Genomic DNA, 288,358 nt, shown 5'->3' with positions numbered 1-288,358 from the left:
GATAATGGAGTAAACTACCATCTGAAGCACTGTTTCAGGGTTCTCTCTAAGTAGGTTATGGTTCATTTCACATCATTCTGTGCCCACAAAGCCAAGTCTTTCTAAGATCGCCAATTTGTAAGCGGAAATTCCTACGACAGCGTGCACACAATGTGAAGGAGCAAAGCGAGTTTCAGCTCTTACAAAGAAATACACTGTGTGTCCTCCGAGTCCACTTTCCTTCCGTAGTTTGAATCAGTCTCGACATTCAGCTGAAGGCTACACTCTGAACATGTCACTGAATTGTACTTTAATCACTTATCATGATCAGAAAATGTGCTGTGACTTGCTTGTATCCTATTCAGTGTAGGACCGAAGAAGAAGAAGAAAAGAAAACAACGGGAAAATAAAAGTCTTCAGACGAGCAGGCTCAGTAGTTCGCTTTTCTTCTTTGGACCTCACTCTTTACACGTTATGACATTTAAAACACAGGTGTGACTAACATTATTAATGGCTGCATTCAGTTAAGTGTCACAGTGTCCACGCGTGTTGTCTCACCGACTTTGACATTTAAATGGAGCAGAACCGTCCTTAATTAGTGTTATTGTTTAAACCTGTGCTTTCCCTACCATGACAAGTCAAAACAGGCTCTGCGAAAAGAAATCTGTCATCTTCATTGGCTGTGGGCCAGAGTGGTGCTGTCAGAGGCGGCGGATCACACAAAAGTTTCATGGAGACAACTGGAGACAACTCTAAACTAAGTGAATCCAAACAGAGAAAATAAAACATGCTGTTAGTACTACAATATAGGTTTTCTTCACATTTCCAAAAACAGAGAAATGCTTCACCATCCCTTGTTTTTATTTGCTGTTTATTGCTATTTTCCTTTCCCTTTTAGGGATGCCAGCAGGCAAGATAATTATACCCCAGACTTTTGCAGAGTCACTGACTTTACCAGGAACTGCCAGCATGACCTGTAAACATTTCTTGACATACATCACCCATGCACTCGTTGCTCGTTAAAGCAGGGTGAAGGATTAGCCTCAAGTTATACGACTTTTCATAGAAAACAACTGCCAAGAGCATGTTTAGATAAAATACTGAGGGTTTGCACTACAAACATTCCAAGGCTCATTCAGTGTTCCCAATTTCAAGATACATCTATATTTTTGATCCCCAACCCTTGCACGTTGATTTTGATGTTTAAACATATCCATTAAAACGTTAATAACTAGCTATCTGACTAACTTTGTTGTCAGTATCTGTGTATGTTTTATTGTGAGATCTGATATTTCTGGTGGAAAGAAAATGCTTTTCACGTTGTGATTTTCCAGGTAAGTTAATTCATGATATTTCCTCATATTTCCTTCAGAGTCTATTTGCTATTGCAAAGAACAATAAATGTTCATTTCAAAGAGACAGAATTGACTTTTGTAATGATGGAAATAGCTCACATCAGTGTTTGGATGTGTTCAGTGGGCTGCAAAAGATGGGTACACATCAGAAAATCTATTTATTTTGAGCTGGAATGAACATATCTACACTTTCAATTAGAGCGTTCTCCCATTATTATATTTTATGTTTCCCCCAGGAGGGGGCAAACTTTCCAAAAGCTAAGATTATCTGAATCCATATTCTTTCAACAGGGCTGAGATCATCTTATCATTGGGATGCTTTTGGGAAATGAAGGCTAAGTAGCTCTCTGAGAACATTTTTGTCAAGCTATGAAGGACTATGAAGGCCAAAGTGATATTTTGAGTAAAACAAGCATTTATAAGGGTCAGGGCGAGGCTTATTTTTTTCGTTCCCTCTCAATATGTTTTGCTTTCCTGTCAAAATAATTGTGGCTGTAGCTCAGGAGTGGGTATTCCAATTTTATGGATTATGAGCTGTAGTTGTCCCAGTAAACACACCAACACATTGGCGGTCGCAGCTGCAGTGTCTGTGGGCCCGTTAGTGAGAGTGGACAGGCCGCTACAGAGCAGCAGAAATAAAAAGCCCAGAGACACTCTTGCAGCAAAGAGTGGACAAAGAAAAAAGCAGCAAAAGTAATCCCGAAAAAAGGTCTCAACAGATACATAGCTAAGACCCTTTAGAGGAGCCTGTAGGACTTCTTTTTGGGATGAGTATTGACATAAGCTCTGGAGGCTACTTTATATATCTTGTCAGCCTTACTGTCATATCTCAGCTTGACATCCCCTCACCTGTATGTACACTTACTGAACAATGAGCTCACCAACAGTCTTGTTTAAGAGGAGTAAGTGTGATGCAGGTTACCATCCGAGAAGTACAAGGTGTAGTAGTTTTTAGGAACATCAGGAGCCTCACTACTTTGTGAAGTCCTTCATCTCAGCAGTAACGTTTTGTAGAGCCCATTCCCATGTGTCTTTTACCAACAGGTTACTTCCCTCCAGGAAGGTATGCAAAGTAGAAGACATTGCCACATTCTTTGAAAAACTCATAGAGCGAGAAACACAGATGAGAGAAACATATTTGAGAGATGCTGCTTGAAGCACATTGCTTGAAGGAAGGAGTGGAGGGATGTCTGACAGCTCGGGCTTTTGTTGCAAGGGTTGTCTGCACTCGCTTTCCTCCTGGATGATCAGAGCTGTAATGACTTTGGACTCTGCACTGAGTCGTAACGCTGAATAATGAGGTGAGAAATGGAGTCAGGGTGGAAGGGTAAGTGTTGACGTTGTTGATATTTCATGTCAGTGAGTTCACAAGCACCAAAAACATCACTTACAGCCTCCTGACTCGTGTGTTCCAGAGATTTGGTGCTTAAACAAATGTGTTGAATCTCGCTCCGGGCTCCAGTAACTGTCAGGTTTGTCTAATGTCTCCCATGTGTGAGCCGTATCAATAACAACATGTTATCTCCCCAGTGGATTTGTAAAATATAAAAGATTTTTGTGCTCAACTTTTGAACCCACAAAGAAAGTAGTGGTGGTTTCATACCAAGCAAATCCTTATGAGGAGTTGAAACCCTTAAATCTTTGCTGTTTTTGTTAAATAAATGATAAATCGCATAATCAGACCTGCTATTGATCAACTAATTGATGATCAGCTGATTGATTCAGCTCTATTTGAATTCAATCCTGTAACATACTGTATTAATAATAAATCACCCATACCATATTGTGCCATGGTAAATGACCATCAATTCGGCAAAAATAGGATGGCCACAAACATGAAAAATGATTTCAACCAATAAACCATCAGGGATGTCATGCATTCACACTTATTGTGACCCCAAATTTCTCTCCTGCCCTCCGACAATATTTCCTGAGAAATTGTCTGTTCTCCTACAGATAATTTTGTTATCACTGCATCCCTTAGTAAAATGTTGTTTATTCCGTTAATTACCATTCCTTTTTATATGCTGTGCTGTAGCTGTGGGGGCTATCTGGCACATGCAGCCAGGCAGAGCCTGTAAAAACCCGTCTGGAAGATTCATAAAAGTATAAACCACAGGAAACTCCTCCTGAGGGCCTCTTAATGGGCCTGTGTCTTTCAGGAAGTGTTAAAATGTAAATTATGGAGAATTTTACAACTCTCAATGACAGCCTGGGGAACTGTGAGAGGCAGACCCAGGGTGGATCCCTATCTTGGCAACAGCTTCCAATAATCTATTTCTGCAATCGCCAATGACCAGGACATACCTAAATTATTGTAAAATAAAAAGCCACAGGACTGCAATAAAAGAGCACTGCCTTTTCAAGTATACGTTGTTGTATGAAGATAGAAAGCAAAGCTAACACTAGTCACTGGAGAGTTTACTAAGCCTCTGTGGGAGAACATGCTCATTTTTCTAACATCTTTACAATGGCAGCTTCATAATCTTGCGTGTATATTTATGGGCTTTAACAAAGCCATAACACTCAGTTAGATTGCCCACCTTGTCAGTGAGTAGAATGACAGACGTAGTCCAGGAAGTGCTTTTCACTGAACAGTTGTGATGTTGGTGAGTTAGAATTAAAGTTCCCCCCCAGAGATGCACCGGTTATCAGTGAAAAAGACAATCAGCCAGTTGCTCTCACACTGAGTGAGAGAAATTGTCAAAGTGCAAAATGTCTCATCAATCTGTCTCAAGAACTGAGACCAGGAGTTCCATGTATTATGTCTGGATGCTACACCCACTATGAAAAAACAAACAAGTATAACAACAAACCATACATGAATATTAGATAGAGCTTGGAAATACAATATCATATTGTTACTGTGATATGTGACTATATATTGTTATTTTTTGGGGGGTATTGTTATATCGTGATGGGGCGTGGTTGTTGTCTGTTCCTGTTTTTAAAGGTTGCATTACAGTAAAATAATGTAACTCACCTTTAACCACTGAGTCATGATTTCCAAATTACTGATTAATATTCATCAAAACATGTAATTGTGTAAATATTTTGTTTAGGGTGCTACATATAAGAACTGGCCACCTGTCAAATTGATACTCAAAACAATCGGGACAGCATATCACCAGAGTAACAGTGGCTGCTGTTAGCTAGTTAGCTCAGTTAGCCGTGCATGTAGTGGTCCAGACAGTACAGGGAACTCGGAGAACCAGTCTTCGGATGGACTGGGGAGCTAGCTGGTCAGCATGCCAGCTTCATCAGATATCCCTGCAACACTATACCTAAACTTCATAACTTAAAAAAGAAAATGTCATTTTATATTCTGTTGATAATTCAGGTACATTGTTGTTTTCAACTAATATTTTTGCATATTGCACCAGTGGAGTGCACAGGGGTGGGGGAGGCCCCACCTCGTGGCCCAATTGTTAAAAAATGCATGCTAAAGTGCCCTCTAAGGAGCCAAAACGCACGCTTAAGTGTCCTCTTGGGAGCCAAAATGCATGCTAAAGTGCCCTCTTCGGAGCCAAAACACGCGCTTAAGTGTCCTCTTCGGAGCCAAAACGCACGCTTAAGTGTCCTCTTGGGAGCAAAAATGTGTGCTAAAGTGCCCTCTTGTTTGGCAAAACACACTAAACTGCCCCCTTGGCTGGTTAAAACATGATAAAGTGCCCTCTTGGGTGGCAAAAATGCGCGCTCAAGTGCCCTTCTTTTCGCCCCCTGCCCTTCAAAAAGTCTGTGCATGCCACTGTATTGCACGTAGTAATCATCCCTACAATATTGTTGCAATCTCAATATCGGGGTATTGATCAAATGTGTAATTGATTAATGAAACTAATGTTTTTTCATCTATGTGTTATGTGTTGTATGTCAAGTGTAAACTCCATGACGATTAGCTGACTGCCATGGCATCAACCACTGGGGAGCCTTTAAATAAACAAAATTAACAAACAGCCTCCCGCATGGTGTAGAAGACACAAAGTACAATCAGCAGTCTGACTACATTTGAAAGTATTCTGATACAACCCCCCATAGTGTGTTTTTTTGGATTGACATGCAGCATTTTGTGGGTATAAATAAAGAACTTTCCTACTAGTACGCCTGTTTGCCTGATAAACTGCCGCCATGGGCAAAATTCTTGAAAACCTTGCTGCATGAGAAGAAGCTCCACTTTAAAAGCTGTTAGGTGTAAAGTGTGGCATGGTAATAAGTCTATATTTCTCCTACATCAGGCCATATTTGTGTCTTAGAAAGTCAGTGTCAGCTCAGGGCCAGGTATTTGAGTCTTTTAACACCGTCTTTGTGAATGAGAAATGTGGTGAAGCAGAATTCACTGTCTGCTCGCCTTCTCTACTCATTTCAAATAAAAAATCTTAATGGTCTCACTAATGGCAATCATCAGGGTTGGGGAAAAAAGTTTAATTACCTGAAGGACCTGAATAAATCAGCTTATGAAAGACCAAGTAGAGGTTATCCAGGTTTGGGAAGAGATGTGTTGTTCATTATTCAAAAAAACGTATTACTTAGAAGTCGCTAATGTGTAATGATTTCATTATATGGCAACAGCACGGAGTTAAAAAATTCTCATTATTCCCATTTGTTAACGTCCAGCCGACTCACGTCCTGCTCCTTTGAGCAAAGGTTGTGCCAAAGAAACATATGCCTGCTTTTGATGAATCTTTGATTTTGTGTCATCTTTCTGAGTGAACAACGGAGAAAAAAAAAGTCCTTCATTATTTGGAGTGAGCCAGAGGTGATGGAGGGGTGATAGAGGGATGGGTGAAAGATTACAAGGTTGTAGATTAAAACGCGCTCTTAACACGGAAGAGCCAAACAGGAGGAGAAGAGAGGAAACCTCAAGGACATGAAGGGACCTTTGAAGTGACACTCAGGACGTCTTTGAAGCAGTTCTCTCGTCCAGAGGCAAAGATGGATCTGTACTGTACTGTGTGTCTGGATTTGGCCTACAGTATACAACATATACTCTAACTTATGCCGCTCTGAATCCACGAGATAAGCTAAATTACTGAAGATATTGGGTTAGTTTAAGTTTAAGTCATCACTGAACAGAAACAGATTAGCATGTCGGCGCCATCAGAAGTGTACGTCGCAGACTGGGTAGGCGAGATCAAGGATGCAGAATGACCACGAGGCAGTCTTTTTTCTTACACCCCCACGCCTATGCCCAAACTTTGTGACCATAAAATATTCTTGAATTGATCATGTCGTGCTGTTGAGCTTAAATTCTAGTGCAGCAGAGACGGTATGGAGTTCAAAATGAGAGCTCCTGTAGCTCTGCCAATTGAAATTCTTAATATATGAATGTAGGGCACTCGTTTCATTGGATGCTGCTGAGAACATTTTATCAGCTGGAGCTTATTTACCAAGCTTAAAATTTTAAATCAGGATTTAATCACCAGACAAGCTAAAAATGTACGCCATGAATGTATTTTTTACTTCTCTTCACAGAAGTTTTGATTGGCAGTGCCAGTGCCATTTCCAACTTCAAATGGCATGCACATGAACAAGGGATTTACATTCTAGCATGTACTGTATGAAACTCAGAAGATGTCGGCTCCAATTTTCAGTGTATCCACATTCCCAATGATGTTATCTGGAAAATGCATTACAGCCAGTCGAGGTGTAACTGCTCAAGGCATGGTCACACCTAGGGCTGCTCGATTATGGCAAAAATCTTAATCACGATTATTTTGATTGATATTGTAATCACGATTATGAAAAACGATTATTCATTGATTTGAGAACAAGCACTTATTGAACTTTGAACTCTGGTATTTCTTTTAACACGAAGAGTTCTACCTGAAAAACAAGAAAAATGCAAATAAATAACAGAAAAATATATCAATGAAATGAATTGAATAATATGTAAAAATAAAAAATAAACACTATCGCAGTGTGGCTCGACCATAGGTCCACTGTGGTGGCTAAATATAACGCTGTTGACACTTCTCTTGTAAACTTTTCCGCGACATTCGTCATAAAGGGCAGGCAGCGCAATTCTGCTGAAATGGTGACGTGATGATAACACATACCGCTTGTCCAATGTGTTAATCAGTTTATTGAACCCTGGGTCGCTGACGGTGTTGATAGGGCACATGTCTTTGGCAATCATGTATGTGACGGCATCCGTTATTTCTTTATGCCTGTGGGAGCTGGGTAGATATGAGGTGGCATTGTAACGTGTGTCCTTAACTGAGGACTGTGTGGCGGTGGCAGGAGTCGAGGAGCTTTTAATTTTTGAGTTTTTTTGCTCCTTCACTACTTGGTCATGTATAACTGTGTGTGGAGTTTAAATGGTTAAATTAATTGGTCGTGTTACCTTGAGGTGCAGACACGGTCGCGCGACATATCTTGCACAATATCTTCGTTTGTTCCGATTCAGACTCCTCGAAACTGAAGTGTTTCAACACCACAGAATTCGCTTTACCTTTCTTCCCGACCCAAGGCTGCATTTCTGCCATCTTCTACCGTCTTCTTCTACATGTTTTTTCAAAACACACAACATGCACTGGCAATACGCACTGGCGTGGCTGACAGTGAACATTTTCAGGCGGGGGCGGGGCGGAGTGCACAGGTGGCGATGGAAGGGTTCGCTGCATTTACCACACAAGACACGGCTTGCGGCAGAATGATCGTTTTATTACGATTATCTTGTTTTCATGATCGAGGGAAGCCAAAATCGAAATCAAAATTGAAATTCAATTAATCACCCAGCCCTAGTCACACCCATACTGGTCAATAAAAGTAGTCTGAGACTTGTTATATGTACAAAACTTGAAATGTCCAATCTCAAACAATCTAACAGTCACTGCCAACAGATGTCCGTGTGTCCTTTACAATGGCAAGGATGTCGAGCAATACAACCCCTAGAAGGCGCAGCTCAAATCATCAAATCGATCTCTCAATATATCTATCTATATATATAGATATATATATATACTAAATTTCATTGTGCAACCCAGTGTTAAAAAATAAATGACCTTGATTCCTTCCTCGATTCCTTTACAATTTACAGCTTTGTTGGGCTCCATTTGATGAATGAGCCTCGCTGTCAGCAGAGATACTGTAGCACCTTACACAGGACCTTGTCCATTCTCAAGGATAGTTCCACGGATGGTTTCTCTTGGAACACCTTCTCCGCTCCTGTCTCTGTTGAATTGGAGTGAGTAGGACAAAAAAAGAAAAGAAAAGAAAACATAACAAAATTGGACGGAATAATCCAAAGTCCATTCATATCTGAACAGAACCAGAGGGGAAAGGCAGGATGAAAGAAAAGAAAGTCAAAAATAAAAGTGAATTTATATAAACACACAGAGGGTAGGTCGTTTCTGATTGTCGAGGAAGAATTCTCCTGTCTGATGTTCACTCCTCGGTAGATAAAGCTCTGCCTGGAGGGCTTTTTTTGGTAAACCACACAAACAAGCCAACCTTGAATCTTGTTTCCCGTAACGGCAGTCGACCATATCATCTTACTGGATTATTCAACAATATTTGCTTAATATGGTTACAAAATTCTCCTTCAATAGTGACAGAATTAGATATCAAGCACTGGCGCTGGCCTCATTAGAAATGGATTATGGTGGGACTTGAGAAGCAGTCGGTGCCCATGGGCTGCTTCTCCGGGGCAAAAATCATTGTGTTGTGGTTTAGCATGCTGCGACCAACCAGAAGTAACAAAAAGCACAGGCCCTTCTTCCTTTTAAACCAGTACAAATGTTCCATCTTGGCTTTAATTTGGTCCATGACAACCTTTCGCAGAGAAACCCTACCTCATGTCCTTCAAAAATCAATTATTTTCTTTAAAAAATGTTTTGATTTCTTGTTTTATCGACCAACATGGATGTGTTTAATGATCAGTTTCAATGACAGTGCGTGATGATGATCTGGGATGTAAAGAGAAAAACACTTGTGAAGATGCTACAACTCTTTTCTCCCATGCACTTTAATCATTTATTAAATAAATCATTACTGAGCTGGACCACAGACCCAGAGGGCATATTGTCTCGCTATGTGGTGCTCCTTGATGGAACTGACCTGGGTTCTATTGACTTTAAAGGAAATCGCCTGCATTCCATCAGAGTATGTAATTTTATGTTACACCCACCTAATAATATTTTTTTTCCACGGATAGGTCACTGAGAGGTCAGCCAGTGAGTAAACACTTTCTCCATTAGTTCATTACTGCTGACTTCTTGGGCTGAAACGGTTCCCTAAGACAGCTCTCGAGAAGCCTCTTTACAACTGTCCTTGCTACATTGTGTTGGCCTGCTGCTGACCACAGTATTTCATAGTAGGCTTTTGTGAGGGCTTGCTGTGTCGACATACTGACAGAAACTGACAAGTAGTTCTGTGAGTTAACCTAACCAAAACGTGACCGTGTTTGGCAGCATGCTTTATTTTGAATGTGTAACCAGATGTCTAATGTGATATGGACGGATATTTTTAAGAAGTTTTACAGCCGTCAAGAGGTTTTTTATTTTTTTTATTTTTTTATTTTTACCAGATGTTGGGTTAGGGTTTGAGCTTTTCCTAACCCTAACCCAGTGTTTTTTGTGCCTCAGCCTCTCCAGACTGTAAGCACAATGTTGCCACAACTTGACATAAAAAATGGGACCTCATCCACATATTGCAGAGAATAGAGAGGCCTGTAGGCAAAACCAGAAGCCTATCTACGAGGCCCTCTTAACCCAGCAGAGCCTAAAAACAAAGGATCTGTAACCCTAACCCTAACGCCCCAATGGTCCCATAAATTGAACCTAGGAGCAAATGATTATTAACAAATATTAATATAATACATGTAATTGGTTAACAAAAATCATTTATAAAAAGTCAATAATCAAATAACATTCCCCATTGATTTCAGCAACATAAATTAAATGTAAAGATGCAACAACTGTGTAATGGAGCACTTCCATTAAGTATACTTGAATTTTAACACAGCAAGAATGCTCTGTTAACCTGTTTAGCCAGAGCAGATATTTTCGACCCAGTGTGAAATACTGCATACTTATACTTACACATCTGAACAACATCGGACATTGTACTCTATGTGTTCCTTACTGTTAAACATAATCAAAATGCACATGATATGTGCCATACTTACGCTAAATGACTAGGTTAAGCTAGCTGCTAACCTGCTTACCAGATAGGAAAGCTTGAAAAATGCTTCCAAAACACTCAAAATTCAGTCACTTATATCGATTGAAGAGCATTACTACTCATCTCGTACCTTGAAAGGGGAAATATCAATAAAGATGCTCCAACACAACGCTCCCCACCCCAGCAGCTTCATTGAGAATGAAGCATCCTGGCCGAGAGTTCCCCTCTCCAGCCTCTGCAAGGTGAGATTAATCAATCACAAGCATTATCTCTCGAAAAGGCTCAACAGGTAGATCACAGATTAGGTCATCTTGACAGGTAGCTATATTTACAACTTTTTAAAGTTTGCTTAAACCTTGTTTTAACCTCTTTCACTGGACTTGCATGTTTTAACCCGTTTTGGAATTTTAACCTTATTGGTATGAAATTTAAATTATGAATTATGAAAGGCCTTTTTGGTTCTGTTTTACGCTGATTTAGTGACCGTTTACTGCCTTTATGAACTCCCACCTAGTCAGTTGATTGCATCAACAGTTAAAAGCAGCGTAAAACATTAGCTTATGTGTTTTCAAGGATAAACCCCTTGTGGCAAAGCACCTTGTTTTTCAAGGAGGTTGTTAAAACAATATAGACATAAATAAAGACAATATTTAACATTAAAAACAAACTTAGTGATAGTGCCTGACCGAATTAATGCCCCATGAAAAAAACAAAAAAAACCAACGGGCATAACAGTAAAAGTAAACAGTGAATTAATGTGATTTGCATTGCATTTAAGTATTCACACCCCTGGGGAGAGTAACCTTGCCCCACTAAGGGCTGTAAAATCAGGAAAACTCAGACAAACAAGGTTGCCAGTGGGGCAGCCATTAGAGACAGACATCCTTGTACTCCCTCACATTTCAGTCCTTAGAGGGGAGTAAATAGAATCTACTGACAATGTTTGCCCCAAGGCCATCCCAATCTAATCAAGAGGTGAAAAATGCAGAAGTAAATGAAAACGCCACAAATCTTGCACCGCACCACTGCTTTGCTGTTTTAAATAGATCAATTGCCTCAGTTCTCATTGTCAGACCCTAAATATCCTCCCCTCAGGCTTGTGGTTTAGCTCCCTTAGTCCCATAAAAATAGACTTGATGGATGGCTTTGCAACACCCTGACAGAGGCGAGGGAATCCCCGAAATGCTCCCGCGCTCAACCCCGCCCTCTCTAGCACCACCACTGCCGCCAATCCATCCACCCCTCCTGGAGCCAGTTGGCAGGCTGCTGCTCAGTATTTTGCCAGCCTCAGTTTGCTTTTTTTGTTTTTTGTTTGATTGAATCACCCATTCAGTACATTTGGGGGTTCTTACATGGGTCAATCTGATTGAGGGGGACAAAGTTTATCTCCTGCAGATGACTGGATTGTTGCCAGGAGGCATGGTGGTGGTGGTGGTGGTTTGGGAAAACTGATAAGGGGAGAAAAAAACGGAGGTCTTGTATCGTATTTGTCATCCAAGCCGAGAGGTGCATGGAAGGGAGAGCGATGCTGAAATGAAGAAGGCAACAGTGGGTGTGTGTATGTGTGTGTGTGTGTGTTTGTGCGCTCATGTGTGCCATATTTCACTCAATTGCTACATCATTTTTAAATAATAGATCGCTCCTTCACTCGCCATCAATGACTTGAGAGATATTGATCAGCCATCCGGTCTTCTCAAGCCAAAGGCTAATATCCGCTGTTTACTACTTATAAATCTTCAGTTGATACACTAAATAATGCAGTGCTAAGCAGCCAGAGTGAGAGTCGGAGGGAGAGAAAGAGAGAGAGAGAGCAAGTGAAGTTCCATAAGGCTCGTACAAACAGAAAATGCTCCAGATCTGCCAGTGATCATACTAAACTGAGACATTTGTCTCTGCTGGTTCTGTCCTGCTGTGTCCACTTTGGGACGATTAAACTCCAGCCGACATCAGGCTGTCCAGGAGCAGACGAAACCTTTTTAAGCCGCGCTATGAAAAATGACCGGGCGCAGAAGTGTTTGCTTGTACTTTTGGTTTCGACATTACTCAATGTAGGACACATTATCCCCCCCCAGTATGAAGTATTGAAACAATTACCCCTTGGGAAAAACTCTACAGGCTCCGGCTTTTAAAGGAAATTGCAAATACAGCATTAATGATAAAACACAGGCTTTTCTCTCTCTGCTTTGTAACAAAGAGAAGACATGTGAAAGTGGAAGGTGCCAAGATCAAATTGAGAAATTCATAAACATGACATTTTTTTTCTTTTTTTTTTTTGCTCTTAATCAAGGTCTTAAGCATTCAGAGTATTCTCATTGAAAAGGAAAAGAAAACTGACAAAAAAGTCCCAGTTGTTTTTCTCTTTCTCCCCCCAAAACAACTGACTTGCATTACAAAAAAAGTAGTTTGAGATTAAGTATTTGTGGCCTCTGGCGCAGATAAAGCAGATTTGAAAGTGACCAAAATGTATTCCTTATCATCTCGCATTCGCAGACAGCCAGAGTTCGTTCTATTTTTTTTTTTTCCTCCTCCTTTTTTTTTTTTTTTTTTTTTCATCCACTGGCGTTATTTAAATTCCACAGCCCAATATGTTAACTGAAGCCCTCGGTGCAAAAACTCTGGAGGGGCCTTTCTTGAGCAGTTGTGCCATTTCTCTCGCACAGAACATAAATCAGCTGCCAGCATTGTGTGTGATGCGTGAGGGGTCAAGGGGAGGAAAATATCCTGCTGAGACCTGATGATTACTTCACAAGATATGTAAGCAGCAGCCCGAGGCAGAGGCCCACCTGGTTACGGCTTCAGTGTGCATTCTGACTCCCAATGAATGCGAAAATAACATAAATCTCCAAAGTGCAGTCGGAATATAGCCACGCTCCACTTGCTGATTATGTCTCTATCAGAATCACGGAATGTTGGGCTTAGCTCTTTAGTGCGCATCGGTTTCTAAATTACATTTGATCTAATTTGCTTTCAGTCTTTGGCCTGTCCCGCTCTCTTTCTCTCTCTCTGTCCCCCTGACCATCTCAAGGGAACGTCACGCATCTTCTTCCAGCCAAAGTCAAATCTGAGCATTGTGCGTTTTACTGCGCACCACGGGAAAGTTACATTTGTTCATTTCATATGCATCATGTCAACAACTTCCAAAAGACATAGTTCAGGTTACGTGTACTGAATATGAGCTTAGTTAGTCATTTGGAGTGTGTCCGCATTGTTCGACTGAGTTTTCCAGCTGTGTTTATTTTAGGCCAAGACCAAAACCAGACCATAGCAACATCGTTTCCACAACGTCAATCCACTAGAAATGTAGGAAACAACATAAAAGACATATATAATGTAACATGTCAGCAGTTGGGTTGTCTTCTGGATATTGGGCTGCCTCTTCCTGGTTTGCAGCTGGTGGTTGCAAAGATATGTTATACTTGTTTTTGTCTGTTGTTCATTTCAGCATGGTATCACTTCCAGCTCGTCGAGTATGGCAGCTTGGTCAGTGGCCTTGAGCTGCAGACTATGACGCTCTGCCTTCTGCTCCAGCATCAGTTTTACCAGTGAACTTTACGAGGCAGTCAAGTTAGCAGTAATACGTGATAATTAATGTCCGGTGAGACTTTCAAAATAAAGCTTGCTGATAAACAGTCCACATCTTACTACATATCATGACTTTTGGACTGTGGTTAATGTTTAGGCTCCAAAGCTCCTTGGTTAGGTTTTGGAAAACACAATTGCTTGGGTTAAAATACCCATTTTCACCCTTGTTACGTATGTAAGTAACGTAACTGAAAGTTATCTCTGTTGATTTCTACACAGCTGTCTTATTATGTACAGTGCATAGCGGCATGTTCGGAAAACTCTTGTCCAGTCAATTTGCTTCTTCTCTTGCAGGGTTCAGTCCTCAATAGATGCTAATGAGTTAAGCCTAAAGTTTCATGGGCAACATATAGAACACGTTCCGGAGGTAAAATATCTCCACCTGATATCAGACTCACATCCAGAATTCAAGAAGCATGTAAAAATGCTGAGCACGTTGGCAGAAAGCAAATTTACACACAGTACATTTAGACCCATTAGAGACCATCTACCATTCCATGCAGCGAATACTTTCATGGACTCTATGATCTCCTCACATTTAAGTTATTGTGTTCACAAACAATTACGCAAACAACTAAGCTGATTGATTGTGAAAGCTTGTGATGATGATGACAATGATATGCAGTCGAGCAATTAAAATTTTGGACAGGATGCTAGGAGTGAGAACAGACTGGTTACATTCAGCTGCAACGTCCAATCTATTTGAAGCTGCTGTTGCATCTGGAGATGACTGCTAATTTTAGTTTGGGTAACCTCGAGATGTCGTTTTCCCAACAGGTAATTTAACTCAAGTGAAAATGTCATTGTTATAGAGAAAGCATCACCCATGAGATGTATAAACTGTGAACTAGCGTGGTGAAAAAGGAAAATTAAGTTGTATGTAAGCTACGGGGGATTTCTCCCTGGAAGTTATTGTAAACAACCACCGCAATCGGTTCGATAAGTCCACACACTCAGTACAAGCCTCCATGTGTCATTTTCTCTTCAATGTGCATTATATGCAGCAGACCATGGGGCATATTGATTATTTAAAAGCACCAATGGATGAAATAGATATGCCAGCAGTGAGAAGGAGCAGAGGGCGAGCTGCATAAAACAACCAATTATATCATTCTTCACCCTCGCTTGCTGCTCTGGACTGTGGACTGGAATTATGGCTATTTAAAACATAACACAAAGAGCAACAGTAGCCTGGGCGGAATATGAATGTGTATTCCGGTACATTCCGTTCAAAAGTAACCCTTCTCTTTCAGATATTGTCCACATTTTTTTTGCGACTTCTGAGAATGAATAGAAGGTCAATGAACAGAAGGGACACGAGAATTATTTTTATTTTTTTTTCTCTTTCTCTTTCCCAAGGGCATTTTTTATGAGCGGGAGACCTTTTCCGTTTTTTTTGCAGAATAAGACTCTACTCCCACGCTGACAACATTCAGGTGCCGAAAAGCTTATTTGATGGTGATGCCACAACCTGGAGTTAAACAAAAAAAAAATAAAAATCTTTCAAACACAATAAACAAAGCAGGCCAGAGCATAAAACTCTTGTCTCTGTCTATACGGCATGACAAACCCAAAAAACAGCCGCCTGGCAAAAAGCGAAAAAAGGTAAAAACATAGAATAAATATTAAATCTACCTGTACAAATCTTTTCCAGTGGTTTTCTGCCAGTAGTCTTTTTTTCCACCCTTGAACTCCTGGCTATGTGATCACTCAGGAGTTGCTGCCAGTGGGCGCCGGTGCAGCGGCCGCTATGTTCTGCTTCCTGGACTAGGGTGAACAGCAGGAAGGTTGGGGATGTGAGGCTGCCGGACTATCAGGCGGCACACAGCACTGCCTTTTGACGGCCTGGCATCACTACACAGACCCGAGTACCATCAGCAGACTTACAGGCGCACACACTACATGGCACGGCACACGGTCACAGTGTAAAATCACTTTGTAGTCTGCGCGCCTCACACCCTTGAGGCATGTGTGTGTGTGTGTGTGTGTGTGCCCCTGGGCTCAGGGGTGCTGGAGGGGAAGGTTAAGCTGTAGCCAGATGTTGCAAGACACTGCTCCAATAGAGTCCCCAGTCAGTGTGACTAGGGGGGATTATGAAAAGGGCTTTCAGGACTGTTGTATTTACTCTTGTCCTGGGTTGTGAACTTTTATTCAAGCAAAAAAGAGAAAACAAAGAAGCAAAGACTAACAGCATTCATCTGTCTGTGAAGCAGGGTACATCACACAATGGGGCGATTGTTCTATGCAATTTAAAGCCAAGCTGAATCCATCCGCAGCCCAGATGGTATAGAGGAAAATGTCAGCATTTTATGTTTCTGAAAACTGCGGATACATTTGGAGATCTTTGTACAATACCCATCATATCACGTCCAGATTACGTGTATATGAGCTGACTTTCGTGTCCAGGGGGAAAAGGGGGTGTCGGTGGCGTGACAGTCAGGTGAGATGGCAGACGAGCGGAAGACCACTGTTTGAGACTGCGTTTAAATATCTGGTTGGCACAAAACCACGGTATATTTTTAATAAGACGTCAGGAGATTTACAGCCGTGTAAGGTGCAGTAAAACAGGATATTTTCGAAAACTTGCAGTCAAAAAAACAGAACATTGTAGATAGCTTTCCAACTGTGTTTGTGGCACCAGAATCGTGTCAGTCAATGCGTAATCCTCAACCTAACCGAATTGCGTCTTGTGCCTAAACCTAACCAGAATATAAGCACAGCATCGTCACAACATAGAGCTAAAATTGCACTGGTGTACAGAAAAAACGTACACTGCCGACATTTACTCCTGTGATTGTGTTGCCATCCGTCAGCAACAAGAGAAAAAGCCATGAAGCGTAGATTTACAGGATTTCAGTCAAGGCTGGGCAACTCATATTGAAAACATACTGTGCCAGTGCTTACATGTGGAGAGGATTCTCTCAGACGAATACCCCACGGAGCCAACCTGGACTTCTTTACATCTCAGGGCTCTTCAGTGCAGTTGTCCCTCTCCAGGCAGAATGTGATAAGAGGAACTTGGCCAGCGGGATCCTCTGACCTTTGCACCTTTCCAGTGGATCTCAGGGTGAGCCCCCTCAGCTTTCTCCAGCCCCCATGGGCTCTGATAAGGGCCCACTTTGCATCAGGTTCCCGTGGGATTGGCGGCTATCATGGCACCTTGTTGTGACGATAACAACACCCCCTCCTGATCATGACGTGTCAGATCAAAGGATTTCATGAACCTCCTGCCGGATTACAGCCGCTCTTCCTTATAGCACTCCTGGGATGGTGCTCTGGAATGTCGCCTGGGAAGGAGAAGAGGATTATGCATACTGGGAAATCATATGGAATTACAGGCTTGGGCTCAGTAGTTCTGGCATAATGCTGGGCAAAAAGATGGCCGGGTGGTTGAGAGAGAGAATGAAAAGCGGTGTGAAGAAAATAACTGCTAGTAGTGAGAGAGAGAGAGAGAGAGAGAGAGAGAGGGAGAGGAGTTTTTTCCTGTACTGTATGGTGGCTTTTTCTCATGCAATGCCATCTACAGCTTTTACAGTCTCCAGTTCCAGTATAACCCTTGGGCCTAAGGCTTAAGGGGATAATGGGTGTGAAAGTGGTTAGAGACACGATGTGGAAGTGACTGTTTTCTGTGTGTGAGTGTTATGAAATACATTCAGAGGACTGACACAATTTTTTCACATTAATTACTCGTTGTTCCAGACAGCTCCACTACTTAAGTAAAGAGGTAATATTGAAAGTATTTTGAAACAGAGGCAATTTGATTTGTGACATTTGATTAATTACTCAGTGTGAATGTGAATATTCCGAATGTCTAGTACATCAAACTAGATATCTAAAAAAGAAAGAAAAAAAAAAAGGTTTCAAGGGTGCACTTATTTCTCCTATTGATTAATAAAATGATGAGGTGCAGGTATCTTCTTTTTTTTTTAAATCGGATGTTGCATTTTCAAATGAAAGTTGGCATGTATTTGATTAAAGACAGAGCTCTATTTCATATTCTGCTTGTTCTCAGGACTGTCAGAGCTCCACACACTCAGTCTGTTTTGTCGATCAAAAATTCACATCATGATTCACTTTTTGCCTGCAATAACACTGAGGCATGCACACTGGTAATATGCAGGTGTCGCGAGTCCTTTCTGGACTAGAGCGGGACAGAGCGATTTTTTTTCTTTTTTTTTTCTTGGATAATAGATGGAGACGGGACTAAAGATAGAAATCTGGTTCATGTTGCCAGTGTCATGTCTTAGCTGTCGGTGCTGCTCACACAGTGTGACTGTGAATGCCAAGTGCAGCCGAGAAGCAGGACCTTTGATCTTGCAAACCAAGCCTTTAAAGGGAATGCCAGACCCACTGGAGTGTACCCTGACATAGGTGATGTTTATATTTTCTCTTACGCTGTATGACAAATATTTCCCGAAAGAACTAATCAATCACGCTGTACCCTGTACAGATAGATAGATGGATGGGTGGATGGAGTTAGAAAAAGGAGCACATTTCAATATCAAGCAATTCAGTGCAACAGCAGCACAAACAGTGGAATCATCACCTCTTTGATACGCTCAACAAAAGCTGAAAAAAGAAAAAGAAAAACATTGGAAAAACCTTCCACAGTGGAAGAATTTTGAGTGGGTCTGTTGCATTGGATTGCATTAGATTGTAGCAAAACCCCAGAGAAAGCATGTATAATCAGTCACACTACACAGATCGATTGTACTAGGAAATTTCTGATTCGCTCTATAGTTTTTACGTACATCTGCTGTTTCACATACGGGGGTACATGATCAGCGCTGCATTCCGGAGTTATTGGCTGTTTCGGGTCTTGCATCCAAAACCCTCATCTGTGCAACAGACAGTCCAAATGCATGCCACTGGTCACCCCCATTAGATGTTTTCTCTGCCGCCTCCACGTTGTTGTGGATGGCTCCTCTCCTACCAACCCTAACGGCAGAATAAATGTAAACTAAGTAAGTTTTTGCAAAACCGCAGATAAGTTAAAAACAGAAGTTCATGTGGGTTTAATATCCAAAAATCAAACTGCAGCTGGCTGTTTCGGCAGCCTTGTCCGCTTGTGGCACCACCATCGCCTCCTCCACCGCCTCTGAAAGATGGCTAATAATCATATAATGTGATAACTTTGATATGCCATGTTACGGACAATTGTCAACCATGGGCGTACTTAACCTCCTCCTCTTCTGCCCCTTCTCCATCATCTCCTCTTAGTGAACAGTTCGCTCCAGCAAGATGAGCTGTCTTGTGGCCTCAGAGGCCAAGGTTGTCTTGGGTATCATTGAGGCCAGTGGGCCAGGGTTGGATGTTACGTGGTGGAATTTGCAGCTGCCTCTCCGCTGTCATCACCAGTCATGATAATCAACAGAGCAGTTCTTGGGCCTTATCTTTGACTGATCTTCCTCGTGACAGTTACAATCTTCTTGGCTGTATGGCAGCACGGTGGCACTTCAGTATGTACACGGTAGTACTGTTGCCTCACAGCAAGAAGGTCCTGGGGTTTGCATCCCAGCTGTGGCAGGGCCTTTCTCTGTGGTGTGTGCATGTTCTCCCCGTCCTTTCATGGTGTTCCTCTGAGTGCTCTGGTTTCCCCCACCATCAAAACATGTATCTAGGATTAATTCTCCAGTCAGTACTCTTGAACAAGGCAATGCCTAAGATCTGGAGTTGGTCCCTGGGTGCTGTATGTTGGCTGCTCACTGCTCCTTGGGTATTGGTTAGATCTCACTACGTTGCACAATTTATGATTGTGTCTGACAAAATAATGATTCTTCTTCTTCTAACCCCCTTGCAGATTGTAGGACCTGGTTGTGTCTCTAGCGTCCCCTGCCAGCACCTTGGAGCAGCAACTCTGGGGCATTTTCTTGGAACACAGGGGGCATGCAGGTTTTTCTACTTTGCCCCTAAATGAACAGGTTGGATGCACTGGGGAGGACATCGCGGACCCCCTGAGTCAAGAACTTGATCCTCTGGGGGTTCCACTTCCAGATGTCCTGCCAGGTATCGTTCCGCTCCATCACCTGTTCCCACTTCATCCAGGCACCCTGTCGTCTCATGGCCACTGTTCTGCTTGCTTGCTCTTCCTCCACTGAAGCATGCACCCCCTGCCCCAGCTTCCGTCCCGTCTTCCTGCTGACAGTGTCGTAACGGGTCGATGTTGAGCCTCCGAGTCCAGCTCTTCCAGTCTCCACACGCCCAAGAGGAGCCTCGGGCCTCAGCCGACCTTATATTACCTTAAATTAAGCACAAATCAATGGATAGTCACTGTTTTTCCACAGAAACAAAATACATATTAGATTTGTTCTGACCAGCAACATACGCATGAAAAAGTTTAAAAGTCACCACAATATAATTCGAATAATTCAAGTGAACAACCACTTTCACTGAAATAGATGAGACCACACATTGCAATGTATTTTGAGCTTCGGCAATATTTTGCAAAATGAAATGTGTCAAGCTTGTCTCACACTGTCTGATGACACACTGACACAACTACTCAATATTTAAATAAAATACATATTTGATAGACTCATCGTAATTTATTCTGAGCAAGTTTGTCAGAATATCTGCAATATCAAAAATGCCTGTAGCGAAATATGAATGAACAGTAAGGACTTATTCTTATCTGGATGCTAACATCCAACAATGGATTGGGCTCAGGGTTGATATTTGACACAGACAATCGACATTGTGGTCTGAAATTTTTTTATTCTTTTTTGTTTTGACCCACAATTTGAGTGTGAACCGATTTGAGCGCCTCAGACACAAAAGACACAACAGACATGGGCTGAAGGAGAGACAATAAATATCAAGTAGAAATGAGGTGATGATCGAAAGTCTTTTTTTTTTCCCCCTTCTCCCTCTGGCCCTCAAACCCTCAATCAGTGAGCCGTGATCCTCTGACAGCAGCAATCACAATCCATTGAAAATGTCCCTCTCATCAGAAAATGGCAGCATGCAGAAATCTATAAAAGGTTTTAATGTTGTGGGCCTGCCATGATTGCCCAGGCTTTTATCTGTTATTCACCACGTCACACTGTTCCACTCGCTCCTGCTTGTCTCCGCCAGGCCAAAGACAGGCAGAGAGCATTATGTGTAATGGCAGCTCCATTGTTGCAGGTAGAGAGGCCATATCTCATCAATACTAATTGTATCTGCTTGACAGAGATGGTCTTTTTCCTGCCTCATAATTTGACTGTTGCCTGCTTTTGCCAGTGGAGACCATAGAAAAGGAGAGAAGAGATGGATAGAGGGAGATTTTTTTTTTCACGAGTTGATAGATTGTTTACTTGCAAAAAACAATCTTTCCGCACTTTGCATATAAACGCACGTTAACCACAAATGAAATTTTCCGAAGATTTTGTTGCAAATAATTCAAAACCACCAGGAAGTCTGGGGGCTTGGTTACGCAGTGGATTGACGGTTTCTTTTCTTGTCATTAATAATAACGATAGCCACTGTCAATAAAGCCAAGATAAAGTGCTGGGTGTTTTAATAGGGAAAAGTCGGTGTGTTCAGAAATTCATTTCCAGCTCATTCAGCTTAAGCTATTTTCGATGTTCACAGTGGAAATGATCAAAGGCTCCACTCAGTGTGTTCCTCAGACATTAAAGGAAAGAAATGATTTACCTCTGCAAATGAAATACCTCCTGGAGAGCCATGCCCTTGCATGTCAATGACTTCCTTCGAGGATCCAACAATTGTGTGTCAAGAAATATTGAGAGCATGGAGTTGTTTTAAATGTTTTCCAATCAGATTGGCCTCCCATTTTGATGGGTGCATTCAATTAGATTTCCACATCAAATAGAAATTCAGCGAGACAATAATTGGTTTTGGTCACGCTTTGATTTCACTCATTGACAAAACAGAAATCGTGCCCTCTGCTAAACATGAAATACGATACTATATTCAGTCCTATACATTCTCGCACACATCGATAAGAAAAACACTGCAGCCAGATTTAATACACTGATGGAGTGAAAAATATCACTATTCCTGATCGCTTTAAAGCAGCAGTCATTGTGACAAGTATGGAGAGGGTTATCATTTTACATTTGGCATCAGTTGGAGAGCTACACCCCTCCAGGGCTGACAGGAAGTGCGCTGTGTTGACGGCCACTGACCTCTCGTCTTCAAAACACCGTAATCGTATCAGACCTGCCTCTGGACTGGTGGTTAAAGAGACGATCCTTTCACCAATGCGACCCCAACAGTTACTGCTGTCGTTTAACAACAGCGTGTCCTTGAACGGGACGCTTAATTCTCATTTGTTCACTCGACACTCGTCACTAAAACTAAAATATGTACAAGAAATGGAAATGAGATGTGTCTCAAAGTTGGCCCCTGACTTCTCTTCCACACAATGCTGTACATGTTTATCAGACTCGCCTCTGGCAAACAAAACATACCAGTTCAGAAAAAAAGAAGCTGCAGTATTCCCAGACCTTTGTCCCTGCTCAACAGTGCTATCAACGCCACCGTGACTATCAAGTAGACACATGCAGCATATGCACTGTATATATGCATGCACACATACCCTGAGGCACAAATATAGCATATCTTTTTTTCCCCCTCCAAACTAAAATATTCAAGGGCAGATATGCCAAAATGATCCTTGGGTAAAATTAGATTTTAACTTGTATTGCGTGACTTTTATTTCTAAATAAACAGGCGAAGACAATGTCATAAGCACGTCAGCAGTGTTTGTGTAATTGAACCTTCCTAAGTTGAGCAAGCTTAGTACTCGGATGTATCATTATGATGTACATATTATCTTGATGCCAAGATCTTAAAGGACAAATCACATTGTGTACAGTCACTTCTTCAGCTAGCCAACTTTAGCAAAACCTCCACTAACTAGCTAGCTTGCACACTGTATAAAAGTCAGCACTGTGGTCTGGTAGTCAGTATTAACTACATAAAGTACTTTACTTGACACTTTTTGGGGATTATTACGCACTGCAGCAGCCGGCGAAACAGGATCGGCGTCAGCGTGTTTCTCACTTTCAAGCTTGTCTGATTGAGTGACCGTAACTACACGTGGTGCAACTTTTGAGCATTGGCAAAAGTGGGAGCCAGAAGTTCTGAGTGTGGTTTAGTTCTGATAGAAACAAACAACCATTTGGTTCCAAATAAGCCCAACCCACCCCAAACCACTCAGAAGAGTACAAAGAGAACATCACAGACAAAAACGGTGATAAATTTGGCAGAAAAAGTCGTACACTTATCATTTATAGTTTCATAGAACAGTAAATATAAAGCTACCGCCAGCAGCCGGTGGAAATAGCCAGCTTGGGTCTACCCAAAGGTACCAAGATCCTCCCATCAGCATCTATAAAGCTGCTTCTGGTTATACATGCTTTACTTGCGGTGCCAGACATTCACATGGGCATTAATGCCGGACATTTTTATGATTTCAGCCACGACTGTTCTTATCCTTTAAAGTTTTATTGAACACAACCTGCTCCAGCTCCGGGGCGAGTCTCGAAAGATAATCTACAATCTTCAATTTAGGTTCTTATTCTATAGCTTTGAAGAAGGATGGCGGGAAAGGGGTGAGAGGAGAAAGGAGAGAGAGGGGAGATGAGGGAGCACAAACTCCGTCAAGCTGGCTGGCCACAAAAAAATGGCAGCCTGTTTAATTCCTTCCCATGGTCTCTGTGGGGGAGTCACCTCCCTGCTGAGGCTCACCACTGCTGCTCTTTGAAGTGTGAGCAGCTGGGACATTCGCACAATTCTGTGTGACACATGTACTGAAACATGCAAGGGGCTCATGTCTCACATGTAGAGCAGATGTACTTGATTGTTTTGTGATGGTTTCTGACGATTTCATATGAAGTGTTTGTCTTATTTTTGATAAAATAACAGACAAATTGCATCAAAAGCGATGTCTCCACGTCTAGACACATTTTATATTGCTTTAACAATGATTTTTGTTTAAACGCAGCAGAAACAGAACTGAAACAGATCCCACCAATTCATTAGGTGCTGTTTGCGCAGAGACAAAATAGCCCTAATCACATTTGTTTTATATTAGAAAGGTTTCATTTCCTTTCGTACAGTATTCCTCATGCATGCTGACACAATAAGCGGCGAGGCCACGTTTTTCTCAGCGCGACACCTCCAAATATACATCTGATAATATCTTATCTAAACGGGAACACTTATTGCAGGTGTGTGTCGCATACTGTACGTGTCATCTCATGTCTTGAGAGAATAAAATAACACCTTCCGCCTGTCTTCCTTTTCCCCTTCCGTAAGTGCCTGCCGTGAACAACAGTGTTCTGTAGTCATCAAATGCAGAGTCATCATGCCTGTTTAGCCAATCAGTTCCAGGCAGGGCGATAAGGGAGGGTACAAAATAAGGTTCATCCTCAAATGAATTCTGTGTTCATTGATAAACCTCCGCTGTATCTCACAGCCTCACTGTGCCTGCCGCCCCTCGCGTAGCTCCTTCCTGGCAATCTGAAAATTCAAATTGGTTCTGCACCAGTCAGAGTCAGTCTCTCCTTGTGCTCATCACTCACACTAGTGTAATATATTACAGATAGTGGAGATGGACTAGATTATGTTGGCAGCCTCAGTGATATGCGTGTGTATGTGTGTGTGCGCACAGTGAGGCTGCAAATACTGCGTGTGAGGGAAGAGGATAAAGGCATGTTTCATTTATTAAGCATGTTCACGAGGTGTGTCATCCGTACAGCAAAGGTCAACCAAGGTGGATTTAACAGCTGGCAACAACGTGGCATAAATAATCCCCATACTGCAGCCAGAGCTCATATAATGTGATGTGAGTTCCAGTATACTGAAATTGCCTACAGGAGGGGAAATTGGCCATCTGCTATCAATTTGAATGTAAGTTAATAGTTTGTTCGAGTCAGTCAGGTGTTGCTGTGTGTTCATCTTAACGTCTTAGTGTTTCGATACACAGGCACACAAGTCTGTGTACAAGTTGAGTGTAGTCATATGCGAACCCCTGTTGATGACAGGATAGGTCGTTGTGATGGCCGCACCTGCTGCCACACAGCTGATTTACATGTCGGTCGCCCTCCTGCAATCACACACACACACCTTAGTTTTTTTCATAGTTTACACTGCCACTTTTGGAATCAGCATTACCGCCCACTGCTGCTCACTATACTGGACGCGGTACCTTTTGCTGAAACCATCTTTGGCTGTAATGAATAGCTGCCATGCTAGCTGCTGTTAACAGGTAGCTTAGTAGGTCGTAGAGCTAGCACATTTGGATGACGGGGGAGTCGCTGCAGGCAGCAAGCCTCAGTCAACAGGCCTTCACAGTGGGTGGCTGTACACCAGACTTGGACTCAACACAGCCACTGAGACAGAAAGATGCCAGCCTGAAGACAGGTGTTGCAGTATGGAGGTGATTTACAGCAGAGAGTATAACTCAAGGAATGAAAAGACAAAGGGGCGGGGCTAGGAGAGGCAGCGGCAGGGTACAGAAAGACAGATAGTCGGGCATCAGCAGCAAGTGAAAACAACAGTAAAGCCATATCATACTCCATGAATTTAAGATTTATTTCGATCGAGCAAATGGTGATGGTGGAAAGACAAACCAAGACTGTTTTGATGAGATTTTTAATATGAGTTAATGAGGAAATTACAAGAAACTTGTTCCATTTTTCTTTTTGTTAAAGAAAATAAGTGTTAAACTATTTCCTTTCTAAAAATGTTTGAGTTTATTTTCCTAGCTGGGTTATCAGTCCATCAAGTCCTGCGGTACAAAGTATTAGAAGACAGAACGAACCGAGGCTAACTGGTTAGCATGCTAACTTAAGTAGACATCTCTGCATAATGTGAAGACTGTTGTTTCTCCACCCTCATCCTTTTTTTCTTTTTTTTTAACAAAAATTCTGGCCATATCTCACAAATTGCTATCATATTTGTTATTTGTCTCGACATTTAGTTGATGTCCACCTTTTGACCTTCATACATCAAGCTACTTCTTTGTGGATATATTTGTGTCTCTATTGTGGATATCTTTTTACTCATGTAGATTTTATAATGCGGAGATTGAAGAATGCAGGATTGCTACAAACACAATTCCGTTGTGTTCTTTTTATACAGTGACAATGAAGTGTCTATTCTATTCTATTCTATTCTATTCTATCCTTTCACACTTATACCGGAGGTGCGTCTTCGGACCCTAATTTACTGATTTTCTTTGTTTCATTTGTGAGTTTTGGGATATTTTGTTCTGTTTTTAGTTTATTAAGTGTTTGCCTGTGTTACGCGATTTGCTTCTACAGTAGTCTGATTATACATGCAAGAGCACACATGCCTACCAGCTCACAGACATGTTCGATACCAAACACCCAAAGAGAAAATCAAATTTGAGATAATCTGGTCCTATTTGTTTGCCAGTGCATTCCAGTTTGTGTTCGTGTTGGCTGTTTCACAAATGAAACGAAAGCTGTAAGCGGGAAGTCAAACAGACTGACAAGAAAAACTCAGTAGTAAATGGACCCATGTGGGGAAATTAACTTCTGACAAAAGCGAACCACGCTGCACTTTTTCACTGCGCTGTATGTGTTCGGTCATATTCTGTAGTGTCACGCAGAGCTCGTGACAGAATAAGTGGTAATGAATATTATCAGTGGACACTTAACCTCATTTTATGAATAATGACAAGCAATTAGAAACAGCATGAGAAAGAAGCATCTTATAATACGACATTATGAGAGGATAGTTATTGTATAGTCATTATTTTTCACTTGGGACTCAAGTCTTAATGCTGTCTGATATACCAGGGGGAAGCCTCCACACTCTGACATGTGTATCGGAACTCTTCAGAACCAAAGGAGTCGCTTTAAAACTGATGCTCAAATCACATAATTGCTACCATAGACTCCCGGGGTCCTGCTGTTTTGCTTTCACAGAACAAACAAACCCCACCGGAGTCGACTTGGAAGAGGACCATGGCCCGACTCTTCAGGCGATCCTGGCTAAGTTGTTTAGAATGCAGTAGAATTTGACAGACAGCTACACACACACCGGCTGAAATGAGCTCAACTAATCAGGTTGGATGGACTAGATTGTTTAAACCGAGCCGAAACCGCTGTGGAAGCAGGCCTGAGTAAAGTCGTAACAGTTTATAATTGGCCGAGTCACTTGGAGTTAGCGCGTGCACCATCTGTGGTTCCAGAGCTGATACCTGCCGACAATCCTAAATCACAGAAGATATGTACAAGGTTGTTCCAATTTCTTGACATATTTACTCGTTTACACTCAGAATGATCCACTCTCATCATGTTTCAGAGCGTGGGCTGAAAGACGACACGTGTGACATCTGTCTGACTCGATATACTTAATTGATTTTCTGTAGTTCACAATACTACCGCACTGCTCTTCTGTGAATACAGCTCATTCAGAGAGACAGATGTGATGTGTGCTGCGATAGTATAATAATAGTAACTATCAAATACAGAGCGTGTACAGTACAGATGGAGGAGGGGGGGGGCAAACTGGTTGCTCTGTTTGTGATTAGATGAATGCTCTCCTGCACCAAACGTCTTTTAATACGGTCTTTACCGGGCCTACCTATTTGCACTGGCCCGGGGAAGTAGATCACAGAGCTCTGAACAGCTGAACCGAGTAACAAAAGGAAGTCAACACAACAACAGATGTGAATAAATTGTAAATCACCATAATCGTGTTCCAGGAGGCCCCCAAGAAATGGATGATGTCATTAGGGGCACAGCCGGTGCCTGGTCCCAGAACAGCCTCTCAGGTGGAATGTACTGCGGTCTCACTATTCCCCTGTCGGAAAGGTAATGTAGAGTCCAATATCTACTCTCTCCTTGGAGGGGGGAGGCTGCTTTCGTGTTGAATAATTGAGACCTAGATAAAAGACCAATGGTTTTGCATTAGACAACAACGTGGCCTCATTGGCTCCCTCTCTCCTTTTTAAAAACACCTTTTTGTACTGTCTGCGTGTTCCTTCTCAGTCTCTGTCTGACCTGTTGTCTGATGCACCCACACGCTGCTTTAAGGGGATAATTGTCTTCATAAATAATTAGGTGTTGGTGTTTCCCCCTGCTAATACCTCCCCCCCCCTTCCACACACACACACACACACACACACACACACACCATTTGGCTAGATGTGTTTAAAGTTACTGATAGGACGGTGCTGCGAAAAGATAAACAGAGGTAATGTCCGGGTTAAAGCAATGCAGCCTTATCTGTTTCTCCTAAAGGTGGAGATATGGCCGTACAAACTTCCAATTGCTGGCCAGCAGATGTTATCGTCAAGCCAACATACACATTAGCGCTGTCCACCTCTGCCGCCTGATGATAGAAAGGCTATTTCTCAGTTCCTTTCACCCTCTGCGTTTCACTGCCAACTTGGCAGATCAGTGCACCGACATCCCACATGGTAAAGCCATTAGAAAATGCTGGTCGTGTACCACCACGCTGCTCCTGTTAAGGGACTCTCGAACACCCAAGCTGACCACCAGGTCCACTCAGGCCTTTGATTTTTGGCTCCATGAACACGGTCCGCAGGATCTAATCTGACATGCAAAGGTGGAAATAAGGATCAGAAGCAAAAGAGGAGCATGTTGACACTCGTGCGCTTTGATTTCTTCATCGCCTTCAAGACTATCCAAGTGGATGTTTTGCCACTTGTGGTCATTATAGTTTCAGAGAAGAACACGTGTCCAAAAATGTTGAAATCAAATTAATCACGCGATGACAATTATATTTTCAGGACAGTATTTGCCGCCCTGAGTTAATTATTTCAACATGTTCTCAGTCCCAAATACGACAGCTTGGTCAGGGGCCATAAACTTCAAACTATGGCGCCCTGCCCACTTTTGGACGTGAAGGGGCTCCACGGACAAGTTAGCCAAAACATGTAATATGCAACACCCGGAACGTAGTGGAATGTAAATGTGAACAGGTCTAAAGGAGCCACACAGCCCGCATGAGCAGTGTGGCTTTAGCAGGCTGCAGCCGCACATCATCTAGAAATTTGGAGTCTCGCCTATATTTTATGCGATACATGCATGGTAAGTGGCAAAAGCAGATCCATAGGCAATCTGTGCACGGTCCACACCAGCATTTCACTACAGTTTAAATGTTGATATCTGTAGACTATGTAACACAGATCAAGACAATATGGCAGTATTTTTCCAAGACTCTCTCTTTCGTTCTCTCCTTCCCTCACTATCTCTCTCTCTCTTTCTCTGTCCAACGCTTTCGGGGAAGGTAAAGGACAATCACGGCATTGTCTTTCTTGATAATAATCAACAAGTGCAGTGTTTGGATACGTGTCTGTGCAGCTGTAAAAAAAAAAAAGAAGAAAAAAAGAAAATTGGGTGTATTTTGAAGATCATGCGTGAAGCCCCAAACATGATGAGCTTTAATTGTTCTGTACCGCATGAGAAGTGAAAAATGAAGTGTGCATACTAATTGGCTCCAAATTGAGTCTGACAGGCACTTACCTTTAAAGGTCACTGGTCTTGACACACTGAATAGGCCACCAATGCCCAGAACGTCTTAGGGTTTCCATTTTTCTCTTACCACCCGGTCTCTTTTACCCAGAGCATCTCACCGTGCCGTGGGTTTCCTGGATTTGAAGACCATTTTGTTCCTCTCTCGGTCAGCATGGAGCAGTCTCAGAGAGAAGTAGTGCTGCCTTTTCTTGTTTTCTCTATTGTTTGCCTCACCTTACATTCAACTCTGGGTCACGCTGCCTGCAAGCACTTGGACGACTCCCCCTGTTGTCAGATGAAAAGAACGGAGCCGGTAAGGAGGAGTGGAGCAGTCCTGCGAGCATCTTGGTGCTGCGCATCAACGCAGAGGCCGCCTCAAGTGAAAAAAAACCCACCGACACTAGAGACGGACAGAGAGGGAAGAAAGAGAGAGAGAGAGAGGGAGTGCAGGGTGTGGATGTGTCACAATAGGCTGTTCTTCTTGAACAGACAGGTTTTTTAGTGAATGCAACAGACTGCATGTTCTGTGAATCAGAGGTGGTCAGCGCCGTTAGTTGTGGAGTGGTGTGATGGGGAGCTGACACCAAAGTGGTGCTGGCAGGTGCGATGGCGGAAAAAAACAAACAAACAAAACAAAAAAAAAACAGGTGTAAAAAGGCTGGCTCTGCTGTGGGGCTGAGCTGGAACACAGTGCTGGAAAATGAGCATGAGGACTGAACTCCATTTGAGATAATACATCCCACCCGGTTGCTGTGATGCAGCCACAGAGCACAGTTGGCCTCACATATTCAGATTGCGCAGTGATTTATGCCCAGATGTACCAGCTGGTGGGGCGCCTGCCAGCGCTGTCTGTATGAACTACCTTGGACCGTCTTCAGATTTGTAAGTGCTGTACGGATACTTGCGGCATTTTCTTGCACAGTTGAGAATACATAGATATCTATATATGATATATTAGGGATACTCTGATCAGGCACTAAGCACGAACACCAGTCTTATAAGTTTTTGTCTGTTGTCTTAAGTGGCTCCTGTTCTTAGATAAGTTATAAATCACTCCTCCTTATATAAAACCCTTGTGTATGTTATTTTCCAAAGTTGTTCTTGCAGCAAAATATCAGCCTATATGCCTCTGTGGCGCTGCATTTCACCTCAAAAGTAATAAGGTATTCAACTGAAAGCAGCTATTTATTATGTTATAGACGATTGCACTTTTCCCCCCTCTTGATATCTCTCAGAATAATCTCTGTAAACAAATATCTGCACATGAATGCAGAATCTGTGGGCGAGAGACAAGATTTTGATATCGGAAGCGTTTTTTAGTTTCTGTTTGTAGTCCGAACACTATTGAGCAACGACTTCTGAGAGAGTTTCGGTTGCTTGGAGCTCCCAATCAGCGATTTTAACAATAAGTTTCTTTGTATTTAAATAAATGAAGGTAAAAAAACGATTTGTAAATCCTTGCAATCAGCTTTTATTTCCAATTTTTTGGGGGGAGTTTCAACAGTTAAACTCAGTTGAATATATGCAGGAGTTTGTTTGGCGTTTTTAGCCTGCCAGGCTACGGCTGACTTAAGTATATGCAGTTACAGTTTTAAGAGCTTATTTCTATTGTAAATTCGCTCTGTCATTCCTGTTGTATCTTGTTTCTTCACACGCAGTGCGTTATCATGCTACCTTGGTTAAAAAACAAGTCCTCTAAGTGCATCTCCCTGTTTGAGGCAGCGTGCGTACACGTGCGTACGTACGTGGGGCTGTATGAGAACAAAAGCACAGAAAACACGTATTAGCACTTGAATATTATAATGCGCCACGCCACTGCCAACAGCCTATAGTGACATTTGTGAAAGGTTGTGGCAGCCAAAAATATTAGGCGCCAGATCCCCTATGGCTAAACCTTTTTAGAATGTCTATTTGGAACAGCTGTGTGATGTGCCTGAACACATTTCTGGAACACATCAGGTAGAGCGTGTATCAATATTTTTTATGTGCTTTGTTAACAGAATAGTAATATTTCAATGAATAGGTTTGCTTCTGTATGTTTTATTCAATTTATTCATAAAAGAAGCTTAAATATGTGACTTCATTAGTTGCTTTCTCATTTAAGTCTTTGCTCCTTTGATAGTTATAATGCTGTGAAAACGTCTATGAAGCTGCTATTTGCTCCAGATTTCAACGTGTTTTGATTCAAACATACGGCTTGTAACCGACAAGCATCATATCTTATCATGTCATATGCAGTTTTGGGAGGGCTTTTGTACATGCTGGTGTTCGCGATGACAGCTTTCGATGGGAAAAACTGTGAGAAAAAGACTTGTGCGCCGCGGTTAAACCGTGGTTTGTCAAAACACAGGAGAATCAGAGCATTGAACAATGCAAACCACCTACGCTGACTTTTCAAAGAGAACCCGTCAAGAGGCTTCAGGACCTGCCCCTCTCCACTATTAGAACATTAAAATAATTGCCAACAATTATGATTGGGTCCACCGAGTTTGGTGAGTGACTGACAGTTTTCTTTGTTCACTTTCTTTCTTTCTTTTGTTATTATTTTTTTTTTACCCTTGAGAGGGTTCAGCGATGGCAGTGGTTTCCAAGAAACACAGTAATTTATCAGTCAGAGTAATAGGCATCTGTCGGACAGAATTACTTGTGTGTTTGTGTGTGTCGGCTTGTGTATGTGTGTGTGTGTGTGTGTGTGTGTGCATGTGAAAAAATACATATCCTTCATATACATTCTTCTTTTCAGTGTTATTAATGTCATCTGTATTCCATTCATCCGTAGAGGTGGTATGGCCTGGAATAGCATCGCCGTGCTGCAGATTGTAAAGATGTCATGTCTTTTTTTGGGGTTACCAAGTGTCTCGCGCCCCTTGGGCCCTCCTGACACTGTGTGGCACCTGGCTACACGCCACTGCTGTAATCAAAACAGCCGATACCACACGTCTGACTGATGAAAGGCCACGCCGAAGTCTGATGTATTTAAATTCAGCAGACTAATCTAGTAAGGGACTGTTGACTGATGAAGTAGCCTATGGCTTCTCACAGGACCTATGAATAATTTAATAGAGGTCCAAGTTTAATAGGCTCCATTATAGTGGCGACGGGATTCTACTTATGGTATTTTACAGTACTGTTTGCCAAGGTTAGGTCTCACTAGGGGTCACTTAGTCATTTCTAATCTATCTATCTATCTATCTATCTATCTATCTATCTATCTGGGCCTCTCTGTCTGTTTGTCACAAAAATCAAAAATGAAACCAAAAACGCACCAAAATCTCTCCTTTTTTCCACTGCTCCATGTTTTCATGCTCTCAGAGATTCATGTGTCCCCTCATCTGCTGACAGTAGCTTATTCACTGGCGCTGACTGATTTATACGCAGGACGGAGGAGGAAACATTCACATACACAATACTTCTCAGCTACCTGGCCTTCTGTGGTGGCTGTTGAAGAGGGGAATGGAATCCAGCCAGGAGCTATTGTAGACACTCTGACACATTGAGATATAGAAGCCATTGCTGTGTGAGCCGCGTGGAATGTAACATAATATGATATTGGTCATGAAGACCGGAGGGTTGGGTGTTTGTATTGTTGTTATCGCAAGGAATGAGATAGGTGGCATGCCAGTTGAAGATACGGGTGAAGGCATTTGTGCAACACTGAAGTTTATTTAATACACATTTACGGAAAATAACAAGAACACAGTACAGCTGGATACAGATGTACAGTATTATGTCTAGATTTACCCAGATTGACCGATTAAACCTCAAACAATCACCACAAGAGAGTAACGGCTAGGGACTTGCTGAAATAAAACTCCTACTTTGGGCAGATTCTGCAAATTGAAGAGGGAGATGCTGAGAAGGGCCATTTGCGACTTCATTCCACATGCAACCACTTCATATTTCTGACCTAATGCATGGTGAGTGGCTCCAAAACTACAGAGTAGAAATCTCTTACCGAAGCCATAAAAGCAGAGAAAAACTAAAACTGCGCTAAAGAGACACATGCACTGGACAACTGTTTCACCCATCATATATCAAATTTTATGATGAAATATAAGATAATTTTTCAGCAAACTTGGTAACACTTTTTGTTAGCGTTGCCTGTTTTCTGTACGCTTTCCGTGTGCATGTCCTCAAATGACTGTCCTGCGATGCTGTCTTCAGGGTGAATTAACGGCAGACCTGAAATGTTTTTGTATTGAGCTGTAAGTTCAATTTAGTACAAAATTGATCCATCAAATATTTAGAGGGAAAACTCGACAAAATAATCTTGGCAAGATTCCTTTTGCGGCCACCTCTGTGTTTCGTTCCCAGATTAAAAATCTTACATAACCGAATAAAAATGCATGAGTGTCGAGTGTTTTGTCCTGCGCTATTTTCTTTTTGTCATGTCTGTGTAGGATGCAGCATTCATTAATTTTTATCTGAGAAAGCAGAAAGGTCACAGATGTATCATTGTCAGTGCCTCTGTCAGAGTGCCCTCTGAGGTTGTCATGATACCAGATGCTCAGTACAAACCCCGGTCTTGCTTTAATCCCTACCTGGAAAAAAAACATGATGTTGCAGCACAGCATGGCAGCCCACACATATGAACATTAGAGCAACTGTATAACACACATCGATCATGCCTGCTCTGACAGTAAGCAGAGGTTAAGTTAGGTCATGGGTCGACAGGGTCTTGGCTCTGTGGTATAGGGTTAACAGGGTCTGCGGCCAGATGTTAGTTTAGGGCACATTAAAATGGCTTAAGCTCATCTGAAACGTTTTCACAGCAGTATTTAAGGTCAGGAGGATTAATGCCTTGTTCAGCCGAAGGATTGTTGGTCAGAATGGACGATTTTTGTGACTTCCCAGATTCGCTAGCAGCATTTCATTTTTCTGATTCCCTCCAAACAGGACCGGAGACAGGACTACACAGGGTTGTGAAAGTGGTTACTTTTATATTTATTGTGTATATAGACTGTATTGTCAGAAATGTAATCTGTGCTGTGCTAATGAAATGCAGGTATTATGTAATTATTGTGTTTTTTTTTATGCATGTAAATAGGGGTACAAACACACACACACACACGCACACACACACGCACACACAGAAAAAAGGATCCCCTGCTGTAATTCTCCAAAGCCTCTACAGGTCTTTTTAGAGACACCCCTGCCACTACTCAGCTCCCGCTCTGTTCCTCTCAGGGTGCTAATCTGCCATTTATACTGGATTTATACTCCAGGTTGGCCAGGGGTGAACCGGCACATCGTCAGGCGCTTGAAAATACACCTGGCCACCTGAAAAACGTCCTCTAGAGGAAGCATCCCAACGTGACGGCTTCTATCCTGATTCTCCTACCCCTAGGCATTGCACAGAATCATGCCATGCCTCTTTTCTCCTGGTCCTGCCGGGACCTGGCATGGATTTCCCATATGCAGGGACCTTGACAGGGACAATCCTCTTGACCATCTGGTGTTTGAAGCGGTGTGCGCTCGCCTGTTGAGTCTGAAAAAGAGAGAAAAAAAAAGCTTTTGATCAAAAAGCCCTCAGAAATCCAACTGTGTCCATGTGACTAACACATAAAACCTCAAAACGTATCTTTACAGCTTTGAACCCTGCAGCTAGAATAATTCCATGCGTGGCCTGAGGTTTCTTGAAAATCCAAGTATTATACAGCACATCTGATATTCACCGGCTCTGCAGGTGAACCGACATAAAAGATGCACCTTCTAATACACAACCTCGACCCCACTGTAGGAACTCAGAACACCCATGCTGTAGTATGCTGTAAGGAATTGATTGATTCACGTCCGCGTGAAGAAACACGAAAAACATTCAGACAGAATAGAGAACAGTGTCAGTGCCAGAATTAGCATAATTCACAAGAGATATGACGCCTTGGCTGTTGCAGTACTTAAATGAAGGTCTCACAGGGTCGACCTGTCAGCCACGTCACAACAATTGCAGAATCAGCCTGCTGTTGACTATAGTATAAGCAGGAATTTACATGAGTTAGACCACAGAGAGACAAAGGAAAGGTCTCTGCTGGAGTTCTGAGAAAGCAGACAGGACTTTTCATATATGCTTTTTAAGAAATGGTCTCGAGCTACAAACCTATAAATCCATCATCTTACTGAACCACTTAGGTGGACTCAGACTAGTTAACCCACTCTTCAAGCTGTTTGGAACTAAGCCTGATGAAGCATCTTTATGTTTCTACAAACCTCATCTCTGAACGAACACGATCCAACGTCTAATCCAGCTCCTACAAATCAGGACTAAGAACTTTTCTGGGTGCCATTGCTTTTTATCAAATTAAGCCTATTTATTCTGCTCTCTAAAGTGTACTTCAATACCTAGCTGCTTTTTTTAAATGTATTTCTATGCCTGATGTGAGACACTTGAAATTGCTTTGTTTGTTCATATGGTCCTAAATTAATAAACTTGCGATGCTTGGTTGTCAAATTCAAGAAATCAAATTCCTTACAAGCTCTAGCTCTCCTGCAGCGTTCCTCGGGCTGAAAGGACAAACAGTACACTGGAATGATAAAACATGACGGATGTCTGAATAAGGTTGAGTGAGTTCTTCGCTCAAACAAGTATCCGATAGAGATAATGTACTTTTTATGAGTGTATCAGCCAAGTAAAATGTGTCAATGTCTGTGCTCGTGGTGAAGGCATTTTCTCATCCGGTAGCTGACTGAAATGCATTCATTCAAGTTTATTAAAAAAAAAAGTTTTTAATAAAAATTTTTAACTTTTAATCTGGGGTATGAATTAATAATACATCAATCAATTTAAGGCCTAAAAAAACATCCTCTGATAAGTCTAACCCATCCTGACCCTTAGATTCCACCAGATCCGTTCCCGGCCCGTGTCTGATCCGCCACAGCAGCAGAGCTGATCGGTATCACTCTAGTCTATTGTTTTACTTCAGCTGGATCTGCTGCATTGAGTATCTACTCTGTTGCAGATCTGGCAGTCCGGACCCTTCCGTAGCAGATACGCAAGGCTTCTATTTCTGCTGAATGCTGGAGCACAGTGCATCAATTCAGCCAAATTCAGAATTCATTTATTGTCCCTCAAACGTACACTACTAATGATTCTGTAATCAATAGAAGTCAAGAGTGAATTATTTTAACTTATTAGCCCATGTACAGTGTATAAATAGCGTGATGCAGTGATTTTAACCTATCCTGAACCTAACTAAGTATTTTTAGCGCCTAAACTTAACCAAATACTGTAGTTTCCTTGTCTAAACTTATTGAAACCATATGCCGATATATACATCGTCTTGGGAGACATCCTGAGCCAACCTGTTCAGTCTTTTGGGTGTGTGGATGTGTTAAAATAACGGTGAGCTCACTCATAGCTAGTTCGAAAAGTAAACCAGTAAAATTGGAAAAGTAGTGCAAACCATGTTTTGGAGCCAGATTTGTTGTTAAACTTCTTGAGAAAACCTAATCCTACTACTGACACCAACTGGACCCAGATGGTTTCAACCCTCTGACCAGCCGACTGACCGACTGAATCCTCACTCCTGTGTGTTCTCACTATAAAAACTCTCGAATGGCATGTTCAGCTACGTCCCCTCTCTCCGTATGTGTCTGCCTGAGATATACTATATTGTCAAGGCAGCACACACAAACTGAAATAACCGAACAGAATCCGAATGCCTCAGCTGCAGCAAACAGGGGGAGACAGAGAGCCTTGTGACCATTCATCACCAGTAATAGGTCATAGTTTACAACGTGACGCTGGGCATATATCATCGGTCAGACATGGGGACCAGGGGAAAATGGAAGAAAAGGTGTGATGGTACAGGAGGAGTCTGGTGAGATTAGATTATGTGATGTCAGCCATATTCAGATACAAGAACATTGCAGAAGAAGTGACCTCTCTATTCTATTTTTGAAGCTGTTTGACCAAGGATTGGAAAGCAAACTAGACAGAGGTGGATGAGGTCTTTTGCAGCTGAGGTCTACAGGTGAGAGGTTTTCTCTCCAGAGCTGGTGAGGAATATTGTATAGGGGTTGTTACAAGAAGACCTTATACATGATTGACAGATGGTCAAGCTCATCCTGAACCAAGAACTTTCTGAACTCCACAATTTTTCCCACTGTGATCGGCCTCTGGGTTCATTCATAGTCCTTTCCCTGTCTTTTTTTCAGCCATGGAGTCATCTGAAAACGACTTCATCGAATCCAAGCTCCAATAAATTATTCACTGTCTGATTTTTGTGGCATACATAATCTGTTTTCTGCCTTCCACCCATGCATCAGATGACGCAAATGTGAGAAGGTAAACTTCACAACAGCAGGCGTCTGCTTCCAACCCAAGCATTTTATACTTCAAAATAGCTCATTTCACTGCAGACCTCAGAGGGAAGATCACAGAGGGATCTATCCTGGAAAGGGACCTTTTTTCCACACTGTGGATTAGAGATTCTCTGTGTCGATGATTGGCTCAGTTCAACATATACTGACATCCAGGCAGGGACCTGCCTGTCATTAAGGTTTAATAAGACTCACCACACAGTTCCTCATTAATAGCTGCCCACAGGGCACACTCAGGACCTTTGCATAGAAAGGGAAGAGAGTGAGTGAGCAGCAGTGAAGAGAGGGTGGGGTGACTTAAAAGGAGGGAGACTACACTTTCATATGGCTTTACTGATAGAATACTAATTAAGCTGGACACATGTGCGTGCATACACACTGCATATTTGTAAGCTGATACCAAACTTCTGTGGGCTCCGCTAGGCTGCGCAGCAATCTACCGCTTGTAAAATTCCAATTCAAACGCCAACCAATTACTTCAATTCAAAGGGAAGAGTTTGAGACTTTCAGTCTAAATATTTGAGCTGAGGGGGCGAGCAGGATTTAGGGTGTAAACACATTCTCTTTGTAGGCCTGATAATGTCAGGGGTGTGTATTCGTGTGTGTGTGTGTGTGTGTGTGTGTGTGACGTGCATTCACAGGACTGAGGATTTAGAAATAACTCAAACACTAAATCAAAGAAAAGAGTTGTAAATCTACCCTCTAGATACTCACTAACTGCTGAACTAAAAAAAAAAAACCATCAACTGCTCAGCTCTCGAAGCCAGCAGTCACAAAACTATTTTTGTTGATCGTGTTCATGTGCGTGAATCTGCAATGTCGGGTGTTTTCAAAACCCCAAATTTGATTGTTAACCAGCTCTCGTGCTCTCTCTGTTGTTTCAGCGTGAACAATGTATTTGTACTTTTATCGCCGAAACACTCAACACTCACTTTATGTTACCTCCAGTATAAAACTGTGTGCCGCTGCGTTTCTGGGGGAAGCTTTTTTGGTGATGTGCTCCGAGAAAATGGTGGGGTGAACGGGGAGTGTTTTAGGTGTAAACAAAGCATAGGCATTAGACTTGAAGGGGGAGCACTTAAAAGGCTCTGCTGTTCAAAGGCTGAGATCCGTGAAGGGTAGAAACATGTTAGGCAGCTGGAGTGTAATAAAGACGATTGAAGGTATGCGCATGTCCTGTTGACATTCTGATGGGGGAGCGGAGTCTGCGAGCTGAGTTACCCTGTTGTGTCTAAAAAAGAAATACAAATACATACAATTATCAGAAGTTGCTACAAATCTTGTGTTTCCATTTTGCACGGGAGCGAGTGTTTCACATACGCAGTCTGCGGAATAATTCCCTTCAGTCAGCAAGGGAGGCGAGAGGGAGTCGGGCTCGTGAAAACATGCACAAAGATAAAGTTAAAAGATAATAATGCAATGGATGGATTGAGAAAATTATTTGTATATATTGGCGGGACTGCTCATGACAGAACGCTGAAAACTACTGCCAAAATGATTTAGAGGTACAGGTCTGCATGGATATTCAGTATCTATGACTCCAATACAATTTACAGATGTCTTTGACGTGTCAAAACTGTTCACTTCACATTCTGTTGACAATTTTGGTTATTATTTTGCCCGTTTTAACCTTTAAAATCTTACATGTTCTTTTTGGCCTTATTGATAGTACAGCTGAAGATATGAGAGGAAACAGGGGAGAGAGAGGGGGAGTGACACGCAGCAAAGGGACCCAGACCAGGAGTCGAACCTGGGTCCGCTGCAGAGCCTCGGCACATGGGACATGCGCTCTACCAACTGAGCTAAACGGCGCCCACATGTCGCTATATAAAAAGTCAAAGAACAGTCTGACACATAACAATCCTTCATAAACCTCAATCATAGCCTATTGAAATGCACAGATATGGAGTGCATGAGAATGAGAGCGGTAGTAAAAAAGTGATCTGGGGCTGTGTAGAATCCTAAAATACTGATTTTCTTGCCTGGTGATGAGGTTGGATTTTCAGGCTGCCGTTTGGTGCCGGGCAGGTATACATGCAATATGTTTATCAGAGCTCAGCCAATGAGAGCAGCTGTCTGCTGCTGCTGGACACGAGGTTAATGACAACTGTGAGCGTGAACCATAGCCGTAAAGTTGAGGGCTGTAAAGCTCATCTATGCATGCAACCCATCCGCTCCCATCACACACATTTTGATCCACTACAATGAAAGTAAAGACTGCTGCTTTGAGGAGAGGCAGTTTGTTTGTGTATCACAGTAAAAAAAAAACAAAAAAAAAAAACACTTGGATGCAGGCTTAATTTCAGCTTTTGGGGTGGCGTGGAAAGCTGTACAGTACTGTATGTCTGTGTTTGTTTTTCTTTACAGCCAGTAATGGCTTCATCTGTTGTTGTTGAGGTTGCAGCATGCTTACAAAGCACTGATGGCTCAATGCAGATATACTGTATGTACATAAAATATGACATGCAACAACCCAGCATCACAAGTAGGAGCAGAAGAACAGCCCGGTGCATGAAAATAAAAACCTGGGCATATTCCAGGCTGATGCATCTCTCTCTCCTCCATCTCTCCAGCAGCCCGCTGACCCCCAAATCCCCCCCCCCCACACACACACATATTACATGCAATTGGAAAAAAATAAATGCATATATAAATAAGTAAATAACTTGGCCTGAGACTTTCCCTGGTGCACGGGGGGCTTTAGTTTATTCAGAAGACGAACAACAGATGTAACATTGTCAGACAGAGTTGAGACTGGAGCAACAGAGTGCGTGGGCGTGTGTGAATGACAAACCAGAAAGTGCTTGTTTTTTAAAATGTCCTCGCCAGCTCGCAAACTTGAGTTAAAATGCAGTGCAACGACAGGCCTGCTGAAGAAGCCATGGACATAACATTTTGATGTAGGAGCAGACGTGAGGAATGTCGGGCACATGGCTCAACCTGAAAAGGCCAACGCTGTATCATCGCAGCTTTAGCGCAGATCAGACACCCGTATTCAGCAAAAAGCCGTTTTGACAACATGTTCCTCCTTAACCTTGCCTTCGCTGGCACATTATTTATTTTCTGCTCTGCCAGCGTGTGCGTTTCAAGAAATTCATCTGGTGTTCAAAAGAATTCACTTATTACATTTCTCATTATAGAGAGGTTTGTGCGAATAAAACTATACAAATAAATGCGAACAAATTTAAATATCTCCATTAAATCCGTAGCCACACGGTGAGGACCTCTCAATCGATATTTGCTTCCCCCTATCAGTTCCAGGCGAGCAAGCATGGCAGTGGCATACTATTAGGTTATTACAAAAGCAAATCAGTCAGCAGAATTAATTTTCTTCAAAAATATGAGTCGAGTCTGGCTAAAGGGAATTAATAACCATCGCAGGGGCATGTAGATGCTGAATTTTCATCAATTTTTTTTTTTCCCAGCCGTCGCTTCGTGTGAGCACAGATCTGTCTGCTTTGATGATGGCTTGCTGTTTTGTTTATCATGAGGAATGTTCTGTTCAGTGGGCATCACGACGAGGGTGAATTTGCAAACATGAATCCTCTTGAAAGTCTGACGAGCGTGCAGTCTACCAGAGGGAAAGAATAACAGGCAGAGGGTTATATTTTTTCGCAACGCTCACGAAAGACAATTCCCTCATACAATGTCATTTAGCGTCCGAAATCAGCCTCGCTCCGTTGTGCGTTGGGTGGGTGGGGATGGGGTAGGGTTGGGGGATTGTTGTACTGAGTGTTGCATGTGCACTGTAAACCATTTATGTGCTTGATCAAGATGAATGTCTTTATCCATCTATCTTCAATCCACAAAGACAAGGAGCGATCAAGCATGGAGCTGTGATGTGTGGAGAGATGAAAAGCTTTGTGTGCTCTTCAGGGTGCAGTGGCGCTGAAAGAGAACCGGAGAGCTGCGGGTTGAAAAGGAACTGGAACGGCGCGTACAAAGCACAATGTGTCTGCTTTGGAAAAAAAAAAAAAAAACATTTACCATTCACAAAAGCCGCCCCCCTTTCTTTGTTTTTTTTAAATTGTCGGGCTCTAATTCTGAATTGTTTATTTTGTTCGGGCGAGCGCTGAAATTTCAAGTGGCCACTGGAAAAACACACGTCGGGAAAGTTCAGGGTCGGTTGTGTCAACTATCAGGTGACATCGAGCTCTGTAATTACTACGAATTGTTTTATTTGTTTTAGCTTTGCACACCGTGACGAACACCTGAGTAAACATAAGTAATTCACTAAATCCTACCCGATAACTTCCATAACGCAAGGTCTATAATTGTCTGATGCGCCAGATATTTATAGCAGCAACCATGCTAACCAGTTGCGGAGCTGCCGTCGTTGTCGTCACTTCTCTTTAAACCATAGCTGCCAATAAGAACCCTGATGTGTGAGGAGTATCGCTTGAAGCCTGGCAAGATGCATTCACATGATCACTGATCTCTCTCACAATGAAACTCTTCTTCCACAGTCTCCTGAGAATCACTTGAAATGTGTTTTTTTTTTTATCTCAGTGAGAAAATCACTTCGGACCGAGAGGATTTTTGATCAGGGACGACTTTGATTAAAGGATGAGGCTTGCATTATTCAATATTTTGCACAGACCAAAAGAAGTAATTGACTTTCGGATAAACAAAAAAATGTGTCTGAATAAAAAAAAAAAAAGATTAATTTTCATGAAGGAACTAATGTCCCTTATTATTTTGAGATGTTGTTGTTACATATGAAACTTAACAATATAGATACAACATTATCTATATATATATGAAATCTTGTGTCTGTTGGCTTCAGAGATGAGCTCTTATGATAACCATCTGGTTGCGTGGTATGAATGGATGTACTGTATATGGTATAGTGTGCGGTGAAAGCTTACATGACAGGAACTCGGTTAAGGAGTTCATCCTGAAAAGAGTTTTTGAAGCCTCCTCTGTGTATATGTGCTCTGAAAATAGGTTTATGTATGATGCACAACAATGAACCTGTATAGAAAGCTTTATGTTTATCCTTGGGTGGATGTGGAGATGATGGGAATGTTGTTTTGATTGAGATCAAGCTGAAATCATGTAAGCTTGTGACTGCTACAGTTATGAGCATTGTTTTGGGTTATTATAAAGGATGAGGGGGGACTGCCTCGCCTCAGTCATCGCGCTGCTGATGTGTGAATCTTGTTTGCAAGCGACAAAGAACTTCTAGACCAGAAGATAAATATTGTGTCAAACTTGGTGTTTTGAACAACTCCCATCTGCACTAGACATGTGACTGATTTTCATCATTATGTATTGACAAGCTTTAGCTTGACAGGAAAATTTGATGAGAGGGCAGGTCATTGTCGGTGTTGCTCATTTCACTGGGCTTTGTGACAGGAAGACAAATAAAGAATGTCACAAACTTAAAACATGAGTAGTAGATGCATGTTAGCTATATGTATTTGAGGAAAAAAAAATAAAATCTATTTCCAGACACATGTTAAATGCTGAAAGATAAAGAAAAACAGCAACAAAGTCAAAGCTTCACTTGTGTTTACCTACACTGAGTACACTGTTTTTACCAGTGTTTACTGTGTTCATCTGAGGAAGAACGATGTATCTAATGGGTCTTATCTTATTTACTGGGAGAGTAATTGAGGTCAGGCGGTGTAGTGCCGTCAACATTTCCACTTCTGCAAGTGTCCTCGCTTTTTCTAACTTCAAACACTGACTATCAGACTATGAAACGCAGAGTAGAAAGTACTGTACCTGAGGTCAAAAACATTAACAGAATGGGAATATTACTATGCAAGCGGCATAGGTAACTAATGTTTAGGCTTCGGGGAGACTACAGGGCTTTCTGATTAAATGTGCTCATGCGTTCTGTCCTTATTTCCATCATACAGATGAGGACTGAGCTAATAAGAATTCAGCGCCACGCTCTTGCTGATACTGTGGATAGTGTGAGTGGGACAACAGCAAATTTGCATTCAGCCGCGGCAGATGTTGTCATATGCTTAACTTCACTTAATCATCTCTGTGGAGTCCTGTTAAAAGAAATCCTTGTGACTTGATCAAACAATAACATCCTGAATCGTCTCCTGAAACCAAAAAAACGGACACTTTATTCCTTCTTTCCTCATGGTAATTATATGTCTCTCGTGTCTTTACCTATACTATTGCACATTTTCCTTCGCCCCAGACACCTAACTGGAGAAAGATTTAATGACTGCATTTACATACATGCAGTCTGTATTGATCCAGCTCAGATCCTATTCAGTCAGCAGATTCTGAATCACCCCCATCAACATTAATGTCATAACATGCCAGTTTTAGAGACAGGCCTGTAATGGCACCACAAACAACTTTAATGGCACACTTAGCTTTTAGCTGTTGTGCATACAAAACGACCTGCAGTGTTGCCATCAGCTCACATGGACTCACGTGTGAATCAAATATAGTGGTATCAGGATTAATTTGTCTAGTTAAGCCTGTGCACTGGACACGATTTACAAATTGCATGCTGATTATGGAAAACACAATCGCCCACTACTGCGAGTCAACATGCATTCATGCTGCCTCTGAAGTTGATTTCCTTTTTTTCTCACCCCATAAAAATTTAAATATGATATGGAGCCCGGCTCCCCTTAAAGCTTCAGAAAATCAAATTAATTACTACTCTGTGAGAATTAGAGTTTATGGCTAAGCCAACAGAGGTGAACCATGTCTGTAATTGGCATATAATGCTGCGGCATGACTTGTTGGAAGTGAATTGTGAAAACTGCCTCGCCATCATTTTTCTCTCTCATATATGTGATTTCATGCAAATGTTCTAAACCCTTGGATGGAAAAAAAAGAAAAACGCTCTGTTTTTATAATGACTTTTTCTGCCACATTTCACTATTAGAGAGATAGGAGGTGGCCGGTGCCTTGAGGGCATTACGACCACATAAAGGCTCAAGGTAGGGAAATCTAATGTACGCCGTGTGTGTGCGAAATAATTGATGCTGATGCACTGCGTACGCAATGTTTATGTTGGAGGAGAAAATTAGTTGAAGGTATTGCTTTTGACTGGAGAAACAAATTGCTGTTGTCTGTCTTAAACCCGTCTTAACCCCCCCCTCGCCTTGTATTATCTCGCCTCGTTGTTTTAGTTTTTTTGCAGGGTTGTGACGCCGAACTCGCCGCAGAAGTTGACATAAAAAACACTTTTGGGTTGCGGTACTTGAGGCATCAAGCAAGAACATTAAAAAAAAATCACACACACACACACACACAAAAAAAAACTCATTAGCACTGTCTCATTACAGAACAATGTCCCGCCCTATGCAGAATAATCGACAGCCCTCCGCCCGTCAACAGGCTGCATCATTAACTGGGGGAACACAGTGAGGTCTGCGGATTACCTTGAAGGTTGTTTCTGAAAAGACAACAAACTGAAGAGAGACAATGACTGAGGGATTGTTCTGTACTTTCGAACAACATCTATTGTATTGGTTGAGATTAAAAAAAATCTCCAGAGAAAGCGCTGTTTATTTTGAACACGCTGTGTTTGAAAAAAAAAAAAAAAAGGTCGAAGAAGGTCGAAGCAGACTTCTTTCTTTCTTTTAACATGTAAAGACACGTCTCTTCATCCTCTAATTTTTCTCTCCCCATGTGTTTTCTTTGTCCATCCCTCTCAGGGAGCCTCTTGTCTGGCTGTTTAGCCAGTGTAGCGTACATTTTTAAAAATCTCTCCATCCCTCCCTGCAGTCAATCTATCAGGTTGCCCGCTCTTGTCAGGCTGTCGCGTGGCAGCAAACTCGTAAATGACTGATCGCCGTCTGAGGTGCGTGGAGAGGGAGGTGCTGCCAACGCAGGGCCCCTCTGTGGCAACGGCGGTAGTCGTGCATGTCAATCAGAGCTCCCTGTGACCTTGTGTCACATCAAACAGCTCAACGGCTGCAACACGCGGGACACACAGTGGAGGCCCTTTCACCGCGGCGGTCAGCACAGAGTTGTTTTCTTCCTACAATGGACTAAAGACACACACGTCGGCGTCACTTTTCGCGTTTCATAAACAAATCCATCCACATATCATACACACCTAGACCCATTCAATCAGCGGTCAATTAAAATTGTAATGATGGCTTCGGGGTACAACCCTGATAGCAGTAATTAGCTGTCATGACCACACACTCAGCTGTTCGCTGTGCAAAACGTGTGTGTGTGAAGAATGTGCTGCAGCCAGTGTAAAAGTTTTAAGAGTAATTTACCAAACAAGGTTTTGTTTGAATCATAAAATTTGGGTTTGTGTGTCCGTGAAGCGCGGAATGAATACGGAGCACTATCATTTTTTTCTTTGACAAGCTTCTTTACACATCTTTTCTGCTGCTACCAAGACAACTCATTCAACATTGCCCGTCGTGGAGAACAAGGCTTTGGATGTGACATTTTTTAAAGAAACACATCTAAAAACGATAGCGAGCCAAAGTCAGAGGAAGCACTGTGAGCCTTTTAGCACTTCTATCTAACATTAGTGATACAAGAAAAAGTCGCTGGCATCAGGGCTAAAACTGGTTGATCTTGAGCGTGCTCAGATGAATTTTGACAATAAGCCAGAATTAACTGTCATACAAAACACGAGCTGCTGTGAAAGGACGCAAAAACGAAGTTGCTAAGCAACAAGGATCAACTTCTTTTTTTTTTTTCTCCAAAGACTTTCTCCTTGTCCATCCAAGAACATTGAATTCATTTATGGGATGAATGACATTTGTACAACATTCGTTTTCATATTTTAACGCTGATAATGTTACATTACAGAAATTTACACTCGAGCTAAACACATCAGACACATTCGGGGCTGTTTCTCATCTGGAGGATCAGCTCACCCGCCCTCTACTAACCGTCCCTATCACCCTATAGGCCGACAGCACACAGCAGCATCCAGACAGAAGCGCTGTGTTTGGGATTAGATTTAGGACAACCAACCAAGTTAAAGTTTAAGGTCAACTGCTCCATCCAACTTCTCTTCTTGCATGCTCACACCATCGGACACAAACTGGACAAGACAATATGACAGCGTTTCTCCCAACACATTACAGCAAACACACACACACCGACACACCCACCCACACACACACACACATAGACACAAGGATCATCAGAATGATCAGTTATGCTTGATTCTGTCTCCAAGTAAAGTTTCACAGATATCGTACGGTACAGTTTTCTAGCTTATAATGAGACATTCCGATGAGTTTAAAGACAGATGGATTTTATGTCTAAAAAAAATAAAAAATAAAGAGAATCCCAGTTTTTCAGCTTGATTGTTTCAGTGTCAAATCAAGTTTATCTGCGATGCCCAAACATCTGTCACAACAAGCTCTACAGTGACAGCGACAGTTCCACACTCTGCCCAAGTTGCTCACTCTTTAGAAATGAATGAATAAACAGATAAATCAAAGTTAAAAAGAAAACCTTTGTAAAAGTCCGATTATGAATTAAGAGTTATACACAATGGCACAAAAAGTGCACGCACAGTTGTAACAACTATACAAAGTACAACAGCTGGATTTTATCCCAGCAAGCATTTTTCCCTTTTCTGATAAGCAGTAATAAAGGCAATATGAAGATGTCCCGTAAAATGAGTCTTGAAAATGGGTCGAGAGAGATAAATCCAAAAAGAATAGAGTTCAGTGACACAAGTCCAGCATCAGTGATCATCAATTGGCGGCCTGTGGGCCACATCCAACCTGCCAAAGCTTCCCATCTGGCCTGCAGGACATTAATGTATTCAGAAAAAAGGCTCACATCTACTCACCAATGGAAAAGGTCCAGTCCCACTCGAGACTGATCATCGATTAGCTCGCCAACCCCTGGAAATGAGCCACAAAATCTGTAATTAATAGTTCACCCATTGTGCAGAATCGGATTGTTCTCCAATTCTATCCTCTCCACTCCAACATGAAACTGCCTGGCTCCCAGAGTGGACGTTTCCTGGAGCTGACAGCAACACACTGGCCAGCCTATGGGAGGTAACTCCAGAGATGTCAGAGGATGGCTAAGCTTGTCTGTTGGAAGCAAGAGGCATCACATGGGGTTATTTTCGTTGGCCAATTATTGTATTGAGTCTCAAACTGAGTATTTTTGCTTGCTTCCTGGGATCCTGAGGAGGACCATTTGTTGAACTGTGGGATTTGTATTGAGCACAGACAGCCTCCTTGTAGGAGGTCTGAAACCCTTTTGTATTTAATTATCTAGTAATGATAATAGACTCTTTATCAATAACTTATAGCAATGTGGAAATAATACACAATAATAGGCTGCTTAGACTGAGAACAGCACAGAGAAGTCCCCCAACGATTGGATGAATGTAGTTGATGACTCCACGTATAGAGATTAGTGTGAGAGTTTTATCAAAAATAGGTGCAATCGCGAGACACAAGGGTTGAAAAACAAAAGGCAGCTCTACTAACAAAGACCAAATCCAAATAATCCAAAATGCAGGTAACAGAAAGGCAACAAAAGGCTGGCAACAAAAGGATGGCAACAAAAAGGCAGGCAAAAGAGACTCTAAGAAAATTAAGAGGAATACAAATAAAACCACGGGGAACTAGACACAGGAACACAGCCAAACTAATATAAAGAGGGGGATATACACAGGCTTAGATACACAACAACTGGTTAAATAATTAGCTAAGGTGAGCAGGGAAAGAGATGGGGAAAAAGACAAAGACAGGAATTTGAAAATAAAACATGACACATGAGGATATAATAGACCAAATAAAACAGGAAATGACTAAATCAAAACCCCCAACCATCACAATTAGCTGATATGGCTGAAGCAATGCGATCCTCTGCTGTGATGGATGTCAGAGCAGGAAGCTCTGTGGAGTAGGGAATTAGCTGGAAAGCTGGAGGACGATCAGCCTTTCCAAATACCAACACAGAGAAGACCCAAGGCTCCAATGAGAGGGAGCCATCACTGGATCTGATGGCAGACAGTAGGAAACAAATTCAAATTTGTCAAAAATTCATGAACCTGACACCCGTTCCATGAGGGGAGTGAGGTCTTTGTCATTGGTCATTGTAGCTGGAGTGAAAATTAGATTTCATTGGCTATCAAGAGCAGGTGAAGAAGAAACGAGAAACGGACGAAAAGAAAATAATTTCAATGTGTGGAGCCATGACGACATTTCTTACGAAACACTGTGATGCTGTGTAACAACACCGACTAAAACATTGGGGTTCAAGGTTACTGACTCCTTAATAGTTCTTCAAGAAGACTAATGTGAAACTTAATGATTCGCAGTCTGGAATCTTCACAGATGGAGGCGAATGATAAGAAGTGGCTGAGCCCGTCGCAAATTGAAATTGATTGATCGGTTATTGTTCACTACGCGTTCATAAGTACAATCTTGCCTAGTGAATTGACAGTGTTAAGATAAAGGCAATTACATTCCCTAATTAGCACAATGATTTATCTAGATTTAAGCACAGTTCATATCAAGCTACATTAATTGTTCTTTAAAAAGTAGAGCAATACTACAAAAGTGAACACAGTTGTAGAAGTCTTAAAGGAATCCTGTGATGCTTTTTTGTTGTTTTCCTTTTCCTCAGTGCTTTACATGTTCTTGTGCATGTAAAAGAAAAGTATAAAAATATAAAAATTCCGCCTCAACTCAAGCTCCTCCCTCCCAACACTGCTCCTGAAAGACTTTGTGACATCACTTATATGTCACCAGTTCATTGTTGGCAGTGCTGGGTCGGGCATGAGTGTGCTGACCAATCAGAGCAGACGAGAGTTATTCGAGAGATGGCGGTGTCCTTAAAGAGACAGGAGCTAAAAACAGCTTTTCAAACAGGGGGTGCAGCAGGTCATAAAAAATGATGTTGTGACATGGTGTGTGATTGTGGGAGCTGTCATCATTGTTAAACAAATGTTCACAGCTGGGGTAAAGCATTAGAGATTCACTTACGTTACATTTACATACATCACGGCAGTTCTTTTACTGAAAAGTCCTTGATTGGTGGCTACAATTATTAATATTCTTTTACTTTTTTTACGAACTTTCTGAAGGGAAACTAAGACTTGAGCTCACTTCATGGTCAATTCAGGTGAAGTTAAAGTGCTCAGCAGGCCTTGGCTTGTGCGTCGCTCAGTATACTCAACCCTGCAATTATTCCAAATGTAATACATTAACATGTTTCTAATTCAGGCTCACGGCCTTGAGTTATCGCTTTCGAATGATGTGGGATGTGAAGAAACCTTCCAACTTGCTGAGAAACAGAGGTATTCACACAACAATTTAAAAACCAGAAGCAACTGAGATCCAGTCTGGATCTTACTTATGCGATAAGTCTTCTTGATACACCTTATAACCACCTCACTGTATGCTTAAGCTTAATATAAAGAGTATGCTGGGATATTGCACTTTCTCCATCTGTGAACCGTGGCTCTAGAATTGCGTTATGAACACAAAAATGCTGATATTTCCCCCTCGCACATTCTTAACATCTCGGTGAAATAGGCCGGCACGCAGCAAATTGCCTCTGTGTTACGAACAAGCCCTTCCCCTCACACACACACACACACACACACACAATGTAAAGCAATGCCCCGGTAATATTATATGACTAAAGAAACTCTCTTTGGGAAAATAACTGGATTTACCTCCCAATATAATGTCTCCAGGGTGCATAGAGAAAGATTAATGTGGTAAATATGAGGCGCTATTTTTAGATCCCCAAGGCTGCTTAGCGTTGAAGCAGCCTTGGTTTGATTGTTGCTCCACAATGTATGGCAAACTAACATGAATCTGATGAGGAGAGTGGCGCTTTTCTTCTCATATTCACATGGACTACGCAATGTTTTGATTTCCCCTCGCTGGCCCCCAGGGCGTCGTTTCAAACTGTGATGTTGTGCTTCGTCGTTGTTTAAAGGTGAATGGATGGATGTGAAAGAGCCACCGTGACACGGAATCTGCAGATAGTTTCAACTGGCGGGGTCTCTTTGAAGGAGATCCCATTGCCTGCAAGAAGATAGGATCAGATCAGCGCAGATTATCAAGTCGTGGTACTTTCCAAACCCCTGCTGGGGGCCTGTGATCTAGCTGTTGGCTACGGGAGTGTCAGTGATATGCGAAAGTCTTTTTCTACCCACATGCTGCAGAAGATGAACAGAGAGATATGAGCTGGTGTACTTCAGACATCTGCCGAATGGTCGAGAGATAACTGGGGCCCGACCGAAGCCTGAGCAAAACGCCGGGACAGCTGTTGCTTGATGCGAATTGTGGTTTATTGATCCACTGACAACGATGTTTTATTGATAAACGGGCAGATTTATCAGAAAAGACTGACTCGTCATGGCTTGAATTATCGCTATTGTGTGCATATAATGGATATTTTAATGTTTTCCTTCTCAAAACAACATCGAACATATTTCCTATTAAACCTACATCCCTCAACAACCTGAATAATTGATGATGTGCACTTTTTAACCTCTGATTAATGATCTGCTCTGTTCACAGTTTAAGGGCAATAAAAATACAGAACCTCTTTGTATTTTATGACGTTTAAAAGCACTTAAGTGGCTGTGAATTACAACTGCAACCACTTTGTCGTGCCGTCTTGTGTCTTTGTTTATATCGAGCTCATTAATTACAATCAAGTGGAGTCAGTTTTATTTATACAGCCCGCAATCACAAATCATGAATTGGTCTCAAGGTGCTTTACAATCTGTACAGCATACGAGAACCTCAGAATCCTGCACCCTTAATTCGGATAAGGAAAAAATCCCTTCAAAAATCCTTTAACAGGGAGAAAATAATGGAAGATACCTCTGGAAGAGCAACAGAAGAGGACATGGAATTGGAGGGAGACAAGACAAGGACAGTGTGCATACATCATCAAACATCTGGAATGAGGCTGCGGCCATCAGGGGAGAAGAGAGGTCCCGGGCTGACAGTCCAGCACATGGAAGCAAAGAAGAGGGTGAGGAAGTTCCTGTGATTGTGGGAAACAAACAAAGAAGGTTAGAGGGATGAGGCGGCTGTCAGAAAGTTTACAGTAGTCTCATAGATTCGTCGAGGCTAAGAGCGTCCTGCTGGAAGGATAATAGTAGCAGGTAGAGCCTCGAGCCCAAAGTCATCAAAAAATAAGTAGAGTCTGACAGTCTGGTGTCAGCGGGAGGGTTATACCAGGAGAAGGGGGCCTGATGGAGAAAAAGGCGCTGCATCCAGCTGACTTTTCCTTTTAACTCTGGCGAAGAGAAATAAGTGGTGAGCACGGGTTGGAATACAGGGTTTAAGAGGACTGGTGTGAAGGCGCACACCCAAGACGTTTGTAGGTCATTAGAGGCATTTTAAAGTCTGATCTCACATAATGGAGAGAGAGGTTAAAACTAGTTTACAGTGGTCAAATTTGCTAGTGTTATTTAAAAATGTTAGCTGCAGCTGCAATGGTATAGCCAGGCCTGTAGGCAAAAATGTTACGATAAATCACGTCCAGATGAAACAAATTAGTGAATTCCTTTTCACATCAGCCAAGGACAGAAAAAGAGCAGAGGATCTAATGCAACACCCAGAGTCTCTGTTACTGTCAACAGCTTCTGTTACTCCATCAAAGTGGTGTCTGTGTTGAGCTGACCGGCATCTCATTTTTATCAGAATCTAACAGCAGGGAGGGATGTGGCATCCTGCTTTCATAGCAGTGAAGCAGGCTCCTGATTTAATAATATGGGAATAATCGTCTGCTTGTATACGCGCATACGAACAGCTTTTGAAGTATCACCAGTGTAGCAGTGAAGAGGGTAAAAAAAAAACAACCCAAAAAACAGATCCTGCAGGTAAAATCCCCCCCCCCCCCCAATCCTCCCCTCTCTTCCCGGAGTGATGATAGCTTTGCTTCGCAGTGGTCTTTGGTCTGACTGGTGGAGAGATGCAGTGGTCTCATGTCATCAGTTTTAAATGTGAAAAGTAACGAGAAGGAAGGGAGAGAGAGGAAAAGACAGCGGTTATCAGTCGCGATGTGCGTCACTCGTGGCGGCACCACAGCTGCATCCACTCTATGAGACGAGACTCACTCATATATACTACGCAATCTTTTTCCTTCGCGATTGTAAATGAGCACTTCACGTAGACAGGGATTCAAAGATGATGCATTTGTTTTAGTCATTAAAAGAGAGCTTTTTGAAAGTTTTTGGGGAAAAAAGGCACAAAAAGCTGAATGGCACGCTACAAAATGCCAAAAAAAATAAAAAATGAATGAAGAATCAAGTACAACCACTGTAAAGTAAAGCAACGAAACAGAGGAAGTGCTTGTTCTTGAGTAGAGCTGTCTCTTTTTATGTACCCATCAAAAAAATAAAAAAAAATAAAAAAATAGTGACTGCTTCTCCTGTTAACCCAGAGCTGCCATACACCAAACCACCGGGCTTAAACGCATTTCAGAAATTGAGTTGCGCGCAGAAGGCAGTGGCTGGAAAATCCCACATACTAAAACATGGCTGATACACTATTGATTTGGGCCTCTGGTTGCTCTTCTTTGATCTCTCAAAACTGAGAGGGCCGTGTCTGGCAGGTGTGTTGATTTTAACCTGGGGCCTGCAGCTCCGACACACAGCTAAGAAACTACTCCGGCACGACTATAGATAGATCAGATAGAATGGGATAAAGAGCACAGGTAGATGGAGGAAGGTGCACTTGAAGCTCTTGGTTTTTCTTCTTTGCTCCACTTTGTGCGAGAGATTCGGCGTCTCCTTTTAATCTATCATGATAACTGAGGTGTTCGCCAATGTTCGATAGCAGCAGCGCCGTTTTAATTTGTACTCTCGGGGCCAAATTGCCTCTGTCGTTAGTGTGCGACTGAGCCTCCCCTGTTTGTTGTGCGGGCCATTCCTCAGAATCTTGGAAGGTTAACTGCTAATCGCGCTTGATTGAAAATAATTAAACGTACGTTGTTTGTGTGTCGGCGGTGAATGTTTTTGTGTATCGGCAAATTCTTTTCGTATACAGTATGTGTGTTGTTTTTTAATGTATTTTTGTCCACCGTGAAATCTCGCCCGCAGGGATAAATAAAGTTTATTGGATTGAATTAAATTGAATTGAAATGGCCCCGCAATGGCTGGAGTGAACTCTCAATGAGTCAAAGCCAGCCCTTAATTTGACACTCAACAGCGCAGACAAATCTTTATTAAATTAAAAACAAAAAATAAAGGGACCGAGTTGGTGTTTCTGAATCCGGGCAAGCTTTTTGAGGCAATTGTGTAAATGGCCTAATGTGCCTTTATCCCTCTTTGTTTTTTTCCCCAACGCTGATGCTTTCATTACATTTATACATTTTTCCTATTTTCTCCATATCTGTGCTGGTTTCTTGGAACAACTTCAAAACCAGTATCTGCATCCTCAGCCTTGTGCTCACATCTCAGCTCCCGCCACTGGCTTCTTCTTTACTTGCGCACCCACGTTTGTGCAGCCTTCCTATGCCGTAGAGTTGTATTTGAATAAAGCTGTTCATCTCACTATCTTTTATGTGAGTCAGTATGGTTACTCTTAAGCTGTTTTTTCTTTTTTTTTTCTTTTACTTGAATCTGTCTTGAAAGTGGTTCCCTCACCCTCGCTGCCCCAGTCCTACAAACACGTATCACCAATTTACTCATCTTCCTTGTGTCATTTTTAAATAAAGAGAATTTGAGATACGATGTCAATTTTTCATCATTGCTTTTAGACTTCTGGAGCCACCCATGGCGAGTTCACTGAGGACGGAGGAGTCACGATTGTCTATTACAATTCTATGGATGGCTTCCTATGTCATCTGAAGAGAAGTAGGCCTCCTTGTTGAATAACGTATGCTGTCCATAGTGCTGACGTGGGATCATCTTTGAAGCAGCTGTCACCCACTGTGGTTGGAAAATGAGGAGTTGTCCATGGTGCTGATTCGGGATAAGCTTTGAAGCGGCTCACAGTCTTGGATTTGGAAATGAGTTGTCCATGGTGCCAACTTGGACGCGGCTTTGAGGCGGCTCCCTCTACGTTATGGAAACGGGGAGTCGTCCGGCGTGCTGATCTGGGAAAGTGCTTTTGAAGGAGTGTTCTCCTAGTCTCACATTTGGAAGTGAGTGGTCCATGACGCTGATTTGAAATTATCTTTGAGGCAGTCTCACATCTCCACAGTGCTGTGTCAGTGCTGGGGAGAGGTCTGGCTGCACCTCCTATCATTCTGGTATAGGGGAAAACACCCTCTGGCTTATTTGAATCCATTTAAAACAATCACATTCATCTTTGGTGGCGCTGAATCCCGGATGCAGCGACGGTGCCACCTTCAAAATGGTTTTACTAAGATACTAACCATTTTTCAGCATTTTGGTTGCTAGCTTGGAGGTTTTGTTGTCAGTGGATAGGGATTTAGGAAAAATTAACACGCAGATAGAGGAAGGAAGATGTGGCCATTTTCCTGTGACATCAGGTTAAAGTTGTTCCAGGTTGTAAGTCCGATAAATACTGGGAATCTGATGAATATAATCATTTCACCGCTTCCTGACTGACCAGCAGGGAAAGTTGAAATGGTCAATAGTTAGCAGAAATCTGACTGAGCATGGGGCCATATTTCAAGGTAAAACAACCCCTTAGCTTCGGTTAGACAGCAGCTTACATTAGCATTCAACCGCCTCCCAGTTAACATTACCATTTGACAGTGTTACACAACACAAAAGCAAAAGCGTAAATAATGATGTGGTAGCATTTGTCAGGCTTACAGGAACAAAGAAGCTCCAGAGAGTCAGAGCTCTGAGGAAGCCCTCTCCAGGATGGACAGCTCCTCGTTTTCATTTGGAAAATAAGGAGCTGTCCATGGTGCTGGATTGGGATCAGCCTTCCATCAGCCCTCTGCCACTGTCCTTGTCCGTGGTGCTGATTTGGACTCAGCCTTGAAGCAGGCCCTCTTCTTCTCCAGTCCGCTGTTTGTTACCCATGGCGCTGACACCATTTCGAACTTACCCAGCCTGCTGCTACAACACAATCTGACAGTTACGATGTTGCAAGCGGCTCCTCCGCGCTTGCACATGTTACCGTGCCATGTTGATTTGTACTGCAGGGCCATGTGTAAGAGCTACTTTAAACCAGCTGGGTTTTCTCCGAGTACAGAAAAGAGAAAGGAATTGGGTCCACTTTGAAGTGGTTGCAACCTTGTAGACTATTGTTCTTCGACTGGGCAAAAGCAATATTGGTAGAGTGAGCTTGGGAAGAATCGTACACAATAGCAGCTGTGGCGGAGAAGCATCGTTTTATTGGGAGAAAATAGATTGCTTCAGTAACCTTTGACTAGTGCCTTTCCTCATAATCATTTCAACATGGGAGAAACTAGAATATGGTACACACACATATATATATATATAGAAAGAGAGAGAGAGAGAGAGAGAGAGATAGAGAGAGAGAAAGAGTGTAGTCCTGGTGAAGTATCCCAGGAAAGCCCCCGCCCCTCCTTCTCCCTCTCTCTTCCTCTCACTGGCCTGTATTGATCTGCTGCTGGTTGTGTCTTACAGTCCAGATATTTACGTTTGTAGCTGCTGGTCCCTGGTTCCCATTATGGGCCTGAGCGATAGGTCCGGGCAGTGTTTCAACACCTCACTGCCGGCCTGGGGGAAAAAAAAATGTAATATTCAAGAGACGTGTCCTTAGTCAGCACTTCCGTCCCCCGAGAGCTGGCGAGGTAAAATGACCAGGGACGGCTGGTATACTCAAGCGTAGGCTACAAGGGAAAACAAGACGATTACAGGACAAAAGCCTGCTTAACGACAGCATGTACACCAGTTTAATTTGATTCTGTCCTGTCACAGATTTCATTTGAAGTCCATATTAATATCTGTTTATTGTTTGTGCATGCGTATATATCTGCAGTGTCTGTTATTATAGTACAATGTATACACAACATCATATTTTCTCTTCATATTGACATGTCACTATCTTCGTATTACTTTTTTCTTACCAGCTATAAGCTAATCTTTGGAGGGACTACAGAACGTTTCACTGCACATTGTATCGTATGCTCTTGGTTGGTGACCAATAAAGTACCAAGAACCTCGATAAAACAAACCAGAACAACTTTTTTCAGCTTTGGCTGAATGTATGAACAAATGATTTGAACAACTTATTTTTGACAAGGCTCTTAGGTCAGGACAAACTAATCTGGACACTTGATGGAAAGAAGAAGAAACTGAAGGGAAACATGATGTCGTTGAAAGGTTTAATTCTGATGATAACCGCTTATTTCGAAGGGGAAACGGTCCGTGACATCACAAGGACATCTGCTAAATCATATGCAGAGTTCAATTAAATTCAATCAAGCCCAGTCCTATACGAAACAAAATGTATTTAAATCCACTCCGATCCAGATTTTTACATGGATCAACTCACTTATAGATACGAGCCACCTAAATAAGCGAAATAATAGGAAGTGAGAATCGATTCCTGGATTCACCACTTTATCCATATTCAAACCAGAAGTTAAAGGGGTCCTTTTCTGGGCATAGATTAATTCTCCATCCAAGTTTTGGGGAAATCCATTCGGTAGCTTTTGCGCAACCCTGCTGACAAACCAACCAACTTAACGAACAAACAGAGGGACACAGGCAGGAACATAATCCTCCCCGGCTGAGGTATAACGAGAGAGACTGATGACGAGATAAAACTGACAAATACGACAGCGACAGTGAACGCTGAAGCTTGGCCTTCCTAAATGCTGCTAATTGGCGACGCCATTGCCTGATGATTAAAAAGAAATACTAAAAAAAACAACAACAACTGAACGATGAATACACCCCGCCCGTCGCTGGTTCTTCTACACCCCAGTCTTTTTTGTCTGCGGATCTACAAGTTATATCATCGATTTTTCCCAACAAAGTCCTTAATGTGAAGTCCTTAACGTGAGAACAAATATAACCGGTTTCTCTCTCTCTCACCTCCTGCCCCTCTCTGACTCCCACCACCACCTCCCCTCTCCTCACCCGCCCTCTCCTCTTTTCTCTCTCTCTCTCTGAGTATCTCTTCCTCGGCGCTTCGACACCTCTCTGTGAACAGCCTCCGCACAACAGCGCTTTGGTACATCAGCGTCCTAACCCCTCCTAACCCGGCTGACTGAGCCTCTGTAGAGAGACTCCAGCTAGCTGCGATGGTGGTTTACTCTGCGGCAGGAACCTCTCTCTCTCTCTCTCTCTCTCACTGTCTTTGTATGAGTCTCTCTCCCTCACACACTGTCACATCCCTGGCCTCTGCCCCCCCCCCCCCCCCCCCCCCCCACTGCATATTGGTCGACACACACAAACACACACACACACACACACACTCACTCACTTACACACACACACGTGCTGATTACCTGGTGATTCACTTAAAGTAAACAGGCATACTTGACATTTCAACCAGCTCACATTCCCAGAGAAAAGATTCATGTGAGTACCACCTCCGGACTTCATCACAGTCTATTGTGCTCAAGCATGTATTCAAAGTCAGAAATGAACCCATTTATTTGTGCTCTGTGCTTTTCTGTGGCTCATGCAGGTAATAATGGTAATAATGGTCCAGCCTTTGAAGCTGAAAAAAAAAAACAACATGTTGGCACTCTCATTCTTGTGCAATTATGTGAATTAATGACTGAATGTTTCTTTATGCAGAAAATCGTAACCTTAACTACAGAGGAGTCTTATGGCGCTGAGGAGTGAAGTTGCTTATGGAGCTGAGAAATGCAACAACAACAACAAAAATGCAGACGCTGGACTATAGAAAACACTTTTTTTTTTTCCCAGGCAGTGAATGCCTTTAGCGCTGAAAGTTATGGATTCAGCTCTGTGTATTGTTCTCTTTCAGAGTACACAAACACATGTTTTCATTCCTTTTCAGCCTATTGACTGTAGTGGTAGTGGTTGTAAAAAATGCACAGTGCCTTTGCCATGTAAGACAAACTTGTCTGATGACACAGTGATTGTTGGTTCTATCACTGATTCATGAGGATCAGTTGGTTGTCTTGGAAGTTCTCCCTTGCTAAGTTATGGAAGGGGATTCAGGCCACAGTAAAAGTAAAAAGCAACTTTGAGTTGTGGCTTTTGTTTTCATAAATCTGAATTTTTTTTTCAGAATTCAGACTTTTAATTTGCTGACTTTTTCTAGGAATTCTCACTTTTTTCACAATTCTGACATTTTTTTCACAATTTAGATTTTTTTTTTATTTTGTTTATTTATTTATTTATTTTTTACCAATTCTGACTTTAAACTCTGAATTCTCACTTTTTTATATACTTCATACTTTCTTTTCCCTCCGAATTCTGACTAAACTCAAAATTCTGAATCTCTTTTTTCTGGGAATTCTTACTTTTTTCCCAATTCATACTTTTTTTTCCCCCCCATTGACTTCTGACTTAGCTCAAAATTGGGCCTTTTTCCATCAGAATTCTGACTTTGTTTCCTACAATTCTGATCCTTCACAATCCTTACTTTCTTTTTTTTTTTTATATGCAATTCATACTTTTTCCTCAGAATTCTGACTTCTTTCTCTAAATTCTGAGGTTAAAATGAGAATCAAAATTCTGGAGAATTTTTTTTTTTTTATCTATTTCTGTTTCACAATATTATTTTTACGCTGTGGTCCTAATGCTCCTCCATACTAAATACTGACAAAACCAAAGATTTTCTCCTTAACTAGTATTTTAACTTGAAAACATGTTGAACTCATTGCCTGGTATTTTCCCCCATCTGTAGCTAACAGGAACAAAACTGAACATGATGGCTCATATATCCAGCAATATTGCGGGGTCAACAACAACACAGTATGTCACTGCCTTGTGAGAGTGGAGTGGCAGGGAAAGGGAGGGTAATCCTCAGTGATTTATCACACCCTCTGTGGTGAATACACCATCAGGACGGAGGTCATGGTAGCACCTGTGTGGATCTCCCGTGCCCTGGGATCAGTTATTACTTTCAGTAATGCTCTGTTAAACAAATCCTCCTCACTTTTATTTTGGAACTGTATTTGGTATTTCATCAGATGTATTACATATATTTTCTTTATTTCTTGTTTAATGGTGACTGTTTCATGTTTCATCATGTTTTTGTTTCACTATTGCCACACAGACTTGTTGTCACATCTTCTCTCTCTCTCTCTCTCTCTCTCTCTCTCTCTCAAGAGATTACTTTTCATGCTGTCAGACGCATGTATTCACGACATCCAGAATATTTACAGTGCCTGTGGAGGGAGCCGATCAGAGAGAACGCGCCTGTGAAAGGAGCTGGGGCACAACAAAATGCTTCCCTATCACTTTTTTTTTTTTAATTCCATCGGTGGCTCCCACACTCCAACTAAGCTACTCATCTCTCTCTCTCTCTCTCTCTCTCTCTAGATCCCTCTCTCCACCTCTCCATTTGTAGCTTCCCTCCATCACCACCAGGGGCTTTCCACACCGCGCCGTGCCGAGAGCGGCTTGGCAGTCCCTCTCCCTGCGCTCCTCGAAGCGGAGACTCCAGACGCGCAGCGCGGTGGCAGACGGGGCGCGCAGAGAGCTTCTGTGCCTCCGATTTCTGTGGGGGTTTCTCTCTTTTTCTTTTTTGAATTATTAGTATTACCACACAGGGGATCGTACGCCTTTCATTCTCGGGGAGCAGCGGCAAGTTGAGTAGCCGTCACCGCGTCCCCCCCTCCCCACACCTCCTGCAACTTGTCAAAGCGAGAGGCATTGGTTTCCGCCATCCGATGAGAAAGGTAAGGACTTTGAGTGTGTGTGTGTGTGTGTGTGTGTGTGTCTGGGTGTTTTTAATTTTGATGGGAAAGTTCGCCTCGCCGCGCCTCGGCTTGCTCCTGCAACATACAACTCCACGCTGGACTTGGCATGACGCTTCTGGACTGTAGGAGTTTTGCATTGCGAGCGGAGCGGGGGGGGGGGGGGGGGGATTGGATAAAAGCACGCACGCTGGTGTGGTTTTTGGTGTGCGAAGAGGCGGCTTTTCGGTGGCAGATTTTGCACTGCGCCAGTTTGATCTGCACTAAAAAAAAAAAAAAAAAAAAAGGGCTGGACGTCAGCACCTAACTTGTTGCCACTTGTGACACGAATTAACAGCAAGGCGGCGATGAGCAGTGCGCCGGAGAGCAGAAACAGCGGAGGATGATCACTGTAGCGTTTTGCTTTAGGATAACGACGGGGTCAGCTGTGGTGTGACTGCACAGTGTATAGCCCACGTTGATAATTGCGTCGCAACCAAAAATAAAAAAGATTGTGTCTAGATTACAACGAAGTCTCCAGATTGCGCTGCGAGCGTTTCGTCTGGCGCGGCAGCTGGAATTCCATTTTTCCCTTTCTCCCCCTTAAGAAATGTGTGTAAATGTGGCAAAGGGCCGGTGCGAACTGTAGCGAGAACAACGACGCAGACTTTTCATAAATGAAATCGCAGCGGGTTTAAAACGAATAAAATAAAAATAAGAATAAAAAATGACCGCACGCTCCTCCCGCGCGGTGGGGATGCGTTTTCCCGAGGACTGCAGCCACTTGATGCGCCAACAGGATGCATTTTTGGAGGAAGTTGGATGTGTGCCACGCTGTTGAATGGCTGGATGCAGACTTACACGACCAGCGAAACTGTTTAATTTCATTTTCTTTTGGTTATGTGATATTCCTGCACAGACGCAGCTGTATTCAGTCCTTTTTCTCTCTCTTCTTATAATGTTTATCACTGCTGGGCGCATAACAATCACCTCACTACCATCAATCACTTTCGGTTTTTAGTCATTCATATTTAATATTTTAATCAATGTTTGTAAATCCTAAAGTGGATCTAATGGACCCCCGATCCAAATTGCTCGACACATCCAACTTCAAATTCAGCCCCGCCCCCCCTTAACTTGCAACGTTTCACGTGATTTTTCTTTTAAGCGGATTTATGTGAATCATTCTCCTCGAATGACTTTGCAGACATTTGGCATTTAGATGTACTTCAATATCAGATATCCCTGTAAGTCATAAAACAGTCGATGAGAGACAGAAACAAAATAAAAAATGCCAGCTCAGGCTCTCATTAGAGGGAAAAAGACACTCATTGTGCCGTGGTTTTATTTCAGAGACGCTGCACTGCCACGCACACGCAGGTCACAACAAGTTTGATCGGATTCCTCCCATCCTGAGTTTATATATTTGTTCCGAGGGGAGGCGGACCTTTCATCTCTGTGGTATATGTGGACGAAATACAGAGTACTCCCAGCAGCAGGACTCGTGTGCTTGCTTCATATTGCACAGAATATAATTTCTGACCGTGGGGTTACAGTACACTTTAAGACTCGATATTACTGAGCGACCTTGGCTGAGGTTAGAAGTGCTCGAGTTGACTCCTTTAGGGTGTCTGTGTTCTTGACCGTATACGTGCAAGGATATCAGTGCGTGCCTGCCACTGTGTATGTGTGTGTGTGTGGGGGCACATGGGGAGCTGTGTGTGTGTGTTTGTTAGACCGCAGGCGTGCCTCAGCTCACCATTTATCCTGAGCTAATTGGTGTTTGGGAAAGTGAGAGAAATGCCCCTAGTCCCAATGGCCAATCAATGGCTTTAATTTTCCAATTAGATCCGGATCCGTACAGGAATCCGTCAAAGAGGCAGGACCTCTGGGTGAGGACCGTGACCCCTATTGACCCCGTGTTTGGAGAATTGATTTTTCGCACACTTGTGCAGATCAGCAAAACTTGAGGCAGATTTAAAGGAGCACTACGTAGTTTTCGGGGGAGAAATTTCTGATTTGATTTGGTTTATGTCAAAATAAACTGAATAAACAAGGCCTCTTCGTTTTCGTGAATGAATAAACAAACTGACTTGAAAAGACAACACAACTTCATACAGTTTTACTTTGTTTGTATGTGGTTGGACCCTGCCACTCATCTAGCTTCAAACAGCTGGGGACCTTATCTTCTTCTGAGAACAGCTTGTTTATTCACTTACATTTCTGAGTTTGCATTATTGCCTCATTAATAAAGTAAATATGAAAAATTCCATCTCCAAAAAACACATAGCGCCCCTTTAAGGCAGAATTCGTCATTCAAAGTTCACTTTAGGTCAAACCCAAAAATGATTGACCTAATTTTTATTACTAATCTTATCGGCATAAGCAATTTAAAAAGTGTAACTAACTCACTTGTGATTATTTTCTTGCAGTTTATGAGGTAGAGATATCTAAAGACAAACTGCCCTGAAACTGTTTAAAATCATCTTTTACCCGGGTGCTTTGTAGATTTCGACGTCGCCGATGTAAAATTTCCACATTTCTTCAATTTCCCGTCACATCTCAGAGTGTGGTGGTTGTAATTTATGTGGTGGTTGAAGTTTATTTGTCACGCCCACACATATACCTACAGCCACAGTGGGCATTGTGTTTTTTTTTAGCCCAATGCACACAAAAAAACACACACACACTAACACAAACACACACATCTTCACCGGCGGGACGACACAGAGTATAATGCCCTTTTCTCTGCAAGAATGAAAAAGGGGAATAAATCCACCACCTCACTGTCCATTACAGACGAGTATCGTGCTTTGTATCCTGGGCCTCCTCATTTATTCAGCCGGTGGTCTAACCAGCGTGTACATTACAAGGGCCATGTAGCAGTAACCCAGATGGCAGAATGGGCTGATTGTGATTTATGTACCAAAAGTGAATGCATTACTGTGAGCTCCTGGAGTCAGTGCCAATTCCAAGCAGGCGTTCGCACATTTCTCAACACACACACACACACACACAGAGACACAGAAGCACAAAAATACTTACTTACTTACGCACAAAACTTCCGCGCACGCTCCCTCGTCCCTGTCTTATTGTCACACGCACGCGCGCGCACAAAGCCCTCCTGAAAAATCGTTTAGATGAAGCAGTCCACCGTTGTGAGACATTGATTACCGTTTACCAGGCTGGAGCACAAACGTGGCGTGTAAAGGAGAGATGGCTCGGATGGACGGAGGGAGGGAGGGAGAGGAGAGAGAGTGGAGAGAGAAAGGAGAGGGAGAGGTTGATATATGGCAGTAAAGATGAAAGATACGGAGGCATCTTTATGGCGAACGGAGAGGGGGGACAGATTAGGCCAACTAATTGATCTGGACCTGTGCTTAGTGTGCCTGCTTCATTCACACAGCAGGCTTAATCCCTGTCTCACACACACACACACACACACACACACACACACACACACACACATGTTTTCACTGTCCCACCCCTCGCCGCTCACACCTGCTGTCTCGACGCCGGTCAGGGACGGTCAGCCCCTTAGTCACCTCATTACCCCCTCCGGGCAGGGACTGCATCAACCATATTAGCTCTTGAGCTCTGTGATGGAATCAGTAGGTAGGAGGAGACAGAGAGCGGAGGGCTGAGGGCTGTGGACGGGCTCCGTGCTTGATTTTCCAGCCCTGTTTGCACCTGATTTCAAGGAGAGGCTTACAGGCAACACTTTGATCCGACAATTTTTTTCTTGTTCTGAGTTCTGTGGCTCTGCTGAGGAAACTTGGCTAGGTTTTTTTTTTTTTTTAGTGCTTTTTACAGGTGATGAAACAGGCTACTCACACAGGTTTTTTTTTTTTTTTTACGGTCATTGTTGCAGCAGTGTTAGAGGTTAAATTGCTTGCGAGACCGTGGTTGGGGGCAAAGCTACCCCCAGAACTCTTTCCCGGGTTAGTCCGCCAGGCTTGTTCAAATCCTCGCCAGTCAGTCGGGTCAGAAAAGAGTTAATTAGACCTTTTAAAAAGATAACTTGGTGCTTTTTTTCCCCTTTCCTGCAGTGAAATAAGGTTGATGCCGCTCTCGTGTGTGTGCTAAATCTGAATCTACAGCCAGCGGGCGAGGAGCTCATCTAAGCTTAACTTGGAGTAAAAACTGGAATCAGGGGAACAACTTTATTAATTAACGTGTTGTATCTCATTTGTTTAATCTGTGTACAAACAGAAGTGAAGCTGTGGTTTCATGCTGGAACTCATAACGTGCTAGTTAGTACTATTTAGAGGAAGTAATTTTTTTACTTTGGTTTTGGTTTTGTCAAGGTGTTTCCCCCTCTGCGTCCAGTCTTTATCCTAAGCTAGGACAATAACCTGCTGCCTCTAGCCTCATATTTTGCATACGCACACAAGAGTAATATCAATTCACTCATTTAAATCTCAGTAAAAGGCCAGTTGACCCAAAACATTTTATTCTTTTAAGCACGATAATCTTTTTCTTGGTTATTTACAATAAATGTGATATTTAACATTTGTTGCTTTTCGGTATATCCAAAACCGGCTACAGTAAGTCGGAGACTAATTCTGTTATATTTCAGTATACTTTAAGTACCACCACGCTGACACTAAATGCCTGCCACGCTTTTGATGGCGGATCAGACGGGAGCTTTGACGACCTTAGATCTACATTTGAAAGCCGCTCAGAGGTTTTTTCTCTTAATGATTATCACTTTTTCAAACAAGAACAACTGCCAGGACGTTGCGGGCCGGTTAGATTCGCATTTTCAAAGACCACAAGTGCGATACTGTGATTCCCAGTGCGACCGAAACAACAAAGAACGAAGGCAACAAGAGGAGAAAAATGGATACTAACAAGATTCAGACAGCTGCTGACTCCATCTGTCCTTGCGATGCAGTAAAATCTGCTGATATGGGATCGGTCTCTTCTGCCATTCGAAGCCAAAGGGGGTGCTGCCGAATGGACCCAACTTAATCTGAATGCATACTTTCAAATGTGCAGCAAAACGAAATCACCAAAGGACCTTTGGGCAGTGAACTGAAGAAAAACAACTCTTCAAGCAGACTAATGCAATTGCTGAGATATGGATTTTCTTTTTTGTTGTATCATAAAGCACTGCAATGAAATGTAAAAAAGAAAGACAGTATGTTTAGATTTAATGTCAAAAGCGTCATGATTTTGTACCTTGTTCACTCTGGACAAACACCCACTAACACTCACAAACATCAAGCTCTTGTCTTTCGGTCTTTCAAGGGATTACTCTGCACTAATTCCCAGATCAAATGACTCAGCTGAAGTCATCTGTATTTACTGGCTCCGGCTCCACTCGGCGGTAAATATGACACCCAGTCTAGACGCACTTCTTTTTGCCCTTTTTTCAATCCAAATGCTATGACTCGCGCCTAAGTTCCAGACATTTGCGCATAAATAGTTTGTCACTGTTGCTTCCTGCTGTACCCTGTTTTCGGATGCACTTATGATTCCAAACGTGAGCAACATAAACTCCTTACTTCATATATGCGCTAACATTCGTGTTAAAGTTCTACTATATGCATTTGTTCGTGGTGTAGTAGTTGAACATGCAGATTGTCATCATCAGAAAAGCAATCGTATAAGTCGAAAATGAAAGCAGCTTATTACAAACCTCATTTGTGTTTGTTGCTCGGCGGCGGCCTCCAGCGGCTGTAGTTATTACAGCAGCTGCAGGGGAGGAAGTGAGGACAAGTAGTACTGTCTACAGAGCGAAAAGTCCCAACAGGAGGTCAAAAGTGAGTTCTTTTAACCCAAACTGCAATGTTTTCCTAAACCTAACCAATATGCAACCGCTCGACGGAGGTTCGTAACGTGTGTACGCTGGTACAGCTGCCGCAGCTGCCGCAGCTGTCAATCTTTTGGAAACGGTGGTATTTATCGATTTGTGAAATGCTGATAATTGATACTTTCAGTTGTTTAGCTATGAGGACGCGTTGGAGCCTGCGATTGAACACACATGCACTACGAGAACGTTCATGGCGTATCAAAAGCACGATCCCCTGGTTCAGAAACCTGCACCCGCGTATGCTCCATATCTGAAATTAACGAGATCTGCTCCGGGAGACGAAGATAAGACGCTCTGATTGAGATACTGAACATATCGCACTTGTTGTACAGTACATTGCTGCCGTTTGAAGAGAGGTATTTCACGATCCGTCTCCTGGTGTGCTGCTGTTTCTTGCTTTTTTTTTTTTGTCTTTCGACCTAACGTGCATGATTTCCCGGAGGCAGGATTCCATCTCTGGTGAAGGGATCCAGGTAGTCAGTGTGCGTTCTGCAGCTGGTCTGCAGGTCTAGGTGTGTGCCTCTTGCACTGGAGTGGGAAGAACAACTGCTTTGTAAACAGGCAGTTCTTCACCTGGATGTCACGGTTCACAAAGACTCCTCCTCGGAGTCTGGCATAACCCCACTGGCAGAGCTTATGCGGTGGTGTATTTCTGCGTCAGTGTCGGCTTTGGAGGGATGAAGGCTGCCAAGGTAGGGAAAGTCATCCACGTTTTTTCGAGGCTGAAGTATTTGATGTGTATTGAGACACACAAAACACAGTGATTCACCGCGCACATACATGCACACACACACACACACACACACACGCACACACGCACACAACACACGAAGGCATTTGTGCACAGATGCAAGAGGATTTTTATTTTTTTTCGTAGGCAAGAGATTAAAATGAACAAAGGATTAGAGTTGGTGTGAAGACGAATAAGTTATTATCATATTGTTTTGTTTGCTTCTTCTCTGATTTATGCATACAATCGGCGTGCGGGAAGGCTTTTGGGGTCATTTTAATAAGTAAACATTCGACACTCAATACTAGTTAATTTTTTTCCCCTCCGCTCGGCGAGTGACTGTATTGTCAGTAAATATGAGTTTCATTCTGTTTGACAGCGGAGGCTCGTGTTTTTTCAGCTCTTGTCTCATCTATGATTATCTACTGGCAGTATAAGGTGACATTTTTGCAGACTGAGGATGCTCATTGACAACGAGTGTCCCTGAAATGAGATTTATGATGGGCTGTCACTTTCAAAGACTCGCAGAGTGACTCAGGTGGAGTCGTAATGGGAAAGAGGCCGCTCTCTGTGCGGTGCCATCGGCCTGCAAACCAGACCATGAAACGCTCCATTATCAAAATAAGCCCATTTAATGAGTTATCTTGGTTCAGTAAGTTAAGAGCCGGATTGTTTTTTGGGAGATAAGGTGGCAGCAGGGAGTGACGGATCTTTTACCTTTGTGGCTGAATATTTATGTGCTTTGTAATGCAAATGTATCCCACTTGTGCACTTACTTTATGTTCATCATGTATACACAAAAGCGCAGCGTTGTGGCTCGGCAGTTAGAACCGCTGCTCGGAGACAGACAAATCTATATTCCTGGGTTTCCTCCAGCTGCCCCACTTACTTGCCATAGTTCAAATTCATGCATGTAAGGTTGATTGGAGGCCGCAGATTGCCTGTAGATGCGAGTGCGAGTGGAAGCGAGTGCCCTATCCATGTCGGTCCATCTGTGGACTGGCAAATTGTCAAGGGTTTTTTTTTCCAGCCTTTCTCTACAGTCTATGCTGGGACCGGCTCCAGCACCTTGTGACCCGGAGTAGGAATACGCAGATAAGACAATGGATGAATGAACAAACGTCAATAAGGCATTTGTATATTTGTTAAAATTACACTGAATCTCTTTTTTCATTCAGCTGTCTGTTGAATTCAGCCTAGCAACAGACAGTCGGCTCCTGTGAGTGGCTAGCACAAGCTTCGGCTACTTTTCTTTGCCTTTGTCTTCCCCCTCTCTATCTTGCCCTTTCTCATTCTCATCTCTCTCTGTGACATTTTAATCTCTCGGCTGATGAATAGTTCTTGTGTAATGATGTTTTTTTGGTGTGTAACACGGAGCTGATTGCAGAAACATCCTCGCACATTGTTTGTCTGTTTTGTCAGAGGGTATAGCATCTAATAAGTGACAATTAAAGGTTGAGTTTATAGCCGTCGCAATGTTGATGCGAAGATGAGTAGATATTATTATGTAGTGCTGTACACACTAGTTGTTGTTGTAATGTAGCAGACATACCAGTTCGCCGAGAGACTGTTGCTCTTTTCCACTTTCTGCTTTGCAGCATCCAAAATGGAGGATGATGAATGGTTTCGGTGGCATTATTTGCATAATGTATAGCTAATAGTGTTACAATATTTTACTAACTCTTCCGCTGTTATGATCTATAACGCTCACATTGTATCTGGACTGACAGAGAACGGGAGGCGTGTGCTAAGTGGCAGTTTTAAGAAATGTGTCTGCAGTCTGAATGGATATAACTATCTGCTGGCATAGTAATAACTCTTATTACAGGCCTTTTAGGGACTCCTCGGGAGTGGAGCTAAGTTGTTTTTTCCAACGTGGTGCAGTTGGCACCTTGCACGGCCGTAACAGAAAAGACATGCTTAAATAATGGTGGTTGAAAGTGACGCTGAGCCGCCGCAGCAGATCGCCTTCAGACATGAGAAAATCAGCCCTCAGACTTAATAGTCTGAAATTTCGATCATGCAGAGGACTCTGCCCCCACCCCTGATGAATGATTGAGTAGTTTAGGTATCAGCGTGTGGTATGGTTTTATGAAACACTCTCTGATGGTGCTCCGTCTCACACTGCCACCCAGTAGCACACATACACAAACAGCAAAAAAGATCAAAATTTTTAAGTTTTTATGTGTTTCGCTGAATTATGCATTGCGAACACACTCTTGGGGATAGTTGTACGGTCTTACTAATGGTATTAGGTTTTGCTGGGTAAAGCATGCTTACACACACAAATATAGACACACACACACGCACACACACATGCACACCGATAAGTGCATGAGCATGCGTGTACACACACTCAGACACATTGTACACAGAGTGATGCTGTGTGCCTCTGTGCTGAGAACTTCAAAAGTTTCTTTGCTTCTGAAAACATTTTCAGACTCGGCTAAAAAATCCTGGGAACCTTCGCACGCAGTGGCAATGCAATTTGAACCCAAAACTAACTTTGCTACAAATAAATACTATTTACTTCCAGTAGTTATGCAAGGAAACATCTCCATGTTCCATCAACATAAACATTTGTGATCATTTGTAGGCCCCCTTTTACTCTGCAGCAGCCCCTCAGGCTCTTCTGTGTGATGGTGTCCCATCATGCTCTGGAGTCAGTCCGCTTGAGTAATCATCCCGCGTCACAGATTATGGTCAGAAGCCCATCAGACGAGTTGCCTGTGCAGGACAACAAAGCCCACGGCTCAACATCGCAGACAAATACCTGATAATACCGAGTTACAGCTCATTTTCCCTTTCAATGGGAAACACATAATCTTCACAATGCCTCATAATGGAAGAGAATTCAATAATATCCCCCAGACATGTCCCCGAGAGGGTATGGAAAGAAAAAGCTGTATTGTTAGGAAGTCATGAAACAAATCATGACATAATCCTCATGGCTCCCTTTGGAAAAAGAGAAGAAAATGAGAAACTTGCATAAAACTCAAACAGCAGTTATTCAATGGAGTATCTCGATGCTTTAATTGTGCTGCGAGCGTCTGGTGTCTCCAGCGACCGCCTGAGAATCGATGCCACTCGAGCTGGCTGCAGTGTAACGCAAATGAAAATAAATGAATGGAAACTGACGATGTGATGTGGGACATTTTGACAGTTTTTTTTTTTTTTTTTTTGCATTCGTAACTGGAAGTGTTGTGTGCATCAGTCTCCTCGTCAGTCAAGGGCTTTGAGATGAAATGCTCACCTCTTATATTTGGACGCCGTGTCCATAGTTACGTGCTCTGTCGCGACGCAACACAGATTGTGAGATGGTGTTTCTGTCGTGCTGCTATCCTGCTGTGTCTGAACTCTCTCTCTCTCGCTCTCTCTCTCCACTATGACTTGCTTCATAATCCTTTTTAAATTCCCCTCCTCTTTTCCCCCTGTATGTATCAGTGCTTCACATTCGCTCTGCTTTTAGAATTGCTGCCATTAAGTCAAGTTTGATTATAGTTCTTTCGTGTGGAGTTTACAGTTCTGAGTTTGTGGTTTCCTTCTAGTGCCTCACTTATTTTATCGTGTTAACTGAAAGAAATGTTCTTGTGTGTTTGTTTTTTTTGTGTCTTCATCGGGTGGCCAAGTGCATGCTGGGATAGGTTCCAGCCCCACAAATCCTGACCAGCGTAACCTTTTTCCCAATATGGATGGATGTAGGTCGTTTCTCTTTCTTGGTTCTTTTTGGTCTCCTGCAACAACCTGCAACATTTCCAACAGTCGCGGCTCTGCCGGGCCCAGACCATCATTTGTCTGCTTAATGACCACTGAGGTGCCATGTTGAGTCATAGTGATGACATATTAAGGTTTATTCCACTGTCCAATTTAAGCCCTGGTGAAAGAGCATGGCCCATAATTTCTTCTTCTATTTAGCCACTGCAGGTTTCCCCCCTCCTCCTCCTGACATTCCCATCTGCAAATGTAAAGGTCTCACCGGCTTTGTGTGCGTACTTGTGTGCTATATGAAAAATCATAAATTAGCTCTTTATAAACAAAATGCAAGCAAGAACTCTCAGTGGCAGTATCAGCATTTAAAGTCATCAGGGATCCCGAGCTGTGAGCACAGCAGCCACTGGTCGTTTCTTCGTTAGCATGTTTATACACTACAGTTGTTTATTGACATTTACAGCGTTTATTTTTTATTTTATTTATTTATAAGTTTATTTGACAGGGACAATACAAGTAGGCATGGTTACATCTAATTAAAGTGCAGTTATTTTACTATAAGTAATTTTAGACAAATTAGAAAAGTATTGTGTTGTAGTATGACTTGTTCACACATGTTGATGAGGTCGTGCTTTGCAAGTCTCTGAAAAGGCATGGGATGTTAAGAAAACAATCATGGATTTAGAGACTAATGCTACTACTACTAATGCCAATGCCAATGAAAGATGAGTAGTTAAGTTGAAAAAGTTGAATAAAAAAGATTAATACAAGCAACAAGGATAACAATAAATAAATTAGGAAATTTAAAATATGTTAATGATGTAAAATAGAATAGAACAATACTAACAACAATAATCAGTAAAATAGAAAAACAGAATGTAAAGTTAAGATAAAAACAAATAAACAAAATGAAAATATATACAGTAAAACCATAAAATTGAGACATAACATTAAAAAGCCACGCTGAACGGATACGTTTTGCAAAAGATTTGATCTATCAGTAGTTCATGGTACAAATGTGACAGCTGATGATGAAACAATAAAGACAAGCTGTTTTTTTACATGTCTGATCTGAACTTTAAAAAATGTATCTATTGCTACTGAATAAGGATGTATGTTATATAAGTTACCTCCGTCATTGATCATGCTGTCAAATGTTCTATTTCTTTAACATCTTGGACAGTGACATGATTAAACAAAGTAAGCCCATTGTCTTTATGGCACGCAACCTCACAGGTAATCAAAGCTCATTGAAAAAAGATGAACACTTGCTGACAGGCAGACAGGCATTCAATGCTCATAAAATGGCATGAATTCAACTCAGTAGTAGAACCACTGCTTTAAGTGGTTTAGCAGAACGTCGACAGTGTTGTGTGTAAATGGTCTACACTGAGGTTTACAGAAATCTGAGTCACATTAAGTCAACCTGTTACAGTCCATATGTTGTTGTTTTTTGGATGACAATACCACAATGTTGTAGCGCTTGAACCAAACGATCAAGAGATTAGATCACAGTCGTTAAGATGCTGCACTTTAAACTGTTATCATCCCGCCCTGTTCAGCACGAACGTTTCCGACCGGCTGTACTAAACCAATGATGTGCAGCTCAGCTGTGAAGATTGTTGAGGCCGCTGCAGATAAAAGCCATCTTGTCTAATTGACAATAAAGTGACTTATTTGACTATTTATAGAAGATAGAAATGCTTGTGTCAGTAAATGACTGAGTAGGCCTGGAAAGGGAAAGGGGGGTGGCGTTATGTAGAAAAAGTACAAGAAGGCATGCAGACAATAATCTAATGTATCCATTTAGCAAACTGGAATGTTCGTAGATAAACGATAAAAAAGGAAAGAGGCAATAAAAGGGAAGAAGAAGAGGGTAGCCTGAGAAAAGCTGGGAGGAAGACTGTATTTTGGTGCGGGTTTGTTAGACGGCTTAATATATTCCTAATCTCCCCATTAGTGTTTGCTTTGGGACTTTGTGCAGTATTAGAGAAAGGATGCTGAGAACCCGATTTTCAACAGAAGGAACATTTCAAATTTTAATGTAGATATAATGTTGTTTTATTTCAAACCAACACCAGCTGCTCTGGGGAGTCGTACACAGAAGCATTGGCTTTTTATTTTTTTTTATGCTTTTTTGTTCTTTGTCTTGCCTCATCAAAAACTGGTCCAGGTCCAGGAGTAGTTTGATTAAGGACAGCACACGTATTGGAGAAACACATCTAAAACAATGACAGAGAATGTAAGGTGTGTTTTTTTGTCATCAATTTAGGGGTGGTGTTGGTTAGGTTTTAGTATGCCAGCGCACCACTCGAACTGTGCAACGATAAACCTGCAGAAAAACATGAAGACATTGCGAGTCTCAAGGTCGCAGTCACTCAATCTTCACATCAGTGCCTAAACTCTTAAAAGCTTATAAAACACATCCGAGAGGAGGGGAAAAGACGCAGACAACGCCGTGAGTATCAGATTGGATCATGTACTGCGTGACACCCCTCAAGAGTATATTCCCCTTCTCAGATTTTGAAATCCTGCAGAAAACCTTAAATCTTTCTGAGGCTCATCCGACAAAGTTAGTGAGGGTTACAAAGCAGATCTGCCAAGGCGGTTTCAAAAAGTTCCCTCTCCAGTGAGCTGAGGCTCTCTTCACAGAGCAGTGTTGACTAGACTCTAAAACATAGATAAGTAGAGCTTTTAGACCGAGATTCACGGCATGTCTGATATGAAATACCTTTGAACGGTTCCTGTGGTCTGTAAGCATTTCGAACAGGAGTGAACTTCTCTGACAGGGACCCAGCGCAGCCTCGCCGGTCCAGCATTCCATATACATCGCACGGTACTTCAGCCGCACTTATATAAGCTGACTTGGAAACACCAGTTGTCTGAAAAGCTCTGGAGATAATAAGTCAATAGTGTGTGTGTGTGTGCGTACGTCATACTCTCAAATGTCCTCTTGAACTGGAGGGTGGTCAGCTGGAAATTGGAGACAGTGAGTGACTGACAGTCTCACCACAGCGGTGCCTTTGCGCCCGTACAGTAGCAGTTAGATTTTAATTGCGGAACAGAAGTGCAATCTGCAATTTCCCGCACAGCGAATGTTTTCACATTGCGAGCACGATCGCTCATTTGACAAAATTGTGGGGGGAGCGGGCTCACAACTCAACGAGCGAGTGCATATGCCACCGACAGCACCGGTGATTACGACTGTACCGGCTTAATTCACTGAACATCCACAAGAAATTACAAGCTTCGGTGGGTTATGTGGTGTAAGTGTTTGGCCGTTTTTTTTTTTTTTTTTTTAATGCATTGTTTACACAGTGCTGAATTTGCTGCACTCACATTATCTGTCTCGGGGAATTTATGATATGAAGATGTCACATCTGTTTTTAATGGTGCACAGCTGCATGCACACATATCAGTAATCCGGGGACACGCTGGGATTTGTACTGATAATACATATCTTTGCAAAGATTAAACCACTATGCGTGCAAGTGTGTGTGTGTGTGTGCCTACGTCTGTGCGCACGCTAGAGCTACTACGGTTCTGGGCCCTGTGTCTCCTCTTTGTTTCTGCGGCATAATGGGCTTTGTAAGATAATACCCAAGGGACATAACAATACTTCTGAGCCAGGGGATTGTGAAGCCGCCCCAGTTCGCAGCACTGCTTTGGCTCGGAGCTTCAGCTATGATTGGAAAAACCAGCGAAACCAGGATTTACCGGCAAATGATATTAATCGCTACCACGGTCCTCTTCACTTTATCATCTCCTCTCTTTTTCAATCACTTCACCCTCAGTTTTTCTAAGCTGTTCTCTCTGTACCTTCCAATTCACTCCTGCAATGACACTTGGTGTCAAAATAGATTCATTCTCTGCAATGTTTTTCTTTATCGGAAATGAAAAGAGAGACCTCGTGGCAAATAGTTTCTTTGTACTCGCAGTGGAATTTTCTCTTGTGAGACCATTGGTACGAGCTCCTAACCTTTTAAGTTTCGGAAATTGAAAGTAAACATGATTGTGCTTGTCCTCAAACATGACTGTGATTATTGCAGAGTTGTTTTAAATTGCCCCCCCTCCCCACACACAGTTTTGACATGCCCTGTGAACTAGTCAAACTTGAAACAGTCTAGATTTATACATTTGAATATTTAAAGCACAATATTGCATTAAATATAGATATATGATGATGTAGCATAGCCAATCTAGTTGGCTGCATCATTCTTTTGGTTTGCTGTAGCTTGCATCGGCTAATCAGTGAGGTTGTCTGAAGTTTTAAACAGAAGTAAGAGGACATTAAATACCAAAATGTTTTTAACCCTACAGCATTTTTTTTCTAAATTCAAATTTGTTTTCAACTGTTTTATATTCCAACTGTTTTATATTCCAAAGATGTATGTTTGGTTACTTACATTTTAATTAGAGAGACACACAGTACAGAAAGTTTCAAGCTATCAACATGTCATTTCTAGCTCCACATTGTCACATTTTCCTGAGCTTTTATCTCAGCGAGCAAGCCGAGTCTGTGCCAAAAGGAAAACAGGAATGAAAGAGCGGTTTACTACTGAGAAGTTCTTCTCCGACCTATTTGTGTGTTTCCCATGTTTTTAGGGTTGATGCTACTGTAACTTTAGCTGCTAATAGCAAAGGTAATTTGGGGGATCTTTTCTTTTGTGTATTTCCAAACTGTCAAGCGCAGGTGTTTACTACTACTACTACTACTACTACTACTACTACTCAGTTTTATTGATTGTAGCAAGGCCTTTTTATGATTTTATCATAGTTGTTTGTGTCCATAAAGTATTCTGCGGTATATCGCTCTCAGCTGTTATCCATGAGGTTTCTTATCTTCCACTACAAGCAAGCTAACGAGATCTCAAAGATCTAACATTAAAGATCTGTCTTTTGAGGTTGGACTACAAATAAAATAAGAAGCCAGCGATATGATGTGGTTTGAATTTCGAGTATCATGCCATTCATCAGACGGCAGAAAGTGAGGATTTTAATCAAGCCCTGGAGACACAGACGGACATTTTATGTCCTTTTTGAATGTTGCTTCCACAATAGAATGAAACAATCTCGGTTTAAAATTGGCAAAGTGGTCCTTTTATTGGCCATTTCATTTACAGCTGATGAAGTGGGTTGCAAATTTTAAGGAGTGCTGTTGAACTGTGTTGCTCTACTGCCACTGTTAAACAGCACTCGTTATTCTGTTACTGGACGAGGGGGAGACGACCACGAAAAAAACAAGAACATTGTTTCACCTGCTGTCTCAAAATGACAGTTTGTCATTAGGTCTGTCTGAAGCCTTTCTTTTTTCTGGCCTGTTGTGCAATCAAATTCAGTTTAATTGGTGGAGACATTTTCAGAAACACAATTCAGGTTCATACTTCAGACTACTGGAAAATGTGTATATGGTTTAAAAAAACTGAATTTTTCACATATTGCTGCAGCACACCCATCCACCATCCCAGATTAACTGACTGTCTTTTTAAGGTCTTTTAAAAAAAGCCCAGTCTGCACCGATTGGTCGGCTCTGACACACCTGAGCAGGCCACGCCTACGCTCTGCCACTGCCTTGCTGAGGGCAGTTCTCTTCAGAGTGTGTGTTTTGATACATTGACAGTATTTATATAGCATCTACCTTTTTAGTTATTCAAACAGACTTTGAAATGTCACTTTCTTAACCTTTCTAAACCTTCACATTTAAGCAGCATTAATGGGAGATATGATTGCCGCAATCTGAAAAGGTTTTTGCTGAGGTTTTGTTCCGACCCCAGAGGTCAATGTCTCAGTTAAAATGTTGTGGTTGCCACTGGGACGACCTTGAGGCAATGACAGTTTGATGTAAACACCGAAGCAGAATCTCGCTCTCATTGTGAATTATTAAAAGTAATAAAAAATGTTTTTATACACTTCACTCTATGCAATTACATGGGGCACAGAATTACTAGTATTTCTTCTCTTTTCAGTAAAAGAAAAGTACATAAAACAAGACAATCATTCCACATTTGCTCTGTCGCCATCAGAATCCCGTATCATTTAATCATTTATGTTATTTTATGAGCTGCAAATATAAAGACTTGACATTTTTCACAAATAAATGTTAAATATTAGAGTGAATCTCACCTCAGACAACTCTGGGTGAAAATGGCGATTCTGACAGTGTGTGTATATCAGGCGCTCTTGGTGATTGCTTGGTACGGGAGGCGTTGCACTCTAGAAGACATTGAAATAGATAGCATAATTCTTTTTTTTGTGAGGGATGGACTGTTTATTAGAGATCTATCAAGTGGGACGGAGTATTGCACTGTAACTCCACAGTACCTGTGTATTTATTGCGCCCTTGCTCGATGCCTCGAGAGAGGCCTGTAATAGAACTGATAAACAGGACAATTATGCTCGGAGCTCCTTTAGCTTGTATTGATAAGGACGTTTTGCACTAAAACATTAACTGTCTGGCCTTCATTTCTCGTGACAGGTTATAGTTTATTATAACCCCATGATCTTACAGAAGGTAATTTTATATCTCACCGCTCACCGTCTCAGCAAGTCAGTTTTGCTTATCCAGCCAATAAGGATAATGAGGAGGCAGGAAAATAAAGGTGAGATTACTGATTATCTCTTCAATCGATGAATCTATCAGATTTTTTCTGCTGTTCATGCATCAGATTTCTTGCAGAGTTCAGCCATACACCTATGCAATGCTGTACAACTAAAGTACCACACTGACATCTCACAGTTTTGCTCCGAGTCTGTCAGGAATACTTGACTGAAAAAAAACCTCTCCCCCTACTCTACTTCAGGACATACTGTACGTCACGTGTATTTCAGTCCGGCATTCACCAGCAACCGAGACAAACAGCAGAGCTGACAGCTGACATTTTCAGCCTGTCGGTCACAATCACCTAGTTAACGTGTAATTCCATGGCTGAAACAGCTGTAACATGTATGTCATAAGGCATTTATGAGCAACACATGGTGAATGGGAGTTGGAGCTAGCTAACGTGTCGAGGTGAAACATGTTGCTGCCTCTCTCTTGTGCTAGCATGCACTGTGCCAGCTTTGAAATAAAATTCTCTTTCCGTCTACCGGATCCTCACTAGGAGGAGCAGGGGCACATATGAAAACAGAAAGCGACAAGAAAAATCACATAATGTCAACAAGACGAGAAAACACAATACGTGCCGAACAGACGGAGAGTGAACCCTCTGTACACACGCAACTGCAAACAGAAGCTACTCACTGTGGAAGCAAAAAACAAAGTTGTCACACACTAACTGCACCATGAAAATAAACAGTAATAAAAAACAAACAGGCACCAAAAAACAGCCGTAATAACAAAATGTCTAAGTGAGACCCAACAGTTCATGCAGCTGTGAGAAATCATCTGTTAAATCTGTCTAATATCAGCTGTAACCATCTTCCAGACTGCAGAACAGTTGTCATTATGCTGGACTTGGCACTGCCAGACGACTGGCACTGAATGTACCCATGACATGAACCTCCACGGTCAGCCAAGAAAGTCTTAGTGCAGAAACGGCAGTGTAGACTGAATCTACACTGAGGAATATGAGTCGCCATTCAGTGAAAGGTTGTCCACCAGGCCTTTGGCCTAACAGAAAAGCCTGTGCTCTTTGTTTCAACACTCTTTTGAATCAGACGTCTTGGATCGACTGAATTTCAATTCGTATTTGCCATCTACTCCGACTTATATACACTTCAAAGAGCATATTTGTCTGAATGGCTCCCGAGCTCAAAACTCTCAAGTGAAGCAGCATAATTTTTTTACTTATTATCCCCCCGTACTGCCGTCGCACTGTTACTGGTGTGGATGTGGTTTGACAGACAGGTTCCAGCTGTATAAGTCTCTTGCCCTCCTACCTGCATTCTTATGGGGGATTATGTGGCATTGCAGGCTTTAAAGTCTCAGTAATGGACTCTCAACTCTGTATATATGTGCGAGCGTGTGAGATTGTGTCCGTGCCTGTGAGAGCGTTTGATGAAAACAATGAAACCCTCTGTATTTGTGTATGTGTGTGTGTGTGTTTGTGTGTGTGCACCTGGGTCTTTGTGATGTCTGAAAGGTTTGTCTGTGTCCGCAGTGACTGGCATGTGAGTCTGAGTGACAACTGTCCATGCACCTGTCACTGTCCTTTTGGACATGCTTACCATTGCGAGCGAGACATAACCCCAGAGTGACTTGGGGTCGTTTTATGTTTGTTTGTAGTGGTAATAATGCACCGGTTGAGAGTTCAGCTAGACCCCTCGACCTTCTCCTTTGAGATTGTGTGTTTGTGTGTGTCAAACTTTGCATCCCCTTGAATACATTTTTGCCAGCCTCCCTGCCCGGTCTGTCTGAATCCTCGCGCTCCGAGCCGCACGGAGTCGATTGTACTGAAGCCAGGTGCATACTAAAAAGGGGACCATGTAGCCGATATTGAAGGGGGGCCTCCAACTGGCTCGCCACAACAGGTGGTGAGATTCATCTCACCTATCTGGAAATTACAAATATAGATTTTGCAGTTTTGCTGCTATGGGGGCAAGGAAGTTATCAGGAGCAGCGTGATGGAGAAACTGTCCCCCTGGTTCATTCGAGTCATGTTTCAACATATAAGAGATGGAGGTGGCGGATGGGGAAAAAGGAGGACTGATGAAAAAGAGAGTAAGGGAAGGTGAAGGTGAGATGACAAAGTGGAGTGTACAGTAAATGTCACCCGCAGGCTGGTAGAGCTGCTGCGGATTAGTGGAAGACTGTTTTTCAAACCACCATAGTAAACATCCCCGTCCGTGATCAGATTGATCTTGTTGATTTTGAGGATCTGCTGTGAAAATCTCAGGTATTGTAAGTGAACGCCAAGAATGCTGGAATGTACTTAATAAGGGAGACGGAGTATGTGCCATTTTGTCTTTTTTGTAATGTGGAAATTATACTTCTTTTTTTTTCCATGTCAGACACATATTAGAGAATTTTTTAATACATGCCTTGAAGGGGATCTTTAAAAATTCCTCACTCACAAAGTCGGTGTCTCCCACAGGATGCCTGTCTACCTTTCATAACAGCAGGCGAGCCGCGTGTGGAGGAAGCTGTTCGTTAATTATATAGCCGATCAAAACCAATGTGCACCCAGCGACATCGCAGCAACCAGGTGCACGAGTTTGTACAAAACAACAGCATGAGCGGGCCCACGTTAAGTACGACAGGTCGTATTGCAGCTCCTCTATCTCTCTCTTTCTCTGCAAACTAGACACTTGACAGTTAAATGGGAGGGGTAACAGTAATCGATCACTGATGGCGGATACAAAAAATGAATAAAAGCGCCAGATATACCGAGGTGGCCTGCTCAGGTAAAGTCTATGTGTGGGAAACACTGGAAGTACTTGAAAACTCACTAAAAAAATACCCAATAGTATTCCAATGGCCCCATTGCCCTCATTGAAGTTTACGCTCTTGGTTGATTAGGAGTGGGACAAAATTGCTTTCTCCTGTGTTATCGATACACTGCTGCCATATATTTATATATTTATCAAAAAACCCTTTGAGGTTTAAACTTCAGTCAACCTAAAAATTTTGTGAGCCATAGTTGTATCCTTCCTTTGCACATTTTACCTCTAGAACTGTTAGGCTCTCTGGCAGCCTTTTGCCAGTTGTATGTCAAAATCTGTGAAACTGTCACCACCATGAAGTGAATAAACACATAATTACTGCACTTGTTTTTTTTGTAATTTCAGTTAGACAAATACTGAGATGCCTCGTTAGATGATTGTCGCGCAGTGTATCGATGATGATCATGATGCCATCGTTATGGTGCTGTAGGCAACTTTTCGCAATTTGTATTGTGAGTAACTGTGAGTTAGTGACAAGTAGCACTGAAACATGGGTTATATTTGTATTATATTGTAAAAGGAAATGTGAGGTGTACTCTACATGCTCATACAAATGCTGTAAATAACACAGATTTTCTGTTAGACGCAATAATGTGCACGTTGAAAAGAGAAGCAAAGTAAAGCAAGAAGTATTTGGCAAGCTCCTCCTCGCTCTACAAATAGATCTGTAGTTTTCTTCTTTTTTTTTCAGGACCTCGATAACGAGGAAAAAAGGGGGAAAAAGAGGAACTATAAAGAAGCATGTTGTGAACAAATGGACAGGAAGCAGTCACAGCTTTTCTTTCCAGCAGAGGTATCAACCCTACTTTTGTGCAGATGAAACTGTCCTTCGACATGAATCGTAGAGCTCTAACAATGCACTATGAATGCAGTGCCCTCACAAATCCGTACAGGAGACGGCATACCTTTGAGGAACAGGATCAACAAAAGATTATGCAAACAAGCTACAGGGACTTTTGATGCTCAAGGCGGTACTTTGAGTTTATGACCTGGATAAGAGTGAAGCTGGAAGTCCTGAAATCCTCCACGCAACCGCTTGTTTCATTAGTTCTAGGGCATCATAAGAAGTCTACATCAAAAAGCTTAAAAAACGTACTTTGGAATTTAGCACACCAACTGTTGGTGGTTCCGTTGGTTATTCTTTGAAGCCCAGATGTTTACCATGACAGAGGGAAAAGTTTCTTCTTCGCCCCAGTCGACAGAGCCACATGTCTAATGGCCTGAGTCGAGCCATTTTCTCATCTTATTTCATAATTCTCTTTGATGAACACAAACTGAAAATGCATACATGGGGCTCCATCATCTGTCTCCTATTAACAATCTCTCTTTCACGTCGCCTGTTTTGTGTGCGCTGGCAGTGAGAACCTTTATGAATCATTGGTTGTTAATGGGACATTGACTATTCCAGTCACAGCGGGAGTGAGGGGAGGGGGCAGCTGGGAGTCCCGGGGGGACTCAGACCTGTGGCAGATCCATTATTCATGGTTCACCATGGGCTTGTAGCGAACACTGACACCCGACCTGCCTAAATCAAACAGGGCCAGTGAGTTTAATGCCCCCTGGGAAATGCAGGTAAAGGTGGGGGGGGGAGCAGTAGGGGTGATGGTGAGGGTCAGATCAGAAAGGACAGGAGGGAGGGGTGAGGAGGAAAAGAGAAGAAGCCCTCCCTTCTTGTTATTCCTCTGACTTCTGCTGTAAAGCTGTCAGGACAGCACGAAGCTGCTTCCTATATCGCTTTCCTTCCTTCCTTCCTTCTTTCCATCCTACTTCCTTTTTCCCTCCTTACCTCCTTTCTTTCTTTCTTTCTTTCTTTCTTTCTTTTACTCTCTTGACATAGCCATTTACATCCTAGTGTCACTAATCTCGTCATAAAGGCTAATGCTGAATTTCCGTAATGGAACACACAAGTGTTTCTTTGCGGATCACCTTGCACAACAACGTCTGCCTGGCGCTGATAAAGTTTACATTAACTGTCACTTTGAAATTCAATTAAGAAATGTATGGTTACGTAACTGAATGTTTTGATATATTATTTGTGCTTCTCCAGACGTTTAATGAGCAGGCACACTACAGACATTGTGTCCACGCACGCACATTCAAATCAACTGTCTCACCACCCCTTTTCTTCTTCGTCAGAATCAAAGATCTCAATCTCAGATTGACCTGAGAAAGCTGCAGTCAGTAAACAATGCGATGTGCTGCAGAAATGAGACGTGAGAAGGCTTAAAAATTGCCGCGGTGCAGCCCAGGACAGAGTTTGTCTGCACTCAAGGATCAGTGAGCCCACAGAGTGGATGTTAAAAAGATGTAAGGGAAATCAGCGAGACCTCGCTGGTGTCCTCTCCATGTCATTGCTATGCAGGGGAGTTCGTAGTAAGGCTCCATTCAGCCCCTGAGCCAGAAGGTGACACTGTATTGAAGCCAAGCGCTAAATACCCAACAAGGGACCGGTTGCCTTGCACACCCTGGGATTAGGAGGAGTTAAAATCACAGGAAAGCCTGGAAAACCTTCACAGCGAGAACACACGGAAGTCTTGTTCGTTTTGAACCTACATCTCATTAAACGTGTGCACAATGGCGAGAATATCTGCATCGTCTTCAGTCATCACGCAGGGTAAAGGATTCCGCTGGCTTCATGAAATCAAAACAAACTGTAAATCATAAAGAGGGGCCATCGTCTTTGAATTAATTTCCCGCTCTTGTTACTGAGCTGGAAAAAAAGCCCTTACCAGCGAACGCCCTTTAGATAAATTTTCCCTTGATAACTTGTGCCCCAATGTAACAGGTCATTACCGCCTTGTTTGTGCATGTCAGGTTTTCCTTGAGTAATTGTATGAAATCAGTAGAGAGCATAGCCACGGCACCGCTTAATACTGCTTTATTTACCCTCTGTTTAGATATGGAATCTAATGAATCCAGAGACTGTTTCACCGTGTTCGTACAAGGCACACAACTCATTTCCCGCAGACAAAGAGCCCCCCGAAGTCCCTTGTAATTATCCACAGAGATGTCGAGTTCGCGGGTTGCGTGTTTATCTCTCTTCAACTCGACACGTCCCACGGGCATCCATCCCCCCTCCTCTTTTTTTCCTGTTCCACGCTGCAAAAACTCCCCAGCAATGTGCAGAGATTTCTTTGATCTTGCAACGTTGTTAATCAGAGTCAAATTTCCTGAATTTGCTAATTAGATAATCATTCACTTCCACGCAAATTGACATCGCAATCAATAGTCAAAGCGAATCACTGATTCCAACGAGAGGCGGAAAAACAAGTTAGAGCGCTGTGGAAAGCGTGCTGGCAATATCTGTGATATTCATTGTTACTTATTCCTTCACGATTTGGCACCGAAACCTTTATTTAGAATGTTTTCCTGTTATAGATTCTTCTTGGACGTTTGTATTAATTCCTTTCACGAGGCAGTCAGTTAGGAATCCATTGGAGCAACTTGTCCTTCGTCTCTTCCGTCTTGCCAAATGCGCAAGCTTTTTAGCATGCATTTTTTTCCGGAGCAATTTTTTTTTTTTGTTGGGAAGAAAGCCAGGGGCACTCGATGTTTCATCAAATCTGCAGTGTCACTTCATCGAGCCTGTCACAGCATTATCTGTGTTGCTTCTAATAAATAGGCTTTATTGAACATGCAGCAGTTTGCAGAGTTTCTACGGTGGGCGCAGCCAAGAAAAGTGCCTTCGCTTTAAACTTTCTTTCTAAGTTTTGAAAGGCTCTCATACTCGCGTGCTATGAGATACGTGGTCTGGACTACAAACACAAAAGGGCTAAGAGAAAGAAAAAAAAACAGTCAAAAAAGCAATCAGTCAAAGCTGAAAGGAGTGTGATTCTTTTTCAAGCAGATTCGGATAGTGTGTGGTCTGGTCGGTTCACAATTCTTGCACAACAGATCGCCGTGATGAGGAAGAAATTATCCTACATAGAAATAGAGGGAGGTAATTTTCAAGCAATTTTGGCTTCGTTAACTAGAGGTCAGTGTTAAGACGGATAGAACAAGGCTTTAAAGATTGCAATGCCGGCGGCCAGGTGCTCGAATCCCTGCTCTGGCCAGGGATTATCAGTCATAGAAACATAAAAGAATACAGATTTGCATGTCCTTATTTTGGCTTGTTTATTGTATCTTCTCCCCTCCTCCCCGCTTCCTGTTTTTCTACAGACTCCCTGCTCTCCCCTCTTTCCATCCATTGCCAAGCCTCAGATTAATGCATTTGACAAACCACTGAGCAAGAAAGGGCATTAATAGCTACTCAAAGCAGAGAGCTATCATGGGAACCCTTGTTGTGAGAAAATTACGCATCTTCAAACCCGCAAGGCGGTTTGCAGGGAAACAGAACACTTCTACACACTGTTTTCTAAACACTCTCTTGGCCAAGCCTGAAAAGGAAGAGGCGGGAGAGACTTCAACTGGCAAGACAACGCAAGGCGAGGCGAAGGGGGGGGTCTGTTCCCTGGATGCACGGGTAGAGGCCCCTGCTTCTGAAACAGCTAGCCCACAAAGGCCTAATCACCAAATGACACGATGATCCAGCTTACAGTGGCAGACTGACAATGAAACTGTGCTCTGTTCCTTTAAACACACCATGGGCTCTCAAACAATGTGCGTACACACAGTTTTTTTTTTTTCCTATTTATTTATTCTTTATGTCTGTATAAACACACACACACACACACAAGCATGTGTGTCCATGCTTGTGTTCACTTCTTTATGCATCTAGCTGGAATTCAAAATATAAACACTTGCCTAATTCTCATGTGGTTAATTTGCATAAACTTGAGAGTGTTTTTTTTTTGCCGTCTGATGTTATTCTCCACAATTGCTCTTGACAAATGACCACAGAAAAGACTGCAGTGTTTACTGGTGTCTAAGTACATAGTGTGTTTTGACAACTGCATGACCTTCAGTATGTTGTCCTCTGGTGTTTTCATGCGGCATAGACACTAATGACTCGAGGTGAAAAGAACACACATTTAGTTCCAGCCTTTGAACAAAAATAATGATCAAAATCAGAAAAAAAAGGGAAAAAAAACAAAAAACAATTTCCAAATGCATGACACATTCAGGGGAATGGTGTGAATACATTTGGCTAATTGGCTTTCAAAATAAGAACGAGGCAAATACAAAACACTGTCCCCCTTCCAGCCCCCTGTAATTTTGAAACAGGTTTCTCATAAAAAAAAAGAAAAAAAAGATAATGCCTTTTCATTAATCAAAAATAACATGCAGCGTCCATTCTACTGATGTGAATTTGTCAGGTTTTCTTAAAGCTTGTGTCAGTGCTGTAGCCAACAAATCTCAGAACAGAGGGTTTGGTCACAAGCGCAATTACCAGATATTTACTCACTTTGTGTCCTTTGGATTTAGTGGCACAATCCCAACTGCTCCTCCTGATTAGTCATCACAAATAATGGATGCATTGTCAAGACAGGGGGGGCTTTGAGTGACGAGTGAGCCGCAGAGCACCTAAAAAATAAATATCTACCTTATTCCACTACAAAAGTAGACTGTGAATGTTACATATATTTAATTTACAATGCAAAAATAGATACATTTCTCATTACTTCCCCAACAGGAATTAAGCCGTGCATTTAGATTATGCAGCACACAATTTATGACCAATGCCACTGCTCGCTGCCAAAGCAGGAAGTGGTTTGCCCTTTTTTCAGCCAAGTGAAAAGTGAGGGTGTGAAGGTCGGTGTAGTGAATGAGCCTTCAGCATGTCAGACTGCCACCGCCTGAACATACCCCAAAACTCCCCAAACTTGGAATATAGGTCACACCTACCGAAAAATGTTATAATCTATTGTCATTGGGAATATCCATCATTAGGTAGCGCTATAATCATATTGTAATCATAGTTATAAGCGTTTTGCCTTATAACTCCCATATACTTTATCGCACATTGAAAAACCTCATAACCACATTGTCCCGAGGTACTCCTATTGGTGTCACCCTTACAAATGTTGAAACATTGCAGTCCCTGGTCAAAAACCTCCTTTTATAACATGTTTTGCAGACATATGGTACATGGCCTATGAACCTTTATTCTGGTGACTGGGCTTTGCCACAGTAGCCCATGATGGAGAAGACCTTTCAGTCTTTCTAAATACACCTTTCTCATGGTGTAGTTATCATGCAAAAACATTATCAAATACTGGGAGTAAAAATTTGATGTGATTTTTTTTTTTATTTGAAGTTCAGATGTCAAACACTTCAAGTCCCGGCTGCAAATGTTCATTAAAACCTCTGTAATGCTGCAGAGCTCCGTATCGTCATCAACAGCCGACACATCACCTGCAGCTACTTATGCAATTTTCTGCAGCACGAGATTGTTTTCTCTTTAATTATTGAAAAAAAAAAAAACTCCTCCTTAGACATGTAACTCATACAATATGCATATTGCCAATTTGCATGACCTCCACCGTGTCCTGCATACCCGTTTGAGTAAACACTGTTTTATTATGCCTGAACGGTTCCCATAAATAATGCCGCCCTAACATCACCTCTAAACATACAAGTCCCACTACTGTAAATATCAATTACAGTTATGATCACACTGGGCTAAACCAGCAGAACAGATGGGTAAAAGGCAGATGAATAGAGAGGAGACGGAGTTAGTGGTGTTTTTCTAATATAAACTGCACCTGAGCTTGGCTGTGGAAGATAAAGAACATTCAATTTTCTGCCTCTGATTGAATGTTTGAGAGAACTAGACTGTGTAAATAACGTAGGACCGGGTTTATGAACACACACACACACACACACACACACACACACACACACACACACACACACACACACACACACACTCACATCTGTGCTGAAATATATAAATATATGGAGCAGATTGTCACAGGTATGCCATACACCTCGGCCTCAGAGTAGTGACTACCATTTCCTGAGAATGCTTGCCTTATCCATTACTGCGGTGGTTATAGACATAATTGTGCTCTCAAACTCTCAACTCAGGAATCAGCGCATGTTTGTGTGTGTGTGTGTGTGTGTGTGTGTGTGTGTGTGTGTGTGTGTGTGTGTGTGTGTGTGTAAGAAGCATAGGAAGATAAAAAAAATAAAACATTTGAAGCTTCATTTGAATGGCTTTGGGCTGTTGACAGGGGTTGAGAAAAATGCTTTTCCTCTTGTATGAGAAAAAAAGGAAAACGAAGACAATCCCACGTGGGCACACAAACGCACACACACACACACACACACACAAACACAACACACACAGTGGCACATTCACACGCACTCATAAGCGCACATCCCGGCAGTGATCTGACAGGTGAGAATAGCTTACAGCTAGGTTAAAGGGGAAAGCACACTACATAAGCAGGTCACCTCTCCTGGGACCAGTTTTCAGAGTGTTGCACCGGAGAGAGAAAGAAAAAACAATGCAGCACAATGAATGGGTACAACCTGGTGATCTTCTGGTTGGCAGTTTCCCCCTCTCACCTCTGTCTATCAGGTGGCTTTTTCATTAAGCCCTGCATCGCCCTTTTTAAAAAAATCTCTCTCTGTAATAAAAATGGCAGTGAATAATTTAGAGTGTTATGTAACAGTGGTAAGTTGTATGACCTATTCATTTTTCTTTTTTACACTTTGTCAATGCAAATGGTTTATTCCTGAGTATTTCTATGAGTTTGCACAGCTCGGTGCAGTACGAGTGTATGAGTAAGATGCATCTTGACCTTGGCCTTAATTTAATTAGTGTGTGTGTGTGTGTGTGTGTGTGTGTGTTTGAGAGTGAGTGAGAGAGTGAGAGAGAGGTAGAGGCTGTTTACTTTTGGAATTATTAGCCCAAACCACCTCTAAGCAAGCTGTAAGAGCTGGATGAATCACCTGCTGCACAAAGTCTATGGACCGAATCACTGTGACGTCGCGGTAACAACAACATTTGCTTCCGGATACAAAACAGGCGGCTGATGTGCATTGAGGAGATGTGGGAAATCAGCGAACTTGTTCAGTCATTCTCAGCCGTAACTGTTATATTTAAAGATGTATAGTTAAAATGGTGGTCCGACCTCTCTCATATCTACTGGGTTGCTTTGGTAGCATCTTTGATATCCACCCAACAGCGCATCCTGGACTAACTGCTAGTTTGATATGAACTCAGGCTTTCTTTTTCTTTAGTTGATGGCACAACAGGTAAATCAGGTCTCCAGCATTACATCACAGATGCCAACAAGTCTATTTTTACAAGTCCAAGTCAAGTCTCAAGTCTGTTATGGCAGTGAGCAGACATACAGTTTTACTACTATAGCTGTGTTATTTTAGATCACACTACCTTGTTTGGCATGATCTGCCTTACTCTGCCTCTGACTGGCTACATTCTGCCTGTTAAGTAATGCGCATGTGCAATTCTCACCAGACCATACATTGAAAGCTTTCCTTCAGAGTTCACCACTGTATTTTTTGTTGTAACATGGACACTCTGCTGCAATACAGAACAAGTAGTGAGGCCCTGCTTACCTACTTAGCCAGCAGATAGTGGCAGCAGCACTTGGACTATTAAATTACCTGAGCGAACACTAATCTTTTCAAAATATTCAGCCGACAACAATCTTATCAAGGAATGCTAATGTTAGATAGCTTTTTGTGCCGAGCTGAGCCATGGTTTTGCCTTGTGAGTCCGAGTGGTGTCTCAAGTATCTACGTGTGGTGACATAAGTGCGACTGCCATATGTTAGTGAAAGTTTTGTAATCAATAAGATACGTCAGGATCAAGCATGCGTTTTAGTCTAATTGTATATACCTGTATACACTTTGATTTAAGAGCTTTAAGAATGTATGTAATCTAATGCATAATGGAGAGGGGGTTCTAGTTAGTGTAGTTATTGAAATTATTGTAAACAAACATTGCATGTGGCGAAAACTGAGTTAGTGGAACATTGCGATGTAACACAATGGATGGGCAATATATGTTCGATATGCTTTCAGTTTGGACTTTTTGAACTCTAGATTTCTCTTTCTTTTGCAAATCTGGTTCTGTGAATGAACATGAAATACTAAAATCTGTCATCAGCTCATTTATTCAAATGGTAATGTGGTGCAGTTGTTGCAGAACCTGCCCAGCTACACTTTGTTGTTAGATCATTTATTTATGTTGCACAGCTATATTCTCATGAATTAATTAAGGCCTGACTTTTATTCAGAATGTCAGTGATGATTACCCAAACCCTCCAATTGTTTGCTCTGTTATTTATGTTTGCGCAAGAAGTGCTTGTCTTCTCTCAGAGTAAGTACTTCATAACATAAAAGACCTTGTAAATCAGAGTGCTTGCGCTGTGTCTGCTCTGAAGCAGGTGCACTCTCAACATGTTGCTAATAATGGCTATTCTGTTTGCAAAGGCACCTCATCGAACTTGTTTGAATCTCCTCGTTTTATAGATCCACCAGTGAAGACGGTACGTGGTAATAGGCAGCACTCAGAACATGGTCGAACAGGCAGGGAAGTCTGAAAGACCACTTACAATACATCTATCATCTTCTTCATAATGCTGCAGCCACAGGACCTGCAGCTACTTGTGGAGTTTTCCAGTCGAACAATGGTTCCATTTGGACGGTCGATGATTGGATGTTCAGACAGGGTCATTCAGAGCTCTGCTTTTCTCTTTCAGAAGGCTCCGGAATTTGAGGTTTAGATCATAAAAGATTTTTAAAACGTCAACGAAAGACCTGCCTTAATCACATTATGAAGGTAAAACCCTTATGACTGAGGTGAAGTGCATTTTGGGTGTCATCCTGTAGAGTTATACTTTGACACTAGAGCAATAATCGTGTCTGCTTTGTGTGACTTTGCTTCGAGTGTGGTGAATACTGACTGCAGAGACAGGCAGAGCAACTTTTAGATGTTGGCAGGCTGTGATTAGTCGGGGCTGTGCTAGTGTTATGCTTATTCTCTTGTTATTTCTTCCATGTGCCAGCTCTGACAAAAACAATGTGGTAATGGAGCACAATCATAACAATAAGCAGGGCTGCTTGTGGTTGGCTTTGTCATATTAGTGGGAAAAATATCCTTCCAAGTTTTTTTTTCCCCCCAAACCTTCTTAATTCAAAGACTTTTCAAATACCCAGCATGGCATAGTCTGAGACACGGATCAAGATTAATTACTGTTACAAATTTGAGAAAGTGGGAACTTAAGGTCCCAGACCTCAGTTGAAAGGAGAAACAGGCTTGGATCTGTGAATGTTTCTCAACCGTGTGGTGTTTGGACATAGGATAATATGAGATTTTCTTTTTTACGAAATCTACATTCAGCACTTCTTACATGATGCACTAGGCAAGAAGATCAAATGTCACAATGTTTTTTACAACGCTCCTGTCAAATCATCTTTTCATATGGAGCCACTCACTCATAGATACCGGCACTTAAATATAGCAGATTTCTTTCATCGAGATTCCCTGAGAAGCTACCAAAAATGCTCTATTTAAAGAAATCCACTTTATCCAGATGTGCACAAAACATTAATGGGGTCTCTTCTGGGCCGGGACCCAGCCTCCTTCCAAGTTTTATTGATATCCATTGTGTAGTTTTTGTGAAATCCTGCCCACAAACCAACCAACTGACATGGGGTAATATTAAAAATACAATATGGATATATCGGCCAGGCCTAGGTACATTTAGGGTACAAAACTGTGGGAAACACTCATAAAGAAAGTGTATAGCCTATTTACAAACATTTGGAAACAAAAATAAAAAATGCTACTCTTGCACACAACTTGAAGCACTTCAAATGACTCAAGTATTTCAGCCTGTTTTCAAAACCTTTCAAGGCCTTGATTTTCTTCCCCTCAAATTCACAAACTTTTCAGGATTTCAATCACCGGTTCAGGTATCTTGGGTAGTCTACCTTTGGAGATCATCTTGTCCTGGGCGCGAGCATACCATCAATATCTTGCCTTTTCAATGTATATTTTCACTTGAACGTAATCCGGTTAAAACAGTTTGATCCATTCTTACAACAGGGGATCAAAACCAACACCCTGATTACAAATCTCTTCTCCTGCTGTTGACAGCTTAAGTTTTTTCTTATTTGTTCTTCCTGCTTACTTTGCAGCACATACGATTACAATATACAGGATTTTCTTCGCGGCAGACTTTGTATTAAATTGGAGCTGAGCAGTCGATGAATCTCATTACTTTAGCAATAAAGCATATTGTCTGACGTTAGGCATGGTGTGCTGTATTATTTTTAACCTCAATGCAGCAAACAAATCTGATGAAAGGGGAAAAGGAGCAGAGAGCATGAGCTTTATGGAAAGTCGAACTGAAAGCCGTCTATTCATTTCAACACATGGCGACGATGCTGAAGTGCTTTCTTTTTTTTTTTTTTTTAACACTGGTGTTCTCCTGTTCGCCTTTTTGTAGACATTCTTGCATGTTGTGTCAAAACTTCAAAAAGCCCTTGCAACCTAGTGTTATTTTTTTGGAGACTGTTTGATATCTTTATTTCATTAACTCAGACATTTTTATCCTGTTCCCCTTTTTATAGTGCTTACACATCCCTTGTCTTGTAATCCGTTGATTCTTCAATCTTTCCCTCATGGCTTTTGTTTCCTTCGCAGGCAACTCATATGTTTTTTTTTAGGTTTTACAGTGAAAAAACATCAATGAGTCGAGTCTCAGTGCATTTCTGTGGAGTCTGTGAACGACCTTTGGAATCTGTCTGCGCGACTGTTTACATGTGGTTGTTTTTACTGTATTGGTGGCTTTTTCTCTCAGTTGTCAGTGTAGCAGTCCATGCATTAGGGGGCAACATGCTCTCTCAGGTGGATTTGGAGGAAAGCGGCTGGAGCTAATGGTGCCAGCTAACAAGTGACATTCTCTCATTAGTGGGGAGATTTGTCTGAGGGGCCAGTTAGTTGGAGGACATTACACAAGGTCAGAGCCTCTGGCTACCACGGGAGAATAAGTGAAGTGGAAAAGAGGCAGAGCAGCAGACGGGCAAAGAGACAAGACACTCGCTGTGGTGTCTGAAGGTTTCTCTTCTCTTTGACTGGCAGGGCTTGATGTGAGAGGAGTTTGAAGTTTTTTGGACTTTGGTCACTGCTGCTTTTGAACGCAGAGCTATTTCAGGCATAGATGGGGTGTGTGGGTGTGTGTGTGTGTGCGCGTGTGTGTGTGCGTGTGAGTGTGTGAATGCGTCAGGCGTGTGCTGGTCCATGTAACAATTTGAACTGACTTCGCTGACCGTCACCGAGAGGCGAGGCGGATCCTCCAGCTTCCACAGGACTGCGAGGTTTGCTCGCAGAATGGGAAATCAATAAAGTCAATAGGATGAGCATTAGGATGGCCAAGTGGTTTTAACAGCCCCATTGTCATTCCACCATTTTTGTAAAGCAGTTTGTGGGCCATTCTTTCTACAGCGTTCAGTTTTTCAGAAGGGCTGAGGAAGACGGACAGCTACAGAGACGGAGAGACAAAAGGGAGGAGGGGAGAGGAAAAAGAGGGAGCCCTCAGACAATCAAACTGGAAGCACATTTTTGACACATGTCTTCTGTTCGACAGCCGTTCGCAGAAGGCTTTCAGGAGGGGGAGTTTTTTTTCCAGACCATCAGCCCCTGAATTGAACCATAGTTGTTTTCTCATCAGAACCGAACACTCTCCACAACTTGCCCTTCACCAAGGAGGCTGGCCATTATGAGCAGCTTTTCTTATATCACACTGGACAAAGAGTAACCTATTTTTTTTCTCTCATCTTGAAGTGGCTTGTCCTATATACACCTTAGAGCTCAGGCAAACATATCACATGACTGAAAAAGTGAAACATTGGACCGCAGCCTAACATTTGTGGCTAATTCTAATTAAATTGTTGTTTTTCCAACAACGCCACCCTTGGCCCCAGATGTCTTGGTGAAACCTTAAAACAGAATAGATGTTACCCACAGTTCAATTTCTGCATGTATGCCTGTCACGTCCAGATCCAGTAGCGCTCTCTTGACGTATGGTTCCTTTAATTGGCCCTTTTTTTCCTTCTTATGACTACTTGCTGGCAGTTAGGTGCAAGGCCACCATGCAGACCTCCTCTGCAAGCACAGCTAATAATTGTACATGCAAGACAAATGAACGGGACATTAATAGGGCTTTGCTGTACATTGTTCTCATTCATGGTCTGCACCAGTTGCAACAAATAACTGAGTGACTGTATGTGTTGTGCTACCTGTGCCTCAGTATCTAAGCCATCATCTGAGTCTATCTGGATTGAAGCTATGCTAAGAGGTGCGGGGTAACCTCCAGCCATCTCTGACTATAGGAGCCAGTAATGAAAGCTCAGTGATACAGACCAGGGCCCCGTTCTTTCAACGTGACTTAACTAATGTAGCTGACATGAGATCATCAGGCTGCCTGTTTGTTCTCCAACACAGCTAATGTGGTTCTTTGAATGCAGGTAAAGGATCGATTTGTTGGTCCTGAATGAAGTTCTATTGAATGAACAGTCTGCTTTTATTTTTGAGTAAAGCCAAAATGAAATGGGCTTTTTTAAACCCATTTTTTGTACCAATCAATTTTTACGTACTCTACTTTTCTAGGATTGAATAACATGTGGTCTTTTGACAATAGAGAAGGAGTTCACAAGAATTCATGAGTCGAGTTCAACAAATTACAACTGATTCTATAACATGACCGCTACTTGATGCACCATGATGCAACATGTTTCTTGTTGTATTGATCCACTCTGACCTATCTCAATCCTACAGTTCCGTGGCCTGAAATCTCATATGCTGAAGCCCATTTGACTGGGGCGTTAGATTTTATTGACATTTGTGTGTCTACCTTATTGTCATTTGTGTTTTCTTTGCTCCATATTGTGCTCCACAATGTTTTCGCACTTCAATAGCTGTTTTATAATTATTTTCTACGAGTGAATGGGATTAGACCTTGATAGTTTTGTTCAAAATTTAGTTGTTTCAATCACACACTATTTCAGCAGAAAGTGGCACGCGGATCACACATCTTCAGTCAGTAAACTTGTTCCAACTTACTTAAGTCGCACGTACGAGTCGTACATTTTACAGTTCAAAAGACAAAACCCCGTCATGATGTTGGGTAAATGTCATGTTTTATGTTTCCAGCAGCCTTTTCACTGAAGTTCATATCTTTTTCTCTTTAAGGGTTGACTCTTTTCTTAATGGTACCCATTTACATCATTCTGTAATTTATCATATAGAGGTATTTTCCTAAGAATGAAAATTAGATACACATTAATACATTGAATACATTCATGGGAACACCAGCAGACTCTGAGGTTTTCTCAAGAATTTGTTTCCTGAAATGACTTCTCATCCGGGGTTCACCCTAAAACATCAGTCATCATCCGGCTCGATGTTAATAAACCTGGCACATCTGCAGTGCGGATATATTTTTATCTACCTTTGAAGATGTTGAAAACTCCAGATTTCGTGTCAAATCCTCAACAATGAACCTCTGGTATCGTCGTATGAAGAACAGGGCCCGGGCCTGTAAAAATAGAATCTTCGGAAGTAAAAAAGAATTTGCAGCATCATCCTATTTCTATTCCTTTTTTTAAATTTCTGTGTTGAATGGAAATGCTGTGCCACATGTTCAAGATATTTTGTTTCCTCAGTCAGTCAAATTATTTCAAAGCTCCAGAGAAAAAAAAAAAAAAAAGAATAGTTGACTTGAGGATGCCACGGTGCTGTTACACTGATGGTCATTTCCCTCAAATGCCACCGTGGTCATAAAAGCATCACTTTGAGGAGTCATTTAGCCTCATATCCATCTAAAAGCACCAAATAGATTATCTTGTTTTCTAGTGACATCCTTTTCAGACTAAATCCTTCCCATACAGTGAGGTTAATCTAAATGTTAATCGAAATCTTAATGTCATCGCTCATTTTCACACCATGGGCCCCGGTCTGTGCACGATGATGTGCGAGGGGTTTTGGCTTTGCTCTATTGTTTAACTTAGAAAATTAAAAAATTCAGCAATCCCAATTTCCAATCATTAAAAAAAGTGTGGACTAATATTACAGGTGGGAGCGTGGTTAATTATTGGTCCTGGAGAAAGTGGAGTTCATCATCACTGATCATTTCTCTTAGCCGAACGCACAGCGAGCCTTTTAAAGGTCATCCTCGCGATGACGTCTTGACGGCTTTCTGTTCCTTTTGTTCTACGTATACGTAGTTTGTTCACTGGCTGTGAGATTCCGTTACGTTTGAAGGAGAAGTGCCTTTTATCATCCAGTGTTTGGCATGGACTTGAAGAGGTTTACTCACGGGCAGATACGCAGGTACAGTAATGCCCAGAGGTAGCAGGAGAGAATGGTGATGATCACAGGCTGGAGATGACAAGAGGAAGAGCAAACAGACAAAAGCGAGGATTAATAGTGGCTGAGTGAGACATTCAGTTACACCTTGTTCTCTTATTATTCCCCGGCGAGTCAGAAGTCACATTGTCTTAACAGAAGCAGTGATTGTAGAAAATGTACTTTGTACCACTGGCCTGCCCTATAAACTGCAGCACTTGTGCCCCGTTCCCAAGAGGAGGATTTGCTTCCGTGCTGCCACATTAAGTCGCCAGGAACTGTGTCCTGACTGTCATAAAACATCTTTTAACTACAGTATCTATACAATGTTACACAGAGAGTTCCGCCTCACATGTAGGATAAACGCACAGAAGGTGGCAAACATACACAGATGTGCAAACACGTGTGATTCTGCTTTGAACAGTCGCTACAATATGAACGTTTGAAGGTTTCCACCAACTAAATGTATGCTAAATGTGTACAGTTCATACATATGATGTCAGCATTTCTATTATACTTATTATGAAACTTTCAGATTACATGTTTTTTATAGTGCTGCTGAGAGAACACTGTAACTGGTTGATGCTAGAGACCATTCGGGACATTTTGCAGCTGTCTTTAAAGCAACATTATGGAGGAATATGCATTTTTTTTGCGAGTTTTCATTCAGTTTCTGAATGCAACACTGTTGTAAATACAATTCCCAGGTCTGTAACATATTGTCAGACGTAATATAGTTGCTAACTGCAAACAAAACTCATTATAACAATGTTATATGATAGAGTTACAGTTCAGACACAAGTGATAGGGAGACACCATTTATCTGGGGCCAAGGGAGATTGTACCATCAAAAGGATTTTGAAGCTGTTTAAACTAAAGAAAAGTGTGATATGACACATAGGAATACATTTAATATTTTAAAAGTAAAAGGAAGAGAAGCGTATAATACAAACATTTATTCTGGCAGTTGGGTTGTTTGAGAATATTACTTGCAGTTAGTTTCATCTATAATTATCTAAAATTGGGCAATGGCTGAGTTAGACCGTTTGTGTCCTTGCTTTCAAAACACATGCCTGTTAACAACTGTCTGAACAGAGAGCTGGAGAGACAAAAACAATGTTTGTGTAAAAGACAGAGAAGAAAAAAAACACAAAGACAAAGTCATCTATCAAATGGATGCATCGCTTCTCAGTTAAATAGTAGGAAAGTCACACATCTATTTATTTTCCTTGAGCACCTGAGCTCAGACATTGTGCACAGATCTGTGGTGCACATGCATCAGATACTGGTCATTAAGATAAATAATCAATACGATTCCTCCTCTGAAATCAAGTCTGAGCTTTTATTTGTGAAAAAAAAGTAACTCGGATAAGACGCCCGTCTGTCATTCATCTCTTGTTAGCTGCTATTTTCTGAGGCGGCCTCAGCCTGAAAGAGCTTAATGAGGTCTTTCTGCGGGAGCAACAGGGTAAAGCTTGTACACATGCACACAAGAGACTTGATGTGTTTACTCCGGGAAAGATATGAACGGCAAAGGCGTTTTTGAAGTAGATGTCTTGCGCAGGTGAGCTTTTAAGCTCCCGTGCTAAAAAAAGACAACATGTCAGGCCAGATGTATGTATAGTTTTACATATAGTATGTAGACTGATGAGTGCGAGAGTGCATCAAATAAAAGCTTCTGTAACTTTTATAGTATGTTCAGTCTGAATACACGTTTGTATGAGAAATACTATTCGGTTGAACTTATTATTGTTATTATCTAAAAGTGCTTATTTACAGGAACATGTAACTTGTTTATCTTAAAATAAAACAAAAAAAATTGTGGTACAGTGTGTGGTTATAGGTTGAATGGTGTCTCTGTCTCAGCCACTCCACCACCCCTATCACTTGTTTCTGCATTATATAACTTCAGTGAGAGGGTCGATCACAGCGTTACATATATGTTTACTTCAAGATTCAAGTTTTTTCCACACATGACAATGCTATGATGTGATGATTTTCTGTTTGCAGTTAGCACCCACGTCTAGTCTGACAGATTGTTACAGACCTGAGATTTGTCATTACAACAGTGGTGTTGCACTCAGAAACTGTGGGGGCGTGCCAGCTCGCACAAAATGACAATTCCCGCAGAATGCTGCTTTAAATAAATTGTTGACATAAATTGTCCTCATCAAATGTTGCCCTACTGAAAAAACACAGCAAACAATGTTTACAATGGCTTACTGTTGCATCTCAGATGTTCTCCTCCTGTTACTTTCAGAATCAGAAATTCCTTTATTAGTCCCGCAAACGGGGGAGTCACAGTGCATCACAGCAGCCAGAGGACAGTTCAATATAACAATAAACAATAATAATAGCAAAATTATTAAACAATATAAGAAAAAGGTAAGAAGAGGCGCAAGAGCAGAAATAGAAAGTGATATTCATAATATGTACAGTGTAATTATAAACAGTGAGGGCAGTGTATTGTTATTAACAAATGATACATATGAGTATGAAAATTGCCCAGTTAGTGATACAGTATATGCAATATTATTTAGTACAGACTTTGCTTAAGCCTAAAGATGAAAATGTGCTAGATTTTGATCATTTTCTTACGTTTAGACCGGTCTGCAAGTCTACAATCAAATGTCTGTATATATTTCAGGTATCATAAGGAACCTACATAAAACACGCCTTGCTCTTACTAACCTTCGTTTGGTGAAATCATAATATATTTATAATATAATATGAAATGACCCTAACACTATTTTAACAAGTGCAACAATGATCAGGATCTGAACTATAAATGCATACTTGATAAATACATAGCAAGACCTAAAAGGACTATACTTTGTAGATATTTCTTTCGGTCTGAATACACTGGCATCACTTGCAGTGAAACATGTGAAAAGTGTTGCACAGCTGTGTTGTTGTGCCAGAGCTGCATCTCCCTTTTCCTTATTTTGTGAGACTCGTCTCCATCCGTGAGACTTAAATATCAACAGCGAACATTCTCAGTCGTCAGCCTCACTGTATTGGATCGACCAATTTAACAGGGCTTCACTTCAGTCTAGCTCCATACACAGATAAGAATAACCCAGAGCAGCTAAAGGAACCTTTTCCCTCTCCTTGATCGTGTTATCTTAAAGGCATATTCTCTCACTTCCACGGGATACTGTCATGTCTCTCAGCCCATGTTTTATTTCTCTGCTCGGCACCGGGGAGTGTTGTGCCAACCTACGGAAGGCAAAGGGAAATTGCCCCTCTCCCTTCTCTGTCTTTTTTGACTAACTGCAGAGCTCTCCGTTTCCTTTCCTCGGTGGTAAATAATGCTTTTTCATTGCGTGCATACTCTATCTCAACAGTGTGCTGAAAGCTTTTTTTTATGAAAATCAGGAGTTGTTTGAAGTTGAGGCTTATTCCAAACTTAAGTCTCTTGGCCTTCCACTTCAGCCCCTCCCCTCACCCCACTCCCTTTGATATGCAGGCGGCGTACACAGCTGATTGAATTTGTATTAATTTTTATTTTTTTTTCTCAGTCTTTTTCCCTTCTTTGAGACCTAATTTTATCAACTGTATCGGTGTTGCCGGGGTTTCTTGCTGGCTGATAACCGTCCTCCTGCAATCATTTGGCCTTGATGTCTTCTGCTTGATGAGCGAGATGAGGAAAAGGTGGCTGATTGACTTGGATATTTGTTTTGCTTTCTAACTGCCGTTTGAAGTGGTTTGCACGCACGAGAGGGGAGACGCTTGTGATCCCCCTCGCGACTCTCTGAAGCTTCCGGCGTCGATTGATTTAGCATTATATGCTCCTTTAAAAGAAAAAAAAAACAAAACACCCCTTACCCCCTTAATATCCGTCCGTCACGCACGCGTGCACAGCTCCTTGGTGTTCGAAGCCACACTCACGTTTTCTCGCAAGAACGCGCGGAATATAGCACACAATGCTTGCACAATGCCCCGGCTTAACACACAAACAAAATCCATCGGTGGAGGCTCTTGTCAGGCCTCGTCAGATTTTGACAGCCTGTCTGTCATCAGCATAGTTTTGCCTCGCGAATCAATACGTCTCCGGCCCTTTTTGAAGCACTTGTTGAAGTCTGTTTTTTTTTTGTTTTTTTTGTTTTTTCAAAAACTGTGAGTGAGTCGAGAAACGAAACACAGATTGCAACTAACGGTTGTTTTTTGCGAAAGCTTTCGAGGCTCATGAGTCGGCTGGTATATTTAAATATGGATAAACAGACACAAACAGTGCGCGCTGGGAGACAGACAGTCGCACATGCTCTCTCTCTTCCCACATGTTCGCACGCATAAACACTCACACGCACACACACCACACACACACACGCTGGCATACTCACTGAGTCATAACTTGCTGTGTTTTTTAGCCATAGGGAAGTCCTTTATCCACATAACTAGATTAACTCACAGCGAGCTCTGATCAGCTTAATTTGGATTCAGCCTACTTACCCCTCCCTGGTCTGTGTGTCAGTCTGTCTGCCTGCCTGCTCGTCTGTCATTCTGTCTGCCCGAATGGCAACATGTCTGCCTGTCTGCCTGTCTGTCTGCGCGTCATGTTATTTAACCTCCCTCTCTGTTTAGCCTTTAACGGGGATTGCAACCCGGGCGAGCTAACACCGCCTAACCTCCACCTCCACCCATTTCTAGCTTCCCCCCCCCCCACTCCTCTCTCGCTCGACTCATCACAAAGTCGTTTTGTCGTCTCATGAGTAACATGAAAATCTTTTACCCTTACAATGAGCGGATGAATGTATTATTGCTTTTGTTCGTTCCAAAAAGAGAAAGAACACGTTGCGATTGTTGTCTTACTGAAAAACTACATGTAATGAACTCATTCTGTCTGCTTGTCTTGGCAGGGTGTCAATGCGATATATTGACTGCAGCAGTCTCTCAGTGCCCTTGGATTGCAGGATCTTTAGGATGCCCCTGAGGACTGACTTACAATAAAATAACAGAGAGGAAACTGGCAATTTCCAGAATCCCAAAAAAAGGCTCCAAAAAGATTTATTTTTTTTTTTTACTTACAGAAGTAGATTTTCTTTTCACGTCACTCTCTCACAATGCATGACGACGAATTTAGTCAAGGCAGAAACGTTTTTTGTCACTGCTCAGTTAAATCCAATCACTTACGGAGGGACAACAAGGGCTGGAATGAAAGATACATAACTAAATTTCTGTTTTCATTTTCAGAGCACTTCAGAGCTTATTAACAAGAGTTGTCCTGGCTTAAAGTCTTTTTTTCTTTGAAGTTGAATGAATGCGCTATGCTGAGTTCACTCGATTCATTAAACTAAGTTTCTAAAGGAACTAGTAGCAGACTGCCGAGCCTGCATTGTCGCAATGGTAAACTCTCAAGAGACCCCTCTCTTTTGTAACTTTGTCGAAAAAATACACGGAAACTGCCTTCGGATTTTTGTCTCTTGTCTAACGCTCATTGTCAGCGTGGATGTGTCGATTCAACTTACTATCTCAGCTTCATTTCTCAAGTTCGATTCATTTAACACAAGTGGTTTGACATTTTTTAAGTCATAAGACAAGTTTTAATTTGATTTCTCCTAAGTTCAAAATAACTTCACTCTAAATTGAATAACTCTAAAGCGGCGGAGAATCTTTGTTTTAGTTGGAATCGGCATAAAAGCAGTCGCAGCGTAGAAGCGAGACATCACGCTCTTATTCGGATACATTTTACGCACATCGATGACATGGATCGGCAAAAGAGTGACAACCAAAACTCAGTGAGTCCTTACCAGTTTGTAATTAACAGCCTTGAGGATTTGGACAATATTCTCGAGTGTACTTGCTTCATAAAAATAAAAACTACCATTTATTCATTAGAACAGCAGCTCCAGGTTTGCTTAGTTTGTCAATAAATCTAAAAAATATATATTGTAATTGGATCTCTGAATAAATAAGGACATGTTTGTGAGGTTAATGTTTGAATATACAATTTCATACTAAACATAAAGTCATAAAAAAAAGTAGCTTCTGAGCTCATGCGAACTGACTGCCCATGATCAGCTAATCGAGAAAGCATGGCCTTTCGGGAGATGCACACTAAGTGCCCAAGGCTTGGGATCCCCATGTGGTCCGCTTGCTCATTGAACTAAGGTTACAATGCGTAACTATCAGCTCCTCAGTCTTTAGCAGGCAAAGATGGGCCGTGAGCCTCGCTCATCACCAAAGTCTGGGGAAAAAAACGGCGAAAAAAGAGGGCAAACGACAGAGAAAGGGACGGACACAAAATGGGAGGGGAGAGGGATAAGGAGGCACGGGAAGGAGAATTATATGAAAGGGGCCGGAGGGAAGGAAGGGGACAGATAGTGGGACAGAAAGCTCGAGATGCTGAGGAAAAGAAGAGGGATAGAAATAATGAGGGATGGAAGGAAAGTGGGGATAAGCAAGGAACGGAGGAGAAGGAGGGGGCAGCAAAGAGAGCGCTGAGTGGAGCTGAGGAGGCGCCGGGCCCGGGGGATTGCTGCGCGTTTATCCTCCTCTGCAGCAGGCTTCTGAAGCACTACCTCAGGAAAAGACTTTAAAGCAGGGTGGCTGCTGCTCTGCGCTGATCTGTTAATACCCACAGATACATGAGGCTTCACCATAGTACTCTGGGGGTGGGGTGGAACGGGACAGTGTGTATAAGTCTGCATGTGAGCCTGTGTGTGTGTTTTTTTTTTTTTTTCTTATGTGTTCAAGGATCATATCACAACTCTGCAGACGATATATCACATCCACCAACCGCTAGCCCGCCCCAACTCACCCGGAGACATGAAGTTACCGGAGCGATTAAAAGATTAGATTGGACTATCGCGTGGCTGTGTGTCAGCATTGTCACCCAAAGCTGATGCTGTGAGGAGGAAAGGTGGGGGGGCGCGGGGGGGTTTAGAATGACTACCCTGTTTTAGGATCCTGTATAAATAGACTTCTGACTCCTGGGAATTTCAGTAAAACTGCCTCCGAGCCACAGTATGCAGCAGAAAATATACACGCTGGGAGGTGGAGAGGCTCCATGGGATTTGAGAGACCGCTTCACAGAAGAACATGACCGATGCTCTCAGGGGGGGCCCACATGATTAATTCAACGAAAGTAAAATACTTAAGGGGGGGGATTAAGAGAGAAAAAGAATGTATGTAGCCCTCATATTTTATCAGTGACAATTTTTATTGGTGAAATCTTCACTTGGCTGGTGTCAACAAGTCCACATGCGCAACAGAAAAAGAAATGCCCCCGTAGTTTGTGTCAAACTACATTTGAGACCACTTCTCAAAACTTAAATTGTGCTAGCCGGCATGTTTTTCCTCTGCTGCCCCGACTTTGTTTTTACAAATCCCTGCAGAACATAGAATGATTCCTTGTTTTTAAAAAATTTAAGAAAAGCCTGCAACAAAACTGTTTCTCAGACTAGACGGAGACAAGCTTCTCCATAACTTTGCACGTTAACCCCAATGCTGTCCCTTTTAACTTCTTGGCAAATGTAATTTTTGAGCAGTGCACCTATTATAACCTCTTCCAAAGAGGTCATGTTTTCGCCTGTGTCTGTTTGTTGGTTGGTTGGTTGGTTTGTCAGCATGATATCACAGAAACTGCTCTATGGATTTCCAGAACATTTGGATGGACGATGGGTCTCAGCCCAAAACAGACCCCATTATCTTTTGGTACGGATCTAGATCAATGGACCGATCCAGGCGCGTTTGTTAACTATCTTTAACATTGCGAAATTTTCCTGCGTTTTGGTTGATTTATTTTGGGTAGAGTCGAGGATAGATCTTGATGAAAAAAATCAGGCATATTTAGGTGACTAGTATCAACGAGTGAGTACACTTTGATGTGGATCCAAATAAGAATCTGGATCCAGCAGAATTAAATAAATTTCCTCTGATATTGGGTTAGGCTTGATTGAATTAAATCCCGCTGCACCGAGTGCCATTCTAGTTATTTATAGGATCTGGCTGACAGTGATTTGACCAGTGTTGGCATGTTGGCATGGCAATAAAAACTTTTTTTTTTTTTTTTTTGCTTTAACTTGTCATTATCAAGTAAATGTTGATGCACAATGTAATGAATATAGGCAAATGGCTCAATCAGTGTTCAGATTAGTTTCCTATAATAATTGCTTTCAACTATTGCATTCGCCACCAGGCATGAAATCTCCCAGGAAAATGATAAGCTCAGGTATTGCAACTGTTCGTCAATAATCTCCAGGAGCTCATTTTGGAATCCAATTGCAACCAGTTTGACTTTTCATCGTCCTTAACTGTTAGAGTGCTGAGGTGAGCCCGGCTCACAAGTTTAAACGTCAGCGTCTTGTAAGCAATTTGAATCACACGTGTTTTCCTGTCAGCCCAGGAGAGCGCAAGCAAAGAGTGAAAGAAAGAAAAAGACACTCCTGGCAGATCTGAGCTTAATTTGAGTATTGACTTCCCAACAGACGTTAACAGAGCCGGGCTCATTCAGCGCCACACAGTGTTGTAGTTTTAAATGGACAAGCGGTTTCATTGGGAAAATATGCTTTGTTATTTACTCGTGTTTTTGCCCTCAACTTACACTCACTGGATCAAGTTTAAACGTGGACTGGTCGTGCTGTTAGACTGTTAGTTGTGTCTTATCGACCAGCGCCACTTATCCGCTTTATAGAAATCACCTGTATACCCGAGATAACATGACAGGCTATTAGAGAGACGTGGGTAACCAGGCATGTGATATCGCCCTACAGTACTCCTTAATGACGGCGAAAACAGCAGTGGTACCGGGTCACTGCTCTGTGGTACATGCATCGAGCCTCTGCAGCTTGAGTTTAAGTTTATTTTATTGATGCATATATTAAGATGCTCCTTGTAATAGAATATAATCTGAATAAATAAACATACAAGACATAGGTTTCTCACAACAAACTCACACTTCTAATGTTCATGTAGTCTCCTTTTCTTGGTTGTTTGTATTTCACACTTGCTTTTTGGCAATGTAAACGTTGGTTTCCCGGTGCCAACAAAGTCCCGCTGCATCGATTTGATTACTGTAGAATCAGCATATCAACAGAAATTGGACACGATTTACAAAAATAAAGAAATTGTTGCCAGCCTTTATTGTTCAAGAGATTCTCCTGGTGCACAACATAATACCTTGTGTCAAATCGCTGTGATGCATCGATATTAAACTTAAAGAGACAGGGGCTAAAAGTTTTCAGACAGAGGGGGAATACAGTGCTACAACACCAGACAGTATGAAAAAAACTGATGGGTTTTTGAGCACTAAAGCTTGTAAATCTGTTCTAGTACTAACCCAAAGTAAAATTATGAAGCGTCATCATACTTGTGCTTTAAATCTTTAAATGATCATCCATTTACCGGGTAAAATAGATTAAAATTTCTAAACATGGGAAATTACTTTTTTTGTAATATCTGAAAAAAAAAGTTAACCAAATATAGTGATCACCTATTCTGCACAATTTTGTTGAAGTCTCCTCGTTGGTGCGTTTCCCCAAAAGTGTCACATCTGGAACATATGTCAGACCAAAAAATGGGTATTCATGCCTTCAGAGTTCTTAAAATTATGTTTGCGCTTGCATTTCAGTCAGCCAAACATCAACCGAGTCCAAATGACCTCCATTCCAGCCAGTCGAGAGAGAGAGATTGTAAATAATGTTCCACTGAATTAAGAGGCCTAAATCCTGGAGCTTCATCTTGCTGACAGAGTCCGTGGCTTGTAATCTGGACACACAGTTCCAGGCCAACTGGGTTTTCAGGCGATAGCTTTTTTTTTTTGTAATGCCACAGAGAGGACAAAGTTTGCGTGATTAGACTCAAGTCAGTCTGTAATTAACATAGGTACTAGCTGCAACCACAATCTCCAGGGACGGCTGCATGTTACACTCAAGGTAAGGGAGGAGTAGGTGGTTTGGAGATGTAAAGCGGGTAATTAAATGAAGATTGTAGGCTATTGAGTTATCTCCTGGGCAAATACAGCACCCCCCCTCTCCTGTTCCTCCCTCCGCTCCTTCCCTCTTCTCTAGCCTTGCACCTGAGATGAAAATGACAGTTAATGATGGTGTTTTTTAAAAACCACTTTAGCTCGTGCCCTATAGCTCACTCCCGCTCTCTCCAGACGAACCGAGGTTATTTCTTTCGCCTCCTCTTTCATCCTTTACTGAGATAGGCTCACATCATTTTTTCCTCCATGTTCCATTAGCAGATTGCCTCCCCCTCTTTCGCTCCTCTTTGTTTCCACCTTCCCACCTGCCCCCCTAACCCTCCCATTAAAAAAAATCTAACTGGGGAATTCATTCATTTAGACTGGAAAAAAAACAATGAGGTTCACTCCGGGGTCTGTTTTATTTTTCAGAAGTCCAAGAGGAACCAGAGAGTGTGAGAGAGACTGATGTTAGATGGCATAGCAAAGACAACCTGAAGGACCTGGGAGTCATCATTCGCACAGTGTGGCAGCAAGGTCATCTGGCCAAGGGATGGTGAGTCTGTTATTTGCATATGCCGTGGGCTATGAGGTAATAAGGTCTGCTTGGCTCCACCATTTTGATCATTTTAAAAACTGTTAAGACAACCATTAGTAAACTGACCAGCAGACTGTTTGATCTGCACTAGCTATTATCTACTTACATGCATGCGTTGGCCTGGATATGATCATCCCACACATCTTTCCGAGCATGAAAAACGAAAAACACAAGCTGTATAATTTTTTCGTCAGGCTGTTGATTACGGCCATTAAACTTGAATTTTAGTATCTCACACAGTAGGTGGTTGACAGACAATAAAAATAAAGGTTTAGATTAAGGAATATTAATTAAAGCATCTCCAAGGAACTTTCTTTTGTTGACCCTGGTGACCCCTGTGGACAAAAGAGCACCATCGCCTCCCGTAGTTATAATCTTTACTAGGCAGCATGTACGCTTGTCTTGAGAAAGACAAAAATACAGCTACTACTGCTACTACTTTAAACAGCCGTTTACAGTATGCATACAAATGAGGTAATGTAAATTTATGTGGCTATGTAAGATTCATAACTGTAAGCTTTGTTTTAGTGTAATTCTTAAACCTATGTTAGCCTTCATGTAGCGACCGCTAACAGGTTTGGCTGCCAGGTAATAGTACATTTGTTGAGGAAGCTCAAGATATCAACATTCCCCATAATGTTATGATTCGAAAGGTATTAAAGGACAGATCACCCAAAAAAAAAGACTACTCACCCCTCGTGCTGACAGAAAGCTAGGTGAGGTTTACACACAAAACATTTCTAGAGCTTCACAGCATAACAGCGTTGCAGGATTCTCCTAAAACAACTGAAGTAGCTTGGGAAATGTATCAAAACAAACATGAAAGGGCTCCATAGCGTGTCTGCCATAATCCATTCTCTCGAAGCCCCAAGTTCCCTAATTGATCCGGGCATCCAGAAGGCTGGGATTACGGCAAAGACTGGGATTATGCCGGATTAATTGTGTGGAGAATTATTATGTATATATTTTTTTTTTTTTGTTTGGTGCCGCACTGTCTTGCTGAGAAGCTCCCAAAATGATTTATGGACTACAAAACCCTACTGTTAATACTACTACTACTACTACTACTACACCACCCAACTTTCTATTGGCATTTGGGGTCGAAGATAATGACTGAATTCACATTTTTGGGTGAACTAATCATTTACGAAAAACTTTAAAAAGATAGCCAATCTTCTCGCTGATGGTCTCGATTGCTTATGTAGGTCAAATGGAGGCGTTAGTATTGAGACTTTCACAACCACTTAAAAACTGCTTGTAGTGCATTTGAAATCACTCCACTGTGAAGCACAAGAGACGGAATTAACGCTCATGGTCTGAGTAGCATATAATCACATCAAAACCTCTTGCCGATTAAATACATTAATCTGATCCATTATTACTAATCAATCTATTACATCCACAACACATTTGTATGCACAACACAACAGCTGCAATACATTTGGGGTAATCAGCGCTTGATTACCATAATAAAATAAATCATTTTGTTAAAGCCGAGTCAATTAAACAGAGGGAGAGATAGGGGGAGAGTGACGGTGTTTCCGATCCATGTGTGATTCGCTCAATAACTCTCTCCTCATTTGTGTTTCACTACAGTGTGTGCTTTTTTCCGGGGCTCCGGATAAACCCCACCTCCAAATACTGCTGAGTCAGCCCTGGCTTAGCGTCCCCTCGCGGACCGCCACTTGTCTTAATATGTCTAGTCCTGTGTCAGGTCTTTTGGGTATCAGGGTTAATATCTAACTCAAGGATCCAATCTCCGAGATTACGCGTGTTTGATTTTGTTTACAGCATCTGCCATCGGATGTAATTGAATGTACTGCATAGTATAATCTGATACATCCGGAGGGTGATGTTCTGCACTGCGGTCATGTCGTGCGTTTATTTCTGTGTGTGTGTGTGTGTGTGTGTGTGTGTGTGTGTGTGTGTGTGTGTGTGTGTGTGCAGTGTGCAGTGCTCCATAGCCCATAGATGCCCTGTAGAAATCCAAAATAGCCCGTAGATGTCCTGGCGGAATTAGTCCCTGCCTTATGGTGAATCATGCTCTCTTTTCTTGGTTCTTATCTCATTACAGTAATATCCTGTGCTTTTGATTAAGGTGTTGACGGATGCTGAACATCCTAATGAAAGCAAAGAGTGTGTGTGTATGTGTGTGTGTGTGTGTGTGTGTGATATCAACAAATACATGACATTTACTCAAGAGCCATTCCCAAGGGGCGCACTAAAAGTTGAACTGTAATTCTGACAAACACGCTGTCAACCCGCCCGCTAAAGAACTCTACTTTGCATTGCCAGCTTCTTCCGCTGACCCAAATTCAGCTGCTAAGGCTGGTTGATGCTCCTTGCTGGCAAACATCAGCTAACGGCGTGCTAACACGAAGAGTCATCTTTTTCGTCGGTGTATGTGCTGTGTTTCCCAGAGACCTGAATCCAAACAGAGCTCTTTATCCAGAGCTCTTTATCGTTATGTTGATGCATTTATGAGGAACTCTTCTAACATGTTCTCTAATTAGCTTTGGCACATGTTTGATTCAAGCCTTTCAATGGAGCAGTAGGTTATCGCTGTGAATATTCATCACTGCCGTCCTCGTGTACCACTACCTGAAGCGTTTGATACTTGGACTTGACATACACATTAACATTTGAGTCGGATGCTGCCATGTAGAGTGATGAGTGAGCAGGAACAGCAGGGGGGGTTCAGTGTCAGGCTCAAGGACACTTCGACAGGGCACAAGGCTGCTGCTGGGACAAATCAGCACTTGAGGTGATTAAACCGTCCCTATTTCAACCAGGTGTCTAACTGGCTGTCACGCAATGAGACAGTAGTACCAACTGTTCATACCCTTGTTTAGTAACTGCATTTGAACCTCAAATACTATCAGCTTGAGTAAGGAGTTTGACATCCTCTTCATCTCTGTTAAACCACAAATCTGGGTTTATTTTAGGTTTATTTAAGGCTTTAGGTGATGGCCACCTTATCATCAAAGGTCCAATTTGTAAGATAGTTGGTAGATCTTGCCGCCTTCCAACCCAAGCTGTTAGTATTTAATGAGTTGACTCAACAATGAACTATCTTACAAATTGGACCTCTAAGAATCGAAGCAGAGGGAAATAGCTGGCCCTGGCTGGACTATCTCTGGGCCAGATCCAGTGTTTTCCTGGAGGGTTGTCATCACAGTGAGAATCAGACACAAACGTATGTGACCTTGTTGTTGTTTTTTTTTTTTTTTTACACTGCAGTTTTGCAAAGATAAAACTAATGGGATATAACGTTTTAATTCATGAGCTTTAGACTGAGCCAGGCTAGCTGTTTTCCTCTGCTCTCTATGCTAAGCTAAGTTAACATCCCCTCCTTCGGTTCCTTCAGTGTGTTGTGTAAAAGCGCTGTAAAGTTAAAAAGCCTTAAAAACACAAACTCTTTTACCAACTGGCGCTTCTCCCCGACAGAAACAGTGCTCCAGAAGTGTCTGAAACGCCTTGTCATCACACTACGTCACCACGTCACACATTTACATAGTGTATGCCTATGAAGACAGAGCCAACTGGAGACATGTTGAGCGATGCTCATGGACAGCAAAAGAGAACTGAAGCGTTTTTCTTAGCATTCAAGCATGTAAGCCTATTTTAGCAGTAACCCAACATACACTTTTGAACCTGAAAATGAGCGTAATACATCTTTAACCACAATTCACAGTATTACCCACATATCTTCCCAGCATCCTGTAAACCTAACATTGCTACCCACCAGTCTTTTTGAAATGAAAATTCATTTTATGTGTCCATACACGGCTCAGCAGCGGCATTTGTCAACATAAAAACATCAGCTACAGTAGACTACAAAGCTGTATCCAGAGAAATACAAAAAGAGGATGTAACATGCGATTTTCTTTTTTTCTTTTTTTTCCCACCCCATAGAGCATCTGTAGCTCAAAGAGGTAGACTAGTGAAAAGTATGTCACTGGTACCACGCCAGGATAAGGTATTACTAGCTGTAAATCCTTCAGCTCTGATCAAAACCAGCCTTACTACACGCAGAGAGACTTGTACATTTAATAACACATGGCCTGCACACACGCACGCACCAACACATGCTTTGATAACAATAACTCGAACAATAGCACAAACAACAGTGACCTTTTTTTCGGTCCGGTTCACAGGCCAGATGACAGTCAGCAGCAGATCGTACCATGTGGCCTCAGATGCCTTTGTACGGCAGTCCCTCTCTTTCATCCCTGTGTCTTTCCCTACATTTATTCTGTCCATTTTTTAACAACTGCAGCGTTATCAATAATGCATCAAAAAACAAGGCCAAGACATTGTTGTTTTTTCCCTGACTATATTAGTCTCACAGATGTGGCTTCTTGTACTGTGGTTGCAGTGTCCTTGTGTGCAATGATTCAGCCTTTTACTGCAACAAAAATATGTTTTCCATTCTAAATTTCTATTCTAATCAATTAGACAGGTACCATGGAACAATATCTTCACATTCAAATGTGGCCTCAGAGGCTAGTTTCGCCTCCGGTGGAACTGAAATGATGAGGGATGGGAAATGCTCTTCAGAGTATGTTGCTCCAGCCCTAGAGATTTAACAAGTAAAGATTTGGATTAACCTCTTCAAATGAAAATATGACTCTTAAGTCTGCAAGTTGCAGGGTTTTAGAGGCTTTTCCAAATCTCAAATTCTCACAGTTAAGTAAAATCTTTAATGTGCAAGCCTTTAAAAAAAAAACCTGTGTGAATATTTACCGTGTGTCTGTGTATGTCTATCTCAGTTTCTTCCATCAGTGTGTTTATACGCACATAAGGTATCTGTAACTGTGTGTGTGCGTATGAGAGTGGGATAGACTTTCAGTTCGTTTGCACATACTTGTGTGCTTCCGTATGTTTCATAATCCAGGAGACTGGCACACATCATAGCGTTGGGAGCTGGGGAATTCAGAGCCGTTCTGCCACATTCATCAGTCTAAAGAAACAGACAGAGAGAACTTATGTGGCTGTGTTTAGCATATTACACAAAATAAAGAAAGATTCTGAGTGTGCGCGGGGAAACGGCCGCCTCGCTGAATGAGGAATCCGCTGTGGAGAAGATTCAAAGGGGCAATTTTACAACAGCTTATGAGCAAGGGGAGTGAATAGAGGGATGCACACTGCCGAGAGACCGCCAGATGTTACACAAGGGAATCCGTCCGCAGCAAGATTGACCAAGGGTGGAATGATTCTAAATTGGCTCTGAAAAATTGGGTCCTCGCAAGCAAAACAGATGAAGGAAATATTCAGGGAACAGAGTGTTTTATGAATCACGGTTGCCAATTTAATTCTGCGTCTTTTTCATTACCTCTGCCAAGGAGTTTATGTTATCTTCTCTGCTTTCCCGCCTGTTGTTAGTTTGTACGATATCTTGAAAAAAACTACAGAACAGATTTCAATCACATTTGGTGGGAAGTCCCAGCCACTGGCCAAGGAACTATTTGTTATTAGTTTGGATCTGAAATCAGATTTGGTAACGTTACAGCATTTCTGAGCATTTTTCCAACTACTGTGCATCATTAGAAAATGTCTCCCTTTCACACCGCTATTCAAATGTATGTTCAAGTGTAGCCCATATTAGTCATTACTGAGATATTCCTGTTATTAAAGCAATAACGCATGTGGATGATTGTGGAGATGTTGGAGTGCTGTTAAGTAGCAGAGACATGCTAACGTGCTTTATATGATGTATAATGAGGGTGTATGTGTTTAATTCAGAAGCACACACAGTATACTCGGCCTTTATTTGGCTCTGGCATATCCTTGCTTATGACTTTTAAGTAATTATTAACACGACAGATTCAGAGATATCGAGTTGCTGCATTTAAACTGAGTTAGATCAAAACGTAAATAAATAAATGCCCTAATAAATGAATCAATATGCCACTAAATGCACCAAAAATGATACTGCAGGCGTTAGTTAACGCATAGAATGTGGTTACTTTGGGTTGAAAAAATGTGAACTAGGCAAACGTTTGCATTTTCATTTTAGCTGTGACAGTTACATGACATGTTAACGTAACATAAATATTAGGCACGTTGGTCTGACCTCTCTGAGGTTTCGACTGTATTAGTATTTTATGTATTGTGTTACTAGCGTTTTTTTTTTTTTTTTTTAATACCCAGCCAGAAGCAATATCTCAGACAGTTTACTCTACTTTTGGGTAAACTCAAGCTGTAATTTCCTTTAGTCTGTGGCCAAACAGGTAAATTATGTCTCTAACCTCATGTCAGTGACAGTGTCAAACATGCATTTCAGATTCATTATATGTATACACTATTAAATAACATCTTAAGAAAAAACAATCAAACGGTGTGCACGTTAATGCGCGATACAGCTGTTTTCAACCTGACGTCATCGGAAACAAAAAATGCGACTCGGTCTATACAAAACCGTTCATAATCCAATAAGAATAATGGTATTATACCCTGTAAAGGCTTGAAAAAGAGTGTTAATTATCATCAACAGCCCCACAAAGCACAACGTTTGATCTGGGCGGGACCTTAACATTGTAATGACATGACAATGACAAGTCTAGAGGTACAGGTAGAGCATTCCTCGAGGTCAGCAGCAGTAGAGCAGTTAAAGATGGATAACATTTTACAAATACCACATACAGGACAAGAAAATGTGCAATATAAAGGTCATGTAGGAATGCAGCTGCCTAAGCAGCCTAAAAGCATGTACTGCTAAATAGCTTGTGTCATACGTCCTTTATAAAGGCTACCTGACCATTCCATGTGCTCTCATTTCCCGGGAATGATGTCATATGAGGTTGGTATTCAAGAAATAGCCACAAAATCCTGGCTGTATAAAGTAACGTGGTTACCACCTAAGATAATAATGGTCAAACTTTTTTCAAGCTACGATGGTGCACAAAAAAAAATAAAAATAAAAATAGATGAATTTATATAGATGCTGCTTCAGTAATCCCATAAACACAATAAAAAACACAACCCAGCGTGAGGCCGCCTTTTGTTCAAACGCTGTTATCCATCTCCAGAGATGCTGTGATTCCACGGCAGATGGGAGAGGTGAGAGGCAGCGGCAAAGTGCACACTGATCATTACATTGGGCAAACTGTGTCTCTGTGTGTTTGTGTGTAGCCGCAAGATTGAAGCAACTCACTGATCTAATCATTCAGTGTGTTAGCTATGGCAGGTGGCTGGCAGTCAAGCATGCTCCATGTGAAATCCAGCTCCTGTCGCGTTTATTGATCTTTTATCTTTTCAGAAAACGACAGACAGGTCTTTTGTTTTATCGCATCTGTAAACGCCGGTGGTGGTTGTAGGCGGCGGAGCTGATGTAGACAGTGATTGTGACTGATTAAAGGGGCAGTCTGTATCCATTCCGTGCATTTAGGTGTGGAAGTTTCGGTCTCGAAACAGCACTGCATTTTTTCATTTTCTTTTGAGGGGTAACGCTGGATAGATCCAGAATGTTCTTCCTTCAGCGAGGGCTACCGTGATAAAAATCAAGCAGCCGTTCTACTTAGCTTGTTTTACAGCACATGTCTTTGCGCCGTATTGCTGTATTGTAATTGCGTGCCTCTATGACATAAACAGCCAACTCAGGATGCTCATGTGACTCACACATTCAAACCAATAAGTTCCCATAAGTCCCTTTCTCTCCGTTTCAAACGCTTCCGTCGCATTCTGCTCGCTTTCAGCCCTTCTTTGACTCCCTTTTTTCTATCTCGCACCAGCTGAAAAGAAAAAAAAAAAGAAAAGAAACCCACAGACATGAAACCGGAATGAAAATGCTGCCAGCCGCTGCCACCTCCCTCAGATGCAATGGTGAACTGAGCGAGGGGATCTTTGAGGAAGCAAAGGGACTTTTAATGAACAGGCCCTTTATTGATCTGTGGACAAAACAGTCGTTAATTATGTGCAGGGTGGGCATTTAATTGAGGGGAGCGAAACAAGGTCCCTGCTTGCTAAGCGAATACATGGTCAAGAAGGAAGAGCATTTGATTGAGTCCCGTGCCATTGGGGTAAAGGATGAGACACGGCGGTCACCCAGCCAATGCCTCTGGATCTTCCCTTTCTCCCTCTCCTCTCTGCCTCTCACTTTTCTTTGTCTTTGAGTAAGTGACATTCGCTGGCTTATTCCGCTCTCCCTTTGTTTTTCCAAATTAAGAGGAAATGCCCCCCCATCTCCTCACTTTCCTCGGCTCTGTGTGCTCTTTTGTCGTCCGTCGAGGCCGGTCTGCCTCGTGCATCTTTGATTTTTTGACTTGCATAAATGGCAGCAGCGAGGAAGTGTCTGAACCAGCAGAGAAGAGGAGCGTATTGACTCAGCAGGCTGTGTTTGTGGGTTGAGGGAGAGAGTTTATGTGTTATAGCACCCATCTCTCTGTGGTTTGTGCATCCTAGTGTAACTCTTTCATTTGTCGTTGTCAGTCATCGTCAGGCGGCCAGTTGTCTCATGGCTCTGCTCAGTGAGTCTTATTATGTGCAAGCACAACTCTCCATCTCGGCTGACCGTCTGCTGCATTGTCTCCCGTGAACCCTCCGAAACCGATGGTCCTTTTCTTGACTGCAGTTTTTAGTCAAGCGTATGCAAGTGTTCGCAGGTCAAATTTCAATGGCTAATGAGAAATTAAGCCAAGGAGATGAAAACATTTTAAAATAGATAACTGCTACTGACAAAATCTGTTAAATCAGAGTAAGAACGTAGACTTTAGCAAATATTTTAAGATCAATGACACATTAATGACACACTCATCGATGACCTGTTATACAAGACAATTAGCAACTTAACACAGTATAATTTTTTAATCATATGCCATTCAAGTTAAACACTTTGCTGCCATATCCACAGCCGTTTCAGTGAAGGGAGTCACTGACAACCACTCCTCTGATCTCAGGCTCCCCCAATCAACAAGCTCTTATGAAAGACGCGTAAAGAAGAATCGTGCAAGTCGAACAAAATCTGATAAGATTCTATAAGAAACATATTGCACCAGCAAAATATAGAAAAAAATAATATGATATTGTATGGTATTAAATCAGATGTAACATTAAAATATAGTGCTGTGTAAGACAGATGGCAACTGTGGTAGCCTGGTAAGTACGTTTGCTGAAGTACCGCTTTCAAGTATTTCCAATTTACTTCTACTATATGTACTTCCTCTCTACTGCAGTTTAGAGACTAATATTGTACTTTCTTACTTACTTTCACTTTCTTACATTCATTTGGCAGCTTAAGTCACTATGGACTTTGCAGATTAATAATACAAAATAAAGCAAAAGTAAAGCTTTACTTGTGATGATGATCTTTTCTACCAGCAGATAAACTATATAAAGTAGTCAAACCACTTTTACCAGATGCGGCATTTAAGTGATGAACAAGTGATAACATTGTTATCAAACAATATCATTATGTACAGTACATTATTAACAAATATGGCATTCTGCACTTTTAGTTTTGGTATTTCCTTTTCATGTACATCCCAGTAACCAAAAAACTGCTACTTCTTTCTACTTTTACTTAAGTACAAATGTAAACGTGTGACTCGTAACAGAGAAAAACATCACTGTGTTATCACTACTTTCTACTTAAATACAAGATTTGATTCTTCTTCCACCCCTAAATAGTGGAAACGGGTTTGGAATTCATGTAGTACAGGTCTATGCATAATGAGATCAGGTTGTAGACAGGTATGCAAATCAATAAAGAGCCAGTACTACGATGACACATGGGGTTATTTGAGTCACTTGTGTGAAAGCAGTCAGATGAGTCATTACTCATCAGTCTCAGTGTGGTGTACATACCATAGGCAACAACAAGCCCTCCGTCACTCACACTGCACTCCTGGAGATGAATGGGTGGTGTTTAACTGAAGAACCACACAAGGTGTAATCCCTCCGGGGATGAGTTGTGTTGCTTGAGTATGAGTGTATAAGCTCAGCAGGAGTTAGATTCTCATTAAAAGAGGCTTATTTATCTCTACACTTCCTAAAGAATCAAGGCTGGCGTCTTCAAGTCTTTGGGCTGGCAGCAATTACCATACCTATCAAGTAGCTTTTATAACGCCTGTTCTGTGTCATAAGAAAGATGTGCCAAGCCATTACTCAAGCTGCCGGCACTTTTCACAAGGTGTAAGCGCCGAATGCGCTCTCAAAATGGATTTATGTAAAGGGATCAGTTTCTGTGCATGGTAGAAAAAAAAACACATCCATTTTAGAAGTTAAAAATACAGCTTTGCCATCTTTGCCTGTCTGGAGAAAAGGGAATAGTAGCTCACAGTTGTAAGTTGTTGAAACATCTTGTGTTGGGGTTTTTAACTGCAGCTACAGTATGCTTTGCATTGGTTAACACTAACTCTAGACATCATTGTTATATTGAACATCCAGCAAGCGTTTTTGCCTTTAATGATGCCAGCAAGCAGATTTAAGGAGAAAAATGTAATTCTGGTACTTTGATTTAATTACTTTTGATCATTGTTTTAACCATTAATTAGTCATCTCTGGGAAGAACGAAGAAGAAAAAGAAATGTAACAGCATGTAGAATTTCCCCAAATCCACGCTAAAGCACACAGAACACAAACACATTTTAAATGGTAGCATTTGTTTAATTTTACATGTTCATGTCATGAGGAAGCTGACATATTCATCACTTTCTGACATGATAAATCCTTTGCATGTCAGTAATCTAATAGATGCTTTGACGTGCACCAGCTCAGCCGAACTAAACCCTCATATAATGTTATTGTATAGATTAACTTACTCCGCTTGTCAGCCAGAGCTTTGAAAGCGCATAAGCTCTTCGCCTCTTTCAGTGTGTATTTACAGATGTTTTCCATTGTGTCTCCTCCCTCTCACACTACAATAACATGGGACATATGTCAGAAACAGTGGTGCCGTCCCTTCCCTCTTGTAAACTTTTACTCCATGCTGAAAGCCATTGTAGAGGGCTTCGGAAATAACAAGAGTCAAACTGGTGGGAGTATTTTTTAGTGGTAGTTTGAATTTCCCTGACATTCCTCGCAGTGAGAGCGGAATGCCGTCTAAATAAGAGCGCCGATACTACATGATGAAAATTAATGCAACTCCTTGAGCTCAAGGTATCCCATGCTAATTAAGCATATATAAAAAAACAAAAAAAAATTATTAGTGTGAGTAGAGCTCTAGCTCTTTAGTAATGCTAACAGACCTCCAAATGTTCGCCCGGTGTCAGGATCGGCTTGTCGAGAATTCCTCCGCTGATAGTTATGTGTGACTAGGCATAATATCCCACCGCTGCCTGGAGGGCTATTACTGTCATAGTAACCCAACAGGGTGTCATTATATGGCCAGCAGCTGCGACTATTTGTTTTTTCCTATGTTAACTCGGCCTCACAGCTGTGTTTGTGTCTGTGTATGTGCATGTGCATGTGCATTTGCATGAAGAGGAGCGTGTACCGCACACGCTTGTGTGTGTACATACGTGTTTGTATGTTTATCATGCATCTCCTATAGCATGTAACAAGAGTGCCACTGGGAGCCTTTGTGTGTGTGTGTGTGTGTGTGTGTGCGCGTGTGTGTGTAATCTAAAATGCTCTTTTGCTCCCCGGGTCTATAACCTCCCGTTGCTGTATGATAAATGTGTGGTACTGCGGTGCATGTGTGGCCTAAAAATGAAACGGTCGGCTGGTCCCTGCAGGAGGAAAGTACACAATGTTTTCAGACACATCATTACTGGTATGGATCTATCGATTGTTTTCTTGTGTGTGTGTGTGTGTGTGTTTTTCCTTTTCGTTGTGTTGTTGTGTTTCCTTTCAATTAGCTGCACTTTCACACAGTTAAACACAGGTGACACATGCCAAATTATTTGTCCGGTTGGAGTACACCCTTTGAGGTACCGTCTTTTGACACTGACCGTCACCAGAAAACCAATAGCACCGATCATTCAAAATACTTCTTTCTAACCTTTCCGCCAGGTGAAAAAACGATTTTTCCCTTCACACAAAAAAAGTCTGATTGGTTTTTGTTCAAAAGAAATACATTCAGTAGCATTGGTACTAGCATGACATCCCTCTGAATTAAAAGTCCTGGGAGCGAGGTTGGTGACGATCGATGGACATGGAAAGTACCTGACTCTGACAACGGAGACTGGCCTTTGCATCACATGTCCAACAAACACACAGTGTTGATACTTTCTCAGCATGAAGGTAACCCTTCCCTGAGGTGGACTTACAAGTTTTATTTCCCTAAACTTGATGATATATTTTAGAACATAGGAAATGCAGATCAGTAAAATGCTCATATGATTCCTTTTGCGCTGATTGACAAACTACCTGCTGTATGTTGTTGTTGAGGCATAATAAACTTTCAGGTCCATGACTTCACAGTTTGGCTTCAGACCTCATTTGTCTGTACCATGCCTTTGGGCCATATTTAAACGGTCTGTAGTGCATGGTCTATAGTGCATAGCACGACTGCATTTAGGGTATTTTTCAACTTTCTTTTACTAGTCCGACAATCCATAATCAGAGTGCGACTTGGGCTCAAGGCACAAAAGGGGTTGTATTTAGTGGCTTAATTAATCTTGGGTGTTTTGCTCATAACATAAACAAATCAGAGTGCCATCTCTCATTCCCTTTAAAACCCAGCTGCGCCTGCACCTGGTGCATCGCTGTTTAAAACAACAGAACTCGTCTTCGCTGAGGGACAGCTGGTCCAGGTGACCCTCTGCCTCTGCCATCTCCTATTCTCTGTCCCATCAACAACTCCATTTGACTGCATATGAGCACACACACAAATATATAACTGCTACCATGCTTGCCTCTGTGTGTAATAGAGATTCACAGATTGGGCAGGCCGGTTTATAAAAATTATAGGTGAATTAATACTTTTTTTAGATATTAAAAATAATGAATAATTATTATTATTATTAGTATTATTATTAGTATTATTATTATTATTATTACCTGCAGGTTGATGAAGGTTCTCAGTCATCCAGGTCAAGGCAAATCTAGGTGCTGTATCGTTGGAAACTGGACTTGTTTTAGTTTCTTGAAGACATTTCACCTCTCATCCATGAGACAACTGGAGAGAAGAGGAGTTGGCTGATACCTGCAGCGGTCCAACAGCAAAGCTTAGCACATTTATGCACGAGGCACAGCAGCTTAGCTTCATTGATTATGTACATCTCCCAACTAAACATTGTTCAACATTTACCCGTAGTTAATGTTCTGTGTTTTTACACTGCACACATACTAAAGTAGTTTCAACATAGCAGCCGTCCTTCTGATAAATCCTGAGCCTCATCAGAGCTGTCTAACAAATGTTTATTTCAGAAGATAAATGTTTATTCCGGGGTCCTCCGGAGGGTTTGGGCTGTCCTGTCAAGTTCATAACTACGATTTTTAGTCTTTAGGGCACAGATGGACTCAAGTGCTACTGAAACAACCCGGGTTGTTGGATGCTAGCGATGACACTGGCACTTAACTGTCCACAGGTTCCTTGGTGTCTTATATTCAGATAACACTGTGAATTCTCTTACACATTGTTACTTATACTTTTATTTATCATTATAAGCACACAAATGCTATGTATATTGTGTTCTGGCGCACGTCATAGACATTAAATAGCTATGTTAAGCAAAACCCTAAAAGATGTTGTGCTTTGAAAATAGCCCAAAGGATGATATTACACTTTTAATTATTTGTATTCACTTTTTGTGTATCAATAGAGATTTGAGCGATGCTATAGGTGAAAATCCATAAGTGAAGTATTACTCATATTTTTGGTGTGTGATGCATGTTACCTGAACAGTCATTAATTATCTTTCCTTATGTAGAAACATTAATTGATCCCAGGAATTATAAATGCTTTAAATTGTTAATGTGACATGAAAGTATACACATGAGATGAGTGTGAGGGTTTTGACCATGTCCCTGCACCTCCTTCACTTGTCAGGCTGTCACTCATCACAAGGCCTGCATATTTTTTGCTCAGTGTGAGGTCAGATGCAGCCAGTATCTCACAGCCTTGGATAGGAATGCCAACCCACACACTGCTACCACTTTCACGGAACACCTTCAGGGCCTTACAGTCTCCAGCTCAACACTTTTTGGAACCAATCGATCATTTCATTTTTCTCAAGACTGCAGGTGTCTCTATCAATTCTTCAGCAAACCATTTAGAACCTACAAGCCTTTTCCCCTCCCTGTAGTAAATGATAGTGTGGGTATGAAAGTTTAATTGTAAGTATTTTATCAAAGGTTATTGGCTGTACAATGTGGACGGAGGGCTGTGTGCGTGGCTTCTCTGCGAGGAGACACTTACCAATTTGTATAAGAATACAGAACTAATGTGTTTTTGATGCAAAACCAATCTGCCTTGACTTATCAGTGCGGTCGCCACCCCTCTCCCTCCCAAAAAGCACTTATAAACCTGACAAGAGATTTTCAATTTCCAGCAGCGATCTCCACTAACAACCCTGGCCTACCAGGATATATAAGGCTATTACCATTCATAGGAACAACAAGAAACAAAGCAGAGCAGATGTCCCATAAGACTAACAGCAAATGCATGGTCTTGTCTCCTTTTGTTAAATCAACATTACGCTCTATTTAAAAAAACATTTTTGGGTTTTTTTTTTTGTAGGAAGCTCTGCCCACACTGTTTGTATCTTTGCTGTCTCTGAAATGTGTTCCTTCTGAAGTAGGATCAGACGAGCCCTAATGCTTTATTTTGGCAAGGCGGCACGGCAAACTCAGAGGACACTGATTGCTTGTGTCCTCCACTCTAATGGTCTTGTTAATTCTCCAATGAAGCTGATTGCCACATTCAGATGTGCGGAGGGGGTTAGAGAGGGAGACCGTTAGCGGTGCAGTGACGAGGTCCTGCGGCAGGCTGCCATTAATTCAGCCACTGAGTTGTTTCACCTCTCGTCTTTTCCTATTGCTCTCTCGCTCTCATTCGTCTCACCCTCTCTCTCTCTCACTCTCTCTCCTTTTTTCTGTCCCTCAACCGCTTCACATAACGCTCGAGGAATTAAATTAGGGCTTGCGAAATCTTCAGACATGCTTATTACCGGGCTGGCATTGTTGTAATGTGTCTGACCTTGACCTGTTAAGGATTAATCCAAGCAGACAGGGCTGAGCAGGCGCCCCAGCTGATTCCCATGCAGAGCACAGGCACCAGTTGTGTTTACCAATCTGAGATAGAAGAGGAGAACAAACAACACGTACCAGCTCCTCACTCAAGGAGAGCAGTTTGGACTGGACTCACTGTGTCACACCAGACTTCTGTGACAATGAGCGTGCATGTGTTTGTGCACTTTGTGTCTGTTAAGGATGCACTATTCTGACCCATTGGATGTAGATGTCTCTACGGGCAACGTCTTCTGAGCCGGCGACCTCGTAGCAAATGTCAAGTTAACACTAACCTGGTCGCTAACAGTGGAAATAAGCTTGCGGGTGTCACCTTTTCTCTTGCGTGGGATTTAGCCATTTTCATGCCATGTGCAAAACAAGTCTCCCCCAACACTATTTTGCAGGATCACTGTTGCTGCATATTGGGCTTAGCGTTGCCTAAGCCGATGGTGATTGGTTTAAAGAAATAAAAACAATCCAGATTGTTATTTTTTTTCGTCCTATACCAGAATGCGAAATGGTGTAGCCAGACGTTTCTCCATCACAGACAGAGTTCTTTGGAGATTGGTCTGGCTATGCAAGGCTAAGGACGTAGAACCTCATGTTCCGTGGTCTTTTCTGTGGTCGGCATCATCAACATCAGTATATATATATATATATATAGATATATATATAGATAGATATATATATATATATATATATATATATATATATATATATATATAGATAGATATATATAGATAGATAGATATATATATAGATATATAGATATATATAGATATATATATAGATATATATATAGATATATATATATATATATATATATATATATCTATATATATATATATCTATATATCTATATATATATATATATATATATATATATATATATATATATATATTTATATATTTATATATCTATATATGTGTGTGTGTGTATATACACTCCCAACTCTTGAGTTACGGAAGTTTGGTCAGTAGGCTTAGACTTGAAGATTCGACTTAAAACATTAAGACATTCTACATTTGACATTTTCGGACTTTTGGACAGTCGTTAATGTTGTTGCTTGGGACAACTAACACCCCAACCACCCCCTTGGACTTTTGTTGCTCTTTATACTACTGCACGAGAGGGGTGCTGTAAGATGGGTACAGAGTTAAACTTAAAAGCATAGGGCCACTAACAAGGCTGCTGTATTCGACTCGTTGGATGTTGAGAAAGTCCTAGAATAAATGCTAACACTGAGAGAACAAAGAGTCACTTACACCCCAGTCAGAATGTCTATGCATCACACTTAGGTTAGTAATGAGTTCAGTTCAGGTTACCATACAGATGCTAATGAGGCCAAAGTGGGCTCCAAGTGGGGGCCGTGTGAGCAACCACCCTTGGTTGCTTAAATGGGTCATTTGGTACACATGCAGTGTTTGGGCCAAGGTACACTTCCACAGGTCGTCAATACATATTACATATTGCTTGTTCGTTAATCTTATCCAACCCCTCCCATTTTTAAACACAGAAAGCAAACACTGACTGTGTTTACCCAAGGACTTACCCATATTGTTTTCTTTCTGGATATATAATAATAAATCCAACGAGCCTGTGATTTGATAGTTATACTGCTGGACAGCAATGATCTCTTGTGCAATGCAGAGTGGGCTTTAAATAAGCCCTTGACTAGATCAACGTTAAACATTTGAAAAGGCCTCGTAAAGGACTAATTAAATGCATCCGAACATCAGTTTTAGGAAAAGGCAATATCTGTAATGGCATAAAACAATTCTGTAAATAGACCTGCCAACCAAAAACTAAATGTTTTAAAAGAGGTTTTCAGAATAATACAACAGAGCCAAAGTGTTGGCCATGTAATTTTATATATAAGATGGTTGAGTCAAAGAGCATTTCATCCTCTTATCCACTTCCCTTAATTTAGGGCTGTCGCAATTAATGGACCGTCTGCACAAGAGATTATTTTGGTTTTTCCTGACATTTCTCATACAGTCTGTTTTTCCTCATGATATCTTACCATCCACAACTCAGACGACCTCACATGTGTATCAGACATCAGAGACACTCACATCTTAGGTTCTGTGCACAATCTGGGCAGCTTTAAGATCTAAACAGACTTTAGTGGTTCCCTGCTCTGACACTCTATCAGAAACTCTTACAACTTGAAGACCAACTGTCCCCTAGTTGACCTGAGATGTTGACTTCAGGGGAAGAGACGTTCGATGTGTTTGACTGCTGAGAAATGAACATATCAGAATAGATTGTTTGCACCTATACAGAACTGATGTCTGTTCTGCCTGTCTGGTACTACATGGGGTCGGACAAGTGCCAGCTACCGTCTTACAGTTGGACCAATCCAATGTCCACATACGACCTGTGTTTGATTAGATCTGGACCATGTTTTTATGTAACTCTGTAAATGGGCTGTGTGGTCCTTTGCCAGGCCAGACCAATTTTATTACGTGGGAAGTGGCAGGAAAAGAGAAAAATAAATGCTAAAAAAAAAGCAAAATATGTCACAGCTTGGTGCATATCTCAAAGTAGTAGTAGAGTTGAGTTTAAAAACAATAATGAATAAGCCTTGACTTGATGGTAACCACTCTTGCCAAGCGGGAAGCAGCTTCACCACAACTGCAATTAAATGTGGAAACGAGCTGGACCTGAGAGGTGAGTTGTGTTTGAACGTCGGTCCTTAAAACATAAAAACAGGCTAAAAGTCAGTGCAGTGGGCGCTGGAGTGATGTACTCAGCTGCCTTTGTTAAGACCAGAGCAGCAGTCTTCAGTTCGAGTCAGCTGTCTGGGGGCTTTTGTGGAGACCTATGAAAAGCTCATTATAATAGACCAAACTACCAAAGATACAGTTGTGGATTAATTTTTCTAAACCTTTTTTAAGAAATCCCTCTCAGCATCTGTTTTTATTCTTGTTTTGATGAGGCTTTTCTAAATCCATCACTGCGCCACGGTTTTCTCATTTGGGTCGTCAGTTGGCAATGGGAGTTTAGATGATCATCCGCTTTCACTCTCTCTTCTCTGGCACCAAAAATATTTTCTTTTTCCTTTTGTCCTTATAAAAGCAACGGACATTTTGGCAACACCAGTCACTGACTCAGTGCTCAATGCACTTCTGGGCCTGTTTTCAGCGACAATGTAAATGTAATAAGAAATTCAGTTGATTGGCGTCAGCTGTGTGAATGGGATGTATTCTTTATGCTCGAAACTTTCACCTTTTGTACTCGCTGTGAAAACTTCAGCATACAGTTTAATCTCTTTAGCTTCTCATGTCATTTTCCAGGCTCCGGGGCCTTCCTTCGAAAGTTGAGAGGGCAATATTTTATCGCCTTTTTAAAAAAAAAGAATACATTAAATTAAAAACAACAACATTTGAACCCACTGTCTTTGAAATTGCGCCATATAGTCCTGTGTCTTGGTGAGCCTCGGTTGCTGCTACGTCCTAAGCGCCACCAATTCCCGGGGGCTGCTCTTCTTTCATCAGGAGCCGGTTCGCTACGCTGCAGGAGGGAGGGTGACCATCTACATCTTGATTATGTCTTTCCCCCTCATCCCAGAGAGTAAGAAGTACCCTTATGATGCCTTTACACATGTAAAAGTCAGAAAATCTAAGTTTAGAATAAACATGTACACCATCATAAGTAAATCACTTACATTCATATGTTACTCACACGTACGGGATAACATGCAGACAAAAACATGTAAAGTACATGCGTTCATACAACTGTTGTAGATCAGGTCTCAGTACCTGAGCACACCTGCAGCATTCAGTAGGTTGTGGGATGCACACAAGCACGGGGAAAAACCACTTAAAAGCCTTATAGTTGGCAGGTAGGCAGGAGAGTCGTGATCAAAGAATAGCAGTTTGAAGGTGTGAGATCACCACTTGTTGGGGCTGAAGTTGTTCAGAGGTGAACTAGAAGTGGGTAAAGATCAGGGAGGGGGAATATTTTTAGTCAGCATCATGCAATATACTACCACTGGTTCAGGCAGCGTTTGCATTACAGTCTATCCTCCTAAACCAGGTAAAAGGATGTTCATCGTGTCTGCACAGTACTTGTTTGTTTTCTGTGCAGAATTCAAATGCAGAGGAAATCACTGCAAACAGAATATATAATATGAGACCTACGCTTCCAAAGTATATCAGTTCTAAAGGCATCGCCTGCTCACAACACGGCAGAGCGAATCTAGTGGCAAGGTGACGCCTTTCAAAAGGGGGGGGGGACCGTATACCCTGCTCCTATGTAGGTCATTAGTTCTCAAAATCCTCTACTCTCAACGGTGTTAATCTGTTGCCTAAATTTAGTAATCCTTTGGCAGGGAGGGCAGAGATTCTGTTAGTTTGGCTCCTGCTACACTTCTGAGGAGCCTGCAGAAATGTCGTGTCGCCGGTTGAGCTGAGTCTGGGTATCTTTTCGACTGTGGAAACGGCTGAATGAGATTTAATATTATTTTTATATATATATAGTCTTTTACAATATATTTCGTTTGACATTCTATCAGCGTGTTTATACAGTATTGATTCTGACATAATGGCTTCCGCCCGTGGTCAGTAAACCCAACTAGCCGCGGAATAAATAAATAATAATGAAGCACCTATCATGTCTCTGGTGCATGCAAACCACAGCTACATGGTCTTAGTCTCCTTCGCTTCTTCAGACGCCTTAATGCCGGTGTTTACCCAGGCGCAAATTAGTATCGAATATTCTTTGCATTTCCAGAACACCCAGTCTTATCTTAACCGCGGTAATGTAAAAAAAAAAAAAAAAAAAAAAAAAAAACGAGGAGGAATGGAGTTATCTCGGCTTTCCAGTTGTTTCTGTAGCAGCCTGCAAACTTGAGTCCCTGACCCCTCATGTGGACTGCTCGCCTGGCCCCTGTAGCCCCTATTATCCCTAAAAGAGTCCCTCACTCTCGACGTATCTCTTATTCTTCTCCCTTTTTGTCTAATTTCTTCTCCATTTCCTCCTCCAACCGCAGTGACTTATCCTCTCTGTCTCACCCTTTCTCAACCACATTTTGGTCTCTCTCTCTCTCTCTCTCTCCCACCTCTTCCTCCCCCTCTCCCTGTCTTTGTCTCCATTCCCTCTTTTCTCCCTCAGCAATGTTTTGTGATTGGCAGCTGAAGCTTGACTGCAGTGGAGTTAATAGAGAATACAGAGGAATACCTAGAGGATTTACAGCTGAGTGGAGACGCACAAATAAGATAATGACTTGGGAATAACAATTTCGCAGCACCGTTCAGGAAGGCACTGGAGAGAGAGAAAGAGACAGAGGGCGGAAAGAGAGAGAGAGAGCAAAGACAAAAAGACAATGAGAGTCTTAAAGACAGAGAGGATGAGAGGAGGAGAGGGGGAGCAGGAGTCAGACATAAGTGAACAAATTCCAGGGGCGGCCGACTTAACAAGATTTTTCTAAATTGGCGAAAATAGTCAGAATCCCTATGGGCTTTCTGAAAAGATAAAGCTTTGTATTTTTGATACAAGTAACCGCTGATGAGCTAAAACTGCTATTTTCCTTCCTGATGCATTTGTTTTGATACGAACGTCTGGTTGATTGCTGACCATATCTTTTGTCTCCTAATGGGATACAAACGACATTTGGAATATTAATATTATAAGACAATGTTTGTTTTGTCTGTGTGTGTGTGTGTGTGTGTGTGTGTGTGTGTGTGTGTGTGTATGTGCGTGTGTGTCCGCGGTGTGGGGTGTCTCCCGCATCTGTCTTATATCGAGCTTTTTGTTTGTGCTGTTTACATTCCTCATCCGAGACAATGGCTAAGTACCGATATAAGGACATTCTTTCCACAATGGGAGAGGCGCCTGCCGAGGGGAGATAACCCGCTAAAAATTCATAATGCCCGAGCATCCCTTCAACTCGCCAGACAGGAGTGGGTCACCCATCAAAGCCATAATCTACAGTCATTTGGTTGTCAGAGTTGTTGGTTGAGTTATAGAGGCTGGCGGCACTTAGAAGGCCTTCTCAAGGGACCTAATCTCACACTAAAGACAAGGGCTCTCGGTGATATCATTTTCCCCCCTCTCGCCTCACTGCTCTGTCCCTCCATCATCTCTTTGACATCACTCAACGCTCAACAAAGTAGCTAATGAAGCAGAAGAGGAGAGAATATTTGCCCGGTAATTAAGAAAAATGAAAGGAAGTGGAGTTTGAAAGCTTGACACGGATGCACACTATAATTGTCCTCTCCTTGACGTGGGAGTGCGGCGTAGGCTATACTTTTCCAGTGCACCCTTCTTAATTCGAGTTTCATTAGCTTTCTGCGGGGCCCTAAGATCTCCGTCTGTCTCACCATTTCCTTGTCACGCCATTTCTCCGTCTTTCTGCTTCGTCTAGACAGCGTTCACGTGTTGCATTTGTCAAGGAGCCGGAGCAAAATAAACGCAACATGTGGTTGCAATTCAGGTCTTTCTATAAATCATCAGAATCACCGATCTGGGCGATGACGTCAATGCTTCTGCATCAAATCACCTCCTAAAAACCACTTCTTCCTTAAATGCTGACCTCAAATCATCATTAATATGCAGCTGAGTATACCAAGCACTGAATGCACAGGGTTCAAGGTGTGTTCAGGGGCTTGTGCTCAGTGTCGGAAAATTTCTCTCCTGTTGAGGACAAAGTTGGGAGCGCTTAAAAACTTGAACAAAGTCGGCTGTATGTACCAATTTTTCACGCATTTCCGTCAATTTAGTGTTAAACGCTGGAAGAATTGCTCTGAGTCATCTGGGATTACGGCTGTTTAAACCAAGAGAAACATTTCAGATGCTTTTCTTCTTCCTGCTAATCAGAAGCTATCCATTAGAAATGAACCAGAGGCTTAAAGAGTAGAGAGAGGATTACCTCATCTTACCTGACCTTCATCTGAAAGGCAGATATGTACCGTAGGTAGAACGTATGCACTCAGAAATGTAATTTGCCTCAAACAGTGACTTTAAAGTGGCAGCGGACAACTTTTTTCCTCCAGGCTGTATCAATCGTCGGTGCCACTGTTGCAAAGATTACTGTGTCGTTTTCGTTTTCCCTAAGAGGTGCAAATAACACAAAAAACAAGGAAAACACACAAGTCTATTCAATCATTTAGTCTATAACAGAAATAGATTGGCGATTAGCCTTCCTTTTCCCGGGTGACTGCATGTCTGGTAGCAGTAAGATTGGTATAGTAAAAGCAAAGATTAAAGGGAACCGATGTAAACGCAGATGGTTTCATAATTCTATTTCCATCACATTGGGCAATCAACATTTATTTTACATCTTTCAAATACCTTTGAGCAGAAAACTATTAGACGAGTTCAGCCCCTTTTTTACTGTCATGCCGAGTCATTGTGTTTGAATTAAAAAAACGAGCTATGTGATTTGAAACAAATAATACGTTATACGTTATAATCGAATATAAACATAAGATAAATGTATAACTCTATAAGGTAATTGAATTAAGTCAGACAGTTACTTGATGAATCTACATTGACTCAACATGATAGAAAAAAAAATACAACTTTGCATTAAACCTTTACAGTGCAATTAAACTAAAGAAATAAGCCTTAAACACTAACTGCATGTAATTCAGTTACACAAATTACATATACGATTTCCATGTAATGAAATCACATAATCTGTACGTAGCAGTACATCATTCAGTGGAAAGTATGTTTTTGTATCATGTTGAGTTGATGAATAAAATAACTTAGTCTTATTATAATACTTAATTAAAGAATTAAAGAAGTTTATATGTGACCGAAATACTTTGCAGTGGGTGATATACTATAAGCGGGGTTAATTGAGGTGTAATTGTTATTATGATAAGATATAACCTTAACATTTACTAAGTTGCCCCAATATGTAGGTACTTTTTAATGTACAGCATGTAAAGAAATCCTGACTGGCCATCAAACTGACTCAGAATATTAAGTCATGACTAGTGACTCATAACTAATGTCAGATTAGACTAAAGGTTCTCGTGGATATTGTTGCTCAAACATGCAGTCAACATTTAACAAATCACAAACATTTCACTTTTATCTGTTCCTTTACTTTATGTTGCTTATACCGTGGCATCTCTTCGAGCATCTAGAGGGGAAGTTACAGAGAGATCTATATGTTAAGTGCTCGAGTAATCAAAGCAATTAATAGTGACATATAAACCTAATCATGACATCCCCGAGGGAATACTTTGGCTATGTAAGCTCATTTTAAAGCAATTTTGAATGACTGACCTGTGCCCAGTGCGAATCTGACCGTCAGTTTTTGCATTGACTGACAAGATTTTCACATCTTAACCCTGTTACATTCCACTCATTTGAGGGTATTAGTGTGCAAATTGCAGATAGATTTTTCTATTTGCAACCTCATTATTAAAAAAGAGGGGTTTACTACTGTGTTATCGAAACAATTTTATTCTTCAATTCCCCACTCATAAATAATCGTAATTCTTAAAGTAGCCTGTCATGCATCCATTTTCCCTCTAAAACAACTTTTTATCCGAGCTCGGTCTTCCACAAAACTTAACACCTTTATGTGCCCGCGTCCGTCGTTCTGTTCTCTGATGCCCCTGAGAGAATAATGTGCAAACTCTTCAAGCAATTGCTATAACATCACAGCTACAGCGGACGAATGGAACTGCCTGCAATCTATAGAGTAATGTTCCGTTGGCATCTTCTCGCATCCACCAGTGAAATGAGGTATTTTTACTTGCTGATGAAGTCCAAGAAGTCGAGGGAACTCGGCTGACTTTATCCCCCCCTGAACCGACACAGCCAACCCTCCTTCCTGCCGGTCCACTCCTGGCCACATGCCGCGATTCTGATTGTCTTCTGATGGACATTATTCTTTTTATGATGGTAATAATAACCTCGATGCTGTCCTAATGACAGTGATCGTAACGCTGGGAACTTACTCTCCCGATAGCGAGTGTTGATGGCCGTGCGGAAACCTCAGCGGGGAGTGAGTGAGCTCACTTCAGAGGTGTGATTTACCTCACAGTGGAGTGCAGGGCATCGCGGCGCACCCGGGTGGCCGTCATTTTCTCGGAGAACTTCTTCTCCTTTTTTTGATCCCGTAGTTCAATATTAGTTCAGGTACTCGAGGAGTTGAGAGAAAACATCTTCGCTCTGTTTTCTTTCTTTTTTTTTTTAACTGGCGCTCGTCCTCCACATCTCTACAGACCCGTTCTGTAACATCACCATTATGGCGATCTTGGCCAATGCGCATCTCAGTGCCAGTTTTGATTAGACCAAGAAGGAGACTTGCACAGCGCTCATCTTGACATTAATATTGATCAGTTCGCCAGTAAACGCCACTACTCTGCTCAGCCGCAAATTGAACCCTAACACTCATCCACTCCCCTCCTCTCTTCCTTGGAATCCTTCCTGCACTGGCCCCATCATTTTCATGCAAAAGATTGCCTTTTTCTGCCTCGAGGAGAGCACAATGAATAGATTGATTAGGTAATATCGTAATGGGGATAGGGTAATGAGCCTGTCAATCATACAGTGGCCGGTGTCTGACAGAGAAAATACGCCCAGGCAGCAGAATTATTTTAATAGCGGATAGGCATGGAGGGCAAAAAAAAAAAGAAAAACATTAAAATGAATTAGTGTGAGTCAAAAAAGAGCAGAAACAGAAACTGTTTGGGCAAAAGATAATTTTTTTTCAAAATTTTTTTTATGCAACAAGCAAAACGAACCAGAATGGGAAGTGAGCCAAAGGAAGCATTTTAAGGGTTTATTAAGTTAATCCATCAGAAAAAGTTAATCCATTAGAAAATAAATATTTATTTTTTTGACACTTCACAATGAGGATTTGTATTTATCTGAAGTCTAAAAAAAAGAAATTACTGAATATCTAATGTTAATGCCTACCTAAATACCCAAACCACACATCAAAGCATGAAGCTGTTGAATTTGTTAGCACTGAAATTAAGAGCTCTTTAATCCTCTCATGGAAACAAAGGCTTCCCACTGACAGGAGCGAACAGTGACATCCCTATTTACCGGCAATAAACTGACAAGTAAGAAAGAAAGAAAGTCATAATCAGTAGATTTGCATTTCATGTCACCCTCTGTCTCTTTTTCTCTTTCTGTCTGGGATGTGAAGCAACTCGGTGGTGAAGGGTCGCGTCTCACAAGTGCTTCATCTCGTCAGTGGATTTCTTCACACTGGAAAAAAAAAAAGATTTACTGGAAAAAGGGCCCAAACGTTTGTGCTCATGATACGTAAAACTAGAACTATTGCATGACGGTCGTGTGTTCCCGCGGACCGGACAAGTGAGCTGTGGTGTTGAACAATGGCCAGAACATTTATGGTGTTAACAGTGCATTCAACCTCTGACCTTTTTTGACAACAGATATCATAATGTCGTCGTTTTTTGTTTTTTTTTGTCGTTTCATCTTTGAGTCCGAGTTAGCATCTGCACTAAACTTGAAGAAGTTCCCTTCTTGCGTTCTTGAGATGTCATGTTCAAAAGAAGAAGTGGTTAGAATTGAAAAAGGAAAGCGCGCACATGAGTGGTATTAATGCCTTCCACGGGGACCGGTCCATTCCAGAGCGAACAAGTGCGTTATAAACCCTAAAAGGAAAGCAACCCCTCTCCGTGCCATCCCATTTGTTTTGCGGCTCCGGCATGAAGAGCAAATTCGCTTGTATCTGAAGCTGAGGCAATTTGTTTTATTTGACTTCTTGCCCCCATAAACTGTCAACTGTGGTTCCTCCAACCTAGGAGAAGGTTCGCCACAGAGAACAAATGGCCGCCGTAATGACCCTCTCCAGCGGAGTTCAGTTTTGGGGTGTGATCTATGTGTTTATCCGAGAGCGTCTTCTCTGTTTATCTGCGACTGGGCGGATAAGCAGCGGGTTTCTCCCCCCCTGTGCCTCGGTGCTCGTCCTTATCTTTGCGTGGATCCCTTCATTTCGCTACGGGAGTATGTTTAAAAAAATGGGAGGAAAGTATTTAAATGGCTTCAGAAAAAGCTGTTAAATGTATTTTTTTTTTTGCCGCAGACCTTTAACGCACCTTGCACACCACTATTACCAGCAATGTGTGTGTTTTTTCGTGTCCGAGCATGCTGCAGGGGAGACAGAGAGAGAAAGAGAAGCATTTGTGTTCATGCGTTTCGAAACTATGAAGGAGTGAGTTTCAGCCAACTATTGATTTTGGAAAATAAAGCCTCTCGCTGAGATGATGAGGAGGCGTGTCCTGTGAAGTGGCTATTATGTGAAATCAGTTGCCGTTGGCTGATTCCGTGGATTCTATATTCATTGCTTCCAGTTCTCCAAAACAGCTTAGGCTTGCATTCTCCTTTAGGATGCGCCAAATTGCATTAAAATCCCCCAGTTTTAAAGAACACGACCGGTGCCTAAACATGATTTGCAGGTGCAGCCGCCGTGATTGCTCCGGCTCGAGGCCGAATTGTATTAATTGGTTTTTTTTAAACTTGTTTATCCTGGCCATTTGCGAGATATGAGGGGAGATTTGTTTGGAAATCCACCAAATTCCATTTTCTCGAGTACTTTAAAAGAAAGCGCGTGGCGGTTGCCACAATGCTAATGCCGAGCAGGTGCAGGAGATTTTCACTTTTTAAGCACGTTGATTAAAGGGTGGGAGGACGTGTTGTGTTCTTTCTCGGAGTATGACCCCGTGATACGAGCGAGGGTTTCAAACACGTGCATGCAGTTGATTGAATAGCGACACGATATCTGCTGTTTGTACAGGAAATGACTTCTCTCAGCAACAGTGCAATGTAATGTTTGGCTTTTGTGGAATCACTTACAGTACTCGCCTTATGAAAACTGTGTCCTTGCATTCGTAAAATGAAAAAAAAAAACAGAACAGCCCCACCTGTGTCAAAATCTGTCAGGTGAAAGTGCTTTGCTCATAGGTTTTCTACACATTCATAAATGCACAAGGGCCGACACACACTTCCTCGAATGCTCACAAAGAAGCATATTAACATTTAATAAGCAAGCAACATTAAATTACTGTACAAAAAAACACATGGCCAAAACACGGTGAGGGTCCCCCACAGGGTGCCCTTCTTATTGTTTCGCCCATGCCCCTCAAACATCCCGAGTCCGCCACTTCCACACAGATATTTCTGAGAATGACTCAACCTGCTCTTAAAAGGCTGAAGTCCATTTTGTGTCAGGCTGTGTTGCTGTAGTGGAGGAAAGGCTGCTCAGTACAGCCTTTCAGAGAAATTCTGAACAAAATATGCAAGACAGGCAATGATCGGTAAACGTAACTGAGTAAATAAACCGCATCTAAAGGTGCAGTCTGATTTAGGGGCAGAAATGGAACACATGACTGAGAATTATGTTTTCATTAGTGTATAATCACACAAGAATGAGCCCTTTACATCTACAGGCTGATTCCTCTTCAAGGAGTCCGGCATGTTGCACCACCATGTTTCTACAGTAGCCTGGAGCGGACAAACTGTCAAACATCGCCTCATTCCAGGGGTGATAAGGGTGGTTACAAGCCGCAACCAAACCATTAGATGCCACTTAATCCTACACACTGGACACACTTCAACTAATTATTTTTCTCAAGTCACTTCCTGAACAGTGACATTTGCCAACCCGCGGACGAGGATACAAACAGGCTGTGTCCTGGCTGCTGACATTTGACATGAAGTTCCCCTCTAATTCCTGAGCAGCTACATAATAATTACTGCAGTTATACAACCTGTCCCCGGGCTTGGAGGCTTGACCTTTCTGCAAATAACATGTTCATCTCCGCCTAATGTGAAAACGGGGATGTCATTTCCTATCGTGCACTCCGAACTCAACGCAGATGTCTCGCACATACTGCATGTACAATTAGCTCGTAAGTGCATCTCTGACTTTTTATATGTGACTCGCATGTAACCTATTCACCAGTGAGTGTATATTTCTCTATATCTCTCTGCAAGGGATTATCTCTCTCTCTCTCTCTCTCTCTCTCTCTCTCTCTCCATATATATATATATATATATATATATATATATATATATATATATATATATATATATATATATATATATATATATGTATAAAATATATTGGAGTAATGATCACCCAGCCTTCTCTAGGGTAGTTCTGCACATGGAACTTAGAAAGAAAAGCATTTTGGAGGCTGGAGGGGGCTTCACACATAAATTCCCAAGCACAAACTCCCTCACACACACACACACACACACACACACACACACACACAGCCATCACAGAGTTGTCGAGAGTGAGAAGAAACACACAGTCAGGTTTGGTCCTTTCTGACCACAATCTGGCCTAATGGGAATCTTATGGCTGAGTGCACCACACAGCACACAGAGTCAGGATGTATGGCCACCTAGTGAAAGCATTCCAGCAGGAAAAATGAACTACGCTGAGGAAAAAAATAAAAAAATAGTAGGGCCATATTACAGGGGGATGAAGGGAGGACAGAGATGGGGGGGAGGTGGAAAAGAAACAACGGGGTTGGTGATAAAGAGGTTACAATGTGTTTCCTTTCTTTTTATGAGGTCTTATTTTCCTTTTTGCTCATTTTTTTTTTTTTTAGGTATTCAGTAGTTGCATAATTGGCCTTACCAGACCGACTTCTGCACACATCTCTGGCCTCAGTCAGAACCGACATGGGGCCGCGTGTGTGCGGGGTGTCTGCCTCGTGTTCTTACTCTGTACATATTTGCTCCTTGCTTTGAGGTTTGAGATTGGCTGTTGTCACAACATACTGCTTCTCCGGGCTCACGCGGCGACGAAGAGCGGAAAAAAAAAAAGCAAAATAAACATGTAACTGCCTCTGAAGTCCTCTTGAAATGTTTATTCCTCTGAATATATTAAGGGATTAGAGATTGTATGTAACATGATTACGAACAAAGCAGCTGAAGTGCGATCAGAGCGAGGGAGAGAGTAAACACAGACGCCGCGCTCGCAGACGCAATTCACGGGAGACAGGAAAAGGTGAGGGATAAACAGAAATTATTAGACGGATTAAGAGATTACTCCGGCACAAGGTTTTTTTTTGGTTTTTTTTTCATTAATTGAACAAACATAAGCAACATACCTTGGTAGGGAGGAAAATATAGAGTCTGGAAAAAAACACTTTTTAAGTTTTTACCTGTGATTCTTCTTTTTTGTTGTTGTTTTGACAGCTCTTACTCAAGTGTGAAAACTAACAAACCATAATTGAGTTCTTGACTTCTTGTTATCAGTATTTACTCTGCCCAATGTGAATTCATTGTTTGTGTTTGTGTGCTTTGCCGGTGTGTGACAAAGATGCTTGAAGGAGATAAGGTGCAGATGCTGAAACAATCAGGTGACAACAGCCAAACACCACTGAGAGGTGTGAGAGTGAATACTGAAACGTGCAAAAGAAATGCGGTGTTATTCATTTACCACCGGGTGTTAATTAGATGTTCATCCATTTGACTCTATTTAGCCGTATTGAGCTATTGGAAACAAGTTAAAATACACTAAAAATAGACGTGGCCAACCGCTTCTGATCCCTTATTTCCACTCAGTCGGTTATCCTTTCAATTTAACCTCTTGATCTTATTTTACTCACTCGATTTCCCCCGTTTATTGCTTGCTTGCTTTTGTATTAATTAAATAAAATGCATTGCCCTGTCGTTATAGTGAGATTTATCCATATTTTATGCCAGAGGGCTCGAGTTCATGCATTCAATTTTAAAGTGTTATAATTTGACTCTGTGGGGAGGGCGATATTACAGATGAAGTCAGTTATGGTTGGTCGTGTGCCAGGTCCACAAGATACGGCGTCAAGTATTTTTTTTTTCACTTAAATAATCGCGCACAGCAGCAGGGTATGCTGGAAAGGATACGTTTCATCAAAATCAGGTTCCTCGCTTTACAATCTTCAACTATTTACCGTGCGTGGGCATTTTATCCACCTGAAAGTGAAAAGCTGAACTGTGCTTGTCTGCTGACATGGAGGTCCCTGACTGAGGCTTTTATTTAGTTTTCTCAAAAGCCGGCCTCCAAATCATCTTTTTTTACTTCAACTTCCTCAGTCACCGTTGAGATTTGATGTCAATTACTGGAAAAAAAAACATCCCTGAAGCCCTCGCCTTCCCTCTAGTTTTCCCCCTTTGGCGCTTCCATATACGCTGGGGCTGCTCCAAACACGCCGGTGAATATATCACGCGCAGGTGACAAAATCTGGGGAGTGCTGATTTCGCTTAAGGGATGAGGGATGACAAATTGAGAAAATGGAGTAAATTGGATGACATAGTTTGAAACGCTGAATTTGTTTATTTTTACGTTTTCACACAAGGAGTAAATATAGTTACTGAATACTTGCAGAGAATATTGCCCGTCCGTGTTGTTGCGGAGTCTTATTCTTGTATAACAGCTTCACACACCAGAACAGGTTGCTTTGGCCACCGGTGCCGATGGCACACACACCGATTTACAGGCAGATGTTATCACGACTCCATGCCAAGTGAACCTAGGGCCAGTGTGCATCAGTGTACGAGTCCACAGATCTAAGATGCTCAAAATGTGATGCAAATCCCTCTTCCCCCGGACTGGCCTCCTGATCCGCGGTGCATCAAGCTTCCTTTCATAGAAAGAGCATAGAAACCTGTCATGCTTGTTCTGCAAGATGCTCAACTTGTTGACATCATGGCAGCCAATCCGCCTCGCTCGCATTTGCATCGGCTTGAAGCATCTCTGAAAGGCACCAGTGGTCTCCGGTTGTCCTGAGAGGGTCCTAAGTATAGTCGGTCTGAAGTTAAGGGCAGAGGCAGAGCAGTGTGTTGACAGACACCAGCGCTCTTCTTACCATCCCGGGTCCATGTGCACTGACAGCTGTCGACTACCTTGGCCATCACCTGTCTTCTCGCGGAAACGCACACATGCCACTACATGTATGCATGAACGCACACATTGACACGCATAATATTTCCTTTGCATGCATGCATGCACACACACAGGCATACATGTGCAAGTAGAACCACACACACACACACAGAGGAGCCACAGAGGAGCGAGCTTTTGGATCTGGCTCTTAGTCCGGTCTACGCCTCCAGATCGTACTGCACTGCCCTTTCCCTTTTTTTTTTGTTTCATTCATATACTACCTCGCTTTCTCTTTCTCTCTTTCTCTCTCTCTCTCTCCCTCTCCCTCCAAGCCAAAGCTGGGGATACAGAGCGCCAGCCACCCGTGAGATGAGCGATTTAGTAATTGTGCAGCTGGCAGCCCAGGCATGGGGGCCTGTGCAGCAGTAGTGGACACTGTGGCATGTATGGGCACAAAGACTAGTCGAATGGGGAGAGAGAAGAGTGAAAGACAGAAAGGCAAAGACAGACAGGCAGAGACCGGGGAGAGGAATGGAACAGTTTTAAAAAAAATAAATAAATAAATGAAAAATTAGCTTTAGTAAAATTAATGGATGTAAAGCGGGCAAAAAGAGAGTGGATGCAGGCTCGTCTTGGTACGTGGGTGGAAGCTTTTAAGTTTTTGAAGAGTAGCAGCAGTATTGGCATGGGAGCGAGGGAACAAGGGAGGAGGAGAGGGAGGGGGCTGGAGAGATTTGAAGAGAAAGGAGGGGGAGGGAGGGGGACGGGGGTGGAAAAGCAGCAATTAGTGTAATTAGGAGGCCAGCTTTAGCAAGGCACTGACAATATGTCACCTCTCATTATAACCCATAAGCAAACACAGCAGCCTAATGCAAGGCAGCACCCATTCTCCAGACAGTTCCCTGTGTCAATGCAGATTTTGTTCTCCCCAGTCATGCTCGGCTGCATATCATTGACTTGCCAATACAACACAAGGGTTTGTGGATTCAGAATATAGAGTCTGGTCGAGGAAGGAGAGAGACCCAAACAACAGCGAGGTCCAACTAGCATGCTGCCGGGGTACACGGGATGTTTTTGGCAGCCGGACAGAAGGGAAGCCTGGATCCTTGTTAGACTACAGTGGGAGTGATTAATGCAGATGGATGAAATGCGTTAGGCGTTGGTGCTGAGCTGGTTTGAACGCGGGGTTGTGTGTTGCGGTTAGTTGGAATTGATGTCTGGACAAGTATGGCACGAGAACCGCAGCGTGCTTTGAAGCTTTGAAATTTTTTGCATCAACATTTCACTGGACCATCATAGAGACTTTGAACGTAGTATTGCTTCACTCTGTGCTTTTCCAGTGCGACGCTGACATTATGTACAGTATGCAAAAAAACCCCCCAAAAAACAGATAACGTTGTAGTTGCGTTTACAACAGGCTGTGTACAGAATGAAGACAGCTTTGTCATTATGGGATGATTCTCTGAGTAGCGTTCTGATCATTTCTGAATACTTACATCTTTGAGCCGGTGCACTTGTTTTCATGGCAACCATATTTTACTCTAAAGCATTTTTTCCTATTTTGTCTATTTTGTCTGACCAGCAGCAAACAGGCCATTAAAACTTTACCATCGCTATAGAAACACTTTAAAGACACAGGCATGTTTTTTTGTTGTGCCTCTGGTTCCTGCCTTTTTTTTTTTTTTCACCCCTCTGTGACACGGCACAGGGGGCGCTGAGCCAAGTGACTGTGACAAATTGGGATTGGAAATGACAAAATAGGCTATTTAATAAGCATGGCGGAGGGGATTGGACTCTGGTGTCGGGTTCACTCGAATAAGCAGACTGTCTGAACTCCTCCTGGGCCCGGCTTTGATGGCAGCTTTCATCCATCTGATGGCGAGATTCTGGCAATGGAAGATGGAGCCGGAGTCTGTCTCGCTATCTACAGTGTGTGTGTGTGTGTGTGTGTGTGTGTGTGTTAAGCTGTGCATGCTTGCGACTGTGCACAGGGCCGGCTTTTGAGTTAATGCAAAATCAGTGCACACATCAATCCGAGGCAGAGATATACTGTGGTGAGCGAGGAGGCCTGGGGGGGGGGAGGAGTAAATATGGCCATGTGTTAACCTCAGGCTATTAACTTCTAAATATAAACTCCTTCCCTCAGATACTGATCACTTGTGCCATTTTTTTTTTGGCACCTGGAATGAGAAGTTGTTATTAGAGAGAGATAGAGATCATATTCCCTTATAACACCAGGCCGAACCCAGCTTACACGTTGTATGTTGTGTGTGAGGCTGCAGAGAAAAATGTGTGAAAAGGATGTGCCGAAACACGGAGGGAAGTCGATGAAAATGTGCAAACGTACACCGCTGACCCTAGACCTGTGTTTAGTAAACTGAGCGTGATAAAGGAGTGAAAGGAGAGACAGACAGATTGAAAACAGTTAGAAAAAGAGGACGAACAGATAACCCACCGAAGGGAGCGATGCTGGGACTGTTAAGCAGACAATGGGCGCAAAAAAAGGCAATAAAAGAACAAATGAAAGTGACGGTGGAGCGCAGAGGAGACATGAGTGAGAAAGATGATGTGGATGGGGAAACTTGCATAAAAGTGCAACGGAAGTGTGACAGAGGAAAGAGACTGAAGAGACGGAAAAGACAACAAAAGAACGTGAGAGAGAGAGAGAGAGAGAGAGAGAGAGAGAGAGAGAGAGAGAAAGCAGAAGGCTGAAAAGCAATAGGTTTTAGAACTTGTTGACAGTGAGTTAGACACGGAGACAGAGAGAGAAAAAGACCGAGAAGGCAAAAGGGGCACATAGAATATAGAATGAGATAGTGGAGGAAGGTGAGCGATAAAGAGTGACGAGGACGACGAATGGTGGGATTGGTGACGGAGCGTGCCTTTGCGCACGTGGTGCTAAAACGCTACTCAAGGTCCCGTATGCATATGTGTGGAAAACACGTTTTCTGCGTTTGCGTGCATGTCCATGTCTCTGAGTGACTCTGTGTCTGTGTTTTCTGATTACCAGCGTCCCAGGGACGGCAAAAAATTCAGTCAAGGAGGAGCAGACGGCATTTCTGACCGTATGCAACACCTGCTAATGTCTGCGAAAAAGTGAATTCTGAATTAAGGTATGACATTTTCTGCTAATGCGTATATTCAATCCTATGAGGAATTTAATATTTCCCCTGCCTCAAAATATTGCATGGTTGAAAGTTCGAGGGTATAACTCACAAATAATTCTGCGACCGAGCCAGCTCAGCTCTCACTGTCCGTCATTTGAGAACCCCGTACATTCTTCTGACGGGCAGCGATGTCCACAGAGTCTATGTTTTTGTTTCTGTACTTGTGACAGAGTTCGAAAGGGTTTGCTGGCTGATGAGAGTAGCAACAACATCCTTTTACACACAGCTTTACAGCCTTGAGCCGGTGAACCACTCTACTACAATATGTTAACTGTGTTTTCCTAAGCGGTGAATAGATAGAATAGTTTGGACACATTCATCTGAAGATGAATGAAGTGAAGTGAAGTGAATGTGTCCAAACTGAAGCTCTCACTTGTGTGAACATCTCTGATAAGCGCATGTTGTCACGCCCTTTGGACTCCATTCTGAAGCTCAGTCTGTTGCTATTTTACAGCCTACTTTTTATGACATCTATGGTTATGGAAATCAGTCATGAAGAAGACTCAAAGATAGATGTGCAAGTTTTCTCGGTGTCTAAGGAGATTTGTATGATTATAATGTAGTTTCCCATTATAGGACAAAGAGTAGCCCTAGAGTCTGCAGCGGCGGCTTTGAGCTAAATGCTAATGTCGGCGTAAAAACTTGCTTCGAATGTCAACATAAATGTACATCCTAATAACATGTTCACATTTGCGTTAGCTTTGAAGGAATTCTGTCATTGGACAAGAGCATTTTTCACCTAATGCTGGTGTTCGATTAAAATCTGTTGGATCACCAAAGTTATTACAGTTTCTCCTGAGGGTAAAAATTGAGCGTACCAAAATTTATGTTAATCCATCCAACATCGATGGAGATATTTACAACAAAACAATAAATGTTAGCCTAATTAGGAGCTATCCTCATGGGCACTTAAATTGACCCCAATCTGTGCCAAATCTAATGGCTAGATACTTCAGTCTAGTCTGCTGTTGCACTTTATAGACAAGCTGTCCAACACACTGAGTGAGGTATCTTTGTGTGAGGTGTGTCCACCAATACCTCAGCAAGATGGGGGAAGGAAAGACAAATCTGGAATTTTAGGACACTGGGACTGCTTTGTTATTCATTTGTCCTGCCAGTACATTAAAAGGACCTGATGAGCTATTGTCATCCACCTGCCTTGCCAGCTTTTGTCACAGCCATGGAGTCTATGTTTTGCAATAATTGTCAGTGCCTTAGAAAGTGAGCCAGTTTGATCTGCTTTACTTTGATCTCCGACAAATGGTACAAATACTCGCAGAGACTGATTCATCCTTTTCAAGCCATGTTAAAAGGTGTTTCTGTGCAAAAAAAGAGAGGCAGCCTTGTGTTTTGCACTCGGTAATTCGCAGTACTCATATGCACTCCACACAACTCACTGAAGTGGCACCTAATCTGATTGGTCAAAGAGGGCGCGATAGAGAGGAGAGTGGGCTAATGGCAGAGCAGACAGGCAAAGATAACGAGCTTATCACAGCGTGCAGAAAAAATAAAAATGAGCAAAAACTTGTTTTGGAGTCAAACTAAAAAAAAAAAAGTTATGGACCAATCAGCTACCAAGCCAGCCTCATGCTGGCACATGGCATCCCAAATCCTTAACACCAAACACTGCAAAAGCTGCAGGAAATAACTGCAATGGAAGCAATTTTGTTCCATTTCCTTATTTTTCAGTTGTGAAACTAGATATTATTTTGTGTGTATTGTTGGCTGTGACTTCCTTTCTTTATTTATTCATGATTCTGATTTCCTTACACATAAGCTTTTCATAATAGGGCCATATTTTTCCCCACCAAGGAAGGCATTTTCAAATATTCACTGTCCAAGGTCTTTAACAGATGATCAGATTTACATTTTAAACATGCAACAAAATATTTAATTCATTAGCACATAAAAATATCAATGTCCACTCAAACATGTATATTTCTTTGAGATAGTGTTTAAAAATTGCAGCGAGATGCTCCAGTCATAATCCACCTGCCTTCTGCTGCTTTGAAACCAGTTTGGCAAAGAGCACGGTGCTTTGGTTGCCTCGCTACTCTGCCTTTATATAGTGCCTCTACCTTCTTTCTTTCAATTGCACTGAGTGTAAACAATGTGCAACAAGTATAATGACACTTATCCATTAAAGCCAGATCAACCTCATTTAACGAGGATCAACAATTAGCCCATTACAGCTAAATACAATCAACAGTAGGACCATTACAGTGTTAAGCGACTAAAAGCTAAAAGATATGTCAGGTAATGAAACCTGCAATCAACAGGATGCAAACTATGACAGTTTACTTAAATCTGTTTACACTGGATGACATTTGATGGACTCTCATCAACTGCTAATTGAGTTAACAATTCTACTTTCCCAGCCGAACCACAACAACCAAGAGAGAGAGGCATCAAACAATGGTAGACGTTTGTTAGCTAGTATACTTCTGTTGGCGGAAACTTACAATCTCAGTTCTCCTGAAGAATAGAAAAACCTGCGTTGACCGTGTCTCACCACTCATCCAGACTTGTTTAACCTCGTGCTTTTGTTTTATTCTCACTGTCATGCTGTATTACTACAGCAAGTTGTTGCACCACGCTAATCTGATTTTGTTTAGGTCTGCTTCCCCATTAGACCACGTGAGAGGCATCACGTGTTGGCAAGATCATGTGGGTCGATTAAGAAAACAACTGATAAAAAAAAAATAATTCAAAGCCAATTATAATTGCTGAGTAAAAATCACCCACTTAATGATAAAAAGCATTTTATATCATGTTAGACTATGACAATGGCAATACATCATCGTGTGCTGAACGGGGCCTTTGCCGATTCTCACAATAAAAATCCTACCAGAATGCCATGTTTATATACCAAATATAATTTTTCATGTTTTATTATCTGACTGCTTCTTTAGGCAGTTTTGACTACAGCAATGCAAAACCAAAAAGACCACTGGTTTGAGCCACTACAGCCAAATGGTACTTCGTGCGCATACACACACATAGCGTACTTGCATGCCCGTGAATGTTTTTGCATGTGTGAGAGTGTATGTCAGAGAGACAGAGAGGCCTGTCTGCCAGCCATTGGCTCTGTGCCTATCAGTTCGCAGTGATCAGTCTTGCTTGGCTGTCGTCTGTCCACTGCCAGCTGTCAAAGGGCCTGCTCTGGGCATGCCCACTGATGAGAGGCTGCAGCCATGCTCTAGAATCAATCCAGCTCTCTAATAGGTCACGTATGGCTGCACAGTGCTTGCCAATAGCTTTGGATTGGAGAACGAGTCGAGTAGGGAATGGAAAGGAAAGATGTCGAGGGAAGAGAGAGATACACAGGGAAAGGCAAGATATGTCAGCCATATTTTTTATCATCAACAACAAGTTTTGCTGGCCACTGCTGAAAAAGAAAGGGCAGTAATTGACTTACCACTAATTTGCCTCTGCTAGTGAAGACTTCTGACTCCGCTGCAATGATGGCCAAGTTTGAGCGAAACCAGAACACACTAACATAAATCTCTCTGTCTCTGTCTCCCCCTCCAACTCATTAGAGTTTCCCTCTTTTAGACCTAATAATGAGTAAATGTGTACACACTTAATGAAATTCCCCTGAGATTCATTTGAGGAGTGTGGATTTTTGGTTTTAGATACCAGGAGCAGTCGGTGCTCAGAAAATGTTTCAGTTTGCAAAGCAACTTCTGGGCCATTGGTGCGCGCAGAAAAATACTTGATACAAATGCTCTCTAATTAAACATATTCGAACTGTCTGCCGCACTGTTAAGTCATCTACTGTAAGGGAACAGAGAAAGTGTAGATATGCAAAAACGAATTAATTCTATCCTCTCAATGCTTTTTTTTTCGCCTTTGAGGCACAGAGGAATAAACTGTATGTTTTTATTTCTTTGAAGTTATCACTCCACATCTCAAACATATCTAATTGGAAACTTGAAAAGAAATATTTTTGATCAATTTAAGTCAAGCGAGAGTTTTATTTCCTCTTCTTTAAATCTGCCATTCAAAATGCAACAAGGTATTCACTCCTTTTTATCTAACTAAAGGTATATGTGATTCATTTTTCACAGGAACATGGCAACCTTTAATTGGAACTTGTGTTGCAGTTGACTCCTACATGATGTCATAAAGCGTTCCTTCGAAGTTACAATCCCTCGGAACTGTCTGTTCTGATCTGCCGTGTAATACATACAGCGTCCGTATAAAATGTACTGACTCACAAGAGTGATGCAGTAGTTGGATGTGATTCACAGAAAAAAAAAAATAATAACAATGTCTGTGTTACTCGATCGGCAGTGATCTGCAAGCACAAGGCGAATCACCAGGCCAACTGCCTTATATGTTTATTGTCAAAGTGCAGACCTGAAATAGCTTTCTATTAAAAATCCATGAGTGGCTACATTGGCGTGGGTTGGAAAAATTGAATAAGATCAAGCAAGTCCACTTTAACTGCCTTGCAGAGTTCCAGACTCTGCACAACAGTTTCCATCCCTGTTGAAAGTTATCATGTCAGCAATCCATCTCTTGATCCGACTCGATGATTGCAAGAGAGATGATAGAATTAGCACTATGCTAGAGCGTTTCACGCAGAAGATCATCTACCTAGAATCTACATGTATTGTTTTTTGGGGCCAGTGCCAAGTGTGTGTTGCCTGATGATCTTCTAACTCTCTGAGCATACAGGAATGCCCCAGTGCTACCATCAGTAGCCGTTCCGCCACAGAGGAGGGATCACAAAAAGAGACACATGCTATGACCTAGTGCCTCCCTGCACCTGAGCAGATGGTGTAGGAGCAGGACATTGTTCATATCTGGAACAGATTATTAATCCCAGGGTTAGTGATGCAGCAGACAGATCAGCGGTGATGTGACAGCAGGATTGTTTGTAAGTTTTACACACAGTCAGCCAGAACCTTGGCTCACAGTGACTCTGTGACTGGAGACACAGAAATGTTGGAACGTGTTCCTTAACATCACAATAGGGAATGCCTGGCTGCTGCGATACACAATTCTGCCTCACCATCTCCACTGTCAGACAGCATGGATTGGTCATCATGCTCTGCAGGGGCAAGTGGTGAATCTTAGAGAGGGGCACAGGGCACAGTCGAGAAGAGGCCAGTCACATTCTGTCTCACTTATGTCAGAGCAAAGCTCCATCTGAGGAGAATGCTGGAAAATAGGCCTATCACTGCCAACAAGTACATTCACCCCTGCTGTTAGTGGACGCGGGCAGGGACATGTTCAGTGCCGAGGCACACAGTTCATCGCCAGGGTTGGTCTGCCATGCCAGTCAGTCCAGGGCACAAAGGTGAGAGTCTATCTGTGTCGAGGGACAAAGTTACCATTGACTGCTGAATTGTCTTTCTGCTGAGTGCTGTGTTATCATGTCTGTTTTACAGGGGAAGTGTATGGGAAACTGGGTCAGAGAAGCTATTTTCTGTCTGCAAGTTCATCATTGATTGGCTGACTGTGAATGCACAAATTTCGGTTAATGGCTTCTGTGGTCAGGTGTGATCATTAGGTGGTCAAATCCTCAATGACAACAACACTACAAGGCTTTTGCAGCTGATACCAGTACAGTTTTGAGAACACTCCAGCAAATCATCGTAGGGAGTCCAACTTAGCCTGTGTAAACATGTGTATACTGTCATGTCAATGGAAAAACCAATGGTAGTAAAAGTAGGGTCTAATGAAAGATGTTACATGAAAATTGCATCATGGGACTGTATCTACTGTTTCTGGAGCTTGACCTATATGGGTGTAGAAAAAATGATATCTCAGCCTCATTTTTAATTTCTGTTTTTAGCCACACCAGCAGTCTGTTGATGGGTCCATCGCTTTGGTCAAGACTTGAATATGCATATTTAATATATAGCTGTTGAATGGATATCATGAAATTTACTGAACTCATTCGCAGTCCCTAGAGAATTAAGTCTACTGCCTAACCTTAGTGATCTGCTGACTTTTCTTATAACACTACCATGAAGCTGAGCTTTTTTGATTTTTAAAGGTCATATCTATAACATCTATATGCAGACAAATCATTTTGAAAAATAACAGCAAGATTAGTTAGTGTAGCAAACTGGCAACCACATGAGGGGCCAGGCGATTTGAACAAATGATGTGAATGCAATGGAAGGGGGGAGATGGAATGCCAGATTTAATGACTTATTTTTTATCAATAACACCCTAAAGTGTACTATTGGACAGACTGCCATGGAACACGTTCATGACTCCCTCAGGTGACTGGTGATTCCTTGAATATTCATCAATCGCCATCACCTTGGCTATATTTCACATCTGTCCAATTATTTGGTTTATGACCATATACTTACTAAAAATAATGACGTCATCATCCTAAGTCATACCTTAGTTTTGTGCTTATCAGAAATCCCCCAGCTTGTTCAATACTGGAGCACCATTCAAGATCAGTATCAGTTACCCTTCAAGAGCTGCACCAAACTGTATATGCATACAGCTCTCACATATACTGTGAAACCACATGACTGAATGCACATCTTCAATAATGTCACCAATGTATATGTGCAAATCCCCATATAGTTCCTCTTTTAACAACACCAAGTGTACCAAGCAAACATTGAGACTGAGCTGTTGAAGTTGCTCTTTAGCTGTTTGCTCTGGAGATTGGACACCCCTGAAGCAGCTGGTTTCCAATACCATGGACATTGCCTTTACCAACAGTCTGAGAAGGAATTATTTCCGGAAGCTCGAAAGCACGCTACCGGGCAGGAGGAAAAGTGAGATTAGAAGTCCTCTCCAAGCCGGCAGAAATACAATAGGTTAAACCACCTGCTGGCCTGGGGAGTTTTTTTTTTTTTTCGACAGGTGTTGCAATCTTCCTTTTTTGGGGGTCGTAAGGCCAGAGACATACTAAATGTTATTGTTTCTCCTTACTTCTGTCATCCGCCCCTTGTTCTGAACGTTCTCAAAGGAACCGTTAGTCACAGCCACACGCAACACAACACAGTCTGTCTTGTTCCCCTCTTTCAGTCTTTCACCCATTTATTTTATTCTCTATTTGTCTCGCGTCTTCGTCATTTACCCCCCCCCCCCCCCCCCCCCCCCAACCCCTCTTTCTGTCTCTGCTCCGTTAGCTCTGTCTTTCTGCGTAACCTCTGTACATATCCCACAACAGCCAAGAAGCGTATCTGGCCCCCCTACTTCCCAATGTTTGTCTGAAGTATTAGGGAGTTGTTGCCTCATTGGATAGAATTAATTGATTAATACTTTTATCCAATTAGTGCTCCCTCATGCAATTAATCAGCTGGCTGATGTTCGGGTCGCTCCATCAATCGGACGAAAGGCAGACAGATGCTTTGGGTCTGGTGCGTAATGAACAATGACTTTGTTCTCTCTGTCTCTCTCTCTCCTTATTTTCCACACACCTGGTTTCCTGTCCTCTTTTCACATTTCAGACATTGCTCTCCAGCTCATAGCACGTTGTTAGCGTTCTTGCTGAACACAAGAATCTCTGGTGGAAAACAAGTCTCCTCCTGATAATCCTGTTAAAAACAACACATTATGGGGTTTGTAGCACAGAACACACAGAGGTAATGCGAGATGAACGGGCTACAGTGTATTTACTATAAAGTTTTTTAAAAGCTGAGAAACCAATTTTGATGCTCAGAAAGACATTTTTTAAAGTATGAAATAGAACTCCCTCCCATATTCAGCCCAATTGACAATAATCATGGTAACAGCAGTTTTCTTTTATGTCTTACAGGTTTGTCCTTTCCCTGCCTTTGAATCGCTGATGGAGTTATCATGATGGCCACAGAAATACCATCGGACCTTTGAAGAATGAACTTTCAAAACCACCGGATTGTTCCTGGGAAAGTCACCGAAGATCAGACAAAATCACCAACAGAAAAGTCAGTCGGCCTTTTCTCAGTTCAAGGACTCTACTTCAGGAAGCAAAACCGGTCATTAAAGGGGATTTTTGTGGACAACGGAAATACTTTCTCTGCGAAAAGGTTCAATAGAGTCGTTTTTGGACAGCTTAGTTTCAAACCACCTGAAAAAACCATTGGAAGTGGCTAGAAGTGAAATTTGGAGCAGCACAAAGGAAAAAATCAAGAATGGATGGAAAGCATCACTCTTCATGGCCATTATAACCCTGCCTCCCCCTATGTTCCCCACCGATCAGTGAGCCATCCCAGTAAAATCTGTTGTTTTTTGTTGCCTTGAGAATTTCAGCTTGAAAGACATTTTTCAAAGTCTGTTTGTGTCCCCACTTTCTTTAAAAACTCAAATCAGAAAATGTAAATGGAGCAGATACCAGACGAATCAGAATGACCGACCACGTTACAGTACAAACATGAACTCTGCAGGAGGTAGGAATCCAATATGCTCCGTGAGCTGCTCTGTATTCTGCAGAAAACTTCATCTTTATTCTCGATCCCATGGATTAACTCTCAAGTTCTCACACAAAGACCTTTTAAGTTTGTCTTAGTGAAGTTTTATATGGTATAAAACTACAACGTGAAAACTCTTCCTGTCAGCATACATTTTGTATATTACATGTAGACCCAAGCTAGATTTCTTTCTTTTTTTTTTTCCTTTTTTCCTCTATTTTTTCGTTTTCTTTTTATTATCAAAATGGCCCCATCCTGGACAGTAGGAGCTGGGACACTGTTGGCAGCCTTGGGTCTTTTTAGCTGCTGTAGTTTTGGTTGGTGTGAGGCCTCAAGGACTAGCAGTTCAATCTCTGGAGGGGATCAAGGAGCCTCGTCACTCGAACGAGTTAAGAGAGGATGGGTGTGGAACCAGTTTTTTGTGGTGGAGGAGTACACAGGCACAGAGCCGCTGTACGTAGGAAAGGTAAGGCATCTTATTCTATCCAACTGTAAAGCAAGGAATCTCTGTTTGTCTGTCTGCTATTCACGCATCTCAAGAACCGTTCATCCGATTGACTTGACAGGGTCGTGGCTGAGGACCCACGAAAGTGCAGTGTCGAATTTGGACACCTGACACGTTTAATATGAATACATTTTGAATTAACAGTGAACATCACTCTGTGTAGCAGCAGGAGTGTGATTTCAGCACTCTGGTTTCATGGCTCTGCTGACTGAAGCTAGGAGCACACGCGATCCCTCACACCTGATCTCATTGGGAGGCAGACATTAACAAAGTAGAGGTTAGTCTGGTGCAAGAACTCACTTTAGTAACACACTGCAGTTAGAAAAAGGGTTAAATGAGTGTGTTTGACACAGGTCAACTCAGGTTTTCTTTTCTCTTGCAACAACTGGAGGTGAGATTTTGAGTTTCTGTCAGTATGCTAGCTAACATTTACCTCAAGGGCCAGAATGTTTACTGTTGCTTGACAGCACCATTGATGCCTCTCTCATTGTATTTTGTGGTCTGGCTTGGAAAGTACCGATGTAATCATCCAGAAATATCATCCGTCAATATCAAACATGTTTGATAATATCGGAGCGGCCCAGATAAGTCTGTGAGCAATTCAGCAGGGCTTAAGACTGGATCTGTAAACCCATCACATAACCACATAATCTGTGCCGAATGGCATGCATTGAACGGGCACTGCACTAGTGATGTAAATAACAACTTTATAAAGTGTTGTTTCCTTGAACAATTGCTCTTGCAGAGAACAAAAATAAAATAATAAAGCAAACCTGCCTCTGGATGATTCAGGCACGACAAAATAGAGACATACTGTCCTTACTGAAGATTAAAAGGGATTTTTGTATGACAAGTTCTGAAGTAATAGTACAAGTAGGGCAGAGTTATGCATGTTTCTGTTGTCAAAATGAATTAATGAATTATTAGTAAGAGGCTCAGTCGCATCCACTCCACACAGCAGCAGATATTAGTCCAGACCAGTTCCTCTAAAGTGAAAATTGTTCTTGTCCTTGAGGAGCAGAGTTCTATGATGTAGTTGTACAGCACCAAAATATAAAAAATGTAACAAAACAAATAGGCTTCGAAGGGCAGAAATCAGTTTCTTATTCTCAACATGTTCTTATACATTGTGACACATACAAGGTCCTTTAGAAGACAATACAATATCTGCATCCAGCCATCATCTGCAACTGCTTATTCTTTTCAGGGTCGTGGCGGGGGGAGCTGACATTTGGCGAGCGGTGGGGTACAACCCGGGATAAGTCGCCCGTACATCACATATACGGACAAACAATTAATCACGTTAAAGGAGAACTTCGGTTGATTTAAACATGCAGCTTCATTGCTCAAGCTACCCTTGACTTGCCAGTACCGAAGACGCGAACAAATTTGGTCCAGCCATTACAGAGCTCCGTGAACGGAGACGTAGCATTGAACGCTAACAGCATGGGGTCAGAACTTTAGACTGTGTTTTAAGCGTCTTAACATGCTCCACATCTCACACCAAAAGTTATGCAACATCAGCAGACACCTTAGCACACAGCACTGTAGCGTGTATGACTCAAACTGAATAAAAAAGTAGTTAAAACAATGTGTTTGTGCAAGGAGCTACTTACCTGTTTGTTGACATCGGCGTCTTCCGGTAGCTAGACTAAACTAGCTGATCCATCGAGCGTGCATTTACTCCCTCACTGGCGGAGACGGAAACGTAATCCAGCATTTTCGTGTTTATGTTCATAATGTACATGTCCATGTTACAGCCTGTCATGAGCCATGAGCCTTACAATAGCCTGTTAAGCCTGTTAAGTGTTCGTTTTCTAAAGTTATAACCACGTGACACCCCAAACAATTACCACAAAAGGTGCTCAGTGCATTTGTGTTTCAGGAACACCGCACGACCTTAAACACTCCATCCACCTCAGGTTCAAGGTTCGTTCGAAGGAATTCAGTTACAAAAAAGATACAAGCATAAAAAAAGACCTAAATTCTATGAAACCGGCAAGTTTGCGCCCGCATGGAGATACAGTACATAGCTCCCGAGGTCAAATCATAAAATGTGTTTAAGAACAAGAAGAGATAAAGAAGGAGTCCCTGTGGTTTTCTGCAAAGGACTGCCTCTGAAAGGTCCTCTTTCACCAGTAAACAAGCTGTAAAACTCTGTCACTGCAAAGACATTAGAAATTAAAAATTAAAACCTCTGTAGACACTGTTGCCTCAGTTGCATTGCCCAAATATATGCAGTATTTTCACTCCAATTTGCTTTGGCGAACCCACAAATGCCACAAATGTGAGTTCATGCACCAAAGAGAAGCAGACTTTTCTGTGTCTACCTTCAGCTGTCAGTAGTTACGGAGCTCTTGTGCAACGTAGGAGTTGTGGTTTTGAGTTCCATTTTACTCCTACGTTCTTGTTCTCGTTGTTATCTAATGATAGGAGCCTTATTGTTCTCTTATCCGCTCTGCAAGGCCGTGGAAACCTGTAAAAGTCCATAGGCTACTTTCAGTGCAAAGTGAGTAATTACCGCGGATGCTTTAAGTAAAACGTTTTGAGGCGCACGCTGAAACATTTTGTTGCGACGCAGCTACACTTTCCCTTTAAGACGCAACATACCTTTTTCGAAAGTCTGAACTGGTCTATAATTCATGGTTTGCTCTACGTTCGTCATGAGATTTAAATTCTTCTTATCAATATTAAATATCGTTTGAGGTGAATGGATCGAAAGAAGAAGCGCTTGACCTTGCATCATCAGTATATATGGAAAATACTGGCAGTTGGCCCGAATCAAACGTTCTCATCAGGAAAATGTATTTGAATTAACTTTGCAACTACTGAAAGTCTACAAAAGTATTTTTATTTTTTTTTTCATGACTGACTGACATCATCCACTGTCCAATTATACAACCCAGTAATTCTATTTCATTTGTCCTGCAAAAAAAATATAAGGAACTTTTCTGAGAGTTCATAGAAAATTGCTCAAATTGGACTAAAATTAAGCATATGTCTAACATGTTTAAGCTATTATTTTCCGCGGATTGTGCAGGCCAATACATCAATCAAATACCGACTTGTTTGGATGATCTGGCGGGATAATTATTTGTTGACATCTATTGCAAGGGGAGAGAGTGAGAGATTGACTGCTGGGTGAGTGAGATTGACTTTCAACAAGCGAGAGAGTGGTGTCAGAAGAGCAGCGTGTCTCAACGGAAACTGTCGACAATGCGTTCAAGGCATTAATGAGACAATCAAGTCGGGTGGAGCTTTTCAGGTCCCTTCTTGTCTACAGTGTTCTGGCTTCGTGTAGTCTCAGTTGGAAAAATGCATTTGCAGTTTTGAAATTAAAAAGCGACAACTTCCCAACAGTGACATGTGTGTGTGGGCAACAGGGGTGGTTCAACAAGAAAAATAATTACCCTGGTCCTTTAGGATGGGCTAGTTGTACAAGTGGGTGGGCCCCGGCCTGTCAGGCCAGTGTGCAGGGTTACTACACCTCCTCAGTGGTCCAATGTGAGCACTTTTCAAGCTTTTCCAGCCAGAGTTTACGCCTGATGGAAAAAATTTGACGGAAAATTTGGCTCTTAATATTACAGAATTCCAACCATGGAGATCAACTACCGGATGTATGTTTTAAATAGTCATATACAGGTATACCCTACATTTAAAACAACATTAAATCACTGTCAAGCTTTGTCACCTGTGAGTAAGTAAACTCGGCATCCTGTATAACCTGGCTGAGCCAATATAAAACACTCAAACATTCACTTGACAATTACTTCAATTTCAATAAAAATTAAATCAAAGTTTTGAAGACATCAGCTCACTTCTTTATCTTGAAATCAAACTATTCTGTCAAATAGCTGTTCATCAGTGAAGTAATGCAGTTAAACATTTTTAAGGATTTCCACCACATGTCAAACCTCGAGGTCGATTGAACACCTTTTTCATTGCTGTCCCCAAGCAAACTAATTAAACTCATCGAGTGTAAAAAGAGACCTTGTTTAGTTCCTGGAACTGTTTGGCCCAACGGTGGGAATTACTCAGTGATGACGGCCGCGACACTGACCTTCTCTTTCATGTTGAGGAGGACGTCTTGACACCAGAAATGCAACAATATTATTGAATGTTATTGTTTCTAATGTAATTACGGGCGATAAAAAAAAACGCGTCAAACAAAATCTCGTTCGCTATCATCTCCGTCCCATGAGTGCATTTGGGAATATTTCGGCCTCCCCCCTCCCTTCTCATTCACATCCCATTCATCAGCTGCTTCTCAAAACGAACCTCGGTGAGTTGATGAGAGCGGACAGCACGTATGATTCGATTGCCTTGCACGGGACGTGATGTGAAAAGACGGAATATTAATGCAGACAGCATGAGACTCAGCGTTGAGTCACACACATCAATCACGCGATCCCCCCTGGTTTCTAATCATTTAGACATGCCAATTGACCGGCTAATATTGCATCTGCACATATTGACTTCTCCATTCTTACAAATGAATGAAGATGTTTGTGCGCGCAGGGGCCGCTTGTTACAAAATAATTATCCTTTGGCCATTATTTGTCTGCCATTGTGATTGCGCCTCATCCCTGCTGGCAAAGACCGACAACAAGGCTAACAGCCAGTGCCAGTCCGTGTGCTGGGGGAACGGAGAGCTAGGCGCAGGGAAATTGAGCGTTACGTGAGGGAAGGGAGCGGAGGAAGAGGGAAGGCTGCAAAGGGAGTCTGGGAGAGAAGACACTTCAAACTCTGACTTGTGATTCATTACCGGACAGGGTGCCCAGGGAAGGCAATGAACTGATTTAAAAGGGCTGAAGGGAGCTAGAGGGAGTGACACAGCAGGAGGGGAGAGAAAGATGATTTTATTAATAAAATTATATGAAGTTATTGCACTTCATGCGACTAGGGTGCCGTCCAGCACTATCGGTGCTATTAATTGTGTGTGCCTGTGTGTGAGAGTGTGGATGTGACTTTCTGTCCATCTGCATGTGTGTGTCTTTCTCTCTCTCACACACACACAAACACAAACACACACACACATACTCACACACACCCAGATGGACTCTGCTGGATTTTTGGTATCAACACTTTAAATTGAGCAGCAGCGGATTAAAGCCAAGCAGTGCGCCTCTGTACTGGATAATTACAACAAGCTTTTTTTTTTTTTCTTCATAGTACTTTACTCCAACTCAGCAAACTTGCCAAGCGCGCTCCATCTCACACTGTGGCTTGCCACTACTCTGCTAATGAAATCACATTTACCAATAAAGTGGTCACTCCTCTGACATTAAACTGGCTGCTTTGGTCAGGACATTTTAGGTAATAAATCCCTTCGGACTTTAAACGATACATCTATACATGTTTTCTTGCCAGCTACCTTCAGAAAGGTGCCGTGTAGTGGGGGGGGGGGGGGGGGGGGGGGGAGAGTGGGGGAGGGGGGAGATGGGGGTGCTTCTGTAAGAGTTGCTGTTGAGCCCAGATAATCCTAAATGGCGGTTGTTAAAGGGAGTAAAGGACGCAAAAAATGACACATTCTTCTCCCCCGGTCATGTTGCTCTCTCCTCTACTTTGACAAAAAGCTGTCAGAAAATAAATCCAGCGGTGGTGTGTGTGTGTGTGCGTGCGTGCAAGAGAGAGAAGGGAGAAATTGTGGGTACTTTATGTAGCACAAACTGAAGAAAGTGCCTGTAGACTTCATGTTCGGAGTGCTTCTTGGTCCATTTCAACCAGGAGCCAAATGAAGCAGATGGCCGGGTAGTTTTTGTCCACTGAAACGTCTCTATTCTTCGGAAGATTATCGATTTGATTTATGGCGTATGGTAGTCTGTTGTTCTGGTTTTTTGGCAACAGCGAGGTTTGTTGTGGTCTTGGATGTAAAATAATTTCAAATCCTCAAGCACGCACAAGGATTTGTTGTTAGAGGAAATGTAATCTCGTTTCATGTTTTGTCTGTTTCGATATTTTCCTTTTGACACCTGAATAGTCGTTGGGTGGCATATTTTCAATGCCGTGTCTGAGTTATGAATGCGAGTGTTTGGCCACGGACAGAGCCAGTCAGACAGACAACAGAAAAATGCACGTAGTTCGCCCATTAAAGCAATTTTCCTCGTCGCAATGATCCAAGATATAATTAGTCAAATCTAGGTCCAATTGTAACAGCATCACAAGGCTGTCATCAAAGAGGAACAAAGCAGCTTAAGATGAGGGGTGAAAAAATGAAAATGACTGTGCTGTCACTGGCGTTTTAGCGAACCACGCTACCCATTTAGGACGACGAGAAAGCCTTTTGTTTGCTCTGTGTTATCAGCTTTCAGAATTATTTATACATAAAGTCATCGTAATGTCATGATGTTCTTTTTTCTCCTCTATCTTCCGGCTAAGCCTCTGCAGCTCTGCCTCTCATTCCGACACATCCCAGCAATAGTCCCCCTTCATTTTGATTTCTTTTCTTCCTCTGACTTCCTTCTCTTTCTCCCCACCCCCCCACCGCTACTCTGCCCTCTACTTTCTGGCTCTGAGCCGATTGGTCTGTACGCTTCCTCCCCATAGCTGTATCCACCTAGGCTGTCTCTGATACAGTCACCTTGTTAACACTTTGAAGCTGTTAAGATCAGAAAGCTTGACAAGCTGCAGTGAAATGTGGCAGGCCTTCTCCTGATTACACAGACTTAAATATAAGACAGCCAATTTGCTCCCGCTTTGAAACCCTCAATAAACCCGAGGATTCAGTGCAGCCCACGTACTGCTATCTCCCCTGGAAATGTAAAAATCCTGCTCTCCCAAATATCTCACCATTCGAAACGTATTCTATGTTTTTTCTTCTGTTGTGTTATGCTGGTTACCATATCGTATGTTTACCTGTGCTTAGAGGCCTGTAAGTATTTCAAATTTTAAACGCACTCGCTTGTCATGTGTGACTTGGAAGTGCTTTAGATGTTTTCAGGAGACATATTATGCTCATTTTCAGTTTATCAGTTTATTTTGGGTTACTTCTAGAATAGATTTACGTGCTTTAATGCTCAAATAACACATTCGTTCTCTCACATTGTCCAATACCGCAGCCCTGTTTTACCCTTTTGTCCGAAATTGCTCCTGTCTCTTTAAGGGCCCTCCTCCTGAATACCCAGTATCCTCCGATTGGTCAGCATGCACACGCCTGAGCCACTCTCACTAACAACAACAGCGCAGCCTCGCGTAGATAATACTTATGCACAGAACTAGCTGCTTGACATTGATTATGCAAATGTGTGACATAGTGACATAGCGTGATTTCAGGAAGTCACGTCACGTTTCAGGAGCAGGGTTTTCTGTAGGAGGAGCCATTTTTGGTGCAGATTTTGACCTTACTAACTCACTCATCTTTCACATGCACACATTAGCACTCTGAAGGAAAGGAATGAACCAAAAAGCATGATAGGTCTCCTTTAAGTTTCTAAAAGTAGCGTCTTTTCAAAACCAAATTAGCGCTAAACACTCTCAGAGGTTAGTTTAGTCTAGGTTTGAGCTTTAACATACTCTCAATGTACAAAACAGCTGACTACCACGTAAGACGGAAACTTTCCATCACTGCATGTGAGTCATATGTCATCCCCTTCAGCAGGTTAGCCCACAGTGACAGCTAGACACTTTGTTATGACCCATAGGTGAACCTGACAGGGCATCATCAACCTCACTCTCCCCTGAGTCACCCCACTGTAAACCCCAAGGCATCGCTAACTACTACATGCATGAAGTTTGGACTTAAATCCAGACAATGAGTCATAATAAGTTCTGAGCTACATTTAAAAAAACAAACACATTTTCAGTAAGTTTAAAAATAGATTATTTTTATGCTTTTACTATATTATCCGATGCCAGAGTTTTGAGGGAGTTCCTCGTCACTGTAACCGTTGCTGTAACTGTTCCTTCCATACTGGCTCTGAGGTAATCCATTGAGGAAGAAATTCACATGCAGTCCAACTAAACATTTCCATTGTACACACTGGTGCACGTGGAATTGAGTTTGTCTTTTTAACAGTCGAGATTATCGCAGTTTGCGTGTGCTGTTGTTCAGAAATATATGAAGAAAAGTACGTATTTGCACCTTTTTTTTCTCTGTTATCAATCATTTACTGTACACCCGTACACTTGAGTTATGTACACCGTAATGCTAAAAAAGTTAGTCCAAAGCCTGCAGAAGTGATATGAGGCTGCAGCCAAATATGAGTGAATTTTGAAGGTGATTACAACCAATAACTCTTTTAGATGATATGGGCATATATAGTCAATCTGTCATTAACAGGTACTTATTTGTACTCAACGTAAAACGAAAGCAAACTTAGACATTTGAATGAAACAATCTGTAGGCTCGATGTCCAATAATCATTAAATATGCGTATTGTTTATGGGTTATCACTGTTTGTGGCTGACAACTGCAATGAGGCCAGTCAATAATAGACCAGTAACTTTTTGCACCTCATAGTTTCAAAAACGTCTGGGTTGGCATGATGACACATGAAGTTAGCAGAACCCAGAAAATCCTCCACAAAATGTCTCGGCTAATGTCAAACTTGACAGTCGAGTCACCGAGAAAAATGTTGGCATTTAAAGTTCCTGCAAACCGCTGACACACATTTGTACAGGTCATCGGCTATGTTTTATATTGATATTCCAACAAAATATTATACTTTTAACAAAATCACATGAGCTGATGATCTTTTCCTAACCCTTACCAAGTGTTTTGCCTTAACCTGACCAGAGCGTAATGACAGCATTGTCTACAAAATCAGCAATGAACCTGAAGAAATGTAAACTTTCAACATATCTGGGGTTTTGTGGGAATGTACACCCACAGTTATTCTGCCCTTTGGGTTGTGATAGAATTGATTTCAATGATTTCAAGTGCCATAGTACACCACTGATGCAGCACACTGTTTTATGTCAAATCTGTATTGGATTGACCAATATTCATATCATCTTTGTAAGTAGAAGTCTGCTCTTGCTTTTAATGTCAACACATTATGCCTGCATCCAGGAGAAAAAAACATGTTAACCTCAAACCAAATAGTAAAAACCCTTCCTGCAGCTTTAAAGAGTGGTTCTAAAGTGTTTGGTACTCTCCTCACAGACTGGTATTGGTGGCAGCGGCTAGCTTGAATTCAGCCTGTAATAATGGAACCCAACAGTGACCCATTTTCACTGTGGGAGAAGTACCATAATCACTGCTGGAATCAGTTGTTAGTGACTGAACTCAAGCTGACCGAAAGCTGTTGCTCTCCTTCAATGAGGAAACTACAAACTTTTTCTTTTATTTTTTTATGACCACCTTTCGAGGCTGCAGGGGGAGTCTTTTATCAACAAATGGTGGATTTTGTGTGGAGTATCGATTTACCATTTATGAGGAGTTTTTTTTGTGGGTCAGGATGTGTCCGTCTTTAAGAGTTTAACCCCTCAAGACTACACTGAGCCGGCCAATGAAAATCTTAATTGCCCCTGGTCAAGCAAAGAGGGTGGATTGCTATGTATTTTTCCCATTGCGTTACTGTATTCATCCGACGTCACAGCTGTGGCATCTGAAACATAAAGTGTTCGCGAAGATGCATCAAAGGTTAGACCAGCGAAGCGACCGTGATTCCCGCTCAGCCGTAGCTGAGAATTTGTTTCCTCTCCGTCTTCTGCTCATGCAAATTTGTTAACGGGACGCTTGGACTCCTGGTTATTTTGCAAAGTGAGTGACGTCCTGGCATTGACCTTTAGTTAGAACGACTTAGCTAAGCGTAGTGTGTGTGTTTTTCGAGCTGCCAACTTGAATCACTCCGGCGAGGATAGACTGACAGACGGATGGGTATATCCAGCCCGAGGGGGGAGAAATAGCATCATCCCAGCAGAATGATGAACCCACTGTGTGTGTGTGTGTGTGCATGTGTGTGTGTGTGTGTGTGTGTGTGTGTGTGTGTGTGTGTGTGTGCGTGTGCGTGTGTGTGTGTAAGCATGCGTGCTAGGTAGGTGTATGTGTGTGGCTTCGTATGCACATACAGTAGGTAAGAAGCCGGCTTGCATGGTGCCAGCATTTGCGCAATTGAATTAATACTTGGTGACAACGTCTCACACACATTCTTGTCTGCAGAATCTAATTTAGAAATACAGTCAGAGGGTTAGCGAGAGAGGGAGAGTGATATCCAGTCGGGCATGACTATGCACATTTTTATTGGATAACCCTCACAGTTTGGACCAATGAAACTTCTTTTATTATAACTGAAATATTGATACCACCAACGTATTCTGGCAGTATATTCTCTCCGACCGTTCATGTATTTGTCTCCGGGATGATTCAGAATGGTGGGAAAAAGGCAAAAACAGATAGATAAAAAAAGGGAGGGAAAAATGGATGAGGGAAGCAATATCAGGGCGCAGGCTTGCATTATTCCGCAGTTTTACGACAAATACTTAATGAAAACCCCCGCGAGGGTGATAGAAGCCTGTATTTAATTAAGCCTTTATAAAATATTAACCAGGGAGGCCAGGGCGATTTCCCCTCTCCCCTGGTCTGCTCAGTAGATTGAACCACAGTTACACTGCATAGACAGCTCTGAATTATAATTTCAGATGGAAGGTAAGTGAGGGAGGGAGGGAGAGAGAGAGGGGAGCAGGTCTAGTGCTCACTAAAGAGCCAAAGGGGAGGTTGGGATGGGGGACCAATGCTGCTCCTATTGCTGCCTCTGGAATGTCTTCTAATCACATTAGGGGGGAACTATAGCTCTGATTTATAAGGGCTCTTTTAAGTTCACTTTTCAGCCCCGGCACCTCCATGTCTCTACCTTTAACAATCTTTGAAATGACTTTGATCTCCTAGTTTGGGCGTCACATCCTGTGAAGGGCAATATGTGCAGGAAAGGTGTAAATCATCACTGGAAGTGCGGTGTCTTTTTTTTTTTTCCCTCTGACAACGATGATGGCTGGGCTGCAGAGAACTCTCAGAGGGCCTTAAGCTGCAATTGCTATTGGGGGAATAAGATAAGGGAATGGGTGGAAGAAATGTGCTAATTTCTTTTGGTCACGGCTGATGACCAAATGTCATTTTCTGACAACTATCAATTACCAAAAAACCCTCAGCTTTCACAGCAGCTGAAACTTAATAATATTCCTTGCAGAATGTGTGACATAATCTCAACCCAGAGGTCCGGGTGCTACTTTTTTTCTGCACTTTCAACTGCATTTCCACAGTATCCATCAGTGTATGGAGCTCAGGTCTCTTGATGTGATCTAAGTGTGGAATGCGAGTCATGTGATAGAGAGTGGTCTTATTTGACAGGGAAATTGTTGCGTCCCATCTCTCTGTTGTCATTGACTGGATCATGATTGATGACTTTTAAACCCTTCCCAGTTATTGTTGCCACTTGTGTTGTCTGCTTCAAAATGTAATAAAAGTGTAAAGTGGTTTCAAGAAGTCATCTTTTGGTTCCAACTTTGTAGCCTGCCTTCAAATGCACTCCAACAAAAATGGTACTTGAATTTAATCATAATAAATAACGGTATCTGCTGCGTGTAAAAACATTCTCGATGAACGATTCATTTATATAGAACACTTGATTGGATTAACCTTCATGAATGACCCGTTAACTTTATCCCAGAGCAGTTTTTAAGATAATAATCTCTAGAATTGTATTATAACATGTATCTTGTAGCTTCTTGTTCAAACATGTCTTTTAAGCTATATGTGTTTGATTGATGATGACTGATTGATGAAGAAATCTACTAAAACCTGAGGTTGACCGTAACTGTCATGGCCGTAACATCACATAAGAACTAAATAATCATAATGTCTTGTAGATTTTCATGCAAATGTCCCCAAAATGTAGGTCTTTTTTTTTCCTTTTTCCTTAATTTGAGATTTTTACTAAATCAATTTTTTGTCAGAACAAAACTGAATTTCTTTGCTGATCCCTTTGTTAGGTTTAGGTTGAAAAGGTTAAAGTAAGATACGGATTCTCATATTTGAATGTTAAACTCATTGTAAATTATTTAAACTTTTGGCAAAGAAACTTTAACCAAAATGTCTAGCAAGGTTAAAAAAAAGTGAGAAAAAAATCCTCCATCCCTTTATCCGATCTGCTCCAAAACTTAATGGGGTCTGTTCTGTGCTGAGACCCGTCCTACATCCACTCTGACCCAACCAACCAACTAATAATGACTAAAAACCTTGGCAGAAGTGAAAAACAAAATGCTTTTGTTACTATGAGCAGACATAGGGTAAGAGCTGATATTAAAGGGAAAACAAATTAATTATATTGTCAGTGAATGCTTGGCAAATATGTTAATTAACAATGTTAATAGCAGCATTAATTTACATTTCAAACAAAAGGTAATTACTGTTGCGGATTATTATTACGTAAATGTAATATCTAGAGTAAGGGACTGACAATGAATTTACCTCCTTTAATGAACTCACCGTCCTCACATGTATTTTGTATCAATCCACAGATCCACACTGATTCTGACGAAGGTGAGGGCAACATCAAGTACACCATCTCTGGAGAAGGGGCGGGCACCATCTTCATCATCGATGAGCTAACGGGAGACATCCACGCCACAGAGAGGCTGGACCGAGAAGAGAAGGCCTTCTACACACTTCGGGCTCAGGCCCGCGACCGCCTCTCCAACGGCCCTCTGGAACCAGAGTCAGAGTTTGTCATAAAGGTCCAGGACATCAACGACAGCGAGCCCAAGTTCTTGGAGGGTCCCTATATCGGCAGTGTGGCAGAGCTGTCACCGATAGGTAAGGCGGGAAACATGCAGTGCAGTGAGATGGGGACCATCTGGATAGCTGTTTCAAGCTTTGAGCTCAGGATGGCCCAGAGGTGCAGATGCTGTACAGAATTACCGGTTATATTACAGCTATTTTCATGATGCATAAGTAGGGTCTGCAACATAATGCTTTGTCCCGGGCTCAGGGGAAGCTGAAAAGTGCCAGGAAGAGCAGTATGCTAAAATTCTGCCCCATTGTGGAGATGGAAATAGGAAAAAGCAGACAGGAGATTAGATGAAAATAGATGTGGAGTCAGTGAATTCATTGTGGATGAGGAAGAAGTAGAACGGTGACATGGACATTTGAGGAGGATCCCCGCGCGGACTGAGTCAGAGCCATGACCCGTAATGAGGAATGAGACGGAAAATGAAGCCGACGGCGTAGGCATATAGAGAAAGGAGAAATGAATTGCATTACAGCCAGATGAGCTTTGTGTCTGCATCCTGACACACTGCTATGAAGCAAATGATGAAAGTGGGAATACGGGCAGAAAGAGGAGAGGTGCTTCAGAGGAGTAGATAATGGCGAGGGTGCACCGCGTTTCCGTGCGCGCTTTTGACATGGAAAACACAATGCTTTTAATCTCGACAAACATGTTTTTTATTGTGAGCCACAGTATAAGCGGCGCCTCACGGCTGCTTAAAATCCTCAGCGAAATGGAAGAGACAGGTGAATGAGGGTGTCAGGGGCTTCATTAGCATGGTATTAATGTCAATGACACAGTCGATGTGTAATAAACAAAAAATTCCGTTTGGCTGCTAAGCGATTTCACAACAACACGTGTGCTGAGAGTGTTGTGTGTGGCACCGGATGTGTGTGTTTGTGTGTGTGTGTGTGTGTGTGTGTGTTCATGCATATGCAGTAGAGGTGGGGGGTGCTTCTTGTTTGAGTGACTCCAGGAGTGGTGCAAAATGGAATGGCTCTTCCCTGTTCAAGCCTGATTGGAATTAATTCCTGCTTCCTCAGCATGATCCAAACCAATGGCATTTCTGCCTACAGTGCTTTCTAAAAACCTGAATGGTGTGTGTGTGTGTGTGTGTGTGTGTGTTTGTGTGTGTATGTGTGTGTGCAGAGAGAGAGAGAGAGAGAGAGAGAGTGAGGCATGGAGCAATTGAAAGGTAGCAAAAAAGAAAAAACAGGAGAGAGAAAAAGAGAATGGAAATTCGCAGAGATGTCACACATTGGGAGGCGAGAGAGAATTGCCGTCACGTACACCATGCTTGGTTAATGTAAGTTTATATTATCTTAATGATCGTGACCCCTCCACTTTGGCTGTGCCCCCCTTGTTCGACCCTGTCGCACCTCAGTCAAATTACGCGCTAAGTGAGTGTGCGGTTCATGTTTTAAACATCACTGTGGAGCACCGGCCCTAATGAGGTAACAGCTACTGCTTAGTCAAGCATTCTGCTGCCCTGTCCCTGCTTCTTTTCTTTTCCGCTGTTCTCCTGTTGAACATCTGCGAAGGTCAGCAGTATTTTTTTGGCATGTCGGTGATGAGGTCACAAGCGCAATTACAATAACTACAAAAAAACGTAAAAAAGGACTCCGGACTGAAAGACCAGCGCGACTGCCACATCATGTCGTATCCCAGCTCGGTTGTCGCTAATAATGTCGCTCCACACTGAATGTTTGAAGATTGAAAAGGTGGAATCAAAACTTACCACTCGTCTTGAGGGGTGATTGATAAACATATCAATTGATCCTACTAAGAAATACTGTCTGTTGCAATTAACTACACCTAATTATTACATATCCTCACTCTCAACTTGTCAATTATGGCAGCTTGGTTGATGGCCTTAAGCTTCTCACTATGTTGCTCTACCTACCCCTCTAGTATCAGTTTTGCCTGGAAGGGCTCTGTAATATGTATGATGCAACATCTGTTTAGGCTTTCAAAAGGAGGCCCGCTGACAACAGTTCACATATTAAGGCATGGGTCAGGGTTTGGTTGGGTCAAGAGAAAGATCATCCTTTGGGTTAAATTATCTACTTTCAGTCTCATGACTTACATAACGTTTGTTATGTGACGCATCTCGGGTCATGTGGTGTTACTGACATAAGCATGTAGCTCGAGTAATTTACTCCAAAGTAACTTGGTTATGTAATATAAGTTAAACAATAAATAACTCTTAAGGTGGTCACAAACAGATCCTTATTAGGGTCTCTTGAAGGAAAGTCTAGCGTATGAATCATCAAACCACCCCGATGCTGACTTTTCTGGCTCTTCACAGCCTAGCATGGCACTTCAAGAGGTGATCCTAGAGGGGTACCTACAGCTACAACCTACAGCCTTCAACTAAGAAGGTCAGAGCCACTGACCAGGCTGATGCATTTGACAGTTTGGAAGTGAGAACAGGCTGTACATGCACACTGGTGAGCCATGAAGTTGACGTGTTTCTTCTTTATGATGAACTGTCACGGTTCACTGAGGTTTACACTTTGTGTCTCTACTACAGATACTACTCTGCTGCCGTGATTACCCACAGCATTAAATGTGCATTAATCGAGAGCTAAAAACAACCCTCCAGGAAAGTACTGTGTACTCCTGTTTGAGTGACGTCGGATAAAGATTGCAGTGACGAGCTGTTGCATAGCAGTCTTCAGAATCAGATTTTTATTTTTGTACCTGTCTTGAACAATTTGTATCATTACTAATGGGCCAGGGGCTGAGTGCTGTAGACAGAGAAGGTGAGTCAGAAAGTATTGACAGACAGAGTAAATGTATTGTTGTTTTAGTCTTTTCAAGCTATAGAAACACCAGGCTCATTGTGTAAAATCAAATGTTTTTCCAAAGGTTTGATATTTTGTGGGTTTTTCTTTCTTTCTTTTCCTTTTCTTTTCCTTTCCTATTTCCTTTTCGGCTGTCTCAAAGACATCCGCAATCTGCTTTAAATTCTCCCAGCTATGAGTAGCTCTTTTATTTCCTCAGTGCACTGCACTGTCAGATAATTGTCAGTTAACACCACATAAATAGATGTTATAAGAATACCTGACTTTGTAACTTTACTTAAATGAATGCACTACATTCTCAGAAGCTGGTGAGAATGAGTATATTTTATGTCATTTCGACACAGCTGCTGTGATCTGGAGCAGGGTTGCGTTTTATGCGGTGATGGAAGCAGGTTGCAAGCATTAGCCACACCTGTGATATGCTCACTGTGCTGTTTTACAGCCCGCCATAGAGCAAACTGCCTTGGAAACGTGAGGCCATAATAGTAAGAAAGTAATCAGTAGTCAGCTGCCTGAGGCATATTCATTTTTACTTATCACCCCTGTCATGTCTCCCAGTGCACGTCTTTGTCACAGCTTTACAGCCTCTGTGACTGCATATATCCTCTTTTTGCAAAGGCTTCCTGTCTGTCTGTCTGTCATTTCAGCATCTGCAAAAAACATCTACATAGACTGTTTGTTTTTCAGGGTTGGTTAACTCTAAAGAGAAGAGGGGGCAAATGAAACGGGATTGGCAAAGATGATGATGAAGTGTGAGGGCCCGAGCTCTGCATGTGTTGTCCTCTGGAAAATGTGCGGCTAATGAAATTGAAGTCTTAAATCAAATTTGCAGTGCACGGGTGATTGAATGTTGCTTTGAGGAGCGTGCATGTCTTTATGTCAGGGCAGACGAGGAAACACGGACGGAGTCACTCTGCAGAAACGCTGGCTGCGTCCTCTGACTCGTGATGATAAAGACTGTGAAAAATTGATTCAGTACAGTGTCTTAGTAGAGGACATCCTGGAAGAGGAGACCGGACAGAAAAGGTTGCGCGGGGATTTCCTGTATTAATTATAACCCAAATAAAGACGTGTTCAGTTTCTGTATTTTCTGTAGATTCAAGCTCTGTAAAAAATGCAGTTCAGGTGGAGCAAACTGAGATTGGAGTGGCCTCGAGGTTGAAGAGCTTCACTGGAGAACGTCAGCTTTCTGGCTTACTTATCATCACCAAAAGGAGGGTACAGCTGGTTTCTGAGTGGAAAAAATGAAAAGCACACTGGTGTTCCAAAAACTGAGGGAACCAAGATTGGTGCAATAAGCTACTTCAACAGTGTATTCTGACAGGAGTGCACTAACTAGCAGGATGTTGTTTTTTAGTTCAAACTTTTTTTTTTCCATTTGTTATTTGACAGGGACAGTGCACAGCTTCTCAGCTGAACGCAAATTTACAGACAGACCTGAGGCTGTTTGCAAAAAAAATCTCTGAAATTTGCCTATTCTCCATGTATCCACTCTGTGATTGACTTGCCACCTGTTCATAGTGTTTCCCTGCCTCTCTCTCTAGTGCATGCATGCTCAGCAGATTGAGCAAATGGATAGATACGGCTGTTGTGTGGTCAAAGAAACAAAATGTATCAGTGTGAGAAGATACATCGCATACATTTATAGACGAGATGAGTCCTCCATCTGCCTTTAGTTTGCCTTCCTCCCTTTTGTGGTTGCAAATTCATTGTTTTCTTGTCTTTTCTGCTGTATCTTTACACAACAGATGCAGGAGGATCAGCCTTCTTAAATTGTTATCTTTTGACAAACCAAAGCAAACAACAGTAATTGCTCAGCACAATTAAACTGTGTCAGAAGTACATTTTACAGCATGAAACACGTGAAAAGATGCAATATGTGAATATCCGACCTGAACCTGAATTCTACAAGCTTTAGAGTAGCTGCATGGCCTTGAACTGACTTAAACTTCTGTTCCAAACAATTCTCCAGGTGAGCTGCACTGTAGAAAGTTGCGTGCATGTGCAGCGTATGAATGTACATGTGTAAGCACAGGTGGGGAATAAAAAAAAAACAGAAGCACTTTGTCTGGTAGAAGAATGATGCATTTTTACTTGCCTTCTGTTTGAAGTTTTAATTTACTACATGCTTTCTCGGGCTTAAAAGAGATAAAGCTGTATTGTTTTCTGAAATCAAAAACTGTATTATAGGTCTGTTTGATTAATGGATGTTCACTCACAATCCAACAGGTCATCTTTCTTTTTATGGCTCATCGTCCCCTGTATTTTTCTGAATAAAATATGGACTCGTCATTAATGTTAATCACCTGTGATGTTAAAAACTAATGTTGCCTCATGCCCATTTGCAAAGTAATGCTAGGGGAACAGGTATCTCCATTTTAAAACACCCATCCTTCCATTACAAAAGACCTCAAATTCGTCTTTGGTGAAAAGCCCTGGGTCACAATAAAAATCTTAATAACATTCACTTAGTCCACTTAAAGTTGCAAAATGTATGACCTACAACCTCAAATGCTGGAAGTTTAGTTTTTAAGAAAACAACATAAAAGACAACTTAGGAGCAGGCACAACAGAACAGTGTTATACGTGATATATACTTTTGAGCAAATTGTTTGACATTTTTGAAAACTGTGGATTCACTGTCTTGCAGAGAATCTTAATATATACATTCTGTATGAACAAAGAGCAGTATGGATCAAGGGCATAAGATAGATGATCTTGGCAAGAAGACTGGAAACAAGGGGGAAAAGGTTAGCCTGGCTCTGTCCAAAGGTAAAATCCTACCTACCAGCCCCTCAACGCTCACCAAATAGCACAATATATCCATCAGTCAGTGTTGCGGCTCTGGATTTTGCCACAGTGGTAGTGTCTGACTCCCAAAAAAACTCGGCCAATCCAAAAACTGACAAAAAGGTGAAGCATGGTGGGGTTCTGATGGGTTGTATGAATCTCAATAAGTGACTTTCATAAGAATTCATCTCCCGCACAGTTGCCAAGAACAGGGGAAATTAGTTGAAAGAGACCAGAACTGTCTTCTGTACCAGCCTGTGTGAAAAAGTGTGTATTTAAGCTGTTAAGTTGGGCTTTCTAATATGGAAGTCTAAGGGAGTCGATTGCTTTTGGAGCCAGCCTCAAGCGGAACTGCAGTTTTTGGCACTTCTGTGTTGGGTTCTTTTTTCATTCCCAGACATTGGCACTTCATTATGTGTCATGTGTTTAGAGCAAACAAGTGCAATAGTATAACAGTGTTCTGAACCTTCCCATCACTGTGAGGTTTATAGGCAATCCAGAAACTCCAGAAAGTCAATGACCCAATTAAAACATAGTTCCAGTAAAACCACAACCTGGTGGGCACTTTGTACTTTTAGGTTAAACAAACAAAACGTGATGAGTCAATTAGTGAGTTTTAAATGTGCTGGCATATGCATTTCATTTACCTTTGGACAGAGCCTGAACTGTGTGCCCTGCTGCGAGTGGTGACGAGCACTTTATCTAACCCTCTCCAATTATAAACCAGGAGACTGCAGACAGGATAACTACAATATGTTTAGTTGTGCATATTGTGTTGGTGTGTGTACAAAGAATTGTTAATGTAGGTGCTGAAGACCCTATGGATCTTAGCTTCAGCGTGTCTTTTAATGGCCAGAAATGGTTTTGTAGAAATAGCACTATTTCATCTGCATAAAGCATGAGTGTACATGCGAGGTGGTATCGTGAACTTCCCTGCCTGTGTCATTTCTTTCAGTAGAGTGGAATTATGAATAGCCGTCAAAGCAGGGTCTGTGCAGCGCTTCATGCATGATTTAAGCATGATTGTTGTTAGCTTTACAATCTAAAAGAGGAGCTACAATGTTCAAGAGGTACTTGTTTGAGTCAGGGGAAAGCCATCAGGTCCTCATTTTGCGATTTAGTGTAAAGTCCATGTGAACTGGCTTCAAGGGGTTCATTTGAAAAACAGATTGTCTCTGTTTTCATTTATTTTTCTGGACCATGTCTTTTTATTGAGCATTCTAAGGAATATCACACTGGTGTTGGTGTTTTCATTTTAAGACTGGCAGTTATCTGTTTTAGAAAAAAAAAATCTTTGGTGAGATTTAGCAGATAAATAGAGCTGATGCCTCTTTGATTTGGGCTCTGTTTTGTTGCATATTAGTTGGATTAAAACCTTTGAAAATCATTTCCTAAGGAGACTGTGTGGTCTCCCTGCTGACTTTAATAACTGCTGTTTTTCTTCTCTAATTTAATTATATTTTCCATGTATTTTTTATTTTTTTTTACTGCTTAAAATGTTCAGGTCTGGGTCTGTTATGGCTGTTAGGAATTGAGTTTTCCTATTATTAAAAAACTAATTTAGTCGAAGTTTATTTGTTTGGTTCCTAGTTCATTCTGTGTTTCCTTGGCTGTTTTCCATCCACTGGTGATTTCTAATTATCTAGTTTTATATTCCAAATTAGCCTTTTCGTTCCTTGTGCATCTTTGTTTATCAAAGTGGGATTATTTTTTCCTCTAAGCACAGCTTTTCCCAAAGTAATGTTGAATTTCTGCTTGCGGCAAAGCTTGCAGATGCTTGAAAAGTGATTGAGTCAGGTGGGATTTGGTGTTTTGAAGATTCCAAAATACACTTAGCTGAAAATAATTAAACCGTGAGTGACAGCAGAGATGAGGAGTTTGCAGCGAGTGCTGGTTGGATAAATCGTTTCCTCCGCCGCAACAACGTCACTTGCAGAAGACAACTAGAAGGATGCCAGAGAATTCACCGAGAAGTTGGCGAAGTTTGTGACATTTTCATCTCGGATTTTTGTGAAGAAGGAATTAAACGCCTGTCCCAAATAAACACCTGTTCTGTTAAGTGATTGAAACAAATAAACGCTCCGGCTATTATTTGGTATTTTACGGTATGACAACTGTCCCGGCCGGAGAGAGAGACACGCATCACAGTGCTCAGCTGCAGACACATCTGAAAGGTGACGAGACGCGACTCATCATGACTGACAGGCATCAAGGCCACTCAGCGTTACCTTACTGACCCGCCCCCAGCTATTTCATTCACCAAAAGAGGGCCTGTGGCATTTCTGGACAGCTGTTTTTTTTTCTTTTTTTTCTTCTTCTTCCTTCATGGGCCCCTGCCGGGGTCTGGGGGGGGGTTACATTTCATGGTGGCGTACATTTCTTTCACCATCGCCCTGATCATTTTGCGGGACACTCTCTTGTGGCGTGCCCGTTTGCAGATAACTCATTCCTGCATGTTTATGTCAAGCTCCTCGCTAGCCTTCTTCCTCCCTCCACCAGGCAGCCTGGCCCTGTTGCTGTCCTCCTCGGACAGACGCTGAAGCTCAGTTGACTTTTTCGCCCATCTCTCCCTCTCTTGGGGTCGACAGAGAAACATCTAGCGGCTGCTTCTCCCGAGGGGGGGGGCAACTGCAATGAACCAGCTTTTGGGGGGCCCAGCTTGCAAAAGGTTGAGAACCCCTGGTTTAGGTGATATATTTATTTAAAGAACGTAATGGACGTCCGTATTGATGCAATGTGATTAGTGACCGTAACATTAAACAGAGATGGGAAAATATTGTTCTCCGATTTTTGTTTTGCTTTGCACTTAGAAATGCATTTTCTACTTGAACAACAGCTTTCACATGGTACATTCTGTATTTGGTAATATTGGTGGTTAGCATGACATGTTGCGCTGATGTTTATGTTTTTTGGAAAGCCTGATCATTAATATTTGAATCAGATCCAGCTCGTTTCCCTTTGGTTCTCCCCAGCCGTAAGTGTTTAAATATTAATGTAGCTTTGAGCAAGGCCTCAAAAGTTTTAAAAACCCATAGGCCCTATCTATTTAAAAACCCCAAGCAAAGTCAAACTGGTTTGCTGCCTGACAATACTATAGTGTAGCCCTGCATCATCAACAGTTAAGCACTGGATAGATTGAGCTTTAAGACACAATATATAGCGCACATACTGCAGAGGCATTATTGGTAGTGACACTGTGACACCCCGAGCTAATGCTTATGCTCCACACGCCCAGCTAATATTGAAGTAACAAAGACAGGCCTTTTCCAATTTGAAATCAGTATTACACCGTGTTACAACATGCATACTAAGACATCCACCAATCTGTTTTTTCAGTCTATTTGCGCGCTGACTGACTAAGTAGCACAGTTTGCTGGGTTTGAAGCCATTTACTCACAGAAGCAGACATCCTTTCCCAACACTCAAAGGCTGTGTGACAACAAGCGAGTCGGGTGGAAATGCGGCTGGGAGAGGCAGCTCTTGATGGTGGAATCACAACAGGGTGAAAAGTTTCCACCGAGCTAATCCTGTGATTGATGTGGTTCCATTAGAGAGGACCTCGGGACCTCTGAGTGGCAGAGATGTGGCGCGACACGACGTCTGTGCTGCAGCCTCTAACCTCAGGTAACACTGACTGACAAGCCAGCGCACAGTGTCCAAAGAACAACAGGCAGGCAAATGGCAGTCTGATAGCAGACATTAAGCTGACCACTATCCTTGGTTATTATCTACTAATGACACAGGCTGATGTAGTGGAGAATTGCCAAACACAAAGAACAACACAGTCCAGAGAAGCAGCATGGTAGCCTTGATGTGACATTTATCCTGGCTTCGTATGTTGGACACAGTCTAACGTGAAGCCACGTTCGACAGTTCTCCACAGATGTTGTTTCAAGACAACACCCTGCACCTTTATCTATGAAACAAATGTCAGCCTTTGACGCTTTCTTGCATTTCTCCAAAATTCAAGTCATGTTATGTCGGTCCAGTTTTTAGGATCGTTTTAACTTAAGTGTGTTGTAGCAGTCTGCCTTTGGACCAGATGACCATGAAACTGTACTGATTTCAAGTATCATGCACACTGTTTGAGGATATCGCAACTACAGGACATTATCAGGAGTATTTGTTTAGGTGTATTTGCTGCTGCAAATGACATCTAGCAGATGGAATGTTATAATACCTGAAGTGGGGCTCAGAGATCTATGAGAGATAAAGCTCATGTAGCAGCACAGGAGAAGCCATCTAGAATGTACTCCTCAAGTGTCTTCGTGAAGGTCACTACCCTAAAAATCAATCCACACTTACGTATAACATTGATGTTAGACATACACACAAAATACACTGAATATCTGGCGTTTGAAGGGCTTTAGTGACTGGCAGTTGACCTGCACACACATAAATATTATAGCTTAAATTAAGAACTAAGAGGCCTTGTATAATGCAACAACACAAACCACTGAGGAAGTGGTTCAAAACCAACCTCTCTCTCTCCCGCTTTCTCGTTCACAGTGAGCATGAGCAATGCATTCCCCACTTCTTTTGTATGTAATGTGAGAACTCCACAGGGGGATTAAAGTAATAATCACCCTTCCTGTTGCTGTGGTCCAGGGAGGTTGCCCAGGAGGCTGCAAATTGCTGCAGTCACCATTAGGACAGCCGGGGCCTGTCATGCTAACAGGAGATGAGACATTTGGAGCAGCAGGATCGTGGGGGAGAGCAATGTGACAAGACAGGAGTAACTTACAATCAATACTCTCTGCCAACTACCTTTATGTATATGACCAGTAACATCCACCATTATGTGCTCGACCGCAGTGCTTGACATAATTGATTTTGGCTGATCTCTGAGTGTGTGGCCACGTGTATGAATCAGTGTGTATGCTAAGGATGGGGGGTGGTGGGGGGGAAGCGATGGACAGAGAGATCATGTGAGTCATTATTCGAGGCATGGAGGATGTGTGTGACAACAGCAGCATGATAGATTTGCAATTATGAAATTGATTAAGGCTCTCACTTTTTCATTATTGAAGAGATACAATGACGCAGAAAGGCATTGACACCTCAGTCCTCAGTTTCTTGAACATTATAGATATTGATATTGTGGATATATTGTTGTGGTTGATATTGTTGAAGTAATATGCTGTGTCTAAAATAGGGTTGAAGCAATATACCAGTTTCACAAAGTGATTCTGTTGCCAGGGCCTCACGGATTTCTGAGAAAAATACACCTTCATAACTTCATAGCTTTATAACGAAAAACTTTTTTCAGAAAAACTACCACTCACACCAATCAGTTACATTAATGACATGAATAACATAGATCAGCTAGTCATACTTCTGCTTTCAAAACGTTGGTCTACACCAACAACCTAAACACTGCAACCCCCTTTTGGCAGAAGCACTACCTAATGGTAGCACCCCCTCCAGCAGCGCAATGAACCTCGCTGCAGTGCATTAACTGCTTAGGAATTATCAGGAGAATGACAAAGACCACAAGACGTCATGTTTGCATTCAAATGCTCATGATCCCAATCCGAATTAGCATCTGTGGGAAGTGCGAGAACAACTCTGATCCAGGGAGGCCCCACGTTGCAATCCAAACGACTCAAAGAATCTGCCACCAACACCCTGGTGCCAGACATGACAGGACACCCCTAGAGGTCCTGCGTCCATGCCCCAGCAGTTTAGAGCTGAGTCCGATCCACGGTAGGGAACCCCTTGATTGGATTTATGCTGGTACACCCCAGAGATGCTGGATTGAAATCTGGAAAATTTGGAGGCCAGGTCGATACTGTGACGTCTATGTCACATTACTTGGAGTATTCCTTAGCAGCCTTTGTAACTGCAGTGTAACTGTCTGTAACTGTGTTTGGATGGGTTGTGATTTTTAAACATCCACATGAATGTGGCTGATCATTGTGATGGCAGCTTATTGTCACCCGTATTTACATTGCTTGTTAGGTCACAACCGCTAGTGGCCGTGCTCACAGTAGCAAAGGAGGAAGTCAGGTGATGGAGGATAAAGAGTGACAAGGCTACACAGGGAGGGGCGCCAATCGATATCTGTCTCTCCCTCCCTTTTTCCAGGAAACACGTAAATAAGCCGAAACAAATGCCATTCCACAATAACTAGTTTCATGCCTAGGAACCTAAAGGGTACAGAAAGGTTCCTGTTCCTTAATGTTTGTTCACTCATAGTTCACAACTTGTTCTCATTGTTTGTACCAAGACAGTTTTTATGAAAAAAATTATGGGAGGTTACGATCTAAAGTTGACCACAATGTTGTCTACAAAACAAATACCAATCTAATCTATTGAAAGACACAGTTCAAAGGCTAAAGACGATAAGATTTACAATCTCGGTCAAGAGAGATGAAAAATATTCTTAAAGCCTTGTAGAGATCTCCAAGAGGATCAATGTAAGCAGGCCATTGGCTTTTATGACATGGCGGATTTTGCTTCCCTTTATACTTCATTCTCTCTCACCCTCCGTTCTCTCTCCCTCTCTCTCTGTCTCTCTCCCCCCATCTCCCACTCCTGGGACATTTATGTGGATGAGAGAGGAATGAATCACAGTAGAAGTAGTGAAGAAATAACTTTTCATGTGAAAACACCTCAGCTTTTATGGCTTTACTAAATGATCCATAATGCGGGCGGGGAGCACTCAGTCCTGCAGATTAAGGCGGGTCGGAGCGGGGAAAGAGGCTCAGCGCTGCAGCCGTTAGACCCCTCCACTGAAGCTCGCACCAGTACGGCACCAGCTGAGATAGGCACAAATCTCTTTTACGAGGCTGCCTCTTAAATAGCTGTCAGTCTAGTGTCTCACACGTGGCGCACTCCTCCAGCTCCCCTCACAGTAATTGAACCATCTCTCCCCAAGTGCTGAAATGGTGTGGGAAGCCATTCCGACAGGCTGTGTTGATACCATTAAACCAAACTCATGCATAAATCTAACTACACAGCCATCGCCACCCGCCCTCCGCCCCAATCCTCCACACCCAAAAAGCAACCCTACGTCTTATTCCATTTCACCACGGATGGCTTCGGGTTTCATCTAAATGTTATTTATATATCACTTCAAGACTGTATCACTGTGTCATTATTTTGGAATGACTGTTGCGTTCCTCACGTTCTTCCCACAAAATATCACATGTTCCACTCATAAAACAAACTAATAAATAAAAAAGGATTAACTTCTGAGCTAGCAATATGAATCGTAACTGGAGGTTATTTACTTTACTTAATTAGCTGTTGAGCTCAAGTACCTGGTGGGATTTTAAGTGCTTTAAACAGCAGTTATCATTTTGTAATCAAACAATTATAGAAATATTAATACTTAAATCACGTTTAATAAATAGCTGCCATACAACCCCCAATTATGTCCCAGGCACTTTGCTGTGCTAGAGGATTAAATGAATAACAAAACTATATCCTCATTACAGTTGCATGGCAATGAGGGTATTGTAACTCAGTCTATTCCTCCATGCTGAGACAAGTCACTGGGAGAAGCCTTGCAAAACAGTGGTGCTCTAATGAATGCTTTAGGGAAACAAGTGGAATGGTAATTTGTTTTTACATAATTTGTAGAAATAGCCTCCATTTTATACCAAAAAAAATCAGTTGTGTAACATTTGGGACAATGTAACACAATGCGGACTCCTCTCTGTTTCCCTTAATGGTGCCATTAATGATGAATATAGATTTGCTGGAGGCATGATTAAATATTTGTGTCACAAGTTGACTCAGACCTCTGACCCAATTATGGAGCACACAGATGTTTAAAGATGAACTTAACCTAGTTTTAAATGATTGTTTTATTGACCTCTTATGGTTGACAGTTGCACATTTGAAATCCGTTGATTGGATGTTGTCAGAAATGTGTCATCTTGATGGCTGAATCCAAATGTCTACCCTGTGGACTTGCAGACTGAAACCGATTATGTTTTTTCCCTGATGTAGTTGAATATGATTTCTTGCCTTCGTGATTCAAGGAAAAAAGTAATCGTTTTATTTATAATAAGTTCTTTTGGTTTGATTTGTCAGTATTTGGAACAACTGTAATGCCGCGTCCATATTGCAGTGAATTGTGTTTAATTAAGTCTCGCGGCACCCCAGGCGAACTCTTCGAAAGTCTGCAGACAGTCAGCTTGAGGCCACTATTGGACTGAGTGAGTTGTGGGTTTGGACAGCCCTCAGCGCTCGCAGACTTCCTGGAAACGTGTCTGAAAAGTTCACAAGACATTTGATTTCAGCCTGTTGCACCTGGAAGAACACCTCACAGTGATGGAAGGGTGTACTTAATGCACACCTTTCTACACTAATGCAGTGAGCAAAGAAACACAAACCATTGAGGGTTTGCAAAATAAGATTGTTTTTAGTGTTTAGGGGGAAAAGAAATTGAATGGCACTCAGTAGTCCCCAACCCTGAGCCCTTTTTTTAAATCAAGATCCATGCATTATTCCCTGGGAAATTTGAAAAATACGCTATCCCACAATGTTCAAGAAAATGTACTGGCTCCATCCCTTTATCTAGATCTAACCCTAACCCTGCACCATAGGTTAATGGGGTCTGTTCTGTGCCGAAACACATCCTCCATCCAAGTTGTGTGGAAATCCAGTCCGTAGTTTCTGTGTAATTGTGTAATAAAACCAACCGATAAACAAACGTTACCCTCTTTGGCAGGGATAAAAATCTGTTGCAATAAGACAAGGTGTAATTGACTGTTTCATTCAATTTCATCAGTGGTTTTATTGCACGGCTATGTGAAGAAAACAATGTAGAAAAGTTCTGTTGTATAACCAAACCAAACAAACTCGGCCCAAACAAATGAGCCCATGAGGGGGGATAAAGTGAGACAAACCTGTATATTTTGGTAATTAAAATTATTATTGCTACAGTGCATGCTGTCTCATCTGAGAGCAATTTGTGATTGAAGTTTCAGTCGGTGCTGGAAAAACAACTCTTTAGCTAATGAATATCTGCTGCTTCTCTCCATTAGACACACTTCTCCTCGTACTGCAATATGCATTACATTTGAATTGAAGAAAGTCAATAATTTTTATTGAATCCCCACAAGTCCATCAAAAGTAGAATCTGCTTAAGCGAGACGCCCATGCCAACAGATACTGTAAGTAATGACTTCCACCGAAAACACTGATGCAAGCTACGGCTTTAATAAGAACCCAAGTGCCAAACTAAACTCACTGCTTCACTTCTCTTTTTAATATAAACACAATAAAGAAGCATTTGCATTTATATAGTTCTTCCAAGCCATCTGACGTTGCTGCCAGCCAGTACCCAGAAACAGCTGAGCTTCAAACTGATTGTTACCTGGGGAAAATTAAGATAAGGGGAGTAATCCCATGGATGAAAATGGCTTTGTTCGACCCACAGCAGTAGGGCCAACCAGGTAGGTAGAATCAACAGACCCCTGCCTGTTGCCAGTAATGAAAATGCCTGACCACCACATCACCTTATGTCTTCAATATGATAGAAATGATATCTCACTCATCCCCTAACTGAGATGCAGCATATCTTGATCTTCTGAGGATCAAGCCGGTGTGTACTTTTGCATACTCGCATGAGGTAATGACTGATACGACTCAGGGTACGTTTTAAAAGCTTATTCCACCCTAGTTAATATGCACCGCTTTGAGTCCACCGGGAGCTGAAATACATCCGGATTTAACTGATAAACCGCACAAGGTTGTTGACACCACCGGGATTCATGATTCTTGGGTGTTGAATATACTGGAGAAACACTGATTCCTTCGTTGGTCGATCCATTTGAGCGTGCCATCACTCTTTTCTCGCACCGGTTTTGTTTTTCTTTTTTTTCCCTTTGAGCTAATTTGTCAGGTTTGCCACAAAGTTTAAAATAGCTGCAATATTGCACGGCCTCATTTGTTTCACGTGTAACACGGGCCAGGTGCAAGGGTGCTGCGTCGTATGCTAGCATGCAAGCGGCCAGCTCCTATCTGCATACAGCGGGGAACAAAAGAGTGCTATAGGTGACGGCGACAGGAAAGTGATCTGAACTGTCGGATTTAATGGCTGGGTGGCTTTAATGATAATCCACTAGCCTCCCCCTCCCTCTGTCCCCCCTTAAGAGCTCCGTGGGATGACAGGAAACAAACAGTGCTCTGACACTTCCCGCTAATTAGCATCATTAGCATACGGCCATTATGTGGCTGGACAGTGGCATGACAGGGCTCTGAGGAAGGCTACAGCAATGACCTTTGGTGGACAACACCAGCTGTCAGTAATTACCCATAGCATCGGCCAGAGGGCTGGAGACAAAGACTGACTCCTTGTCCTTGAGGACCCATGGCACCCAGGAACGTCTCCCTCTTTAATATTCCTTTTTCCTGTAAGTGGAGTTATTTATAAAAATGCTGAGAGGCAAGTATAGGGTTGTTTCTTAACCTAAAAATGAAAACCTTAAAGTTTCACAGGCTTTAGGCTGAGCTTTAACTAAAATGCGTGACTAAATGTCGAGATGCACCCGCACATTCGCCGCCAGAGGCTTGTGTATGCCAGTGTTGACAAAAATACGACACTGAGTGGGAAATAATGACTTGACTTGCTCCACAAATACAACATTTTTGGAGTCTTCAAGTGGAAATGTCTGTATTCTCTGCCTAAGTGCCAGTAATCACCAGTAATTGTTTGTTGCAGATTTTGGTCTTTGAAGCTATAATGTTAACTTTATGACTCCGTGTTTTCCTTTCATCTCCGCGCGCAACTTCCGTGCCAACAAGGCAAAACAACTCCGAGTGGCGGCGTAGCGAGGAGGTAATTTGGAAAACATCAAAAAATTTGTTTGGAATATTATGTGTATAAAGATGAAATAGCTACCTGGTGCAGTGGCACCCAGATGCATTAACCTCTGTCTCCCAAGTATAATCACAGACAAGCGTGCATAAACACACACACAAATGCACACCCATCTGCTGCTCCATCTACAGTATATTACACTAACGTAATCAAATAGCAGCCTTGTCTCAAGTTTTCCTGGTGGCCTTCGGAATCCAAAGTGTTCATCCTCTTTATTCACGTTGTGTTTGTCTCTTTTCGACAGGAACGTCTGTGATGAAAGTCACCGCGTTGGATGCTGACGACCCCACATACGGCAGCAGCGCTAGAGTGGTGTACAGTGTACTGGATGGAGAAAAGTTTTTCACTGTTGACCGACACACAGGTGAGAAGGATAAAGAGCACACATTCAGAACTCTCCACGCCCTCTAGTTTTTTAAGATTAAGATAAGATTTTCTCATGCTCCTTCTCTTTTCCAACCATACCCTGAAAGCTAGCTGAGCTAACTTCCTCTCCTTCCTTGCCCTCTGCACAGTGACGAGTTCTCTGTCCTGATTGGATAAAGTGGGAAGGGATACCAGAAACTGTTTTTCCTGTGTATTTCTATTTCACACTTACTTTGATAAAAAAATAATAATAATCTTTTTTGTTTTTCTGTTACTACATGTTTTATTCTGTTTATCAAACCAAGTTAAAAAAAATAGAAGGCCCGCAGGTGCTACAGATCAAGGAAGAGCAAGTTTGTCTAAGTAATCAACAAGAATTACATCAAAATACTGGGATACGTATTCCCAGCAGAACCACATTTACCTGAATCTGTCCTTTGCTGTAGGCCTGTAATGGAAAATTCCCCTCTTCCCCAACTGGTCTTGGGCTTATAGGAGTGATATTGTCTGACCCGCAGTCTTTCAGGAGCAGCTTAGCATTGGTGTTGCCTTCGAATGCCCCTCCAGGGAAAAGCACTAAAGTTTTAATGATTCCTTTTTTGGTCTCCACCACTTTGATTTGGTCAGCCTGGGAGCAGGGATGATAAATGGCTCTGCCTTGTTGGGACTAGCCGGGAGACCGGGCGGTTCATTCTAGCTTCTGTCTCACGGCCGCCCTATTCCACCCACCCCCCTTCCCCCCTCCCCTTTTTTGCAGGCAGGCGGGCCAGCCCTAATAGGTGCAAGTCAAGAAGGTCAAAATAGAGAGGCGATGGAACAGCTGCAAAATCTGCCTCATTAATATCACTCTCACTCACACTGACAACAAACTGAACAGCGAGTCCCTGTGTTTTCTCTGCCAGATCTGGCCGTGCTGGAACTGTCCGAAGGTGTTGTTGAACGTCTAAGTTGAAAGGTTGATGTAACGTGGACTGAACTTTCTATGAGGACATTTCCATTTTATTTGAAAGTGTATCATTATATATATATCTATATATATATATAGATATATATATAGATTCATTTATTTATGAGATTTTACTCAGAGAATTTTAATACATTTCAATTAAGTCATGCATTACAAAAATAATGAGCAGTATTGATAACAATATCCACAACATACAATATGCAGTGCTCGGGGTACCACTGACTCTGCCTTAGGGCCTCGAATGCCTTTTGTAGTGCTGGTGGTGTTTTGTTTTTGCATGCACAACCTCGAATCTGCTGTGAGCTTCAAGAAATGGAAAAACACTCTGGTCTCCTTGTCATTAGTTGTTGATGATTGTTTCTTTTTGGGTGTGTGCTTAAAAAAAACTGAGCCAAATTACTTCCTCTTCTGTTACGTTGTTAGTTTCTATACGTCAAGGTAAAAAGTAAAAAAAATACAACACCTGTTCCATCTTGTACATGAGGTTATTAAAAGTGTACACCGAGGGATGTGTTACTTTTCCCGGCTCTGTCCACACCGAGGGTGGCTGATCTAGGTGCTGCCTGTAAATTTGTCCACAGGGCTTGTTACGTTGTAAAAGTGCAGCGGCACCTCTCGTTAAAAAGGGCAGCGCGGCGGTATGTGCACATCATCTCGTGGTGACGTTGATCACACAGCGGCAGAGGAAATGACACTCAAGAAAGTGACACCTTAGCCTGGCTAAGCTTTCTACTTTTTAATTATCCCCGTAGCCATGAAGGCCCACGTGGAAGGGACAGCTAGTGTCTTAAGTAAACAGTGGAATTAGTTCTCCATTTCCACGTGAGATGAAAAAAGAAATGCAATTGATGTGGGTAGAAAAAGTGATTGGAACAGCATCATTTATTTTACATTAATGTAATACATTACCAGGCCGAGGTACTATTTCACAGTTGCTGTACACCGCCCTATTACTCGGTTAAATTGGTTAATGTTAAGGCTACGTGATGTGCATTGGAATTGAGACCACATTGACTGACTGCATTCATGAACACAGACCAGTCATTTGCATACAGTCTCAGCTACAGCGTTGGAGCGATGCGTACTAGTTTGGGACTGGGGCTTTACTTTTGACAGCCCTGATTTAGTTGCATTCCTTCTGGCCTTTGGTGGATGAAAGAGGAGCATGTCATCTGCCTCCCTCCTTAACTCCACTGCTGCATGTACTGCATTTTGGCTACTTATAGAACATGGCCCAGGGCTAAATGTGACTGGAATCAGTGAGTTGTGTACCCAACACAATGCAAACCTTTGGGAGGGAGACAGCACACCAAGCTCAGGAAATGCATCAATAGATTCTGATGTGGAAAAAATCCCAAAGGGGTAAAGTGGAATTATATTACTACTGCACAGCAAACCAGCCAACTACTGATGTTGTTGCTGCTCGAAGAGGAAGAGATGTACCTAAAATGGCCAAGCGCTTGTGTGTAAGAGTGTAGGTAGGGCTGCTATGATTAGTTAATTCTAAATCAATTAGTTGATCAAAAGAAAATTAATTGCAAATTGTTTTGACAATCCATTAATCTTTTCAGTCATTTTTTAAGCAAAAATGTTGGAAAGGGTGATTAAAAAAATAAAATGATAATGATGATTTTCCACATTAAAGTGTGTCTTCAGGTCTTGGGGAGTACTACTGCATATGTGTAAACAAGGTAGTGTAAAGCCTTTTGTGGCTCCAGAAGAAGCTGCATGTAATCTGACAAATTAACACTTTCACTCAGTTGCTTACTTGGATTGTGGGTAATGCAGGCGCCAGGTTTTGTAGGACAAAGAATGTGTGAAATAAAAAAAACAGGTGATAACTGTGGCTCTTCTGTATCGATTTTGATAATTTGTATTAAACGGGCCATAATGAGTCCACATATTGGGCTGCTTTTTCAAAACCCATCGCCTACATTACCCAGAATCCAACTTTACCACTGAGTGACATCATTAGACGCAATTTATGAAAGTACATTTGACCTCTTCTGGAGCGACAAAAAAACTACACATGAAGTATACAGTAGTACTCCCCAAGACCTCTTAATGCACTTTAATGTGGAAAATTGCTGGAGTCACCCTTTAAATGCCAGGATTTTGTGCTTTCCTTCGTCGCTTATGACAGTAAATGAAGAGTCGTTGGGTCTTGGACTGTTGCCTGGACAAAGGAGCACTTTGAAGACATCACTTTACTCTATAATTTGTTTTTACATGTTATAGACTAAACAGTTAATCAATCAGTCATGAAAAGAATTGGCTAGTTAGTGAAAATAATCTTTGGCATAAGAGAGACAGATACAGAATAAAAACAGAGAGCCACCAGTTTTCAGGTAAACACAAAAAGAATGTCATATACTTTCAGCCGAACACCGAAACGGCATTATGGTCACATCACCAAACTGGAAACTGGTTAATTCTTTTTTGTTCAGCTGGTCTTACATTGAAATTTGAGGGTTGCACTTACACATTCTAGAATAAATTGGAACACCAGCATTGGCTTGTTTTTGAACTGACCACTGACTCTGTTCAAGTGCAAACAGAAAAGTGCACTCCGGAGGAGCCATCGAAGCTTTCTGCGTGCCTTCCAACTCACTCTTGACACTATATTACTTTCTCTATGTCCCTCGCTTGCTCTTTGGAAATCCACTTCTCGGGGTTTGATTGCAGTCCTACCCACCATGGAAGAGTTGTAAGGCTGTTCAGGGTGGCTGAGGCATGCCTTCATTCTGCCCCTATATATTATTCATTTTAATACAGCTGAGCCATAAAATGGTGTACGCGGAGAGGCACAAATATGACACAGTCTCATCCATCCAGCCAGTCTGAGGAGGTGAAATGCACTGCGCTGCACTTGTGTCTCTATGATCCAGTGCTTAGTAGAAGTTGATGTTCAAACCGAGTGGGGAAATATAGTTGGTTATTGGTTGGTTGGTAAGTGCTAGCCACTAATGTAACCTTTCCACTGGCCTCCCTTACTACTCCTACTCTCTCTCTCTCTCTCTCTCTTTCTCTCCCCATCCTCACCCCTCCGTCTTTCTCCTCCAATCTCTCCTCCGTCCCTCATTCATTAGGGATCATCATGACAGCAGTGGCAGATTTGGACCGCGAGACGCAGGATCGTTATGAGCTGGTCGTCAAGGCAACAGACATGGCAGGACAAATGGGCGGTCTGTCCGGCTCCACCACGGTGACCATAGTGATCACAGACGTTAATGACAACCCACCGCGCTTCCCACAGAGTGAGTGTCTCATGCGCATTATCTTACTTTGGGCAGAGGGAGATGGCGAGATGCGGGAAGAGAGGGAGGAAATGGCTGAGAGAATGGAGTGAGAGTGGAGGAGAGTGAGGTGAGAACTGAAAGAGGGAGGAAAAATAATGAGGGGAAAAAAAAAGGAAAGCAGAGACACAGAGAGGATGATAAAAGACACACAGATACCTTATATAGTTTGCAACCTGCAGGCCGCCGACACCAATAAGCGATGGCAGCATCAGCCGCCGTACAGAATGGCCCGCATGTAGTCCGAGTAGAATCATCTAACTTCAATTTATTGGCCTATCAAGCCTTCAGCCCATAACAAAGCAGTCTATCAAATATGGAGAATTGATGCGTTCCACTGCACGTTTGATCATTCCTTTTAAGCGAGGGCTCAAGAGAGGACTGCATCAATACGGCTGATTGTTCCCTCATTATAATGCTATGGATTTATGATGGTGAGATGGTTTTTGGGATAAATGGTTTTCGGTGCGCAACAGTTAAGGGTTGAAACGTTCAGCTAAAAGTGCAATCCGTCTCACCTCGCCACACAAGCAATTGAAAGATACTGTAGCTTTCTTTCAGGCAAACTGAAGACGCTGGTTTATTTTAGGACATATATCAGCCAATGAAAAGTGATAAAGTTTAGCACCTTTTTAAAAACTTCTAATCCACTGCCGCCTTATGTGGTGTTCTTCCCCGCAAAACTGACACATTAAAGGGACAGTTCACCCCAAGTTTCCCTTACCTGGAGTGGTATGTATGCATCTAGACTGTTTGGTGAGCTGCAGAGTTTGGGAGTTTTCTCTTGGATGCGATGGACCTGGATGGTGCTCAGCTCGTGGTGCTAAAAGAGTCATTTGAAAAAACTCAGCAGTAGTGTCTCTTCTTAGGAACACACCCACCGACTATCCCCACGCAGAATGGTGAGTACGTCTGCTCACGGAGATTCTTGTGGTCGTGACAGCCCGAGATTGTTAACAACGTTGCCCTCCTCAAACTGAGCTGTAAAGTTAGCTAGCGGCGCGGTGGAGCCTGCTTCCTTCCGCACAGTGATGTAGTTGGCGGGTGTATTTTGATAGAAAGAAAAGTTAAAGAGAAACTGCTGAGAACAAAGGCATGTGGATTACCTTGAGTAAAGAGCAAAGACACATTGCTGTCGAGTTTGTCAAATGTATTTTTTGTGCGCTTAGAGCACAAAAAGCCGATTGTCATCTGGTTCCGTCATGATTGAGGGAAGGCAGACAACTTGACGGCTGATACCTCCAAAGCTCGGCAGCTCACACCAAAACAATCTAGATGGATAAGAGGGGAAAATAGGTATTTTCAAGTTTGGGGTGTACTGTCCTTTTAATATGCTCACATGCAACTCCTTTGCCGAATAATAATTAGCTCTCTGAACACAATAGTACCTCCCCGTCTTCTTTCTTTCGTCTCAACTTTTTGATTTTGTCCTCTTTCTACAGAGATAAACCGTAACGCTATTACGTTTGTTACAGCCAGAGGAACACCATCTGACAGCCTGGTTGATCGTATTTGATTTGTCTCCACACACCTTTTCTTATTTCTGTATAAATCCTTTTTTCATCTCAGTAAATCATATTTACCCAGTCAGAGGGATAAAACCCCTGCTGCAAGATTGTAGTGTCTCCACTCTATGGTATGGGAAATAGATAGACTTTGGAAAGCAGCCTTATAAATAAGATGCAAAGGAAGATGCCGGGGTGTATAATGTAGGGACTTTGATGTTTGCACATGATTTGCCTCTTGGGAACAATAAAGTTTCATCTCCTTTTTATCTTTTTTATCTTTTTCATAATGAAGTCTGGCAGATCTCATGCATTTCCTTGTAGTCTGTTTCTTCATTTGAAGCGTGACATTAGATGTAAGATTGAGAACATGTGTCGGCATAAGTAATCATATACATGATCGTGGACACCAGCAAGTGTTTTTTGTTGCATGCTTTACTTTTTTTTTCCCATTAACATAATTTAAATTGCATGTTGTTCTCATCTATATTGTTTTAATTAAACATTGTCTTAATTAGTACAGTTAATAAATAGGTGAATAAGCTGTTAAGGCAGTGCTGTGGATTTAGCTGTAGACGGTCAAAAATTATTTTGTGCACTCCATTTTCTCTGAATGCAGCGATCACACTGACAACAACCGCCTGAAGTCTATTTCCTGCTGTTCTTTCATTTTAATCCCATCCCTACTTCATTTTTCCATTACCCGTCTCTTCCCCTTTTTACCCTCTTTATCTTTGTTACTCTCTCCTCCCCTCCTCCTCCCACTTTTCTATTTCTGCTCCCTATCCATCTCTTCCACCAATATCCTGCTCTTATACCGTCTTCTTTTTTCTTTCCACCTACGGCCTACCATCTATCTCCCATCATCCTTCCTCCGCTGGTGTTTTTCCTCTTGTTCTCCTGTGTTGTTTTGTGCTGTTTTCCACACTTCATCCCTCTGCCGCTTCGCTAAATCCTAACTCTACTTGTTTTTATCTTCTCGTATCCTCCGACCGCTTTCTCCATGTGCCAGAGATGTACCAGTTTTCGGTGTCGGAAGGGGCGGCTGTGGGGACGCCGGTTGGACGCGTCATTGCCACAGATGCAGACATGGGGGAGAACACCGACATGAACTACTTGATCACAGAGGGAGGCGAGCTCTTCAAGGTCACCACCGACGTCGAGACGCAGGAAGCTGTTGTCGCCATCAAGAAGGTATGGTTAACTTAAAGGAGTACCCTGCTGCTTTAATGATCTGTAGATGTTCTACATTATAGAGGCAGAATATCATACAGATATCTTACATTTGAGCTTAATGGGAGTTATTACCTACTTGTGCAACACCAATTTGAATACATCCTCATACGAGAGTCAAGAGATGGCTGCTCGCTGCTGCAAAAGGGTGACTTAGGATCAGATTAGCTATCATACCCAGCTGTGCTTACACTGAATGTACGATTTTGAGACTTAGAGGTCAAGTGTGTGGGATTTAGGGACATCTATAGGCAGAAATGGAACGTTATGTTTACATCAGTGTATAATGGCATGAAAATAAGAATGGCTGCGTTGTGTTAACTCAAGGCCCTGTACACACCGGGAGCATTTTATCCTGTAGTTAATGCGCACCCTGCATTTTATGGCAAAGGTTACAATATTAGAAAGACAATGGGACCAAAGTGATTTGGAATGAGTAACCTTGATACCTCCTGCCACAGACACACTGCTATAAATGATTACCGGCGGGGAACTGAAGCTGTAATATCCATCTCCTCAAATCCACCAGACTACTTTGATAAAAAACAGGCATATTACCTCCCAGAATGTGGTAGTTGCTGGTCTACCGCTGCCACATTCAGGTAGTTTGCTTCTAACTCTGGTGTTTGACCATATTAATACATATTAATGGACTGGCATAGAGCCCTGAAAGAGGCAGCTGATATGAACCTTGGTGAATGCAACCTCTCACTACCATTAAGAGAGCTGGTCAGTGCTGCAGTGCGACCCCAGAGGCCCCTCTCAGAGCCCTGCAAGCTGGAACAGTTGTTCTGTCAGTCCTGCTTGGTCTGGTTAGTATTTTAATGTGATAATACAACCTCTTTGAAAATGTGCATATGTTTATGCATATTTTTGCATCACTGCCAGTGTCAGTGGTTTCATAGGACATATTGGCAGGTGAGGATTTGGCATATTTGTGTTGTTTATTAGCCTTTTATAGCTACGGCGGGGGCAGGTCCAGTGCATATGTTTCCCTGCCATTGGACGACAGGCCAAACCAAACACTGGCTTTGAAGAGGGCCTTTCACGTTTATGTTGGGTTTTTTTTTGCATTATGTGCGTTATTCACATATTCAGTGGTCATAGGTTCTGGGGCCTAATGGCAGGTTGAACATGTGAATAATAAGCCAGCAGCTGTATGTGGGTTCAGTGGACTGTTTTCATTATTCTAGAGACCACTGGTGATGACCTGGTCCTGCAGACACCACAATAACCTGGAAAAACCATCTACTCGACCGAGATGTGTGTATACTGATACCTGAGCGTCGGTGTCAGTACTGAGCCTGGTGTCGTTTCTCATATATTGCTGTGACATTCAAACAGAATCTTTCTTTATTCCTTCAGACGCTGGATTTCGAGAGCAAGCGCACGCATAATGTTGTGGTGGAGGCAGTAAATAAGCACGTGGACCCTCGCTTCGTGGACCTGGGTTCCTTCCGAGACCAGACCATCGTCCGGGTCAGCGTGTCGGACATAGATGAGCCGCCAATCTTTCAACCACCAGAGGGCGCTATTATTGAAGTGAAAGAGGACACCAAAGTGGGAACGCAGGTTGGAATCGTCACTGCCAGGGATCCAGATGAGAAGAGAAAACCAGTCAGGTATGACAACTTCGCTGCAAAGAAAATGGTTTGAATTGGTGCAGCATGTGTCAAACAGAGGCTACTTGTTGTGTCGGGGGGAAAAAAGGTTAACGATCATTTTGAATCACATGAATTAGGTCCCTTGTGTTTTATATAATTCCATACAGTGACCATTGTCAGTCCATATGCATAACATAGGACAAAGACAATCATGGTCAACAACTACTGTGACTTGAAACATAATGGATAGAGGGGACTGCAGCTTTAAAGGAAAGAATTGTTTCTGGTCCAACTGTACTGATGTGCCTCAGTGATTTGATTTGGTAATAATATCGAATTCGGTGGAAATGAAAATCTTTTGGCTGTGTAAAAGTGTGGCACATAAAAATTGCGAGATACGATTAAAAAACCAGTGCTTAGATAGCGGATGAGCACAACTGCTTTTTGCAGCAGCCTGATAAAAACTATATCAACCAATACATTGGCAATAAAACATCGCTGTGGAAAGGTTACTGCTAAGTATGAATAACAGCATTTTAAAGCAAAGTTTTGCATGACTGAGTGCGTCATTTTTATGTGGCTTGGACGGGACACGGCGGCACTGCAACACGGGCAGCCATTCCACAAGACTCCCACTGTATACATTTTTGCGAGCACAGAATTTCTCCCATGAAAAATGTAACTTTGAGGAACTATAACTCACTTGCCACACGCAGATACATAGGTAGCTTAAGACCAAAAAATATCTTTTAAACAATTCCTCTTGAAGATGGAGGGAAAGCCTGAGCAACGGTGAACGGTTCGGCTCCAACAATCGATGAAGCTGTGCTCAACACCTCTTCTTTCCTCTGCGATCACCACGCGTGATAACGACAATATCATCTGGTAATCTTCTGTACCAAGGTCTCGAGTTTATATGTCCTCAGCAGAGCAATCGCAGCGTTAGAGGAGAATGTAGATAAGGGCTAAGACACTCTCACTGACAGAGTACACACCGACCCACGCAGTGCCTGTGCAAATTACCTCGATTAAAAATGCATGAGGCTCAGAGTTCCAGGTGTAATAAAGTGCAACACAATGGCAGCGCTGTCGTTCACCAGTGTCTTGGCAGCCTGGAGCTGAAAGTGTGTGATACGTGTGCAAGCATAAATGAGTGTGTGTGTGTGTGTGTGTGTGTGGTCGTGTGTGTGGGGTCTTGTGTGTGTGTGTGTGTGCACGTGTTTGAGTAAGTGAATGCGTAAGTGAAAGGGAGGGAGGGAGGTTGGCAAGGAGCCATCTACCGGGCAAAGTTAGCGAGCCGATGGCCTCTGGCACTGGGCAACACACACTGAACTCTGGATAATCAAGCACCCTGAGTGGTGTTGTATAAGTGCAAAGTATGCATCCGTTGTGGTTTTGATCAGCAAGATGATTTATTGATGAGTGAATAGTTATGGCACAGTGAAAACAAACTGCAAAGGGTGCCAGGCCTCATGTGAACAAAGAATGTCCAACACACGAAGATTCCAGCAGGTGATCAAACAGCTGGAGGGCAGCTTGTCAAAAGATGCTCAAAGATACAAAACAAATGAGCTTAAACAATGATAGTCTGGTTTAAAGGGCGTGAATGCTGTTTTGCCAACATGATTGGGATTCCGAAAACTGTGCGCAGCAGCCAAGTTTGCGTTTTGTGGTGCAGACAGATTGTATTTTTTGATTCTGATGGAGCGTGAATCAGTGTTTTTATGAGGAAAGGGAATGTTTTCGTGTCTAACAACATGATGCCCCCTCACTCGCATCCCACGAAAAGTGACATGCACTGAAGAACCAAAGGTTCAGTTTTTGTCTCCTATTGAATAGTAATCATGTGGGGAAGCAAATGTGCACAAAAACATGAGGTTTTTATTTATTCATCTATTTGTCGTGCTGTCATATCTGTCATCTGAATCCAACTCCGAAAAAAAAGAAAAGAAAAAGAAATACAATGAGGCATTGTGCAGCACAGTTTGAGAGAGAAGTGTATTTTTCATGTTTACGCTGGAGACAAATGTCAATGGCAGGTGTAAACGCAACCCAGCCGGAGCTAATTACCATCCTACGTGATGCGTGTTGATGTTAGATGTAACAGAGTATTACACTGACGGATACGTGAATTCATACGCATATACGGAAGGCTGTGTCGGTTCAGTATCTTAAACAGTAATCGGTTGTGCTGCCATGGCATCGTTTTAGATGCAAGAGTTGATTTTCAACAGGGGGGGAAATCTCATGTTATCCAAATCTAGTTACACCGTGACTGAAAAAAAGAGTAGAAGAATTGTTGATGCTGCTCAAGTAAGAATCAGTTTAATTTATTGATGTCCGGCAAGTTTAAAGGCGAACTCCACCAACTGTAATCATTAACCTGTGTTTACAGGTCTACTGCATGTGTAAATAAAGCAGCAAAATAGCTTTTTGTGGCTTTAGAGGACACTGGATGTAATCTAATTAATTGACTCCAATTATGCTACGCTGCATTGTGGGTAATGTAGATGCCAGGCTGTGAAAAGGAAGAAGAACGTGGGGGACAGGAAAGGCTGTAAGGATTTTGATCATTTATTTTTTTGTCCTTTGTTAGTCCAATGGTGTTAAAAGCCTAGTGCCTACCTTACCCACAATGCAACATGGCCTCTGAGTGACATCACTGGAGGCAGTTTATCAGAGTGCGTGCGGCTTCCTCTGGAGCCACAAAAGGCTTCATATTGCTTTTTTTAACATGCAGTGGTGCCTCCAGTGACCTCGTTACACACTCTAAATGTGTTGAACTGGATTCAATGCAAATGCAGTTCTAACCCCCACACTATTTAATAAATCGATGCGTGATCAGAATCCAATTTTATTATGCTCTGTTCTCTGTACCACATCGGTTTAGCATATGGGTCTCTTGACATTTACGTTTTATATCCACAACATGTGACGATCATTCTCCCGAGACCTGCTGGTTGATGTTTGTCAGAGACGCCTTAAGAGCCTGTAATGCTCATGGTACTTTATCATGGTTTATGTGGGCTCGAGGAAGTGTATGTATGCATGAGTGTGTGTGTGTGTGTACACAAACACACACACACACACACTAGTGTGGAACAAAGAAACCTTTCAGCAGGTTTTTGTTGACTCACCAATCTTCTCAGAGCACCAAGTACCCCCAAAGAAGGAGAGATGCATTTGTGTTTTTTTTTTTCTTGTTTTTTTTTTTTTTTTTTTTTTCTAGAGTGCACAATAAAAAATTAATGTTTATTTTCTTACTCTGAATAGGCAGAGAAAAGCTGACTATGTGGCTGCTTGCGGTTGCACGGACACAGTGCTATTAGTGTCACGTGACCCTGTGACAAGCCTCCAGTACTGCAAATACCTTTCAAATATAATTGCTTTAACGCTGGTCCCCTCTGTATAAGTTGGTATTATTTATTTAACTCTCCAAGTCCTTGTTAAGTTCTTAAGTAAAAAAAAATACAAAGACCTTAATTAAATTACTTTAAAATGTACCTTTCTGTGTAATTATTGACTTTCTTCCTTTCCTCTCGCTTACAGCTTCTTTTTCTCAACATTTATATCTCCCTTTAATCCGTCGTTTCAGGTTTTCCATCGATCGGACCACAGACCAGGAGATGATCTTCCATATCGATCCCGATACGGGTGCCATCACACTGGGCAAGATTCTGGACCGAGAGACCGCTGGCTGGCACAATATCACTGTGAAGGCTGTCGAAGCGGGTACACTGCTTTTCGTTTTTCAAACTGAGCGTATCTCATGTAGGATGTGTGCATCTTCATACAGCTGGGGATCCTATGTTTATTATACTCTAGTGAGTTTTTCAGCTTGAAATATGTGTTAACAAGTATGTACAATTAACTCCGCCAGGTACAATCCAAGCCAAATGGATAAAGGCTTGTTTTCACCTCATTTTTCACACTCGTGGAACTTAACATGTCAACACAAAGCACAAATGAACAAGTAATCAAAATGAATCGTATTACTGTACGCCTCCTTCTCACATCATCGGAAAAAAAAACTAATAATAACAACGTGTGGCTGAGAGGCAACTGGAGCTGCTCTTAAGGAGAACACTTGCATTTGTTTGAACAATTCACTGCCCAGTTTTGAAAACAAGAAAGTTAAACTTGGCTTTGTGTGTGCACGGCACCTGCCAGTGATGGAGACTGTACAAGTTGAATTAGCTGTCCAACATTTGCCGACTCCCACCAGGGGTGATAAGGGGTGACAGACAACCTCACACGGCTGTGCGTCATTAGCTACCAAAGCTTTTGGCACATTCTCAGCCGCAGAATGTTGTGGCTTTTAGCTTTGAGAAAGACAAGGAGAGTAATGCACAGTGGTGGAACGGCATGTCAGGGTTTGCTGTAAACAAAATTCATCATCCGAGAGCAAGAGACCAGTGTCATGGGATACGTGACAATACCAGTACCAGTACCTCCAAGATGATTAAATATACAGTATTTATATTTAACTATGTTTATAATGTAGTTTTGCGTAAACTTTTGGAAGGCATGATAAGCATTTTACGTATGTCTCAACATCTTAACTGCTTTGTGTGGTAGTGGTGATTCTGGATGATGGGACCTTGATTCGAGATCGTGGACATTTGGATTGAGCCTCAGTCTCAGTTTCAACATTACCACAACCTTACTGGTCATATTTGAACATACATTATTAAACAAACATGAGTAATGTAAGCCTTTATGTCATTAGAAAACATAGTTCTTTGTAGTTTACATGTACTAGCACTTGTTACACCTGTCAGTCAATTTGGGAGTAATAGCAGCTTTAAACCAGTTGGCGCAATAATTGTTGGCAGTGTACACTTCTGCAAACCAGGGACATTTTAAAACATCTCTATGTTTCTTTAGGTTTACTTTTCAATTTTGGTCTGGTGACAATGCTGTGCTTATGGTCTGGTTGGGTTTAGGCACAAAAAACAAATTTTTAGGGTCATTGGAAGATTGTGTTTTGCTGTAAATTCATTATCACACCCAAGAGAGCCAGAAATCCAGTCTTTGCGCTCGGATTTATCCTTGAAAGAACTCTGCGTATCTCTTGGCTCAGTTTTTAATTTAACGTTATGACAGTGCTGTGCTTAAGGTCCGGTTAGGTTAAGGCTCAAAAAACGTCTTTGGTCAATTTTTGGCTTCAACAGTTCTGTCGCTACAAACACACTTGAAAATCATTGTGGCATTGTTCTTTGTAGTTTACATGTCCTGGCACTTGTTAGACCTGTCAGTCAATTTGGGAGTTATAGCAGCTTTAAACCAGTTGGCGCAATAATTGTTGGCAGTGTACACTTCTGTAAACCAAGGACATGTTAAAACATCTCTATGTTTCTTTAGGTTTACTTTTCAATTTTGGTCTGGTGACAATTAGTTAGGTTAAGGCTCAAAAAACGTCTTTGGTCAATTTTTGGCTTCAACAGTTCTGTCGCTACAAACATAGTTGAAAATCATTGTGGCTCCGTAACGCATACATTTTTTGGCTACCAATTGTTTTGTCGTCTAACAAAGCTTGTTTTAGATAACCAGTGGGTTGGTGCATACAAATGTTTGCAATATTTGCATATTAAGCAAGTCAGCTCATATACATGCAATCTGAGTTTTTTATAATATTGTAATGTAATGTTGATATGATACGCTTGACACATCTTTTATTTTGAAATGTTGGTGGCCGGGCTATGTTCTTCTTTACAGCTGATTTAAAAACACATTTACTGTATATTGTTCTGCTTCAAATACCAAACAGCTGAACAGCTTGTTTTCATATGTTCTGCCAACCTATGGAGGACATCATACTCCGCTCTAGTCATCAATGTCATCTTTCTGACACCAGGATAAAAATACAGTCATCATTTTATCGCTTGCCTTCAAGCTGACAAACGTATCACTGAAAATGAAGGAAGACCTTCTATATATATATATATATATATATATATATATGATATATATTTTTTTTTTTCATCTCATTGGGTCCTTTTGTCATTGCAAAGAAAATGAAGAATGTAATAACTTGGGGTAGCTGGGAAGTTATTACTATACCATTAGAAGTAAACTGAGGAAGGAAGGAAGGAGGAGGCCTAGTGTTCCCTACTTTTTCAATCTCATACAGATGAAGTGATTTTGGGATTGCGGTGAAAGCAGAGGAGATTGCATTCTGCATCTAACTGGTATCCGCTGTCGCACGGGTTACCCATCTTCATACTTGTTCCACTCTCATATAGCCTCAGACCATGATTACTTCAATAATCAATACAACCCTAAACTGAATAGTAAGCAGTCTCACCCAACACAAACATTCTGACAAAATTAGACCGGAGTCTTTTTTTTTTTTTTTTTTTTTCTCCAAGCTGTAATTCCCAGAGCAATTTGGGCGCTTTTGTGCTCTGCCTCTTTGTGCTTGGCATTATGTCATAGGCACATTTTAATGTTAATTGAACATTTAAAGCGGCCCTAACCCCTCCGATATCAGACATAAACACATGCCTGCACTTGATAGATAAAGCCTCTCACATTGCCTTTCCAAAGAAACACCCAGACAGATGGAGTCAGTGGTCAACGCCATCAGAATTCCCATCCAGAATGTTTCTTTATCGCCTGTTAGCTCAGGGAGTCCTGAGAGCTGTAGACGCTCAGACAGGAAGAAGAGTAAGAAGAAAAAAAACAGGAGAGACAGACAGAAAGAAAAAAAAAGAAAAAGGCCACATGAGAGATGGAAAGAGAGAGGGGGTACTTGTGATTCAGCTAGCTAGAGTATTTTTAAGAAAGGACTTTATTTAAGACTTTATTTTCTCTATAATGATTTAGCTCTCTTTTTGTTGTTGTTGTTGTTGTTGTCGGGTCCCTTCTCCTCATTAAGGCCTGGAGAGCCACAAGGTCAACCTGTCTGAGGACATTGTTAAAGCCAGAGTTGTGCGGCTCACCCCTTAATTATGCTCCCGGTCCATTTCTGACCTTTGAACTCTTGGATTGCCTCCGTATCAGTATTGGACAAGCGACAACAGCTTTCTGACATGCTCCCAGTCTGCGCCATGACATTAACCCTGGCTACAAAAATTGCAACACGCACTAAATGTCAGTAGATGCACATGCGCCTGTGCCGGCTAAGGAAAAAGATGTTTCAATTCAAGTGCAGTTACGAGCCCAGCCCCACCAATCAAGCACAAATAAATGCACACACAGCATGTCATCCAATTAAAGCTAGCAACCCCGAGCATCTCCTCTGCAGACACTGTCAGTGTGAAAGAGGAAACAGCCTCTCGTCTGCGTCGTACTTGTCTACTTTCCAGAAAAACACAGAACCCCCCGAGTACAGGAGGAGCATTTAACCGCACTGTCACTATCCGGCGTACTTCCTGACAGTCTTCTCCATAGAAACGTATCAGGGTAAGTTAGAGTGACATATAATTTTCGGGAACTGATAGCAAGTATGATATCACCTTGCTGAACTGCTTTTTATTTTTTTACCCAGACAGGTTGGTGGAAAAAAAAAAAAAAAGGAGCATCACCCTGAGGGCGGAAAGATACCGAAGTAGCTGGAAAGTCTTTATCTCTTGCACCGTTGCAGTGGAGAGACATTTTTTTCGGCATAACTTTTTTTCTCGCTCGCTGTCAGCAAACATGCACCCTTGTTTGATTGTTATGGCGTTAGAACATTTTTCTCTCTGACTCCAAATTAATAACACAAGTTGTGAGGAGATAAGCGTCTCGGTTCAATCAAAGTCGGAGAACGCAAAGGGAAAAAAAAAACGGATCTAAAGAGCAATGTAACGGAAAGCAAAGGCCCGTTTACGGAGCTCAATAAGTGATTCACATTAAACCGAGAGTCGAAAATAAGAGGATATTTGGCAAGAAAGAGCGAAAAACAGGGATGTTATAAAGCATCGCATGGGGTTTAGAGTGCCTCCGTTTGAATGAATGTAGTTTGAGCTATTGTAGTGAAACTCACATCTGTGGGGGGACATAATAATGTGTAATCAGGGAGCAGAGGTTGCGACCCGGCTGATGTGGGCTGCTGGTCTGTCCTGTTACATAATCCCTCACATGTCCTCTCTGCCAGTGTTAGTTTGCGGAGGAGGAGGAAGAGATCTTGAATACTCAAACAGCGTGTTTTGTTTTCCTTTCTTTTGGTAGGCCGACATTAATTCATCAAATAGTGGCCGTGCATAGCGTACCGAGTGATTGTGGGGACAATGCTGGCAATCGAGGCCAAAGAGTTGCTCACTTGCATTGTATTACTCTCACGATATTGTAGAGATGAATGGTCAATCAGGGTTGCTGTGTGTTGATGTGCCTCAGAGAAGAGTGGTCTTTACTTGGATGAATATGAAGTGGACCTTTTGTTTGGTTGCTTCATCATCTCAGTGAATGTTGATGAAACACAGAGAGTCAATGCATCCGCCGCCGGAGTGCAGCATGTTCATGATCACATCATCGCACTGATAACCATTACTTATTTAACCGTTGTAAAACTTCAGGAGATTGCAGTCGCAAAACCCAGACCTTCATTGACTGGTCAAGGGGATTGCTGTTGGCTTAGAAGAGAACTTGCATTTGTTGTTTATTCCGGCGGCCCCTGTGGACAACTGCCTTGAGTCTAAAGATCTTGATCTCGTTAAAAGCACATTTTTTAGCTCTGCCTAGGATGCAAATGTTTTTAGCTGTGTCTTGATCGTCGGTTGGTTTATCAGCAGGATTACAAACAACACAACAATACCGAACAAAATTCCACAAAACTTGGATGGAAATGGGTCTCTGCCCAGAATATACTCTTAACTTTTGGTGCAGATCCGGATAAAGGGACGGATGCAGGAAGTGCTTTTAACATTTGCATTAATTTTCCAGGGAAGGATGAAAAAACTCTGGCGTATTTAGGTGGCTGATATCAATGAGTGAGTTTCATTCGATGTGGATCCTAGATCTAGTGATATTAAATTAATGGTTGAGCAGTTGTTGGTTGTTTAAGAGTGATACAGGGCTACTGAGTTTGATATTACTGCTTGATTGAATAAAAGGGGACCGTTGGGCATTGGCAGAGACATATGCTATACTGACTGCCGTCCTAATTAATACAATATTTATTTTTCTAGCGCAGCTTATTGCAGGCTGCACTGTGTTGAGGTTACATATCTGTTTGTGGTTAGTAAGACTAACAACTAATATGACAAAAAATAACCTTTGTTTTACTCCTATACCGCACCACTTGGTAAGGCTGCATCAATGTTCATTCCGTTATAGATTGAAGAAACCACTGCGGCTTGTTTGTACTTATACAAACCAATAACAGAAAAAAAAAAAATAATAGTGTGATTGAAACTTGTTTTTACATATTTGGAGCAGCTAGCTTGTTTATGTTTGTGCCATTAGCGACTAGGTTAGGGTAAGGGTAACTTGGGTGCATTATCAGCATGTAGGTTATTAACTAAGAGGTTGTTATTTTGGTTGTAGGCAACCATTGGCAGCCTTATCTTCAAATGCAGATGATATGAAGGAATTTACCAGTCATATTCTGTGTGTGCATTTTTAAGAAGCTAACATTGTGTACAGGTAATTCCACCGCTGGCAGGAACTTTAAACAGCGCATGATTGCCGAGGGATGTGACAAATCTTCGCAGAAAAGTGTGCTGAGCATTTTTCGGAACTCAGATTGCCACACCTCATTGCAGCGACCAAAAAAAGTAACACATCGATTGGATGATGGAGCCAATTCAAGTTTTCTGTCACAGGCAGAGGTTTGTTGGCAGAGAGTCTCTGATCATCGCTCATTTCTCCGTTTTCAAACTCACAAAAGGAAGCGTCATTATCCAGTTCGACGAGAATGTCATTGACGAAGCAATCCTGTGTTACAGTGTGACATGTGCCTTGACATCAGCGAACAAAAAAGGCTCCTCACTCAATATCGATTGAAACCCCAGAAAGACAACGAGGAAGTCTTTCTGCAAGAATGGTTAAAACTTGCAAAAATATTTGATAACAAACTTAAAGTTCTGTTTTCATACAACCGTTCGCGTTCTGATGTTTATAAGGCATCGAATAGCGTGTGTAGCATTGCTCAAACAGTTTTTAACGCTGATCATGTCTCTGGGTCGCTCTAATTGGTTGCTTGGTTTCAGTTTCTCATGCCGCAAGCTGTTTCTCTGATGTTGCATCGTGTATTACGCTTCATGTGAACATGGGTAGAATTGAAACCGAGTTGTTTGCCCGCTGTTGGTGTTTTAGATGGAAAGGCTTATTGGGATTTGGTTTATTTGTTGGTGTTATAGGTTTAACGAGTTAGTTGTTTGCCTTCACTTTATCCTAGAAATGTTTTTTTTTCTTTTTACTATTTATCATGGAAATGAATGAAAAGCACAGAGGGGCCGCCGCAGCACAGAGAAAAACCAATGCATTTAGAAGCATGTTTTCTCCTTTGTGTATCAGGCTTATTTCCAAATGCGAAACCTGTTTAATCTCGATGGTGGTAAAATTAAATTATTTTTCTGCCTTTGTTGGCTGCATATTGTAATGGAAATTAATGTCCATCATTGCAAATGGGAATTAGCACCTGAAAGCGTTTGTCTTCGACATGATGCAATTGTGGAATTCTTATCTTTCCTTCGGGTGCGTGCCATATGATTTGACAATTTTATTGGATATTTTCAATTATTTAGGATGTTCAGAGGGCCAGGAAACATTCTGTTGTGGGCATTTACAGCTGTTAGTTCTCACACACAATAACTTAAGCTGTATTAAGGGAGGTTTTGGTTGAACCACTGTATAATTTTGGAAGTATGCAACTGACGAATAATCCATATTACGTTGCAGCGCACGTGCCCACATGTCTCCGGCCTTTGGCTAAGTGAAGAGACCGGAAAAGTTTTTTTATCCTCATTTTCCGCTCCTGACAATAATGACATTTTAAACCAAACTGTTTCCTCCAGCGAAGAAAGATGAACCATTTGGTTGCAAGGAGCATGACACTCCTGTCACACACCCACACACACTCACGTTGGCAGGCACGCACATGTATGCAAAGACTTGCACATTCACGCACTCTTATATCCTCCTCTCTGTCTTCCCTGAAGTTATGTCAGTATAATTCAGTGCCTGAGAGATCTACTGTGCAGTTGTTCTGAAAGATTCGCAACAGCTGGTGAGTGCCGCACAGATGCAGAGCATGCCAATAATCTGTTGAAATCCTTTTATTCTTCTTCCCTATCTGCAGACAGATTTAGAACAGCGCCACTTGGTCCAGATGAATGAACCTGTCTCACTGAATAACTCTTTTTCCCCACGGAGGGAGTTTGGGGTGGGTAGAGGCGGGGCGTTTCTCACATTGTTTCATCTGTTTTCAATTCTGGGGAATTGAAATGTAAAATGTGTAACATCTGATGATTGCTGGTTTTCATTCCGACACAGCGGGGACAGCGGCATAATGTGAAGACGAAATTAGACGGGAGTAAAAAAGGAGAAGAAGAGAGGAGATATCTAGCGCTGGTGGAGCTCTGTGTGCGTTTATGTTCTTGCTGCTCTGGCAAAAAGCAGTCAATTAAAATCCGGCATTGATGTGAGGATTATGCTATTAGTTGAGACCAGCATTCTCATTAGCAGCTGTGCCACTGTCGGGCAGAACTGAGTGCTGAGATAGAGAGTCAGAGAATTCGTCTGCAAGAGTCTGTTGACTATCAGTTTCCCTGACTGATTGTAAACCTTGTCTTTTTCTTTTATCCGGCTTATGGCTCACCTGTTCGCAAGCTGTCAATTTAATGTCATCTGTCCTGACGTTGTACCTTGAAAAAGTTTACTTTTTATTTGTGCGCTTGAAGTTTACACTTGACATTGTCTTGTGACAAGTCGCCGAAAAAACCCATAAAATCCAATATGGGCAACATAGAGGAAAACTGGGTGGAGCTGAAATTGGGGCAAGAAAGAAGCAATTACCATGGCTGAGTGTGGGGCAGATTTATCATTTAAAGCAAACACGCCTCCAAATATGTCACTCTTTAAGCCTTAATGTCTCTTTTATGGAACAATAATGTAAAAATAGCTGTGAAGACACAAATTAGAGGAGAAGTGGCTGCTGTGAACGTCCTTATGAATAAATGACTGACTTTGTAGAGAGAAGTTGAGGGTCTTTCTAAGGACCTCAGTCTTTTAGTGTCCAGGGCCATTTCTTATAAGAAACAAAAGCATTCATCATAATAAATATCAGTTTGCCAATTTTTTTTAAATCAGAATTTCACATGTAGATTGACGATCGCTCTCACACCGTCTATTATTAACATGTTAACGGTAGTTTTAAGATGTGAAAAGAAAATACTGTCACACTTAATTTGGACATTTTCAACTTCACAATATTTATACATGTGAATGTACACACATCCATATGTGAAAAGCTTTTTTTCACATGTGGAAACAAAACATGGCTTATAAAATCACAGTAAAATGTCACATGTGGAATCCACATTTTTTTTCCACAGTTACATGTGATTGGCTTTTACACAATTAAATAATGTCACATATGAGCGGGAGGTTTTTCCGCACGAGAGTCGTTTCATTTGTGAATTGAAATTCTCACCTTTATTTATATTCCCACATGTGAACGATGTACACGCACATGTGATTTTCTGTTTTTGTGGATGAGAATTTCCACATGTGGAAACAAAACAAGGCGCGGGAAACCACGTAAAATGTCACATGTGAAAAAGATGCAAAGTTGTCATAATACATGCCACAGCTTTAACAATGAAGAGGATCTTTCTCTAACCATAACCCTGACCTTAAGCTTCACCGTAACATAGCTAGGTAGTTGTAGTTTCCCAAATCTATCCATACCCCTGTGGCAGAACAAAGACCACTCAAGTCGTATTTTCAATGAGAACTTTTATTAACCTGCTGCTTGGACATTTAACTCAAACTTCCAAAGCTCACTACTACGATTACACTAGCAACTAACTTCTCATTAAAACTGCAAACGCTACCCTAGATCACTTAACGGTGTTAATTTATTTTTCCATATACATGCCTCAGTAATGTGAATATACTCGTTCTTAAGAGTGAGTTCACTTAATTGCACTTAATTCTCTGCTATATTTACATAATTATAGCAATTGAAATTCATCCAGTGAAGCTTTTTGTACTGCAGTGATTTGTGTGTTTCTTTCTTTTTTTTCTCTCACCATTGGGTTATTGTCAGTAGCTGCATGTTGTACCACTGTCTTTAGGGTGCATGAACTGGGTGTTGACAGCTGTGAACTGTTTTATTCATAAGCTACATGAGTAGAGTAATTAACCAGGACATCCAGACCAACACTTACAGCTACCAGAACGTTCATTTAACACACAGATAATGCCGTCTCTCTAGCTTTCTAGGTCTTTCTCAAGCTCACCTCTCTCTCTCTTACACACACACACACACACACACACACACGGATACAGACACACACACATACACACAATCCCTAAATGCCTCTGGCACCCTTCTGTACTGTACATAGTGTTTCAGAGTGAAACGCTAACTCTATCAGACATTATCATATGATTAAGAATGGGAATTAAGATTCAACGAGAAGTTGAACTAATTTGAAGTGGGTTTTGATTGTGCTAATTACATAATCTCCCCTACTCCCACATTTACATTCTGGCCAATTAAGAAAAATGTCTTGAGAGTGCATTGTGGTGTTATTACTTTAGATTTATGCAGTCGAAAATGGCACGAGAAATAAAATTACAGCACTGCATTTGAAATTTTGTCAAAAGCATTTATTTGTCATTATCATTGTGCTGATGTGTACCTCTTGCACTCACACTATTAAACTGCTAGTGCTAAATACTATGGTGTCATTATCACATAGTGAGGACCTGGAGACAAAAATGAAATCTTTGGTACCATTTTCATGTCACTCAGCGGTGCCAGAAAGTGTTATTCAGGTAATGGGTGCAATTTGTGGAGGCATTAGATTAAAACCCTTTAGTACTTACCCACAATGCCAAACCAACCGCCTGCTTCTTTGTGGAAATTTGCATCCATCTGAGTCTCTGAGTCTCTGTGTCTCATCTCACTTGTCCCCGCCTGACAAGAAGAGCATTTGTAATCTCGGCCATTAACCCATGTCTACAGCTCGTATGGCAAAATTAGCATATCAGCAGCTACACTGGATCTGTTCTCCCAAAGGACTTTTGTGTGTTTGGCACGACACACAATCCCTGTAGTTATCTTTAAAAGGGAAGAAAACCAAAAGGTAAAAATACACGTTGAGTTGCAGTGAAGTGCAAGTGAAAGGCGACTTGTTTTGAAAGTCTTTGCAGACAGCTGTATTGATTAACGTAAATGCATATCTGTGCAGTCGGATGAGCACAAGATGGACGACTATGACTGAAACGCCTCCGGTGTAGACAGCCTTTTACTTGAGAAGCACTCCAACCAGGCTCGGAAACCTCAGTCATTCAGTTGCCAGGCGCTGGTGTTACGTCTACTTTACCCAACCAGTTTACTCAGCGTGATTTGTTTCACAGTGTCAGTCACTTAATATGTTGCTGTTATGCCTATTTGCACTATTAATTATGTGTGTTGTCTTTTTCGCCTCTTCTGTAGATAACCATACCATGGAGTCTCATTCAGCAGTGAGTATTCGGATTCTGGATGTAAATGACAATCCTCCTGAGCTGGCTACACCGTACGAAGCCTCTATATGTGAAGATGCCGAACCAGGGAAGGTAAGGTCCTAATCTGTACATTTATTAAAGGGGCTCTATGTCACAATTTGTGGCAATTTACGTGTGTTTACCCGTAACCGTAAATTTTTACAAATTTTACAATTTGTCTGACGTAATGTAGGTGCCAACTACAGACAAAACTCATTACATCATAACAATGTTATGGGTTGAAAACTTGTATCTTGAAGTAAACATGTATGTAACGCTGTGATCCGACCCTCTCACTGTAGTTACATAGTGCAAAAACAAGTGATAGGAGGGCAGAGTGGCTGAGAAGGAGCCAACATTCACCCTATTACACTGAACCATCAAAATGACTTTAGAGCTGTTATTTAAAGGACAAACATTGTGTAATGTTGCTTTAACAATACCACAAAGAAAAACTTGTTACCTGGGGATAATTCAGTTTGAGTGGCAGCACAGAAAACAGCACAATAACCCACACAATGTTGAGCACAACGCATCAGTGTATTGTCCAAAACTGGAAGCCAATCAATGGTGTGACGTGAGCTGAAGTGTGCTCAGCTGTGGATGCTTTATTAGAGCGTCAATGATTTTGTCCTGCATTGTACACATTTGCCGCAATGATACTATAGGCAGAAGTGCATACTGTTTGCTGAAACAAGCAATTTGCACATTAAAAACAATTAACACAAAAGCGTTGCCTCATTCAAATCAAATTCACAGATCACATGAAGTACACTTAGAATAAAAACTGAAAAACAATGAATACTGCAGTTGAAAAACAAAATAGAAAATCCACTTTTTTTCCAATCATCTCTATCCCGAAAAGCTGTGTTGTTATCTTAAGTGAGTCATTCAGACATGCAGAATAAGAAGCAAAGACAAAGATCTCGATTCTGACTCCCACCTTCGCTGGAAATGATGTCACACAGAAGTGTGGAACTATGTGGATCAACGTTAATGAATGTATCTGAGTCTAAGCAACAGTACCCTTTGTTCTGTGAGCTAATTTGATTTAGACTTAATCAGTAAGTCACAGATAGCGGCATGGTCTCCAGCGTGTCTATAAATTAGAAGCATTTTCTGCTTCACATATCACTCAGGTTTTATAATAACCTTATAAGGTTCTTATAGAAAGCCAGTGCTGCTGAATGGGTCATTTCGTCCTTCCATCTGCATTACTCTTGATTTAGAAATCAGCATTAACTTTGCCAAGTGTTAAATACGCCATGACAAGCGATACAACTACTGTGATATATGATGTGTTTCACAGTTTTTAAGTCACATGTAGAACTTTAACCAACAGTTATTCTCGTGGTTGATTATTTTACCAATTATTGTCACGATAAATTGATCAAAATCATTTTTTCTATAAGATTGCAAAAACTGTGCTTATCACAAAGCTGAAGTCTACAAGTTGCTTATTTTTGATCAAGGATGAAAAAATTACTAAAACAGCAATCATCAAAGTAGTAGGCAATAAATCTTCTTTTGATCGACTTATCATTTAATCGATCAATCGTTGCAGCTCTAATCTAAATATTCTACAATGATATACATAATTGTTTTAAAGGAAAGAAGAATTAAAGCAGATATTGAACAAAAGAAACAATGAAATTGAGTTTGAAGATAAAATGTCAGAAGTCAAGGTAACATTGGGGTATATGTGACAATGCCACAAAATAAAAGGCTATATCACAATGCACTGGTCTACCTTGAGAGTGGAGATTCATCTTTGACCATGGGAACATCGTCACGTGAATGTGTGTGGTCGTATATCTCTCTTGACATCTCCATGACACGTTGGCAAGTTCCATTTGCTGAAGACCAGAACATCCAGACACCCAGAAAAAGTCAGCAAGTGAGTCTCGAGTTTAGATTACGTCTTGTCTTTCCTTAACTGCCTAATTATGTCCGTACTTCGGGTTGAGATAGTTTTCAATTGAACAATTCTATCTATCTGACACTCACATGCAGAATGCAATTTACTAAACTTATACATTTATAACGCTTTTGAGCAAAGGCAAACGAGGGTTAGAAAAACAACAATCTGTTTTCGAAAGAATATTTTTATTTCTGTTTATCTTGCTGGATGCAGATATAAAGTCAATAGGGTCAAAATTTCACAGCTTCCAATACTGGATTTCTGTCTTTGTCAGCAATGTGGTTGTTTAAACCAACTGTAGATGATTTTGGGGAATTCACATTTGAACGAATACACAGATTGTACAACCGATCTGCCTGCCAAAAAATTTTCTGCATGCCAAGCTCTTCATGAAAGACATCAATCCTCGATTATTTTCATTGTTACTAAAGATATACCCAGAGAAAGCAGTGCTTCTTCTGCTTGTTCAACCGTGTCTTATCACACAAAGTGATTCAGAGGTCAGCTGAGACTAACATAAATTCCTAAATGGTAAACAGGTGACTAAATTAAACTCTTGGATGGTTTGTGCATCATTACCCAGCCTCAATCAAACAGTGGGAGTCTAAGAAATCAAGACAAAATGCAATACCATGGTTATTTCCAGTCCAACAGGAGGCCAGGTTTTTTTCTACTGATCACCATTAAAAATGGCCCTTTAGTCGTTAGGGTGTTTTATTCTTGTTACATAGTCAACAGGCCCTGGGCCGAGCTAGACCCAATTATCATGTGCAGAGCAAAGGAATAATTAAAAAAGCAAGGCTTTAAAGTGGGGCCTCCATGCTGGAAGCTGCATTTACATGTGTAATGAGGCTAAGGCCTCTCCTCCCCTTGATCCGCAGACTCTTAACCACTTATTGCCCCCCTGTGCCTCCTGCAACCGTGCACGCCTGTGCCTTTCTAGAACATTGTCTGGTCTGATCTCCCTCACTCCCATGTCGCTCCCTCTCCCATCTGCGTGAGCCCACATTAACCTTCAGCTCCTAATCACACAGAGATGATTAGTCTTCCAGCAAAAAGATCATTGCTGGCTTCAAGCATTGTGAAAGAAAAGGTTTTATTATTGCTCTCATTAGAGAGAAAATGCAGTGAAATACTTCACACCGTGATTACGAACCGAAGGAAGGGATTTAGAGGTACATATTTTGCCCCAGCTTTGCTATTTCTATCTATCTATCCATCACCAACAAATGACAATATCTCTTCTTTCTTTTCAATCTATTGTGTCTCAGTTTTTGTCTTTTCTCTATAGAGTGTCTTTTTGTATGTTATTTTTGTGAAGCTCTCTCAGAGTAGGCCGCCAAGATTGAACGAAAATGTGTTACTCTTGGGTCAAAGGCTTTCCAACGCTCATTTTCAGCCTCAGGGGTAACCACCGGGGGGCATGGGGGAAACAATTTTCTCCTCCATGTTATTTTCAGAATAATATAAAAACAGGTTTCCACTACTTGTTGTTGGGCACTACATCCTTACCTTTGAAAAATGGAGTGAGTAGGGTGAAAAAAAGTCCAGAGGTTTGCTGTGTCTACGCTGAAGCATTTTTTTTTTCACTGATTAATGGTAAGCACCGAGCCTTTCTATTGTTGGGCCTCCAACTCGGAGGGAGAAATGAATGAGAAAATCAATGGGCTAATGCATTAATCATTTTTCATATATATAGTTCTCCATTGAAGGGTGACCAATAACAGTTTAGGTAATAACAGGATAAACATGGCCGAACCAAAAAAAGCTGTACAACCAGAAGTCCATTTAGTGCTGCTGAATTTCTCAAAGTACTCTGAGAAAATTAAAGGTACTGACGCACTGCCCTCCTCTAAAACTTTGGTCTCTTGAGAGGTTACCCAGTTGTTGGGTAACTTTCTGATCAGAGCAGTTTGGCCACATTGGATATTCAAGCTAGCAATTGGGCACATGAGAAGGTCGTTACATGCACTGTAGGTTCAGGGATTTGGAGAAAATAAGATGATGTCACACAGACATTATGAATCTCTGCCATTGATAAATCTCTGACACAAACTTACCAATGCATTCTTATTCCGGAGCATCAAATAGAGTGTTTGTCATTTTCTAAGCACTTCAAACAGACTCACAGGTTACCCTTTAGCGTGTCGTGCAAAGCCTTCCTGCCAGATTGGCCATTTTGATAAGTTTTAGGGCACAAAAAGCTACTTGTCAGGTGTCAGGAAAAGGATTAGTACACAGGATACAAACCCCAGTCTCCAGAGTGAAGGTACTGTAAATGACCCACCCCTTAACCCTGACCTTCACCCATCTTTGTTGCTTATCATACTATAGTGGGTGGAGCAGCTGCCCTGATCATCTCTTATTGCCACATATAGGTTAACATTGGAGTCAGTTTAAAGGCTGGTGCATCTTATACAGACACTAAAGGGCATGTTCTGCATTTGTATGAGATGCCCAGGGATGTGACAAAATGTCAGTATTACACTCTGGAAATTAGACTAGACTCACACTTGCAAGCACACGCACATGCAAAAATCCTGAAAAAGGTTTTATTCTGCCACGCTACACTATTGTTTATGATCAAGATCACATGAATACATGCGTTGCTAGTAGGCAATTTGCAAGTATTTGACAGGGGGGACACCTCCAAACACCCACCCCAACCACCACCTGAGAGAACATTAGAGTTACAGAGAATTTACTCGAGCACAGGTCCAGAGGATCATAATTTTTGACATTGCGTTACGATTCAGATTCAGTGCTAGAATCTTTTATTCACTGTGCCCCCTGTTAGGATTTGAGTGGGTATGTTTGCTCAAAATATGCCCTTTGTTTGGTCTAGTAGCGGTGCATAACATCACCGCTTTTAATAATCGCCACTGTCTCAGGTATGAGTCATCGTGATTTTGAACAGCCTGTGGGAAGAATGGACATGTCCATTCTTGATTAAAAGCTCCCTGTTGGTTGTCTGTATCCTCCAACTGTTGTCTCTTGTCTCGCCTTTCGTCTGTTTGTGTTTTGACTCAAAGAAGCATCATAGTAGCGCCTCTTGTGTGATTAACAACACGTACAACACGTCTGCATTTTTCCTAGGCCACTAATGCCGTGAAGGCTAGAAAAGTGGTGTCAGTTGAAATAGAAATGCTCCATCATAATGTAATGATTATCAATGATTTATGAGTTATTTGTCCAGACAAGATTCCATCTGTGTATAAGTGATCTCATATGACAGTACAGTAATTGCGGGAGTGACGGTGTAGATCAGTTGCATGTTTTTAGGTTTGTCATGTGAACAACTCTAAGCTAACAGCCTGAATTATTATCTTTTTGTGCATATTTCTTCTGTATTACTTTATATAAGAGGGTTACGCAGTCTTAGCACAAGGTATTTGATTATTACCAATAACATATTCTGTGTGATCCTCAGACTTAAATTACAGTCTGCAGTAGCAGAAAAAAAAAGAAAATAATGATGCATCTCAAACTCAAATCAAGATAATGCAGAGAAAACAAAGCTAATTTCGTGGCACATTGTAAGAAAGCCCCAATGAATATTTCACAAATATTGATTTCAACAAATATTGTCAATGTTTTGAGTCTTGTACAGGTGTGAGCCTGGAATAAAACTAATAACGGTCAACGAACAACTGAAAACTGTGCATTTTAAGACAGGTTTCTTCTTGGAACTGACAATTCTACCGTCAAAGATAAAAATAAAACCTCTGCAGAAGCTTTCTTTACTGAGTTAAAATATGATTAGAGCAAGCTTTACAACATTTCTAAAATGCTCTATGGTGTTCTCTTAACATCAATTCCGGTGTTCTCTTAATATTAATTAAGATGTCAAAATTGGACAGTCCTACTGAAGCAGAGGACTGTTGCTTGATACGTTGGAGCACATTAATGTCTAGTGCTTCCCAGGATGAACTTATTTGTTTCAGCTCCCCAGAATGTTGTTCGTCAGTTTGTGAAATGTGGACAGCGCAACAGCTCTTTTGGAATAGGCATTATTAAATCCATTTTTCTTTCACCTGGATTAGACCTCAAACACTAGAGATGTGCCCTCCTTTCCTTTATGCATATGCCTCTTAAGCCAGAGAACATGCACTCTGTGGCCTTTTGTGAAAAGGAAAACCAAAGTTAGAAAAGGGTTATTGTTGCTTTGTTCAGTGCCTGGCCTGTTTCACCCTCTTTAAAGACCTGCTACACTGGAGGAATTAATTAGGGCAAACGCAGCACCTGGTATTTTTCAAATGAATCAACTGTCAACTTGCCCGGCTCGTGATTCAAAAGTTTGCACAGAAGAGTGGTCTTTAGTTCTGTGTCGCCATTGTAAATCAGCTGAAAACCCACTCGTGAGGCATTATGAGTATCACTTGATTGATAGCAGGACTTGATGGCTAATTATAAGTAAACAGTCATTTGTTTTATACCCAAGTCGTTCAATCAAGCTGTCAGTGGAACAGCACGGCATATGCCATACTGTATATGTTTTGTTCTGTCGTTGGTGGGGGTGTTTTGTTTTGTTTGAGAGAGTTTTGTTATTATTTACTGACATAACCCATGCGTAGATTGTGTTGTCAAAAAACAAACGTTTTTTGCAGTGATGTTGTGGGGACTCGCCTCCGATCTGGGGACAAGGGACCTCTCCCCACGTAACCCTCAATACATCCATTCATCTGTCAGTCCACCTCAGCTGAACCTGCTTGCTATTTGTTTACCACAAATTATAATGAACGTAATCACATGTCCCTGCCGCTGCACAGATGTGTGCGACGATGAAATAAAGACACACATGCACACACCCACACACATGCAGCCTTCATTGTCACACTTTTAATATTCCAGATCAACCCCCGGTTTACGAAGCTAATGAGGAGCGTTCCATTGTCTCCTGTTGTGTGAAGTGTTATCACCCAGTCTTGTTCATGGAGTGTCAGCTCCCTGGCTCAGGTCTAGCTTTCGGTGGAACCACAGAGAAAATCAGATTAACCTAAGCCTTTTAACTGCGGTTGGGTTTGATCCCATTTGAGGGTTGGCAACACACTCCATTTTGTTTGTGTTTAGAGGGAGAATGCATGTAGAGGGAGGGGGAAGGGTAGTCCTGAGTGGCAGGAAAAAAAATAAAAATACATTTAAAAAATAGGCGTCACTGCCTAAGCAGCTTTTGCTTTGAGACACAGTTCAAGCCAGGGCCATGACACAAAGTGTTAAATGACATCTCACCTTTTATTCAAGGGGCCTTCGAGAGGATTTATGGAGGCAGCTGTTCAAAGATGCGAGAAAGCAGAATAGTTTACCAGGAGACAGACTTAGAAGGAGAAAAGCCTCACAGCAAACAGAGATTGGATTCACACTTCCATCATGCTATCATGGAGAACACATGTGCACATCCATGCCAAAAATAAATGCATTCTTAATCCATTTCCAGTGCATCAGTTACAGGTTTGTCTCCACAGAAAATATATTTCTCTACACCTCTTTTGAAGTGCAGTTTTGATTTTGTTTCTTTCAGAATTTGTTTCATGTCTGTGGAATTAGAGTTTATGTTTAACAACAATAGCAAGGCAAAGAGAGTATCCTACTGGATTTCGCCTTGGGCCTAAGACTCTCTCAAACAGCCTCTGTTTGCACCACAAACACACACACACACACACACACACACACAGACAGTCATGTATTCATCACTTTTGGGGACGTAAGTAAACTTGATTTTCTCAAGACATCCATAACTTATCTAAACGGAACCCTTACACGACCTTATCCTGAGCCTAAACTTGAGCCTAATCTTTAGCCTTAAATTGAATGATTTACATCTTGTCTTTTGTCCCCATAAGGATGGGGGGGTCCCCACAATGTGACTGTGTTAACAGATGTATTTCCACACAACATTATGTGAAATCTGGATCTTTACTCCACAAAAATAAATAAATCTGAATGGACCCAAACATTTTTTAGATGCAGTTCAACCACAGTTTGACCCTCCAGCCATGTATTCGATTGGTCAAGAATAATTGAAATCTTACCTCAGTGATGTTATCACATCAGGAGGTTGTGTTTTCAACTGTGAGGACTCATTTGTTTGTTGGTTGGTTTGTCAGCAGGATTACACAGAAACTAGTGAATGATTTCTAAAAGACTTGGATGTATGATGGGGTCTATATCCTGGGCTGAAGCCCAGAATATACCCCTTTAACTTTCAGTGCGATGGTCCCAGATAAAGGGACGAATCCAGGAATTATTCCTCACTTTCTTCAACGAAGTGGGATAAGCCATTTTTCGACATTTTCTTTAATTTCTCAAGGGATAATACATGGTCTTGTATGTAAAACAGCTGTATTTAGGTGATTGATATCCACAAGTGAGTATAATTCAATGCGGATAAGGCTGACTATTGTGCCTTTGCGGAGGTACTGGCGATTATACTTAAGAAAATTTAAATCCCCTCTTGATTTCTACCATCCTGTATCCATGTCCTAATGTGCCCATTTTCCCAATCTGCTGCACCTCGCTGACTGACACGTGAACGCAATCTTCGCCTCCCAGCCCATTCCTCGCCCACCTTGTGGTATTTATCTGACTGAATGCAGAGGGACAGATATCATATAGTGCCATGTGTGCAGAAAAAAGCCTGGGTGGAAAGCCAAATACTAAGTGTGGCCCGGGGTAACGAAGACCTGTCAAGCTCTGCCGTGCCGCCTCACAGCTGGCTGAGTGGGTCACTGCGACAGATCACCTCAGTTTGGCCACGGCACCGCCAACCCCTGGGAGAGTGATTTTGAAACAGCTAAATGTTAAGCCCGTCTGAAACACACATCACATCACATACACGTGAGTGCAGCACTTACTCACCTCATGCATTCAGAGAAGGGATACTAAAAACAAACACACACAGGCCCACATTAGACCTACAACAGAAGTGAGTAAAAGAAGAAGCAAACCAACACAGACGGGGAAAAGAGTCCAGACACACTCACAGTTTTGCCAGAAAGCATTTCATGAGTAGGAGACAGAGTGAGTCATCTGTTCTACTCACCGAATGCCTCTTCCTTTTGTCTCTCAAATGTTAATTTTGAAACAGACAAACCAACAGACTAGAGAGACTTGAACATTCACGGTTTCCTTTATTCTTTATTTTTTTTTTAAGATGTGTTCATGTCAATGTTTACATTATAAAAGGTCCAGGTGCATTGGATGGAACTTTTTAAAGTCTGTTGGTTCAACCCAAAAGGCTGGATTTTCTGATTTGACAATTAAGAAAAACAATTTTAGAAAAGAATGATCTCATGCGTTGAGTTCATATTGTCTTAAAAAAAAAATGGGTAGGATTTAATGTATAACTGTGTATAATGCATTCCAGACTACAGAAATGAAACTAATGCTTCAATTGTGTTTTTTTTATTCATTTATTTATTTATTTCCTTCCTCCTCAAAGCTGATCTCTTCTGTGAGTGAGAAAGTCGCCTCCCTCTCACAACCTTGACCTTTCAGACTCCTCTGGTGTGTGCCGGGTGCACTTTTGGGAAAGTCTCCTCTTCTAGCTTTTCAGAGATGCAGGAGATTTAAGGGGGTCAGGAAAGGGGGCCGCCAGATAGAAATCTAATTAGGTGATTGTGCTTGAGGGAGCTTCGCTAGCTGCTCAATAAACTCCCACACACTTGCTCTCTTTCTCTCTTATTTCCCTCTTTCGCTTCACTCTCTCTCTCTCTCTCTCTCTCTCTCTCTCTCTCTCTCCCTCAGCAGTTTTCACTCACCCCAAGACGCTGCCTGAGAGTCCCCCTGCTGAGGACACAGTCACAGGATGCAGATCATGGCTCACTTACTACATCTTCTCTGCTGTTCACATTTCTTCAAAGAAGCCCTCGGCTTATAATAACGCTTTAAGTGTCTTCTCTTTGCTCATTATTCTTTTACTGTCAGACTGAAACAAACCTGAAAGGGGCCGCTAAGAAAGATGACAAGATAAGATCGGGTCTGTTTCGGCACACAGCTCACTCAGTTGTATTTTTTCCGTAGATCGCTGCGGATTGACTGGATGCGCGGTAGTTTTTGCCTCGGCTCATTGTTTTTTGCATCTTTTTGTTTGAACAAACATGTGAAGGAGTCGAATGCAATTCAAATCAGTTGACTCACACAAAGAACCGACACTGTTCTCTGAATGATAACGTTGTTAGCCTGTTAAAGATTTGTTTGGCCTCTGCACTCCTTTCTTTTCTCCTTTCAACTGAATATAGTAGAAAGTATATCTGGTTATTTCAAAGTGTACACAGTGGCTATTGTAAGTAACAGTATTTATCTTTGAGCTTAAATTAACAGCTTCGAATATATTTTAATGTTATCATGACTAATAATGCTATAATAAGCTGAATGATGTCTCTGTGTCAGCCAGTCAACTGGATTCTATTTCATGGAAAATAACTGTCCTCCGGTTTTCCCTGTGATGTCATCCTGCAGCACTGTCTATAATCTTGAGGTCTACATTACTTGAAAGCAACCTGTACCTGCCACGTATTGTAGCTACAAGTTACCTTTGCCAGCTGACGCTGCTCTGACAACTGCTGATGAGTGTGATCAAACCCAGATAGCAAAATTGTTGAGATCCTGGCCTGCAGCACCTACGTCCATCCAGCCCACATACCTCGTGGAATGATGCCAATTGGGTGGTCCATTCCTATTTGCCTGATCTGAGCAATAATCATGCCAAGTGCGAACCCTATCAGCCAGAAATGGCCCAAATCTGGACCACAGTTCATTATATTCAGGTGGCCTGGATCTGGCCCTGACTTGGGCTAGTTCTGTTTTTTTTTTTTTTTGGTCCACTCTTGACCATATAGATTTGAGATGGCATGTAATATTTTCCCCTTTTATCTTTTGTACTCAACGTCGTAGGAATACAGGCAATCATTTCAGGTTAATTTCCATGCATTGCTGCGTGTTTCTCGAGTGCAGATTCCGCAGCAGCGTGCTCAGGAAGAAGCATATGATTTACCTTGAAATCACGCCGTAGCATTTTGTAATTACAAAGTAAGCCATATTATCCCAAACAGCCTCCCTGAGCTGTGAGTATGACTAAGCCTGTTCTGTGTCTGTGATGCAACGTCAATGCTGAGGAGCTGTTTATTGTGAAGGCACAATCGTAGGCCGGAAGTGTGCGCGGCAGTAGCTTAGTCACAGTAGTGCATAGGCACCGCTCAGGCTCATAATTTAGAGTCGTGTGCTGTGCTAAATGAATGAGGCTGTCTCACACAGACAAGGCAACATTAGCTTAAAAAAACACACTAAAACAGATGCCTTTATGTACCAGAAAGGTGTGGAGTATATCTACAGAATCATTGTTGGTATAATCAGTTTGCAGGTGGATGATAAATGAGGGACACGTTTTTATCCAGAGAGGACAAGGATGGGAGGGAGATAGTTTGGAGAAGATAAATGCAAAGGACAAGGAATCCGAGGAGGGGGGGAAAACAGTGATGAATAGAGAGATCAGGCTGAAGAGGCAGAGAGGTGGAGGGGAAAGGTTAGACCGAGGAAGGGTTCAGTCCAGTGAACAAAGCCACGTTCAACATTTTAGTATCCAAGCATCCAGTCGCTGGGAATCAGACCCGGGAACAAGCATGAACAATAAGTCTATAGAAATAGAAATACCTTGTCACTGCTGGTCTTGTTTCCTTATGTAGGTCATAAAGAAGCATCAATATTAAATTTAGAATGTGTTACAGCCAGTTAAAATCACCTTGTAGCTGCTTTCAATGGGTGACTGCGACTGTTAGAGCCGACTAATGGTTTGATATATTTCCCTCGATCTTATCTGGATCCGTACGCTTTGTGAGACCGGACAAAAGGAATTAGTCATCGAACATCCTGCTTTAATCATTCTGAGAAATGCCTCTCTTTACAGTAGTTCTGGGGGTTGTTTGTCCATGTGTGTCTCTGCTGATTTCTAACAGGGCCTCTCTGAGAAAATCACCTATACGTGAAACAGATTTTATCTGCTCGATAAACCGTGTCTTCCTTAGGTAAAGGTAAAAAAAGAACATTTCTCATGACATTCAGAAACAAATTGTTATTATTCCCCGGACTTTCAATTCAAAATGAATTTGGGGTTGTGCTGACAAGCTTCTACAAAAATGAAAGAAACCAGTGGTAGATGCGTATTGCCTCTCTCAGTCTCTTTTCCCAACTATGTACAACTTATATTTTATTGGAGTGTGTGTGCACAGTGGGAGTAATGCTAGACACTTTAAAAGACAGATGAGGTGGAATGAGGTACTAAAAAAAAATACCTTATCTATCAGTGGTTAAGATGTTTCGCAAATAAACAAAACTTAGCTGTCAGCGGCAGCAATCAGCTTTCTCTGTAAACCAGGACAAAAACAATCATTGCTTAATTGACATTTGCCATCTGCGCTTCGCGCCTGCTGCAGTCTGTGATAGACACGACGACAGCAGCATATGCATATGCATTCTTGTTAAAAAGTTGTTTTCCAAAATGCATCATAATCCTGTTTGTTTTCTTCACAGTTCAAAATAAGCTTTAAAGAGTTAAAGAGATTTCGACATTTTGAGAAATGTGTTGTTGTACTTGTTCTTTGGCGGAGATGTATACGAGAAGATTGATATCGCTGTTATCTGTCTGTCTGATAAGACTGGAAAAGGATTTAGTGGCATCCGCTTTAGCAACCAACTAAACACCCCTCACTTCACCCTCTAGATTTAGCGTTTGGTTTGTCCGTTCTGGGCTAATGTAGAAACATGGCAGTGCCACATGGCAGATTCCAATGAGGAGGACCTGCTCCCTCTGTAGACATAACAGGCTTATTCTAAGCTAATGGAAACACAAGGACTCTTTGTTTATGCTGATTAATATAATATTCCATCCCTGCACCTAAATATTACACTTTTGACCTTTTATACATTATGATTAGTTTGTTTGAGCTGTACAAAAAAACAAAATGTATAAATGACAATTTGCTCTTTACCTTCCTGGAGTCTACTCTGGTTTTCTGGTAACTGCTCAGAACCAAAATATAGTCTGTGACCTAACTTCCAGTAAAAGTAATTATTTCTTAGCAAATAAGCTATAACGTGTAAGTAATCAAGTTTTAGAGGCGATAATTACCTTTGTGAATTTTCTTTGTATTATTGTCTCAAAACATTGCCATGACTGTAATTTATCCTCCTTAGAAGCTTCATATTTTACACCAACAAATACTTTCACTCACACAGATATAGATACTGTTACCACGTTGCTTTAGGTGAGCTACATCAGCTCTTGCAAAAGCAGGAGGAAGTGCATTATCAGAAGAATGGATCCATTATTCAAACTGAGGAAGAAAAATGCCTGAGAGGCAAAATCTTCAGCTGTCGGTAAAGATTCTCAGGCAAAATGTAAATATATTTTGCAAACGCGTAGAAAAGAAAAAAAAGATAGCTTTTTTTGCTCAAGGTAAGCATACATCACTCACAGCAGTTTCTAAATGGTTATAGGTAATAGTGTTGGTCAACATATTTCTGGAAAAACTATTAATAAAACATGTTTTGAATGTTCCACAGTTAACATTCTGACATTTTTTAAAACACTGAGGTAAAACATAATAAAGAAAACAAGTGGATTTTAGCTCCAGATTCTACCTGAAGGCTTACACATTCTAGCCAAAACATGTATTAGCTTGTCTCTGAGTTGCTCGGCTGTTGATCTATTGTCTTTTTAGCTCAATCATGGACAGAAATTCGACATCAAAGCTTCTTTTACAACATATTTTAACAAACTCTACTTGAACTGCGCCATATGTTGTCCGGACTTCCACGCTTCGTTTTATCCTGCCACATTGAAGAGTCAGTTTCTTGTTCTGAAGGTTTTGCATGTTTTAAGCAAAGGTGGAGGAAATCAAAATAATAAAGAAATATGTGGATTCATATGTGGTGAGCCGGCAGGGGAGGAAACAGCGGTCGGATGTGATGTGAAAATATAATTCATCAGCTTGTGGTTTGGCACTGGCTGCAGATTAACAGGATGAGAGGAGGATGAATTGTCACCGAGAGGCCTGTGTTAAGGTGAAAGGATCTCCAGGGGCTGTTTGATGTCTGTTCAGCACACACTGAATCCTATCTCACCTTATTGTGTCCACACAGAGTTCTTAAAATTGGATCACAGTTGAGTTTCATCTTTCAATGTGGATCGCTATTATTGCATTAGATAGAAGGACTACAACATCGCAGAGTCTCTGTCTCCTTGTTTTTTTGTGCTTCTGCACATTTGCATTTTGACTTTGCTCTGTCTTCAAGCGAATGTGGCAGCCTCACAGAATATTCTGTTTAAAAAAAAAAGCTTTTTGAGCGAAGCATTTTATAATAGTTTTGCATTTCTAACATTAAGACTTTTTTTTCATATCGCTGTGTCAACTTTCCGAAGAAAGAAGGCTTTTTTTTCCCTCTTTGTGACTGTAACACGTTTGAACTCCACTTTCACAGAGAGCCTTCTGAGTCTGTTGCATTCAACTCACTCCACCTCACTCCCTTCCTCATAAAAGAGGTGTTTGAGATGTAAAGTGTAAAGTGTTTTTTCATATTCACTTTCTTGTTCCCATTGAGTGGATCTTAGTCGAAAATCTAACCTCTTGTTTTTTTTCTGTCTTGTTCTTTTCTTTCCTTTTTCTTGCTTCGGCTGCTCTCCTCAGCTGATTCACACCATCAGTGTTGTGGATCGAGACGAGCCGCAATCCGGACATCGCTTCTACTTCACCCTCCAGTCTCCACCCTCCAGCAATCAACACTTCACCCTGTGGGATGTCAAAGGTGAGAGGGTGAAGGTCTTACACTGGGGGTCATGAGTTGAAATGCACATTTGAGCGGATATGCTGCGGGCTTTATCAGCATAATTTGATTTTAAGAGTCTAATGGAACAACCGGGAGTGGTTCTTTAGACTGGTTGTTACATGTGTTGTGTGAGTGGGTGTTCCAAATGTTTGCAGATGTGCAGCAAAACGGTGCCGAACTGACAAAAAATGTTTGATAGAGCTCATGAAGAAGGAACAGTTTGAATTGTGAATATGATTGGTGATGTAAGAGTTTGCTTGAGGGCATCCCGCAGATGTAGACCTTAAGGCGATATTAAGCTAGTTCAAAAATACTGCAGCTCCAAGATACATTTTCAATGTCTCCATCTTTTCAGTTCAGTGCCAGATGGTTGACTTTTTTTTTTTTTTTTTTTTTTTTTTTTTTAAATATGACAATTTATGGAGTACATTACTGGAAGATTTTGACAACCACAGGAGACTTTTTCAAACTGAATGCAAATTTATTTTTTTCCTGTGGCTTAGCATTCACCTGATAATCAGGCAGATTGTTTATTTTTTCCATTATCATTTCTGGATAAACACCACCTGTTCCGGTCCTCGAGGCAAAGTAATATAAGACAGTATAACACTGCATGTCTGACACTCTTGTGAAGATGTATTTTGTACAGTTTGTGTGAAGTAGTTTGCATGACAATATCGAGATGCTAAGCTGAGCGTTGTTTATTTCCGCAGTAGAACCATCTTATACAAAAACACATTACTGTTTTAACTTTGTTTAACACTGAATCTTCCCCTCGACTCTGCTTAAACAGAATGTCAACAGCTTACACAATTTTCTCAAGTATCATCATGAAAATTGCATTCCGCACAAACGCAACAGTCATGTGCATCCGCACAATGTGAGGAGACGTTAAAATCACTGTGCCCCCCAGTGATGACTTTGCTTTGTCAGGGGAAGATCGCTTTTTTTTTCATGCTTGTCTGTGTTTTCGCAAACACGCTCGCAGATCCCTCGTTTAGAGATGTGTACCTAAGTGAATGTGACATCTGGCTAAATCAAGATTGATCTGACACCAGGAAAATGTCAGGGGAGCAGCCCGAGCTAGGGAAATGTCACCGTGCAGAGGCAGCGTGGTCCGCCGCAGCCCCGGCCTTGCACGCTCACATGTATCAATGGACGCACACATGACCTTGTGTAACGTACACACACAAAACTGTACATATGTATGTGCGCAGATGGGTAGGAAGAAGGATGGCAGAAGTGTTCCTCTTGCCTTCACTAACCTTTACCTAAAAATACTCACGCTTACATACACAAACACACACACAGACGCACACGACCGTCTCATGCAGACCCTCCTCTGCTCCGTTAAATTTTTTCCCCCCACCACCTCTCTGCGAATGTTTTGCAGACATGTGTGTAGGTGAGGGATTGAAATGCTGTGAACATCGGTGACTAAGGAGGATGATTAATAGGTATATTCAAGCTCAGATGTGAATGTTACACCTCCCACCCCTAAACATTTCATGTATCCACAAACACAAATGCAGCAGCAGACCTTGTTTTTTTTTTTTGTAAAAGACAAACAAAACCCCACACAGATTTTTTTTTCTTTCTTTCATTTTTGTCCTCCCACCCTTCTTTTTTTTCCCACTGCGGTGTCTCTTTTCATGGACGCATTTGTCAACCTGTCACTTTCAATCTGTCACTTCTTCTTTTCCCCATCATGGCCTCACATTGCGTTGTGTCTCCGAGCCCTGATATACAATGATGAAAAGGCTTCTTTTTTTTCCCTTCCATGTTGCTAAACACTTTTAAGTTGTTTTCTGGTAGTCTGCAGAGCAAAAAGCTCATCTTTAGCAAATAAACTTTGCTGTCACACGACAAACTGTCATTGGTTTACCTGGAAAAGGTCCAGAAATCTCACTTGTTGTGAAGCTGAGGAAAAAGAGAAATTCACATTTTAGTGTTTGAAATGCTCATTTTATGTGGTTTGTTTGGTTTGCTCTCTTTGCATAACATTAAAGCAATACATATAGAGGTTTCAGTATATTTAAAACATTAAGACAGTATGGCATATGGCAGTCTTTTCTCTGGTGATGGTGGCTGTATTTGTTTTTTTATGCTTTTGCGTCTGTTAATGAATACAAGAATAAGATAACTGTTTTAAGTGAGTTCAAGTTCAGGTTCAAGATTGTGGCCAAATGAAAAAACAACAGCATTTGTTTTTCAAATGGCTTGAATGACCTATGTTCCTTCCGGCGGTCAACAATGCTTTGTCGTAACCATGACCGTGATCTTTCCTCGACCTCGAACAAGTTGTTCTTATTAGTCATGCTAGCAGTGTGGCTCTAGAGGTTGCAGAAGAAGACGGCTGGGTCCGTCCAGCGTTTTGGTTGAGACTGAAATATTCCCCCGAAAAATGAATGAACGGACTGGCGCGGACATCTGTACTGACATTCAGGCTCAACAGAGAACAAAAACGACCTTGGCGATTCCCTGACTTTTCATCTAGTGTCACCAGCACTCGGCCTGCACCTTTACTCGGTCCGATGAATTGGTTTTTACCCAAATACCTGCATGACCTTCCCATCAGCCTCAGCTGTCTTTTGAGCACAATGCAAGCAGGTAAGCTTGTAATAATCATTATTTCATAAGCAGCGAGGCCTTTAAGAGATCTTAAAAGATGCTTATTAACATTGTATGTGTTAATAAGACTATATTTATTTTTTATTTTAATAAAAACATGGTTGTTGTTGTAACCATTGTGAGACAGTTAAAGCACTAACTAACTAACTAATGCAGTTTATAGATGCTCAAGATTATTAATGAAAAACTTCTTTAAATAGCATAACAAACACATTCTTAAATTTCAACTTAACTCAAATAGTGTACTACACATTAAGTAAGATTTTTTGGATTACACCATCGTTCATAAATGGTAAAATGACAGTTAATTAAACAAACTAGTGAAAAATTAATAGTTATTAACTGTTAAAAAAAACAATGAAATAATTCACTGTTCAACTGTTATTAAGCGATTCTAAAAATGTATATGTCTAACATTTTTGCAACTTTAAAAGAAACAATTCATTAATAAGTTTATAAAGCATTTCATTGTTTGTTTGCAGTGAATACAAATTTACCTAAACTTTAACTATAAACTCACCATTCATTAATGAAGATTTTTATGATGTGTTACCTTTTTTGTCGCTATTTGAAAATGAATGCACACTTTATCCCTCATCTAGGAAACTATGCGGTTTGCAGATATGCAAAACAATTTTAACATTCATTATTATGAATAAAATAAAGTTTTACAAACCGTTAGAGATCAATGCTTATCAGTGTCTTATTATCTTACGATAAGCATGTTTACAATGCTAGTATAAACACAAATACTATTAAGATGTAATAATGTTAATGAGCATATCTTATACAGATTTACAAGGGCCGTACCTTCACTTTTGGATTTATAAGTCCAATGTTAGCACGACTAAGATGAAGTGCATGGAAGACATTATACTTGCTAAACCTCAGCGTGTTAGCATTGTTGCAAAGCATGCTGACATTAGCAATTCCACACAAGTCACCGCTGTGCTGTAATAGAGCCTCACAGAGGTGTTTAAGCTGCGATCATGTCAAACAATGACAGCTTCCCAATAAGGACAACAGACGTGTCATTCTACAAGGCAACAACAAAAAATACGTATATGGTTGTATTATGTAAAGGTAACGGCAGATGTGGGAGGGTGTTGTGTTCAAACTTACACATCGCCGATTTTTTGATTTTGATTCAAAAATACACAACATGCCCGAGTCTATTTTAATTCACGCGTCTCGAGAGAGAATCTTTTCTACAGTAGACACAGCCATGGAGGAGAATTCCGTGTAAAAGTCAAAAGGACAAAATCATGGGCGGAACGTTCCCGCACATAAACTGTAATATGAAGATTGTTCTACATGTGCCAGAGAAGCTTTAGGGTGACATGGATAACGGTGATATATGTTCCGAGAGATGGATTGCTCGGGATCCTCCGTGCAAGTCTACTCACACAGCTTCTCTGACTCTATTTGTCAAAGCCTCCCCCTGTATTCCGTGCTACATTTATCTATGTCTCCAGGAGAGCGCTCATATATATACGGCGGCGAAGTTTAATTTCAAACAGTGGCTCTCTCGCTCATTTTCTCTCCTGTTTTTGTTTTTTTGTTTTTTCTTTTTTAAAGAAAAAAACATGATAAATGTTAACAGCGCGAAAGCAGTCCACTTCCCCCGGAGAGATCACTCAACACAAAGTTAAATCTGACAATCCGGCCGACCTTCTTCTAGAGTCCTTGAACTACACATTATTGCACGTCAAATGATTTATTCAGAGTGTGTACAACAAGGGTAGCGCTTCCCCATCGGTCTTTTTCTTCATTACGTCAGCACCACTTCATAGAAACGTTCATTGTTATTCTTTATTCGTCGTATTGTAATAAGCATCTTATTGTCAAGTCTCGAAAAATATGATTTCTCTTGACATTTGTGAATGTCTGCGTGATCAACACTCCCACTTTTTCTACTCCATCCGTCAGTACAGTGTTCAGTTCAAAGGAGGATGAACAAGAAGGGAGATAAAAGTACACACTGGCTGGAGTTTCATCAAATCTAGTGCAGCCTGATAAAAAAACCCAAAAAAACAGACATCAGTGAGCTGACTACGTGGGTTTGTTCTTAAAATATTAAGCCGCTCATGTGTAATTCTCTGCTTTACCTTGTCTCTCTGACCCACAACCCTCCCAAACCCTCCCTGACACACTCATACCTCCCACCCCCAGACACCACAGCCAGCATCCGGACCCAGCGTACAGGGTTTAACCGCCACGAGCAGAATGTGTACTTCCTGCCCATCCTGGTGGTTGACAGCGAGCCCCCCTCCCTCAGCTCCACAGGCACCCTGACCATTCACGTCTGCGGCTGTGACACAGGTAAGAGTTGCTGCCGGAGTCGTGCCATTACTTACATTATCATCACTGTCACCTTCTGCGTCAGCAGCAGCAGCAGCACTAAAAAGGTCATCTACATGCCATTGTTATTGGTCAGCAAACAGTTCTTATCAGCTTATATCAGTTGCAAACAGAAATAACACGAGGCACCAAATCAGCGGAAAAATTGCCGTCAGCTGTGATTTCCGCTGGTTTAAAAAGATATAATGTATGCATCATAAAAACACATTTTTTTTTTTTCTTGATAAAACAACGCTTAATCCCTGCCCGCTGACCCGACTCATAACTGGTGTCGAATCTGTACAGTTAATGCTAATCTTTCTTTTCCAACACAGAGGGAGCCATCCAGTCCTGCAACGCCACAGCCTATGTAATGAGTGCAGCTCTCAGCCCCGGGGCGCTTATAGCACTACTGGTCTGCATGCTCATCCTCATAGGTAAGCAGATGGATGGACTCATGTATGTATGTATGGATGTGCGAGGAGATAAATGGACGGATGTGTGATGGATGGCTAGGAGGATGGATAAGCACAATTCATTACTATTGCTTTTTCTGGGGTCACTGCCGAGTTCAACTACTCCTGCAGGACCACCGGAGCATTACGTTCAATAGTGGGATGTAGTAAGACGGGTAAAAAGGCGAGGCTGGGGGCTGGGCCTGAAGAGACGACTCCGGCTCCTCTGCTCATGAAATCATGCAACCAAGCATGGGTCTTTTAATGGATTGACCACTTTTAGAAGTTATCCATATTTCACGAAAGAAATTGCACATGCAGTGGCATGAAAACTGGCGTGAAAAAAATGGGGTCAATATTCCATCTTTCGTTCATTCGGCGGCTTTTACTGACGAACATTTTGCCGCCGCTTTTATGAGTAGAGAGCTTTTGTTCAAACAGGAGCACAGATGACGCCTGGGTTTATGAATGATATCAAGCCACTTTGATTCTTGGAACACAGACGGAGATGGAGTGAATGGGAGTGAAGTTGGTGGGGGGAGGAGAGAGCAAACAGGCGAACGAAAGAGCTGCCTCAGCAGTAGCATACTTCTGGAGGAGCAGCCTTTAAATAGACGAGGCTTTCCAGACATTGTCGGATTTTTTTTACACATACATGCACACGCGTGCAAGCGCTCACCCTCTCAGAGACCGGAGAGGTTTTGTATTGTCATATCTGAAAATTTTATGAGTTTGCTCCCTTCCCCCCTCACTGCACGTCTGAGCATCAGACTCCTCGCTGACAGAAAGAAACGACAGCACTGTCAAAGTGTTTTGTCTGCCCCGCTCGCGCCCATACACGTTTTACATCCTTCATGCGGTGAATGATGGATGGTGATGACACCAGGCAGATCTAACTGTAACTAACATTGCTATCTATTACTTTTTAAGAGCTTTTTCTAATGAGAGCTGTTAAAACGCTGCCTCCATTAACCAAACCATCTACTGGAGTGAACTTAAAAAGCAGGGCATCATTTATTCATCGTGGTTTTAAAAGCCTCAACAAAAATGTTATGTACAAATCTGAGGCAACCTCTGCTGGCTATATAAAAAATAATAATAAATAAAAAAAAAAACTGTGTTTGCTTGTGGATGGTGGTTTTGGTGTTCTGGGTGATATGACATCCCCTCAAAGGCCTGAATTTCAAACAATTCTCTGCCCTTTAAACTTGAGGAAAGCTAGACACTGCAGAAAAAAACATGGCAAATTTTTATTTATTTTTTCCCGCTGCAGCCTCCAGTGATCCAGATGAAAAACATGCAACATGCTTCTGATAAAGACTGTGAAGGTTTTGACTAACGCGGTGTTATTTGATATGTCGCGCCTTTTGATTCCGCTAATGACAGGACTCCGCGCTGATTCCAATAGTGTCAGTAACTCTAATCGTTGTCGAGTCCGTGCCACTTTGAATGACTGATACTGATTGGCAGAGAATGGACTGAACAGGCCTCATCAAAGCGCTGAGGGACAGGCTAAGTCGGAGCGCCTGGCTCCTGCCAGTCAGCGTGTGGACAGTGGAATCTCGGGGCTGCAGGGTCTGGGATCAGCGGGGATGAGCAGTGTTTTCACAACTATCTTGTGGTGCGAATAACATACGGGAGCGAGGCGTGTGGCAGCAATCTTATCGACTGCACCTTGCCCGACACTTTCATGTTCCCCTGCTTTACTTACCACACACGCGGCGCACACAGATTCGGTCCGCGTCTGCTCGTACATGCTAAGCACACGTCCGCCAGTTAGACATATCACTCCGCCGCAATGCAATCAGCTCTCTCATTGTGTCATTACTTCGTGCACGCAGACACACTCCCCCTCCTACCTAACCGGCTCAGCCAGCACTCCCGTCTCTCCCGAGGCTGGACCACCTCTATTACATCAATTGTTGGATGATGAGAAAAATGAAAACAAATTTCTGCCTAATTACCTTACAAACAAACAGTCCCTCCATCAGTTCATTTTATAGGCCTGATGTGATGAATCCATTCCACCCGACCGCAGCATCTGCATGCATCCATTCCAATTACCTCCCATCTGCTCGTGATGAACTCCTGGGTGGGGGCAACCAGCGCAGCCCAAGGGTAAATTAAACGTCTTGTCAGGAACGTTTATGGCAACATCTGTACACATGGGGACCGGCTTTCTATGTATAGCCGGCCCACTATACGCAGGTACATATGCTTCCAACAAAGGTAAATTCTTCACACGGTGTATTAATACAGCCTTTGGTACACTAATCTCCAAGTCAAATAGGAGCTTGATTGCTAACAGGTCAAGCATCTGTGTCGTTAAATAGGCAGTGAGGAGGTGTTTCGTCAGAAGTGAGGTTATCCGATTGCCTTGAACCGATACATACTCCCTTCAATACTATTTAGATAAGAAGGCGCCGACCCGCATGTATGAGGGAGTTCACAACACCAAGTTTCTACCTCCTATTACTCTCCTCATTAGTGTGAATTTAGAGTAATTGTCTTAGCTCTTGTTTAGTATGCAAAGCAGCGTGAGCCTCAATTTACCACAAACCATGACTGTTTCCTCAACCCCCGTGGCAATTAATTCGCCCCATTCATGGAGGAGAAGAATAAACACAATGGTTACAGACGCCGCTTCCCCAGTGGAGCCCGGCAAACAATGTAAGAGGAGAACTAATGTACATTATCAGTCAGAGATACCGCATAAAACCCCCATTCAAGATCAGCGAGGCTCTTTTAAAGGCTGGCACAGCTCTTTAGGCAGCGAACACATGGGGCGTTTTCACTCCCAAGTTTTTTTTTCTAGTCCATTTCCACCAAATGAAGACCATTACCAGGAGAAGCAACAAGTCATTTGTACGGATTATATGCTTGAACCAAAGCGTTTCTGTGCCCTCTGCATTGGAGAAAGGGAAAATGAGATGAAAGCAGAAAAAGAAACATGGTGTTTGATAGTCACATCCTGACATCCAAGGTCACTTTGAGAATCCATTTGTCCATGGCTTTTTTTTTTTTCGTTTTCCCACACACTCTAAAGCGCGTGCTTTAGCGTGTGTGAATTTTGTATAGGCAGCACATAACGTCTCGACATTGATCTAGTTTTGACTGCAGAACTGACGTGGGAATATCTCATTTCCGCGACGTACGGACGGGTGTTCTGGAGGGTTCAGAGCATCAAACAATCTGTGTCGTCCCAGACAGAGCAGGTCCCATTATAATTGATGGCCTTTTTATCTCCATGGGCTTGTAGGCATTTGTTTTAGGCAACAGGCTATCTGTTCCAGAAGATGCATGGTGCCTCCTGGTTAATGATCTATCTAAATGTCCCTTCACTGGCGTCCCTTTAGAGCAGTTGCTCATCGTCTCTGCTGAAAAAAAAAAAAAGGGAAGAAAAAGGGTTTCTTGTCCACTCGCTCCGTAGCCGTCTGGCCACAAAAACCCAAATCCCGCTGCCAATAAGAACTAACTGAGGACAGTCATTTCCATCTCCTCGTCTGACTTTCTCGTTCGGCAGAATTTTGTGCCTGTTTTCATCAACATTAATTTTTCTTGACCGCGCATGACACTTGCTACAAAAGCCACTCGTAACACATTAGGAATTAACAAACTCATTAGTAATTTAGACGGATTTGCGAAGGGGTTGATCGCAAAGAATAAACATTTTTGGGTGGAATCAAACTTATTTTGATCCATTATCCGCTGTAGAAGGAAATACGTGAGCTGATCTATTACTAGCTGCTCTGAATTCATGGAATACCGAAGAAAAGAATGTAGTAATCATAGTATCAGGCGCCCGGACTGCAGTTATTCAGGCTCACTTTCTGTTTGCATTGCCTGAACCTCTCTTGTCTTCCTCTTTGGTTGAATAAATGAATGGCGGCATAATTTCGCTGACACAAATATTCTGATTATATCAGCCATTGTTAATTTCCATTTCATGTTTTGCGTACTATACCAATCCCTGTCCACATTCGTCTTTGCTAATTAATTAGCTGGTTGCTGGTTTCTGTTTATACGTCGGGCTTTCATAAATGGAGCTGTTCATTATCGTCCTCATACTCCCCAGTGTGCATAATTCATTCATCAGCGGCTGTAATATGTTTTTATCGTCGCTGAAGATGACATTGATGTTGCTGCACGTCTGAGGCAAATCTGGAGGAGGTTTCAGAGGGAAGGGGTGCAGCCCCGAGAAGGAGATCATTAAGTCAGGGGTCGGGTGTCTGAGCCAAGTGAGACTTTCACAAATGTAGGCTGTAATTAAAATAACTTAGCTGAAATTAAAGCCTCATTGATTCATCTGTGCATACAGCCTTTGTTTTCCTCTCGTTTAATTAGTCTGTAACGTAATCCAACTCAACCTTTTTTTTTTAATCCAGACTTAATTTTCCGAGGCATTTCTCTGTCTTTACGGGGGCGTTGCCTCTGGTTTTAAGCAGTGATTGAACGGCAGAGTCTGTGTTTCACTCGACTTGGATGAGTATTGATATACAGATTGCGCTCCATTAGGCCTTTTCGAATCATATTTCTGGGCAAGGCAATCAGGATTGCAAAATAAAAAAAATCAATGCTCATGCATTTGAAATGAAAAACTTGATAATATATTATCTTCCCCCTGCTGTGCCTTTGTCCTGAGAGGTGAAATAAAAGTTAAAATGGGAGTAGTTAAAAGCATGCCCATGGAAAGTACAAGCAAATCCATTAATGTTCAGTGCTTTGCAGTGTGTACACATTTTGTGCAATTATTTTCTTTGGTATAGTTGTTTTCTTTAGAACTGAACGCCCTGAATCTGGGTTTAGTATGTCATTAGTGAGATGAAGAGGAATTCCATTTTTTTTGCATCAGAGCTCTTTAAACCCTGCCTGACAACTCTTGATCCATGTCTGCTGTGCAGCAAGAGATTTAAATCCACAGATCTCAAAACACTTGCTGCGATGACAGTTCATAAAATCCCTTAAACGGGAACCTGTCTTTCTCCTGCCTTTTATCTCGGAGCACTGACAAATTCATATTCAAAGCAGAGATAGTCAACTTTTTCAACGCCTCCCTCCTCCCAGTGTTCCCCTCTTCCTGTTACTGTTGCCGCTGTCACAAGCACAGTGTCAGCGACATGGCCACCGCTAGCAGCCCAGCCACTGCCCAAAGCAAAAAACATAAAAAAAACAACTGTAAGAATCCAAATGCAGCCGAGAAACCCCGATCTCAGTGCTGTGAGAAAAATTGAAACATTAATAAGTAGACAGGTTTTGTTATTTAACGATCTAGCAGAAAGAATACTGATTTTCAACCGTCTCAAAAAGGCACATATCGGCGGGGGAACAGAGTTCGACACAACACCGGCGCTCTCCATTGAGTGAATGCCCGTCCGTTTATGGTGCCTTCTATCACTCTCCCTCTTCACCGTTTCTGCCTCCTCCATCGGCGAGGTTCCTTTTCTTGTACCGTGTAGAATTTCCACAGTTGTACCAGTTGCTCCACGGTTGCCTGGGGATAGGAGGCCTCTTCCTGTGTTGGTTGCATATTGTCAGGCGCGTTTTCTTTGTCCTGCCTGTTCAATTAACCAGTACACATTTGACCATGAGTGTGTAATGGTTCTTCTCTCTTTCTCCGTCTTGTTTTGTCTGTCTCCCCATCAGTCCTTGTCCTGCTGATCCTGACCCTGAAGCGCCACAGAAAGGGCCAGAGAATGGCGGAGGACGAGGAGGACATGAGGGATAATGTCATCAAGTACAACGACGAGGGCGGAGGGGAGCAGGACACGCAGGCGTACGACATGAGCGCCCTGAGGAATCTCTATGACTTCCCAGAGGCCAAGAGCTGTGACTCCGGCCCAGACATCCGCTCACTGCCGCAGTGGATACAGGCCAACCGGGTGGGCGGAGGAGCGGAGGGACCCGCAGCGGCGGCAGCGGCAGCAACGGCAGCAGCAGACTTCTCCCTATTCAAAGGCTACATCCGAAAGAAGGTGGAGCAAGCCGACGCTGATCTGTCTGTGCCGCCGTACGACTCCTTCCAGACGTACGCCTTTGAGGGCACCAGTTCACCGGCGCTCTCGCTAAGCTCCATCCACACGCTGTCCACCACCTCGGAGCAGGATTTCTCCTACCTCAGCGACTGGGGGCCGCGTTTCAGGCAACTGGCGGGCTACTACGCTCCGGGAAACCTGGAGGAGGAAGGGTCCTAGCACAGCCTCTCCTTCCCCGCAGAGAGACGTTTAAACTCCCTCCCTCTTTTTCTTTTTCTTCTTCCTCCTCCTCCTCCTCCTCCTCCTCCTCCTTCTTCTCTCACCCTCCGGCAATCTACCGAGATCATCAGAGTCAGCACTGTGTACCCTTTTTAAAGACAGACATCCACCTCTTCACAGTGTTGAACTTTAAACTCAAGATTTTCTTTTGTTTTTTTTTAACTCTTTGGTGTTGATGGGAGTTTTTTCAGACATTAGCATGAAAGCTCTCAGGATGATGTGAGAAAGAGTTATTAAAGAGATATTCCGTCACCAAAATTGCCATTTAGTCCAAAGGGAGGATTTTCTTTCCCTCCCAAATCGTAACCGAGAACCCTGACTTCAAAATCTGTGAGACTGTCTCAAGGGATCAGAGCATCGAGATTGAGTACCTAGGGTTAAACCATGTACCATGTATTTATTTAAAAAAGGAGGAGATATTTATGTATTTATTGGTTTTTATGTATTTATTTATTTATTACCGCCAAGGTCACTATGATAACTGCAACAGTGGACTCTGCTGAAGTGCTGAAGAGAAATAAAGGGGAGAAGGACGTTATAAAGGAAAACGAGCGACAACACGGAAGACAGGACTCCATTGGCAGAGGACTCTACACAATGCTGACACAGAGGTGACATCTGGGTCATACAAAAAATTACATTCTGGAAAGTATTTGTATTTATTTTCTATGACCACTTTTGTAAGATAACCAACTCACGACAGACAAATGAACAGGAGATAGGGGGGACAGAGGGAATGAAAGGACTGCAGGAGAAAAAGAGCGCTGCCACGTCGGTCCGAACTCGCCAGGCTGACATACTTTTGCTGTATTTCGGTGATTTATAAAAAAAAAAAGGGGAGTTTTCGGAGGTCACAACCCGAGGACAGTCGTGTGTTAACAATGTCTTTTCTTATCCTTTCCACAGCCACTTGTAAGGCAATAAGGCACAAAAACCGCAACAGTGATTTATGACAAAACAACAAAATGACTGTTTCATGGAATTGGCGTTGGTGGCCAGCTTCATCCCACTGGGAGACAATTTTCATTCCAGATTTGTGTGTGAGTGTGTACAATATGTTCAGTTCATTTTATATCCTGAGACGTTTGCTTTTTTTTCTTTGCTTTTGATGTTTTATTTCTTCTATTTTTTTGGGGGGGGGGGGACTAGTGATGGTTTTGTCTAATTTAGAGGGGGGGGAATAACACGTGATGAATGGACTGGTCACATCCACCTGATACCCACAAACCTATTTCAATGTCGACCCTAACTTGCAAAATGTATGGAAAATTGAAAAAAAGATGAAATCAAATAAATATTTAATTTTTTTGGTACAAGCCTACATCTCGCTGTGTGCAATAGACTACATGACTCAGTAAGTGGGATCACACTGATAAAGTAAATGGAGCGTCCCTGTAACTAATTATTGCTCGCCACTTGTTTGCCGAAGATGTCTCCTGAATTATTAATGAGTGCCGAGCTGGTTTGCGTTTACACCAGGGGTAGATTCAGAGAAGTAGTCCTGGAATGGAAGCAAACAGACCATATGACAGACCGGAGCCAAACACAGACTCTTGTCTCGGCGCCGCTCCCCCCTCCCCCCAGCTGCCTCCTGCCAAACTACTGTAATTGTCAAAGTCGCCAGAGAATGCTGAGCCGTAAGAAGTCGCTTTCATCTTTATGATCTGCCGCTAAAATGGCCAGTCAGACATCGGGCTTGAGATTTACATTCAGTCGCCTTTATAACCGTGTTTCAAAGAAAATGTCAGCCTTTTTCCCCCCTCCCTGGTCATTAGTAGGTCTATATTCACTCATTGGTGAGAGCTGACGTCGGGCTGTGTTTCAACATAAATTATCCATCGCTGCTAAACAAAAAAGAGGCTTTCTCCAGACTCTCACTGTTCTGTCAGGGAGCCGAAGAGGCAGCACTACTCCCTTTTTGTCTATGCAAGCGTAGGACCGATGAAACAGCCAGTTCAGGTTCCAACAGTGTCGAAATGTATGGTTTTCTCACAACTTACCATTTCACCTAAAGCGTTGTGGTGCCCCCAGTTTACTAATCAAAGGTCCACTCCTTCAGATGCGACGAATATGTCTCATACTGCAATCAGACACTGATTTATTTGTAATTTTTGTTTGTCGTTGTCGCCTCAATCTGAATGATCAACTTTAAATTGGACTTTGTAAAATAGTGCGGATAAACATGGAAAATAATATGTTTTGTTGAAGTTAGACCTCACCATTATTTCATAATTTGCATCATATTTTACATCACTGCCTTCATCAATATTCAGCACGCTCTATTATACTGTCCTGACCTATACTGCTGCACCGTAAGTATTTATTTGTGTATCTTTTGCCAAGGAGTGATTTGGCCATCCATTATTAATCACACCCTGTAGCCCAACAGCCTTGTCTAACTGACAAGCAAATGCCATCGTCTGGATGAATATATACAAATGTAGGTCAGCGCGAGCTCCACAGTCACAGTCGTACAGCGGGGCGGTGAAGTACATGTGCACCTTTAAAAGGAAACACTAAAACAGGCCATCACGCAACGCGATCACCAGAACAGATGTCAGCTGAGGCTTCTGCGAAACTTTAAATTTGTTAAGGTTCTCCTGTAACAGTGCTCTGCTTTATGCTCCGGCTAGGTTCAGGCACAAAAGCTACTCGGCTAGGGGTTAGGAAAACAACATGGTGTGGCTTAAAATGTCTGTTTTGAACACCGCAAACACGAGGTCGCCATCAATGCGCACGGTTCTGTCGCCAAAAAATGGAGTGGAGCTGATTTACCATGAGAAACCACCACTGCTGGAAATCGTCCCACGTCGTACTTAAAAACATCCAGCGGTGTAACAAATGTTGAAACGCAGACTCGACCTCCATTCGGCAGCAGCGTCATACGCCTCATTTTGTATGATGTCAATATGGTACTTTTTGGACGCACAAACTTGGATGTATCTCTGGTTTGCAGAAAAAGTTAACTGCTAACATTATATTGTTCATGTGACTAACGCTGTCAAAGCTTAGGTTAAAGCATGGCACACATTTCGAGCTTTTCATGTATCTTCCATCACTGCCAGAGAAAATGTCACTCCTGGGTGACGGCCTGCACATGCGAACATAAGAATGTCTTTCCATAAATCAGACTTCCCCCCCCCCAAACTCCGAGGGCAACGTGAGGCTCGTCATTAGTTATGCAGATAAATGTTTCCGTGATTGACAGTTCTCTAAGCGGGGGCGGGATATGAATGCGCGGCGATGAAAATATCAATCACATGTAGCCCTGATAGCCGAGTAGCCTTAGTTACTTACGTCGCAGAAGCACTCAAAACAAAGCCTTTGTCTTCGCAAACAAATCCATTTAGCTAAAACACACTGCATGAGCAAACCTGACTTCACCGCGATGAATGCAAATGCAGCACTGCGACAAGCTGAATTAATAAAGTGAGATGACTGTTATGGTTACATTGGCCATCGGGTCTTTACAAACACTTCACTCAAGCAGAAAACAGCTTGAGCTGTTTTTTAATGTACAAAATTTGACCCTTTCTGTGTCCTGACGAGCCCTTCGTCCAAAGCTCGGATAACGACGGCGACTTTCTTGTTGCAGTTTGTTGTTGTTGTTGCCCTACATCACTTGAGCCCGTGAAGATCATTCAATTTACTGCCTTCGGTTCTAAATCAAAAACAGTGGTAGCATTTATTCATCTAGAGCTTTAAAAAAAAAAAAACAGCTCAGGACTCGGAGTGCTTTGGAAATCAAATGAAACATAAATAATGAAACAAAGCGAGCAACAAAGTAAGACGAGATCAGGAAAGGCATCATATAATAACATGCATCCATTTTCTAAACCACTTAGCTTGTTTGGAGCGCAGCGGGACAGGAGCCCTTTTTCCCAGCATGCACTGGGCAAGAGGCAGGCGACTCGCTTCTCTTGACAGGTCCAAAGCCTATCACAAGAGGTAATGCATATAGACAGGCCCACAGGCACCAGAGAGTTTCCTCTTCCTAACCCGTATGGCTTTAGGCTGCAGGAGCAAACGGGAGCACCTGCAGGAAAACCCAGCCCAGTGAACGTGCAGAACATGCAGGGAAAGAGGCCAGGACCCCCTTTTTTTTTACGCTCTGAGGAAACAGTGCCTCCATCAAATGAAAGCACATCTATGAAAATAAGTTTTAAGCCATTAAAACGATATTGATTGTGTTATTGCTCGAGCTCCTCGAGGCAGGTTGTTCAAAATCACAGAGGCCCTGATGGAAAAGGCCTGGTTACCCCCCTTCATTTAATTCTAAATGTTGAATCAGCCAGAAGGGCCCTGTTGGAGGATCAGAGGCTGTGCACCGGCTCATGGAGGGATAAAATGTGTGCAATATAGCCAGAGGCCAGACTCACTAGGCTTTAAAGGTGGTCAAGTGGATTTATGCTACAGTGCCAATTTAGCCTTTTTGCAGGTGTGTGACACAGAGGCTGCTTTTGATTTTTACTCCAGTGAAGAGGGCTATCTATACTAGGACTCTAAACAAGGATAAACATGTCTTACAGCTCCATCATGTACATTTTTCTCTCTTTTTTTTTTTTTCATATCACCAAGTGTTGCAGCTACTCCTGCTCCTACTGAGAATCAACAGCAGGTTTCTGACTGCTCGCCGTTTTCTTTCTTTCGGTTTGTTGGTTTATGTGGATGAATCCTTCTGGCTATCACAACTCCCCCACATAAAGCCGTACACCCTTCAGTCCACAAGTTCCCAAAACGACTCGGGAATGGCAGAGAGCCAAGGCAAGAAATAAGACCAGGTGAGAAAAAGATGCACACAGAAAGTCAAAGAGAGACAGATTCTTCCCCCAGGTGTGGACTCCACTGTAAGACGGTCGGCATTTACAGCTCGCTTCTTCTGGACACGTAAGTATTTATAGGTGTGAAACGACTGCTCGCTGTCACACTAGAAACAAGATGACTTGGTTTATAGAGGCTTGCTGCTTTTTTTCCTCCTTGTAATGAATAATCTTCAAAGTTGAATTCTGACTGTAGTAATGAAACTTCTTTCACATATTGCTAAATGATGAAATAAGTGAAAAGGCGATAAAGTGTGACTGTCAGGTGTGTCTGAAAAAAACAAACATCTACAGTGACTTCTTATGTGATGAAATAGAGCACACGCTCTGAAGTAGACAGAGGATGTCCAACCTCTCCGGTTTCCTGCTGCTCTTTATGTCTGGTGTGAACTGAGCTTCACTTTGCCACTGTCAAAAGAGAACATGTGCTATATACAGCACTTACAGCAAACCTGCTGGAGGAAAATTGCTTTACCAATGTTCTTTCCCTTGCAGGAAGTGTCCGAGGTCGCTTAAAGTTCATGCTTTATTGATGTTTAATCCGAAAATTAACAAAAGAGGGGTTTGAGGGCCCTACATTCACTCTCTCGCCCTCTCTGGCTTGTGTTTTTGTGATTCATCTGAGAACAAATTTCGATAATTTATGTTTCGTTTCTGTTTTGGTGCTTTCATCAACATGTGCACTTAATGACCAGTAGTGATGTGTCGGTCGCGAACGAAACGGCTCTAAGAGCCGGCTCTTTGAAGTGAACGATCGGAGCCGACTCCTGTCTGCGAGCCGGAGCCGATTTGTTTGGGGTTTTTTTTCTGTTTAAGCCGCACGTGATTGGTGAACTACATGATGTGTGGTGGTGTCTATGTGTACGCACTGAGCAGGAGGGGCGGGGCTTACAGAGAGAGAGAGAGAGAGAGAGAGAGAAAGAAAGAGAGCAGACACTACAGTACAACAGGCTGGAAAGGTGAGAAAATTAGTGTAGAGTATTAACGGTTAAAATCTCACATGTAGCAGGCTCTACAAATAACCTGCACAGGCAGATTATAACTGTACATCCATCAGTACAGTTGGAAGACAAAAGACAAGTAAGTGACCCTGCTGCTATTGAAGGTGTCATGACTGCAAATCTGTTTGTTGTGTTCTTGTCTGGTTTTGTCTTGTGTTTTCTTGCATTTGATTTCCATGTCTCTGTATCTTGTCTTGTGTCTTGTTTTTCCCATGCCCTCATGTGTCCTTTAAGTTCTCCTGTGTTTTTTCCTATGTTCCCTCTGGCTCCCTCTGTCCATTGCCCTGGTCCCTTCATGTGCTCCTCCCCTTCGTTATCTCACCTGTTGGTCCACCTCACCTGTTCCTCGTCTTGTCATCAGTGTTTGTGTATTTAGTCTCTGTGTTCCCTTCACTCCTTGTCTGGTCATTGTTCTTGTCAGCGTCCGTATGTTCTTGTCAGCCCCTGTTTACGTCCGTGCTCTCGTCCATGTTCTTCGAGTCCCGTCTTGGTATGTTTTGGTTTTGAGTTTTCCATGTTTGATTTGTACTTTGCCTTTTTCTTTGCACTTTGTGGAACTGTTTTATTTTGCTACTTTGTCTTGCTGTGGTGTTGCTACTTTGCCTCTTGCCCCTGTTTTGTCTGCTTTTGGTTTTTTGATATCAGCTTTTGTTAATAAAGCTCGCCTTTTGTTCCCCATATCCTTGCCTCTCGTTTGTAACTGCATTTGGGTCCACCTTCCCCTTTCCATAGTCCCCCCTTTAAAACCCCGACCTGACAGAATGACCAGACCAAAGATAGACCCAGCAGTTAACGGCCATGAAATAATTAAATGGTACTGGGACTTCATGACCAATCCCGCTAGTAGGGCTCGTCAAGTTGCTGCTAGCAAACTCTTCTTCCGGGACGCAGCCCAAACCCACGCCACAGCCACAGCCACAGCCACAGCCAAGCTACCAGCCCAAACCCATGCCTCAGCTCCAGCCCCAGCCCATGCCGTAGCCACAGCTAGGCTACCAGCCCAGGCCTCAGTCTCGACCCCAGGGCCTGCAGGTCCTGAGGCGTCTCCTTTCTGGGGAACCCGCCTGGCCTTCAAGGTTTCCCCGCCTAGGAAGCGCCGCTCTCGGTGGCGTCCGGGCTCCTTGAGGTCTGGCGCCCTCCTTTGCTGTCCTTCGCCGACACCTGCCAGTGGCCCTCAGTCGGCGGCCCGGTCGACACCTGCCAGTGGCCTTCAGTCGGCGGCCCGGTCGACACCTGCCAGTGGCCTTCAGTCGGCGGCCCGGTCGACACCTGCCAGTGGCCTTCAGTCGGCGGCCCGGTCGACACCTGCCAGTGGCCTTCAGTCGGCGGCCCGGTCGACACCTGCCAGTGGCCTTCAGTCGGCGGCCCGGTCGACACCTGCCAGTGGCCTTCAGTCGGCGGCCCGGTCGACACCTGCCAGTGGCCTTCAGTCGGCGGCCCGGTCGACACCTGCCAGTGGCCTTCAGTCGGCGGCCCGGTCGACACCTGCCAGTGGCCTTCAGTCGGCGGCCCGGTCGACACCTGCCAGTGGCCTCCAGTTGGCGGACCTGATGGCGCCTGTTCCTGCCTGTGGCCTCCAGTCGGCGGACCTGATGGTGCCTGTTCCTGCCTGTGGCCTTCAGTCGGCGGACCTGATGGCGCCTGTTCCTGCCTGTGGCCTTCAGTCGGCGGACCTGATGGCGCCTGTTCCTGCCTGTGGCCTTCAGTCGGCGGACCTGATGGCGCCTGTCCCTGCTCCTCGGTCGGAGGCCCGGCCGAGGCCCGTCCCGGCACCTCGGTCGGAGGCCCGGCCGAGGCCCGTCCCGGCACCTCGGTCGGAGGCCCGGCCGAGGCCCGTCCCTGCACCTCGGTCGGAGGCCCGGCCGAGGCCCGTCCCTGCACCTCGGTCGGAGGACCGGCCGAGGCCCATCCCTGCACCTCGGTCGGAGGACCGGCCGAGGCCCATGCCAAGTCCTGTCCCTGCTCCTCGGTCGGAGGACCGGCCGAGGCCCATGTCAAGTCCTGTCCCTGCTCTTCGGTCGGAGGACCGGCCGAGGCCCATGTCAAGTCCTGTCCCTGCTCCTCGGTCGGAGGACCGGCCGAGGCCCATGCCAAGCCCTGTCCCTGCTCCTCGGTCGGAGGACCGGCCGAGGCCCATGCCAAGCCCTGTCCCTGCTCCTCGGTCGGAGGACCGGCCGGAGGACCGGCCGAGGCCCATGCCAAGTCCCGTCCCTGCTCCTCGGTCGGAGGACCGGCCGAGGCCCATGTCAAGTCCCGTCCCTGCTCCTCGGTCGGAGGACCGGCCGAGGCCCATGCCAAGTCCCGTCCCTGCTCCTCGGTCGGAGGACCGGCCGAGGCCCATGCCAAGTCCCGTCCCTGCTCCTCGGTCGGAGGACCGGCCGAGGCCCATGACAAGTCCCGTCCCTGCTCTTCGGTCGGAGGACCGGCCGAGGCCCATGTCAAGTCCTGTCCCTGCTCCTCGGTCGGAGGACCGGCCGAGGCCCATGCCAAGCCCTGTCCCTGCTCCTCGGTCGGAGGACCGGCCGAGGCCCATGCCAAGCCCCGTCCCTGCTCCTCGGTCGGAGGACCGGCCGAGGCCCATGCCAAGCCCCGTCCCTGCTCCTCGGTCGGAGGACCGGCCGAGGCCCATGCCAAGTCCCGTCCCAGCGCCTCGGTCGGAGGACCGGCCGAGGCCTGTCCCAGCACCTCGGTCGGAGGTTCGGCCGAGGCCCGTCCCTGCACCTCGGTCGGAGGTTCGGCCGAGGCCCGTTCCTGCACCTCGGTCGGAGGTCCGGCCGAGGCCCGTTCCTGCACCTCGGTCGGAGGATCGGCCGAGGCCCATGCCAAGTTCAGACCCTGCACCTCGGTCGGAGGCCCAGCCGAGGCCCGTTCCTGCACCTCGGTCGGAGGCCCGGCCGAGGCCCATGCCAAGTTCAGACCCTGCACCTCGGTCGGAGGCCCGGCCGAGGCCCGTTCCTGCACCTCGGTCGGAGGACCGGCCGAGGCCTGTCCCTGCTCCTCGGTCAGAGGCCCGGCCGAGTCCCACGCCAAGTCCAGCGCCTGCACCTCGGTCGGAGGCCCGGCCGAGTCCCACGCCTAGTCCAGCGCCTGCTCCTCGGTCGGAGGCCCGGCCGAGTCCCACGCCAAGTCCAGCGCCTGCTCCTCGGTCGGAGGCCCGGCCGAGTCCCACGCCAAGTCCAGCGCCTGCTCCTCGGTCGGAGGCCCGGCCGAGTCCCACGCCAAGTCCAGCGCCTGCTCCTCGGTCGGAGGCCCGGCCGAGGCCAGTACCAAGTCCCGTGCCAAGTCCAGTGCCAGCTCCTTGGTCGGAGGCCAGGTCGAGGTCGTCTGCCGCCAGCGACCCTTTATTGGCTCACAGGCCACCAGCTCCCTGCGAACCTCTGTTGGTGGTCCAGCCAAAGCCCAGGAGGGTTTCCCAGTCAGCGATCCGGCCTCAAGAGGGCTTCAGCCTTCGCCTCCGCCGCCGGCCTCCAGTGGGTCCCAGCCCACGTCTTCGCCGCCGGCCTCCAGTGGGTCCCAGCCCACGCCTTCGCCTTCGCCGCCGGCCTCCAGTGGGTGCCAGCCCACGCCTTCGCCTTCGCCGCCGGCCTCCAGTGGGTGCCAGCCCACGCCTTCGCCTTCGCCGCCGGCCTCCAGTGGGTGCCAGCCCACGCCTTCGCCTTCGCCGCCGGCCTCCAGTGGGTGCCAGCCCACGCCTTCGCCTTCGCCGCCGGCCTCCAGTGGGTGCCAGCCCACGCCTTCGCCTTCGCCGCCGGCCTCCAGAACGCCTTCGTCTTCATCGCCGGCTTCCAGAGCACCTTCGCCTTCGTCGCCGGCCTCCAGAACGCCTACGCCTTCGTCTTCATCGCCGGCCTCTAGAGCGCCTTCGACTTCGTCGCCGGCCTCCAGAGCGCCTTCGCCTTCGACTTCGTCGCCGGCCTCCAGAACGCCTACGCCTTCGTCGCCGGCCTCTAGGGGGCCCCAGTCCACGTCTCCGGCCTCTAGGGGTCCCCAGTCCACGTCCCCGGCCTCTAGGGGTCCCCAGTCCATGTCCCCGGCCTCTAGAGGGTCCCAGTCCATGTCCCCGGCCTCCAGTGGGTTCCAGTCCTTGCCTCCATCCTCCTGTTTGTTTGGACCTTGGCCCTCCTCCAGACCCCCTCCACCCTCCCAGGCTCACTTGGACTTATGTTTTGAGGGACATCTTGAAGCTGTCCCTTGAGGGGGGGGTACTGTCATGACTGCAAATCTGTTTGTTGTGTTCTTGTCTGGTTTTGTCTTGTGTTTTCTTGCATTTGATTTCCATGTCTCTGTATCTTGTCTTGTGTCTTGTTTTTCCCATGCCCTCATGTGTCCTTTAAGTTCTCCTGTGTTTTTTCCTATGTTCCCTCTGGCTCCCTCTGTCCATTGCCCTGGTCCCTTCATGTGCTCCTCCCCTTCGTTATCTCACCTGTTGGTCCACCTCACCTGTTCCTCGTCTTGTCATCAGTGTTTGTGTATTTAGTCTCTGTGTTCCCTTCACTCCTTGTCTGGTCATTGTTCTTGTCAGCGTCCGTATGTTCTTGTCAGCCCCTGTTTACGTCCGTGCTCTCGTCCATGTTCTTCGAGTCCCGTCTTGGTATGTTTTGGTTTTGAGTTTTCCATGTTTGATTTGTACTTTGCCTTTTTCTTTGCACTTTGTGGAACTGTTTTATTTTGCTACTTTGTCTTGCTGTGGTGTTGCTACTTTGCCTCTTGCCCCTGTTTTGTCTGCTTTTGGTTTTTTGATATCAGCTTTTGTTAATAAAGCTCGCCTTTTGTTCCCCATATCCTTGCCTCTCGTTTGTAACTGCATTTGGGTCCACCTTCCCCTTTCCATAGTCCCCCCTTTAAAACCCCGACCTGACAGAAGGTGCCAGTTTGTCTACTGCAGCTGTTGCTGCTGCTGCAGCCTCTACAGTACACCACCACAACCACCTGGACCTACAACCCAGAGCTCTATGACACAGTTTGTACAAAAGGCTATGTACTTTAAAATTTATTTTTTGTAGCTCTGTTTCCGTGTTGAGTATAATAAGCCATATAATTAATAAACATTTGATATAATGTATGTTTTGTACATTAGGTATTCATTTTACGCACCATGTTTTCATTATTTTTGGTAATACATTAATTTAAAGCAACAAAGAAATCTGAGGAGCCAGTTGGGAGCTGAAAGAGCTGGCTGTTTTTAGTGAGCCGAGCCATAAGAACCGGCTCTCTTAAAAGAGCCGGAATTCCCATCACTAATGACCAGTGCTTTTCCAGATGTAATGTTGGCGGTTTGGATTGTACCATTTTTTGGGAGGGATGATCCTTTTTCTTCGTTTCTTCTTCTTCTTTATTTTGAATGTATTTGACCTTCCAGCACAAGTAAAACAAGCTCTACTCTGACTGAAACGTTGCACAGTAATTATGCAGTTGATACTTAAATGGAAGAACTGAATTCATCTGCTTCAGTTGTTCACTTTTGTCTGAGCCTTGCTAATGTCTCGATGCTTCTACCCATGGAGTATTTAAAGTCGCCGTTTCCTCCATCAAGGTTTTTTTGTCAGTGAGCTGAGAGAAACCCCACTCCGTCTTTGTGTTTTTTCTTTGTTCAGACAATCACACAGTGTAGGAAGCGGCGCGAAAAAAGAAGAGCTCTGAACCACGTTTCTGGATGGGTGCCGTTATTGGTAGTGCTCCGAGCTTCACAGATGTGTGGGCCCGCAACCTTTGCAAAGGGTTTCGAAATCCATTCCTCACCGAGTTTCAAGAAATAAGAAAACTGATAGTATTTCAGTGAAAATCGTCACTATCACAGGCCGACCTGTGGCTCTCAAGATTTCAGATTCACAACAACCAAAAGCAAATAATCCTCCTAGAAAACAAAGGTGAAGATTCTACTAAAAAAGCCCTACCTCCTCCTACCTTCATAGCAGCCAAACAAAAGCATGTAGACCTGAGTTAGAGGTCAGCGGTGACTCCTCTATAACTCACTGCACTCTTGCAGTGTAGCAGACAATTGATTTGACGTTGTCTCCGTGTTACTACATTTGAGTCTGCCTCTACAGCATCTCTGTCACTTTAAATAAACATGAACATCTCACCGAGGCCTCACTATACTGCACAACGTGGAGCGCATTAGTGCGATCTCTTGACATGCGTGCGGCTTGTGTGGGTGCTGTGAAGTGCATTGTTTCACAGCTTTGGATGCACAGAGGGAAAAGATGACTTTTTAAATGGTTTTTACATTTTGCTAACATGCAGAAACACGAGGCAGAGAACCACTCCAGCGTAGCTCACCGTGCTCTTTTCAGCAGGTTGACGAGGAATGGACTCCCACTCTTGCTGAAAATGCTTGCATTTTGTATTTATATTTATATATATATATATATATATATTTTATTCATTTATTGGGGACTATTAATCAAGGACCATATTTAGTTACCAACCATTTCCCCTCTGCAGTACGTCGCCATTATTTTGGTTGGTAAAAAAAACAAGTAATTCTAAAGGAGGCCTTTTTTTTCTGTCATTCAATATGCTGTAAAGGTTCTTGAAAGTGAAAAAACGCAAAGCCCACGCCAACAAGAGCCTGAAGTATCTTTATTTCCGTGACTTCGTGACATTACTACACCACCATGTAAGACATTTGCATAATTTATGTATATATTCAAGGATAAGAGTGAAGATAACTGGAAGCCTAAAAACACGACACAGCCGACCAGAGACATGGTCAGCTGTGCCGGCTCAGGACTGTATGAGTTGACCAATCACAGTAGACTGGGTGTTCAGGAGGGGGGCCTTAAAGAGACAGGAGCTTCATCGGAGCATCTCAGACTGAGGGGGAATAGAGTGCTGCTGGAATTGACAGTATGAGGAAATGTATTTAGTCTCTTTTTGTAGTCTCATTCCCGACTCATTTGAATATTACTGACTTTGAAGATTAAATTTCAAAATGGATGTCATGGTTTTAGAATAATGACATTTTTGTGTTCAAGAAACCTTTCTTCTCTTTTTACATCTTTTTTTCTGGCAAACCAGCAGGAGCCAGCTTGTGAGCAGAAAAAAAAAATCCCTAACAATCTAACCACAGAGTTGTTTGAAGGTGATTTCATTCACTCTCGCGTCTCTTTGTAGACGCCCTTCAGACCATCTTTCTGTGGCCTTGCTTTCTCTAATGCTCTGCCAGTGCTGTTATATGATGCCCTCCTCCTAAGGAACATCACATAAACCATCATCAGATCATCTACCAAGAAAAACAACCTTTTGGTCACTTAACATGATCTCCCTTGAGGCATCAACTTTAAAAAAAATAAAATGAAACAAAATGCCACGATAAAAAATCTGAAGTTAATCATGTTTGATGTCATCATAAGTCAAACCACAGCAAAAGGCTACGTTTTGTTTGCCCTTCAAGCCCCACGCAGCAGGAACGGGTCTGCAGATTCTGATCCAGCGCCTGCAACACACGGTGCATACTAATACCATGTAATCCAGCCATTTAGCCAGCACCTCACAATGGCTTATCCAAGGAGACATATAGCATAGTTCCATGTCAAAAGTTGTCTTCTTGAACATGCTGCACTTCATCAGTTATGGTCACATTTATGATTTATGGATAAACTAATGGCTGTCGAGGTCGTTGATCTCTCTACTGGGGGGTGTTTCAAGCGCAAGTCTCTTTTCCCACAGGGAGGTAGACTGGGTCCCTCATGCCTCGAGCCATGCTGTACTAGCCTCTATATAATGGTAGAAAGACACAAATAGAGCATATATCACCTAATGCAGAGGTGTTCTCCCACTATCCTCCACAATTTCTTGCCCCGATTGGATCAATTGTCCTCTAAATTGAGATCGTAATTCAGCTCAGGGTTGACAAAGGACCCAACTCATCAAGGGCAAGGGTAGAGCTGTCTTACTGTGGAGCCCAAAATTAGTCTTTGGTGCCCCTGCCCTTTTGTTGGATCACTCTTTAAATCAAGTTGTTGTTGTTGTTTTCGATTCCATTTCTGCGGAGCAATTTATTTTTATGTAGGAGAATTATGTGCAAAATGGGTTATTACGCTCTTTCCCACTTGATTGACTATTCAAACATTTATCATAGCCCCACAGGCTTGAGCTACCAAACAACAATGACCAGTCACTTGAACTGGCATTCAATATACAATAACAGTGCTAGATAAACTCCAGTAAATGGCAACTGAACAGTGATAAACAGGCTCGTACCGTCGGTTTGATGTGCTCTCCAGCACTTTGTTTTTACACTTGTGCTAAAATTGGCCATAAAACAGCATTTGGCACAACAGATGTCGTGAAGGTAAAGGAAAAGTAATGTCCAGGGGTACGTGACTCACTTCTGTGTCTCACTTGAATGAATATTGTGTTGTCAAAAAATTTGCTGTGACTTTGTTCATCAGTGCTGTTGCAATTCATTACTATTCATGAGCTGAAGATGTTATAAGGTCACCTCAAAACAGAAAAGGCTCGAGTCTCTGGAGAGGCTACTTCAACAATGGATTTCAGTGCTGTGGTCTGCCTGAGCCTCACTCTTTGATTAGAAATCACATGTGCCTGCATTAATAAGAGAAACCCTAATCTAGGTATGGCTGAACAATGAACACAACCCTTTTAATTAAAAAGGGAAGAAATCCTGTTTAATGAAAATAAATAGTCAAAGGTGGCACAGGAGCCTTAGTGGTTTAGCGCTGGTGGCTCACAGCGGGCCAGTCGGATCATTTCTGTGTTGGATTTGCATGTTCTTCTTGCATCAGTGAGGGTTTTCGCACAAGACATGCAGGTTAAGTAAATTGGAAACTCTGCTGGCTGTAGATGAAAAGGTGCGAGTGTGAAAGTCTGTCTGCTCTTATTTTTCCAGCCCTGGTAGACTGGCGACCTACCTACGATCGCAGCACAAGGTTGAGTGGAATTGCACCTCAGAGTACAGGCACGTAAGTCTGGGGAAGAGTCCAAGTTTCTAATGCACAGCCCCCCAACCGCCTCAGAAACTTTTAACTGGACACCAACATTTGAGTTTCAAATGTTTGAAGGAATAGTTTGACATTTTAGGAAGTGTGATTATCTGCTTCCTTGCCAAGGGTAGGATGAGGTGATACACTCTGTCTGTACAGTAAAAACTGTATATTTAAGCTACCATCAGCATCAGTCCAGTCACCAGGATATTATGTCAGCGGTTTATGTTTCTGCAAACCACAGTTGCGTCCAAGGTTGGCATTTGTACCAACCGTGGCACATCGTGTTCACATTGTAAGCTTTTTAGACATCTGTCATGGCAGGAGGTGGACAAGGTAAAAGGGGGAAAAGGTGGTGCTGGTGTTATTGTAAGACAGCAAGGCTGCCAGTCCCACCACTGGATATTCTATATATAGATATAGATATGGATATAGATAGTTTGTGTGGTAACCAAAAACTGCTATATTTCATGGAACTTGGACCAACTCCATCCGTGACCGAGGTGACCAAAACAGGTCAACCATGAAGCTTTCCTAACCTTAATCAAGTGGTTTTGCACCTAACTTAAGAAGTGCATAAGAATGAGGTTGTGACAAGTGAAATAGAAAATGCAACCCAAACAATCGGAAAGTTGTAACATAAAGTTTAAACCTTTCCAGCGGTTTATTATTTTGGCGATTGGGTTGTCAGCAGTCAACGTTGCATAAAGACCGGAGAAAGGTTCAAGCTAATTTGGCTCTGTTCATATAAAAAGGCCTACCAACACCTCCAAAGCTCACCAGTTAACATGTATGATCATTATTCATATTATACTGGTTTTAAGAGGGATTATGTGCCATTTGGTTGACTGGCGCAATAGCTTACCCTGAGCCTTGTCCTCATAGGTAAGTTGCCAGCCAGCTGGTGTACTTAGCTCCGGCTAACTGCCTGCTGACAGTAAAATCATATTTACCCACAGAGAATGATATGAGTGTGGTACCATTCTCATCTAACTCTCAGCCAGAAAAGCAAATAAGCGTTATCTCCTAAAATGTCAAACTATTGGTTTAGATTATTTGGATTAGTCATATTGTATTTGTTCAGCTAATTGTTATATTATGGAGGTCTAAATGCTGTCCTAATACCTACTCCATGCTGCAAGGATGATAATTCTGAGTGGATATACTAAATATCTAATTTATTTCTAAATGTATTGCCATGAAAGAAGACATATATAGAAATATACTAAGAGCACGGAAATCAGCTGATAAATTGTGCAACACAAACTCTCATCATACAGTTGAAAATACACAGGAAATAACGAAATGTTGCTCAAATAAAGAAGAGCCTTCACACTTAGGGGCGAAAAAAGGAGTTCTGGAGGACACGGTGTACTTTAAAGGCCTTGAAAACATATTTTCTCCCATGAGTAATAGGAATCTGACATGAATAAACTATTATGCCAAAGCTGGAACACTTTGGGTTATTTCACATTGAGGTTTTCTGTATTTCTTTATTTTTTTTTGAGGTGGGCAGGGCGGAGGAGACGTCACATGCGTCAGTGCACCAGTGAGAACATAGCAACACTAATTGTATTAGAATCTGATGGCAGTTTAACTATAATATACTTATAGAGAAAAATAAGATTTAAAAAAAAAGTTTTTCAGGGGCTTTTCAGGAAAAACGTGCGTGCCTGCGTGTAGGTATGAAGCGTGCTTCGCTGCCTCAAATGGTGCGGTATGCAGTAAGGATTTTATTCCATCTTTTGTTCAGGCCTTCTCTCTACTCACCTGACATTTCAGGAATCGTGAGAGGAAGCAGACATAAAGACTTAGCCTTCATACATTATTAAGTGAGGAGAGGCCCTGGTGGAGAGGAGCTGCAGCAGTCTCTAGATATCAGTCCTCTGAGATGCTTTCATGTCTTTTCTCACGGGTCGAGTCGGAGCGCATTGATGTCTTGTATGTTCATGAAGAGCACGAGCCATGAATGGAGTCCATCAAAAAGTCCACTGATCTGACAAGAACAACGTCTGAAAATATTATGCGAAATAATGCCTGTTTTTTTTGGCTTCCACCAGTCCTTCCATAATGAAAAATGTGCTGCCAAAAAATACAAAAACCTATCACGTCCAAACTCATTTGACTTTACTGATTTTACTAATGAACATTTACTCCGGTCCCATTTTCCCAATCTCAGTCATATTCATGTCAACATTTGGGAGATCCCAGGCTCGCATGTATCACAATCGAAAGCGATCCCACACCCCGGAATGATACCCAGAGCATAGATATAAGAAATTACAGAATAATTGGATGAGAATCTTTGTTGAAGGTTGCCAAGCATTACCATGATAATAGAAATGTAATTAGTAATAACACCTAGAAAGTGGAGCCTGTCACTGGGGTTGGCGACATTCTAATTTGCTTTTTTATTTCTCTCTTTTTTTTCTTTTTTCTTTTTTTAAACACCAGCGATTAGCCAATTTGTGGCGTTGTAAGGCTCGCTGCGGCTTTGAATGAGCCTTTATAGCTTTGTCGAACGAAATAATGTGAACCGCCTATCTGGGTATTTTTGTACGTGCTGGAATTATGGGTTTATTGAAGCTGTATAATTGCATTTTATTGTTTCTTTCTTTCACCTCTCCCTTCCTCTTGTGGCTCATACCCCATCCGCCCCTCGGAGAAAAGTCCCTTTTTTTTATTTTCTATTTTACTTCTGTACAGTAAATTTGATCTCCTTTCATTATGCAAATCAATTTCATTTCGGCTAAAACCTGGAGAGAACAAGTGAGGGAGACGTAGCAAGAGAGAGGAAGATGGATCTAATTTCAAAAGATTAAACCCTACATTTTTTTTTTTTCCCCTCGTCCGGCCTTTTTACTCATGAAGCAGTCCAAGTTGATTTAGGATGACACCTGTTTTGCCCTAAAACAATTGCACTCCTTGCCCAAAGTCGCAGGGTGAGACAGATGGAGCTTTAGGATAAACTGTCTCAGTGATTACCCTCTCTGTCTTGTACAGTAAGTCAACATTATAAATCTCCGTGGAGACAGTGGAACAGTATCAGCCAACGCTAAAAGCCAATTACTTTCTCAATGACCTGGCTCATGTAATATTTACAGCGATATAGTGGCTTCTACTTACTTTGGAGTCTATGAAACTGTGATGTGGAAATAGTAAAGTTATTATCTTACATTTGCTGTATGGCTCCTTATCAAACGAGGCCACCGTGTGACAGGAAATGTTTAAACGGCAGAAACGTTTTTATTTCAAACATGATTTCTCTTCGAATTAATTTCCCATTTTGCACGTTGAGGATTTCCTGAAAGAGATTTTTCGTCTCATGGATTTTGCTTTTGATGTTCACATATTCATTGCGGATGACACAATCTCGCACGGTTTTGTCATGTTTATGAATGAGACTTCCTCGAAAATTGCGGCTCGTTTTCCTCCTCCACCCTGGACAAATTTAATTACTATTACCAGTTCACAATCAAGCAGTTTGTTAAGTGATGTGAAGGCAACAGGCCAGACCCCATGGTGAGAAGGTTGCAGATCCTCTCCGCATGGAACCATTCGATGAGTGTGTCCATGCTTTGATGCATGTGTGTGTGTGTGTGTGTGTGTGTGTGTGTGTGCGTGCGTGTGTGTGAGTGTCTGCATGGGGCCAGACAGACGCTGGGGAGTGTACAAACTGTCTCAGCTGGCCATTCGCTGCTCACGCGGACAAAGTGGCTGCCACAGTGCGCACGCACGTACACAAACACACGCGCACACACACACACACACACACAGACAATGTATGCCATTGGCAAGGTTATAACTCACTCTCATGTGTCTTTTACGGTCCCCCTTTCTTCTCTTCTTTTTGATCTATTCGCTTTTTTCCCGATGCAAAATAATGAGGACGTCATTGCGGATACATCAAAGAGGTCAAACGTCATCTGCGTGAATGTGGTGGGAACATTAGAGCATATAGCTGCATAAAATAAACAGGCTAAGTGCACACTCAGATTCGGCACACAGTCATTTATGTGTCTGTACAGGGGGCATCTGACGCAGCACCAAGCACTCCAGCCTCGAAAATTATATTGAATTGAGTCCACCCATGACAACAAAAAATGGAATTTTGCTGGAATAAGATTTATGCACTGGTGGACTCAGGGTCGTGATGCATCCCTTGTTTTAAAAAACTAAAAAACACCATGAAAGTGCCTTCTAGGGTGCCCCTATGGTTGATAAAACATGATAAAGTGCCCACTAGGGTGCCCTTGCCGTGTAAAAATGTGATATGTGACCTCTTAGGTGCCTTTCCAGTGGAGAAAACTTGATAATGGGACCTCTAGGGTTCCCTTCCAGTGGACAAAAGTGATAAAGTGCCCTCTAGGGTGCTATTCCAGTGGCGAAAATGAGAAAATGTGACCTCTAGAGTGTCCTTTCAGTGGAGAAAACATGATAATGTGACTTCTCTTCCCCATTAATGTAACAGGACTTTCTGTATGCTGGTCCTCAACTGCATAAAGCTGGTGCCCTTTTAAATTTTCTCACCCCTAACTCTAAAACATCCTGAGTCCGCCACTGGATTGCCTTACACGAGCAGCAATTGAACAAGGTTGCATGAAGTGTGCTTGTCTGACCCCCTGTATCTTTAGATTTATTCCGTTTTCCAGAGTCTCCTAATGCTGATTAAAATTGCCATTCTGACCTATAAAACGCTGAGCAGTTTGTCGCCAGAACATACTGTACATGAAGTGCGTTTATGGTATTTGTGGCCCCAGTTTCAGCCAAGAGCAAACGCTGCCAACTCCTGTTTCTTGGCTTCCACTTGACAAGCTTTTCCGCTCGGGGATTTTAAGTCATATTTTCAGTGGTACAATGCTGTGCTTCCTGATAGAGGTGAGGTGTTCTGTGGATCAAACGGGTATTGTAAATCTCGTTTCGGTGTTATGGTGACAAAGCTTCAAGGTCAGCTGCAGTCTGAGATTAAAAAAAAAAAAAAAAAAAAGAGGAGAAAACAGCAGAAGTTCATTCGTGCAGGAAGCTGAAAAAAAAAATCTGTTCACCCTTACTCCACATAAGATCAGATTTTGAAATAATCGGTGAAACATTTCTAAGCAAACATTGACATATTGTAAATGTCTTGAGGTAAAGTGCTAGCTGTGTCTATTTTTAATTACCCATTAGTCTCTATCAGGAGACTGTACAAAGATTAAAAACACCTGCCACCTGCTCAGTGGCAGTGCAGCTAACAAGCATTAATGCCGCTCATGAGGAATAGAAGCTTTGGGCCTTACAGACATGTTCAGTGGTTAATTGTTATGGATTATATATATAAGATATATAATAAAAATAGAGGAAACACAAACTTTGATAGAATGGTGAACAATTATGTCACATTTTCCTGTATTTGCTACTTGATTACATTTTATAATAAGATAATATTTTGTGTCTGAATCTGAGCCCTTCACCTCTGCTTTGAATTTGAGAGGCTTATTAACAACCACTGATGGAAACGGCTACTGTTATTTTCGGATGTCAAATAATGCTTTGATCAATCGGTGCTTCAGATTTACAGCAGGCTTTTTATTTTCACATTCATCTTAGAGAAAAAGCCTCATCAGTAGACAAAGTTGCCCACTCAGGACAGCTCAGCTGCGAAGTTATTGCCTCGGCTTTATAATGCCGGTCCTCAACAAAATCTGCATAATGGCTCAATGTTGATGCTGATTTCGACAAAACGATGCAGACCCCGCTGAAAACGAGGACAGTCACAGCAGCCTGCTCTTCCCCGTGTGCTGCGCTGTGGCAGATCCAACAGGTGGACCCGAGGGTGTGATTTTCATCGCAGCCACGGCGGAGACATCTGCTAGGAGACGCTCACTATTACTACAATTAAAGTCTTTTCACAAGAGCAAGTGCGACATAAAATAATGCTGTTAATGTGGACAATACACGGCATACACCACATATAATTCACTGCCACTTTCCAAATTCTGACATGTGCGGTGGATTAAAAGAGGGGGTTCTCGTTTACTCATTTTTGGAGGGGAGGAAATATCAAATTAAATTAATTTTGGCACTGAGAACTTTTGAACCCCCAACTTTTGTCATGCAAAGCATTCCGTTTTAGACTCATCCGCTCTGACACAGAAAATAAAGTCAAGATCAGACCATTAGCTTGATCATTAGCAGAATTTATATCGGGAGTTCATCAATAGTCCATAAATAAAAAGCAATGAAGTTTAATAAATTATTTCTCAGTAATGTGAGTGGTGAGACTGTCGCGGATTATTAAAATTACACTGAGGCTTCAGGAGGCTGGTTTGAAAAAAATTACAAATTAAAATTCAAAATACTGCCAAGACGTATCTTTTTTCTCAAGAACTCCTGTCTTAAGGGCTCCAGCTTTTCCAGGACAGCAGCCTGCACTCAGCACTCGAGCCCGGATGTGCCTTAAGAGCCCTGAGAGATGCTGCCCGCCATTCATGTGACTGTCTTGTGCGCAGAGATGAAAGTACTGGCAGCACCATGAAAATGGTATTTTCAGTGAAAGGGTAAATGCCCAATTGGACGTTGGCTGTCTGAAAATGGCAGCAGTGTTTCCCCCACAGCCCTCAAACATGATGATGCTTCGCCCTCGTCCTGGCCTAGACAGCAGCGGTGATGGATACTGTAGAGCTCGCTGTACTCAGCACTTGAGCTTTGGCCAATGGAATGGAGGCTCCAAGAGATGCATTGAACTAACCACTCATTATTTTCTGGTGGTGCAAAGAGAGTATGGCAGGGAATGATGTTTTATCTTTAAGGAGAGTCATGCCTCGCCATGCATCAAGGTCTGATCGGTGTCTGGAGTGGATGTCTGACAAGGAACCACCAGCTGTGTTTTGGTTGTATTTCTTTGACACTTGCAGATCCAACAGTAACTGGCTGTCTCTTGCTTCTACAGCTTTCTGCTGTGCTTTAAATAAAACATTTATTTTCGCATCGTCAGCTTGATTGGTCTTTTCCCAGCGTTGTCACTTTACAGGCACACGTCAAAGTATGCTTAGCCTCCTTTATCCTAGCCCCCACATTACCATGTGCAAAATGCAGTAGGAGTGGGCGAATATCCAAATATCGATAGTATCGATACCAAGGTGAGAATTGGTATCGGATCGATACTAGCGCGATGAGATCAATATATTTGTTATAGTTTCTCTTCCACAAGTTCAGCAAATCACTTGTATTCCTTCACAGAGTTTGTGTGATCGCAGCGTCTCTCTCAGTCCTTATGCACAGTGCTCCTCTCCACCTCTCTCACTCCGCTCACCCAGGTTCACTCTGAAGTATGAATATGGCAGAATATAATAACCCTCTTGTGTATCTGTTAAAGGAACATTAGTATTCCTATTTAGGCTACATGCAGATTATAGGTTATAGATTTAATTATGTTAAATATTATTTTCTTATTTGGCTAAAATCTTTGTCCTGTCTTTTATTATTATCATAATCATGATCAGCTAATTAAAGGCAAAAGTACAAAATCATTCAATGATCAGGAATTTTCAAGTAATCGGTATCAGTATAAGTATTGGTATCGGCAATACTGGCCCTGTAATTACTTGGTATTGGATCGATACCAAAATCGCCCACCCTTAAAATGCAGTACACGACTCCCATCTTGTCCAGTCACATAACCGGGACCACATTTTTCAAGATAACAGGACGCTAATCCTCATTCTTAAAACAATTGGTATGCCATATCATTCGTTCATTCATTCTTTGTCAAGTGAATGTTATTGTTGCTTAGCCCACTTACTCACTTACTTAGCTAACGTTTCTAAAACTTTGAAAATACCACCGGTTCATCAATTACATTTTTCCACTGAGTATTAGAAGTATTCCCAAGGAAACCTATGGGTAGGTGTTTACATGCCAGACTATTTCTATAAGCAGCAGTAACTTCCTGGAGTTTCTGCAGGTTGCCTGGCAACTGTTCTTAGTCAAGAAATGGTCTGACAGACACATTTTTGAACATAATTAACATATACAACATGTTAATTAATGAGCTTCACAAGGACTGGTGGGCAGAATTTGTTACCTTTGGACAAAGCCAGGCTAGCTGTTTTCCCCACTGCGAAGCTAACCTGCTGCAGGCTGCAGCCTTGTATTTAATAGACAGACAATGTGTAACAATTAAGTGTATGCCCAAAATGCTGAACTTTTCCGTGGAAGGATGTTTACTCGGTAAAGAGGAGTAAAAAACAACTCTGTGCTTTTGTTTCCTGTGGCAACGCCACAGTTTGTATCTTCAGAGGACGTCTGCACAAAGTTGAAACTTTCGCAACTCTCTCTCAACTCTAACCAAGTTGTCGGAGGCTGGTGCCAACATTCGTATTGATATTCTATTCATAATGGCTGGTACCCTGCTGCTGTTGCTACTCTGTGCCCCACTTTAATGATATTTGTACCAGAGAAGCTTCAGAGATACAGCCCAAGCTCCAGTGACTGTTTCTAGAAAGAATTGGACAACGCTGTTTTGGCTTATTTGTCACTTTGTTGAATCTTTAAGCCTCCCTCACCTTATACAGCAAAACAAGTATTCTTGCTGATGTGGTTTTAATTTTATTTCAAATGAGAAATGACGAATGGTGGGATCTTTAATTTTATGAGGACAGAACAAACTAAAAATGTTTACTGAAGCTGTTGGATGTCGTGTGAGTCATTAGGAAAGTATTTTAGTGTATGATACACAAGTTGCACAACTTTGGTAACCTTCATGTCTTTGTGCGGGATCAAAATCACCCCTGCCCATTGAAACTTCAGCTCTTCAATACAGTGTAAATCCAACAAGGCATTTTCTATTACAGACACAACCAGCACATACAGTATTTGCCCTTTGCTGAGTAAGCTGGTAGTGCAGGGAAGCAGATATGCTACACAATTAATTATCAGTGTTTGTACATCATTAATTTTTATTAAAGCCAGCTGCAAGTGTGAGCATGCATTAAATAAAACAGATAAACAGATCATTAGGCTTTCTATGTCCGGAGAGAAGGGGGGGGGGGGGGGGGGGGGGGGGTAAATGCTTGCACAAAGTTAAGAATTTAAATAATGAACTATAATCAATGTTCTGTAATGTAACAACATCCTCTGAATGATTCTGAATTGAGACACGACGTCTGGAAACGGACCCTGACTCAGACAGAGTGGACCTCTTAGATTCAGCACAGGCAATCAATAATATGCTTGTCAAAGCGGAAGGGTTGGTTAAATTATGGACAAGTACCAATCATTACCATAAACTGCGTGGTTCATTAGCCGGTATCCTCCATATCATTTCATTAACTTAAAATGTCCCTATTAGTACATGTGTCTGGCGTGGGGAGGCCCGCGCATCACGCCCGAGAGATGTATGACCTTAATCAACTGTCTCTCCGTCTGAATATTAAAGTCTGTTAACTCTGGCCTGTGGCTCTAAAATGCTTTGAGCTCTGCAAATATTACTCCAAATGATGGTCTGTGTAGGTGACTGCCCACTTATACACAGACAATACATCACTAGTTTACTGCTGTTCTCGTAAACTGAAAGAGAAGCTGTTGCTTTGTAATGCAAATGGATTTCTTTATGATGTGCTGATGGATCATCGGCTGCAGAGCAGAAATTCATTGCGGTGTGACATCCACGGTATAGCCAAGATTAAATCCTTTTGAATAATTGCATTAAAAACGCTGGTATATGAAATACCGGCAAATGCATCTTTTACCACGACAGCACCCCAGATATGTACCTCCAGCATTCAGTATCGCCATTGTTGTATTTGGCCTGTATTGGGCCTGTAATTGCCATGATAAGTGCAATTAACAAAGCATGGTAATTGCCTCTCGTCTCTCTTCGCTCTCTCCCTCCCTCTCTGTTTTTCTTTCCCTCTCTCACTCCCTTCCCTAATGATCCCCTCATTTTGGTAGACAGATCTGCTACAGATTAGAATCTGGGACCAGGATGACAGCAAAAAATAAATAATGGTCATTAGAGCGTGTTCAACCAACGCAGCACCGGGAAGTAACTCGCTCATTTCCTGCATACGCGAAAGTCTCCGCGGCTCCCTCGCTCCTTTGCTTTTCTTTCTTCCAATGAGATTTATAGATGAGTAAAAATAGGGTTGTGAATCTGATTTATCACAACAAAGCTCTTTGGCTGGATCTCTCTGCCACTGTGCCCATGGTCCTCTCAGGAGAGCTTCACCTGGCACCCAGCCACCAGCCACTCCATCTCTCCCCTCCCTCGCTGCCTCCCTCCCTCGGTGTTTTTTATGGTTCCGTGGCGCAGAGCTAATTTCAGTCAATTTCTGAAAAGCACTCTGTTATACTGTGAAATGGGTCTCCAAAGAGGTCATCAGGGAGGAAGTTTCTGGTTGATGGGATGTTATTCTATGTTACAGCATTTTTCGAGATTTACTGTGTTTGGCTACAAATATTCTAACCTTCCAATTTTGAGAATGTCAACAAGATTTCATGTTATGGGGCTTCCCATAAATATCGGTAAAGAGATTAATGAAGCACGAACTTGGAATCTGTAAGATCCTCTTGACTAATCCTATATCAAATACATTATATCTGCTGATGTGGAACTGGATTTCTGGGGTCAAGTGAGCGAAAAGATCAAGTCAGATACAATCTGAAATCATAGGTTTCTTGTAAGGAGCTTAGTGCTAATATTCTGTCAGAAGTATGGATGTATGTATTTAAATGAAAAAGACAATATAATGGGGGAAGAAATTAAATAATGCAGACCTATGAAATAGTTCATAGTTATGTGGCATAGGATAACAACAAGCTTTACTTTGCAGTGTTGTTGTTTGGGCTTGCTTGACATTCTACAGGTTTGCCTCTTAAACAGACCTGGAGAGTACAGATCTGCAGATATGGAAACAAGTAAATTAACATATTAACATATTAAACACTCTTTAGTCGTTCAGCTGCATTCATATTTGCATAGTGATTGTAGTAGTTCATTCACTTTTTGCCATTGTTTGTGTGGCTCAATGAAACCATAAACAATGAAAAAACATGAAGCTGATTGGAAAACGTACCCTCTGGGCTTGAGTACCACTATGCAACTTGATATTGGGCTCCCTCAGACCAGACCAGACGGTTCAACTTGGCAGCCACACCTCCTCTAATTTGATGCTCAACACCGGAGCACCCCAGGGCTGCGTGCTCAGCCCCCTCCTGTTCTGTACTGTACCGTACCATGACTGCACCTCTAGGCATTAAGAGAACTATTATTAAGTATGTGGACGACACCACCATCAATTTCTTTTTATTTTTTTTTTGTAAATCGACAATCTGGTGCACAGGAAATAATCTACTGGAAGAGAGGAAGAGTTTAAGGTGTCCTGGTAGTCCGAACACATTTTCCTAACAAGCTTTAGTTAACCAAATAAATAAGAAAACAAAGATTGCTCCCTACAGCGTCAATTAATTGGTAGCTGTAAACAAAATCTCCCTCTCATGGTTTGACTTTGGGTCAATTATAGCTATGGATGGATATGTGAACATTTCGGTGTTAACAACAAAAAAGCTTCAGAAAAGATGCTACCCTTTGTGCTGACCTGTCTTTCCACAGATGTGCTCATTAAAACTGCAAAAAAAAAGTCATTGCTTTTGTAACCCTAGCAACGCTTTGCTGTGGCCACTTGCCACCAATCACTTTACTAGATGTTGTTTTTAACATGAAAATTGTGGTTGAAAGAACAGAATTACAAAGAGATGACACAGCTTGCCTTAAATACTGTGACGGTTTTACTGGAGTCATTCAGGGCACGTAGAAAGTCTAATGCAGGACCCCTGTGAAGAGCGGCAATCATTTCATTTAAATTATTCCTGATTCGTTTGTACCCTATTGCTGAAGTAAACGGAACACAAAAAGTGCACCCTATGCCAGAGAGTGTGCTAGAAGATCCTACATGTCCTAAGAGCCGTGTGGCTTAATGCCCTCGCATGCCTCTCGCAGCTGTTGGCATGAGATGTGGCACGACATCTAGCACATCGGTAGTGGCATAATTACACCAGGTCTGGTGAGTGCCTCTCAAAATCTGAAACATTTCTGTTTGTGGATGTGCCAACTGCAGCGACAGCTGATTGTTGGTGACTGATTGTCGGTATGAGCTATTTCCATTCCATGCTGCTGCAAACCAAAGGAAAGGACACTACAAAACCAACAGCAGTGTTTGCATAATGTTATTTTATGATGTTTTTGTTAGGGAGGATTAATTTTCTTTTTTTTCTTTCTTTGTTTTTTAACATACAACAAATGTCCATGTCCCGCTGTTTAGATGTCAAATTAAATGACGATCCGTATATACACTCAGAGATCATTTGGATTATTTTCTGTAGACATTTCATCAGGGAAGGAATGGAAAGTATTTACATCGCATCATAATTACACAAATGCAAACACAATATAAAGCTTTGGAATGGTGCATGCCGAGATGCACAGGCAAATCGAGCATGTTTCAGCCCTTACTATCACTCCCTGCAGGTGTGATAGATTTCTCCCTTGTTTAGCGGGGAGGGATACACATGAGGGAAGTGATTTTCTCAAAGGCTTTTTTACTCATTGCACCATCTGCCATTGAAAAGAGAAGATGTAAAGGCTTTGAGCGGAACAGGAAGAAAAGGAGGTGCAGACAGCGGTCGTCTCTATGATTTTTTGCGAGTGGGGGGAAAAAAGGAATCCAGTAGACTTTACGACAGAAATCATCCCTGTATAACATAGAGAGGAGAGCAGCAAACACTGCCCAACTCCTAATTGATTGTTTAATTGCAAAAACAGAATCATTTTTTGAACATAACTGTGATAATGATTGACTGGTGTTAAAAAAACATGCAGCGCCTTGACCATTAATATAGCAGTCTTTTCAGAACCACGCAGCATTAGTCTTTCACACTCTCACTTCTCCTCTTTAGTCCTAAACACTCTTTGTTGTATGGGTAATTGTTTGGCTAATTCGGGACTTGAAAAGGACAAGCTGTATGTCACTACGCAACAAGCTACGTGCACAGTACTCTAGTCACATTCTGACCCGAGAGAGTGCAGCAAGGATGAATGACTGTGATAATACAACCGGTCTCCCGGCAACAAGGAGGCAGTTCCTTTTGACTAGATGGAAGCCGGGGGATGAAAACATATTAAGTAAATTAATTGAAAAGACCCCCAAAAAACAGGAGGATTGATAGATATGTATATGCAGACCCCCATCCCCCCCATGGGGAGATGCATCGCAAAAACAGGGAGAGGGAGAAAAAACTAATTTTCTCTCAATTATGTATCAGGCTATTGTTCCGTGGACGTTTCAAATAACACTGGAAGCTTGGGACTCACTTGTACGTGGCGTCTCTTCAAATTAGACCTATTTTGTTTTCTGACAAAATTATTCTGCTCCATCCATTACAGTTTTACTGCGAAAAACACTAGTTGAATTCATGAAAATACATAATATAATCGCACGGCAGTGATTCATTTTTGAGAAAACCACTTCACTGGATTCTATTGACTTTGTGTGGGAAAAGCACATAAGTCATATTAACGAATCAAATTAATGTTTGAGTGCGCCAATTAATTGTGTTTTTAGCACCAGTTACATTAAATAACTAATAAGCATAAGGGTGTAACGATGCTTTGTTAAATGCACAATACAAAACACTAGTCCATTAGGAGAAAACTGTTGTTTTTTTCTAGCAAGGTTAATGTCAAAGACCTCCACTACCTAACAGTAAAACAAGAATAATTGCATTAGATTGTGTTCGGCTGTGCCTCTCCTCAAACTTTTGTGGCATTGGCTCTGGGCAACTGTCCAATGGGCCTGGCCAGTGAGTTGGGTTGTACCAGTCAAAGCAAGGTTAGCTGTCGTAGGATAAGGAGGCAGTAGTAAATCCTACAAAAGTTAAGAAAAAATCTCAGAAATGGAGGTCATCAAGTTAGCTGTAGTTTAAAGGTGGAGTGGCACCAAACAGACAAATTCAGGGTGAAGACAAGTCAGACTGAAAGCACACTTCCTGCCTCTAGGCAAATAAACACATGTAATACCCAAATCCAAAACGTTCAGAACTCATTTGTTTCATGATAGCTATTCATTAAAGTGAAACTCTCGCCAAAAAGCAACCAAGGCTTTATTTGTGATTTTTCAGAGTTTACCTAAAAGATGTTTTTTTAACTACTCACCATTGGAGCTGGATCTCCGGTGCGCTGCTGTCATGGCAGACAAAAAGTGTCGATCCCCGAGTACGACCTAACAGGCAGGAGAGTAATGGTGGACCTCCTACCTGTTAGGTCGCACTTGGGGATCGACACTTTTTGTCTGCCATGACGGCGGCGCGCCAGAGGTGCTACTGCTAACGTGAGTTGTCCAAAAACCTTCTTTTTAGTAAACTCTGCGTACTCAAACAATGTTTTCACATGTTTACATGTGTAGAGAGCCTGGTGATACTACAAGCAAAGTTTCATGTTGTGTCGAGCCTTCTTAGTGTTTTAAAAATAGCGATTTTGATGCTAGCGTCAGAGTGCCCCTGCACCCTATTGAAAATTAGCTTGCCCGAAAACGAAACTACGGTAAATCTTAAAAGTGCCTCTTTCTTGTAATTATGCATTTACACGAAGGTTTGACTCAAATTCAATCACAAATAAAGCCTTGGTTGCTTTTTGGCGAGAGTTTCACTTTAAGATTTTGACTTTCCCTTGAACCTTGTGGTTGTACTCAAGGGTAAAACCTCCCCTCTATAGATGTCAATCCCTATCAGCTGCCGTCTGTTTGCATTACTGTCAACGCCACCATGTTGTCAAGTGTGCTATGCGTTAACAATGGAACAATGGATTTAGTGTTGCAAGTACATAGTCTAGAATGTCACTGCTTATTATTTATTTACAGAACCTTGTGCTTTTACAGACATATGCTGTAGTGTGTTCGGTACAGTGGCTTCAATACCTTAACTTCCTCTTTTACTATCACAGTTTAGGATCAAATTCATATATATATTTTTTTTTTGGTCATTGCAGACATAGATTCCTAACTGCATCTGAGGAGAAAAACACTAACTTATCTTCAGAAAAGATTTTACCCTTTCGACGAACCGTCCGATCAAATAAGTTCCCATGTCAAGAATCCCAGATTAGTATGGCATGGACAACCCTAAATTCAAAATAACTGCCAGAAATGGCAGCAACACTGTTGTAAGGTCTGTATCGAAATGACAATGAAGATAGGGGGAAACAGTACACTTAATAATAGCATTGAAAGGCTGCCCAAACAGTATTGTTGGAGATGGTAGCTTCTTAGTGATGCTTACCATGCTCTCACTACCAAAAATATGGCTGCTTGGTTCGTGGCCATAAGATTCAAACTATGATGCTCTACTTACCCCTCTGATGTCAAACTAGCACCAACATGTTATATTTCCAGTCAGACTTTGGAAATAATGCGTGCTGACAAATGGTTTGCATAGTATGAGGTTCTCAGTCATCTAGGCCATGGTAAATAATGGAGGTCTCACCTCTCATCCAAGAGGCTTCTTCAGTTCTAACTGACTTCAGATTTAGGATTTAAGAAGCCTCTCGGATTAGAGGTGCGGTAAAGTCCAGTTGCCTATGATACAGCACGTACAGCACATAGTATGATATATTCTGACTTTTAGAACGTTATTGACGTTTTCAAACAGCCATGGTCTGGTTAGGTTTCGGCAATAAATAAAAAAAGACTTGGTTAGGGTTGGAAAGACGATCAAACTTTGGGTCAACATAACTAAAGGAAAGTATGTCAGTGATGTGAGTGACATATGTTCACATACTCAGCAACTGCAACAGGTTAAAGTTTTTATGCACTCTATGTAATTAACATCAGTGTCGGCTTCTAGCTTGTTGGAGAAGCACACACTGCCGGCCTGTCAGAGAGGCGTGATTGCTTGTTGGACAAGATAACACTGGCTGAATGCTAATTGCCTGCTAGCATTAAATTTCCCAGACTATGTTATGATGGGTTTACTGTATATCCTCTCCTTCGCCGACGCAATTAATGCCTCTGACTCATGGAAGCCAAACGCTGGCCTTTTCTTGTCCTTTATAGTAAGCTAGCTATCCAGCCTGTGATGAGGCTCCAGATGAATAAGCCACCCTATCTATAGTGCCTGACACAGACGTAATGATTTCACTAGTCTCCTCAGTATTACCTTAATCACCATAACATCTCATCAGGCCTCCTCCTGCATCGTCTTTGTTTATAAGTTGCTGAAACACGCTGTAACGCTCTCCATACTTGCTCTACATCTGATTTTTCTCCTCTGAACAGCCCTCTGATGTGAATCTCATTAAAGCGAAAGGCAGCGCAGGACAGAGAGGCCAGAATATCAGCGGTGAGCTCTATCATTATAATTTTTCAATCACTGTGAAGATTGATATGTTGGTGGAGAGAGCTGCTCCCCTCTCTCTCCCGCTCCCTCTTTGTTAGCCCCTCCAGGTCTGACCGACTCCTTGGGCCGATGAAGAGGCTGGGTGGCCCCTCATTAAGCACATTCTGGATTACAGCTCCTGGCCGGGGCTATTTCCAACAACATGCTAGTGCATTGTAATGAGCCTCTCTGTGTGCTGCGCAAACACACTCAATCTCCCACTTTAATCACAGAGGAGGAGATAGGCTACTCCTCGAGCCCTCTGCAGGAGCAGTGAAAGGGAAGGGGGATTTGCAAGTTCCTCCATCCCCTGATGACATATAATCTCCTTGGGAGATGAGTGTTCTGTCTCTGATTGACATGTCTAACATTATGATGGAGTGAGTTAGAGGCAAAAGCTGGGAGAAATGCCACAGCTCAGAAAGACGAGGCTGAAATGGTTCACGGGGTGAACGGTGATCCTTCAGCTGTTGGGACACTCGGTTGGCCGTGTAGCTACAGATCATCCGTATGTCAAACAGCTTAGGGGGAGATTCAGGACATCATGGACAGTTTTTACGATGTGTCATCTTTTGCAGTGACTGCTTGATTATATCCGTGCCGTTACATGTAAGGCGGGGTGTAGAATCCCTCTCCTCAAAAACGCAACATTAATGAAATTGGCGGCACGAAAAACAACATTTAGAAATAAAAGGTCAGGAAGTACATTCTCCATATGATTCAAAAGGCCTGACTCCTTTTGTCGTAATGCAAATACAGTGTAAAACTGTCAGAGTCCCGCTCCGCAGTCAAACTTGTGGGTTTTAAAAATTAAAAAAGCAGCCTGCAGGCACAGAATATATCTTTTTATAAATAATGGGACTTTTTGTTATAGCCGTTGAGACATTATGGAACAAAATGCCTGACCAAAAAAACAAGAAGAATACAGGGGGAGAACAAGAGAGAGGGAAAAGGTTTATTATCACCTCTTTCTATGCAATTTCAGCATTGAGAAGATATTACGTCTTCAACACATCTGCATACTGAATAGGTTGATTGCCAGTGACTCCAAAACGATATCATTCCCAAAATGTAGTGGCGTTTGTAGAACAGTCGTCATACGGTCGCAGTTAAGTTTAGGTTTAGGTAACATAACTACCTGGTTAAGTTTAGGAAAAGATTGTGGTTTGGGCTAAAATAAGTACGTTACTTATGTAAACTACCATACATTAAACTATGTACAAAACATAAGTTTAAGGTGCATTAGCTTTTTTAGTAACAGTGCTAGTAACTTCTCGCTGGGCTCTATGCCCCCCTTTTTTTCTCACGTCACCCTTAATCAAAATGTCTTTTTCTGTTAATCTGCCCTCATCAGAAAAATAGTAAAAGATATTTTTTGATGGGCTAGGCGACTGCCCCTGCTTCTTGCACAAAACGTTCACGTAAATGCCGACATATTTTGTTAAACACCTGTCTCCCACATGTGTTTTTAAAAGCACTCTATGGCAGCAATTTCGGCTCTTACATTTTAAACAGGGTGAGGGAGAATCAAATTCTGCTCGGGGCCTCAAAATGGCTTTGGGTGTCCCTCATGGGTAGTTCCAACAAATTAAATTATCTTCTGTCTTCACACTTCTGACAGTAGCCTTTAGAAGGGCTACAATGGCTGATTTTCTGTCAGAGAAATATATATTAGTCGGAACAGTTCTCAGGCGGCACCGGGCCAAGCTGAGATACAATGTAAATAGATGGCTCTCATTTTTGTGCTATTCGGGATGTCAAGAGCACTGACATCAGAGAGGATCTATGGAGAGCTCCCTGCCTTGGGATTTCACTATAACAGAAACACTGCTTTGAAATTCCTCTATGAGAGAATATATTTCTCCTTGGACTCCTAATATCTAGAATTCTGACAGCGACTTAATCAGAAACAATGCTATTCTGCTTGAAATGCTTTGGTTTAAAGGGGCCTGTTTTGGGCAGACAAGAGGCGGAAAAGAGTTGACTCTTGAAATTGAACCATTGCGTAAACACCTGTTGTGGGCATTTATTGTGATCGAGAACCTGTTGATGTCTCCGGGAGGCTGAAGAGGGAGACACAGCAGCAAACGACTGATGTCTGAGTCCGCTGTAGAATATACAGCAATAAGCAAAAAAGAGCGTCCTGCCCTCTCCGCTCCGTACTGTAAGTCCTGCAGACAGTTTATCCACGCGTCAGAGCCGCACACCAGTGTCTGGCGTGGTCATCTTTCATCACGCTGATACATCTGTGGTGATGCGCGATGATGTTCCCATAACTCTGGCCTTACTGTGTGGTGGAATAATTCATGGTACCATAAATGTGTGGCTGGTGGATATAGAGGAGGAAGAATTATGGTAGTTTTATTAAAACAGTAAATCCAACTACTCGCCCGTGTTTGAAAAATAGGGGAGGGGGGGAGAGGAGGAAAAAGAAAGAAGAGCAGAAAAGGAAACACGCTCATGTCCGTTGCCAGTTTGCTCTTCAGTTGACGGCAGCGTTTGAGTTCATTTACAGCTTGTTATGATACGGCTGAGGGGTGTCGGTTTTGTGTGCCAAGAGGAGGCCAATACAATCTGTCTTTCGAACAGGGAGTGACACGGGCGGGGAAGTGGAGGAGAGCAAGCAGACGCAGGTATGCAGCTTGCCTAACTGGTGGCTGTATTACATTCCACACAGGCAGCGCTGGTGATGGATTGACGCCAGCTTGAGAGAGGCAGTCCTGAATCAATTAAGGTGAGTTCATGAAATTGAACAGAGTTAAAACCTGGGGGGGGGGTTATCTTTCTTTCCTTTTTTTTTCACGGGTAATTTGATCAAACCTGTGTTCACCTTCCAACCCCAAGACCCGATTGGGCAATAATGGATTGCAATTGAATTACGTTGTGATGACACAAACAAATATGCATTCCAAAGGTTGCTATTCCAACTCATTGGGAATTACAGTCCATTATTGGCAGTCATTTGATCCAGAGGAGAGCCCTGATCGGTTTTGCTCAGGAATGATCAGATAAATATGAGTGCATCGTGAAACAGGAGAGTAACAGTCTGCCGCCTCCCCTCCCCTCTCTGTACCGCTCACTTCCATCCCCTTTTGCCCTCTGATCAAGAGACAACATTTTGATTGACATTTACGAAGGTCATTGGTTAATTATCAGTAACTCTTCACCTTTAATTACTCATCACTGGTGTTATGTACATGCTTATTTGCTCGAGACCCCAATCGGTTCGACAGCATTTCTTATGCAAATTGGGCGACAATTATCTTCCCCATCAGTGATGGAGACGGAGGAGGCAGGACTTGTTTGTTCCTAACGACACTGTTTGCGATATTGAACGTGTCATTAAGTCCTTCCCTGCAAGGATGCTGTCAGAGCGAGCACCCTTTCATCACCTCTGCACACTCCTGCCCTATACAGAGCGCTCCGACAGAACAAAGCCGCCTCAAACCTGACCTTAGCGAACTTCAGAAGAGGGCGTGTATTACGCATATGCACACGCATCCACACGGAGGCCGCTATCGACGACGTGCCGCATCAGACGACGGCGCATTCAAAGACCTTGCACTCTAGACACGGCATTGTGTGGATAATGAGGCTGTACACCAGAAAAGGGTATAAAAAGTCGGTTCCTTTATGAAACTGATCAAATGCGAGGAATTGATTTTTTTAACACATTTGCAAAGAGGAAACAAGGTTTAATCCATCATAGCTTAATGGAGGAAAATATAATGCTAAAATCCACTATGGGACTAACTGCTTTCCATAAATAGATTTACTGATTGGATTGTAACTGCCGGTGATGTGGTTTGATATGATGTGACTGTGAAGAGAAGAGGTCATGTTAATCTTAATGACACTTCGGAAGCTACAGAAAGGTTCATGAACAATTATATTTTCTGACTGGTTGATGTTCCTTTCACACCAACGCACAGCTTTTTTTCTTATGGAAAAATAAGATTTACACTCTGTTTGGTTTAGCAGTGACACTGATAGATTCTATTGTCTTGATATTAATAATATTAATAATAATAAAATACATAGTCCGTCCCCCGCTGGCAGTATGTGGACGGCTAATTATAAATGCCAGTGTAGGAACCCACGGAGCTTGCCAAGTTTATGAGAGTTCACTGAGCTCTCAGCAGAGCCAGAGCGACTCACATTCTGCTCCGAATATGAAATGTTAATTCATGCTGCAGGGAATCCAGAATTGGGTGAGAGAGCGGTAGTATTACCATCATCTCTCTCTCCGGGTCCTCTCTTTTCTCCAGCTCTCTGTATCTCTCCGATCCTGTAACTGACTGCGTGCACTCCTATCATGGTAGTTTGTGTTCATTCTCCCCGTCTGACACATTTCCTGTTTACTCGCCGGCCGCCACTGACCCGTTCCGCTCCCCCCCCTCTCTGACCACTGCCCAGGCCGATGAACCAGAACCCCTCGGGTCCCCTTGCAGCCGACATCCACGGGGATCCATATCATTTTTTTTTACTGAACATATCCATGCACTACACCAGCAAATGGCCCAACATCTTGGCAGAGGAGAACGGCCTTGAGATTCATGCAGTGGTTGTCAAAAGTCATTAACAAGCAGTGGCAAACATTCCCTAATTGGGAATTGAAGTAGAAAAAAAAAAAGAGAGTACTGATATGGGCCTTTGTAGGGCTTATTACCACCACTGCATAGTGTGTAACTACAGCCTTGAGCATTGCTACGAGCCAATGAGAAATTTTACTCATTAGTAGTGTAAGTAGTACATTATGTTTCTATTTGCCCAGTCCAATAGTGCTGAGGTATGATGTGCTTTTGGCAAAATTTGACTTTTTTTTCTCTTTTTTTTTTCCCCGACTTCCCGCAGCACTACATTGCTTAACTGTAAATGTGAGAGAAGTTGTATCTGAGGCAATGGAGAATTTGTTTCGGTAATACAACATTAAAGTCATTATTACAGGGGCGCTGTGTAGTTTTTGGGAGATGAAATGTAAACGTTAAATATCGAATATTAATGAGACAACAATGCAAACTCAGAAATATTGATCTTTTCCATCATCGAATAAACAAGCTGATATCAGAGGAAAATGAGGTCCATAGAGCACCGTTTGAAGCTGGAAAGGTTGCAGGGTCCACCACAAATAAACAAATTAAAAGACTTTGAAATGGTCTTTTATGATTCGGTTACTCAAATCATGAAAACAAAGAGAGTTTACACCTAGATCAGTCAATGAAGATCTTCCTCTTCTCATTAAAATGTCTTCCCCAGAACTACGCAGTGCACCTTTAATACTTGTAAACTGGGATTACAAAAAGGGAACCTTTCCCACGCCCCTTTCGTGCCTCCGCACATGCGTACATATATATATATATTGTATGTGACATGTGAGCGTAAAGGATTCAACTCAATCTCTCTGGAAAATTGCAACCCTCTAAGCGCGGGTGAGAGTGAATTTCATGGTTAACCGTCTGCCAATCTCACACCTCTTCCTCCTTCATGCAGCTTTCAAAAGTGATTGATAGGACTCGAGCCATCCATCCTCGGACCATGCGTGTCTCTCTCTGTGGGTTACATTAATCTTCGTTGCAATTACCGCGTACGGGGCAAGGTCATGTAAATCTAATCGGACACGCGTGTAAACACCAAAAAACTACACCCTGTAACAGGTGCATGTGGGGCTGGGTAAAATTTTTGTTTTTCACGAGTATCCCATTTTTTTCTAAATGCATTTGCCTGCAGCGTTTGAGTGGTAGGGAAAAACCAATTATGTTGCCGTTGCTAAACATAGATAGTCTTTGGTTTTCTTTACGGGATGATGTGCTCGGTTTGTATCATTATGGCAGATAGGAAGAGCTCAGCATGAACACCATCCATAATGCCCAACAGAGCTGCACTAACTATGGAAGTGACAAAGTGTTGAGTCTGCAGTGCTCTGACAACGGTAATCAGCCCTCTGCTACTGTGCAGGGCCAGTAAATTGTCAGAGAGTGTATGTGTGGGCCTGTGTGTTGGTGTTTGTGTGTGGAGGGGAGTGTGTTGTTGAGATGCTCACAGGTTCTTCTGTCTAACAGTTTAATTTGGTTATTAGGAGGCTGCAGAGCAGGCATACGTTCTTATCGAGCTGCGCTTACACAAAAACCTCAGCCTGGTTCTTTTTAATCAGCCCTGATCAGCCGTAATCTGATGTCCCTTATTGTGTTCGAGCGAGTGACAGGATAATGCACAAAATTGAATTTAGAGTCACAATTCACAAAAAAAGAAAATCCGTCGGTGTGTCCGTCTCTCAGTTCTGTTGGTTTCTTCCAGGCTGTCTTTTTTTTTTAGCGCCAGCTCCAGGAACCGTTCACCCATTCGCTAGTCCCCGCCAGTCAACAGACACATACTCAACAGTTTGCTCCGCGGCGAGCGGCACATTGAGAATTTGCACGCTCATGAGTCATTATCATTGTGCATCATCACAGCCAGGTGGGAACGTCGGATAGCTGTAATTTTCCCATCTATCCGAGACACATCCGAGGCACTTTAAGCATATAAATTTCCCATTGAAAATCTGGAGACATTTGTCTGTACCAAATGTGGGGAGATTTAAAACGCAGACAATATATGTGTATCCAAACCAATTTCCACCCTCGATCTACAGAGGAGCCTCAGCTTAAAGCATGTCTTTGTACATTCTAGACGGAGAACATGACGATTCCTTTGGTATCATCCTTCGACGGAGATGTTTCACTGGTGAAGTTATCAGACATAGCATGAGGAGGAGAAACAGATCTCCTGAGCAGCTCATGTTGAAACTGCATAATGTGCTTCAACTCTAACCCTGAGGTTCCACAGGGCTCGTCCTGGTTTAGCGCTACACGGCTGCTGTAGCTGTGCAGTGTCCATGCTCTTTGTAGAGAATAAGCGCTGAGTCCATTTATGGCGGATGCAGACAGCAGCCACTTCAAGCTGCAGTCAGACACAAGAGCACAGAGGATCCAGTTTTTCAAATCACCCTGTGCAGACCTTTGTGGATCTACAGCACAAGAAAGTCAAGTATATCATCCATGGTCGAAGCACAACTGACGAAATAAACATAGTTTGAGGAAGTCCACAATAGCAGGCAGGCATGACGCCACTTCAGAAAAATGTAGAGTTGCAGAGACGTGCCCAGTGGAATCAAACAGGATTGGCTTCCGAACTAGTTGTGATGTCTCAGATCATGCCTACAGGCCCATCTCCTGAAAGCAGATATACAATGAGCGCCGATAAAAATGTATATTGTTAGCAATCAATTTGAAAACAGCCTTCTCGTGTCAGACTCTGCATTTGCATCACCCTGAACCTTGAAGCTCAGAAGACTCATGTTTGCCTGGCAGCAGACCCAAACTACTGGATTTTAGTTCACATATTTTGTCTTTAGGTCGGTAAAGATTTGTTGCTTTGAGTACGATTACTTTAAGGGTGAATGGCCTCAGGTCACGTGGCATTTAGGTTAAGATTGTTAACCTTAGTGAATAGCGGAGATCATAAACTGACGGCCTGAAACGCTGTCAGAGATGTGGTTGAGTATCCCAAATATCATGTATGACCACTGGGCATGAATAGAATAAGCGATCGTCCCTTTGGCCCTTCTTCTCGTCTGCTCAAGGGCTCTGCTAAAGCTGAACCTCCCTCCCCTTGCATCTGTGTGGGTTTTTTTTTGTTTGTTTTTTGGCCGCTTCTAAAATCTTTTCTATCTCATGCTGCTTAAATCTCCCCATCTCCCTTTTTGCTATATTTCATCTGCTTTCTTTCTCTCCTCTCTCCCTCCCTCCCTCCTCCACTGTTACTCTCATCTCTCGCTAACTCCCTTTGTCCTCTGTTGTCAACCTTCCCCCGAGACCGCGTTGTCACTTCTCTTTAGTCTGGCTACTCACTGAGGTTGCACAGCTGTAATAGTTTTAGATTCCAGCTAAACCTTTGGCTAACTGCGTTCGGAGAAGGAGGAAGGGGTGAGAACGAGAGGGACGCGAAGGGAAGAAGGGAAGGGGAGGTGTGTTACGTTTGAAGGCTGCGGCAGTCTACACAGGCAGTTAATGACTTTGAGGACAAACCTCTGTCTTCTGCCTCTGACCCCTGGGTTATGCGTTTTCCTCCTCGTCACCCCTTTTCAACTTATTTTCTTCCTCTTGTTTTGTATTTTAAGCAGTTCCTACAGGGGACAGTAGATGCTTTTGTGGAGTCTTTTCCTTTTTTCCTGTATCTTTTTTTTTTTTTTTTCCTTGTCTTATCAAAGAAATGCATTAAGGGCACAATGGTATTCCTGCCCTCTCCGTCTCTCGTCTCCTTTCACACAATATTTCCTGTGACAGTGTGGGCCCCCTTACAATGTTGCTCTTGGACATGGTGACTGATGAAACAGCCAAGTCTGAATCACTGGCTTTGGGCTTCGGGCTGTGGGTGGTGAGCTGTAGAAGGTTACCATGTCAGAGGCTTCACAATACAAAAAAAAGATTCCTTTTAGCATGAGTCTCCTCCTCGTGACGTGTGTGCGCCCCTCAGATGGCACCGCGAATCCATCAGAAAACCTATTTAATGAGCTTTTGATGCAAAATGACTTGAGTTTTCTCGGAGCGATATCTTTTCCGCAGAATACCGTTTTGAGGGATTGGGAGTGATCTGTGTGCTGATAAGGTCGTCTGCTGAACCGCACGATAATGAGTTTTAAAGATTATTTTGGAGAGTCATACTTTGCAGTTGTGTTTACTGAGACATTCACGTTTTGCCCGTGTAGATGGCAAAGAAAAGACTCAATTTTATTAAATCCCTGACACCCGTTTCCCCTCGAACATGGCATTCAAACACATTATGCCGCAAACTGTATCAATATCTAATATGATCGGTGCTTTGTTTGCCCCTGCAGTGAAAGCGGAGGCGGCACTTCTCCACAACTCTCTCATTTCGAGTGGTTCGGCCCATCTACCTGAAGAGCACAGCGCTTCTACTCATCCTGCTGTTTCCAACTCAAGTTCTCCAGCAGTGCGTAAACAGCTTTCTGTGCGCGTTACGGTGCTGTACTGCAGCACTCGAAGGCTTTATGGCATCTTCTACGGTAGATGGACTCACTCAGTTTAAAACACACTTATTTGGCTAATTTCCCATTTGATCTGAGACGTAAGGAAAGGAGACAAAGGCTTTGCTTGTAAGCACAGAGGACTATACCCAGCACTCTGCTCTACTGTTAACCCTTCCCCACAATAAATACATTTTATTAAAAGTTCCAAAAAGCTTCACAGATTACAGCTGCTATAAGCGTTGTCATTGTTTTAGCTTACTTCCTGTCTGTTTGAGTCTCTCTAACGTTGCCACATTTTTTGAGGGAGCTCTTTCTTTACTGCAAGCGTTTTTCAATGCAAAATGGGAGTTTTCCCATAATGCCATTGCCGTTATGGTAACTAGAAGAGGAGGATCCTGCTCTCCGCTCGAGGCCTGATCCAACAGGGCCACCTCTTTAAGGAGTTCTCTGTACTGATTGGATAAAGTGGGCAGGGATACCACAAAAAGGAGCGACGTGGTGACTGACACAGTTTATTTAACTTTAATTTTAATATGAAAATAACGCCTACAGCTCCTTTATCTGTTATAGCGCTATCATATTTATTGGTGTCTTTGTGCGGAATATACAACCCAGTAACAATAGCACTTCTTCATATTCTGGATATGATCTGTGCCATTTAATGAATGCCGGCCCAAAAGGAGGTTGCGTGAGGATTTCAGCACACTGAACTGAAAGCCTTCTTTCAAAGCTTCGTGTTTCTCATCAGGTTCACACACCTATCTTTTACTTTTATTTCCCATGGATTTTCTCTCTTGTCCCCACATGACATCTGCATTCAGCTAAATTCCAGCCAGAGCTGGCATGAAAATGAATCGAGTGATGCGATTCAGCGGTACCATTCATTTCTTACAGATGGTTAAAGCTAATCAGACATATTGAACTTCCATTGTTAACAATTCGGGAGCACCCCGGGATTGTGTGATTCCGCTCTTCACATTTACGCAGACGATTGGAAAGAATACGCTCCAGATACATTTATATGGAAGTTTTCACGTGACGCTACAATGTTGTCATTGTAGGGCACTGCAGACGATCTCCTATGCACTGTGTGGATCCGTCGCTGAAGTGGTCTGATTCATTTGTTATGAATACAAAGAAAGATAAGAACTATTTTGTCCTTCATTCCTCCAGTAACTGCCCAGAACACACAGACAACAAGTTTGAATATTTGGGCATCTACTATACGTGGACACTGGTTTATCGTGGAGTGCAGAAATATGTTATATTTTTAGCAAGGCACAACAACGCATCTACTTAATGAGGAGATTGAGGTCATCTGAAGCAAACAAACAGATCCTGTTATTGTCTTCTATAATACAGAGTGTTATGCAGTGTGGAGTTAGTGCGTCGTACATTTGTCTCCCTGTTTGTCTTTGAGCTGAGCTGATGAGACCGCCACACACATGCTCAAAGACTGCGGGTCCAACACTCCAGACTAGTTCTCAATCTTCGTTAACTCAAAGAATGTTTGTCTTTGGCAGGTAATATTACGTCTGACTGCCCTCCTATGTTATCTGAAGAATATCGGCTCTTGCCATCAGTGGCTCGACTGAACAGACTGAGGAACCTGGTGCCCTTGACAGTTTTAATGAATGACACTCAACAGACATTAAAGAGCCACGTAACGATACCAATTGACGCTTCAGTGATCGGTGTGTGTGTACAGTATATATGCTTTTTTACAGCTTGTTTGTCACCTAATCACATTGCATACCAAAAAAATAATGGCATCCCCGACACAATAAAACGATTCAAGGTGCACAAAACTTTGTTTTAGTGCTTCATACCATAAATCAGGTTTTATGTCCTCCTGTCTGTCAGAGTAATTTACATTTAAGGCATTTAGCAGATGCTTTTTGTCCAAAGCAACTTACAGTAATTCATTTATACATTCATGCACTGATGGCGATGGCTGCCATGCAAGGTGCCGACCAGCACATCGGGAGCAGTTCGGGGGTCAGTATCTTGCGCAGGGACTCTTCGACATGCAGACCACGGGAATCAAACCAGCGACATTCCGATTACAAGACATTGGTTCTACCCCTGAGCCAGTGCCGCCAGAGCCAGAGTTTGGGTTCTATTTCTTCTCATTCAGTGCTAATTCTATACAGGATGTAGAATAAGTTCTGAATAATTCCCCGCAGTGATGTCACTCAATGGCCCAGTTGCATTGTGGGTGATGTGGGCACCAGGTTTTGAAAAGTAAGAAGAATGCGCAGATTAAATAAAGGTGATATCTCTGGTTACGCTGTATTGATTTGGATTATTTGTTTGTACACAGTTCATAATGAGTCCAGTGATGTTATAGGAGCGCAGTGCAGACCATGGATTGATTGTTATGAGTACATGTTAGCCACTGAGTGACATGGACACAATTTATCAGATTACACAAAGCTCCCTCTGGAGCCACAAAAAGGTTTTATGCTTCTTTTTTTTTTTCTGCATACGCGGTGGCACTCCCCAAGACCTGTAAACACAGTAAATTATTGTTTTTTGAAACAGCAGACAAAAAATTAGCTGTTCACTTTAAACCATTTGACAGTTTATCAGCTGTTTGGCTTGAGCTTATACAGTCATACTCCTGAGGCAAAATTATTTTAACACTTGGTTGAGGTTTGCAAGAGGCATTTTCACATTTCATCCACTCTGCGGTGCATGTCATTCATTAAACCCAGCAAAGCCGTACTGAAAAGTCAGCCAATTTTACCCTGCAGATGTAAAAATAGGAAGAAGGGAGGTGATTTTTTATTTCAGACAAGACAGAATCTTTGCTTCATAATCCCCTGTGCTCCTGGAAAGGTTTGAGACCTTGCTAAGCCTGTAATCTCTGCCTCCCACAACTTCACAAAAGTCAATATGAAAGACCAATTACTAGTATAAATACTGCACATTTCCTGTCTTGGAGATACTATAAATATATGTTTTTATTTAAAAACTGATTAGTGTGTATGTGAATGGGAAGGAAATGGATTTCTGAAAATGTAAAACGAATCTGTGAACTCAGATGTCCAAATATGTGCTCACTGTGTGCAGGCATTTAGCTCGTAAATTATGCCTTGTTCCTGTTGTGTATTTAATTCACTCATCAGCACGGTAGGCAAAGCGGGTATATTCTTATCTCCCAATATGTTGTATTCTTAATGGCAGCATTAATTCTCATCCTTCCTGAACTTGTTGAAACCAGATCCGATCATCGCCCCCTGATCCTCTTACAGTTTGTCATTTTTATCAGCCAGTATTTTCTTTGTCTCGGTGGGCAAACTAACCCTGTCTGTTTAATTAAGTAATGTTAGCCTCAGAACCCAACTGGGCGCCTTCATTAAACTCTCCCCCATTATGCAATTTCTACATCACGTCCTACAAGAGCTCCTTGAACTCGGGCTGGTTGCTCTCTGCAAGAGTTGTGTGCAGAGGTGGGGAGCGGCCCCTGAGGTAAAATCAAATCAATACCTTCAGGCAAGAGCTAACAAGGTCTATCTAGTGTTGTGCTCTGCTTCTAAGTAATGTCAGGGGACAAATGTGCAGGTTCCCACAGTTAGCCTGTCACACATCTAATGGAGTAGTTCCCCCCCCCCATCGCTCTCTTGTGTGTGTCTGTGTGTGTGTGTGTGTGTGTGTGTGTGTGTGTGTGTTTATTGGAGTGTGAGGTGATGACTCGATTTGCTTCAAACCTCCCAAAGAGCCCACCAATGCAGCAGATCTCTTAATTTTTCAACTATGAAAGACAATGAAAACAAGTTTTGATTGCCATTCATGGGTGACACACTGATATAACAACTTCCTGACAAAAGCGTTTACACATTTTTATATTTCTTCTAATCAGGCAACTTCTCTTTTTGATAAATATAGTCTTCACATGTGTAGCCTCTGCAACCTATCCTTTCAAAAAGATTCTTAATCCTGTGAAAGGATGAATAGACGTAAGTCAGAAAAAAAAAACAAAACATTAAACTCCTTGGGGATCTTTCTTTTCAGCGTGAAGTGGAGAAAAGTCACACTCGTCAAAATATGCATGCTTCATCTGTGTACGACTGAGTAGCTAGGTATTGAAGAAAAAAAATAAAAATTTTCTTCTCCACTGTGCACCAATTAGAGTGATCATGCTTTGTGTCAAAGAGATAAACCAACACAAGGAAAAACAGAAAGTAAAGATGTGAGTGTACCGGGGTCAACCCTATGGTCCAACAGCCCTATGTTCCCAAATTTCTAGAACATTTTCAAAATTGCGTCTTGTGTTCCTACATTTCGCTTCCATTTAAGCCTTTGGAAGCACTTTATAGAAAATGAATGAATGAGTAATTTTATATCGATCAGCAGCAGCAGAAATCGTCACAATCATTACAAGAAAAAAATTAAATAGGTTCAGGGTTAGGGTTGAAAAAAATCTTAGAAATGTGGGAACATAGCGCTGTGGGAACATAGGCACACACACACCCCCAGTCGACTAGGTGAGATTGTCCTCTGATTGCGCCAATAGTGTTGATCCACTGACTGGACTCTGTGATTCTATTAGCCTGTGAGCCAATTCACTAACAGATCGAACTCTTGTTAGGTTGGTTAGCATTCCTGACTGAAGGGTATGTTGATTGCTTGTGCTCTTTAACTGGTGAGGCTTGTGTACATGTCATTGTTGATAAGAGGAGAAAAGCGGTTGTTTTTCCACTTCAGAGAAGGCACCAGTTGATTATTTTTTCCCTTTGTGCCTTCTTACTTCGCAGTGAGAAAGATTTAACCCATTAATGACCAACTATTTTGTCCATATGTCAAGGAAAACAACCACAATTGATTTTTTTCTGCTGGAGGTGGAAACAAATGTTTTGTGAGGAAACATGTGGCGGCACATGACAAAATACATTTGTTGATTAGACATTTTTATCTTGCAAAAACTGATTTACTCTGGATCAAATTCCAATGGTACAGAACATCTGATAGAACTGTTAGAACTACTTTTTGAGATACAGCCATTTCTTTATTATATCATATTCAGCAACATGGAGTTACTAATTTTTATTAAAAAAAAAAAAACAAAAGGAAAAAGATTCCGGTGGTACCTTGTGACTAATGACTAGAGTTGGATGTTAAGAGTCATTACTCACAACTCTTAAACTTAACTGACTTTGATCGATTTGAAAAATGATCATTTATTTGTTCTTAGCTCAGCTTAGTTCTTTAAATGTTGTAAAGTAAAAGTAGTGGGCTCCAGGCTATTATGGGCTACTGTTGGGTCTACGGTCTTCTGGCCTCAAGCTCTGTTGTGCATTTTGTGGGCGGGGCGCTTGGGGACTTAGGTTGCCAGCAATCTGTATCGTTGTGCGAATCTTATTGGGGCATTGTAGGGTTGGGCTGGGGTGGCATGGGTCCTCAGGTTTCGCCCAGACTTGTGGGTTTCATGCAGACCAGATGCCTGCTGTTGTGGAAGCAGTAGCAGCAGCAGCTATTGTTGTCGTTGTGTTACTTTTGCTGTATGAAATGTACTATACAGCTAAAGTCTGGTTAGTTGGTTGGTTGGTTGGTTGGTTGGTTGTTTGGTTGGTTGGTAGATTGGTAGATTGGGTGATCGATCCACATTGGACATTAATGGGTTAATGGAATGTGAAATTCAGAAAGCGCTGAATCTTATAGCCAAACTTATTGTATTCAAGAAGTTGTTTTTCTTTTCTTCTTTTTTTTTTGTGCTAATTTATCGTGCAGATGGGGTCCAAACGCTTGACCCACCCAAAAAGTACAGATGCAGTGGCTTTCTATATGTGAAACATTTTCGTGTGCCATTTGCATATACGTATTATGCGATGTCAAAAATCCCTGCGACACATTCTTCTATCATCCATTTTAATTAGTGCCTCTTTCAGGTCTTTCCAGTGGTTGCTGTTATTTAAGCCATTCTGCGTTCCACAGCAACAACTTCTCTACTCTCCTACTTAATTGCTTTGTTTAACAAAGTGGCAATCAATCATACCACTCACTAGTTACCTGTCATACTATCGAGCCGTGAAATAGATGAGGGACACCATTCCATCTTTTCTTTCTCCACCACACGACTTTTCCTCCCCCTCATGCCTCAACCACTTTTTACAGTCAGTGAAGAGGAGAAAAATGTGAGGGGTTTTTATAATGCGGTGATCGCATAATCTGTCAGTCTTCATCTTGGACTTTTTTTTCCCCCCACTGTTCACCCTCAATTGATCACTCACAATGAAATTGAAAAATACTGAATAATCAATGAGTCCCTTTGCTAAAACATACTCATGAAAATTCCACTGAATCCGCAGTCATTGAAAGATATCAAAAATTATGTTTGTCGCCCCTGTAATGTATTCATTTTGAAGGAAAGAATGAGGCTCTCTGTTTGGCTGTGTCAGTTGAGGTATCCTATGTCACACACGCATCATCTGCACAGCCCAATCGAGGGGAGTTCCTTAAGATAATCCTGATAGTGTACAGTAACCTAAAGGGGAGCGGAAGGATGTGTTTCAGGGAAGAGTTTTGGGAACTTATCATTTGATTAATGGAGCATTGATATGCAAAGCTTATGAAATGAAAGGCTGGGAAATTGCTTTCCTATCTTGATAGGCTGATAATGTGAATGGGATGGGGGACTTGCCTAGCTCAGTCAACAGCACCTGTCATTACACCTTTGGTCCCTATCAGCCTAGTGATCTGTCTTCCCCCGATCTGCTTCAGAGGGGTAATCTCACAAAGCAATTAGGACTTCCTCCCTCTCCCCACTGTATTTAAATGGCAAATTATAATGTACCACTCCTCTCCAGCTGTGGTAGATGCGATGGCTGGAGCTGGACGTTTGCACAAGATGTTCAAAGACTGGAGAATAGCTGCGGCTCATTAGTTTTTGGGATTTTGACCGGTAGAGCGCATTCCTGCAGGAAACACTTTGCTACCGCATACAGTACTGGAGCGTCTCACAGTAAGCTTTTGGAAATCCACAAAATATATTCTGGTCCATGCGACATGTATTGATGATTCACTGTGACACTGTGCATTACTTGGTTTCAAGAGACTCAAGTGGCAACAGAATTCACCACTGATTTCTGGATATTCAGTGTCAACTGTCATTCATCATATTGACAGGAACTGCCAATATAACGACGGCACTGATTGTTTGTTCAAACTTTTGAAACGGACTGCACTTTTCCCAATCTGTTGTGGCCGTGAGAACAAGGATTTGTGTCTATCAGGGACATATGTGAAAATATCAGTGGCGGCCAGAACGGTTTCTTCCGCTGAGTCCTTGAAGGGCTTTATCCAGCGTGTACCATGGTAACTTGCAAAGAGAAAAACATTGAGGCTATTAATGTTTGTTTTCATGGGTTTTGCATTCATAATGTAAAGTTTTTTCCACAAGGAATAGCTGGAACGATTAAAACTTTGCTTCACCCCTCGAGTAGATAGGAAATACTTTGTGTAGGACTTCGCAACAGGAAATATCTCTCAGCGATATTTGCCAGAAAGTCAACATTATGCTCGCAAGATTCAAAGTCAATCAGTGGAATATGAGATTTCTTTCAGTTTATTTTTTGTCTAAAGTTGTGGTTTCTGCAGTCAGATGATGCAACTGTCACTCAAAGCTGTAGCATATTAATGCAGAACGGTGAACAGACAGTTTCACAGGATACTAGTTCCAGCGGTGTGTGTATATCTTGAGTAAATTGACTTCACCCAGATCATAGTAAAATGGTTACATCCCCATTTTACTCCATTAAGAACTGCACTGACAAAATAAGCAATTCATCATTAACAGCAATTGATGTATGTATGTGTCGCTGCAGTGAACTCCTGTCTTTAATGTTTTGGAATTTTGTTGAGGTTATTTTTGAAGATGACTACTCCCTTGACACATCCTCCCTCTGTGCTGGCATTTGCAAAATCCAGCAAAAAACTAAGCTGTCAGTGAAATAGGTGCAGGTGGGGAAACTGGAGCACAAACGTTACCATAACTACGGGCTTCTCAGTCATTGTCGTCTCAGCGAGCGGCGATGCTGCCTGGCCAGAGCCACAGCAACATGTGCTGCGCTGCTGCTTTTAATCAATACTGGACCAAGGTGGCATTCTTTTACCTTTCCAACATGAGAATAAAATGCACGCATGCCTGAAAGTCTGAATCGATGAAAGAGCTGTGGTGACCGAAGCTTGGATTGCAACAGTCCAGTCTGTTACATTTAGCACTCATCTACCGCAATCTGACTATCATATCATTCACAGTAAAAACAAAAATGCAGTTTTAAGTGATTCAGTATCTTAAAAAACGTAGCTGAAATGTTGGAAATTTAGCTTAATGTTCAGCCGTTTCCACAACATAAAATATGCTGACCACAGTCATACTAAAAGGTGTAATTTTGCCTCAGAACTGACAGGAAACAATCTTCTGTCCTGTGTTATTAGAAGTTTCCCCCAGCATTTTCCCAATATAAGAGCATCCGCCCTCTTAACCCTTTGATGCGCAACATATGCGCACCCCTTCTAATGCACAACATGGGTCAAAAATGACCCGCATTCATTTTCCATGTTATTTCATGCTGCCTGAGTTTTTCCTTGTTCTATCTTTTGAAATTAATTAATATTATGATTTAATATTCCAAGTATTCTTTAAATATCATGTTTTTGATTACCACTAATCATTTTTTCCATTTTTCTTTTCATACTTTACGCACAAAAATTGTTTTTATAATACTACATAAAATTTACACACATGGGTCAAAAATGACCCATTCATCCAAGTGTGATTTATAATTAAAAGACTTAATACTATACTAATAATAATAATTTGTTTCAAGTAATTACTTTATCAGTGAGTGGGGCCAAACACCTATTTACTTACTAACTGTACATAATATTTGCAACATTGTCATTTTGTAACACAAACACATACTGTCAGGTTTTGGGGGTGGTGAAGTGGGTGGACCCAAATGCAGAGACCATAGGCCGAGACAGTTTGAACAAAGCATTGGTTATATAAACAAAAAAAAAGAGTACAGGAAAAAAAGGGGAGGGATGAGGAGAACACAGATTGGTGGGTAGGACACTAGGAGGCAGGGATCAACAATTGATACAACAAGACACAGGTGTGGCACAAAAGGACAGGTGTGAGCAAAGACAAAGACAGGAAGTAATTATGAAACAGAACACAAGAGAAAAACTACTACAAAATAAAACAGGAACTAATTAACACAACCATGACACATACCTCTGATAACAGATAACACAGCTATTGAACTGAACTGTAAACTGGTGAAATGTGACCTAACAAAATAAAATACAACTTAACACATAACTAGAGCGAGAATTGCCACCTGGGCCTGGGCAGCTCCTCAGAATATTATGGCTTCTTGTCCTGCCATGAGTGCCCAGAGGAAACGAAAATTGGAAAAGAGATCTCAGTAGCGTCTCATTCATTTCTCCTAGACAACTATGATATCTATGTGAGACCAAAGTGAGGCTGTGGATGATTTCTCCTGTTTCTCAATTGTTTCTCCTAAGAAACAGGTGCAGAAAATCTCAACTTTGGCTCCCTGTAAGTTTCAACGGAGATCTCATCGAGCTCTCAATGAAGTTTCAGAATATCTCCCCAGTGCTGGAAAGGAGCGAGGTTTAAGCGGTAAAGTCTCAAGTCTCACCTACTGCTCCTAAGGAATTTTAGGAGAAACACATGAGAAATGTTTGAGACCAAAAAAGACTACAACGAAACTGAAATGAGAACTCTCATTGAGCTCCTTTACGGCTCCATAGCCATAAAGGAGCAAGCTTTGAGAAGTAAAATTTTCCTCTGGGTGGGGGGATTCTCATTCTAGTAAGACTCGTTTTTACTCAGTCTACTGAACTGAGTCTGAGATTCGTCCTCTGAGGACTCATCAGACGAGCCATCTTTATCATCAGAGGAGTCTTCATGTAGGAGAGCTTGATCCCCAGACACACCCACAACTCCAGCTTGACCCTGTGGCAAATATTCTGGGTCATCATCATCAGAATTGGTTGTTCTGTCATTAGTTTCAGTCAGGAGCCTTTTCTTGCAATTTTTAGCTTTTCAGAGCGTAAGACGCATGTTTTTGCCCTTTGTGACAGATTAAGTAATATTTCACTCCAAACTACTTTTTCAAGTTGGATTCCACTCAAAGTGTATGAACTTTATCTAACTTTAGCATTGCAAACATGATTTTAGTCATTACTTTCAGTCAGAAGTCTTTGCTTGTCAATTTGAGGTTTTCAGAGCGATTGGAGCCTGTTTCTGCCACTTACAGTGCAGTAAGTCGTATTTGAATGAGAACTGCTTTTTCAAGCGATTTCGACTCAAAGTGTCTGACATTCATCTAGTTAGCTGGACTAACTACAATAGTAACTAACTATGGTAGAATTAGCTAACTAAAATATAATATGTCAACAGCTCGCTAACTAGCTCATAGTAATTACTTTTAACTTTCTGTCAAGTAATGTACTCACTCTCAAGGTAAACATGTTACGTACAGTTATCTTTCACAGTTGTCATCAATGTTAGAACAATTGAAAAATATTGACAATACTTACACAGGGAGCAAATTTCACAAGCACAGTTAACACCAAATTATATAGCAAACTTATGTGGGTCGTTTCTGACCCATGTGTGTGAAGTTGATGTAGAAATACAAAAGCTGTGCTTGTTCATAAAGTAAGAAAGAAAAAAGATAAAATATGATTTGTGTGAAACAAAAACAAGATATTTACTGCATACTTGGAATAATAAATAATACAATTATTTTTTTTTCAAAGACATATCATAGAAACAGTCAGCAATCGATGAAATTGCATAGTAAATGAATATGGGTCATTTTTTACCCATGTTGTGCATTAGAGGGTTACTGATAAAAAAGGGGTTTTTATTCAAAAAGTAAGAAAGGAAAAAATAAGATAAAGATGTATGATGATCAAAAACAAGCTAATTGAGGAATACCTTGAATACTGAATGATGAAAGTAATTAATTGCAAAGATATAGAAAATAAAAACTCTGCCGGGTCACTTTTGACCCATGTTTTGCATCAAAGGGTTAAGAGAAAAAGGGCTTCAATTGAAAATTCAAAACAACTTTATTTATCCATCTGAAAACAATTGTGCATAACGAGTCTCAGCTCAGACAATACAAAATAAACAAGGTGAGAAAAATACATACCTCCACTAAAGTATGATGCTTTAGAAATATCTGCTGTGACATTGCCGGCTGAGTGAAATGGGGAGTTATTTTGTTGTTGTTGATTGTGTTGCGGCTCAACTGAAATAACACTATTAATCCTGGAGGAAGGCACCTGCATGCCTGCTGATTGTTTTGTTGAAGTACATTAATTTCAATCCACTTTATCCAATTACCTTATATTGACACGGCGAGGATAACCAACTGCAAACTGAGGTAAAGTAATCAGAGAGGGAGTCATCTGTGTCGAACTGTACAGAAAAGAAAAGACAGGCTGGGTTTTTTTTTTTTTTTTTAGAGTTAGTTAATTTCACTGAGCGATTCCATTTTCACAAAAGCTTTGTCATCAGGCTCTATTGCCTCCACTGATCCTGTGAAGCAATGCATTGAAATTTGCATGAAGTGGTTTCTCCTAACCAATCCATAACGAGTGACTGGTCAGCAGTGCCGATGACAGTTGACACAGACTAGAAGCTAGAAGCACCAAGTTATGTTTGCAAAGAAATGTACCAGTATATTTAAAACTTGTTGTGTCTGTAATTTGAATTACAACCTCCAGAACTTTATCAAGCTCATCAATTGTTACTTTAATTTGTTGTGACCATTGCGACATTGATTTTTCTTGGTGACTAGTTGTATGGAAAGATGGCATCTTGACAAAGACCTGACTGGCCAATTGTTTCTTCAGTTGAGCTGAACAAACTTGAAAATAGGGGCAATTCAGAGGTCTTCATCCAATAAATGAATAAGGATAGAGGCACTAAACTGTGCTGTCGGTCTGTACATCAAAAGACAAATCCCAACCCAGCTTCACTGTCCCACTGCCACTACTGTAAAACAGCAGCAGGACAAATTAGATGGTCAGCAGGAGTCAGGTATGGGTTTGTCTGCTTGTTCCTCACCTCCTGCAGCACCTGGAAGTAGAACATCTTGTCACTGGTGTTGCTGCTGTTCGCAATGACTTTGTCAGGCCTCTGCTTCTAGCACATTTGTTCCAACAATGGTTTGTAGCTTCTCCAACCTTCATATGACAACGTTAACCTGGGTCACTCTCCAGTCTCATTACCTTTAGAGTCTTGGTGGAAGATCTGGACGCTGCTCAGACAGTGGCATACGTTATTTGCCAGCCTGATCTACCGCCTGGCTCTTTGCCTAGTCTTTTACCCACTACAGTACAGTCTAGTAAGGCGATATGGTTGGGACCTGTTAGAATAGAAAACGTTTGCACTTGGCCCAGGGCTAAAAGCATCCGTAGAAACCTCTTAGCCGCTGGCTGAAAAAGATTTCACACTGGCACAATCCTGCCACATTCTTAAGTGGGCCAACCCCGACATTTTCTACGGGCTTGCTGGTCCACAGAATTATCCCAGAGTTTGCAGATTTATCCCTTGTAAATCATCTAAAACATGAAACTTGCCAGGATGAGATGGGACTAAATTAACCAAAGCAGTCATTCTAGAAGGTAAACATGCATCAATGGTTAGTAGAAATGCTGTGTGAAACGCATAGCGGTGGGCTTGGGTTAACCCCTAGTTAACGATGTGTGTGTGAAAAGGAGCTAGGTTATCCCAGGTTCAACTCACAGCCCGAGGCTGTGGCTAGGCTAGCCATGGGATAAGAATATCAAGTGTGAAAAGCCCTCAGAGACATTCGAGACCTTATTAAAGTCTAACAGCCCAATTTTCTGAAAATAACCAGGCAGGTGTTGGGCTATCTGAGATATTATGCTCTGGTCTTTCTCTTGGCTTTGCTGTATCGTCGCTCAATAGGTTTGGTCCCCTTATCTGCAAAGTGCAATGGGTTTGTTCCATATACATGGACAGCTGACTACCACGGATCCACTTTATTCCCACCCCCTTACAGTCCATGTCCTAGATTTTTTTAACATGCCCATGTGTGCAGGTGGCTAAAGATGATTAGCCGAGGCATATGTTCCAACCACTTTCTTTCTCTGTTGCTGGTGAGTGTCGATTTGATTTTCTCCCTCACTCTCCTCTTGGCCGGCTAGAATATGTGTCGTTTAGATTTTTGCCCCATCACTATTGTGTTACTGCTTTTCAACCATATTCCTCATTAGCAAGCGTGTCCTGAAGGAAGCTCATGCAGTTTTTTTTGTTTTTTTTTACTTTCATCACTGTCACCGGTTCTGGAGCCATCCCCAATGGCCATCCTCTTCCACTTGTATTGGGATGCTTTTTCTCAGAAGAGGTCAAGACATAGCTGAAGGAAAATAGCCAATCTTCACTTAGATAATGACAGTGTGCTGTAGTTCTGCAGACAAGAAGGTGAAGGTCTTTCAACAGACTTGATGTTTGCTGTCATGTCTCTGAAAAGATCTGCAATAAGCGCAAAATAAGGTTTGATTTTATCATCTGTGACCAAACGAGAACTGGTGGCTCGGCCAGCATTTGCGCTTTTCAGTGATGCAGATGTGTATGTAAATTTAAATTAAGTAGTGTAGCATTTAAAAATTCATGGCCATTTGCACCAAGCGACGTCTCAATTAAAAACACACGCCTCAGTGTTTGTCTTGGATACACGAATCAGTATCATTCGGAATAAACAACTTGTTTGACAAAGATATTAGATTTAAAAGTACCATAATGAGCTCAGTCATGCTCCAAATCTGTTTGTGCTCTCGGTCTCAAGGGACTATAAATGAAACCTGCTGCATTTATTCCCCGGTGAGCCAATCTTAAATTGATAGTGGACACAAGAAGCCTAGCTGAGATAATGGGGGGGATCTTTGAAGTTAATGTAAGAGAGGGCTCATTTAATGATCCAAACCTTCAGGGGTGTCAAAGCTATTGGAGACTATTGGCACAGAGAAAATGGCCACATCAGAAGTTCAAACAACACAGCTGCTTTCTGTTGTTAGTCACACCTGTGAGGTGGTTCACCTCCATGCACCCACTGGCTCGAATATAATCCATTCCTATCAGAACATAAAGAGCTACAGACAGTCCTGCAATGGGATCATACCACCTGCGATGCCCGACAATGTTCCGACCCATCATGGCTGATGCTGTTGTGGTCGGTAATGATCCCAAAAGAGGTTTAGTTTGTCAACAAAAGAGGGACAGTGCAAACTCATCTTGGTCTTAATTTCAGCATGAAGGTTTGATACTCTATTACAAGCGGACCGACCACAGTGTTGCCAGCTCTACGATAATTAATGTATTTTATACACTAATTTTGCTGCTATCAATAATCCAACCATTGCTATAATTTGACCATTTTGCGATGCTTATACTCAGCTGCTGTCTCTATCCTTCCCTCCGCTCGACACTCATTTGAAGCGAGCTCGCACTTTCTCACTATGGTATGCTGTGTTCATGTCAAGTTGTTTAGAATGTGCTCAAAAGTTCAGGCGTTTATTTATTTAGCTTAGCTCATTGGCCTCAACTGTCTCCAAGCAGAACATGAGGAGGCATCCAGTTGTGCTGTCTTATAATTTAATGTAGCATTAGAAGGCAATTAAGAAAATTGTCTGACTGTTGGACGTATTTCAGCTACCTATTTCCCATCTGGGAACACTGATCGACAGTGATTCTTGGCGGCAGATATAGTTACACCTCCATTAACCCATGGCACCTACTGTGTAGGACCTTCTACAGGATGTTACCTGTGTGAAATACTTTCATATAGCTGACAAGTTCATTTGTAGGTAGTATTATGCTACTGTAGAGTGGAGTGATGGCAGCCTATTTGAGGGCTTCATGTGTGGTCGTAGAGCTCTGGTGCGGGGTCTGTATTTACAAAAAAACCCATTGGCACTTTCCATGCAGTTGGATACATCTTTAAACATGACTCCTGTGAGGAAGCTTAATCTCCAGGCAACGGAGAAGGATGACTTTTCCGCTTGGCTGATTAGGGCCGCAGCCCACTGGCCCCAGCGTCTTGTCAGCTCCTGAGTGCTGAATGTCTTGTTTATAAATAAAGATGTTTGTGGATATCATTTCGTCCAAGCCTTTGACATTGCCACTGACATCAAAGTCATTCCTTTTGGCAAGCCTGTACCGAGTGGACAAAAGTGTTTTCTTTTAGACAGAATGCACACAAGCGTGGCTGCGCATCCCTAAAAACTGTTTACCGGGCCGCTGAAGCTGACCTTTGTGGAAACGTTCACCGATCTGACGGGCCGATCTGTATCATAACTGAAAGCGCCAACTCTCAGCTTTTCCCTTCCATCTAATTAATGAAACCGTCTTAATTATGTTATTGTCATTTTCTGCTTTACACAGGGGTTAAAAAGTGTGGCGACAGAGGATAATGTAATCTGATAAAAAGTCTGCAAGCTTGGCTGAGAACATTAGATTCAATAATGCAAGATTTGTGCTCGGACAATTGGATTTTGATTGGCATAATTGACAATTACCATTCACCGACATGTAACAGAGCCCATTGTTTAGTGAATGACTCATCTGTTGTCGGAACAAACAAGACACTGTGAAACACAGCGGTGACAAACATCCATCCGATTTGTCCTCAATCACCGAGAATGTCTCTATGCTGAATGTGTTTGTTCTCATTAGCATTATGATAAACAGCCTATAAAAACTTCCTGCAGGAACATCTTTCAGCAGTCTCGTCTCGAGTGGCACCATGACGCATGTCACATTACTATTAACCTTCTTTCCCCCCCAAGAAAGCTGAAGTTAGACCATAATGTTCTTGTGAGGAAATATATCACGCAGAAATCATATTTCACTGTGTGCTGTCACAATATGAGTGGCAGCTCCTTCCTCATTTCTCTATACATAGCTTGTTATATTGTGTTAGCGATAACGTTGGTGAATGCATGTAGACAGTCGTCATGTCGTTAATGATTCAAGGCCACTGCTGCTCACAATGACACTTTCTTGAATGTTACTATGCAAGATTTAGATATTAAACATGCAGAATATAAGACAATGATGAATTTAATTGTTTTTTTAATTTAACGTTATTTGTTTTTTTCACACATCATTGTCACCAGTGAAAAGGCATTCAAAACTGGCTCAAAAGTGAAAGGTTTCTTGGAGACGTTGATTAAACTCATTTAACAATATTGCACTGGGTGTTGCAATACCGGCGTTCAACCTGGAAATTTGAACTGCCTGTGATTAAACACACACACACACGCGCAGCCTGTTCGAGTTGACCGCTAATAAGTTTAACTGAGGCTGGGACGAATCAGGGATGTTTGCTTTGCAAGGTTAACATTGTATAATTTCCAATAGCCTGTATATTAAAACATACACTTCCATTCAGTAAACATACAAGCCTTCTTAAACGATCACCAACACACATCTGAAAAATATCCATCAAACTGAAATTTCATATTGGTGTCTCTTTTTCCCTGATCTCTGGTCTCTGAGGTATTGTTTTATCCCTAAAGCGCTAAAGAAAGACATAAAAAAACAAAAAACAAAATGACATTCAAGTTCCCCCCTCCCACCCTCCCCCTCCTACCAGTGTGGCTGCTTGGTTGAGAATGGAAAATAGGAAGGCAGAAAGTTATTTGAGTGCCTCAACCTCGCCTGTCTCGCTGCCATCAAACCATTTATCCTCTGTTTTTTTGTCATTCAGTGCTCATTAGTCTTGATTTGATTTTCTTTCTCTGTGCCCCCTTGCAAAAAAGGCATCCAATTAGGTGTCAGTCATGGTACTTTCTTGCCTCCGACTCCCTGAACTGGAGTAGACTGTGATGGTGAAAGCAGGTTGACTGAAAAAAACTAAAACATGGGATAATTGATAGGAAGCATGATTCTAGAGCCAGCCGGCCTGGTGAGAGATTCTGGGAGGGATTAAAACATGTCAATGTTAAATGCAACACCTACTGAGCCTTCGTAAATTCAGGGGGTTGTCTGCAAGTAATCTTTCCGTCACATCAGACAGTGCGACATCTGAGCTAATATTCACTCCTCACACGTACAATACACACACTTTGCCTCATGTATGGCTCTGTTCACCCTTAAGATTTATCTTGTACACCGTCTACCATCTGCATTGTTAATTTGTATCCCCTATTGTCCATGAAAACTCCTGACAGAGAAGATCTCCTCTTGAAAAATATTTACAGAATATTATGATTGTGCACCGGGGTATGGGCCGCTAAGTACAATATCTGTGGGACACATATATCCTAAACTGCACTTGATATGAAAATTTCCATGTTAAATAAAAGACTGATCTATGGTATGGCACAATAAATAGAACTAACTGTTCCCTGTTGACAGAATCTATTAGTAAAACTCTGCCGCCGCTGTACTGCTTAGTCAGCCACAGCTGAAAATAAATTTAGAAAAATCACAGTTGAGTGCAGAAAGCACTGACGGGGGAAATATTTTTGAAATACACTGCATCAGTTTAAACCTCACAATCAAAGCGAGTTTGAGGCCCCTTTTAACATGCATTCTGCGAAACCAGTATGCAGACGCAAAGCTGCGCCTGGATCTTTACGATCGCCTTGACTTTATTGTCTCTCTGCTCGAGGAATGAAAAAAACAATCTGTGAAAAACAAATCGCTCGTTTAAAATCATGTTCAGAATGCAGAATCAGACACATCAGAACGAGTGAACAGAACATAATGATATGAGTGGTTTTAATGTGAAGAACGATTGTACGATAAGATTGTGCAGCATACATTAGCTTTATTCACAGTAGATACTAATACGACTCAGTGATATTATATATACTTTTGTATGATAGGAATATTTTAGTAAATAGGGAGTTTGATTAGAATAAGTTATGGCTTTACACCAAATATAACTGTGATTATACTTAGTTCTGGGCATATTGTTATGGCTGCAACTATGGTTACTGTCATTGCTGTTTTGATTTGTTATATATGCCATAGAGGGTTTGTGGCTGCCTGTATGAGATCGGTTTCTGCTGCTGCAGCGTCGCTCACTGCATTCCCTTCTGGTGAGCTTAAAAATCCTGATCAGAGAGGCATGCGGTCCAGCTCACCACTCCGAGGATGCAATTCTGGTGACACCTGATAAATAGTTGGCCAGCTCGTCAGTCGGTTGCTCGGCTTTCAAACAAACAGCTCGTCGCTGCACCCTTCATTATTGTCTCGGCCTCATAGATCCTTGTTAAGACTTAAGTGAATTAGAATTGAGGCACTCGAGACTGGCCCCGTATAAATTTGATTACTTAAAGCACATACACTCAAGATTCGGTTTTTTTTCGAGACACAAAGAGCAGGGGTGAAGTTTTGATTTTATTTCCTTCAGGTGTGTTTTTAGTTTGTAGTCGGTTTCAGCTTTTATTTTAAATGCATAGTATGTAACTTCTGCGACTAAGGGGTCTCTTAATCACATCGTGACGTCGTGAATCATGGGAGTTGTTGTGTTCATAGTTAAACACCCACCGTACCCACAGATGGAGTAATGTATAAACATTTTATTCTACTTACATTGAATTACTTTTATTTACTTACTTCCTCACTGCATGAAGTATCATTTCATCTTTCCACCGCAAGTTAAAGGGACAGTTTACCAAATGAAGCGCACCATTACTGCCAATAGAATTACAGATTTATCTTGGTTCGAACATTGTTGGAAACTTTTGGGATAATGTACTCAACAAAATTTATAACAAAGTCATGTTTCAACATTTGAATGACGAAATGTCATATATTATATCTTAAACAGATCTCTTTTGGCTACAGTCATTCATTTTGAGCAGCGGGGACTGGCCCCTTTTTCCTCTGTAGTTTACCTCCTTTTTTGTCTCAATAATCAAAGTTTTTTATTTTACCAAATCCATCTGATTTTATGTTGCTTCCCCTCTCTCCCTGCTAAGCCGGGTTGTAACAACGTAGGAACTTCTGATGTTCTCGTAAAGTTGATGCATGAGAGATCATTTCAGAGGTGTATTTGCATTTTGAAGGGGACTTTTTATCCCGCAGTAAGCGCTGTGTCAATCAATAAAATGTACTGCAAATCTCTGCCATCAGAGTGCTGTAACAATCGCGTGCTCAGAAGGGTATTCACTACCCGCTTTATTATCATTGATTTGCTTTACCAGCCTCCAACGTTGTACAGCCTTTACAAGAGTTACTCCAGCCCATATTGCAAACAGTGTAGCTTAACATGATGAACTTGGCTGCAGGGTCAACTATTACCTAAGAGTCTCCGTCCAGCTCATCTACATGTGCAAGCTATAGAAAAGATGCTATCTGAAGAGGAAATGAAAGTCATTCTCACCTCTTACTAGCGTTTTGAATAACGAGAGTGGGACATCATCATTCATAATGACACTGATCATCTATAACGGTTTCAGATATGATAAAAGCCCAAGCTCATGTAGAAATGCCCTCTTTTCCAATTCTGATTTCCTATGGATCCGCCGGCTCTAACCTTGAACAGTGACAGATAATAGGTTTGTCATTGGAGACCTTCCTCCTTCCCACATAAAGAACCTTTAAAAGAGATATATAGCTGGCGTCCCGCTGATGAAGTCTGCAGTGTTTTCGGATTATATCTCGATTCATTCTCATTTACCTTCCTGTGGGTCTCTAATTTGAATGACCCTGGAGGGATCATTACAGCAGAGGTTATAAACTCTGCCTGTAGATGAGATGCGTCCTTTTACCATTGAGAACTGGTCACCTTTTTTCACTTTCACAGTCACCTGATAACTGTCTCCCTTCCCATCAGCTGTAGGGCCCAGATACCCTCACTGTTGGGAAATGTGGGCCGCCCAGATCCACATCCGATCAATTATTAAAAGACAACATTATTTCGACTTAATTCTGGAGAAATCAGGTTTTGTGTGTCAGTTTGCCATGGCAGATGGTTGTAAATACCACAATACCCGAGAGTTTCGGTCACGGATGCACAGTGGTGGCTAATTCAAAGCACATCGTTGTTGAATTTGTGAGCA

The 288,358-nt window shown here is 42.2% G+C and overlaps 1 protein-coding gene across 1 annotated transcript; it reads left to right on the top strand.

Annotated features, from left to right (window-relative positions):
- Positions 1–60,084: 60,084 nt before the first annotated feature.
- On the top strand, positions 60,085–229,390 carry cdh22 (cadherin 22). The gene is made up of 14 exons (XM_030421451.1): positions 60,085–60,505; positions 105,750–105,873; positions 147,765–148,861; positions 161,357–161,651; positions 178,283–178,402; positions 182,461–182,628; positions 185,185–185,366; positions 186,771–187,027; positions 190,605–190,741; positions 201,603–201,724; positions 216,254–216,371; positions 221,196–221,345; positions 221,699–221,800; positions 227,462–229,390. Exons 3-14 carry the CDS (start codon positions 148,640–148,642, stop codon positions 228,007–228,009), a joined length of 2,421 nt encoding a protein of 806 aa, XP_030277311.1. The 5' UTR covers positions 60,085–60,505; positions 105,750–105,873; positions 147,765–148,639; the 3' UTR covers positions 228,010–229,390.
- The last annotated feature ends 58,968 nt before the right edge of the window (positions 229,391–288,358 follow it).

This window comes from Sparus aurata, chromosome 6 (genome assembly GCF_900880675.1).
Source record: "Sparus aurata chromosome 6, fSpaAur1.1, whole genome shotgun sequence".
NCBI classification, from domain to species: domain Eukaryota; kingdom Metazoa; phylum Chordata; class Actinopteri; order Spariformes; family Sparidae; genus Sparus; species Sparus aurata.
Note: the sequence above shows the minus strand (reverse complement) of the source record. Positions and strands in the feature narration are given on the sequence as shown.

Bases quoted from the DNA above. Each gene is read 5' to 3' on its own strand.
- cdh22 (XM_030421451.1), top strand. From the start codon at position 148,640: ATGGCCCCATCCTGGACAGTAGGAGCTGGGACACTGTTGGCAGCCTTG. The intron at 148,862-161,356 runs GTAAGGCATCTT...ATCAATCCACAG, and splicing joins AGCCGCTGTACGTAGGAAAG to ATCCACACTGATTCTGACGA. The intron at 178,403-182,460 runs GTGAGAAGGATA...CTCATTCATTAG, and splicing joins CACTGTTGACCGACACACAG to GGATCATCATGACAGCAGTG.